Below are 222,519 nucleotides of genomic sequence, written 5' to 3'. Positions count from 1 at the left end.
TAATTATATACCTCCTGCTTCTGACATGGCTTTTTTTTTTTTTTTTTTTTTGGCCAACAGTAACTCTAGCTCTGCTTTAAATGTACTACCCCCTAGATAAAATCACCAAGGTACACAATCACTGAATAGCCCCAAGCTCCTGACAGCACCCAAATCACTACCAGCCTCCACTTCTGTTAACCCTTCTTTGAATCACAAGTCCAAAACCTCTTACAAGGATGCCCCTCAGGTCCTCACCTAGCTAAAGAAACCTCACTTTGACCTCAGTTCTGTTCATGGTGGTCTCTGGCTGGTGAGCTTTGACAACAGTGGAGCTTCCTGAGATCTGGCTTAGACCCTTCCCTGACACAAACCATGCTTGACTTAGAAATAGTGTGGAAATCTCAAACTCCTTGAATCTCCACAGTCTAAAGGCCGTCCTTGCCAAGACAACTGCAGCTGAATGTGAGCTCCAAATAATTTGTTGAGCCCTTCAATGTTAGCCTTATATTTGGTTCTTGGGACTTTTGAATTCTGATCATCTTGTACTGCTCCTTGGTAAAATTTGGCTGCTAAGCATTTAACTCAGCATTCCTATTATCTGCCCAGTTGTCCACTTTTTTTTTTGGAGGATAAAGAAAGGGTGGCTTTATTCTTTGCCAGGCAAAGGGGGGAACACAGCAGGCTAGTGCCTCAAAAACTGTGTCCCCACTTTCTTGACAATTACTCCTCTGTAAAAGAAAAGCCTATAGTGAGGGACACAGACCAGATAAATTGTCAGTGAGGCTGGTTCTGATGGCTGCTAAGTTCAGAACATTTCATCTCATCAGCCCTGCATCCTTAGAACAAACTCTGCCTTGGGTCACTGTATTACTTGAATCCTTCCTAGCTTCTGGTGGTTGCTGCAATCTTTGGTCTTCCTTAGCTTATAGCTGCAGCCCTCCAATCTCTGCCTCTGTCATTACATGGCCTACTTCCCTCTTCGTGTGTCTCCAAATCTCCCTCTCCTTATAAAGACACCAGCCATTGGATTTCGGGCCCATTCTAACCCAGTATGACCCCATCTTAACTTCACCCTATTTCCAAATAATCTCACATTCACAGGTACCTTGGGGTTTAGACTTCAACATAACTTTCTGGCAGACAATTCAACCCACAACAGTCACCTTTCAAGATATTTTAAGACTTACTTTCTATAGTTGTGTCTTCCTAGATCTGCTTTTTTCTTTTTCTTTTTTTGAAACCAGCCCTCAGTTGGCAATCTGGTCCTTGACCAGATTCTGGAGACATGCAGTTGCACAAGCACATAATCAATGCAATAATCCTCATGAGAACTTTTTAGTCTAAGTTTGCATTCCCTTCAGGCCAAATACCTTTTCCTTCATGATACCTGTTACATTGCTAAATCATGTACACATCTTTCCAAGTTGCATAATTTCATCAAGGACAACTAGGTATTGCAATGGTCACTTTGGAGAAATATGACATGAGCAATGTTGTTCATCTGACAGGCACTTTAGCACAAAAAGGAAACAAAATCTCAACTATCCAATGGTCTGTTTCTACATTCCATTTGAAGTGGCATAATGAGGATACTGGTAGACTGCTACATATAAGTTATTTATGCAAATGTACAATAACCACCTAAAGATTATACAAAGAGATACACTTATTAACACTGTAAATCAATTTAAATGGAATACTAAAAAAATGTTCAAGTAACTCATAAGAAGGTAGGAAAGATCAATGAAAATCAGAAAGAACAAAGAGAATACAAACTAGCAGACTTAAATCCTAACATACCAAAATTACATTAAATGTAAGCAGTCTATACACGATTTAAAAGAAATTGACCCAATAGATAAAAAAGTATTTTTCTATCTACAAGAAAGAGATGAGACAAATTACCAACATCATGAATGAAAGAAGAAATATCACTACAGACTCAGCAGACATTAAAAAGATAATAAGGGAAAACAACTCTATGCCCATAAATTCGACAACTTGGATAAAAATCAACAAATTCCTCAAAAGCTACAACTCTCCAAACTCACCCCAAATGAAACAGATAACCTGAATAGTTTTGTAAATACTAAAAAAACTGAATCCACAGTATAAAACCTTTTGATAAGGAAATCTCTGGGCCAGATGGTTTCATTGCTTAATTGTATCAAACACTGAAAGAATAAATAACAGCAATTTTACACCATTTCTTCCAGGAAACATAAGAGAGGAAAGCACTTAAAATTGAGTTTTACAGATTTGCAAGATACAAGATTCACATACAAAAATCAACTGAATTTGTATATACTAGCAACAAACATATCAAAAATGAAATTAAAAACACAAAACCACTTCTAATTGCTCCACAAAAAAAAAGAGAAATGCTACAGTCTAAATCCAACAAAAGATGCACAGGATTAGTATGAAGAAAATTACAAGACTCTGATGAATATATTTTTAAAGACCTAAATAAAGAGAGAAATCTACTGTGTTTATGGATTGAAAAATGACTTAACACATTAAAGATGTCAAGTCTCCCCCAATTGATCTACAGGCTTAATGCAATTTTTATCAAAATCTCAGGAGGATTTTTTGTAGGCATTGAGAAGCTTTCTAAATTTATATGGAAATATAAAAACAAAACAAAACAAAAAATTTCAGAAAGAGGGGGACTTCCCCGGTGGCGCAGTGGTTAAGACTCCACACTCCCAATGCAGGAGGCCCGGGTTCAATCCCTGGCCAGGGAACTAGATCCCACATGCATGCCACAACTAAGAGTTCACATACCACAACTAAGGAGCCCATGTGCTGCAATTAAGACCCGGTGCAACTAAATAAATAAATATTTAAAATTTTTATATATATATAAAAAAAGACAATGTAGTATTGGTAGAGGGACAGGACAGAAAAGAGTGCCAGATTTAACCCATCAAGTACAGATTTTGACAAAAGGGCAAAAGCAAGTCAAAGGAGAAAAAAATGGCTTCTCAATAAATGGTGTTAGAATAACGGTACATTTTTAGGCTTCAACATAAACCTCACATCTGACACAAAAATTAACTCAAGATGGATCATAGATATAAATGTGAAAAGTGAAATCATGAATCTTTTAAAAGACAACATAGGAAAGAATCTTAGGGGTTAGGTATAGTTCTTAGCGATGACACCAAAATCATGATCATAAAAGAAAAATACCAACAAATTGAATTTTATCAATACCAAATCCTTTTGCTATGAGAAAGACCCTGTTAAGCAGATGAAAATACCAGATATGAACTAGGAGATACATTTGAAATTCACAGTTCTCACGTGAGACCTATTTTCATAATATATAAGGAATTCTCTAAATACAAGAGTAGAAAACAAAAAATTCAATTAGAAACCTACTAAAATGGCAAGAAAAAATCCACAATACCAACTGCTGGTGAGGATATAGAGCAACTGGATCTCTCATACATTGCTGGTGGGAATATGAAATGATACATCTAATTTGGAAAAAAGTCTGGCAGTTTCTTATTAAGTTAAACACAGACTTACCATAAGAATCAGCAATCATACTCCTGGGTATTTATCCTAGAGAAATGAAAACACAAAAATCTGTCCACACAAAAATCTGTACATGAATGTTTATAGCAGCTTTATTCATAATCTGAACTCTGGAAACAATAAAAAATGTCCTACAAAAAGTGAATGGATCAACTGTGGTGCATCCATACAATGGAATACTACTCATCAATAAAAAGGAAGGAACTATTGATACCTGCAATACATTGAAAAGATCTCAAGGCTATTATCCTGAGTAAAAAAAGCCAATTTCAAAAGGTTATAAACTGTATGATTCCATTTATAGAAATTATAAATTTCCACTTTGAAATGACAAAATTATAGTGAGAAAGAACTCATCAGTGGTTGCCAGTGGTTACAACTATAGAGAAGGTATGATTATAAAAACGTTAGCATGAGAGAATTTCTTTGTGGCAATGGGAAAGTTGTGTATCCTGATTGTTGTGGCAGGTATAGATAAAATGATAAAATGATAAAATGTCATAGAACTATATATTAAAAAAAAAAGAATGCGTGTAAAACTTGGTAAAAATTGAATAAGTCTGTAGTTAGTTAAAAGCACTGTACCACTGTCAACTTCTTGTTTTTGATAAAGAACTATGGTTATATAAGGTCTTACCACTGGGCCATCTGGGGAATTCTGGGTGAAGATACACAGGAATTCTCAGTCCTATTTTTTGCCATTCTTTGTGAGTATAAAGTTACTTTAAAATATAGCTAAAAATTGGTAGGAGAGGCTTCTAAATACAGTCCAGATTCTAAAATTTCCCTAAAAGACTCTTTCCCTAGACCAATAAAATGTAAAAAATTAAAAATCTGCCTCACTTGTGGATTCACCTAAACCCTGTTCTGCACTTTCCAGTTTGTTATCTTGCCTTTCTCTTCTCTCCTTTTCCATCTTTGGAATGATCCATAATAATTCAGAGTCCCTTAAAATTGCAACCTCTATATGAAGAAGTCCCTAATATGTCAACTTCTAATGCTGGTTATATTCAGATCATTGTGCCATCATTAAGGACTTCCCAAGTCCTATCCTGGCCCATATACTCCAAACTTTCTTGACCTCATTCAAGCACTTCTTTCCATCGATGGGTCCAGGAGATGCAAAAACTTGACACTGTAAACCACTGGAAAATTCTCCCATTCTAGCCAAAAAGAGGAAGAACTAGAAGCCTCTAGGCAATCATAAAGGAGACTCAAGGGAAACTGTAGCATCCAAATCCCAATGATTCCCTTGGCCCAACAAGATGATTTTATCTCTGACAGAAGGATAGAAACAAACCTTTCAAATGGACACAGGTTGTACTATAAATCCTACAACTCTTTCTATAAATATAAAATTATACTTTTCAGAATTATATAATTACCAGGTAGTAGGTTAACTTTTCCCATCTCATCTGCCTGTAGCTGGTTCCCTCCTCCCCCACCTCTTTTCCCTAGGAATTATTTTTAAAAAATTAATCAAAAAGTTATCTGTTGTTACTCACATATTCATCTAGTCCAGATAAAATTCGAGTAAAATTTTTTAAAGTCTCAAGCTTTACACATATTGCCTTCTCAAATTTTTCTTGCTGAAACTAATACAGGAGAAAAAAGTTAATTGTTAGTTTGAGTAATGGCATTAGATGCTAGGCTATCAGATTCAAAAAGCCGGAAAGTTAAAACTTTTGACATAATATAAATTTTTGGTTTATGGATGCAGAGGTTCATTGTATATCAGAAATAAAGAGTTATACTAGAAAAGAGTTCACGTAATATTCCTGATCATATCCCTCTGGACAAATTGGAATGACTTTAGTTTAAAAACAGCTCTCGGTCTTCTCACTGATGTACCATCACATAAAAATCATCTTAGTGCAATGTACTGGTTTGTATAAGACTTGGATTTAACGTTTTTATGATTTGAACTTTTCTAAATCGCTTGCATTTTAGGTCAAGTTGATTTAGTCATGTGCAATTCTTATTATGCTACAAACCATAAAGACTTAATGTGTACACTTAAATTGCAGTTTCCCAATCCATAGTTAACTTTGTTAATAACTTAGGTTAGTATTAAATTGAGCTAAATTAATAAACAATCTTTGGATACCTTGACAATTTCTAAGAAAAAGATACAAAATGCTGGTCACATAATATGGTTTTAATTTATGCTTGTTTCCTATTTTTTAAATTATAGAATGACAAAGAGTAAGTGCAGATGCCTTGGAAAATATTTATTTTTGCAAAATCTTAAAATCTATAAAAGATACAAAATGTGCAGCCATGCATGGAGAAAAAAATTTAAACACTTTTTGGTTTTATGTATTCTAGTTCTGTTTGGAGGAAATAAAATGAGTTATTTTGGTTAAGGCAGTAACTAATAAAATGGTTGAGACTATATTATAGTATAGTAACAAAATAATACATCTCATACACATCAGATAATGAATATGGTTTAACCATTTATCATTGAAACTTCATTTTACTAAGATGGTAAATTCAATATAATAGGTAATACTATTTTAAAGCAGAACTAAAACTTTAAATTACATGTTTACATACGTCCTAACAAATATTTAGAAGGCTTTAGAAAGCTGCATTAATGAAAGGCAGACAGAGCCTTCACTGTGAATCATTATTTGGGTGATATAACACAAGAATCAAATTAAAATTAGGGTCTTCTTTCTGTAAAATGACCCAACTCATTTTGTGCCCAGATAGTAGTTTCTTCTTAAAGATAAAAATATTGTGAAATCTATGCGTTTTTGGTATACTCTTAATTTTTTCAAAAAGAAGAAACTTTGTGTTAAAGTTTCCTATAATCACTTATTGCTGCTGTTTTTACATTGTCATCTTGTAAAAACTGCAGTTAGATACTTCTTACTATGTTTCTATCTTGTCTCCTTGTCAATCTTCTTTATTTTTGCCTTTCCCAATTTGAGAACACTAAAACTTCCCATGTGTCTTTTACAACTCAGTGTTTTTTGGGTCCTGTAATGGTTACAAGGTAACTTGTGATTTGCTTCTTCACATTATAAAAGGAAGAAAAGTAGAAATAACTTAATTTGTTTGGTAATTTGAATTTTAACTAACTTAAAAGTATTTTGAGAGCTCTCTTTAATTTTCAAAACTAGGGCTAAAAGAACAAAAACTTACAAATCATAAGAGAAATTTTATGAGTGTTTTAATATCAGAGAAAAATTATCAATACCTTTGAGTCCTGATGAAATAGACCCTTCCAGATCTTAAGCTCGAGTCTTAACAATCCTCTAGGAGCAGATGATCTTCAGACGAAGACTGCCAACCCAAGGTCCTCAGATCAAAGAGACGACGACAAAATAGACAGCCTCCACCCAACGTGGCAGAATAAGATTAATTTCCTGGTATCTCAGATTTTCTTCTTTACTGCTAATCTTATTTGTTACCGTACTTTGGTGCCCCCTAGCCATCACCTGATGTTTTCACAGAATGCTTTCACAATTCTCACTGCTGTATTTTCATTCTCCCACTGTCTCTGCGGTATAAGAAAAGGCAAAACCCCTCCTGTGTTCTTCTCAGTCCAGTTACTGCTCTACATCTGACTGACTGCTAGATTATTTTCATCCCCAACCTGACCTCACTGACAAACATTTAAAGTGACAGCTGTTACTTTATATGCATCGGAGGGCAGGTCTTTTATGATTTTTGAATTTTCCTCACATTTATTAACCCCAACCCTTCAGTCTTATAAAAATTGGAACCTAACCTCAAGTCAACAAAATACTTCTGCTGACATCATTACTGTACAAACATTATAAGCTCATTAGGAGCGGGAACAGATACTGGCGCTATCCTGGTGGCAATGGTCAGTCTGTTCTCTTCAGAGACTCTTCAGCCTGATTTGGAAGAATTCTTTGTCTTCACTCAGGGAATCTGTCTGCCTCAAGGGACAAGCAGTTGGCTCAAGTCTAATGTGATAAATGTTATTTATACTACCAATATAGTCTACCCCCATCCTTGTTTTCAACCAACCTTGTTTTCAACCAGCATATCACAGTTTGTGGGATACAGCTAAAGAAGAGCACAAAGGAAATTTTACAGCATTCTATACAAACTCTTTCAGAAAATAAAAGAGGAAGGAACACGTCTCAACGTCTTTTAATGAGACTTCCATTACCCTGCAAAGATACTGCAAGAAAAAAAAAACTATAGACCAACATCCTTCCTGGCCATAGAAGAAAAAAAAAAATCCTTAACTAATATTAGCAAATTGAATTGAGAAATATATAAAAGGTTGGTTCAACATTCAAAAATCAGTGAAATTCATCATATTAGCAGATCAAACAAGAAAAACCTCATAATCATCTCAATAGATGAGAGAAAAAGCACTTGACAAAATTCAATATCCATTCATGATAAATTGTCTTAGGAAATAGGAACAAAAGGCAACTTCCTCAATTTTATAAATGGCATCTACAAAACACCTAAGCTAACATAAACTTAGTAGTGAGACTGAACGCTTTCCTTTTAAGTTCCAGAACAAGCAAGGTTCTCAGCTTTTAGCATTTTCATTCACATCACACTGGAGATCCTAGCCAATGTAATAAAAGGGAAGTAGGAACGGAAAGGAGGGGAAGGAGGGAGGGAGGAACTAGAAAAACTAAAATATTTGGTGGAAAAAAAAAAGAATAAAGTTGGAAGACTCACATTACCTCATTTCAAGACTTACTACAAAGCACAAAGCTACAGTAATCAAGATAGTGTAGTACAGGGGAAGGGCAGAAACAGGCAGAACAGAGAATCCAGAAACAAACCCACACATGTACAGATAATTGATTTTTGACACAATATAATCAAAGAACAGTCTTTTCAACAAGTGGTGCTAGAATAATTGTTCATATGCGAAAAAAGAAAAATAAAAGTGCCTCGACCCATACTTTTTACCAGTTAAAAAAAAAAGGAAATGGATCACAGGCTAAACATAACACCTAAATCTCCTCGAACACGAGTCAGCAAACTAAGGCTCATAGGCCAAATTCGTCAAGTATGTGATATAGAAAAAGAGTAAGGCAGGGTAAGGAAAATAGGAGATGTGAGGGTGAGGGGAGCTCAATGGGCTGGTAAGGTATTCCTGTTTTGTACTGTATGGTTAAGGAAAGTCTCTCTGATACGGCAACAGCTGAACCAAAGCAACAAAAAAAGTGGAAGAGGATGCTTGTGAGACCTGAAGGAAGGTCACAGGCAGAGAGAAGAGCAAGTGCAAAGGCTCTGGGGCTTGCCTGCTGTATTTTAGGAACATTAAATGATCAACATGGCCACAAGGGAACAGGAGGAAGAGCGGGGGAAACGACTTAGAAAGAGCCACTGGAATGTATACATCTGTGTATGCATGCACACACTCCAGATGTTACAGGGTCTTTTAGGTCATGGTGAAGACTTCAGCTGTGGCTTTGAGTAAGATGGGATCCATGGAGGATTTTCAGCAGAGGAGTAACATGATCTGATAATACTTAATGGAATCCCATGAACATATAGGCATAGAATAAGAGTCTGGAATGATACATACCAATTAAGGGGAAAAAAAATTAAGGGAAATGGGGAAAGGAAAAACATGATGTTATCTCCTTTGTGCTTTACTCTTATTTCTGAAAATTTCTACAACAAATATCCAGTATTTTGCTGAAATTTTTTTATTTTAAAATATCAAAAGGATTATTAGAACCATCAACTAAAATAACCTTTTTCTTTGCTTTACCTTAAGCTCCAAACAATTATACACAGCCCATTTCAGCTCCTAGGAAAATAAGCAAAAATGAATAGTAACTAAGCAGCATGTATGTGGCTAACAAATATCTAGAATGAGCCACTGACATTCAGGAAGGGCTTAAAGAGAACAAGGTTAACTGTCCTCAACAACTGTTTTAACTGTACTGTTTTAACTTGTACTACTTTCCTTCTTGCTTGAATTTAGTAGTATCTTTATTGATTTAACTTTGCTTGCCCATTTTTGGAAAGTTGGGTGTACATTTCTTGTAACTGCAAGGATTCCAAGAGCATGAGGATGCAGAGACAAAGAGAAGCTTTTGTAAGAGCCCTGGTCAACAGAGGATTTAGAAAAAACACATGCCATGGGCACTGCTTGAGAAGTAGCCAAACATGAAGATGGTGAAGGACCATCCCAGTGGATGTTCTCCAGTGTTTCTTCTAGAGGTCTCTGTTCTAGTGACTGCTGTGTAACAAACTACCCCAAATTTAGTAGCATAAAACAAAAATATCATGTATCATCATCTCTCACAATTCTGGGGGTCGAATGGACTCAGCTAGGTAGTTCTCAACCAGGGTCTCTCGCATGGTTGTAATCTGATAGCAGCTGGGGTTGGAGTCATCTAGAAGGCTTCCTCACTCAAATATCTGGCATCTGATATGGCCTGGACTTCCCCAGAGCATGAAAACTTGGCCCCATGGAAAAACCTCCTGAGAGAGCCAGACAGAAGCATACTGCCTTTTCTAACCAAGCCTCAGAAGTCATACAGTATCACTTCCACTGCATTCGTTAGAAATTAGGAGGGCCAGTCTGTACTCAAGAGAAATGAAGTTGATATTTACCTCTTGACTGGAGAAACACCAAAGAATTTGTGGACATGATTTAAAACTAGTTCACCCTCTGGCTTAAAGGCTATTAGATGGAATCAGACAAGAAAATAAATAGCTAATGAAAGGCATTAGGCTAAGTGTGATGAAGGAAGTATTTACAAATTATTAATTATGGGGTGTGGTTCATAATAGGTTAGCGCCATCAGAAGCAGCTTTCTCTAAGAAAGGACATTTTGAAAGGTCTTATAGAATGGCAGAATGTTCATAAGCAAAGATGTGAGGGAAAAATAATCTAGACATCCATTCCCTTGGATTGCTACAAAGGTCTTTTGAAGATATAGCAAATGATTTTAACTGGGGGGCTTAGGGTACATGGAAAAGTATAGTGTATGTGGTTGAAAAGATAGAGTTTGGTTACAGTATTAAAGTACTGTATTTCAAATCTGAGGCATTAAAAGCTCCTAGGCACACTCAGGTGAGGTTTACGAAGGGCCTTATTCTCCTCAGCTACAAATTAAGTGCCTAACTAAATCTGTAACCATGTAGCCCCCTACAACTTCTCCAAACTGACCTTCAACTTAGGTCCTACTCCCCCTCATTGGGCTTTGAGGTTTCCACTCAATCTGCCTTTGGAGATAGAGGATCCTCAAGGTCCTTGACACATCTGTGCTCTGTTTAACCTCTATTGAGGCATCCCATGACTAATCAAGCAACCTACTTACTATAAGATAGCTTCACTGATCAGCTCCATTAAGATAAAAGGGTTTGCTATTTCTGATACTAGGAAATCCTAGACCAACATCTTATCAACCTCTGCTTTTATAACCTCTCTATAATCTTCTGGTGGTACACTATCAAATTTCTGGAGCCAGGAACCCTAATATTCGTAATCACAATTTTGGTTCAGTCACCTACCTACCCATGGTTTTCCCTTGGTCAAATCACTTAACCTCAAGCTTCCTCATCTATGAAGGTAAGGATAAAAATCCCTTTCTGACAAGGCTGTTCTAAGCATTAAATGAGATACCTGTGCTTAGCATGACTGTTGGCACACAGTGAGTGTTCCAAAATACAAGATATCACTTTTATTAGCATAAGCTCATTACACAAAATCCTAATAAAAGAACTATCAAAGGGCTGATGTGAAAAGCTTAATTAATAGTTTTATTTTTATCATCATGTGTGGTTAACCTATGCCCCTGGCATTACATGACTCCAGTTTCATTTTGTACTCAATTATACTCTTCAGTTGCCCTCTTTTTAATTTATAATTTCAAGAGATATTGGTGGATAAGTAAACTTCTTTCACACAACATCTTAACAGAAGAAAATTAAACAGGGAAGAGGATATAGAACAATGGTAGATATAGCAAAGATAGAAAAATAGTGACAAAATTCAGTTTTGCCCAAAGTAAAACTTGAACTTACATGTCCTGTTGGTGGGAGTGTTAAGTTGGATAAAACTTGAAATTTCAACAGTAAGAGTATTAATGAAATTACAGTTACTTCAACAGTGGTATAATGCTATCATCAAAACTATGAAATACATCTGTATTTAATGACAAAGATATCTATGGTATATTTGTTGGATGTGCAGACTGAAAGACAAGTATGGTATGACACTATTTATGTAAAATTATGTTTGCACAGGTAGATAAGTGATATATTCACCAAATATTAACAGTGGTTTATACTGTAAGATCTGAGGTAGTATTACTTCTTAAGTACTTACATATTTACTTTTGCAATTGTCTCAAAGAAAGATTTTATTTTTTTATTCCACCAGGTATTTTTAAATTGAAGTATAGTTAATTTACAATGTTGTGTTAGTTTCCGGTGTACAGCAAAGTGATTCAGTTTATGTATATATGTATAAAAGTGTCTTCCATAGTGGCTGTACGAATTTACATTCCCACCAACAGTGTAGGAGGGTCCCCTTTCCTCCACACTCTCTCCAGCATTTGTTATTTATAGACTTTTTAATGATGGCCATTCTGACTGGTGTGAGGTGATACCTCACTGTAGTTTTTTTTTTTTTTGCGGTACGTGGGCCTCTCACTGTTGTGGCCTCTCCCGTTGCGGAGCACAGGCTTCGGACGCGCAGGCTCAGCGGCCATGGCTCACGGGCCCAGCCGCTCCGCGGCACGTGGGATCTTCCCGGACCGGGGCACGAACCGGAGTCCCCTGCATCAGCAGGCAGACTCTCAACCACTGCGCCACCAGGGAAGCCCAACCTCACTGTAGTTTTGATTTGCATTTCTGTCCCAATTAGGGAAGTTGAACATCTTTTCGTGTGCCTATTGGCCATTTATATGTCTTCTTTGGAGGAATGTCTATTTAGGTCTTCCGCCCATTTTTTGATGGGACTTTGTTGGTTTTTTGTTTGTTTATTGAACTGTATGAGCTGTTTTTATATTTTGGGAATTAAGCCCTTGTCAGTTGCATCATTTGCAAATATTTTCTCCCAGTCTGTAGGTTGCCTTTTCGTTTTATGGTTTCTTTTGCTGTGCAAAGGAAGCCTGTAAGTCTGATTAGGTCCCATTTGTTCATTTTTGCTTTTATTTCTATTGCCTTGGGAGACTGACTTAAAACACTGCTACAATTTATGTCAGAGAATGTTTTGCCTATGTTCTCTTCTAGGAGTGTTATGGCGTTATGTCTTCTATTCAAGCCTTTAAGCCATTTTGAGTTTTTTTGTGTAGGGTATGAGGGAGACTTCTAACTTCATTGATTTACAGGCGGCTGTCCAGCTTTCCCGACACCACTTGCTGAAGAGACCGTCTTTTCTCCATTGAATATTCTTGCCTCCTCTGTCGAAAATTAATTGACCTTAGGTGTGTGGGTTTGAGGCTCTCTATTCTGTTCCATTGATCCATATGTCTGTTTTTGTGCCAATACCATGCTGTTTTGATTACTTCAGCTGTGTAGTATTTTCTTAAGTCTGGGAGGGTTATGCCTCCACCTTTGTTCTTTTTCCTCAGGATTCCTTTGGCAATTCTGGGTCTTTTATGGCTCCGCATAAATTTCAGGATTACTTGTTCTAGTTCTGTGAAAGATGACATGGGTAATTTGATAGGGATCACATTAAATCTGTAGACTGCTTTGGGTAGTAGGGCCATTTTAAAAATATTAATTCTTCCAATCCAAGAGCATGGGATATCTTCAAAGGAAGATTTTTTAGAAGCTGTCCTGACTTGACTGTCAGCTAACAAATCAAATACCAGCAACCATCAACATGGTTTGAGGTCTCACCTTGCTAGACAAGTACAGTATAGTATTTATGAAAATACTATCAAGCAAAAATTCATCAACTCTAATAGTGGAAGAGTGCCCAATCAAGGATCTTCCTACCATTTGGATTACATCATCATTTACTGTGTACAAAAATGTAAAGCTATGCTAATACTTACAAACTGGTATCACCTTATCTTTAGGTCAACTGCCATGGAAAACTTCCTACATTTCTAAGCCAAGAACACTTCCCAGCTTCAAAACATATTACAAACAGATAGTGATCAGGACTGTGTGATACTGGCGTAAGGACAGACATAGATCAATGGAATAAAACTGAGTTGAGAAATTAATCCATACATTTATAGTCAACTGACTTTCAAAAAAGGAAGATGCGGCAAAGAACAGTCTTTTCAATAAATAGTGCTGGAACTGGATACTTACACGCAAAAGAGTGAACTTGGACCCCAATACCTCATACTATACATAAAAATTAACTCCAAATGGATCAAAGACCTTACCTAAATGTAAGGGCTTGAATTATAAAATTCTTAGAAGAAAACACAGGTGTAAATCTTTCTAACTTTGGATTAGGCAATGGTTTCACAGATGACACCTAAACACAAGAAGCCAAGGAAAAAATAGATAAGACTGTACTTCATCAAAATTAAAATCTTTTGTGTTACAAAAGTCACTTTATCAAAAATGTGAAAAGACAACCCAGAAAATATTTAAATATTTGCAAATCATATATCTGATAAGGGTCTAAGAATCCAGAACATATTAAAAAGAATTCTTGAAACTCAACAATAAAAAGACAAATAATTTAAAACGGGGAAAGGATCTGAAGACATTTCTCCAAAGATATACAAATGGCCAATAAGCACATGAAAAGATGCTGAACATAGTCATGGAAATGCAAATCAAAGCCACAATGAAATACTACTTCACAAAGTCACTAGGATGGCTATATTAAAAAAGATGGGGCTTCCCTGGTGGCACAGTGGTTGAGAGTCCGCCTGCCGATGCAGGGGACACGGGTTCGTGCCCCGGTCCGGGAAGATCCCACATGCCACGGAGCGGCTGGGCCTGTAAGCCATGGCTGCTGAGCCTTCGCATCCGGAGCCTGTGCTCTGCAACGGGAGAGGCCACAACAATGAGAGGCCCGCGTACCGCAAAAAAAAAAAAAAAAAAAAAAAAGATGAACAACATGTGTTGGTGAGGATGTGGAGAAATTGGAACCTTTATGCATTGCTGGTGAGAATGTAAATTGATGCAGCCATTTTGGAGAAAGTTTGGTAGTTTACAGAAAGTTAATCACAGAGTTGCCATATATATGAACCAGCAATTCTACTACTAGGTGTATACCAAAGGTAATTGAAAACATACTTTTACAAAAAGACTTGTACACAAAAGATCGCAGTAACACTATTTAAGATAGTAAAAAATGGCAACAACCCAATGTCCATCAAAAAAATGTGGTATATCCATACAATGGAATATTATTCAACCATAAAAAGAAATGAAGTACTACTATGTATTACAGCATGGATAAACCTTGAGAACATCATGCTAAGTGAAAGAAACCAAATACCAAAGAACACATATTCTATGATTCCATTTGATGAAATATCCAGAATAGGTAGATCCACAGAGAGAGAAAGTAGTTTAGCAGTTACCAGGGGCAAGGGGGAAGGGGACAATGGGGTGGGACTACTAATGGGCATGGGGTTTCCTTCTGGAGTAGTGTAAATGTTTTGGAATTAGACAGTCGTGGTGGTTGCATAACCTTGTGAATATACCAAAAACACTGAATAGTACACTTCAAAATGGTGAATTTTATGGTATACAAATTACGTCTCAATTAAAACATTTTTTAAAAAGAATGATGGCAAACCTCTTGCCTGAAGCTATGTAAGAGAGAAGACGATGAAGCAGTAACTTTAAAGTACTGAAGGAAAAAAAAATTACAATGTAGAATTCTATGCCCAGCAAATTTTTTTTCAAAACTGAAGGCAATGATTTAAGACTATACAATAATCAAGACAATGTAACATTGGCATAACACATATAGTTCAATGGAACAAAATAGATCCCAGAAACAGATCCACACATATCATTTGATTTTCAACAAAATGCCAAGTTAATTTCAACAAAATGCCAAGTTAATTCAACAGGGAAAAGAGAATCATTTCAACAAATGATCTAAATAAGCTGGAGAGTCATATGGATAAACATAAACCTCAATACTTACCTTCACACCATATACAACAATTATCTCGAATTGTATCACAGATCTAAATGTAAGAGCTATGGAGAAAGATCTCTGTATTAAGCAAGGATTTCTTAGGACACAAAAAGCATAAACAGGAAAAAAATAAGGAAATTGAACTTCATCAAAATGGAAAACTTTTGCTCTTTCAAAGACACTGTTAAGAAAATGAAAAGGCAAGCCATAGACTGAAAGTATTTGCAAATCATATATCTGATTACAGATTTGTGTGCAGAACATATAAAGAACTCTTGCAACTCAATAATGAAATGATGCACAACCCAATTTAAAAATAAGCAGCCCTGTGAGACTTTAGGAATAACTGGTAAGAAGTATGGCAAATTTCATCCCCACAAAATAATGATAAAATATGACAAAACTATCATTTCAAAACTGGAAACTGACCAAAGGCATGCAAAAAACAGGCAACATTTACTTAAGAAAACCTACTGAATCTTGGCAAAATCAGTGGGAGCCCAGCACTTCAGCCTGGAGCAGCTCCACCTCTCCCCAGAAATCTCCCAAGTTGGTGGCACTGTAATTCGACCAGAGTGGGCAGGCTGTATCTGCAGCCTTCCTGCTGGAGGGGTTGGACTGATTTGGAGCAAAATGTAAGAAAACTCATGCTCAGGGGTATTGTTGGAAAAAGTATCATCTTGGGGGCAACCAGAGAAGGCCAAACATTACAGCTAGCCTGAGGATGAGACACTACTTGTGCCAAGCAAAAGGTGAACAGAACAGCAGAAACTTAACATAGTGATATGGGAATGAGATAATAGTAAGCCTCCACCATATCCTCAGGCTGGGATGGGATGACAACTACATGCATATAACCCAACAATTCTACTTCTAGGTACTTACCTAAGACAAATGAAAAATATATATCCACACAGACTTGAAGGCGAATGTTTCTAACAGCATTATTCATAACAAAAAAGAGTGGGAACAACCCAAATTTTATCCATCAGTGAAAGAACAAATGTGGTATATATCAATACATACAACAGAATACTATTCAGCAAAACTAGGTAAAGAATTATTAATACATGCTAAAATGTGTGAACCTCAGAAACACGTTAGGTGAAAGAAGCTAGATGCAAAAGACCATATTTTGTATTATTCTCTTTATATGAAATATCCAGAAAAGGGAAATTATGGTGACAGAATACAGACTAGTGGTTGCCTAAGTGCTGAGAAGGGGGAAATGAGGAGTGATTGTTAATGGGTATAAAGTTTCTTTATGGTGATGAAAATATTATAGAATTAGACAGGTTGAGGATTGCACAACTTTGTAAATATACTAAAAGCCATGGAACTGTGCACTTTAAATGGTTGGATTTTATGCTTACGTAAATTATACCTCAACCAAACTGTTAAAAGTAATAGGATAAATACTTGAACAGACCTTTCACTAAAAAAATATGAGTGGCAAATGAGCACATAAAAAGATGCTTAACATTATTAGTGGTTAGGTCAATTCAAGCTGAACCAGAAGATACCACAACATACCCACTAGAATGGTCAAAATTAAAAAGACAGTGATGTGGCAAAATCCTCATGCATTGCTGGTGGAAATGTAAAATGGTACAGCCAACTCTGGAAACAGTCTGGTGGTATCTTATAAATTTAAACAAATATTTACCATACAATTCAGTCATTCCACTCATAGGTATTTATTAAAGAGAAATTAAATCACATGTTCACATAAAGATTTATATATAAATGTTCATAGCCACTTTATTCATAATAGCCCCAAACTAGAAATAGCTCAGGTGTCCACCAACAGGAGAATGGATAACACACTATATGATATTCACATTCATACACTACTACTCAGCAATAAAAAAGAACTGATTCAAGCAACAACACTGATGCCTCTCACAAATATGCTGAGCCAAACAAGCCTGACACAAAGTACACACTGAATGTTTCCGTCTAATCTATAGTGGCACAAAGCAGATCAACGGCTGTCCAAGCCTGAGGGTGGATGGGTGGAAACTGACTGTAAAGGGGCTTGAGGTGACTTTTGAGGGGGGATGGAAATGTACTCATCTTGGTTGTAGTGATAGTTTCACAAGTGTATGTGTGTGTCCAAACTCATCAGATTGTATACTTACAATGGATGTTATTGCCCTATGTAAATTATAAAGTATCAGTTGCTTTTAATATGCTGAGAAGAAAAAAATTTGATTAGAAATATAACACCATTCTCATTGAGGAAACAGGCCTCTAAAAATGGAAATGAGTTAACAAATCTATCTGCTTGTCTTTACTGTAATCCTAGCATTTGGAACACTTTCATCTGTTTTCACCTTTGTTTTAGCAGTACTGACACATACCCAGGTCTGGCACAAGGTATACAACTGTTACCAGATGCACAAATATTTTCTGATGACTTTAATAACCTTAGGCCTTGAAAGATCTGACACAAGTGCTTATTCAAGAACCAGGCTAGAAGGTGGTCAAAAGGCACAAACTTTCAGTTATAAGATAAATAATTATTAGGGATGTAATATTCAACATGATAAATCTAATTAATACTGATGTATTATATATGAAAGTTAAGTCAGTAAATCCTAAGAGTTTTCAGCACAAAGAAAATTTTTTCTTTTTCTTTTATTCTGTATCTACATGAGATGATAGATGTGGTAATCATTTCATGATGTATGTAAGTCAAATCATTACGCTGTACACATTAAACTTACACGTGCTTGATAAAACTGGAAAGAAAGAAAAAGAGCTAGATTTCGTGCATCCACGTTACTTATGTATCTGCTGTGCCATAGCTGATTACCAACTTCTGCTATAGGAATAATGAACCATAAGCTCCCTAAAGGCAGGATTTATCTTTTTTCCTGATCAGTGTCCACACAGTGTCTCACACAGTATCTTCCATCTCTCAAATGTTCAATCAATATGTGCTAAATGAATGAACCACTTCAGTTTACCCTGCATTCTAGTTCAAGTAACTCCCACACATTCTTCTTCATGGTGAGAAGACTTCTGAAGATCACCAACATTAAGAATGAAAACTATACGAGACTATAGCTACTCACATGCCCACACAGTTACCACAGTGCTTTCTAGTGATTGATATGAGTGTAATAAAACACTATCTTTGAATTATTAACTGCTACATTTTTCATTCCTTGCATTCCTGGTTGCTATGGCAGCTTACTCAGTGACTCATTGGCAGCTGCTGCTTCAGTAGGGAGAGACAATGTGGATTAAAACAAAGACAATTTCAATTTCAATTTCAAGTGTCAAAGCTGAGTTTTTGAAAGCCAAAGGAAGAGATGGGAGCCTGAAAGCCAAAGGGCTTTTGATTTATCAGAGCCGTGTTCTGGAGGCAGAAAGGGCTTTTAAGAATCTATAAACTTCGCTGTGCAAATCAAGGATGTAAGCCTGGCTGAATAAAGTAGTTTATTCTACGAACCACAGAGCTGGGAAGAATGCGTAACAATACAGGAGCAGTTCTCTCATTCAAAAAGATCCAAGAGTTCGATCAAGCAGGAAAGAGAATTTGGAGGGGATGAAGCTACAGCTTAGTTGCAGAGGTCTGAAACATGTCTGGCACTCTCCTCCTCAATGGCTGACACCCTAGTTTGGGGGTATGAGGAAGCCCTAGATAAGGGCTGTACACTGGCTACACAACAGGATCACACCAGAACAATCAACTCAAGAATCTCTGGGGTGGGATCTTTAATATCTTTAAAAAGCTGCCTCTGATTCCCTTCCTACCTTCTGAGTTGATCTAATGTTTAGCCAAGTGCTGAGAATCACTGGCTTATGAGGATCCCAAAGCAGAAGAGTATAATATCTGTCTTCCCTCGGTGTAGTCCATTCTTGCAGACAAACTCCCTGGCAATCCCATCCCCTGACTCCTTTCAACAGCTCACTTGAGCACAGAATCCCACACAAACTAGAGAACATCTTACTGAAGAGAGCTTAGAATTGACTATTGGTGACTCTCAAGTTGGATTCTGAAGAGTCTCAGTTTTGTGAATGAGGGTCAGGTGAACAAGTTTAGAAGTTTAAGCATGGATGTGGTAAAAAAGTCAACTACTGGCTAGAAGGCATGAAACTGCCCCCACAGAGCTCGACACAGGGGACAACTTAGACTAGTGCTATCATCAGCACTGCTCACAATTCCTACTGGTCATTTGGCTAAAACTTCATACACTAATTCCTAACTACCAAACTGACCAGTTATTCCGAGCCTGTGTGTGCTCACCAAAAAAACTGATGATGACAAAAGCCAGTGACATCTATAAGAGCACACAAAGAGGATTCATTAGACCATCAACCTTTTCAAGATATTTCCACCCCTTTTCATTGAAAAAAATCTGGCAACTCTGCCTCAATTTAGTAACAACATAGGACCAATTCTGCTCATGCGTAGTAGCTACCTTAACTTTGAGAAACTCAGGTCTTCACAAGTTGGAATTACAAGGCTTTCAAAAACATTCAGGTTAAGGACAGAGTAGAAAAACAACCTCCCAGTTATCTAGACCTGTGCATCCAACACGGTAGCCACTGGTCTCATATGGCTCTTGAGCACTTAAAATATGGCTAGTTCTGAATACAGATCTGCTATAAATATAAAATATATACCAGATTTCAAAGACTGAAAAACAAAAAGAATGTAAAATATTTCATTGATAGTTTTTAAACTGATTATATACTAAAATGATAATAGTTTGGATACTGAAGTACCTCAGGAAGGCCTTTATAGCCTTTGCAATGTTTGAGTTCCAGCAATGGTTGAACCATATACCGTTTGACTTCCTTGACGGCTATCCTCTGAATACCTGGACATGAATATCCTTAACGTTTACAGATTTAATAACATTTCAAATATTAATGAGTTACTCTGAAAGGCTCATGACATACAGTAACTTGATATTTTTCCAAAATACAAATTTACATTGCTAATCCTGTACAGTTTGCTTTCAGTTATCCAGCTACTAAATGATCAAGACAATCCAAAAGCATTTAAATCTCAAACTGATTTTGTTGGAAAGATTTTTTGGTCAGGTAGTTTTAGAAATCTCACAAAATAATGAACACTGAATTCATAAGTTTACAGGAAAGAACCACAGAAATAAGGCACTGTATGGTATAACAACTCTGTCATTAAGGTACTTACTGCAGAAAAACTGTTTTCACTCTATGTGGGAAACCAAATTTTAAATCATGTGGTAATATTTATGAATATAAGCATTTTTGACATTTTAGAACAATTCCCTTTCAGGTGTTAAGTTTCTATTATTCTCACAGGCTTTCCTTGTAGAAACTCCTAGTCTAGGAAGTTCCAAGTTATCTTCAGGAGCACCTTTGAAACGATTTGGAGATTTTGTGAAAGTTCCCATGGATACACTGTATTAGATTAGTGGATGGGGGGCGGGGCTTGACTCCTTGACCTAATCTAATACAAGGATATCCCAAGGTCTTTCGGGAACTAATAAACCTCTTCTGGCCCTCCTCTTGCATAGCCTAACCCTCTCATCCCAACAGCAATATCCATCAGGAAAGCAGGATTCATCCTTCCTGTCTATTACTAAAAAGACTCTGCTTCCAAGAGTAGTGGAAGACTGGTACAACGCACAGGGTATGGGACAAATGAATCAAAGAGAAAACCTCAAGAATGCTTCAGAGTACATCTTGGCATTTCACTAAGCAAACCTACTTAGTGCAATGGCTCTACTCCAACAGGTATCTGAGGTTAAGGGAGAGATTAGTGGTGGAGGAGTCCAAGTCACCCAACCCACCCATTTAAGATCTTTCATGTTAGAATTGTTGTTCTTTATCTCTAGTTCTCCAGCAGATACTTCTGGCATAATTGGCTTTTCCCAGGGAGAGACATTCTGTCCTTAAGATTCCACCCTTCAGGGACTTCCCCTGGTGGTGCAGTGGTTAAGACTCCGCCTGCCAATGCAGGGAACAAGGGTTCGAGCCCTGGTCCGGGAAGATCCCACATGCCATGGAGCAGCAACTAAGCCCGTGAACCACAACTACTGAGCCTGCGCTCTGGAGCCCACGAGCCGCAACTACAGAGCCCACGTGCCTAGAGCCCGTGCTCCGCAACAAGAGAAGCCACCGCAATGAGAAGCCCGCGCACCACAACTAAGAGTAGCCCCTACTCACCGCAACTAGAGAAAGCCCGCACGCAGCAATGAAGACTCAACACAGCCCAATAAATAAATAAAATAAATTTATATATAAAAAAAAGATTCCACCCTCCAAGATGTGGAAAAAGTATAGCGGGGAGTTGTCTTGGTCTTATCTGTCATCCCTTACATCTAAATGACTACCAAGGTGAGTTAAGTTCTTCCATCTTTGTTTTCCCTATTGTCATTGCTTTAGTTTTGCCCCTCATCATCTTGCCTGAATTACTATAAATTTTCTACAGGTCTCTCTGCCTCTAGTCCCATTCGTCTCTAACCTGAAGGGTAAATCTGATTGTCTTTTTCCTGCTTAAAATCCTTCAATCATAGTTTGGCACATACACCTCTTCATGATTTGTCACCTGCTTACCTCTCTAGACATAGCAACCCTCCAAGAGTGCCATGCTTGTATGTGCTAAGCTTTCTGCCTGGGAATCCCATTCCCAGCCTCCTGCTCCACATGTCCTTTTATCCATATCCCTAGAGCTATGATTATTTCTTCTTAAAGACTTAGTCATTCTCTTGCCTAGTCTGAGTTTGATGACCCTTCTCATTACCTCCACAACAGCCTTTGTGTGTACTAATGGCTATCAAGGCATTTACTACTCCTTATTTGCTTCACCCACTAAAGATTAAATTCCTAGAGGTCAGTTTTCCTTGATTTCTGTATTCTTGGCTCTGCAACAGCCCACAGAACCAAGCAGTGCTTAATATATAATTGCTGAAATAATAAATCTCTAGATTTCAGCAAGAGCAAGATCAGAATCCGCACTGTCCTCTGGAATACTTAAGTTTCTTCAACATATCAGTTAAGGTTTATGAATTACTCCTACACATCATGAATGAAGAGAATAACAAAATTCATTCACAGATGGGCACAACTATTTTTATTGTTTATAAAAACTACTAACATTATTAAGTGCTTACTCTGTGCCTGGTGCATACACATACTTTCCCATTTAATCCTCACAACAACCCTGAGGTAGGCAGAAGTATTACCTCTTTTTATAGGTGAAAGCGAGGCACAGAGAAGTATCTCACCCAATGTCAAGGAGATGGCAAAACTAGGCAGTCTGGCTCCAGAACTCATGTGGTTAACCATTATGCTACAAAATTCAATACCTCTTCCATCATGAAAATTGTGCTTCAAAAGATTAATAACTCTCCTTTTAAAAACATAATGGAATGTTACTAAAATACAATCCAAATTTTAAGAGTTATGATTGTGCACTGGCAGACCATCCCTCCCCAAAACTTAATAGCTCTCCAGTAATATTTCAATTACAAATTTACAGAATAGGTTTTACATTAGAAATTTCACAGTACATCTTTCCTAATGGTTATGGTAAAAAGGCCTCTTTGTCCATTACCACTACAAACAGTCGTTTATTAAGCTATTGCAGAATTTCAACTAATAGTTTTAGATTCAATTTTTGTGGTAATGGGTTGAATTGAAAAAAATTCAATTTTTTCTGTATACAAAAATAAACTGTGACATCAGTTAATTCATGGTAACCTTTCAGCATTCAGGTAATTCTGTCTTACTGTAATGCACTGTCAACTTCTAGACATAAGGGTGGATGTGATAAACTTCCTTGAAAACATTCTTCTCATTTTCTACTTCTAAATAATGGGATAATTTGGCAAGATCATTTTGAAGTCTTATTTATTAAAATATCAATAATGAATTGTTCCATTTTAGTTTAAACATACTAATACAAGTTGTTCCTAACACATTTTCTATATTTCTTGTGATTGATGCTTTTGATACCTTATTTAACAGGAAAATATTTTCTAATAGAGGAAATTATAAAGTATTACAGAAGAGTTGAGGAAACCATGAAAAGAGCAGTAGAGGTAAATATCTATCATTATCATGATTTTCAAATAAGGAAACTCATATAGTCATTGCAAAGCAATAAAATGTAATGGACTGCTATAATGCAGATCAATATCATCATCAAGTTCCAAAATCTCTTTTGTATCTCTCTATAGGGTCTGCTAACTGTATTACATGCACATAGATGCTCAAAATGCTTTTGACTAATAATGAAAGCTTTTCAAGATGCTGGCACCAGATTCAATGGTAACAGGATACTGATAGAACTCTAAGTTTATAAATATAAATCATCAGTATTTATCAATCTCAGCATACCAAATCAAAAAGGAAGTCATGAGAATTTAGTAACAGAAAAAATTAATCACTTCTGATTCTAAGACTCGGGGTCCTGAAAGGTGCCTCACAGTCCAGGGCAGAGTTAAGAAGCACAAGGTCGGTTAACAGATACTATAATATCACTCTTTAAAATTTCATTTATTTCTGGGATGTGAGTTTATGCCATGCCACTCTTTGCCTCTCTATAAACAAGCAACCAACAATCTATCTTATTATTAGCTATTGGTCTAAAATTAATGATGGCTTAAATATCTGAAAATATGCCAACTCCCCTAAGTATAGTAATGTTGCATTTTCAATAAAACTCAACATTAACGTATCTGGTTTTCACTGATGCCTTCTACTTTCCATAGAGAATCAGATAACTTAAAGACAAGGTATTTCCCATTCATATAATACAGGAATTCTGTGATTTGAAAAGAACATCCAGTTTCTTAGCTTAAGCACAGCATTCACAGAATATGGTATTCGAAGTATTGTCTGGGTAAGTTATTACCAAAAAAATTTTACCAGCGGTTCCTGAATAAGGATCACTACTAGGAGTATACGAAGTAGCAATTTCCTGTAAAGAAAACCAAGTAACAATTTAGTTTCAGAATGAAAAGATCTGGGTAGAGAAGGAAAGTGGACAATAACACAGATAATGTAACTACCATAATGTTCCTCACAGTATGTTGTAGCAAAGAAAAAGATCAGAAGTTACATAGTTCAGAAACAAAGGGGAATGGGCCAAAGACAAAATATTGGCATGCTAGATTTTTTTTTTTACCTTAGAAAATATCTAAGAAAGAACAAGGGACACTTCACAATTAACCACCCACTGTCAATATGTTCTGAGTTTACCTCAGGATAAGTCAAAATGCAAGAAAATGGCCCAAATGAATTAGAAAACTTCCTGCAACTAACAAACTGTACTCATATTTAAAGCAATATTTACCTCTATGTAGTTTTATAAAATTCCTAAAAATCTGATTTATATGGAAACTTTCTCTTTGAAAACATAAGATGACTGGATATTAATATCCACATATAATGTGGATGTCAATCAGATGGTAAGTTCAATTACTCTTTAATTTTAAAAAAGAGTTTCATGCATTGTTCAAATGTAGCTTATTGTTAGAAAACTTCCCTTCTTTAACTCTCTTCTAGTAAATAAAATTAGGTAATATTTACACTAAATTTACAGTCTTTTTTCATTTAAAGGAATATCCCTGTGACTTGCTATAATATGTTAAACAATTGCTCTTAAACTTCACTAAACCCAAATTTAGCAAGCAAACTAAGCTTTGAAAAAAATCTGGTATTTTCATTAACTCATTTAAACTGGAATCTTTTTGAAATACATACTGCAAGTATGCTTCTCAGGCATTCTGGGGCTACATTCTAGTAGACTGTTTAGTAGGTGAAAACTGAAATAACTGTAAACATTTAAAAGAAATAGAAGACTTGCACTAAGAAACTAAAACCTACCCAGTACCCAACAGTTAACAACATGACTTTTTAGTTGTTTTGGCTCCCACAAAATGATGAGTTATAGAAACCATTATTTATATTTCAATCAGACACTGCTCTTAAAACACAATCTATATCTGATTTATAACCAGATCTGAAAAACATAGATTAAGACTATTCTTAGTTTATTTCTCTGGGAAAGAGCCAAAAGAAGACAATAATTGTACTCATATACATTCTTACACTCTCTTACACATTTAGGGGGAAAAAAAGCCAGATCACCGTAAGATGAGTCAAAATTGGCAATAAATCCATTATGAAGAAAAGAGCGGCACTGAAGTGAAATTTCAAACACATTGCTTTCTATATACCCAACTGTGATCTTATTTGAAAACAATTATTTACAAAGATTCTAGAAAACTATAACCAACTTGAAACTAGGGTTTCATTTTTTATTTTGTCTCCATAATATTCAGTTGTCAGTAGTTTCAGCTACACATTTAAACATGTAATGTGACTTTATGTCCTACATACACTATTCAGTGTCTGTATATAAATTTACAAATATTATAAGTGACATTATGTACAATATTACTTATAATATTTTCCAGATTAGCATTTTTGACTTTAAATAAAAACTGGAGCATCTGGGCTTTAAAAAAAATTTCAATTTCTAAATTCTTCTTTTTAGGGAGTCACTGATGGAGACTGAATTTAAAGTGAAAAAAATGCTACCTTTTGTAAATTTTAACAAAAAAGGGATCACTATAAACAGATTTAAGTAGACACTGTTCTAGACAAATAATCAAGTAGCACCTGACACTGACAAACACTGAACCTTCTCTTAAACCACAGGAGCTTCTACTGTAGGAGCTGAAACACAGAACCTTATGACAAACAAAGAAAGGCTAAGTGAATACGATTGTGAGAGTATCATACAGGATAAAGAAGGAAAAGGGAATTTAGGCCAATAAACTTTAAAAGTCAATGAGTAAATTATATGAGAAAATCAACTTCCAAGAGAATATCAATAGTTAACTACCACAGCTGTAGTAAATCTTTTCCTTTAAGAATGGAAGACAACAAAATAATTCTTACCATAACAATATACCAGTAGAAAAAAAACTTCACATTCTAAGAGGTTTTTCTTGGTGTGTGTGTGTGAGAGAGAGAGAGAAAGAGGGAGAGCGAGAGGGAGAGAAAGCTTACAAAATTGAAAATGTGAACTGAAGTGTATTCATATTAAGATTTCATGATAACAGAAAAAATTTAAGGAAAGAATATTTTCTTTGAGGGAAGAATATTTTCCATAACTCGTTAAAAAAAGCACCTATGAAACTGTGCTGTCAGCTGTCACATGGAGATTTTGGACTCTTCTATCAACTGCAGCATAACAAAAGACATTTCACAGTAAAACTTTAGGGAAAACATTACCTGGTTTAGAATCACACTGAAAGCAATGAAAAACTCTTTGTTTATAATATACATATTTTTCTGGGTAGCAGCAGTTGCTCCTGTACGTGCCCTTTTAAAAAATATGAAACAGAAGCAATAGAGTAGAAAAAAAATTGAGAAGGATAAGAATAGCAGCAATAAACAGAAAAGCAAACACAAATACATTAGAGTAAAGAAAGCTTAAAATAAGGAAACAGTACTGTGTAACTCTCAATTATACTGAGTAAAGTGCACTGCTTAAATTGATCACTGATAATATTTTCCCTATGTTGAAAACATGAAATCTATTTATTGGTATTTTTGATATTAAAAAAAAAAAAAGACATCCACTGTTGCAGCCCTGATAGCTCTCCTCCAGTATTTTTTAACCATTCAGATGTATTTTGTGGGAATATTTATTCACATAATTTTGCTTAATACATTTCTTTCTAAACAAGACTGAATTTAAAAGTCTCTGTAACATTTTCAATTACAGTAATAACACATTAATAAATTATAAATTAACAAAATCTTCATGTTTGCTTTAAAAAATCATTTATCAAATGCTAAACCCCAGATTACCTGGAAAATTAAAGATGCAAATTGCTATAAATCTGGCATCCCAATTAAATTCTGATTTTTAAAAGTATATAAAAATGTCCCTCAAATTATTCCAAGTTCCACTCAAGAAAATTTTATTTTACCCTTTTCATAAGTTATTAAGTTTACAACCTGCTAAACATTTTACCCAAATGTAGGAAAACTGCCTAGAGATGCAAAGCACAATAAAATAATTACATGAAAAGGACAAACAAAAATACCCGTTAAAACAAAGTTACTGTAGCTGGAAGCACTTAAAGTTGGTAATTAGTATTTTTTTAAAGTTGCATAGCTGCAAAATGATTCATTGCTGATTAACTGTTGAGCAGTTTTATTTAAAAAGGAAACAACATATTTAATAAACTGCAATTCTGTAGATAATCCAAATTTAATTAATTAAAATATAATTATGTAACTTGATTTTTTTACTCTTTGGAATGAATTCTGATAATCTTAAACCTTTCATTTAAAGTATTAACATACTTTAGCTTTCCTATGTAGAAGTCTATTTTCCACTCTTGGGGGAAAAAAAAAATCAAAGAATTTGAGATCATGGTCTACATTCAGAGAATGTTTTACTGCTTGATTATATTTCTTGGTTTCACATTCAAGACTTTAATTTTTAAGAAGTAAATTATGTGGTCTTCAATTTAAGAATAGATGAATGCAGGAACATCATGTTGGGGAAAATAAAGGGACCCCAAACTAAAAACCAAAACAAATTAAAAACAACTAGTTGCGCAGCTCTAGAGAACTTAATAAAAAGTAAATCAACTTTTAAATCAATTAACTTTGGTGTCTGAATATAAAATGATCATCAGTATTACCTATGTAGATGACTATTAAGGGATGTGCAGCATTTTCAAAATCCCTGTGTGTCCTTTATATTCATGTTTGGTACAATGAGTTCTGTGACAATTGTCCTCTCCTCAGCAGGATTTTTTTTTCCTGTATGATTGTCCATCTCTGCATTACTGAGTCTCACAGAACTTAGATTTCTGGCTGAGTGTGCCTGCATTTTTGTTGTTGCTTTTCCAGAGATAATCTTCGTATCCTCTCAGTTTTTCAAGCATCTTGAAAAGACAAGGAAACCTGTGTAAAAGTGGATACATTTAGTTTAAGCAATCATCCATGATAGTAATACAAATCAAAATACAACATCCATTTCCCCATGAACACTGCTTTAGAATGTAAATTTTCATACACTTACTTGGTATTTTAAAAACTGATAAAATTTGTTTTCTGCAAAAGAACAAATCAAGGACACAGAAGGACCAATTAAAGCTTAAAATAGTTACAAAAAATAGACACTAAGTAACAGTCGTTCCCCCTCCACAATAAAGACTACACCAAACTACAGACAACACACACACACACACAATTTACTAAACTGACTGGGCTGACTACTAAATCCGTATGCTGAAGAGTATCAGAAGTGCTACTTACATGTTGCCTTAAAAAAAAAAAAGTTTTAATAACACTGAATCCTCTTCAAACCCACACATTTTTTTTTACATTTTTATTGGAGTATAATTGCTTTACAATGTTGTGTTAGCTTCTGCTGTACAACAAAGTGAATCAGCTATATGTATACATATATCCCCATATCCCCTCCCTCTTGAGCCTCCCTCCCACCCAAACCCATACACTTTTAATCTAGGACAGCAAAAGGGATAGGAAGAATTTATCATTTGACAAATAAGGGTAGTCAGAACAAAAGCAAAAATGTGAAAGAGTTGAGATATTCCATGTCTACACATCCTCAAAAATGACTCTTCAAGACCCATAGAGAAAGATTCCATTCGTTCACATTTCTGAGGACAGCTCCCACCGAACTCAGGTTCCACAATGAAAAAAAAAATGAGTAAGAAGATAACATTGATATATAGGGTAAGGAAACTGAAATGCTGTTTAAAACCAACAGACATGCATATTGACCATGAGATGAGATGCATGTTCCACATATCCCATAACCTCATTGTGACACTAAAAGAAAAATTTAGCAGATTAGACTATGTAATAAAATATTTTATATCATAAAATTCCATTTTCACACAAAAAAGTTTATTGACTAAAAAGATAAATTTTATCTATGGGTGAAAGATTTAGACATATTATTTTGATATGTGGAATACTAAGATAAAAATTTCATTTTATTAGCATTGGTTTTTTGTTTGTTTGTTTGTTTTTTGTGGTATGCGGGCCTCTCACTGTTGTGGCCTCTCCCATTGTGGAGCACAGGCTCTGGACGCGCAGGCTCAACAGCCATGGCTCACGGGCCTAGCCGCTCCACAGCATGCCGGATCTTCCCGGACCAGGGCACGAACCCGCGTCCCCTGCATCGGCAGGCAGACTCTTAACCACTGCACCACCAGGGAAGCCCATAGCATTGGTTTTTAGTACTTAAAAAGCTTCTAAAATTTTAGCTATAGCTTTACTTTATTGGCCCAGATGTAAGGTGACCCTGAAGACATTCCAAAGCATCCTCCTCTTCAAAAAACCCTTTACACAGTAAAATAAAAACATACATACATGCATGTATCCTCAAAATACCACTCCATCACCACACTTCTCAATTCGTACCTCAGATGTGTCAAGGTATGATCTGAATCATCTCACAGTAAAAGGTTCAAAAGCTGATACAGTTTACCCAGGCCTTCACATTTCACAGGCATAACCCTAATGTTATTAAGACAGAGGTCTCTCTCAATGTTGCAGCTCTTATTTCAGCTGCTATAGCTGCTATTAAGTTATCTCAAATATATTTTGTCAATATTCTAATCTGCTGCTATTAAATGACCCTCATTAAGAGGGAACAGAACTCCTTGAATGTGTTTATTATCTCAACACCTCAAATTTAAGACCAGGAGTTATTGAAATAAAAGGAAATGGGGGAACAGCACAGGACTAGATCTCAGGTATTATCTGCTCTAGTTTCCTGCCTCCGGTCTTAGACATTGAGAAAAGATTGTTGTCTGTAACTATCTTGAGGCTCTGAACACAGAGGTTCTAATTCCTTCCAAAACAATTCCAAGATTGGCTAAAATATTCTGCCTTCATATAAAACACAATGTTTTATATCATTTTTGAAATGATAAAGATAAAAAGCTTTCCATATACACGAAAATAGCAATTAAGTTAACTTTTTTCAAAGCTAAATGATGGAATATGAAAAATAGCAATACTCAAGTGAGGTTTTCATTTCAATTTGCTAAACATTTTCAGAAAATGCAGAATCATGAATAAGCTACATCAATAGTGGAAAACAAATTCTGTATTTGGTTTAAAATTCAATTTTTTTTTTGTCTACTGTATAGGTAGGATACAAAAGTGAAAGATTAAATTGAACGAATGAATAAAAATGCAACTTTCTCAAGAAACTGTTCCTACCTAATAATAGCAGAATAGCAAAGAACACAATCTTTTGATTCAATTCCCAGCTCTACTAAGGAACTAGCTATGTGACCTTGACAAGTCAAGTTTCTTACCCTCTCTAAAACTTAAATCTCCTCATCATCTGCATAACGCGAGTAGTTAAGAGTACTGAGCTCAAAGGGTTGTTATACCAATTAGATGAGTTATAAATAGATGTAAAATGCTTAGACCAATCCCTGGCACATAATAATGCAATATAAATGCTAACTAATTATTATGATTAGAATTATATTATATTGCATTACCTAAAAACATACCTGGGAAGTTATGGATAAGAGTATGGAATTTGATTCTGTTGCTAACTACATGTCCTTGGACTGTTGGTGCAATGTGCTTCTTAATGTCATAGAACTTAATTACTCTGACCCTTAGGTTTCTCATTGGTAAAATGGGGTCATGATATTTACTTCATGGGGTTTTTTAAAGTATTAAACTAAAATTAAATAAGCTAAAGTGTTTTAAAGTACCAAAAATGTAGAGTTTACTTAATATATGACTCTCTTCGGGAAATCAAGAAAGTTGTTTTTTTTGTTTTTTTTTTTTTTTTTTGCGTTATGTGGGCCTCTCACTGTTGTGGCCTCTCCCCTTGCGGAGCACAGGCTCCGGACACACAGGCTCAGTGGCCATGGCTCACGGGCCCAGCCTCTCCGCGGCATGTGGGATCTTCCCGAACCGGGGCACGAACCCGTGTCCCCTGCATCGGCAGGCGGACTCTCAACCACTGCGCCACCAGGGAAGCCCAAGAAAGTTGTTTTTATGTGTCTTTTAATGTGAGTTTTCTATACAGTAGCCTAATACAATGTCTGGAACACATATACACACACACACACACCCCTTAATTAATAAATGAGTGAATAAAAACGGTGGTTGAGAATGTATAACTCAGGTAACAGTTTAAAAAGCAATTAAAACAGAAAATGGGAGAATTACCTATAAAACAGGAAGCTGATGCTTAATCTGAAGGGTGCTCAGGGCAAGATCTATTTACTTCAAACCATTCATCTATGCAGCTAGAAAAGAAAAAAAACAGAAAAATTGAAACACGTATGTTTAATTATTTATATCATAACAGTCATAATAAAAATGTTTACTTCTTGATATTAATATATCTCTGCGGAAAAAAAATTCAGTATTTTTAATGACCATATTTGGCATATAGAAATAAAAGATAAGAATGTTTATTACATTCTGATTATTCTAAGCAGTTAGGGAAATGAATCTTTGCAAAATTATGCTATAAAGTACTTTAAAGTTTAAACAGAACAACCATTCCCAAAACAGAACCTAAAGAACTACCACTTTACCAATATTCAAAATAAAAGGACAAATCTGGACAGATATTTCTCTCTTCAAACTAGTTGTTCACTTATGCAAATGTCAACCAGTTCATGCCACAGATCAAGCTTTTAAGCTTTAATTCTTGACAATACTGCATTATATTTTAAAAGACCATATTTATGTGACGTATTGAAAACTTAATTTAATTTTATCCCTTCCTTCCTGCAATACATATACAAATAAATATAGCATCATCCATTTGTATTTATAAACTATTGATTTTATAGGAAGTTAAATATTAGGGTCTGCACTGTCCAGTGCAGTAAGCCACAAGCCACACGTGGCTATTTAAATTTAAATTAATTAAAATTAAATAAAAGAAAAATGCACTTCCTCAGTCACACTAGCCACATTTCAAGTGCTCAACAGCCACATGGCTAGTGGCTACTCTACTAGATAGCACAGATATATAACATTTCCATCACTGCAGAAAGTTCTAATGATAAACTCAAGGCCTTAAGAAGGTTAACTAACTTGCTCAACAGCTAGGAAGTTACCCAAGCAGAGTTTAAACTGTTCAACATTCTCACTGTTGACACATTGCAAATTTGCATATGCCACAAAGCTAGAAGGCTTGGCTAATACGTTGAAGGGTAAAATTAATATTTATCCAACCTCATATCCTGACAGTTGGTTTAATAGGTAAAAATGATGGATATATTTAAAAGGAAAGAAGGTAAAAGATCTCAACCATATGACATTCTTTCAATATCTAAAACAATTTCTGTTGTCATTAAGAATTTTGCTGTTTAAATAAACATGCCCAATTTGGCTTATGACACTTTTTTTATTCAGCCTGCTCTCTATTCGACTCACTTGGCTCTAGACATCCTCTGGTCTACCAGAATACCTCTTACAACAAAGTACTGAGAAATGAACAAAATACTCCAGATGTGTTAACAATTCCCAATACATCTGAATAGTACACCTCTGTGATCTAAAATGGGTACTTCTTATTTTACAATCATATGATTTCGGCTCATCTAGACAAAGAAACCATTTAAAATCCCAGGTCCTTCTTACATAAATTGCTATCAACCCACGTTATTTAAAATATTATATTCCTCTCTCCAAAATCCAGCAGAAAATCACTCTCCTGATTTTGGTGCTTTACTTCCTTAGGCATTTTCTTACTCTAAAACTATATATATGAGTATTCCAAAACAACGTACTGTTTCCATGTTTTAAATTTTATTTGAATACTACTATAAGGTATGCTTTTTTCTAGTGGCTTTTTTCCAGTCAATTTGAGGTTCACAATTGTTAATAAATAAGGCTCTAGCTTTTACATTTTCACTGTGTATAGTGTTCCATTGTATAAGCACACTGCAATTTATGTATCCATTCTCTTACCAATGGACACTTTCAGTGATGCTATGAACATTCTTATACATCTTTTAGCCAGCACTACTCAAAGGGTGGTACACACAGTGCTAATCCTTGAGCTATTTGTTACCAGTCCTCTGAACACACTGTTTTGACTTTTTTTTTTTTTTTTTTTTTTTAAGCACTGCACAGCTTTCTCAATGAAGACAGCACTGTATTGATTTATTTTCTGGTAAAAGCTCCTTGATCTCACCCTGTACCTGCACACTAAGTAGTAGTAGCAGCACTGTCCTGGAGCACAAGATCAAAAATCCCTCCAGAGCACATACCCAGGAGTGGAATTACTGAGTTGTAGGATATGTAGAGCAGACACATTTGTATGCTTACTGGACACTTGCGGCTCCTTTTTATGAACTGGCTGTCAACAACTTTTGACAATTTTTCTATTTTGATTTGTCTTTTCCTTATAGACTTGTAAGAAGTTATTATCCAGATATTTCAGCTGTAACATAATATACACATTTTTGATGAACCTTGCTTTCTTCAAAACTATTCACTAAAAATAACAGGGTTTATGAGAGAAAAAAAACAGGTTAAAGGCAGACCACTCAAATAATACAACCCTGTAACCGGAACAAAGCTGTGTTCCTTCCAAACAAATAAAATACCTCTGTAAATATAGGATTTTTTTTAAAAGGGTGAGGTTAGCTTGATATAAAGAGGATTAAGGAAGGACTGATACTGTTTGAGTTACGGAGACAAAAGCCAAAGGACAAAATTTGAGAACTGTGAAGTAAACAGGCACTTACAAAAAAAATCCCAGAGCCTAACTGAATTGGGTGTGAGACTACTTGGTGAATGGGCATCCTTAAAAGTTAACTGTATTCTTCCATGGCTTGCTTCCATATTTGCTTTTATTTGATGGAGCAAAGCATTAATGTGCTGAAAAATATTATATATGAACCAGTATGATGTGATTATCTTGTCGCTCTTCTATACCATTTACCAACTACAATGAGCTAACTGCATTACAGAAAGTTGCTGAAGGAGAGTACTCTTTCACATAGCAAAACTCTGTTGTTATGAAAACACTCTGAGGTCTAGTTTTTAACTTTTCCACAGTATCATGATGCAAAAAAAGTTTTAAATTTTAACGTAGTCAAATTCATCAACTTTTCTTCTAACTTTTTATGGGGAGGTTATCTTAGTCCCCCAAATAATTCCTTACCATGAGGTTAAGAACATCTCTCTATATTCTTTCCAACACTTTAGATTTTAGTTTCCACGGGCAGTTAATTTGGAATTCTTATTTCAAATGTAAAATAGGATTCAATTATTTTTTCATATCAATAACAGTATTTTTTCATATCAATAACATATCAATCGATCCCAGTGCCATTCACTGAATAGTTCATTCTAATGAACTAATTGGGAAACCAATTTTTCCATTTATTCATGTTAAACAAACCTTATGTAGCACCTATTATGTGCCAGAACTTTCTAAAAATAACTCATTTAAAACTTCAGAAGAGGGACTTCCCTGGTGGTCCAGTGGTAAAGAATTTGCCTTTCAATGCAGGGGACACAGGTTCCATCCCTGGTCAGGGAATTAAGATCCCACATGCTGCAGGGCAACTAAGCCTGCGCACCGCAACTACTGAGCCCACATGCCCCACTACAGAGCCTGCGTGCGGCAAACTACAGAACCTACGTGCTCTGGAGCCCGCATGCCACAACCAGAGAGAGAAAAACTGCACACCACAACTAGAGAGAAGACTGCACGCCACAACAAAGAACCCGTGCCCCGCAACGAAAGATCCCACATGCCACAACTAAGGCCCGACGCAGCCAAAAATAAATAAATAAATAATAATAATAATTAAAAAACCTCAGAACAACTCTATGAAGTTGGTACTATTGCCTCATTTTACACATTAAGGCAGAGAAAAATTAAGTAACTTGACCAAGATGACACAGTGAATTAACAGAGGGGTTGGAATTCAAACCTTAGGAATCCTGACTCCCAACAGTCCATGCTCTTAACCTCCATGTTATGCTGTCTCTCCATATATGCATGAGTGTTTATGGACTATTCTTTCCCACTTACCCGCCTATATCCTTTCCACACTGTCTTAATTAATAGTTCTATAGTGAATTTGTACAGGACAAGCTCCCTGCCCCTAGCATCACTTTCTTCTTTATGAGTGTCTCGACTATTCTTGGCCCTTTGTTCTTTTATCCGTATATATTTAAGAATCAACTTGTCAAGTTACATGAAAAAACTAGTTGAGATTTGACTGGAATAGCATTAACTACATAGATTTGGGGTGAAGTGACATCTCTATGACATTGAGTTTTCCTAGCCACAAAAAGGTACCTGTATTTATTTGAACTTTCTATAATATCTTTCAATAAAGTTTTAAAGTCTTGAATATCTTAAGATTTATTCTCAACATACTTTATTCCTGCTGTAGTTCCTGTTGCTGTTAATGTTTTTATTCTAAAAAAAAGTTATATATATTTTTTGTACTGGGATATGAATGCAGCTGGTTTTCATATGTTGAGCTCATACCTGGCAACCCAGCTAAATTCTTATTAATTTTATTATCTAATATTTATTCTTTGCTTTTGATTTTAAATTATTAATAATATAGAATTTATTAATATGGTCCTCTTCCTCTGTTAATGTGGTAACTTATATACATAAATTTTCTAATCATATATTTCTCTGCATTCGTAGCATAAATCCAATTTGGTTGAAAGGCATTATTTTCAATCTATATTGACGAATTTGGTTTGCTAGTATGTTTTTGGATTTTGCATTTATATTCATAAATGAGAGTTTCTTTTAATTTTCTTTCTTATCCTGTCCTTGTCTGATTTGGGTTATCAAGTTTATACTATTCTCATAAAATAAGTGGGAGAACCTTCTATCATCTTCTACTTTTGGAGGGAATTTACAACTGTTAACATGGTGTTCTTTGGATATCTAGTAAATTTGCTGTCAAACTGTCGTTGTGGGCCTGTTTTTAGGGTTTTGGTTTGGTTTTTTAAAAAATATTTGTGGTTTTTCAGGGTTAGCCTTAATAACTACTTATGATAGTTATTAGTCTATTCAGGTTCCTATTTCTTTTTGTGTCATTTTGGACAATATTATATTTTTAAGGAAACTGCCTGTTTTGTTTAAATTTTTTACTTGAAAAGTATAAAATTTTTCACAGAATTTTCCAATCATTTTAAATTTCTGCCATATCTAGAGTTATGTGTTCCTTTTCATTCCTATACTGTTTATTTTTTCCTTCTAGAGATAATCTTGCCAGAGGCTAATCTATTTTATTATTCTTCTCAAAGAACCAACTTCTTTGTCAGTCTCTACTCTGTAGTTTTTTCATTCAATTTTTTTCTTCTCTGATCTTTATTGTTTTCATTGTGTTTATTCTGTTACCAATTTTCTAATTTCAGTAAGAACTTGGGATTATTGATTTTCAGTCTTTAAAAAAATATTTTAAATTAATTAATTAATTTATTTATTTTTGGCTGCGTAGGGTCTTTGTTGCTGTGCACGGGCTTTCTCCAGTTGCAGCAAGCATGGGCTACTCTTCGTTGCAGTGCGTGGGCTTACTGTGGTGGCTTCTCTTGTTGCGGAGCATGGGCTCTAGGTGTGCAGGCTCAGTAGTTGTGGCACATGGGCTTAGCTGCTCTGTGGCATGTGGGACCCTCCCGGACCAGGGATCAAACCCGTGTCCCCTGCATTGGCAGGAGGATTCTTAACCACTGCACCACCAGGGGAGTCCCTTTCAGTCTTTCTTTTAACACAAGCCTTTGTTTTCACTATTATTCAGTTCAGATTATTTTCTAAGTTCCCTTATGACTTCTTTGATCCCAGAATATTTATCTTTTCTCACTGACATCAAACTGAGCTCAGAGAACAGCTTTCTGTATGGTACCAACGTTCTGTGGTTTGTTAAGACTTGTCTTATGGTCTAGTACATGATCAATTTCTACAATACTTCATACGTACTTGAAAAAAAAATGTACTCTCTAATAGCTGGGTGCAGATATACACATACACACCATTAGATCAAATCTGTTAACTGTATTGCTCAATTTTTCTAGGTCTTAACTAATTTTGTGTATGTCTGCTTGACTCAGTGAGAAGTGTGTTGAAATTTCCCATTATCATGATGGATTTGTCCATTTTTTCTGACAGTTCTACGAATATTTTGAGACTGTTCTTTGGTACACAAAGAATTGAATTTTATATACTTTTATCATCATAAAATATTAATAATACTTTCTGCAATAAAGTTAATTTTGTCCAATATTAATTTAGCTTTGTCAGTTTTACTTTAGTTAATATTTTCCTGGATATAGTTTACTATCCCTTTACATCCATATTTTTCTATATCCCTTACGTTTAAGTGTGTTGCTCATCAACAGCATATCCCAATCTTTTGATTTGTTTTCAATTGGTTACTTTGATCTATTTGGATTTATTATAATTACTGATTTTGGATTTATTTTTGCCTCTTTGTTTTGGTACTATTTACTATTTTCTCTATGTTTTCCCCAACCCCCATGCCCTGCTTTTAAATAAAATTCCACATTATTTCTTTTATTGCTTTTAAAGTTATAGTTTTCTATTCTTTTTGTAGGTTACCTTAAATCACCTTAAATCAAATTTTTCCTGAAACCAAGAACACTTTATGAGAAACCAGATGGGCTCTGAAGTCAAACAGACATGGCTAGAATCTCAGTTCTTCCATTTATTACCAGCTATGCGACCTTGGAGAGATTGCCTATGGTCCCCCAGCTTAATTCCTCAGCTGTACAATGAGATTATTACAAGGCTTATATACGATAACCTATTCAAGAAGCTATGGACAACACCTGGATCACAGTAAATGCTTAACAAATGGTAGCCTTTGGGATACAAACAGATATGGGCTTAAGTTTTAGTACTAGCAGGTAAAAGAAGGCCATTTTTTTTAACATCTTTATTGGAGTATAATTGCTTCACAATGGTGTGTCAGCTTCTGCTGTATAACAAAGCGAACCAGCCATATGTGTGTATATATCTATCTATCTATCTCTCTCTCTCTCTCTCTCTATATATATATATATATATCCCCATATCTCCTCCCTCTTGTGTCTCCCTCCCACCCCTCTAGGTGGACACAAAGCACCAAGCTGATCTCCCTGTGCTATGCGGCTGCTTCCCACTAGCTATCTATTTTACATTTGGTAGTGTATATATGCCCATGCCACCCCCTCACTTCGTCCCAGCTTACCCTTCCCCCTCCCTGTGTCCTCAAGTCCATTCTCTACACCTGCGTCTTTATTCCTGTCCTTCCCCTAGGTTCTTCAGAACCTTTTTTTTTTTTAAGATTCCACATATTTGTGTTATTTAGCATACGGTATTTTACTCTTTCTGACTTACTTCACTCTGTATGACAGTCTCTAGGTCCATCCACCTCACTACAAATAACTCAGTTTCGTTTCTTTTTATGGCTGAGTAATATTCCATTGTATATATGTGCCATATCTTCTTTATCCATTCATCTGTCAATGGACACTTAGGTTGCTTCCATGTCCTGGTATTGTAAATAGTGCTGCAATGAACATTGTGGTACATGACTCTTATTCAGTTATGGTTTTCTCAGGGTATATGCCCAGTAGTGGGATTGCTGGGTCGTATGGTAGTTCTATTTTTAGTTTTTTAAGGAACCTCCATACTGTTCTCCATAGTGGCTCTATCAATTTACATTCCCACCAACAGTAAGGCTATTGTTTTTTAAGAAATGGGGAAAGGGAGTTTCAATGAGGAAGAAATCTTTTCAGCCCTAACTACAAAAGTGTGAAACTTGAGAAAGGTCTTTTAGTCTAACATCAATTTGGTTAACATAAAAATAAACTTACCCTTTATGATATATGCATAGACAAGGCAGTCGTGCTATAGTATCTCCCTGCTGCAATTCTTCAAGGCATATTGCACATTCCCCAGCATCTTTACTCAGCACATCCTCTGAGAAAAAAGAAAATAAGTTTAGGACAATAAAACTGAAAGAATTATGTGAATGCTAATTTATTAAGAGTGGTGACTGGCATATTTTGTCAGAAATACATAAAACTCAGCACCTATATTTGATATTTGAAATGCTATTCACAAATCAGTGAATAATGTTTACCTTTACTTATGGACAGTGTCTCTCATTTCCATTTAGATTTCACTGAGGCATTGCAGTTAGTAATTAAGAACAGTATGGAATCCTCCAACTTGCAAATGACTTTGCTATAAAACTTTATCAGTAAGTCAGTTATTTGGAATTTGGAATTTATTGTCCTTATCCTACTAATCAATATTAATCTGGTGCCCAAGCTAGTTCAAAAAAGTGTATAGAGTATAACATGGCAGAAAAGACATGAAAATACTATTGTAATTTTTAAAATTCTAAAATAACAAAACTGCATAAGTTAAAGAAATCATCTTGAATACAGGACTTTAAAAAAAATCTGCTTAATTCAAGAAAATACAAAGGCAAATCAAAGCTTTTATGTAGAGTCTGAAAGGGATATTTGGAAACGAGGATTTCAGGCAGTAGGCTCAACAATTCTTAATCCTTTTTTTTTCTTTTTAACATTAAATTTCCCAATTTTAATAACTGTACTATATTTAGGTCTTAATCCTTTCCCATGACAATGCCAAGTCTACTCCAGGCAGCAATTAGACTAACTTGCAGGGTATTTGAATCACTTTGTTTAAAATATTCCTATGGTGAAACCCTTTATAAAGCAAAAATTCCTTTCGAGGAAAAAAAAAAGTTCTCTCAATTTATGTTTTATACTGAAAATTTAATTTAAATTACCTTTTATTAACGTTAAATTTTAATTTTAAAAGGATCTTGCCTAAAATAGAGTATATTAGCCGGACATACTTTGTGACTCTTTTTAAATGAGGAATAACTAAAACATGCCATTAAAACTGTTGAAGAGTACACACTTAGTAAGTTTAGAGAACAAAAAGCAAAAGCAGGAACATGCAGTATAAATTTATATCACAAATAGATAAATTACTGCTTTTGGAAATAAAACCAAACAAGCTAAAGGGGAAAGGCTGCATTAATCTCTACCTAAGTGCTTAAACACAGAGCAAGGTAGGAAAGTTTCCTAAAATTAAGTACTTATCTGCTAGTCCCATACCTCTTATAAACACCAACAAATTTAATTGTGCACATATCTGTAATAGTTCCTTTTAGAAAAATCTATTCTATAAGTAGTTCCCCCTTTAGTTATTCATTTTGAGATAGCACATTAAGATGAAATACAGACTCTATTTGGTCTACAGAAAGTAAGGTACCAGCAGATGATTTACCCATAAGGCTAGAGGGGGTAAGAGGGCAACTTCCACAGAAAAAGGAAAGGCCTTAGCAAGAAGGCTTATGCTTTCAGGATCTAGGGAATATGGTTGAAGTAATTTTAGCTAACTATTGGGTAGCTCACAAGCTAATATATCACATCAAATACTTAACCAGAAGATTTTTGGGCAAGTGGAACTGGGTAAATGGAAAATGATGCCTATTGACACTCCCCTCAAGAGTCCTCTCCCCATTTTTCTTTTCTTGACCCTGGAGGTCCCAACCACAACCCCGACCCCACCTGCAACCCCAAGTCTTTCCTCCTTCTCTTGATCTCCATTTTCCTCTTAGTGTTCTTGATAGCTTTCCACAGACAGGGAACCAGTTTAATGTAAAGCACCTAACTAGTGTTAAAGTTAATTGGTATATTGGAACCCACAAAATGGAAGTCATCTCAGTGGCTCTGACCACGTCCCAAACCTATACCTAAGTCAGCCTGCACTACAGAAAATACCTCACTCTCAAGGAAACCCAACACCAATCACAATCCTCCAACTCAGCTTTAGCTAGCCTACTTTGCCCTAGAAAACAGAACCTGCTAGCCTTATAAGGAAACCCCCAGCCTCCTAGCCAATCGTGTCCTGTTTTCACAGTGCCTCTTCTAAGGCCCCATAAAACCCACTCTTGCCCAAAATCCCCTGGGGAGGTGCTTATTAGGCACTGTAGTCCCCCATCTATGGACTGTTTTTCCCATGAATAAAGGACGTCAAACTTGTTACCAAATTTTTTAGTTTTATTATTTAACACTAGGATGATAGCAATGAAGAAAAGAGGAAAAGATCTGAAGGAAACACTAAAAGATCATAGTACAGGTATAATTCCGAATAATATGGAATTTTTGTGGTACGTTCTCACCACTTAGATTTTTTTCACCACAAAGATATACCACATCATAATGTAAATCTAAGTCCCACAACTAACTTCAAAAAATTAACCATCACTTTTTATCAAGGCTAAGACATCAATAATCATAAGATGCACCATGAGTTTTATATTTCACCAAGAAAAAAATGCTTCCGTTAAACTATGACACAAATCAATTTAATACATGTCTCATTTTTCAGAGCTGTTAAAATTTATAAAAAGAAGTGTGTCTTAGAATTGATGGACTAGGGTATCAAATTTTCTACCTTTTGGAATACAGTAACAATGCATCTAGATTTAAGTATAAAGGAACCAAAAAATCTCTATTAACATAAATTAGATAGACCAGCTTTTAAAAAATAAAAAGTATTGCCACAGTTTTGCCATATAAATCTATGTAACAGATTCTCAACACAAAATAAAAAGAGGTAGAAATCCACGAAGTAAAAGCTTCTGAATTCATTGTTCACAGAAATGTAAGTGTCTTACAATGCTTTTATGCTGACCTATAACTACCAACTCTCATTTCTTTATTACAATAGGTTTTAAAAATCTTTGAGTTGGGAAAATTTTAATATCTTAAAAGGCCTTGGTTATCCTGTTTATAAGAAAATTTATTTATAGTACAACAAAGACAAATCCAATCTGCATATAATTAACAGAATAATATATATTTTAAGAATATAGGGCTTCCCTGGTGGCGCAGTGGTTGAAAGTCCGCCTGCCGATGCACGGGACACGGGTTCATGTCCCGGTCTGGGAAGATCCCACATGCCGCGGAGCAGTTGGGCCCGTGAGCCATGGCTGCTGAGCCTGCGCGTCTGGAGCCTGCACTCCGCAATGGGAGAGGCCACAACAGTGAGGCCCGCGTACGGCAAAAAAAAATAAAATAAAATAAAAAATAATAAAAATAATGATATGCTTTGCAGGTACTAATTACAAAAAATCTTTTTAGTTTAATCTAGAATGATATATTATTGTCAGTCATTTTAATCAGAAGGTCCTAAAGCCCAAGTAATAAAAAATATGCAGAACTGTATTTTCTATGTTAAGATATATATATACACACACATACACATATATGTGTGTATGTGTGTATATATATACACACATATACATATATAAGAACATTCCAAACACATTAATTTCAGTGCAGAAGCAGCCCAATATCCAATGTAAACAGTTTGTAATGAAATGATCTCTGCTCAGAAAATTAAAAGTTAACATTAACATATTATAGCCACTGCTCAACTGCATTTTGATAAGCAACTCTGAATTAAAAGACAGTTCGTTCTCCACAGTTACTGCCCCAAGTAGCAAATGCTTAATTTTCAAATTTGAAAGTCTTATTTCCAATAGAACCTGCCTTTGTATGTTTTTTTTTTTTTTTTTCTTTTTGCGGTATGCGGGCCTCTCACTGTTGTGGCCTCTCCCGCCGCGGAGCACAGGCTCCGGACGCGCAGGCCCAGAGGCCATGGCTCACGGGCCCAGCCGCTCCGCGGCATATGGGATCCTCCCAGACCAGGGCACGAACCCGTATCCCCTGCATCGGCAGGCGGACTCTCAACCACTGCGCCACCAGGGAGGCCCTGTCTTTGTATGTTTGAAGGTAGTTTTTATTTTTGAAAAGTTACTATGCAACGTGATTAACTTTTGACTGGCGGTTTTCTAGAGTATGCCCCTCTCCTACCCCATTGTGACATTGTACTTTCTTTCAAAGGGAAATTTTCAGCTTAGTAATGAGACACATGCAGAGTTAAATAGGGCCTAGAAATACCACTAAATCCAGGACATTGAAGCATCTTTAAGATAGCTAGGAAAAGGTTATTAGAAGTCTTCAGATAATCAATTGAAAACATTCATGAAGAAACCATCTCAGGCAATAAGGAGTCAATGTTTTAGGACTAGAATACCTTAAGGGTAGACTACTAACTAGCCAAAATTAATATGAGAAAAGCAGAGAAGGGAACACAAATAGATTGAACTACCACGGTTGGCTAGTATGGAATTCCCGCTCTCCACAAGCACTGATTAGTGGAGAGATACTCAAGACTGTGAACAGGAAACTAAACTTGTGTTGCTTTTTCAAAAGTGTTGTTGATGTCCCACCTAACAGCTGGAATCAGTGTATTCCTTATCAGTCTAATTCTTTGATTTATTCACATGGTCTATGCATTGATTTAGAGGTACTGATACAGGAAAAGAAGAATTTAACCTAGAATAGAACAATGATTTTATCAAGAAGTAGGCACCAGAATCACTTGGGTATGTATTCTGCTCAACAGAGAAACAAAACAAAACAAAAAAAACATATACCTGGGCCCCATCCCTAGAGATTCTGAAATATACACCTGCTTCAGAAAACAACTGCTATCAAGGAAAGAGCATGCTGAAGTAGAAAGAGCATAAGATTTAAAGCTGCAAACAATATATGAATTTCCATTCTATTAGTTAGGTACATAACCTCCAAAATGTTGGTCACCCATGAGTTTCCTTTTACTCTTCTTTAATACTAGCATTAATAAAGGTATTCAAAATATTATAGAGATGAAATTTTAAAGACTCTTGTGTAAAAATTCATGTTATAAAAACACTGTATACAAAATATCAGTTTTTATCATTATTATCAGAAAAACCTTTATGGACTTCTTGAAAAACAAAGTTGGTCATTTTTCTCTTTCCTCTTCTCCCCATTCTGGTTATTCTAGTTGTTGCAATTTTATAAAATGTCATAAATAATCCCATGGCCAACAGAAACTTCTATAGGATACTCTCGACCCAGCCATTTCTAGAGACCTATTATAATTGCCAGACTGGTAACAGCTCCATACAAACGATACTACCTAATTAACTTTTAAACGTTTTGGCTTCATTCTATATTTAAAAGTATTATAAATGTCCACTTTGTTACATGCTTTTAGACGTACTTAAGTCTTTTATTAATCCTATGAGGTAACTAAGGTTACCTCCATTTTACAGATAAAGAAACTGAGGCTCAAATAAATTAAGTAACTTACCAGAAGTTACTAAACTAGTAAGTTCTAGGGTCAGAATTCAAATTTAGGGTAAGTCTTTGGCCTTTCTACAACTTCATGAATTTTGCTACAAAACAATTTCACTTTAGGAGTATACAGAAGCAAACTGTTTTTAGGCAACGTTAGGTTTGAAATATTAAAGGTGAGGATGGTTATCTATTTAGAGGAAGTATGTTAAAACTGGTCATATGCTTTATCTTCTGGAGTTATTAATCTGCTATAAAAACTGTTATCAGAAATGAGCTCACACTTTACCACTTACTTCCTTCTATGGAAAAGGAAAACAGCCCTGTCCAATAGAACTTTCTATGATGACAGAAATAATCTTTTATCTGTGTTGTCCAAAACAGTAGCTACTAGCCACATATGGCCTGAAAATGGCACTTGAAATGTGTGCAACTGAGAAACTGAATTGTAAATTTAATTTTTGTAAAATGTGAAATCTATATATTTCAATACAGTAGATAAGGAACATACATTTATAAACTAAAAACGTCTGTAAAATGTTATTTTACTTATAGCCTCAAGCTCTTAATTTGCATCACCCAAAGAAATTACTTAAAATTCAAGCAGCCAAATATGCAAAATTAAAATATTTAGCAAGTACAAGCACATATCCATATAGTTATTGCAGATCAAGACAATATGAAAAAAAGCAGACAGCCAAAATCCTTCAGGGTGGTGGGGGAGAAAAACAATAAATAAGACCAAATTTGTTAGAGGCAGCCAACAAAACTCCATGCAAAAAATTCATAATCATCACAACCTTATTTTCAGATCAAGCATCCAAAGGTGTATGATCTTTTCAGCAAAATACAATGCCAAGCACTATTATGGATCAGGCATTTTACCTGAAGACTTATTTTTTGTTCCTGAACCCTCAATGATAGCAGTAGAAAACAAAAGCAGCTGAAATGTGAAATAATCCCTAGAAAAATCAAGAATTAAAAAAATTCACAACATTAGTAAGAAGCAATTACTCAAAGAATGAAAAACTGCGGCTCACAAGGTTTATTAATAAAAACTTTCAGATATAAAGTTATATCTAATGGACTTAAGAGAAGTCAACATTAATATTCTAGATTATAGATCCTTGAGATGTTACTGCACTCAAGTATCATTAAGGGGAGTGAGAAATGATATTTAACAAAGGGAAACATTTTCACTGTAAGATTAATATATCAAATAAAAACATGGGGATAACCTTTACTAAACTGTCTAAAACTCAAAGTTCATGGTCAGTGTCAAATTTTACCCTGTTTGGAAATTTCTTATTCTGGTTCCATGAGAAATTGTGGACTTCCTCTGCCTCGATGCTACTGACATTTACTGCATCAATGCTTTCTTTAGGTTAAATATAATTGAGAATTGGCTAAACACATAGCCACTTTTCATTTGCATTGTTAGAAACTTACTTTAAAATTAAGACTATTAGGCTTCCCTGGTGGTGCAGTGGTTGAGAGTCCGCCTGCCGATGCAGGGGACACGGGTTTGTGCCCCGGTCCGGGAAGATCCCACATGCTGCGGTGCGGCTGGGCCCGTGAGCCGTGGCCACTGAGCCTGCGCGTCCGGAGCCTGTGCTCCGCAATGGGAGAGGCCACAACAGTGAGAGGCCCGCATAATGAAAAAATTAAAAAAAAATTTAAAAATTAAGACTATTCTTCAAGAGGAGACAGAAGTTGTGACTCTTGTGATGACTTTTAAGGAAAGATGTGTACTCTTGGGAATATTTTGGAAATTGACATTTGGCACCTTCTCCAAGAAAATGTAAGTAAAATAAAATGGAACCCAAAGTATATACTCCAAAAGGTAAAATATACAAAAACAACACTAACTAAAAAGTTATAGATTTAGCTTTCTTGGACCTTTTTGTTTCTAACTCGCCTAAAAAAAATAGCTCAGGATTAAGTATTTTATAAAACCAGATACCGGGACTTCCCTGGTGGCTCCGTGGTTAAGAATCCGCCTGCCAATGCAGGGAACATGGTTCGATCCCTGGTCCAGGAAGATCCCACATGTCACGGAGCAACTAAGCTCATGCGCCACAACTACTGAGCCTGCGTTCTAGAGCTGGCGAGCTACATTACTGAGCCCATGCGCCACAACTACTGGCCTGCACGCTTAGAGCCGTGCTCCGCAAGAGAAGCCACTGCAATGAGAAGCCCATGCGCAGCAACGAAGATCCAATGCAGCCAAAAATTAATTTTAAAAAAAGGTACTAATAAGCTGCAAGAGGTTATACAAGTCATCTAAGAAATTTTTAAATTACCAAATTACTCCCCAATCTTCATACCAAATTAAGATGACTTTCCTTTACTCCCTTCCTGTTACAAATCGCTGATTTGCTAAACCCTGAACAAGTGTTTACCTAAATGAATTGTCCACATTAAAAAGTTAAAAAAAAAAAAAACCCAAAAACCAAACAAAAGAATACCCCAAAACACACACGTACAGAAAAGAAAAGAAAAAAGAAACTCCTGAATATATACAAAAATAGAATAAAATATACTTTGAACTAAAAAGTTTCAGGTCCATTTTTGTTTTGAATCAATTTAGACAGAAAAACATCAGTCCTAAAAAAAACCAAAAAAGCTGATTTTCAAACTTAATTTATGATTGTATACTTTTAGAATTAGATTAATGTATTAAATTATAATGTAGGCTTTAATGGCAATAACAAAAGAGTCAAACAATCTGGGTAATATAATGTAGCAAATTTTAAAAAAGTGTTACTTATAGACAGTTCTAGGTTCAAATTCCAACTCTGCAACGGGTTTAGGAATATAATGGGGTAACAATACCTACTTCATAGGGCAGTGGTAAGAATTAAATAATATCCGTTAAATACCTACCACTGTACCTGGCAAGGAGCAGGTATGTTCTGAATACTAGCTATGTGATTACTGGCAAGAAAAGACACTTCCTGAGTTTGTTTTCCCCAATCTAAAGAAATGATGAAACCTGCTAGACTTGTCTCTTAAAAGTGTTATGAAGATCTAATGAGATAACGCAAATGGAATGCAGTCTTACGGAAAAGAACAGGCCTGAACTTTGGACAATGCACAAAATTCTGAGTCTCATTTTCTTCAAATAAATTGCAAGTCATAATACCTGCATCTCACAGTCTTTCATATTGATGATTAAAAATAAAAGAGCTAATTAATATAAAAATGCTTAAGGCTCTAAATGTTAGCTAAATTAAACAAAATTCTACTATCATATTGAAACTGAAAAATGTCAATACAATGGTATTGTATTATAGCATACAACAAAACATATTATGTCAGAACTATTATCAGATTTATGAACTACGATTCTATCTATCATTCTGTTAGAATGAATCTGAGAAGGCGTATTACAATGTGTATGTATACGTACTGAGGCTAAAGCATGATGGTCTTTCCCTGCTGCTTCCCCCTGAGGCTACAAGGTAATTAGCAGGCTGACTGGTAGATAATGTACAGGGTCAAAACTCAAAATGCCTAAAGGGGGATAAGCCAGAAAACGTTCAAAAAGTAGCTCATCTTTTAAACTACTTCATAAGAAAAAAGAACATCACAGTTGTGACAATAAATGCCAACTGAATTTGGCCTTAGTTTTAGGGGTTAACAGGTAATTGTGAAAAACTGGTGCCCACAGTCCTATCAAAAGGGGCAGTTGCTACTACAGTAGAATGCCATGTGGGAATAAAGAGCCAGTGTGGCTAGGTATATTTAAAGCAGCTGCAAATTTAGGTTTTTAGATGAAATATCTTCATTTTCAAAATACTGACTCAAAAACATTTTTGATACTGTGTAAGCAAACAAAAAAGTCTGTGAGCCTGATGTAGCCAATACTTTGCAACCTCTGTATTCAAGAAACAGTGAATTCCATGAGGGCAGGGAACCTTGTAGGTTCTGCTTACTCAGGCAGGTAGCATAGTGTTTTGTACACAGTAACTGCTTGATAAATATTTTTTGAATAGCTAATGAAGCAAAAGATCTCTGAAGACTAAAGAAAGCACCAAGCAACAAATGAACCAATGGCAGAGAAAATGCCCCAAAGCCAGGGGGTTGGTGTTTCAGTGACTTGGGCACTTCACTTGCAGTCTGGGGACTCAGCTGAGCTCAGACCTATTTTTTTTTTAAGTGTACTAACTTCTTTATCCAGTGGTTCATATCAGCCCATCAACCAGAAAGCACTGAATATATGCAGAGTTTGCCAATAAATAATTATAGGTTGATTAGCATGTATGGGTAAAGAATTAAAAGCACTACGTATGCACAGGAGAGAGATTTTAAATGTCCACTCCTAAGATAATAAAGCAAAGTGTGAAACTCAAATGTACCTGAAGGAAAAAGCAGGAAGGTGAGAACCAGTAGCTCTGACAACAGCCATGTAACATTAACAACTCAGAGTTCTTTCTTGATCCCTCTTCACCCTGCTACTAAATGACTAAATACTGTGACTAAACTACTAAAATAACTGTAACTAATTGCTGGATCCTGGAGAATCTAAATCTAGATTCATCTGAAACTTCAGATAATGAAACCTCATGAAAAATCAAGAGAGAGCAAGTATAAAATGGGTTTATAAAAAAATTGTTTTGGGCTTCCCTGGTGGCGCAGTGGTTGAGAGTCCGCCTGCCGATGCAGGGGACACGGGTTCGTGCCCCGATCCGGGAAGATCCCACATGCCGCGGAGAGGCTGGGCCCGTGAGCCATGGCCGCTGAGCCTGCGCGTCCGGAGCCTGTGCTCCGCAGCGGGAGAGGCCACAGCAGTGAGAGGCCCGCATACCGCAAAAAAAAAATTGTTTTAAGAGGGGAAACACACTGATTTTGAAACAGGTTTATTTCTTTCTGCTCAAAGTTTACCAATCCTTCAGTTGCCCAGGCAACTTCAGTACCTGAGTGAATCCCACTGGAACAAGGGAAGAAGGCTGCTCTGACAGTGAAAGCACTACTGAAAGAAAGAAGCTACTGAGTTGGCCTGAGGACAGAACTCTCTCTGCACCCAAGAACAGGGAAACTTCTTTCCTCACACTTTTAAACAAAAAGGGCTAGTGTGTGCCAAGCTAATGACCACAAGGCTCACAAGAGAAGAATATCCTACATTCTATCCACTTCTATTTGAGAAAGAAATAATAGTATGATCTACATGTGTGCTAACATTATGGAACAGAGAAAGGTCATAAACTAAGTATACACAACAATGTGAATGAAGGTGAAGCAAGCTGATAAACTGAAATAGACACCTACTATAATATCAGAACAAATGAATGAATGGAAGAAAGGGAAGAAGGAAAGGGATGATGACTTTACAAGTAGAAATTCCTAGAACCAAAACCCATTATTTTTTTAATATTTCAGAAGGGAAAAAGGAAGACCAATGCAGAACACTAAGTTAGTAATCTTGAATAAATATCATGTAACTAAAAAAAAAAAATTAACAAAAACATAAGACACAGAGGATAAACCCAGGAGCTCTAATGTTGAAATTATAGGAATCACAGGAAGAGAAAAAGGAACAAGAAAATAATAATCAAAGAAATACTAGAAGAAAATAATCCCTGAGCTGACTAAACATTTGAGTTGCTAGACTGAAAAGGTTTATAAAGTCTCAAGCAAGATTAATAAAGATGGGAGTAGAGTGAAGAAACACTTAAATAGATGCATCCTGGGAAAAAAAGAGGATTTCCAACCTTCAAAAAAAAATTAACCTGTAAGCTTCCAAATGGAAAGAACAGGTAAATTAAGATGAAAAAACAATGAGACCCAGCAAGACTTCACACCTATAATACTGGGAGTAAGACAGTACACAATTTTACAGACTTAAAGGGAAAAGAAAAAGAAAAAGAAAAAGAAATTAAAATATCCTATATTCAGCAAAAGATAGTAATCATATATGAAGGTGAACAAGAAACACTTGGGAATCCAACAGCTCAGTAAGTATACCATCCATGAAAGGCTTTCTAAGGAAATTATTCATGAAAATGCTTTTAACAAAAAAGAAAATTAAAATAAGAAAAAAACCCTCAATATACAGAAAGAGAAAATTAAAGAGTACAAAAAACAGCAGTGAGCAATGAAATATGTGTAAGTGAAATTTAAATCTAAATAGATAATACTGTGACCGAAACTGTAATATAACTAAGGATTTTTGAAACAAAAGGAACATCCTGCCAGTGCAAAACTTAATATGTAATGTAGGATGTAAAGTCTAAATTATTTCATAATATCCAGGACTTGGAGATAGAGGGGGAGGGGAGTAGGGGACAGGAAAGTGAGCAAGAATAATATATTAGGGGGATGAGCACAAAGAAAACTCCTAATTTTGATAGAATAAAACAGAAGTATATGTTTAAAAATATATATTAAACCAAGGTAATCAACAAAGGAATGAAAGATGTATAGTAAAAGTTCCGAACTAATCTGGAGGAAAGGGAAAGTAACTTGATCAATTCAGAGAAGGCTGGGAAGAACAAAGTAAAACAGACAATAAATACAAAATAAGGGAAAAAACAACACTAAATTTACCAGTTATAATGTAAATGTATGTGTGTTGAACAGTATAATAGGACATCATATAACTACTATCTAGCCTCAACAAATCAACTTATTTATTATGAATTAAAAAAAAAAAAACAGGGAAACATAGAGAAGCAACTGTCCTAGAACACATGCCAAGATATAAGAGCTCAGGAGTGAAGATGAAAAAGAAGAGGGAAAAAAGCCTATTACAAAATGAAGGTGAAACTAGAAGGAGAACAAGAAAGAATAGACATACCAGTTATCACAGTTAGGAACACAAGGGGTCAAAAGTGAGGATAGTAAACTGGAAATGAAAAAAGCTTTAATAATTACAGAAAAAAATGTTACTTAAGGAAGACAAGAAAAGGAGATCCTATTACACACTTACAGTTTTGTAAAAAAACAAAATTACATCACAGAAACAAAAATAGATCTAGATCTATATACTTAAATCCTAGAATTGAATTGAATCCTAGAAAAAACTAATAATGAAAAATCAACACTATTTAAAATATATGCTAGTAGATATTGGTCATAAAAAATAGAGTTCTTTGGGCACCTTGGCAAAAAGACTGTCAATTCTAAAAGGAGGTGAAATCAGGCTGGTCTCAGACATCTCTACAGAAGCATTTTACACTGTAAGACTGGAAGAAAGCTTATAATATCCTCAAGTAAAGGAAGCGCAACCCAAAGATTTTACACCCAAACTGCTATTCAGAAACAAAAACAAAAAACACAGACAACCAATATTAAACATGCAAGCAGTCTAGTGAACTGTTTCCCATGAGCCCTTCTCAAAGGATTTATATGAGGATAAACCTCAGCTAATCAAGAGATGCCTGGAAGAGCTAAAGCAAAAGGATTTGCAGTGAGAACTGAATCTACTTAACTGTAAGATTAAAACAAATGTGGGAATTATGATTAGATAATATATAACTTATACACCTAAAAAAATTAAAACTTCATTATTATCTATAATAATTGGGTGTAAAAAAGTATCATTTGAAGTTGACAAGGCAAATAAGAGAAGTATAAATATATTTAATAGCATAAGAGTAAAGATTAAGATAATGTAATAACTAAAATTGGGACAGAGCGGTACGAAAGGCAGAAAGAGGAAATATATTCAATTTCATCACTGCTCATAGAAAGAAATTAATAGTGTCTAAAAATATAAACTTAAGGATACTATATAGTTATATTTATGAAAATAATCTCTAAAGAAACAACAATAGTTCTTCCTAAGTAAAAGAAGAGGCATATGGAACAGAAAAACTGGCCACTTGGTGAAACGTTTTTTAAAAGCCATAAAAACAGAAAGTATCAATACATAACAACAGAATTAAAACTAGCCATATTAATAAATGTAAATGGACTAAACCAACACAATAAAAAGGAAAGATTAGATTGGATCCTAAATGAAATTAACCCTGCATCGTATACAAGAAGCATATGTGAAACAAAAAGATGAAAGTTGAAAGGAAGAGAAAACATTTATCAGGCAAATACAAACTAGACAAACTAAAAGAAATAAAGAATTACAATCTTAACATTAGACAAGGTTGAATATAATGAGATAGCATTAAAGAAGACAAAGGACCATTTATAGTACTAAAAGGTGCAATGGCACCTAAGTTATAATAGTTAGGAATAACATATTCATTCATAGCATCAGCATTCATAAAGCAAAAAAGTATAGGCAATACAGATAAAAACAGAAAAATTAGCAATAGAAGCCTTTAATTTACCTCAGTCCATGACAAACAAAGTGAGAAAAAAGATGGATATAAAAGACCTTTTAAACTGAACACAAATATGGAACACTTGCCCCAAATGACCACATATTAAACTACACAAAGAAAATCTTAATAAACTAAAATATAGAAATAGTATAGATAACATCCACTGATCACAATATAGTAAAACTAGAAAATAGCAAAACCAGAGGGAAAAAGCCCCTCAGCCCCTAACATCTAGGAATTTAAAAACACTCAACAACTTTTGAGTCAAAGAAGGTATTCCCCCAAAATACAGAATATCTGAATAAATTTTTAAAAAGTAACAATTTTTGCAAATATCCTATATATTAGCAAATACACTCCAGCATTAAAATGAAATACTAGAAGTATTACCAGGAATACAAATGTACATACATCCTGACGAAGCAAGATTTCAAGGGCTACATCCCATAGACATACCATACACATACAAAATACCAGGAACAACTTAAACACCCATCCACAAGAGACTGGTTAATTAACTGTGGTTCATCCACCTATAAAATACAAGGTAACTGAACATCCCTGGTGGGGCGGTGGTTAAGAATCCACCTGCCAATGCAGGGGACACGGGTTCGATCCCTAGTCCAGTAAGACTCCACATGCCACAAAGCAACTAAGCCCGTGCGCCACAACTCCTGAGCCTGTGTGCCACAGTTACTGAGCCCGCGCACCTAGAGCCCATGCTCCACAACGAGAAGCCACCGCAATGAGAAGCACATGCACCACAACGAAGAATAGTCCCTGCTTGCCGCAACAAGAGAAAGCCCACGCGTAGCAAGACTCAACGCAGCCAAAAATTAAACGATAAATTTATTTTAAAAATATATACATATATATAAGGTAATAATAGTAAAGAGAACGATGAAGATCATTTGGAATAATTTCCAGGATATATAAAAAAATCTCAAGGTTCAGAATGTTTACAGCATGATACCATGGTGTAAAGAGTGTGTGGGAACAGAACATATGTATATATTTGTTTGCATATGCATTAAATATCTCTGGAAGGATCACAAGAAATTGACAGTATTGGCCACCTCTGGAAAGGGTGACTGAGGGACTGAGGTGAGGGGAAGACTTCACAGTACATCCTTTGTACCTCTCTGCTTTAGCAAACGTATTACCTATTTAAAAATAAAATTTAAATTAATTAAAGAAAAAAAGGAATAAGCAAAGATAGGCAAGTACAAATAAAAAGAAACTGTTGGGTAACAATTCTCCATGGGTCTCTCCTGTTCAAGTCTTGGACTATCTTTTCAAGGATCTCTGTAGAGCAAACAGCCTTGAAAGATACAGTGTCCCCTCCAGCGCAAGGGTGGACCTGCTTACTTCCCTAAGCTCAGGGTTCCTCTTGTGTAATGCAAATCGCTGAGCATGCAGATATCCCCTTGCCCTCTTCACCATCACCCTGTGGGAATAGGGACTTTAGGAAGTGGCACAAGAAAATGCTGATACTCTGGCTGCTGTTATGATTAATAATAATAGAAGTCCTTTGATTCTCCTTTTCTGCCAAAATTCATGAAACTGTGGCAGGCTGATATGTTAACTTACAAGTAGGGTAAAATCTCAGACCCTTCACAGTTTCTGGTAAACATAAGTCAAAATAATCTTGGAGAGGGCTTCCCTGGTGGTGCAGTGGTTGAGAGTCCACCTGCCGATGCAGGGGACACGGGTTCGTGCCCTGGTCCAGGAAGATCCCACATGCCGCAGAGCAGCTAGGCCCATGAGCCATGGCCGCTGAGCCTGCGCATCTGGAGCCTGTGCTCCGCAGCGGGAGAGGCCACAACAGTGAGAGGCCCACGTATCGCAAAAAAAAACAAAAAACAAAAAAAACCTTGGAGAATGCAGAAGAGACGTGTACTTTAGAACATAAAAAGATTCAACTCAAATGGAAAATAAGTCATAAGTAGTTTTTCAAATAACATAGCTATGAAATATATAAAGCCAGAAAAAGATTGTTGCAAGGACACTATCACCAAAAGGAACTTAAAAATAAGAAAAAATTAGTAAAACTATGCCACAGAGGGGACAGATACTTTAACAAACTTCTCCCCAAATTTGTCAGACTATGTAAACCAAAGCAAGGATACAGAATATTTCAATAATACAACCAAACTCAATTTACTGGAAGTACTTATATACATATGAATTAAAAAGAATAATAGCAGAAGTAAATTTTTTACTCTACAGAAAACATATATGCTTCTCTTATATTCATGATTTACAGAGGTTAGTGAAGTACGTGGTCACAAAGAAAACATCAATGAATTTCAAAAACATAGCTATTATAGGCAGCATTCTCTAATATCAAGATCAAAAAGACTTCCCATTATATATACCCCTCCCCTCATAAAAAAATTTATCTTCAAAATTAAGAAGGGGGCTTCCCTGGTGGCGCAGTGGTTGAGAGTCCGCCTGCCGATGCAGGGGACACAGGTTCGTGCCCCGGTCCAGGAAGATCCCACATGCCGCGGAGCGGCTGGGCCTGTGAACCAAGGTCACTGAGCTTGCGCATCCGGAGCCTGTGCTCCGCAACGTGAGAGGCCACAACAGTGAGAGGCCCGTGTACCGCAAAAAAAAAAAAAAAAAAAAAAAAATTAAGAAGGATTTTTTTCTAGTTAACCTCTGAATCAAAATAAGATTAAAAATTGAAATAAGAAATTATCTAGACATTAACAAAAATAATATTTCATATTAAAACCTCAGATACAAATAAAGCTCTTATAAGAAAATATTTCTATTTCTAAAATACTTTTATTAAAATTTAGAAATTGAGAAGAAATAAGTAGCTTTATTCAGTACATAGTACTAATAAATTAGTAGCTTTATTTACAAATCTAAAGTAGCTTCTTTGAAAATATCAATTAAACATAAGCCCTTTTAACTAGCCTAAGGTTCAAAAGTACAAAAATATATAACATTAGAACGAAAAGGGCAATATAATCAAAAATATTTTAAAAATTAAAATATTTGTAAGAAAACGTTAATGCAATGCTATGGTAATTAATTAAGACATTCAGAAGAAAACAATTATTTTCTAACAAAATACAAATTCCCAAAATTGACTGAGGAAGTAAAAGAACATGAATATACTAATAATCACAGAAGTTATAAGGACTGTCAAAGATCTACCTTAAAAAAAAGGGGTAGATGGTTTTACAGTCAAATTCTATCTGATATGAAAAGAACAGTCCTTCCTGGGTTTTTCAAATTATTCCAGAGAAGAGAAAAGATGGAAACCTTTCCCACTTATTTTACTAGCATAATCTTTAGCTAGCACAAACTTGGTAGCATTGTTTTAAAAAACTAATAATCCATGATCAAACAGTTAAATCCAGCAACATTAGAAATCAACACAATTCAACTGAAACATCAGAAAATCTACCAACGTAATTTATCAACAAATAAAAAGGAGAAAAAGCATTTACTAAAATTAGGCTGTTTCTTGCCCTAAGTAAAAAAGAATGAGACAAGAATGACATACATACAATAAAGATGATTTACCAAAATTCTAAGCAAGCACCTATGAAACAATGAAACACTCCAGACACATAAGACGGGCATGTCCACTGGCACCACTGTTATCAACATCATTTGTAAGCTTCAAACTAATGCAGTAAGACAAAGAAACAACACATGTGCATAAACTCATGTGCATAAACACTTGAAAATATTATCTTCATTTGCAGATGAAGTCATAAATCTAGAAAATCCAAAGACTCGCCTACAACCAGCCTTCTTTTTCTACCAGCAAAACCAATTTGATATTCAAATGGTAAGCAAATGTCATCCATAACAGTAGCAAAACTATAAAATACTAGACAAAAATTTAACAAGTTTAACACTAAACATATAGGTTCTCAATGAATCAAAACAAATGTAGAGACAAATCATGCTCCTTAATAGATAAACTGAAAATCTTAAAAAAAAAAGCATTGAGCAAGACAGTGAACATCTTTCTTTGTAAGATTTAATAAAGTGTAAAACATGTAGAGTCCAGTTGAGTCTTATGTTAATGAATAATAGGCTATACTTTATATTCCCTCATCTGTATTCTGTATATAATAAACATAAAATGTCTGAAGCTAGAAAGTAAGACTTTATAAATAGGAGCCCTTCACTATGAGAATTCCACAATATAAAACCTAAGAAAATTAACTCGTATTTTCCTTCTAAAACCTGAGGAAGAGAAAATTATAAAGTCTTTTGTTGCTGGGGCTTACAACAGTAGCTCTCATCCCCCTGAAAATCCCTTTCATCCATTATTGAAATGGTGATAATAAACTAAGATTACGTATTTCAAGTTATATTTGTGCCATATACAATATGTCTTAGTGTGTCTTGGGGATACTTAAAATCAGAGAGTACCTACGGCCCATTAAAAAATTCTTTTAAATCACCACAAATAGGAACGTTAAAATTTTTTTTTAAAAAACAACTTTTTTTTTTTTTAAAGAAATATCTCTTAGGCTTAATCTCCAAGTTAAACTTTTACTCTTCTGTTTTACTGACTGTTTTACTTTACTGTTTTACTGATGGAACTAGATATATTTATTTTATACTTTGAGTTATAATCCAATACCATGCTATATTAATTTTCTTGCTCAAATTATTCACTGGGAGCTCATTCAGGTTGGCTCCTATGCCCTCATCTTTTTGATTTTTGAGCACTTTCCTGCTTTCAGACAACACAAGATCTCCAGGCTTTTATTTTCTCGGCTCCAGCCCTCGAAGCAGCCATTTCTCCAAGAAGCCCTGTTTTCTTTTTACAGGAGAATGGTATTTAGAAACCAAGATTTGGGTACTGGGTGTCAAAGATTTTTCAGCTACAGAAAGGTCTCTCATACCAAAAAGCATTATAAGGAAAGGTCTAAGAACTGAATACCAAGAAATATAGTTTAAAGGGAGCAAGATAAAAGAAATCCTAAGTAACAATAATCTAGGAGGTATTTAGAGGTCAAGAAACCTAGAGATCCCAAAATCAGTCCAGCAAAAAATGGAAAAAATCATAAATATTATAAATATTTAGATAGCAAAGGAGTGAAACTACCTAGAATGTTTTTATTATGTTTATTGTTCTATTACCTTAATACACTGTTAAAATGTTAAGAGTTAAATACAATTCACCAAAAAGGCAAAGCCACTCTGTTAATACTGCCTTCCCTGAAACCAAACCACTCGGTAGCTGGGAAGATATTTCTCAAGGCCATCTCTGAGGCAAATGCAGGGCAGTGTTGTGAATTATCAGAGCCAAGATGACTTAAAGGAGAGAGAAAAACCATTAAAAAAAAAAAGTTATACAAGTAATAAATGGTCATTGAAAAAATATTCACAAGCCATTTCTTCAATAGTCCTCTGTAAAATCTTTCTTGAAAGCAACAAAATACTCAGTGACTCTAACCCTAACCCTTACTCATTTTGGAAAAATCCTTTGAAAAAAATCACATTTCACAATTTTCACATTTTGCAAAGACCAACATCCCTGGCACAAAGTTTAGAGCAGCTAGGTACTCTCTTTACAATCTCTTTACCTGAAATTGAGTCCTCCACTGCCATCCTCAAGTCACCTGTGACACCTCCCTCCCCATTTCCAGCACTCACTAAACCCAGTTCATTCTTTCTTCATCTCTTTCTCCTCCTAATACATCATCTAACCACTTCCTACATAAAATACCACACCACTCTCCAAACTGGTCTTTAAAGAAATTACATTCCTTACAAACATTTCTGCACATGAACGCAAGATTAATCTTCCAAATTCCAAACAATTTTTTAAACACTGCCCTCAATTTATCTTCTCACCTACAATTCCCTTTTATCATGCTCTGCTCCCCTAAACTATGCCCACCTAGTTGTTATTTCTCAGCTCACCCTGCATTTCTCTCCAAATCTTATTAATCCTTTGAAGGTCTAGAATAAATATCTAAATAGACTAGTTTACCTTTTACTATGTACATACATAAAAAATATTTTACAAAGGGACAAAACTGTTGATAGACTTGAGCTGAGTCCTATGTTTGCTCTAATATAGAAGAAACTTAAAAATGAGATAAATTTGGAAATGCATTTTATTAATTTGCATTAGAATTTCTTTAAGATGAGAGTCTGCCAATACCACATCCCAACCAAAGTAAGAACTGGAACCAGAGGAAAAAATCATTTCCCACTGTGGACAGCTCTAAAGGTTTACTGGGTTTCCTTGCACTCCAAAAGTCTTTTCAATGTCTCTGTGTTGTTACTTCTGATTTCTTATGATCAGGAAAACTTGCCTTGAATGTTGGAATCATTTTAAAAAATTATCAAAGTAATATGATAAGAAGAAAACAAAAGGCAAGACATAAAGATTTATGAAATGGAACTACAATCCTGCAGCCTGTCAAACAAAAACCACATTCACAGAAAGACAGACAAAATGAAAAGGCAGAGGACTATGTATCAGACGATGGAACAAGATAAAATCCCAGAAAAACAACTAAATGAAGTGGAGACAGGCAACCTTCCAAGAAAAGAATTCAGAATAATGATAGTAAAGATAATCCAGCACCTCGGAAAAAGAATGGAGGCAAAGATCAAGAAGACGCAAGAAATGTTTAACAAAGACTTAGAAGAATCAAAGAAAAAACAAACAGAGATGAACAATACAATAACTGAAATGAAAAATACACTAGAAGGAATCAATAGCAGAATAACTGAGGCAGAAGAACGGATAAGTGCCCTGGAAGGCAGAATGGTGGAATTCACTGCCGCGGAACAGAATAAAGAAAAAAGAATGAAAAGAAATGAAGACAGCCTAAGAGACCTCTGGGACAACATTAAATGCACCAACATTCACATTATAGGGGTTCCAGAAGGAGAAGACAGAGAGAAACAACCTGAGAAAATATCTGAAGAGATAATAGTCGAAAACTTCCCTAACATGGGAAAGGAAATAGCCACCCAAGTCCAGGAAGCGCAGAGTCCTAGGCAGGATAAACCCAAGGAGAAAAACGCTGAGACACATGGTAATCAAATTGACAAAAATTAAAGACAAAGAAAAATTATTAAAAGCAACAAGGGAAAAATGACAAATAACTAACAAGGGAACTCCCATAAGGTTAACAGCTGATTTCTCAGCAGAAACTGTACAAGCCAGAAGGGAGTGGCATGATATATTTAAAGTGATGAAAGGGAAGAAACTACAACCAAGATTACTCTAACCCAGCAAGGATCTCATTCAGATTCCACAGAGAAATCAAAAGCTTTAAACACCAGCAAAAGCTAAGAGAATTCAGCACCACCAAACCAGCTCTACAACAAATGCTAAAGGAACTTCTCTAAGTGGGAAACACAAGAGAAGAAAAGGACCTACAGAAACAAACCCAAAACAATTAAGAAAACGGTAATAGGAACATACATATCAATAATTACCTTAATGTGAATAGATTAAATGATCCAACCAAAAGACACAGGCTCACTAAATGGATACAAAAACAAGGCCCATGCATATGCTGTCTACAAGACACCCACTTCAGACCTAGGGACACATACAGACTGAAAGTGACGGGATGGAAGAAGGTATTCTATGCAAATGGAAATCAAAAGAAAACTGTAGTAGCAATTATCAGATAGAACAGACTTTAAAGAATGCTACAAGAGACACAGAAGGACACTACATAACAATCAAGGGATCAATCCAAGAAGAAGATGTAACAATTATAAAAATAAATGCACCCGACATAGGAGCACCTCAATACATAAGGCAAATGCTAACAGCTATAAAAGAGGAAATGGACAGTAACACAATAATGGGGGGGCACTTTAACACCCCACTTACACCAATGGACAGATCATCCAGGCAGAAAATTATTAAGGAAACACAAGCTTTAAATGACACAATAGACAAGATAGATTTAATTGATATTTATAGGACATTCCATCCAAAAACAGATTACACTTTCTTCTCAAGTGCTCATGGAACATTCTCCAGGACAGATCACACCTTGAGTCACAAATCAAGCCTCAGTAAATTTAAGAAAATTGAAATCATATCAAGCACCTTTTCTTACCACACAACGCTACAAGATTTAGAAATCAATTACAGGGGAAAAAATGTAAAAAACACAAACATACGCAGGCTAAACAAAATGTTACTAAATAACCAAGAGATCACTGAAGAACTCAAAGAGGAAATCAAAAAATACCTAGAGACAAATGACAACAAAAACACAGTGATCCAAAACCTATGGGATGCAACAAAAGCAGTTCTAAGAGGGATGTTTATAGCAATACAATCCTACCTCAAGAAACAAGAAAACTCTCAAATAAACAACCTAACCTTACACCTAAAGGAACCAGAGAAAGAAGAACAAACAAAACCCAAAGTTAGTAGAAGGAAAGAAATCATAAAGATCAGAGCAGAAATAAATGAAATAGAAACAAAGAAAACAATAGCAAAGATCAATAAAACTAAAAGCTGGTTCTTTGAGAAGATAAACAAAATTGATAAATGATTAGCCAGACTCATCAAGAAAAAGGAGAAGGCTCAAAACAATAAAATTAGAAATGAAAAAGAAGACATTACAATGGACACTGCAGAAATACAAAGCATCCTAAGAGACTACTACAAGCAACTCTATACCAATAAAATGGACAACCTGGAAGAAATGAACAAATTCTTAGAAAGGTACAACCTTCCAAGAATGAACCAGGAAGAAACAGAAAATATGAACAGACCAATCACAAGTAATGAAATTGAAACTGTGATTAAAAATCTTCCAACAAACAAAAGGACCAGATGGCTTCACAGGTGAATTCTATGAAACATTTAGAGAAGAGCTAACACCCATCCTTCTCAAACTGTTCCAAAAAATTGCAGAGGAAGAAACACACCCAAACTCACTCTACGAGGCCACCATCACCCTGATACCAAAACCAAAGATGTGACAAAAAAAGAAAATTACAGACCAATATCACTGATGAACATAGAAGCAAAAATCCTCAACAAACTACTAGCAAACAGAATCCAGTAACACATTAAAAGGATCATACACCATGATCAAGTGGGATTTATCCCAGGAAGGCAAGGATTCTTCAATATACGCAAATCAATCAATGTGATACACCATATTAACAAACTGAAGAATGAAAATCACATGATCATCTCAATAGATGCAGAAAAAGCTTCTGACAAAATTCAACACCCATTTATGATAAAAACTCTCCAGAAAGTGGGCACACAGGAGCCTACCTCAACATAATAAAGGCCATGTATGACAGAACCACAGCAAACATCATTCTCAATGGTGAAAAACTGAAACCATTTCCTCTAAGATCAGGAAGAAGACAAGGATGTCCACTCTCGCCACTCTTAGTCAACACAGTTTTGGAAGTCCTAGCCACAGCAATCAGAGAAGAAAAAGAAATAAAAGGAATATACAAATTGGAAAAGAAAAAGTGTAACTGTCACTGTTTGCAGATGACATGATACTATACATCTATACATAGAGAATCCTAAAGATGCCACCAGAAAACTACTAGAGCTAATCAATGAATTTGGTAAAGGTGCAGGATACAAAATTAATGCACACAAATCTCTTGCATTCCTATACACCAGCAATGAAAGATCAGAAAGAGAAATTAAGGAAACAATCTCATTCACCACTGCAACAAAAAGAATAAAATACGTAGGAATAAATCTACCTAAGGAGGTAAAAGACCTGTACTCAGAAAACTATAAGACATTCATGAAAGAAATCAAAGATGACACAAACAGATGGAGAGGTATACCATGTTCTTGGATTGGAAGAAGCAATATTGTGAGAAGGCCTATAGTACCTAAAGCAATCTACAGATTCAGTGCAATCCCTATCAAATTACCAATGGCAATTTTTATAGAACTAGAACAAAAAATCTTAAAATTTGTATGGAGACACAGAAGACCCTGAATAGCCAAAGCAGTCTTGAGGGAGAAAAACAGAGCTGGAGGAATCAGACTCCCTGACTTCAGACTATACTACAAACCTACAAGTAATCAAGACAATGTGGTACTGGCATGAAAACAGAAATATAGATCAATGGAACAGGACAGAAAGCCCAGAGATAAACCCACGCACCTATGGTCAGCTCATCTATGACACAGGAGGCAAGGATATACAGTGGAGAAGACAGTCTCTTCAATAAGTGGTGCTGGGAAAACTGGAGAGCTACATGTAAAAGAATGAAATCAGAACATTCCCTAACACCATACACAAAAATAAACTCAAAATGAATTCAAGACCTAAATGTAAGACCGGACACTATAAAACTCTTAGAGGAAAACACAGGAAGGAAACTCTTTGACATAAATCACAGCAAGATCTTTTTTAACCCACCTCCTAGAGTAATGGAAATAAAAACAAAAATAAACAAATGGGACCTAATGAAAGTTCAAAGCTTTTGCACAGCAAAGGAAACCATAAACACGATGAAAAGACAACCCTCAGAATGGGAGAAAATATTTGCAAACGAATCAACGGACAAAGGATTAACCTCCAAAATATATAAACAGCTCATGCAGCTCAATATTTAAAAAAACAAACAACCCAATCAAAAAATGGGCAGAAGACCTAAGTAGACATCTCTCCAAAGAAGACATACAGATGGACAAAAAGCACATGAACAGATGCTCAACATTACTAATTATTAGGGAAATGCAAATCAAAACTGCAATGAGGTATCACCTCACATCAGTCAGAATGGCCATCAACAAAAAAATCTACAAACAATAAATGCTGAAGAGGGTGTGGAGAAAAGGGACCCCTCTTACACTGTTGGTGGGAATGTAAACTGGTACAGCCACTATAGAGAACAGTATGGAGGTTCCTTAAAAAACTAGAAACAGAACTACCATGTGACCCAGTAATCCCACTCCTCAGCATATACCCAGAGAAGATCATAATACGAAAAGATACATGCATGCACCCCAATGTCCACTGCAGCACTATTTACAATAGCCAGGACATGGAAGCAACCTAAATGTTCAAGAACAGAGGAATGAACAAATAAGATGTGGTACATATATACAATGGAATATTACTCAGCCATAAAGACCAAAATAATGCCATTTGCTGCAACACGGATGGACCTAGAGATTGTCATACTGAGTGACGTCAGACAGAGAAAGACAAATATCATATGATATCGCTTATATGTAAAATCTAAAAAATGGGTACAAATGAACTTACTTACAAAACAGAAGTAGAGTAGTAGATGTAGAATACAAACTTATGGCTACCAGGGAGTAAGGGGATAAATCGGGAGATTGGGACTGACATATACACACTACTATATATAAAATAGGTAACTAACAAGGAACTACTGTGTAGCACAGGGGACTCTACTCAATACTCTGTAATGATGTGTATGGGAAAAGAATAAAAAAAAAGAGTGGCTATATGTATAACTGATTCACTTTGCTGTACACCTGAAACTAACACATTATAAATCAACTATACTCCAATAAAAGTTTAAGAGAACAAAAAACCCAAACAAACAAACAGTGTTTCTCAGGATTTCTTCTCCCGCATTAGGTAGAACAGGATGGCTAGAGTGGGCCCGAGTTGAGTATTACCCTTCTCCCAGGTCAGTTAGGCTCTGGTTAACTAGTTTCCCTTGAGGCAAACCTTGTTAAGAGTCCTCTGGCATATTTCAAGATAGTTCATTTTCCCTCCCCCCTGCCAGAAGGAGAAGGGTATTTTTCTCTGACATTTACCATGGGAACCTGGTTCAGCTCCTAGTGGTAAATCTTAAAATATTGTGGGGATCTCCCTGGAGTTTTTAAACTCTCAGATTTGTCCACGCTGAGCCCCCAGCAATTCAACATTTACAGTCCAGGTTTTCCTTACCCTGACACTGGTTCCCACTGAGTCTGCTGCAGTAAGCTGAAACCCGTGACTCTCTGTATTTGCCTATCTCCACAATCTGCGGGGGGGCGGTGGTTTGCCCTGTGTCTTCCCATCTCTTATGGATCTAAGAAGAGTTGTTGATTTTTCAGTCTGTTTGGCTTTTTACTTGTTTTTAGGACTGAGTGGCTACTTCCAGACTTCTTACATGTGGAACTGGAAACCAGAAGTCAATTCCATCTCTTTTTAGGAGATTACTGTATGTATGGCAGATCTTTTGTTACAGGCTCCATGCCATGTACCTCGCTATTACACTCTGTGTAATTTCCTCAGATCCATCTTATACTTTACTAATTCTCCTTGCAGCTCTGTCTAATCTTCTGCTTAACCTATCAGTTGAGATTTTAATTTCAGTGACTAATGTCTAAAGAGTTCAATTCTCATCTTATTCACAATATATCTTGTGTTTTACTTACTTCCTATTCATTTTTTAATGATTTAAAAACAAGCATTTTGGGCTTCCCTGGTGGCTCAGTAGTTAGGAATCTGCCTGCCAATGCAGGGGACACGGGGGTTCAAGCCGTGGTCCAGTTAGATCCCACATGCCACAGAGCAACTAAGCCCGTGTGCTATAACTACTGAGCCTGTGCTCTAGAGCCCGTGAGCCACAACTACTGAGCCCACGAGCCACAACTACTGAAGCCCACATGCCTAGAGCCTGTGTTCTGAAACAAGAGAAGTCACTGCAATGAGAAGTCCGCAACGACCCCACTTGCCACAACTAGAGAAAGCCCGCGTACAGCAACGAAGACCCAACACAACCATAAATAAATAAATAAATAAATTTATTTAAAAAAATAAATAAAACCACTATTAAGGAATCCACATTTTGTGGTTAAAACTCTACCACAGGGCTTCCCTGGTGGCGCAGTGGTTGGGAATCTGCCTGCCAATGCAGGGGACACGGGTTCGATCCCTGGTCCGGGAGGATCCCACAAGCCGCAGAGCAACTAGGCCCGTGAGTCACAACTACTGAGCCTGCGCTCTGGAGCCCGTGGGCCACAACTACTGAGCCCGCGCTCCACAGCTACTGAAGCCCACGTGCCTAGAGCCCGTGTTCCACAAGAGAAGCCACCGCAATGGGAAGCCCACGCACAGCACTGAAGAGTAGCCCCCACTCGCCACAGAGAAAAGCCCGCACGCAGCAACGAAGACCCAACGCAGCCAAAAATTTTAAAAAATAATAAAATAAAATTTATAAAAAAAGAAAAATGAAAAGAAAACTCAACCACAAAAATTAATGCAAATAGATGAACAGAGTCATCAGATCAGACAGTAGATACCTTCCACAGAAGGCAAAGGTCACACAAACTCAGGCAATGATAACTACCTCCTTATTTAAAATTCTGCTCCATAATTGACAAATATATATATATATATATATATATATATATTTTTTTTTTTTTTTTTTTTTTTTTTTTTTTTGCGGTACGCGGGCTTCTCACTGTCGTGGCCTCTCCCGTTGCAGAGCACAGGCTCCGGACGTGCAGGCTCAGCGGCCATAGCTCATGGGCCCAGCCGCTCTGCGGCATGTGGGATCTTCCCGGACAGGGCCACGAACCCGTGTCCCCTGCATCGGCAGGCGGACTCTCAACCACTGCGCCACCAGGGAAGCCCGACAAATATATTTTTTAACCTTAATTATAAGAGACATGCCAATTTCAGAAAGCCTCCTGAATTCAGAAAGATTAAAATGTGTGTGTTGGAGTGCCGACGGCGTGGGTGGGGGTGGGGGGGAGGTCTTAAAACCAAGAAAATGTAGTATGTAAGGAAGAAAGCAAGTTTATAACTTAAGATGAGACCCACAACTGCCTGGAAAGCCAGACAGTAATTACAGAGGGAGAAAATACGTACTTTCTTGCAAACATGCTACACGGAGGAAAGCCAGGTCATTAGAAGACTGCATGTGCACATTGGAATCAAGCACTGACTGTCTGCTGCAACTTTTCTTCAACATCCAAGTAAGCAGATACGATACACTCTCCCACCGACAGCACAGAAGATGAGATCCTTTTCCCTCACTTTTATTACAGCACAAGTTCGCTTCGAAATTGACTCAATCTTTGGGATTGACATGTACACACAGCTGTATTTAAAGCAGATAACCAACAAGGACCTACTGTATAGCACAAGGAACTCTGCTCAATATTCTGTAATAACCTAAATGGGAAAAGAATCTGAACAACAGATACATGTATATGTATAACTGAATCACTTTGCTGTATACCTGAAACTAACACAACATTGTTAATCAACTATACTCCAATATAAAATAAAAGTTAAAAAAAAAAAGAAATTGGGGCTTCCCCGGTGGCGCAGTGGTTAAGAATCTGCCTGCCAATGCAGGGGACACGGATTTGAGCCCTGCTCTGGGAAGATCCCACATGCAGCAGAGCAACTAAGCCCGTGCGCCACAACTACTGAGCCTGCACTCTAGAGCCCGCGTGCCACAACTACTGAAGCCTGCACACCTAGAGCCCGTGCTCCGCAACAAGAGAAGCCACTGCAAGCCCGCACACCGCCACGAAGAGTAGCCCACGCTCACCGCAACTAGAGAAAGCCGCGCGCAGCAATGAAGACCCAACGCAGCCAAAAATAAATAAATTTATTAAAAAAGAAACTGACTCAATCTTTCTTCAAAAATGATTACTGTAAAAGAGTAATATTCATCTTACTCTGTCCATAAAGTCAGTCTTCTTTCTGACGATTGTGAAAAGCTCTCTTTTGATTCACTATATAGGTTTATAATTAACTCTCAGAAGACAAACTTATTTCAAGTTACACCTCCTTCTGGTGCACATGCACACACAGAGTACTAACTACAAATAAAACAACACAAAGATTTCTTAAATACAGAGTTCAATCACAGAAGTCTAAAATGAAAACTGAACTTTATATGATGCAAAACATGCTAAGATCCAGTAAAGCTTAAAGAGCAAGAAAATCAAGAGTAAAAATTTGCTAGCAATATTTATTTCACGTTTGTTTGTTCTGAAATACTTTAGAAGATGTAGAAATAGAGACTCTGCTTGCAACATTTATATTACGTTCATAAGACCATACGTCAAATTACTAGGTCCATGAACTAAACAATGAAGCCCATGAAAGAGGGGAAAGTATATGAAGCAGGCAGTCTCTGACTTAAGGGCTATATATCTACGAACACTCATTGTGTCATTCTGAACTTTTTTTCCATTCTGCCAAAAATACCACCTGCAAATACATAACCACTCACATCACTCTGAATCATTCCCTGCCATGATTGCTTTGGGCCTCCTACCTGAACTTCTGCTGAGCCAGTTGCCTAAATCCTGAGAGCTTTCACCTGGCGAGTCAATTTTCTTCTTCAGTTGCCAGGACTTGGGTATTTGAATATATTACAGATTAAAAAACAATAAGAAAGCTTCTGTGGGCTAGCCTGGTAAATCAAACCAACATTCAGAATATCATCTCTGTGAATATGAATTCGAAACTCCGAATCACCAAGTTATATTCAAATTTCTGGAATTCATCCTATTCAGGAGTTTGACTATAAATAATACCCAGCCTGAAAAATAAGCCCAACTATTCTCCTTGCTAACTGTTAATGTCTGTAGACAGTTCAATTAACATACATTTAACAAATAAATTTAAAAATTATAGATCTAGCTACTTTAGGAAAGGCTGCAAAAGGTTTTAGTTAATAAGCACTACACTGAATAAAATTCTTGTTTGAGTATTTAACACTATTTAGAGACCCAATCTCTCTAATGCATCTCGCTCTATGAAATCAACTTTTAGGAATTAAAATATGAAGCTGTGAGGAGTCCAGCTGACTAAAAAGATTCCATTTCAGGATTCTCCAACTCACCTTGTTCTAAACTTCATAATAATCCTAGATTATTGCTTAGGTGTTAAAGGGGCTGGTTCTCACACAGGCTCATATCCTTGATAGATCAGATTTTGGTGACTGAAGGGTAGCAGAATATGCTACCCTAAAATATGCTTCTTTGGCATAAGGATTATTTTTTAAATGACTGAGAAATAGCAGAAATAGTATGTTTACTTCCCTTTAGTAAGGGAAATTTACATTAAAAAAAAAAACTATTTTGGGGCTTCCCTGGTGGCGCAGTGGTTGAGAATCCACCTGCCGATGCAGGGGACGCGGGTTCGTGCCCCGGGCCAGGAAGATCCCACATGCCGCGGAGCGGCTGGGCCCGTGAGCCATGGCCGTTGAGCCTGAGAGTCCGGAGCCTGTGCTCCGCAACGGGAGAAGCCAAAACAGTGAGAGGCCCGTGTACCACAAAAAATAAATAAATAAATAAATAAATAAAACTATTTTATATTGGAGCATAGTTGATTAACCATGTTGTGACAGTTTCAGTTATACATATACATGTGTCTATTTTTTTCCCATTTAGGTTGTTACATAATATTGAACAGAAGAACTCTCCATTTGCAAAGGTGTCTTCCTTCTCACTACCAGGAAGAGAAGGAGGGCTGCTCTAAATCACAAAGTTTACTCCAAGAGAATCTTCTCAGTGGAGCAGGCACTAACCTATATCCGTGTAACAGACCTCTTGTTTGTCATGATTTTCCTGGTGACCCCCCACAACTGGCCTCCTCACCCTCACTTTCTTCTTTGTCTTTAGCTGAAGATGCTATTTAAGCCCACACTCTATAAACCACCTTGGAGATCAGCTCATTTTTCCCCTGGGTACCTCCTATGTACACCAGGAGGTATACTTGTTAATAAATTTGTATTTGTTTTCCTCTTGTTAATCTGTCTTTTATTACAGGGGTCTCAGCCAAGAACTCAGAAAGGTAAAGGGATTATTTTTTCCTCCCCTACAGGGCTCTGCCTTCAAAACCTTAGAATTCTCCTAGCCTGTGATGGGAAAGTACATTACCAATCTGCCACCTCTATCTAACCTAAACCCATCAATCACAGCTCCTCCTTCTTTTAACTCACAGTTGGCCACTGTCCACATTTAAAAAATTCAAGAATCATATATGTTTATAAAGAAGTCGTTTTTGCCTCTTGTTGTGAATGTTTATAGACGTTAATCTATAGGTAACAAATTTAAAAATTTCAGGTCTAACTACCTTAAAGTAGGAAGCCATTCCTAAAAATGGCTGCAACTTTATTTACTTTTTGCATTAAGTTTACTAACTTCTAAATTGGAATACTGTCAAATATTTAAAACCTGAATTCTTGGATCACAATAGCCCCAAGCAGAAGGTTACATATTGCTTTTTAAGCCACCACACAAGTGATCTAGTAGAAAACTTTAATGACTTGAGCACAGTTAAATCAGGAAATTAAAAACTGCCAAATATCAACACATAAAAAGACTATATCCAAATATACTACACAAAAAGTAAATAAACAGAATACTAAGATTATATGCAAATATATTATATGGTAAAAGGAAATACACTTGGCTTTTAAAATTCAAGGCCAGAGTCTTAAGATTTAAGGATATTTATTTTAAAAACACTTGTAATAAACATAATAATTATGGAGGGTAATGATAAGATAATAGAGTAAGTATAAGAAACAAGCCCAATCAATTTTACCTCAAATTTTGAACCTGAATAAAAATGTCTTTTATTTCTTAAGTAACTAAATCTCAGTTAGATTATGAAAAGTAGCCAATTCAATTTCCTAATGCAGAAAGGTTTATATATAATAATCAACAGGTACATTTACTATTCAAATGAAATGCTAAAAGCTACTTATACACTGGAAAATGGGAAAAAGTGCTCAATTATTACTATAATAGTGTGGCTGAAGCACTACCTTATCAAGACAGAGATTCCTAACTCATTTTGCAAAAAAGCTACTCAAAATAACGTGTTCACTTCAGTGTTAAATTTTACCCCAACAAGATTTCTGTAATCTGAGGAGAAATCTCAGATTATTGACTAACTGTTACTACATTGATTAACCTTTGGTTGATCCTAGGCTGTAGGATCCATCTGTTTTATTCACTGCTATATTCCAAGTTCCTAACACTATATACCTCATACCTGACAGGTACTGAAAAAACATTTGCTGATCAAGAAGTCGATCTTTCAATTGGCTTCATTGTTTACTGGTACTCTTCTTACTCATTCTATTTCAAACCAAATTTTACATTTGAAAAATCTAAAATTTCTCCACGGATTTTGAAGTTTGTCTATCTATAAAATTCTGAAAAAAGCTCTCATTTTTCCTTTATTTCATTCTATTCATCTAAAGTCACGAATGAACTATTCCTTTTTTTTTTTCAAGTCTATTTCAAAATGTACCAGGACTACACTGAAAATCTCTCCTACGGTTTTGAGTATCTGGAGATTGTGGTCAGGTCAGAATGGCACAGCCAAAGCACCAGACCTAATTAGGATACCAGTTAGCTCAGTGCTCATAGATAGTCCTTCCTGGCCTTAAACTTTTACCTGAAACATGAAATTCATAAAATCTAAGATAATTCTAATTTAAAGTATTATTTTAAAGCACCGGACTTACCATTATAGGTTATTCTTGGCTTTGTTAAACACATCACAAGATGCAAATCCATTTCATCTGAGGGTACAAATTTTGAGCATACAGGACACTTAAATCCTAAAAAGTAAAAGAAATCCATGTTACTTCACTATTTTGAATATCCAACTATGCTTTTTAAAAAAGCAGGGAAGAAGAAGAATTTCAAACTTCAGTATTACACTTACACTAATACACTACCTATGTGCAACTTAAGTTGGGAAAACAGTTTGTGACTATAATATCTGACTTAAATCAGTTTATAAACAGCATCCGATTTCAAATACAACAAGTTTAAATGAGGAGAATTTAGTTCACTACAAAACTCTCGCACCCTTTTCTAATGTATGGGTCCAATCATTCTGGTTTCTAATTTTTTACATTAATCTGAACTTATGATTTCATTATAATAGTTGTGTATTCTGACCATCCTTGCGGAAGGTACCTTTCCCAGTTTATAGTACAATTTGAGTCGCAAGGTTTTATAGCTAGGTAGTACCTTAGAAACTATTCTACTCCACTGACCTTTTAAAAATTTATCTAATGAAGAAAGTGAAGCCTTTCACAGAACAGCAAAATCAGGTCTAGAATCTATCCTGACTCCTAGTATAGGGGTCTTATGGCCATACCATGCTACTAAAGTCACAATGCAAACAGAAAATAGCACCAAACAGCAGATTTCTCGTCAATTTTGACACAAATATTAGCTAGTTTCCTATAATATTCAATCTGTACTCACTAAGTATTTACCTGAAGTACTCTATTAAAAATAAACTGGTAGACTGAAGGAGGAGATGTTATGCATTCAGCTCTATCCTGCTCCCTCACTTACCAAGGGTAACTGTCCATCCATGGTTCCTTGCTGCTTCCCTGCTGACCTACTGCTCCCTTCTCCAACATCCCCAACCTGCTTGAGAAGTGAACTGATCCAAGAAAGCCCATTTATGGTTTGGTTAGGAACAACAAACCAAGGTGGCACAAAAAGATGGTCTGGGCCAATTTGTTTTTATTGGAAATACGACTTAAGAAACAGCAGGAGGTATACTGGTCAGCTGTAGACAGCTGAAGCAGAAAGGTCACATATAGGTAAAGGTAAGAGAGACTGGGGTGGGGTGTCTATTCTGTAGGCTGAATTTATAAGGGAACAGAAACTATCAGTAAGCACAGGAAAATGGTTCACATGGAGATCTTAGAGCAGATGTGCAGAGAGGAGCAAAGTGCTGTGAAAGACAACAACTAATTAGAAGGGTGGTGAAAAAAAAACCAGTCCCTAAAGCTGCCTCAGATTCTAGTAGCTCTACTTCTAGCACATGTGTGTTCTTACAGACACTCTCCTCCCTTTGTTGTGACATGAAACTCACTGCAACCCAACATGTCAGACTAGAGTCATACCTCGTGCAAAGCTTTACTGAATACGAAAAGGTTTTGGCATGGGTATTTAATCCAGTTATTCGACTTCTTAAATGAAATACATGTTTTTGAGCCCTGATTTTCACACTGTATTAAATACATTTTTAAAAGAAAGGAACAAAAGTATGTTTACTTCCCACTTCTTCAAAACCACCAAAATGAAAAAGAAGAAAAAGCAAAGGGGATTAATCTAAAATTAAACTACAAAATAGCTATAATCCCCAAACACAGACTATAGCAATACTGCAAAATATGGATCAAATGGGGAGAAGACAAAGAGTCTCAAGCAGCATTCCTATTTCCAGGACCAATAATAATCTTTTGCTTAAAATTGTAAAAACTTTCTTCCCTTGAAGTTACACAGGACTTAAAAAAAAAAAGTAACCAATTTTCCAACTGCTGATCAAAATCATCTGAGTACTGGCACATAAACTCTAAATTATCAAACAAAAGTGCAATACCATGAACCATTGAGAGCCATCCAACTGCCCACAAAGTAGAGCCTAAGGAGAGAAACTGTATGTATAAAGAACCACTGCATTTCTAATTAAATACAATGAATTGATGTGTTTCTTTCTCCTTACACCTAAAATCTACTGAAAGTGAGAATAAGTATAACAAGATAAAGAACTTGAAAGGAGACAGCAGCAGATGAGAACAGATGAAGGAATTAACGGGACTGAGAAAACAGACATCTTAAGTGTCTGCAGAAGCCAATTCTCACTACATAATTCTCGAAGGACTCAGGAATCTATACCTCCAATAACTTCCCAAAACAATGGTGAGGCATGAGGTTAAAATCTAGACTGACTGAAAGACTTAATAAAAAAGATCCCCAAGTCTCCAATGCATGATAAATAGCCAAGTAACTACACTTGCCCAAATAGAGCAGGAGAATGAAGGTCTACTACAGGGAAAAAAAAAAAAAAAAAAAAAGACCCAAAATAGATTGGCTTGAGGACACCAGACACAGTAAGGGGAAGGGAAAAAAACAAGGGAATAAATAAATATCTATGTATGGAAAAGGGCCCTTCCCAACAATCTCCTTTTCTCTATCTCTACCAAGACATTGGTAGAGTCTTCTCTTAAATCAAAAGTTCCACAGAATGAAACAGCAAGAGATCCTTGTCTGTTCACAAGTCTTAGTCTTACATATAAAGCTTCCAAATAGCTTTTCAGGGCTTCTCTCATAAACATAATGCAATAAAAGAAAGAAATTTGCACATGAAAACACAGCAGAAACAAATTCAAAAGACTAATGAAAATATTTACAACTCTTATCACAAAAGGACAATATCCTTAATATACAAAGAACTCTTAAAGAATGAGGAAAACCAAACACCTCTTAGAAAAATGGGCAAAAGTTTTAAACAGACATCTCACCAAAAAGAAAGATATGCAACTAACCCTTAAACACATGAAAAACTGCACAGTGTCATAATGAAAGAAGCACTTTCCTCTCAAGTTCTTCTGTTTATTTCTTTACTCTCATTTTAGTGTGTTAAGGAGGGAGGAAAGAAACACATGTGTTTAATTCACTCTGTTTTAACTAAAAATCCAGGTGGTTCTTTGTACATACTGTTTTCTCTCCTTGGGCTTTACTTTATCTCTACATTAAGATATCATTACTCATCCCAGATTGGCAAGAACTCAAAAGTTTGACAACACATGGTTGGTGAGGCTGTGGAGAAACAGGTACTTTCATATGTTACTAGTAGGAGTGCAAAATTGTACAACCTCTACAGAGGGTAATTTCACAACATCTAACTAGATTACATGTGTATTTACCTTCTGATCCTGCAATCCCACTTCTAGGATGTCTCCTTGAAGGTATGCCCCCAACAATACCAGAAAACACATGCACAGATAGAGGATATGGGAAGATGGCAAAGTAGGAAGCACTGAGGGAATCTACCTCCCCACCTAGACAAAAATTGCATGGGCGGAATTTGTTTGAAGGAACTATTTTGGAAGTCTGGAATCTGTTGAAGGCTTGCAACTTCCAAGGGAAAGAAGACTTGGACAATACATTGCGGTTCATTTCAGCTCTTAGCACAGAGGCAGTTATCCTTCCCCCCATCCCAGCCACATGGCAGGCAGTGGTGCACTTGTTCCTGGAGCACCTTGCACACAGATTATAGGAGGGCAGGCAAAAAGGACCCTGTGCTCCAAATACTGGGAATCTGCACTCTGATTGCTGCTTCTGATCCAGGAGGTACAAAGAAAAAGGCAGTCACTGTTGTTGGACCTCCCTCTATTGTTGTAAGCCCCTTCCCCTCTAGCTGAAGAGACTTCAAGGGGATTTAAAGGGATTGTGCCTCTCTGCCCCTCTTCGTTTTTCTCTTTTTCCCCTTTGGAGAGCCAGACATTAAAGACTAGCACATTTCAAAACAATTGGTTATATGAGGAAAATTAGAAAGTGACTATGCAGATTCAGAAAAGAGTCCGAAAAGACCTGAGAAGTTTATACCTCAGGCTGATGATCCTCAGCACAGAGACAGCCTACAACACCCCAAAAAACAATAATAAAAAACAGCAGACCCCAGGGAAGGGGCAAAATCTGATTTCCAGAGTTACCACATTATTAGATTTAAATGTCCAGTTTTCAGGAAAAAAAACAAAAAATAAGGCATACAAATGAACAAGAAAGTATGGCCCATTCAAAGAAAAAAAATCAGCAGAAACTGTCAATGAAAAAGAACTGATGGCAGATATACTAGAAAATGACTTTAAAATGCCTGTCTTAGAGATAGATGCTCAAAGAACTAAAGAAAGGTGTGGAGAAACTCAAGAAAATGACATATGAACAAAATATCAACAGATAGAAAACTTAAATAGAAACGAAGAAGAAATTCTAGAGCTGAAAAGTATAACAACTGAAATGAAAAACTCACTAGAGGGATTCAAAGGCAGATTTGAACAAGGCGAAGAAAGAATCAGTGAACGTTAAGATAGGACAACAGAAGTTATCATATCTGAGGAACAGAAAGAAAAAAGTTTGAAAAAAGTTAACAGAGTCTAAGAAAGACCTGTGGGACACCAACAAGCAAACCAAAATATGCATTTGGGAGTGTCAGAAGGAGAATAGAGAACAGAGTAGAGAAAATACTTGAATAATAGCTGAAAACTTCCCAAATTTGATGAAACACATGAATATAAACATCTGAGAAGCTCCATGTAAGATGAGGCCACATCAGGAAACATTATAATCAAACTTTCAAAAGACAAACAGATAATATTGAAAACAGCAAGAGAGAAGTGAGTCATTGCATACAAGGGATCCTCAATAAGATTACAAGCAGATTTCTCATGATACACTTTGGACTCCAGAAGGCAGTTGGCGGATATATTTAAAGTGCTCAAAGGAAAAAACTGTCAATTAAGAAACTTATATCCAGCAAAACTTCTTCAAAAGTGAGGGAGAAATTCTGAAATTCCCAGATAAACAAAAGCTGAGGGAGTTTGTTACCACTAGCCCTGCCCTACAAGATAGTTCAATGGAGTCCTACAAGGTGAAATAAAAGGTTACTAGATAATAACTCAAAGCCGTATGGAGAAATAAAGATCTCTGTAAAGGTCTTCAGGTCAAGAGAAACTGTTTACAAGGTGCTGTACTGGAGGAACTGCACCTAAGAAGCTTCAGCCATATCTGGACTTGACTTAGATAATAAGATCCTGGACCTCAAATTGATCCCTTAATGGAATGAGACTGTCTGGGTCTTAGGAACAAAGTGAGTACGCTTTACACATGGAAGGGATGTGAGTTATGGTTGCTAGAAAGCGCACTAGCAACCTACCTATATAGAAATACACACACACACACACAAACTTATTTAGCTCAGTCCACTAAAAGAGCCTAGAAACAATGACATTTCAGTTGCAAAAAGGATCCACCCCCAGATTTTGGGTTCTAAATATCATTCCCCCCACAAAAAGCTATCCAGAGATAGCTGCTGTCAATTTCATGCATCCTGTTCCTCACATTAAGGAGTCTAATTCTCCTCCCCTTGAATCTGGGCCAGCCTTAATAACTTGATCAATGGAATGCATGACTGATATTCTGGAATTTCTGAGATAAATCTTAAGATGGCTTGCAGCTCCCATTTGGGCCTTTTGGGATGCTCACTTTGGGGACATTCCCTCTCAAACCCAGCTGGCATGCTCTGGGAAGTCCCAGGCACACAGAGAGGTCATGGGTAGGCATTCCAGCTGACAGCCCAAGCTGAACTCTGAGCTAACAACCAATATCATTAAGTTCAGGCATACTGAGTGAGCTACCTTGAATGTTGAGTTACTCTGACTTTCAGATGACTCCAATCCCGACTTCCACCTGCAACTGCCTGGGAGATCCCAAGTGGGAAGCCCATCTACTGGTCCTACCTTACTCACAGAACCTCAAGACATAATACATTTATGTTTTAATTAAAACATACATACATACATACACACACACACACACACACACACACACAGAGTAATTTACTGTGGCACTCTTTGAAATAGCATAATATTGGAAACACATAAGAGATTCAGTGAATAAACAATTATGCATCTATGCAACGGAGTTACTACACAACTATAAAAAAGAAATGAGAACGGTCTCTATAAACTGCTATGAAGAGATACCCAGGCTATATTAAGTGGAAAAAACAATGTGAAAAAGCAGGCATATGTTATGCTAGCTACTGTGCAAGAAAGAAGATTAACTAAGAATACATGTGTATGTGTATACCTGCAAAAAGAAAAACAAGGAAGGATAAATTTCTAATTAAGGTTTACAGGGGCTTCCCTGGTGGCACAGTGGTTGGGAATCTGCCTGCCAATGCAGGGGACACGGGTTCAAGCCCTGGTCCGGGAAGATCCCACATGCCACAAAGCACCTAAGCCCGTGTGCCACAACTACTGAGCCTGCGCTCTAGAGCCCGCGAGCCACAACTACTGAGCCCATGCGCCTAAAACCATGCTCTGCAGCAAGAGAAGCCACCACGAGAAGCCCTCGCACCGCAATGAAGAGTAGCCCTCGCTCGCCACAGTCAGAGAAAAGCCTGTGCGCGGCAACAAAGATCCAACACAGCCAAAAACAATAAATAAATAAAATTAAATAAATAAAAAAATTTTAAACTATAAAAAAAAAGGTTTACATACATGTTACCTACAGGTGGTAAATGAGAATGTAGTGAAAGAAAAACTTAAAGAAGGTACTCCTGAGTCCACCTTTTTATAAAGTTTTTAAAAAAATATTCATTTATTTATTTGGCTGCGCCAAGTAATAAAGTTTCTGACTTTTGAACAATGTTAATAATATATGTAGTCAAAAATTAAAAATAAAAAAGGATGAGGAAAGTCCCTAGTAAAAGTAAATATAAATGGAAACAAATGAACTTAACTATATATCAAATAGATACAAAGAAAAATATATACATACACACACACACACACACACAAACTTATTTAGCTCAGTCCACCAGAAGAGCCTAGAAGCAATGACACTTCAGTAGCAAAAAGGATCCACCCCCAGATCTTGGGTTCTAAACATCATTCCCCCCACAAAAAGGAACCAGGGATCCTTGAAAAAATGGCTGGTTCTAAGTCTGGGGCAGGGAGTAAAAGGTGAGCCTTGAATATCTTGTTGTGCCAGATTAAGAAGTGCTCAAAAACTGATATGGACACACAAAAAGGCACAGAAGCCAGTTTCAAAGGGCTTCTCCCTGTCAAATTTGGACAATCTAAACATCAAAATGGATGACATAATAAATTAAATATTTTAAATTTAATAAGAATGCAAAAGTACAAATGGATAATTACACATTCTGAAATATCAACCCTAAATCACTTAATTAACAAAGATTAAAAGGTACTTTTAAAATGGAGAAACTGGCTGACATTACCTTAAACAAATGTCTAAACTTAGTATCACCAACAAAAGGGCAAGCTGACTATCTGTGCTCCCTGATATGACACACTGAGAACATGATACTTAAGTATATTACTGCCAAATATAATTTGAACCTAAGTATGAGGAAATTTAGAAAAAGCCTCCAACATATAAGATGTACACCAAAACAAATTAATAGAAAAGGGAAACTATGATAAAACAGTCAATGCAGAAAACAAAAAAACTTCAACACTGCTGACACCCCAAAAATCTTATAACTAATTAAAAGATTTCTATTTATTTTTGTTTCTATCTATTTATTTATTTAATTTTGTTTCTATATATCTGTTTTGGTGTCCACCTTATATGTCGGAGGTTTTTTCCAAATTTCTTCAGCTGTCCCAATAATTCAAGATGATACTACATCCATGAAATAAGAACAAGAGGCTATAAAACTAGGAACAGAGAAACAAACAAAAGCTCTGGAAAATAAAACTTTTGGTAGAAATTAAGAATTCGAATAGATGGTTAAAGTGTTAACTTTGAGGTAATAATGATGCCAAACGATAATAACAATTAACATTTACTATGTACCAGGAAATTATCTAAGCACTTTGGATGAATTAACTTATTTATCCTCACATCCTTTGAGTTAGGCATTGCTATTCAATATTAACCCTATTTTACAGATAAAAAAAGAGAAAGGGTAATTAACTTATATAAGATCACACAGTTAGAAACTGGCAATGCGGAATTCAAACAGGCCTTCTGGATCCAGAGCCTAATTCTTAGCCTAATCCATTACTCATCTTTTTTAATCTCCCAGGAAGTAAAACCAAAAGTCAAACAGGAGAGTAAAATCAGAAGATCAATCCAGGCGGTCTAACATCTAATCAGCTAGGAACAGAATTGAAAAAAGAGGAAGAAACTATCAAAGACATAATTTCCCAAACTGAAGCTCATGAGCATACAGATTGAAAGAATGTACCCATCAACAACTGAAAATAAACAGCCATACCAAAGTACATTACCAGGAAATAACAGAGCATTAGGGAATAAAGAACAAAATCTAAAAGTTTTCAAAAAGAAAAAAGATCAATGTAAAGTATCTAAAACAGTTTCCCAGACTTTTATATTCTGTCTTTCATGATAGTAATATTTTTGGAGAGTCTAGTCCAATTGTTTTTCAAAATCAGAATGGCATTAAGTGTTCTCAACAGCAACACTTGAAAGAAGATGTGAAGCAGTAACTTCAAAATTCTACAAAAACTTTCACTTAGACTATATATACAAACTATTACATATTCACACTTGATTGATAAAAACATATTTTCCTGATTAAAAAAGCATCAAAAACTTTCCTTCCCATGTGCACTCTTGAGAAACTTCTAAGAACATGTGATCCACTAAAACAAGGGAGCAAACAGAGCAGAGGAAAACAAGACAAAGACACCAAGATCAAGGAAACAAGATCTCTCATAGGAGAAAGGTGAAGGAAAGTCCTTGGATAGTTGTACAGCAGGTCTGGAAGGTTATTAGTCCAGACTGTAAGGAGAGTAGACTGCAGAGGAGAGGAGGACAGAGAAGGGGAAGGGAGGGGAAGGGAGGAGAGGGAAATGCAGGGGAGGAGGGGATCAGGGAGGAGTAGGGAGTGAACTGATAAGGTTTCTTGATGTGTTTAATCATGTGGAAAACAGTACTGTACTTAGTTTTATAATTCTTTGGGCAAGTTTGGGAAAAACTGATAGGAACTTAGAAAATTAAGTAAGCAAATAGATGAGGCAATTATTAACTATGAGACAAACACAAAAGGAAATATAATCCATAGTCATAAACAATGAGCATCAATTTAAGCAAACTGTCATTTAAAAAGACATTCAAAAGGTGGAAAGATAAAAATAAAGCCAGGTGAGGTATGTAAATCCTCATCTTCCATAATAGGCAGTTAATAGTTAGCATCTAAAGTAAATTAAAAACAGGAAAATAGGCATATTATTTATAAATAGTAATATTCAGTAAATATAAATAGTAATATTTATAACCAACCGAAGTAAATGTTATAACCAACACCTACAAGTGTTGAAAATAGGTGTCCCCAGAAATTAAAAACTCGGAGTTGGGGAAGGTTGACGCAAGAGAATGATGATTTTTATTATTAGACTATTTTATATTTTCAAAATATAGACATATATTACATTAGTTTACTTTTTAAAACTATTTTAAATGAAGAAAAGCATAGAACATATTAGCGAAGTGAAAATGTTTCTGTAGGAGCATGTCTCAGCTGAAGCTGTAGGCTGCCCCAGATCACTTCCTCTGACCCCTCCCCCCCACACACACACAATGCCTTCACTTACAACAAGCCCAACTAGAATTGGCTCCATTCTTTGATGAATAATAAGAAAGAATTCATTATGGGACCTAACCATTGAATCTACTACTTAAGGAAAACAAAAACATTAAAAAGGCAGATAAATTAGACAACTCAGAAAATTAACTCAAGAAACAGCTGTCATAGTTCAGGAAATAAATTAAATATAACAGTATACTGGTAACAGAAATAAAAACTACAGAAGAAATCAGAAGGAAGTAGAAATAGCTAAGGATAACATCACTGACATGGACTGCAGACTTACGAAAAACAAAACAGAGATGACAGTGATTTGAAAAAAGATGAAATGTATGGAAAACAAAAGGCTAACTGGTTCTCTCCAAGAAGAGACTTGAATCCAAAGCACAGAACAAAATTACCAAAGGTAAAAAGAAAGAATCCTAGTGAATATCTAGACAGAAAATGTAAGATGTCTACAATTGACAGTGAGGATGGCAGAAATAATACTGGTCTCAGAATTATCCACAGAATAATACAGATTTTACTTGGGGCACATTTTATGTGTGGGGGGATGGGGGTGTCTTCAGAACTCTTAAAAAGGGGAAAAAAATTAGGACTCAAGTAATCTATATCCTCAAAAGTTCAAAGACTCAAGACCCAAACAAGATCAGAAAGAGAAAAACAAATATCGTATATTAACACATATATGTGGAACCTAGAAAAATGGTACAGATGAACCAGTTTGCAAGGCAGAAATAGAGACACAGATGTAGGGAACAAACGTATGGACACCAAGGGTGGTGGTGGGATGAACTGGGAGACTGGGATTGACATGTATACACTGATGTGTATAAAATTGATAACTAATAAGAACCTGCTGTATAAAAAATAAAATAAAATTCAAAAAAAAAAGATTCCACATAAAAGTGAAAAAAAAAAAAAAGACCCAATCAAGAGATTAAACAAAATAAAGAATTCAGGAATGGACAAGCTGTGGTGTTTTACATATATATATACACACACACACACATACACACACACACTTATATGTACATATACACACACATACACACATACACTGGTACTACACTAGACACATTATTACTTATTTAATTGAATAGGTATAAAGAATGGTAGGAATTATTGCTACCGTATATAAATATTAGGAATGTCTACAGTGTAAAAATGATATAACTAACAAAAATTGAGATGAGAATGGCATGATCTTGTTGTGTATAAAAGGAACAAGAAAGACTGGGATGCAAGAAGAGAATTAACAGTAGAAATGAGCTAGATCACCCTGTTCTTTTTAAAGCTAAGTACAGAGGTATTGAAACACTAATGTTATTATTCTCTCTCTTCTACCCTAGAGAACTTCTAGGTTGTCATCAAAACCCCACACAGGAGTCACCTTTCTCCAAGAGTCTTTCTCTAAAGGCTACAGAATGCTCCACCTCAATGCTGATTTAATCATCCCCTCTCTTTGTATCTCTTCTGTACTTTGATGATACTTCCAATACTGCAATATAGCACATGGCACTCTAATTACTTACTTGTATGTCTATCTTCCTTACTAGCTTTAATAGTCTAATGAAAATACAGTCTTTGAAGTCCAAAAGACCTGGGTAAAGACGTAGATATGTGGTTTCTACTACACACAAACTATGTGACCCCAGGGAAGGCAAGTACTTAAGTCCTCCAGGTCTGATTTTTTCCCTATAAAACATTGATAATATCACTTACATACACTGGCAATCTGATGAGGATTAAAGATTACAATAATGTATATAAAGTGCCTAAAACAGTAGGTATTCAATAAACAGTGGTTATTATTTATTGAAATTGTCCCCTTTTCAACTTTTAGACAATTCACTTACTCTTCGTTAAGTTCTTAAAACAGTACTGTTCTAAAATGACATTCTTTAATGGTAAAATCCAGATTCTTTGGACTGAAGGAAAACTTCCTGTAACAATTCAGTGAGATGTACCTGTGATACCAAAGTTACTTTATATAGTAAAACAAACAACAGTAGCACCAGTAACTGTGAATACCTATCCTTTTCCACTTTGATGACTAAGGCAAAAAGATTCTTTATATTTCCTGTGGCCCAACACTACATTTACTTAGTATTTGTACATTTCCTCCTTCCACAAGCAATAAAGGATTGCTCCTACACCCAAGTCTGGTAAATATAGTAGGCCCTCTGTATAAGCAGGTTCCGTAGCTGCAGATCCAACCAACTGGGATCAAAATTCTGAGGAGGAAAAAATATTCCAGAAAATAAAACTTGAATCTGCCATACCCTGGCAACTATTTACACAGCATTTGTATTGTATTAGGTATTACAAGTCATCTAGAGATGATTTAAACTGTGTATAGGTTATATGCAAATACTACATCATTTTTTATATAAGGGACTTGAGCATGGGTGGATTTTGGTACCCATGGGGGTCCTGGAACCAATTCCCCTGTAGTCACCAAGGGACACTGTACACCAATCAGCAGGAAAAATCTGCTACCACAGTCAGAATTTGTTGGGTAAGACCAAAGATGAAAGAATCAGGTCCTATTATGAGATTTAAATATCAAATCATCACTCTACAACTGCAAACAAGTCATCTAAATGCACTTGCTTAGTTGATAGTTATAAAAATACAAAATAAAGAAACCAGCCAGAAAGGGTCATACTGGAAAAGCTATCCTCTCAACCACTACCAGAATTCAGGGGGAAAGAACAGGAAGATAAACTGTGCTGGCTGCTGTGGAGATAAAACAGATGCCTGATTTTAGTACTCTTCTACTTCAACCTTTATTAAAAATCCAAATATTCTGCCCCTCCCCAGGTGTGCTCACCCTTCTATTACCCCCAGTGGTTATCAATGTTCTCTACCCAAAGCTGGCACTCCACGTTACCCAAAATCAAAACTATTCATCTACACTTTCCCTTAAACAAAGCTCTATTCCTTCTAATCTCAATTAGGTGATTTAACTGACTAATATAATTTCTAAAGAAAACTATAGGCTTATAACTCCCTTAGGTATATGTGCACTGAAAGTGGCAGAGAATGGAATGAATCAATGACAGAGGACTATATTCTGGAGATTTTTACAGCAGGTGACCTCAATCTGCTACACCAATCTCTCCAAGTAATACAAAACAGTAGTTGCCATTTCCTATCTTCAATATCGGAAATGAAGAATATTAAGCTAAAGGAGTCTACAGACTGGCTTGGTCTAAACTGCTCATTTAAAGAGAAAAGCAGTCTAAGTGCAAAGAAATCAAGTGACAGAACTCAGCCCTTCTGATTCCTAAGCTATCAAGCTTTCTACCACAGCATCCTGACTTGTGACCATCTTTTACATTACTGCACACACACACACATGCGTACCGTATTTTCCCCTACACTAGACATTTTGCATAATCACTATTACCCTAATACAGACTTGGTGTAGGCAATTTAATCCTCTTCTTCCAAAAGAATACACCCATTCATATCTCTATGCCTTTGCTCCTAAGTCCATATCCTTTTCTCTTATGTATTAAAAATCTACTCCCATCCCTTCAAGCCCAGATTGTCTTACTACCTAAATAAAACCTTTTAAAAGAATTCAAAACCATGTCCTTCTCTGTCCTACTATATTCCATTTACTGATAACACTCATTTGATATATATCAGCAGCTACTACATTTCTTCTGTGTAGATTTTATCTCCCAAGTTTGATAATACCTGTGAGGCAGAAACTGTATATTCTTCTAAGTATTCTATACAACCACCCTGCCCCAGCATCCAGGTAGACCTATAGTCAAGACTTGATAAATATCTAAATGCATGTATGAATGAATTGCATAGTTGACCTGAGCTCTACACAGGCAACAGTGGTACAACTAAAGGCAGATTAGGAAATTCTAATTACTGGTAATTCTAACTGCAATTTAATAGTCCTAAGCATTGTCTGCAGGAATAAACTGCACTTTTTTTTTTGCACTTTTTTTTAGAAATTTGGTTTAAAGGTAAAATTCTAAACGTGCCAATAAAAAGAAACGTAAATAAAGCAACTTCCATAAGCAAAGTTTCATACCATATATGACATACAGCAAAAGGTCTGGAGTGTAAACCAAGATCTCATTTGACAGTAGGCCATGTTCAGAGCTTGGCAAATATAGGATTATCTGATTTGAAAAACTTCCTCAGAAAATGTAAGCCAGTTTACCTAAAAAACAGCCAAGATGAGCTGTAGACTCTTTTCTCTCTATCATGGTTTTCTAATTGGTAAAACTTCTGCTACAAGAGAAAAGATGCTCAAAAAGTCAAAGGGAAACACTTAGGTAAAATCTATATTATTTAAAAATGACAGCTACTTAATAAAAGACAAAAATATCTCTAACAAAACTAAAATGGCAGGATAGCAAATGTTTCCACAAGATACAATACATTTTTTACCTTGCTCAATAGGCATATTTCCCAGAGTAAATGTTTAAATATCTAATTCTATAAATCATCGAAAACAATCCTTGAGAACCTACAAAATAACATCAGTGTATATCAATTTGCATAATGAATGTTACTGAAGAGCTTAGTTTATGTCAGGATCAGATTTTAAGTCCATTAGGGAAAGTCATTATTTTCTACCATGTACCCACTTGTGATAATTCTGTTACTTTATTATTTTTTCATATACTAACTTTTTTCTTTCTTTCTTTTTTTTTTTTTTTTGCGGGCCTCTCACTGTCGTGGCCTCTCCCATTGTGGAGCACAGGCTCCGGACTCGCAGGCTCAGCGGCCATGGCTCACGGGCCCAGCCGCTCCGCGGCATGTGGGATCTTCCCGGACCGGGGAACGAACCCGTGTCCCCTGCATCGGCAGGCGGACTCTCAACCACTGCGCCACCAGGGAAGCCCCATATACTATCTTTTTAAAAAGAACTATTTCCAATGAGAATGGAAAAAGGAAATGGAGCAATTTTAAGTGAAAATTATGATCTATTTTTTGTAGTCCCAAAGCCATTAGTATGCCTATTATGACACTAGCAGACATTCAAATACTGGATTGAATGAAAGGCTATCCAAAGAAGTTTTATTTTTTTTTATTTTTTCATGTTAAATATGAGCACACTGAAATGTTTCATAAAATATTCTACAAAGGTACTTTAAATATGTCCTGGAGGTTTCTTTGTAGTTTAAAAAGCGGGGGAGGGTATAATTTCTTTTCCCTCTTTTGGTTCCTAATTTTAAAACAACAAAAATACTATGGTTTGGACATTTTTATATGCTTTATGCTGAGTTCACCTAACAATGACCTCAGTGTTGTTTAAAAAGAGCCACTTCTCCATGCTCACTATAGTTACTCCCATGCCATTTAGATACAACTTTATGAGAACGTGGCTGGGTCCGAAGGGAGCATCTACTCTAATCTTCTATAGATACGAAAATCCAGAAGTAAAAAAATGTTGCCAAAAATTATAAAACAAGTCAGCAGTAGGGCCAGAACTAGGGCTCTTTTCATTACACTCCCCAGTCTATTCATCTACCAGACCTCTCCCATAAGCATCTGTAACCAATTAAACTAACAATTTACAATACCTTATACGTAAAAATGTTATAACAACCATTCAACCATTGTAGGGGATCTATTTTGAACTTGTTTGTTTTCAAGAAGAGGTGATATTCCTTGTGTACAGTGGCAAAATTCTACAAAATGAATGGCTAGGATTAAGAACATACACCAGGAACCACAAGCAAATCAAAATCCAAACTGGGACCAATTCCTGGACATCTTAACAAATGTACTTCCCATATTTGGGAAACTGTTCAGAAACCCAAAAAAATTATTGGAGATTCAATAATTTTCCCCCACCAACTGAAAAAAATTTTGTAGTCATAAAATGAAAGAAAAACATGTCTTTGGCATGTTTACGGCTTTGGCATAACCACAATCTTAAACAACACTGCGAAGATGCCCATCTTTTTACTTTTGTTTCCTATTATTTATTTTTCAGTATTTTACTATTCTTTTTATTGTCTTCTAGCTTATCAATCAACTCTCTGTCAACTTTTTTCTCTTTCCCCCACCCCACTCCCCAAAATATCCCATTACTTTTATTTCTCATCCTATATTTTGTCTTTTCTATTGTCTAGACTATTTTAAATACATATAACCTACAAATGTGATAGATTAGAGTAACTATGTAAGTTCTTAATGGAGGGCCACAACTGACAAGAGGACGCTTCTCCGTCACTGTCATTTGTGTGAGCCCTATATTACAATATACATAGAAAGATAATTCTGTTATGGAAAATTACAGCTTCATTAGAAAATAAAGATCTTCAGCAACATGGATGTTTTCTCTGGGAAAACTAACAATTAAATCTTTCTCTTTTAAACTTGTATGACTGAATTAAGAAATTAATCTACCTTACATAAGAATGCCAAATAGGATACAATTGTCTGCTCTTTTTTTTTTTTTTTTTTTTTGGCTGTATGTGGGCCTCTCACTGTTGTGGCCTCTCCCCTTGTGGAGCACAGGCTCCAGACGCCAGGCTCAGCGGCCATGGCTCACGGGCCCAGCCGCTCCACAGCATGTGGGATCTTCCCGAACCGGGGCACGAACCCGTGTCCCCTGCATCGGCAGGCGGACTCTCAACCACTGCGCCACCAGGGAAGCCCAGTCTGCTCTTTTTAAACACCTGGAAAGGGGAACAGAAGAACCAAACGATACTCAGAATGGTAGAAAAGTAAACAAACTACGGTAGTATGCAGCACGTCTGCTCCTGTGGAAAATTAAATAAATTCCATGTGGCAATATAAACAAGGTGTCCTTAATTTATAGTAGGAGTAGTATGCCAATAACAGTATAAGGACATAGGGATCAGTGGTTTAACTAGTACAAATGAGTCTTGTAAAATTCAATATATTGAACATCTTTGGTCAGTGAACCTCAAAATGGCCACATATCCCCACTGGGGGAGGAGGGTAGTGAGACAGGGCAATGAATGACCAAAACAGAGATAAAGGCCAAAGGGAGGTAATTAGTTTTTATCCTTCACTGATGGAAACAAGTCCACTATCAGAATAGGAGGAAGATGCCCCAGTGCCAAGGGTAACTTAGTCTCTGAATTCTCAGTTTTAGAAACTTTACTAGATACATGTCTTCGTGCAATCAGGCTGCTATAACAAAGTATCAGAGACTAGGTAGCTTATAAATAACAGAAATTTATTTCTCACAGTTCTGGAGACCAGGGTGCCAACATGGTCGAGTGAGGACCCTCTTCCTGATTGCAGGCTTCTCATTGCATCTTCTCATGGAGGAAGAGGCTAGGGAGCTCTCTGGAGCCTCTTTTACGAGGGCACCAATCCTTTCCATGAAGCCTCCATTCCCATGGCCAAATCATCCCCCAAAGGCCCCATCTCCTAATACCATCATCATTAGGTTTTCAACATATTAATTTCAGAGGTGGGGGCCCAAATATTCAGATCCCAGCAGTATGCAAGGCACTTTTGGAACCGAGCTTCAACAGTAGTCAGAGTTTATTCATTTTTACAAATAGGACAATGACCTCTGCTCTGGAATTTTTCTCTTAGTTAGGGGAAGAAGGGAGGCAGGGGACAGAGTAATGGCATTTGCTCTGGGAATTCACATACTAGATGGAGAAATGCACCTTTGAGCCACAGCTTCTCATCCAAGACACAGTACCACTGCATAATGCCCACTAGCCTATGGCATCATATGTAACATATAAGCCACATGTTAGTTTTGTCATGGCTCTAGATTAACAAAGAAATCAAGTGAAGGCAAAAAATTTAAATAACTATAGATTTAAGAATAATTATTACAATGAACTCTAACCACCACAGTTATAACTTTTTACACTCGTTGGCTTGAAGCAAAATACTATGAAAAATCTGTACAACTAAAATTCTCAATAAGCTCAATGTCCCAAAATAGTTTGCTTCTAAACAGACATGTTTCCAGTTCCCTTGAGTTGCAGAAATCATATGACCAAAGCTCTAGAAACAGAGTATCAACTTGGGTACAGCCCACATGCCTTATAATTGTTTATCACCTGTTTTATTTTAGGTTCTGCAAGACACACATATTGTTCCTATTGTCCCTACCATATTTACATGTTGTCTTACCATGTGTTAGCTATTCCAAAACTGATTTACTGAAGGTTCAGTTGAATTTACTGAGGCTCTTTAGGTCTTTTCAAAATGTAAATAAGATCAAAATTACTACTAGCATAGTAACCAGACTTCATTAGACTTAAAATTTTTTCAAGAACTACAAGCAGTTAATTATATTACAGTCTTAATGAAAGCCAAATGTCTTTAAAACTTTCAAATAGATACAAAATATACAAAATATTCTGAACTAAAAAATAAGGAATGGTTTTAAAATATATCTTCTTCATGTTTCATATCAAGATATGTACCTCTCAGCACCATGCCAAAGTACAGCAGACACTCAATAAATATTTATTGAATGAATGAACACCAAAGTACTCCTTCTAATGTATCCTTCCTCTTGCCCAAATTTGACGATGAAGTGTGGAATTTTTTGTCTCTCCACAATTCTCTGCTTAGTGTTCAAGTTAACAATAGCAGCTCTGAAGAGCTAGCTAGATGACATTTTTAAAGCATGGCTCACTTATGTTTCTCTCTTTCTCTCCCACCACCCCATTCCTCCCTCCTCCCTCTGCTTCTCTCTCTCCCTCCCTCCCACCCTCTCTCCCTCTCTCACACACAGAGGAACACCCCCACACAACATGGATGTTTTACCATGCTGTCAACTATCAGAATTAAACCTAAATTAAAGACAACAAAATATGTGACACTTAATTTTCTAGAAAGTAGGAGAAGATGGAATGAACAACAGCTCACTGAATAACTATACAATAGTTATTTGGTGAACAATATCTGGCGCCTTTCTGTTGCTGTTTCAGGTAAAACATACATTTAACTGGTTTAATGTTCCACTCAGCCACGAAACAGGAGGGAGAAGCGGACATAATGAGGTACATATTCTTCTGATAAGTAATCATAGTATAAATTCTCCCTCATCGACCATAAAAACATGTTTTTCAAAAAAGATCAGGGAATGATATGCACATTACATTCTTAGAGGACTTACTTTTTAATAAAATCCTAACATTTTTAGTGTGCACTTTATTTCTAAGGGAGATAATCTTTTACCACTCATCCTGATCAACTAAATTTTAAAATCTTTAATGATTCCATTCACTCACATGGAATTAGAAACTTAAAGAATTCCCCAAGAATAGCTGCTTAAAACAAAGAAGCAAAAGAAGAAAGGTTAAGATCCAGCTAGGAGGGCTTCCCTGGTGGCGCAGTGGTTGAGAATCTGCCTGCCGATGCAGGGGACACGGGTTCGAGCCCTGGTCCGGGAAGATCCCACATGCCGCGGAGCAACTGGGCCCGTGAGCCACAACTACTGAGCCTGCGTGTCTGGAGCCCGTGCTCCACAACAAGAGAGGCCGCGACAATGAGAGGACCGCGCACCGCGATGAAGAGTGGCCCCCGCTTGCCACAACTAGAGAAAGCCCTCGCACAGAAACGAAGACCCAACACAGCAAAAATAAATTAATTAATAAACCCCTACCCCCAACATCTAAAAAAAAAAAAAAAAATCCAGCTGGGAAGGCTTAAAGAGCAAGAGAAAGTATAAGAACCTGGTGCACTGGCTAAAGCAGAGCTGTTAGAACACAGGTGAGAAAATAGGAAGATAGAGTAAAGAATAAAAATAATATATCCTCTCTTCTCACTGTACTCTATACTGTCCAAAAATGAAAAAAAAAAAATTTTAATTGGAAATGCAAAAAAAATGTTGAAAGAAAAAATACTGGGGCACACATTATATAGAGTGACAAAGTATTCAAAATATTTACATTTTTTAAGCTTCTAGAATTAGAGTTAAATTATATTTGTGCCACCACAGATATATCTTACACTTGAATGAGTAAACCTACTTCTCCCCATGTACTAATGTACTAATTTGAAATGTGAGACAAAAATAATAATTAAAACAAAAATTGTAATTTAAATAGTAGCAGATATTTTAAAATATTTTAAATATTATATTGTTTTCTGTTAAAAGTAACATGGCTTTGATGTTTAGAGATTTCTTATCGACAATATTAATAAAGTAAGTCACAAGTATGTGAAAATTTAACATAAATCTATTTATCACTTTCTTTACCAAATAACTGTTTTTAGATACCCAATTGAATGCAAAATGTAGCTAACAAAATTTGACAGGATTTTTTAAAATACTCTTTTGGCAACTGGGGCTTTAAAATCTTACATGTGTTTGGCTAAAAATATTTTCTGTTATTGTCAATAATTTAATTTTTTTATGGCCACCAGGACAAGGAGGTAATTATGATGAGGTAATTGTTAACATACATTAACAATTTAGTATTGGGAGTTCCCTGGTTGCCCAGTGGTTAAGATTCCGGGTTTTCACTGCCACGGCCCAGGTTCAATCCCTGGTTGGGGAACTGAGATCCCGCAAGCCACAACCAAAAAAAAAAAAAAGAGAAAGTTTAGTATCACAATTAAAATCAAATGTTAATTATAGCAGTTGGGCACCTAACTGTAATCAGTATTGCTTTTTCATAGGTAAAACTCTGCCCATTATGTTTGTACTCAAAAAATCTGACTCAATGTTGCCAGTATTTCCGAATACCATGCATACATAAATTAATTCTCATGATTTACCATGTCGAATTTGATTTACAATTAAAGGCTGATTCTATAAGCATTTTCAAGTTTAGCAGAAGATGTGAAATCACTAGTCTATGGTATTCCAAGAAGAGCAAAGGCTAAAAGAAATGCCAACTCCCCAGTACAAATCAGGTTCCTTACTACTACAATATAACCCAACTCCACTTTCTTAACACATCTGCAATTAGTTTGACAAAGTTACTGACTTTCTTTCCCATAAGCGCTGACCTCTGGAAACTACTTCTCATTGGTATGGCGTTAATTACCTCCTTAAAGATACACTTCTTCAGGGAATTCACTCTGCATTAAATATTTCCCTAGCTATACTGAGTTTGCTGGGAGTTTCCTTGTTGCTATGTGTATTCCCTGTCTCTTGGGTCCCCCCAACCCACAATGAAAGGATCAAATAATAGCATTACAGACTTAAGGATTTATGTATCCTCAGGCATGAAAGGAATTAACATCTTACAGCCTACTGGCTGTAAGTTTCTTGTGAAGAAACCGCACCTGGGGTAACTGGCAAACTGCGTCTATGAGGTAAATGCAGTCTGCTTTCACACAGCCCTTGAATCAAAAACAGTTTTACATTTTTAAATGCCTGAGGAAAAAAACAGAAGAATATTTTATGACACATGAAAATTATATGAAATTCGAATTTCGTGTCCACTAATCAAGTTTTATTGGAACACAGCCATGTGCGTGCATTTATGTATTTTCTATGGCTGGCTTCACACTACAAAAGTGACAGATCAAATGGCCTGCAAAGCCTAAAATATTTATTATCTGTCCCTTTACTGAAAGCTTGCTGATCCCTGGAATAAGTCATTAAAAACTGTTCAAAATGCCTGAATATTTGTTTCAAAGAGGGAGCTAGGAAAACCACTTCAAAAATTTTGGGTTACAACAAGAAGTGTTTGTAAGCTGCCAGTGAACTTGATTAAAAAGTTTATACTATGAAAGAGTTGAGGAATAATAATGATATTCCAGTCAGGCCAATATTATTACTGCTTCCCTGAAGCCAAACCTATTTATCCTCAATCCATCACAAACCTGTAGATTTTACCCCCCAAGTATCTGTCAAATTCAACCACTTCTTTAGACATCACTGCTCTGTATCTAGCTACTATATTTCCTGGACAACCATAGTAACCTCTATACACATCTCTGCTCTAGCCCTCCCCTTCCCCAAACTGTCTTTATAGCCCATCCTCATAACGCAGACCCAATCTTGTCACTATCCTGTTTAAAACACAGAGAGAGGACTTCCCTGGTGGCGCAGTGGTTGAGAGTCCGCCTGCCGATGCAGGGGACACGAGTTCGTGCCCCGGTCTGGGAGGATCCCACATGCCGCGGAGCGGCTGGGCCCGTGAGCCATGGCCTCTGGGCCTGCGCGTCCGGAGCCTGTGCTCCGCAACAGGAGAGGCCACAGCAGTGAGAGGCCCGCGTACAGCCAAAAAAAAAAACACACACAGAGAGAAGGAATTCCCTGGTGGTCCAGTGGTTAGGACTACACGCTTTCACTCAGGGGGCCCTGGGTTCCATTCCTGGTCAAGAACTAAGGTCCTGAAAGCCAAGTGGCGTGGCCAAAAATAAATAAATAAATACAGAGAGAAACTCTTTATTCATTACACAAAGCCTGTTCCCTCCCAACTTCAGCCTCATTTCTCTCCCAACCATTAACTGACACTTTTTAAAGTAACATATATTACATACTATGAATCTGTAGTTTCCTGATCAGCATGATTCAGTATTTAACTGAATCACAATAATGCAAAAATCAACCGAATACTACTGAGCTTTTTTTGTACTGAGTAATAACAGTGATAGAGTATCTCACTTTTGCCTTCCCATCTACCCTGAAAGTTACCTATACTTTCACTTTTATTCAACAATGATCAACAAACTAGACCCACTCAAAATATACTCACTGCTGATTCATTATAAAACCATGCATGTGTTCTTAATTCTGCTATAAGTTTAGACTGGGCTATGCTGATTCAGGGTACTAAACTCAGCACACCTCAACAGCAAGCCAGTAGCAGATGTGGAAGATTGTAGGTCGAGGCTCTTAGAGGGTTGTTTTTAAGAATAAATAGTCAAAATATTAGTAAAATCTCTTTTAGCAGCCTACTCTGCTCACCTACTAGGACACCATTACACATGTTGAGTTTTATCAGCGAAGTAGTGCATTTCTAAGCACTCAAAAGATTTTCTTATCCTTAAAATGATTAACTAGGGCCTCCCTGGTGGCGCAGTGGTTGAGAGTCCGCCTGCCGATGCAGGGGACACGGGTTCGTGCCCCGGTCTGGGAGGATCCCACATGCCGCGGAGCGGCTGGGCCCGTGAGCCATGGCCTCTGGGCCTGCGCGTCCGGAGCCTGTGCTCCGCAACGGGAGAGGCCACAACAGTGAGAGGCCCGCATACCGCAAAAAGAAAAAAAAAAAAAATGATTAACTAGGTTTTACTTTTAAGAAAGCTAAATTTCTGACTTTATTGGTGAAAGAGACAATATTCAGTAAGATTATCTAATTGAATACATTAGAAGAGTGCAGAGAATTGCTGAAAGACTGTAATTCATTCAAAATCTCTCACTCATAATATCCCAAATAATAAGTTTATAAACTGTGCTTTGTCATTATTTTAGAATTTGTACATGTTTTTAATATGTTTTTTAAACTCTTTAAAATAAAAAAAAGGCCCTCTAAAGATAGTCTCATCATGTAAAGAAAATGGTATGTATTTCAGATATGCACAGTTGAGTATATGGGGTGAAATGATACAGCATCTGGGATTCGGTTTAAAATATTTCAGAGAAAAGAGATGGATAAAGCAAATATGGAAAAACATAATTAACTGGTAAATATGGATGATGAGTATATATAGCTTATTATTAGTTCACAGTACTATTTCTACTTCTGAGAATGTTTGAAAACTTTTCTAATAATATTTTTAGAAAGTCTTCAGTAAATCTAAGAAGTCAATTTTTTCGATAAATCTGAAAAGGCAAAATTCAACTGCAATTAAAAGTGAACTCAGAAAATACTGAAATTTTTAAAAAAGCAAAAAACAAAACCCTAAAACTTTTGACAATATTCTTACAGAGCAACAACAGGAGTTCTCAAACACCACAGGCCTAAGCAAAAACTGATACAACTACACTGGAAAACTTAAATAAAGCTGAAGGTATACATAGTCTCTAATTCAGCAATCCACTTCAAGGTATAAATCTCAGGGCAGTGATTCCCACTCTAATGTGCATAAGATTCACCTGAAGAACCTGTTTCAGTTCACTGGATACCAGAGATTCTGATGCAGTAGGTGAGGGTGTGGCCCATGAATGTGCATTTCTAGTAAGCTCACAGGTGACAACACCAATGCTGCTGGTTAGAGGACCACGCTTTGAGTTAATACTGTCCTACAGAAATCTGTGCACATGTGCACCAGAATGCATGTTAACAAAATATTCACAGCAGCAGTGTTCATAATAATGAAATGGAAACAAATATCCAACAATGGAATGGTTACATAAATTGTGGTATATTCATAAAACGGAATGATGAAATTAACCAGCTACTGAAGGGTAGCAGAATATGCCACCCTGAAATATGCCACTTTGGTATACTGATTTTTGAGCTGTAGGCACTTGAAAAACAACCAATCCCTGGAGAGAGTCCCTCCAAACTCCTTTCATTTGTCTAAAGACCTATCCTCCAGAAGGAACTCAACTGGGGAGTTCCTTCCTCCCTGTCCCAGGAATTTCATCTACCAGAAAAGACTGACTCACAGGAGAGAAGACTAGAAGTTGACACCACATCCAGACAAACTCTGTCACAAACTATCATATCTTCCATCCATTCTTCTAAAAGCCCATTCATTTTTCTTAAAAATCATTTCTCTCCCCTGAGATACCTACAATCCCTCTCCCCTTTCCTTATTAAGATGACACTTAAGCCTCACTTCTAAGCCATCTTGGAGAGTTATTCATTTTTCCCTGGGTTCCTCCCATGTATACATAAAGCATACATGTTAATAAACTTGTTTGTTTTTCTCATGTTAACCTGTCTTTTATTACCAGAGTCTCAGCTAAAAACTCAGAAGGGTAGAGGGAAAATTATTATTCCCTCCATATACTACACACAATATAAATGAATCTTACAAAAATAATACTGAGGAAAAGAAGATCCAAAATAAGAATATGATTCCACTTATACCAAGCCAGCAAAATTAAAGATATTCTTTAGATTGCATATGTAAATGATAAAACAGACAAAAGCAAGGAAATGGTTATCAAAAAAATTATGATTATTCTAGGAGAAAGTAAAAGTTTCATAATCAGGAAGACACAGGGGAGGGTTTCTGGGGTACTGGCAATGTTCCATCTACTTCGGGACACTGCTGATAGCTGCATTGGTATTCATTCTGTAAATATGAATTATTCTACTTTATGCATCTTTCTTGTGTATAACAAAAAAATTAAGATATTTTCTTTGATAGGATTTTATGAAAATGACTTCCCAAAGTTTACTATTTGAAGCTCAGTGCTCTAAATCTAGCCTCATCCTTTTAATCAATTAAATTATATTTCATAATCTAAGTTCAAAGAAATAAGTATTAGTCTTGGTGGTAAATGCAATGGTAATTTATCATTAAAGTACAAAGCTTTGAGGGAACAGCATAACAAATAGACATTGCTATGATAAATCCTAAAAAACCTATTTCTACCTTTTAAAAATACTTAAAAGGCTCAAACACCTTGAAACTTGAAATGAGAACTAAAGCAACACAAAATCTGATTCAAATTTAGCAGTGAAGAGTCAACAGATGAAAGCAGTATCACTTAATGGATATTGCTCAATGGATATTGAGCAATGGATATTGCAATGGATATTGAGCAGAATCACTCAATCTATATAACTCTGCCCAAAGATAATAGTAATTATGTTTTTAATTTGTATAGAACAAACATCTTACAGATATCTAACTGGCAAGATTTGGAAAGATTCCAAATACTGTAGGAGGAATAAAAGTGCATGTGTGAGAAAGATTTTTCTTCTTCCCACCCCAAAAGCCCCCCTCCTGCTCCCCCCCCAAAAAACAGCAGAAAGAAGGGGAAAAGGAAAGTGCAAGCTCCAAGAGAAACATCATTATGAAACACACAAACAATGGACGCCATTTGACACAGCATGCAAGGACAGGAGTACCTCAAAACTAAAGTTCATCAGTCTACACACAAACAAGGCAACAATGAAAACCTGGGAAACCACAGAGACCATCTGGAGTCTACAAAGTTTTCACCAACATAGGTGAGGGTAAAAAAATTCCTCACTAGGTCAAAAACTTTGTAAATCTTATTTAAATACTTACCATTAACCTACTGGTTCCAGAAGGAATAGAGGTAGCAGAGCAGAAAAAAGAGGGAAAACCCAATCAATACTAAGAATAAAAAGTGGCAACACAATATCAACTCTAGGCACCTAGAATAGCAAATAAATAGAAAATATGAGGTTAAGCAGAAAACTTTCTAGAAGTATTGAGAGGTGGGTTATTGGTAACCCCTTCTGCTTCTTACTCCTGTTTTGCTTGTTATTTGGACACAGTTCCTTAGCAGCTACACTAAAGAGCAGACTTGGGAGGGCAAAGAAGGTAAAGTCTGTAATTTTCATTAAGGCCAACAAGTCAATATGAAACTCAAATTACTAAGGGAACCAAGAATCCTTAAATTCTATTCTATAGCAATTGGACTACCTAATCTTTCTGGATAGTCACCTAAGTTTATCCAGAATGTATCTATACAACTAAAGTAGTGGTTTAACATTTCAGTGAATAAAATAGATGGTTTTCTTATTTGCTGGTATGGTTCATATCTAACCATTACACTGAACAAATGAAAGGTGACAACACTTAATCACCTTACTTACGTGCACATAATATGCCATAAGACTGAATTTTACTCACAACTTTGCTTCAACAGCTTTTATTATTTTATAAAGTATATCATATAATCTTTTACTTACTACTAGTTTTCATACCCACCATTCAAGGCAACTTGTAGATAGGAGGATTTATTATTTTGGTAATAAGGGTGTTAGCTCACATTGGCAGAGCACTTTACTATAAGCCAAGCAATTTGCTGAATGTTACATTATCTCATCTAATCTTCAAAACCACCACATGAGGCAGGTACTGTTTATTATCACCACTTTAACTGAAGAAATAAGAGGCTTCGAGTATTTAAATGATTTGGCCAAAGTCGAAAAGGCCCAACTACAGATCCAAAAATGTAAACCGCTATGCTACAGAATAATAAGTAAGCAACTTAGCATAGTACTTTCACAGTATTTCAATGTTATTTTCTTATTCCAGTGAGTGCTGAAAATATGTATGACAGATCAATGCAACGTGAATCAAAAGTTTTATGGAGAATTTTCTAATTCATTGATTTTCTAAAGTACCTGAACATAAAGACACCAAATATAGAAGTAGGAAATAATTAAACAACACTACTTTAATCTTATTTTAAAAAATCAAATTCTAGTCATAAATAAAAATACTAGAGAAATAAAGTTTCTTAGTGTTAACTGGCCAACTTCATCAATAACACTGCTATAAGAATTAAATCTCCCAATCTCTCTCCCTCTCCTCTCTCTCTCTCACACACACACCCATGTTAAAAAGGACAAAAAAGTATATTCTTGCTACAAGGAACTCAATAAATGAAACTAATGGCTTACAAGAAAGACAAAAATTTATCAAGATACCTTTAAATGACGATGTTTTAAAAGACTAGGAGAACAAGCTTTCAAAAAATACAGTCTACATACAAGTAAAAGCTAAATAAAAGGCGTATCTTCCTTTAAATTTAAGATACTTTTAAAACAATTGAGTATTTCCCTAAGAACAGTTAAAGCTTTACACATAATATTGGAAGGCCTAAAACTTCAGAAAGTAAGTACACTTACAGAGATAAAAAGCAATCGGTATCTCAAACAGCAAAATGTTATACCCAATGGTGTCCTGGTGAATGTGTAACAACTGCTTTCCACAGGGAAAAAAAAAGTCCTGACTTTTGGTATTTGCTGATTTCCATGATTTCTATGTCCGATTTTAAGCCACCGAAGTGTCATCGCTGAACACAGAATTGGGAAGAGATGAGCAGTAGCACATCGTTATATAGTATTTCCACCATACAGGTACAATCAATAGATGTCAATAACCTCAAGAACACATTAATAGTAAAATGTAATAAAATAACTAGGAAGTGATGAGTTTTGATTATTTATTATCTTTCTTCAAAATGTAATTTATCTAATTGTAAGTTTATGTAATTTTAATGATGGCTGCCAAAATCCTGAATTTAACTATCACCTCCACGAAGAGCTGGTTCCAGCACACCACTGGCATACAGTTCCCTTTTTAATTCACCCCGTCCTTCATTCATTTCCCTCACTTGCCTATTATACTTTTGATGGATTAGTAAGGAAGATGTAACAGTTTAATCCATCACTGCTTTCAATGATTTCTTCCAAGCCTATGTAAATGTCCCCTAAGTCCACCTACTCTTTTTGTTCAGTTAAGCAAACCCCACCCCGAGGCCCTAAACATAAGACAACCACCATTCATTTCCAGTCCTCACCAAAGAAAAATGAAAGCAGTGGTCAGTTGCAATTGCTGGAAACATACTTCCCCCCAACCTATTCCTTTGACATGATGGGTTTTGCCTGACATGAGCTGGAAACATACTTCCCCCAAACTATTCCTTCGACATGGTGGTTTTTGCCTGACGCGAGCTGTTTTTAAGTCAAAAACACCGGAACAATTTACATTTACACCAGTATCACTTACAACCCCTGTCACCTGCAATGTGTCTTACTACCACTTTCCCTTCTGCCAATCTGACAGGAATAAAGTGCTATCGCATTACTACTTTCCCTAGAAAGCAATCTGGCAAAATCTATTGCATTTAATAGGGAATGCTGTTCCAGGAATACCGTAGAATAGGTGCTTAGGCTAACCCTAACACCCACCCAAAAAATCAAAATCCAGGATTAAAAAAAAATCTTAAAGACACTAACAAGCTGGCAAGAAAGATACAAACTCCTAGGCCAGAATATGAGAGAAGGCTGAAAACCCATAACAGTACAGTGAACAGCGATAGGCTTTTGCCTTGAGTTAGGATACCCTCGACTGGCTACAACTTCACTATTACAGTAAATTAGAAATAACCTTCCTCTCCTTACCACCATCTCCCAAGCAACTTCAAGGAAAATCCACGGAACCTTGACACTGGGTGGGGAGGAGATGGCAAAATCACCACTGAGAATTTAGAACCACAAATAGAACTCTTGCTGCATTTGCTGTCTAAATTCATAATTCCTGGGTGGTCTAAAAACCCTACATTGAAATTCTCACACTTTAACATGCATCAGAATCACCTAGATGGCCTATTTAAACAGATTGTTGCTGCCCCCCCCAACAGATAAATATATATATAAAATTGGTGTAATTTCCATGTTATTTTTGACCAATTGTCTATTATTATCAACTGCAATGTTTAATATCTAGAGCTTGATGGCAACATAAAATTTTTAATGAAATTTAAAGTATATTTAAAATATATTAAGTTTTATGTATAAGTACTATATAATATACACATATGTGTATATAAATACATGAAGAGGAGTATGATAAAGTGATCAATGAAGACTCAAACATAAAAGTATGCTCCTCTGGGGTAAAATTCTGTGAGGGGAAATAAAATACAAATACGATTTCAAGGTGAAAAGGGAACAATGTAAAATATACAGCAATTATAGACTAGATTGTTCATGGATGTTTTAAAGGATGCAAGCAAATCTCCAGACACTAGAGTATTTATATTTATATTCCATTGGATACATTTAGGAGTGATATTAGTATTTTAAAACATCAATATTTTTAATATTCCTGAAACTACATCCCTGGCAATTATTTAAACATTATGATAAAAAAATTAGATGCCAACTTAAAAATGTAAAAGGAGGTAGTTTAAAAATTTATTTGGGCATCAAAAAATGGGCATTAGACCTAAACAGACATTTCTCCAAAGAAGACATATAAATGGTCAATAGGCACATGAAATGATGCACATCACTAATTATTAAAGAAATGCAAATCAAAAATACAACGAGGTACCACCTCACACCAGTCAGAATGGCCTTCATTAAAAAGTCTACAGATAATAAATGCTGGAGAGGGTGTGGAGAAAAAGGAACCCCCCTACACTGTTGGTGGGAATGTAAACTGGTGCAGCCACTATGGAAAACAGTATGAAAGGTCCTTAAAAAACTAAAAATAGAGTTACTATAGGATCCAGCTACCCCACTCCTGGGTATATATCCAGAAAAAACTCTAACTTGAAAAGACAGATGCACCCCAATGTTCACAGCAGCACTATTTACAATAGCCAAGTCATGGAAGCAACCTAAATGTCCATCAGCAGATGACTGGATAAAGAAGATATGGTATATATACACAAGGGAATATTACTCAGCTATAAAAAAGAATGAAATAATACCATTTGCAGCAACATGGATGGACCTAGAGATTAGCATAGTAAATGAAGTCAGACAAATATATATCACTTACAAGTGGAATCTAAAATATGATACAAAGAACTTATTTAAAAAACAGAAACAGACTCACAGACATAGAAAATAAATTTTGGTTACTAAAGGGGAAAGGGGGGAGGAGGGATAAATTAGGAGTTTGCAATTAGCAGATACAAACTACTATATATAAAATAGATAAACAACAAGCTCCTACTGTACAGACAGGGAACTATATCCAATATCTTGTAGTAAACGATGATGGAAAAGAATCTGAAAAAGAATATATACCTATATATAACTGAATCACTTTGCTGTACATGAGAAACTAACACAACACTGGAAATCAACTATACTTCAATTTTTTTTTTTTTTTTTTGTAGTATGCGGGCCTCTCACTGTTGTGGCCTCTCCCGTTGCAGAGCACAGGCTCCGGACACGCAGGCTCAGTGGCCATGGCTCACGGGCCCAGCCGCTCCGTGGCATGTAGGATCTCCCCGGACCAGGGCACGAACCCGTGTACCCTGCATCGGCAGGCGGACTCTCAACCACTGCGCCACCAGGGAAGCCCCTATACTTCAATTTTAAAAAAAATTATTTGGGGGATAAAAAAGCAAAAAGGTTTAAAGATCACTGCCCCAAAGTACTTGTGAACATGTGCAGCAGGAATCATGAATAAAAATGTTCACAGCAGCATTGTTTATAATAATGCAAAATGAGAAACACCACCAATTCCATCAACAATAAAAACGGATAAATTGTGGTATATTCATTCAATGAAAACAATGTATCAATGAAGATGAATAAGCTACAGCTACAAACAATAACATGGATGAAATGTACAAATAATGTCATATATTTAGAATGAATCCTATAATATTCATAACCAAGCCTATTATTTAAGGATACTTATGGTTTAGAGATGCATAACTGAGTGGTGAAGCTATAAAGAAAGATAAGGGGACTTCCCTGGTGGCACAGTGGTTAAGAATCTGCCTGCCAATATAGGGAACATGGGTTCAAGCCTTGGTCCGGGAAGATCCCACATGCCATGGAGCAACTAAGCCCGTGCGCCACAACTACTGAGCCCGTGAGCCTAGAGCCCGTGCTCTCCCAACAAGAGAAGCCGCCGCAATGAGAAGCCCGCGCACTGCAACGAAGAGGAGCCCTCGCTCGACACAACTAAAGAAAGCCTGCACGCAGCAACGAAGACCCAATGCAGCCAAAAATAAATCAGTTTTTAAAAAAAGTAAACAACTTAAAAAAAAAAAAAAAGAAAGGTAATGAAAATATTTGTTTTTCCCAGAAGCAGGGATAATACAATAGAAGGGCAGAGAGGGAGATTCTAAAAAACACCCATTCTATTTCTTACAATGGGTGATGGTACAAAAGGATTCACTTTATTAGTCTTTAAAGATGTATATATGTTTTATATACTTTTCTGTATGTAAAATATATTTCATAATAAAAATTATTTTTAAAAATTACCCTTTGATCCAGCAATCTCTACCTGGTAATTTATCCTAGGGATAACATCAGTATACAAAGAACATATGCACAATAATTTTTATTTGTTTGTAGTAGTAAAAAAATTGACCGTCAATAGAAACAGCTAAATACTTTGTCCGACATCCCTACTATGGAATATCTTGCAGTCATTAAAAAGAATCTGAAGTATATTCCTTGAGGAATTTTCAAAATGTTTTAAGTGAAAAGAGCAAGATGCAGACAAGTATTCATAATACAATCCACTTTTATAAAACAACCACAAAATCCCTACATATGTGTATATGTTATTATATCCATGCATAGCACAAAGGTTCAGAAGATAAACACCAGGTTAGTTTATCTGGCAGTTAAAGGTGTGGGGGATAAAAAGAAGAAAAAGAAAACAAACTGGTGTGCACATATATACATGAATAAAGAGATGTACCAACTAGTGTACCAAAGTGTCAGTGGTGTTTATCTTAGTGGATTTTCAAGTAATTTTTCAGGTAATTTATCTTAGTGGATTTTCAGGTAATTTTTATTTCCTTTGTTATACTTTTATGTGTTGTTTCAAGATTTTAACAATAGAATTCAAGATTTATAAATAGCATACATTACAGTCAGGAAACACTGAAGTAGATATCATTTGGGACAAAGTATTTCTAAGCTCTAGAATAAATAATATTCCAATTGGTAACATCTATACAGAAACAGCCCTGGATGGTCAGTTTATAAAGCAGAGAGTAAGTCACACACTGCACTAGGGAAGCTTTTTTCAAGGTGTATGCTACCATCGGTGCCTCCCATGTGGTAATGTGCATACAAATCGCCTGGGCATTTTTAAAATGCAGATTCTGTTTCAGTACGTCTGGGATGGGGCCGATATTCTGCATTTCTAAGAAGCTCCTGAATGTAATGCCATTGGTCCACAGACCATACTTTGATTAGCAAGGTGGTGAGCACTTGGAATGTGAGCACTAGGTGGTGAGTACTAGGCACTTTTGCAAATATTACATCATTTAATCCTTACTACAACTTTCTGAGTTGTATCATTTCCATCTACAGATGGCTGAACTGAAGCTCACACAGTATCAGAAGAATACTGATGATATAAGGGAAATAATGCCCCTTGGGTAATGTAGTTAATGAAGCCCCCTTTGAGGGCTCTTTCCATGCTAAACACAATTATTTCCGATTTTTAGATACCTTCTTTGATCAGGAAAACACGAGCATCATAATCTAACATAAACGTGCTACAAGTTTACATCTCAAGGCAAAACGGGATTGCAAATCACCTAACAAAGTGAGTACTAGGTGTGATTCTCGGACCAGCAGCATCAGCAGCACCTCGAAACTCGTTAGAAACACAAATTCTCAGACTCCATTGCAAACTTACTGAATCAAAAACTCTGGGGGTGGGGGTGAGTCTCATGCCCACTGAAGTTTGAGAGCCACAGAACATCAATAAAGGACTAATGAAAAAAAGAGTCAAATGACTATTAAACTAATTTGGGAAATACTGAATTAAAATGAGTTAACCAGATTTTTTTTTACCGCAGAACTTTGTTATAAAACATGCTTGGGGGGCTTCCCTGGTGGCCAAGTGGTTTAGAATCCGCCTGCCAATGCAGGGGACATGGGTTCAAACCTTGGTCTGGGAAGATCCCACATGCCGCGGAGCAACTAAGCCCGTGTGCCACAACTACTGAGCCTGCGCTCTAGAGCCCACAAGCCACAACTACTGAGCCCACGCGCCATAACTACTGAATCCCGCACGCCTAGAGCCCGTGCTCCGCAACAGGAGAAGCCACGGCAATGAGAAGCCCGCGCACCGCAACGAAGAGTAGCCCCCGCTCGCCACAACTAGAGAAAGCAAGCGCGCAGCTATGACGACACAATGCAGCCAAAAAAAACCCCCAAAACTTGCTTGGCTACAGGACTCTCTCTTCCAGGACAATCTTATAGGACCAGTGTTTAATAGGATTAAACTCTCAATGATACTGTCCCAAAGCAGATTTTGCTCCATGGGGCCTGAGGGCTAAAGGCACACACCTGAAGTCAGATAAACTTAAGTATGAAAATGAGCTCTGAAAGTATGAGTAATGGTAGTCCAGGAGTAGTAATAGTAAGAATAGCAATGATGATGATACTACTACCAGTTCTTTTCTGTTTATAAAAGGTATACAGGTATTACTATAAGAAAACATATGACAAAACCTAAGAAGAAAATATAATAGCAGTATTCCTACCAGCCAGATAACCAATATTTAGTATATGGATATTACCTTCTGGTCTTTTTTCCTTATGGATACAGATATACATGAATTTGGTAACAAAATTACCAAAACAAAACCCATACTACTTTACACTTATTTTCATAGTGTTATATTTTTGTTTCCAAACAATCTGTCCACTAGACTTCTTGAGGACAAAAGTTATTTTCACCTTTGCATTCTCAGTACCAGAAAGCCTACCAAGCCTACTGCAGCTGGTACTGAATATTTTTTTACTGAGTGAATAAGAAACAAAGAAAAATCAGATGCACAGACTGTGTATGATAATGAGAACAGTTCAAGTTTCCTCCATACTCAATTTTAAAGCCAGCTAAAGTACAAAAGAATACCTAAGTGCTGTGCTTTGGCTTATAAAAGTCCACTGTCACATTTTCATATATAGTATAAGAAATATCTTTTTCTAGTCCTTGCCACTTTATAAAACTACTTTCTTAAAAAAAACCCTTAAGACATTAAGTATGTGGATACATAGCAAAAGCAAGAATAACGTCTATGGAGTGCTAGACAATTTGGTTCCCAACGGACCTCAACTTTCCGTGGTGGAAGCTTGTCAGATTTCTCAAATTCCTCCAGAGCTCTTGACTCTCCGACAGAGGAAGATTGCTTTCAGAACACCAAGGAATAATGCTGACAGAACTAGTTCACCACCCCCTCTGAAAAAAGTGAAACCACCTCCTTCTCTGAACAAGCAACAACATGCCCCTTTCTACAAGTATCATTAGGACTCTCTTTAGTGAACTAACCTACAAGAGGATACTCCTCTAGGCTGCTGTCCTAATCCTTTGTTCTTATACAGCAAATTTAATTACCTTTTTGGAGTATGTAATAATGGGACTGTCTGCACTAGTATATTCAAATCCAAGACGTGGACATAGTTGTAGTTGTTTTTTTAAGCCTCATTATTCTTTAGTCTATCCTGGAAATTGAAGCCCAAGAGAATGAAAGATGAAGGTCATAAAACAAGTTTTATTGACCTCAAAGTAGAACTTTTCTCACCATAACCAATGACCCTTCCAAAAATATTTAATATATAAAAAGTGAATGCAGCTAACCATGCCCCAGATTGCTTTTAGGAATTTTAGTCAGGCCCTTTTACTAGCTTTTTAAGAACACTCTTCTCCACAGGTACTAAAGGAATCCCTAGGCTGAGGTTCTGCCATCCTAATCACCTTTCTCAATCCATGTAGCTTAATACATGCATCATATAAAAAATGAGCAGATCCTCCTGTTCTCATCCTTGGTGAATATGGAATCCATATTCAAGACTTGGTACATCCGTCTCATTGTCACAACAGCCCTAAGAGCTCCTTCTTCTGGTTCTTGCATAAGACTGGAATTTCTACAATCTAGCTGTTATTTTAGATTACAGTTAAGTTGCACACAGAACTTAATATATCTTTGACTCATTTATACTTCCTGGACTCATATATGAAAATGAAATACATAGGCAGAAAGAAAAGTATGTGTCTAGCCATTGTCTACTTAATTTTTAAAAGATTTAGACTAAACCAAAAACTATTAAATAAACTCCCAACTCCTGCATCCTTGTTCAACCACTTCCCTACATTCCTTGGACAAGTTAAATTTCTCCCATGCTTAGAAATACTGACCCTAAAAAAACAAAGTTTCCTGAACTTTGTCTTTTTCCTGAGAATTGACAATTTGCAAATAAATTAACCACTATATCCCACTTTGATACAGTGTATACCATCTAAAACATTTAGTATGATTCAAAAACTTTGCCAATGGACAAAGTATAAGGATAAATAAATTTAAGCATTAATTTTAAAATTAAATTTCTCTGAGATATTTATACACTCAAGTGTTCTATTATAAATCTATCATTAGTTAAACACTTTGGGTATTCTTAGGCTTAGTGTCCACACATTACAGTGTTACTGTACAGTATCTGATTAGGGAGGGAGTGGCGTGAAAGGGATAGAGAAAACGTGAGTGGCAAGAGAGAATTTTATTAACCTTTACAATGTCTCCCATTTTTAACTTACTTTACAATTACCCCAAACCCTCAACATGAAAAAGTACGTTATATGACTCCATTTATATGAAGTTAAAGTACAGGCAAAACTAATCTATGATGATAGAAATAGGTAGTACCAATCAGCCTCTTGGAAGTAGTGTGGAAATGACTGAAAAGGAGCATTAAGAGAACTTTTGGGGATGAAGAGAGTGTTCCCTACTTTGATAGTATGTTGGTTACACAGTGTATTGTCAAAATATTTGTCAAAACTCTTCAAATGTACACTTAGGATCTGTGCATTCCAACATATGCAAAATAATCCTAAATTTTAAAAAAGGGGGAAAAGTAGTTGCTTCCTTTCCACAAAGAGGTCAGTTCCCAACAATAATAAAATTAGAGAAGGCTCAGGGAAAAAAAAAAAAGAAAAAAGACAGAAAAGAACATGACAATTACCCAGCTTGATGAAAACAGGGTCCATGTTACAATTACTACTATCAGCACCGAGTATATAACAGACGCTCAATAATTTGTTTTACACAAAAAATTTCAAGTATAATAATAGAACTATACAAAAACATCAGAGAGCTTTACAAAAAAAGTAAAGAATTTAATCAGAGATGAAAAAATCCACAGACCAATGGTTCTTAAATCAATTTAGGATGACAGACCCCTTTGAGAATCTGATGAAATCTATGGATTATTCCTACTAAAAAATGAACATAAACCACAAAATTTTGTATGTAATTTCAAAAGCTTTATGGGCCATCTGAAGTTTATCCATGAAATACTCTGGGACCTACTGACTGTAAGCAAAGAATCTCTTTCTATAACTAGACAATTTCAATATTTAATATGAATAAAAATTGTTCAATAGACTACAGCAGATGATCACTGCATTTTTTTCTTTTGTTCGTAGGTTTTTAAAATTTTACCAGCTCACTCATTTTTATTGTTTCACAGAAGATTTCAAATATACTCATTTAACCACCTTTTAGATAAAGAATTATTTATAACTTTCTTTTAGGTACAACAGCTATCTCAAAGTACTTTCTTTACAGTTCTAGCTCAATCATTTTTCTTTCTCTCCTATTGGTAACATATTATATAAATAAAAAGACTGCATTTTCCTTAAACAATACGGATGTTCAAGACTTATCATAGTGTGGTAGGCAGAATAATGGCCCTCCAAAGATGTCTACAGCCTTATCTCTGGAACCATGCTAGGTTACATGGCAAAGTAGAATTAAGGTTGCAGATGGAATAAAGGTTGCTAATCATGTTCTTAGAATAGGGAGATTATTCTAGATTATCTAGCTAGGCCTAACTTAATCCCCAGGGTCCTTAAAATGTGGAAGAGTGATGCAGAAGAGTCAAAACCAGGGAGCTGGCAGTATGAGAAAGACTTGGCCCAATGTTGCTCACTTTGAAGGTGGAGGAAGGGGTCATAAGCCAAAAAATGAAGGTGGTCTCTAGAAGCCAGAAAAGGCAAGTAACAGGTTCTCCCTTAGAACCTCCGGAATCAACCTGCTAACACTTTGCTTTGAGCCCCGTGAGACCTACTGTGTACCTCTGACCTCCATAACTATAAGATAATAAATGTGTGGTTTTAAGTCACCATGTAGTCCCTGGTGGTCCAGTGGCTAAGACTCCACGCTCCCAATGCAGGGGGCCTGGGTTTGATCCCGGTCAGGGAGCTAAATCCCACATACAGCAACTAAAGATCCCGCATGCTGCAACTAAGACCCAATGCAGCCAAATAAATAAATATTAAGTCACCATGCTTATGGTAACTTGTTACAGCATCCATAGGAAAATAACACACATGGTGAAATGAAAAAAAGCACTGAACTGATTCAGAGCCATTATGAACTAACTAATGACTTTTAAGTCACTATACCACTTAAAAGCCAAATTTCTTAACATCTCAGAGCTTCAGTCTTCTCATTTATAGAAGGAGGAAATTACGTTCTCTGACTCTTGCAAAGTGTTACTCAAAGATATAGAGTACGTAAATATGCTTTTATAAACTATAAAATATCTAGCTATGACAGCAAAGTTACACAAGATCAATATGAACACAATAACATTCATGCTCTATCATGTTAAAATATATTCAATACATACACAACTAAGAGTTCTAGAAACAAAGCTTGATTAATACTTATTGGGGCTATTTATAATATGTGTTTTTCAAAGTTTTATGCCAAAAAAAATCAGCATTTAAACTTCTAAAATATCTCTTCAGTGGTAAAATTTTAAATGGGAAGAACTAAGTCTTCTACTACATACTTCTATATTCCATAAAGAACATACCACATAGCAATTTATAAAGATGCTATACATATAATAAATTATAATAGAGAAATTAATATTTACAGAATTATGTCACTTGGAGTTATGGACATTTCTAAATCATCTTTAATAAAACAGAAGAGGGATGATGTGGATAAATACCATCCACAGAATTTTTAAGAATTAGTTATTACTTTTGGACTTCTCCCATCATACTGCCACAATATTCTCCTCTTCTTCTTACTCTTAATTACTCTTTAAAGGAGTTCAAGTGTTCCAAAAAATGGGAGAGAGACAGCCAAGGGTCCATATAATTTAAATCTCTATTAAATTAGACCCAATATATCTAAGATATTTAAAAATCACCAAAAAATCTTGCCATTAATAAAGACCCTTTCTTCTTCATTTATAGGAAGCAGTAGACTTTTAAGTACCATTTTAATAATTTAAATTCATAACCCTGCACCATTAGAATTGACACAATAAATCTAATACATAAAAATTTAATCTTAGAAGTCAACAGCCTGGGAGGAAATATTTAAAACATATAAACAGCCAAAGACTAATCTGTAGAATATACAGTAAACTACAAATTGATATAAAATAGACGAACAACCCAACAGAAAAATGGGCAGTCACTGAGTAGGCAAGTCAAAAAATATACATGGCTAGTAATAAACACATGGGAAAATGCTCATTTTCACCAGCAATCAGGAAATGCAAATCAAAAATTTTCAAGTGAAATGGAAGAAAACATAAGAACATCTAACACCAGCAGAGCTATAGAAGATTTAGTACTGTCATACACTGGTGCAGAATATATTACTAATGCCTGTGAGGGGAGTTTCAATAACTATTAATAATTTTCAACCAGAAAATTCTACTTCTGGGAATCTGTTGTATAATAAAGAACCTGTCTGGTCTTGGTTCCTGGGTTCCTGACACAGAGCTTCTAAAACCCTTGGAATTTTCCGAGTGATGAGTGTTTTCATTATTCATTAGCTCCTTGGATGGCACCTGACTTTATGCTAATGAGATTATTCAGGATGGAGTTAACCATCAGAAAGACCAACCACTAGAGAAAAGGGATGGGGGCTTTGAGCCAGGTCAATCTCTGCAGAGGAGAAATGCAGGTGGCCTAGGGACCCCCAAAGAGTGGCTGACATCTGAAGTGAGGGCAGTCTTCTCAGGTCAGTGCCCTTAAACCTGCTGAGTCTGACACTAACTCCAGATGGTTGGTGTCATTATAGTATCCACCTGAGAAAAATCTGTACATATGTACATTTTCATAAAGATGTTTATCCCAACACTGGAAAAGTATAAACATCCTAAATGCTTACCAATAGAAGAATGGTTAAATAAGCTACGGTTCGTGCATATCACAGAACAGTAAGTAGGTAGCAGTTAAAAAAAAAGTTAAATTTCCATGTCCTCCCACATAAAAATCTCTTAAACACATTAAAGAGAAAAAAGCAGGGTTTACAAGAATATAGTATGACCACATACTGTTATTCTTAACAGTAACAGCCTCCCTTGCAAAATCACATACAAAACTGGTTTTCTCTGTACTTATAAGTAAGTGAATTTGTTAAAAAGTTAGGAAGTATACATATAAAAAATGATAACAGTGACATCTGGGGGGAGAATGAGATCACCAGAGGAGGACTGAAAGGGACTTACATTTCATCTGAACTGTCTAAATTTCATAGAAATGGATTCATCTTTCTTCTGCAATTAAAAAAGAGAACTTGCAGTTAATGGCTAAGACTCTGCGCTCCCAACGCAGGGGGCCCAGGTTCGATCCCTGGTCAGGTAACTAGATCCCGCAGGCCGCAACTAAGAGTTAGCATGCCACACTAAGAGTTTGCATGCGGCAACTAAAGAACCCACATGCCGCAACTAAAAAGATGCCACGTGCTGCAATTAAGACCCGGCACAGCCAAATAAATAAATAAATATTTTTTTAAAAAAAAGGATGACTTCCTGAACATGTTTATCAGCCTCTGTTCAGTCCAAACATCCTAACTAAAATCATTATAAATGTATTTTTTAAGGGAATAAGCCTGTAAAAGGATGGAGTAAATAAATTAAAAAAAAAAAAAAGCAATGCCATCCATTAGACTATAGAAAGAAAATAAATGAGTGGTAACTTTCACCACAGAACCAGGAAAGCAGAGTAGCAACCTGATTTACACCAAGCACAAGAATTTGCAGGCAGGCAGAAGAGGACAAAAAAGAGTAAGATTCACTGCAAGTCCGTGTAAGAAGCAGTGAGAGCCCCCCAGTTGTCCTCCCTGACTTCAAACAACTAGGCAACTGTTCCTTCTCAACCCTACCACTAGAGGTTTGAAGAGGGAAGTTTCTGGACTTGGGGACAACAGGAATAGCTAAAGGCAGAGGTACCTACTGATACTGAATATGAAGATTAAATGAAAGTACCATATTGAGCATTAAGTCTCCCAACTTTCTTCTCAATCTGCTCCTAGAACATTGGTATAAAAAAGAACGTCCTCCAGGTAAGAAAAGAGAAAAGCCATTCTGGAAAATATGACCAGCCAAGAGAAAAGACAGTAATTTACTATTCCTAAGAAAATGGCCCAGATAGATGACCTTACCTGCAGAGAGAGCTTCCAATCAGCTTTTCAGTGCCTTAGATAATGAGTAACCAGCCAAAGATGATCAAACATTCGAAGAAAGAACCTAACGAATGACTGAAGCTAATAAACAAAGGAAAAATGCAACTGGGAAGAAACTAATCAAGAAGGAAAAAAAAACCAAAAAGCATATGCATACACACATACACAAAAACACATTCTAATATTCTTAGAAAAAGATATTATACCCACAAAACAAAAATGGAATGTATGAAAAAATTCATTATAAAAAGAAAGCTTTTGGAAAGTAAAAAAGATTACAGAAACAAAAATTCACTAAAAGGTTAGAAATAAAGTTGGCGAAAAAAATCCCCCCAAAAATAGATTGAAAGAGATTTTTTTTAAAAAGAGAGAGAGAAAAGATAAAGCAAAAGATCACTCTAGGGCTTCCCTGGTGGCACAGTGGTTAAGAATCCACCTGCCAATTCAGGGGACACGGGTTTGATCCCTGGTCCGGGAAGATCCCACGTGCCACAGAGCAACTAAGCCTGTGCGCCACAACTACTGAGCCTGCGAGGCACAACTACTGAACCCACATGCCACAATTACTGAAGCCCACGTGCCTAGAGCCCATGCTCTGCGCAATGAGAAGTCCGCGCACCGCAACGAAGACCCAACACAGCCACAAATAAATAAATAAATAAATTTATTTAAAAAAAAAAAAGATCACTCTAAGTGTCCAACACTGAAATAATGAGAAAGGAAATTGGAAGAAGACATAATCACAGAAATAATTTTCTAAAAACTACCCAAAATGAAAGACAAGAGTTAGCAGATTGAAAGAGCCTGCCAGTATGCAGTGCGATGGATGAACAAAGACGTATCTTAAGATATACAATAATGAAATTTTATAACCCTAGGGCTAAAGAAGATCCGAAATGCTTGGGGTCGGGGGTAGGCGGAGATGTTTCACACAAAGGATCAAAGACCAGAATGACATGGGTGTGCTCAACAGCAACACCAGAAGCCAGAAAAAAGAGCAAATTTAAAAAATTAAAATTCTGAGGAAAAATAATTTCCAACCTAGAATTCTATATCAAGTCAAACTGTCAATCAAGAGTGAGGGCAGAAATAAAATATTTTCTTTCAGACACTGAAGTCTTAATGTCATTTACTTTACACACATTCTTTCTCAGTAAGACACAGAAGAGTGTGTTCTACTAAAAACAGTGTAGTACATAAAGAAAGAAAAGACATGAGACCAAGGAACTAGGAGATTTAACCTGAGAGAAAAATGAAACTCCCAGAATGATAATGAACAGAGACCTCCCCCAATAACTAATTCAGAATGGGGTTGGTCAGAAGGCCCCAGGAGAGATTTAACAAAAACATGAAATTCACAGAATACATACCTTATGAACAAATGCAAATATACAACTGAGGGAGGGTTTGGCCACTACATGCAAAACTAAACAAAAAAATTTTTTCATTGTACAGGAAAAGAAGAGCAGCCAACTGTGAACAGGATGCTGAATTAGTAGAAGTTAATTACACTTTACAACTAAGATACAGAATAAGTAACATTTAAAATACAATAAATGCAGGTAGTTCATCTAACTTCTGCTTCACATCTGCAAATAACCAAGGAAATTACCCTACACACTTCTTATGAGACGCAAATGAGTTAGTGCTTGTGAAATCACTTTCCAAATCCATAAATTAATACATAAAATAGTATTAGTTCTATATTTAAAAAGACACTAAAAGTGGTCTATAATATTAAATATTCTTCATTTACGTTTTTTCTTAAGGAAACTAACGACATTCCTCTGAAGAACTCTTTAAGTGGCAAGATGGTGGAAAGTGAAACATGGGAGTTACTAAGGAACTGAGATTTCAAGGTGACCAGATGTACTTTCTGAAGACATGTTATAATAGATGGGAAATCTGAAAAATTCCAAATCAAGACCTTAGAGATCTCAGACCAGAGCGTGTCAAAACACCAGCAAAGCAGTATATTTCTTTATCAAATGCCATGTCAACCAGGTTGCCTGAGATGCAGTAAATCATACAATATAAAAATGCTAAGTTTCTCAGATACTTCCCTGGAGAAGTAGCATACACTTAACAAAAGGACTGACCTGCCTTAACTTCTCACCAACCATCTCCCCCAACCATCTCCAACCACTCATAAAACATATTCAGACTGATTAAGAATGTTTTGTAACACAGTCAAATGGTTATGAAAAAAAGAGCTATTATTAAGCACAGCATAATTTTATTTCTAAGGCAACTTTATGATTGTCCCCATTTGTATAGTCCACATCATACCTATTTTCTTTGGCTCAAAAATTCAGTTTACATATACCTACTTTACACAAATAAAAACATAACACTTCTCTCTGGAGAAATAAGTTTTTATATATGATGTAAATAAACAATAATTTTGGTGATCATTAGCCTTGTTATCAAATACAAAATGTACCTGAAGAACACTGAATATTTACAAAATTTTTACCATCTGACTAACACAGTAAATGCACTGTAAAACTTAATTCAAACATTCAGGGGAGATTCGTGGAAACAGAGACATATAGAAAAACTAAAACTAAAATTTTGGATTTTTTTTTGCAAAATCTGAGAAGTTGAGAAGAGTAAAGGACATGGTCTTCCTGAAGAGGGTGAGAATGAGAAGAGGGATGTGAGTCTTGAATGTTTTCATTTTTGATGGAGGTTCAAATGTTAGTTTAAAATAATGATATAACATACCTTATACAGATTACTTTAAGCCTCACAATACCACAAAACAAGATTTTTATCCTGATTTTAGAGATGAAAAAACTAAGGTGAGGGATTAAATAACTTGCTTAAGGTCACACAGTATGGATGGACTTAATCCAGGCAGCCTGACTTGAAAACCCAAACTCTTCCCCATAATAACATAATACCGCCTGCACATACAGAGAGAGCATTCCATCTCCTTCACTTCGGTGACTGATTTATGGATAGGCACAGAACTCAAATCAGAGTCCTTCCGCTGGAGCTGGAGGGAAATATACCCTTCAGGCCACTCAGATAACGTGGATGGAAGTAAGGGCGAGCCTTCAGGCCATCAGCTTAAAGAAGGCCTAATAATCAATACAAGAGGATAAAACTAGGTAACAAGCAAAAGGAAACCAGGGTGTGGATGCGCGCGCACGCACACACACAGAATCGCTCAATTTCAGCTCCACGGACCCTGGTTCCCGAACTTGTTCCTTTGATTCTGTGGGCTATTTTAGGATCCTTTCTAATAATTTGAGACAATATACTGTTTTTCCATTTAATGCTATTTTGCATTGTATATCTATCATGTGCAGTTGAAAAAGTCTTCAGATTCTCTGACTACAATGTAATATTCCTAGTTAATACTAGAGCTGTGCAGCATTGGTGACATAGTGGTACACAGAGCTGCCTTCCTAGTTGACACTAGAAATAACAAAGGGTAGCAAGAACAACAACAGTAAATTTACCACCTAAAAATTTACCACAGCTACACTTGAAAATAACTCGCAGGTTAAAGAAAAAAATCTAAATGTAGTTAATAAAATTATTCCTCAACAGAGTTGATTTAAAATGAAAAAAGTATACTTAATGACAATGAAAATACTAAATGTCTAAAGCTGTGGGAAGTAACTGTATGTACTGAAGAGTAATCATAGCCTTAAGTGCTTTTATTATTTAAAAAAAAGAAAAATAAATGAACTAAGAAGCTAGGAGAAAATAAAATTAACTACAAAATGAGAAAATAAAAGATAAAACAACTAATGAAATAAAAATCAATAATAAAAATAGTAACATTTATTGTTCAAACCAAGACCTGGCTCTTTCAAACAAATTACATATAACAACCCATTATATATATATATATACACACACACACACACACACACATATATACATACATACACACACACAGATATATATGGTTTGTTCTTTTTCTCAGCTCACATGTATACAAATAGGATAAATTAATGAACTATCACAGACTAATCACAATTCAAGCAAAGATTAGGAATTTATTAAATTCCTAATGGTCAGAATTTATTAAATTCAAATGATGCAATGTACTTACTCTTTTTTTTTTGATATACTAAATTTCTTTATTCTAAAAAAAAAAGAGAGAGGGAGCACACACACACACACACTGAATAAAACAATGATTCTGACAGCTATTACTCGAAATGCACCTACCAATATGCACTTGTTAAGTACCAAAAACCTCATTTGAGTTTTCATGGGGAGAAAAAAAAAAGATATGGATAGTTCTAAAAATTATACCTTGCTTGAAGAAGTTGCCCCTTCTAAAGGGCAATTTCAGCAATAAAGATCAAATGCCTTGAACAAATGCATATCTTTGGTTCTAACGATTCCTTGACTCTGAAAAATTTCTAAGAACTAGAGAAATATAAAAATTTGCATGCCAGGATTTTGACAGCAATAGTATGTTTAATAGTACCACCAAACTGCAAACAAACTGCAGTTGACCACTGAACAACACAAGTTTGAACTGTGGGAGTCAAATTATCCATGGACTTTCCTCAATATAGTAAATACTGCAGTACACCATCCACAGTTGGTTGACCCCCCACACCTAACCGTGGATGTGGAGGAATGGTGATTTCAGAGGGGGATACAAATGAAAATGGACTGCCCAGAGCACCTGCACCCCTAACCCACATGTTGTTCAAGGGTTGGCTAATCCTTCACTCCTCTACATCTAATCCAGTTGGCTCCATCTTCAAAGAACCGGATATCTAGAGTCTGGCAACTCTTCACCAATGCCAGTGCCGCCACCACGTCCAAGCCACTGTTATCTCTTGCCAAGAGTTTTTGCGTCTTTGCTTGACTCTTGGTCTCTAGGGTCTACTCCCACAGAGCGGCCAGAGCAATCCTTTAAGAGCCTAAGTCAGGTTACGTCAATCTTCTCAAAAAAACTCTAATGCTTCCCCATCTCTCTCTAAAATGAAACTCTAAAAACCAGGTCAACGGTTATGAGGCATTTCATGAGACTGCCCCACCCCACTCCTCTCATCTTCTACTACCCTCTGCACTCCAACTACACTGGTTTCATAGCTGTCCCCAGAACACATCAGGCACATTCATTACAATCACACCTTTGCGCCTTTCTAGTTACTGTTCTTCTGCCTGGGTTTGCTTCTCCCCTAGAGATCCTTCATGGCTTACTCCTTAAGTCTCTGCTCGAATGTCACCTTATCAGAGAGGTTATCCCTAAAACCCTATTTAAAATAGAGACAGGGGCTTCCCTGGTGGTGCAGTGGTTGAGAGTCCGCCTGCCGATGCAGAGGACATGGGTTCGTGCCCCGGGCCGGGAAGATCCCACATGCCGCGGAGCGGCTGGGCCCGTGAGCCATGGCCGCTGAGCCTGAGCGTCCGGAGCCTGTGCTCCGCAACGGGAGAGTCCACAACAGTGAGAGGCCCGCGTACCGCAAAAAAATAAAAAATAAAAAATAAAAAAATAAAATAGAGACAAATCTCCACCCCACAATCTCCATCTACCTTTCCACTCCATTTTCTCCATCACATTCTACGCCCTCTGACACACTATATATCTTACTTGTTTGTTTACTGTCTCCCCCAAGTAGAATATAAGGCCCATGAAAGCACGGAGCTTTCTTCACTTCTATATCCTCAGGACAGTGCAAGGCAAAGTAGGTCTTCATTAAATATTTATTGAATGAATTCTGGAGTAGCAGGCAGTCATTAAAAATAATGCTGTAAAAAAAATGATAGAAGAAACTGATGAAGTAGAAAGAGGATTTTATCAAGAAATATGTAACCCATGGATCAAAGAAGAAATCACAAGGGAAATGAGAAAATATTTTTAACTGAATGTTAACAAAACACTTCAAAATTTGTGGCATTCAGCTAAAGCCAATTCTTGGAGGGAAATCTGTAGCTTTAAAATCTTTTACTAGAACATCACAAAGGTTTAAAATCAAAAGAATATACAAGAATGACTTTCAAATTTTCTATCAAAGACATATATATGGAAAAAACAGACATCAACATTTTATTCTGGTTATTTCTCGTGGTAATATTACAAATGATTTGCAATTGCTTACATGTGCCTTTCTGTATTTTCCGCATTTTAGTTTTCTCTAATGAACACATATTATTTTAATAAAAACATTTTAAACAACTTCTTTTCCTTGTGCTTTAATTGTAGTCGCTGGCCTCCTACTCTGCCTGTATCTTAAAATTCTTGCTCCCCGGGATTCCATGCTTGCTCCTCAATTTACATCCATCCCTCAGTATCTTTTGTGTGTGTGTGTGTGTGTGTGTGTGATACGCGGGCCTCTCACTGTTGTGGCCTCTCCCGTTGCGGAGCACAGGCTCCGGACGCGCAGGCTCAGCGGCCATGGCTCACGGGCCCAGCCGCTCCACGGCATGCGGGACCCTCCCGGACCGGGGCACGAACCCGCGTCCCCTGCATCGGCAGGCAGACTCTCAACCACTGTGCCACCAGGGAAGCCCCATCCCTCAGTATCTTAACCACTGTTCAGCTTCACTTATAATCTGCAAACTGACAATTTCTAAATTTTTTGTAATGTCCTAAATTAGAGACTTACAGTTCCAATTGTATAAAAGATGCTTCTAGATGGAAATCCTCAAAATTTAACAAGCCTAAAAGGACTCATTATCATTTCCTAAAACTTGTTCTTTTCTTCTTTATTTTTAATATTGGTTAATGACAACACTACACACCCCCGTTCTCAATTCTATCAGCTGTATATTAGAAATCTCAATCAAATCCTCTTCCTCACCTATGCCATGATTTCAATTTAGGCATCTTCCACCAATTATATTCGAATAGAGTCCTAGCTTACCTTCCTGCTACCACTCTCCCGCTCTTAACAAGCAATTTAATCATGATCAGGGCAATTGTATACAGCTTTGAAGGCTGCCATCATATAAACTATGATTGTAATGGTGCCCCTGGCCTGATCATGATACCACCCTGCTTTAAAACTTGGTTAAGTAAAACAAACTTGTAGCCCTGCAAAATCCTTCAACAACTGGTTCAAGGCTATTCTTCTAGCTTCATGTTCTCATCCATCATTCCTCCTTGCACCCTACAATACAGACACACAACTTTTCAAGATTCCATATCAAAGCCAAGGCTTTTGTGGATTCTTCTTTAGTCTGTACTGTCCTCCCTGCAGAAAACTTCTAAATCCTTCCAAACACAGTTCAAATGTTATCTTCCTCTGTGAGGTATTCTTAGACTGCCCTAGTATTGATACCTCAACAAAGTATTTTGTTAACAGTCCTATTTATTATAGCACCTGTTACAAGTGTATAATCATCTCAAATTCAACTGAGAGCTGAGCAAGAACAGCAAGAAGCCCCATGCTTGTACCCCTGACAACTACAATGCCCAGCCCCTAGGAGGGGCTCAATTCATGTTTACTTAAACAACCCTTAGCACCTACAATATTACAACTTCTTCAAAATAAATAAATAATGAGTTCAAAAATACGGTTAGAACAATTGTATGTTTAGCTGGTCAACCTAAGTCTATAACCAGTGTGGCCACACGTGATCCCTGCCTCCTGATATTTACACCTTTCTGTCATTCCCTCCCCCTTGAGTATGAGCAGGACCTGTGACTTGTTTATAACCAATGGAATGCAGCAAAGGCAATGGGCTGTGTGTGATTACATGTACATATTTACATAAGAGTGTAGCACCAGCCCATCTTGCTAGTCTCTCCTTTGCTGGCTTTGAAGAAGCAAGTTGGCAAGAGCTTAACAACCATGATGAAATGAATTCTGCCAGCAACCTGAGGGAGGGAGCTTGAAAGCAGACCCTTCCCCGGCCCAGACTCTAGATAAACACCCCAGTCCTGGCCAATACCTTGATTGTAGTCTTGCCGAGGACCCAAGCTAAGCTGCACCCAGACTCCTAACCCATAGAAACTGTGAGATCATAAAGATGTGTTGCTTTAGGCAGCTAAATTTGTAGTAATTTAATAAGCAGCATAGAAAACTATCTGCAACTGAATACTATCAAACCTAAGGTATTTCTGAACACTTTTTTCATACAAAGGGCATGTTTGCCCCAATTTCTAAACACTTAAATAAGCGTAGAACAAATTTAATTCATTAATAACACCAGTCAAGTACATACATGCAAAATTAAAACATTTAGGAGGTACTGTGCTACAAAAAGCAGTTCCTATACTTCTTTAACTCATTTGCTAAAATACCCAGTTGTACATATACCCAGTATATACAGTAAGTATAACATTAAGGCAATTCTTACAAAAACAAGATAAATAATAAACTGAAAAAACCTGGTATCTAATCCGTGGTATTGGCAGCCAGAAAATAAATAAGAACCTACTTACTTGTTACCAGGCAAAGCAATCAAGTTGGAGGCAGATGGAGGACTTGCTGTAGACACTACCTGTGAGTAAAACAACAGAGCTCTTTCTGGCTACGCGGACAGCAAGGCATCAAAAGTACTTAGGTCAGGCAGCTCTCATATCAGATAATGCCCAGTGCAACACAAACCACTCCTCCCTCTGGCACACCTTCCACCTTGCAGTCAAGAAAACTCAAAATACTCCCAAAGCAAAGACTTCCATGGCAGAGTCCACACCTTAGCATAACAAAGCATACAACACAAAGTATCTCCCTAGAGTGTTTAAAGATTATGTGAGATCACAAGTGAGAAACATTAACCATCAGAGTTCTTGTGGGCTGCTTTTGGGGGGGGTGACGGGATAGTGGTTAGAAGAGTCATTTTTCTTAAGCAACAGCAGACATTTCTCTTCTACTACCCCATAAAAGCCTTCAATTTAATAAAAGAACATTCAGGAACAGAAAGTAGATTAACCACAACATCCCCAGTTCAAACATTTTAGCACTAGATACTGGTAAGAAGTAGTGACTGAGTACAATTCAATACGGTTAATTAATGAAGATAATCTAACACCTGAAAACCCACATCCATCTTGAAGATTAAGAGAAATAAGTCTGCCAGAAGTACAAATTTTATTTAACATATTGTTTTAAGTGATAACCTAAACTCCTCCAATAAAAGGAAGCACGTTTCCTAAGTAACAGGAGGCACCCGAATTACAATCAGACGACTGAAATACTCATAGGCACAACACGCCCAAAGAAACTCAAGCCAATCAATTAGGAGGAGGCCAAAAGCAACCCAGTACCATCAGTAAATGGTCTAGATTAATTCATTTTACCTTTTTACTTCCAAACTCATGGATGTAAGAGAAGCCCACATGGTTTCTCTAGAAATGAACTCCACTGACTGGTATAATTTTATAGTCCAATTTACCTCTGCCATCCTTGCTGGATCATTAAACACTATTTTACCACGCATATAATTGATTTTATGAACATTAGCAACTTGATAGTGGAAAAAATGTAGACACACAATAGAGCCAAAAAAATCCTAAGATACCACCAAGTCTTTTATTAGACTATTATTAGACTATTCCCTTAAAGACCTGTTTTAGAACAAACGTGATAAACAAGAAAAGGCTTTTGTTCACTGTAATAGTATTAAACTCAGCACTTTGAAAAGAATAACTAAAAGAAAAATCTACTTGACCTAAAAACTCCTACATGTTTTATAATCATATTCTGATATACAATAATTCAGTTCTAAGAAGTTCTAGGAAATCTCTGTAAACAGAAATATGTGAATTAAGCACCTCCCTTCTGGTTCTCTAGAGGGAACTAAATAAGAGCGAATATAGCCAAAATACATGTCCCAAAGAGAGAAAAACATAAACCAACAAAGAAAACCTCATTTAATTTGGTAATTCATTATGACAGAACTAGTAACAATTCAACTTGTCAGACTTCTAAATTTTTTTTTAGAAAGTGGTACTGTTTAGGTTTTCCTTTTCTATAAATTACATGACACCCTCTAAAGGAAAGACAATTTTGAATCTTATTAGCACCTTATTTCCCTATTAGGAGACAGTAACAATACAAACATCGATTAAAATAAGTTTTATAAACTTACAGAAATAACTTTCCACTAATTTAGAAATATTCCTTTTCTCAATTTTCAGATGGAGTTACTTTATAATGCCCAAACATCTGTACAATTTGTAACTGAATCAACACATTAACACTATAATAGATACTAAAAAATTAACTCAATACGGAGTATAATAAAGCCTAGGTTTTAAAATAATAAGATTCATCACCTGGTTCCCTAAATCTCAGGGTGATGACAAACATGCTTCTATTAAGTTTCCCTAATGAGCCCATCCACTGAAATACAGGTAAAAATCTCATTAAAGCAAATGCCGCTGGAAAGATACTTTTTCACCTAAGTGTATTCCATCTTCCAGTCTTAACTAGGATTTAAGGTACTGGCACTTTGATCTGTTCCCATAATTTAATAAGAAAAAGTAATTTGTGATCCTCTTCCAAACTTTCTCAACTGGGGTTCCTCATCTGAATCACCAAACACAAGATTATTTGAATGACTGTCTTCTTAAATTTCCTAAGAAAGATACATAACTAGAAACATTCTAAATTCACAGGAGAAAAAAGTTAATTAATTGCATACAATAGATGCCTTAAGACATCAGGGCTCCATTCTCTACAGAGACTTGGTTAAGAAAGGCTGCCACAGTTCTCAGTGTCACTGTGCTTCCACCAGGCCCCAGTCATCCTAACCCCCAAAATACTAAAAGAACTAAGTGCACAAATCTAGGAATTTAGATAAGAAAAAAGATAAACGCTATACTTCTCCAACTTTCAGCAACTAGGTCTTCTTCATCTGCTCTTTTACTATGAATTAATAGCACAGGTGTCAACTATTTGCCCCTGCTCTGAATGGAACATATTTCATAAAATAAACCCATACAAATATACTCTTTGTTAAAAGCAATTATCAGCCCTATAAAAAAAACTGAATTAAGACACTCCATCAGTATACCAAAGAAATAAAAACTACTGATTTAACAAACCTTTTCCTATTCCCCCTTCTTTAGCAAGCTTCTAAATATACATAACTGCTAAATGCAAATTTTAATCTTAAAAAGATAATCATTTTTTAAAAAACAGCTTATTAGCCTTTATTCTTGCACTAATCTTCCATTCTCAAGAAACTGTCTTTTGTTATTCTTCGATGTGGTGACTACAGTACCTTCAGCTGTGTTAATTACGAATCACAAATCACAGTATGGTCAGCACTAATTCTTTTTCTCAAAAACAAAAGTTCTTTTTAAGGGCCAATCTTAGGAAAAGTCAGTAATTTTAGTTACATGGCAGAAATCACTTTAATAACAAGTAATTAAAGTAAGGTGACTAAAGAGTTGCTCTATATTTTGAATATACAAACCAGTATTAAGAAGATGGAAAAAACTAGACATGTCATTCCCATTTTTAATTTATGCTAAGGGGAATGCTGATAGTACAGAACAGAGCAGATAAATTACGTTGTTGAATATTCCACTTTACCAACCACCTACTCAAATTTCTCACATTTATAAGCACATGAGTAAAAGGGGTACAGAAATGGAAATGATGTTTTCACTATTCATCTGTGCTCAACTGTGAATGTAGATAATATCATGAGGCATAACGCAATGATATGGAAACGTTTATCTTCTATAGTCTGCATCTCTAACCAGAGTTAACTTCTACTTCTTTTCATGAACTGGGAAGCGAGGGTGTCTTAATTCATTTATCATTAACCGTTTTGACAAAAAGTTCATAAGCATAAAACATAATTGAAGAGGTAGAATTTGTTTTCCTCAGATCAGGGGCACCCCTACCCCTGTTTCTACATAAACACATATCGTTTAACTACTAAAACTTCCATTTTTCAGTGTCTTTTCCTGAACTCTAGTGAACATGGCTTTTCAAAAGCACCCAGAGCTTTTACTGCATCTTGTAGGTAGAGTTATGATAATTAGTTTATCTCCTTAAGAAACTGTTTTCAATTTTTTAATGCTCTGTCCAAATTAAGCAGGAGTCACATTAACCATTATCTAAAGTAGCAGTTTACTGAGGTTAAAAATGTACTTTTCATTAACACATTCATCCAATTAAAGTGTACGCAATAGGTGGGACTATTTACACAGACATAAGAATTACAGTTTTATAATATTAACAGTGACTCCAAAGGCGATAACTCCCTTCTTCTTCAAATACTCATCTGTTCATTTCAGACTCTGACTTTTGGCCTTTAAAAACTGCTCACCACTCGAGTCACCAGATAGAACTACATTTAGCAACGGGTCTTCTCCTGACTTCCTGCTACTAAAACCCACAAGCACCAGGGCTGTTGCGTCGGCTTGTTTTTAAAACAATATTTGCTCCCTTCACCTCCGGGGGGCAAACAAGGTCCTTCTGGACTAAGGAGCCGCGAAGAGGTGAGAGTGAACGCTGTGATAAAAAAAAAAAAAAAAAACCAAACACAAGGGTCGCGCGGCAGCGGCGCTGCAGGGGTTAAGAGGCGATCTCTCTCCCCCCGCTCCCTGCCTCAAGAGGGGTGACCCGGCCCGGCAGCGCGGCGAACCCCCGGCGCCCAAGCTGAAGGAGAAAAGGAGAAGGGTAAAAATAAGCGCAGCCACGGCCCACGTGCCGCCCGCGGGAGCCAAGGAGGGAAGGGGCCATACCTCCAAACATGTGCGGCGAGAGGTGAGCTGGTAAGGAGCCGATCACCAGGCGTGGGCCGCCGGGACCCCCGCCCGCCGGCCGGTCCCTGCCGCCGCCGCCGCCGCCGCCGCCGTCCTCGGGGCTGCTGTGAACCGAGTCCTGGGAGCCGTACGGGCCGCTGCTGCTGTTGGGGATGCTGAAGGTGGACTGCGCCGCGCGGGCCCCCGACGCCACGGTCCCCACGGCCCCGCCTAGGGAGCGGCTGCGCGGGGCCGCCGAGGCCGCCGCGGCGCCACCGGAGGCGCTGGGCTGGTGCGCGCCGGGCACCTGAGCCGGAAACCTCCCGGCGGCCGCAGCTCGCGCCCCACCGCCCGCGGTCCCGTTGGCCCCTCCGCTGCTGCTGGAAGGTAAATCCGAGCCCGAGTACGCGCGGGTGCGGCCGTTAGCAGCGGCCGGGCCGCTCTGCTTGGCGCCCATGTCCGCCCTGTCCCGGGCCGGGCCCGCGCGCAGCGCCCGGGGCGCCGGGAGGGGGGGAGCGAGCGCGTGAGCGAGAGGGCAGGGTCGAGGCGCCGAGGCCGGCGCAGACAGAAGCCCGCACGTCCAGGGCCGCAGCCCGGCGCCCCGAGGGGCGGTCTGCGCCCGGCGCGCTCTTCTCGGGGTTGGCAGGCGAGACCTGCTGCCTGACAGGGGGCGCGGGAGACGAGGAGACGCGGAGAGGAAGGAGGTCCCGGCTCCCGTGGGCGCCGCTCGTTGGCTCCGGCGGGAGGGGCGGCTCAGGTGGCTGCGCAGCTGCCGCTGCTTTCGGTTCTGGTGCGCCGCGACGGGCCGCTGCCGCTCTCTGCCGCCGCCGCGCTCTGCGCCGGGAGCCTCGGCACCGCCTCCTCCCGGGCGGCCGCCGCTACCGCCGCCATCCTCCTGCTCCCACGGCGGCTCGCGGGTGAGTGGGAGGCGCCCGCCCAGACTCAGCCAAGGCCACCTTCCCTCCTCCCCCAGCCACCCAGCTGTTATTAACGGAGAAGAAAGAAAAACGGGTGGCGCGTGAGGGGAGGACGCAGGAGGGGAGGGAGGGGCAGCGCGTGCTTCCCAGCAACCGTCACCGCGCTCCCCTGGTGAAGGAGGGGCGGGGGTGGGGGGGGAGGTGGGCCACGAAGGTAGGGGTGCCCAGGAGGGGAAGAGGTTCTGCGGCCCTCTCACCGGAAGGCGGAGAAGCTGCGCTGCTCCGGGATGCGCCAGGGCCCGAGTGTTTGGGTCGCGTGCGGTGACCCCGCCCCCTGGCGCCGCCCTGCGGATTGGCTCCCGCCAGCCTGGCCCCGCCTCCCCCAGCCGCGGCCTTCCCGCTTCGGCCTTGTCTCGCCTAGGTGCCTTGGTGTGGTAGGTGCTGCCACCCGCGGAATCGGTGATGGACAGGTCGCTGGCCCCGCCCCCTCATGCAGGGCGCGCGCCCCCTCTCCAGCGCAGGGCCTACGCCGATTGGAGGGACCGAGCCCCTCGGAGCGCCAACCAGAAGGCGGCCCCTCCTGCCGCACGTGGCCCTCGGACGCGGGACCCGACCGTGGGTCTACTTCACCTTTTTCCAGCTGGGGCTGGGAGTGGCTCGGTCCTGTGTCCCGAGTCATTTAGTTTGGGTGGGTGTCAACTTCCTCCTTGGTGTTACTACGAGTGTGTCGTTTAAATAAAACAGAAGCTCACCAATGCTGATGATAAAAGACTGAAAACAAAAGAACCGAGGAGGCAGAAGCCAACTTGATCTGAATTAGATCTATCCCATTTAAACACTCTGAGTGTGGAGAAAGCACAGAGTTGATAGAACTAAGGATAATCCAGCCTGATCTTCAGTTGTAGGGCAAAAACTGTGGTGCAGAGAAAGCACCCGATTCAGGAGACCTGAGGTCTAGTTCTGGGACCAAAACTAAGTTACGTGTAATAAGCAAATTATTTTACCTTTTTGAACTTTAGTTTCCTTACCTGGGATCTTGGTATCAAATCTCGAGGGTACCTGCTGTTTTAAAATCCTGTAATTTCTCTAAAATGGCAATTAATAAAATTCTCACTCCATTCGTAACTGTAATGTGGTGTCTTGGTAGCAAAGCATGGTCTGGATACCCAGTGGACAGCCTGCTCTGACCCTCCCATTTTTAAAATGCCTAAAAGTGTCCTCTATATGAAAATAATTGCAACTGGTGTTTTTTGTACAAAATGCAGACGTAAATACTTTGTCGTTTTTCCATATTTGTAATGAGTCATTTATGTAATCATTTTTATCAAGCTTTGTAATTATTTTTATCACTCTTTGAGGTATGAGAATCAAGTTTTTAAACAGAAGTGAAGGATATATGTATAGATATTGATGTATTGTGTGTGTGTGTATATATATATGTATACACACACACACACACAAAGCTACTCAATTCAAATCTAACATTCTTTCATCTTGGGTATGAGCTTACTGAAACCAACGTTTACTTGGTAAGCAAAGAAAAGTTTGAAACGCCAAAGTGTTACCAGAATGACAAGCTCTCATTTAAGAAGGCATCTAGTGATTTGATCCGATTTAACTTTTATTGAATGAGGCCTTGGGTGCAGAACTGTGGTTCAGCAGGAATTTGTCACCAATATGGCAAGAGCTTACTGTTAATAGAGAAAAGTAATAAACTATGATTTTTAAAAAGGAGTAAAAGACTTTTGCAAGTCTCTGAGGAGCTAACAACTGATAAAGAGTTTCATACTCATCATTATATACTTTATCATGTATAAAATTTTATACATCATTTATACATTATGCATTTTAAAAGTTTAGGTAACTATAATATGGAACAAACCCCATTTATTAGTTAAAACTATTCAATGGAAAGATTTAACTCTGTGACTCTTACTCATATCCAGATTTAGTTATACTTTGCTTCATCACATCCAAACCTATATTTTTAAGTGATTTTTACCCAGACATTAATTACACCTGAAAAGCACTCCACATTTATTCATTTATTCCTACCTAGGAAAAAAATCCCCTTTTAGTGCCAGGTTTCCAGCATTCACACCACTCACAACAGTTGGAATTTTACATTTGTTTGATTATTGATGTCCGTTCCTCACAAGACTGTAAGTTCCATGAGGGCATGGAAAGTGTGGTTTTCTTGGCTCACCGTTGCAGTGCTTGGCACGCAGTAACCTCTAGGTAAGTATTTGTTGAATAAGTGAGTAGTGAGAAGGCCATTTACAGGCTGAACATTGGATTCAGAGGATAAAAATTGGAGTTGTAATGATCATACATTCAGCTCATAGATATACGCTTTGTGTTCCTCAGTGCCAGGGACGGCATCTTAGTCAGGGCAGGCTAAGCCACGCAGTGGAAACAAGCCCCTCAACCTCAGGGTCTTGATGGAATGAAAGCACGTTACAAGTTCACTTGGTACACCCTCTCATCTCCCTCCAAACAGTTCCCCACTTAAGTGGCAATCCTGGGTGTCTCTTCTCCAAGGGGTGACTCAGGGACCCAGGCTCTTATCTAGTGCTAAGCAGGCCCCTGGGCCCCTCACAGAGTCCATCACTAGATCCTGTGCACCTGGCTGGCCAAAGAAAAAGGGCAGATATTGGAAGAAGTTTTGGCCAAGCCTGGAAGGGTATACATTCCTCTGCCCACTATCCATGTTGGCAGAAATTGGTCACATAGGCTAACCTACCTGCAAAGGGGTCAGAAAATGTGGTTTTGTGTGTGTGCCCAGGAAGAGAAGGAAAAAATTTTGGCAAGCACATAGCAAGCATGTCTTTGCCACACACACGAACAATTGTCTGGCTATCAAATATCTAAGCTAAATGTGAAACTTTAGTAAAACATTTTACAATAAACAAAGTTACATGAAAAATTTCAAGTGTCAGTTCCTGTTATTAAGCCATCAAAATGTCGTAAAGAAACATTTTTTGTGTCTGTGTGGATCAGCTAAATTCCTTCTGCTTTAAATTGTGTATCTAGAAACACCATCTACCACAACTGATTAGTTTCAAAACAGAACATCATGTTAAAATGTGGTTATCCAAAGAAAATAAAAACACTAATTCAAAAAGATTTAAAAAAAAAAAAAAAGATGTGGTCATCATCTTGACTAAATTCCCCCTCCATATGGATCTCCCCTGTCACCCCACTCTTAACCCCATCGTCACAGGCTAACTTCAGTATTCCCACTCAGTGCTGTGTTAATAATCCCTTCACAGCACTGATCTTCACAGCACAATTGTATTATTATTATTGATCTTCTGTCTGTCATTAAACAACACTGTCCATGATAGGCCTCACATCTGTACGCCCAGCATCTAACACAGTGCCTGGGACCTATGATGGTACAATAAATAAGTGATCTGTGAATGAATGAATGAATAAAGGAGTGAATGAATGAATGAATAAAGGAGTGAATGAATATTCCAGCTTCAGTGATTGTTTCCTGAGGGTCACACATGACCTTATCTTCCTTGACATTTCCCCTGTGGTAGATGCCCCTTCTATTTCCTCTCTGGGTGGGACTTTTTGTTTCTTTCACCTTGAGGATTCTGGAGTTATGAAACTGGCCTGCTATGTTCTTTCCTTGGCCCTCTTTCCTCTCTCCTCTGTCTCTCTCCAAACAGGAATCCACATTAAGCTGTCACTGTGTTTTATTGTCAGCCAGACAGTTCTGACTTCATTTAAAATGTGTAGCTTCTTTATCCTACCCTACCAGTTCTTCAAAAATTAAAAGTGCTGCTTCATCCAAATCAGTATACATGTATAGAACTGAACAAAGTTTTATGAGATCATACCCATGCTACGTGGGATGCACTCCAGTTTCTAGTCTATTCCATTTCACTTTTGTTTGTAAAATGCTGGTTACTGCCTGCTGAGCTGACTTCATAACCCCCTAATGGGTTGTCATCTGCAGTTTGACAGACGATGGTCTAAATCAGTGCTTTGCAAACTTTAGTGCATGAAAGAATCAACTGGAGACCTTGTTAAAACAGACTGCTGGGCCCTACCCTCAGTGATCCTCCTTCCTTAGATCAGGGTTGGACCTTGAGAATGTGCATTCTAACAAGCAGCCCAGGGATGCTGATGCCACAAGACGTCTGACCGTCTTTGGAGAAGTACTGGTCTAAATGACACTCTCCTGTACATAATCAGAACTGTTGTTTTAATGGCTCAGTGACTCTTCAAGAGACCAGAGCCCCAGCTCTTTAAAATTTCTAGTATTTGAAGCTTTTTTATGCCTTGTTTTTCTTCCTCCTGACAGGGTTAAATGATGATATTTGACCACAGACTTTTGGGGTTCACAATTAGTTTGTATTGTTAAAGCACTTCATGTTGACAAATTTGGTGACCGGAAACCCACACTGGAACAGATAAGCTAGTTGTGGGATCCTCAATAAAAATACCTGACCAATCATTTTGCTGTTATCTAGTTGGATTGCAATTGGAGTGAGTCTCTTCCCTTTGGCACTTACTCTTTTTTGTGCTTATCTTTCCTCTGTTGCCCACTCTTTTAAAGCTGTGATGGATCAGGCCTTTGACACGTAGGACAGCAGATCTGCACCGGGCAGAAGACCTGTCACACCCCTTAATCTGCTCAGTTAGGCCCATAGCCTCCCAACGATGCTGTCCTGCAGTCAGCACCAGCCCTACACTGTCTGCTAAAGTCTCTGCCATCCCACTTTCCTTTCATTATAGTATTTAAAAGATGGCCATGGTTTTGCCTTCTTTTTTGGGGGGAGGGGTATTATATACTACCTAGTCTCCTTAACAAACCATAGGACTGTATGTATAATTACCTATCTTTATGTAGGCTTTTTTCCTATTCTTATATTTCATTTTTAAAGAAATAAATGAGGCATCTAAACATTAAAATTTATCTTAATCCACCCTACAAAAGATTTTAGTGGTGATTAGAAATTTAGATCTTAAAAAAACTGAAGTCAGGGGCTTCCCTGGTGGCGCTGTGGATGAGAGTCCGCCTGCCGATGCAGGGGACACGGGTTCGTGCCCCGGGCCCGGAAGATCCCACATGCCGTGGAGCGGCTGGGCCTGTGAGCCATGGCCGCTGAGCCTGCACGTCCGGAGCCTGTGCTCCGCAACGGGAGAGGCCACAACAGTGAGAGGCCCGCGTACCGCAAAAAAAAAAACAACTTAAGTCAGTTTAGAGGAATATTTAGGAATCGCACTGTTGGGTAATTTTTCAAAGAACATCAAAAATTTGGATAATACCTTTAACACACTTTTATTTTTCTGTCATGAGTAAGCCAAATACTTCCTTCCCTTTACTCTCATGATTCTTTAATCAATCATACCTGTCTTCCAAAGGATGGAGCCATCATGACAGGATTATAAGCACACACCATGAAGTAGGTAAGCCCCTGGCTCTGCCTAGCACTGCTGTGGGGTTTAGGACAAGCCACTTAAACTGGTTAAACCTGTTTTGTCTGTAAAATGCAGATAATCGTAATACCAGTCTCACAGAGTAGTTGTGAGTCTCAAAAGATTCAGTCTCTCTTTACTTTGAAATTTGTTAATAGATACACACATTTTAATCTCAATGTCATTATCCCTAGCAGGTTGTAATAATTTGCATATTACCTCTAGCAGGTTGTGATATTGTGCAGTTTAATATATACTGACACTGACTGGGACAGATTTTACCAATTTGTATAATTTTTTTAAATAAATTAATTAATTTGTTTATTTATTGTTGGCTGCACTGGGTCTTCATTGCTGCGCGCAGGCTTTCTCTAGTTGCGGCGGGTGGGGTCTACTCTGTTGCGCCGCGCGGGCTTCTCATTGTGGTGGCTTTTCTCTTGTTGCGGAGCGCGGGCTCTAGTCGTGCGGGCTTCAGTAGCTGTGGCTCCTGAGCTCTAGAGCGCAGGCTCAGTAGTTGTGGCGCATGGGCTTAGCTGCTCCACAGCATGTGGGATCTTCCCAGACCAGGGCTCGAACCCATGTCCTCTGCATTGGCAGGCGGATTCCTAACCACTGCCCCACGAGGGAAGTCCCCTGTAATTTTAATATATATTGGCACTTGAGAATTTATTGGTAGTAATTGTTTAGTAGTAATTTACTAATATGTATATCACTACTCTAATCCTGATGACAATATGACATGTCATGATGACAAACATACATCTTTCCATCATTGGATGGTGAATGTGTATGCATGTAAATATATGTATGAAATGTGAAAAGGAATTGTCATTAAGAGACCAGGGACTAGCTATTTGAAATATATCTAAAGCTTTAAAAAAAAAAAACCTCTTGATTCTATAGGATAATTAAATTACACTTTCACTAAGGAGTCTTCGGAGTCCTGAACAGGACTAAATGTGTTGTGAAAGCATTTCATGTTAATCAGTCAGTGGCCAGATCCCTAAGCTATGTCAAACATAGATTCTGGGATCATTTTCCTCTGCAAAAATAGCACGAGATACAATGTAAGCAACTACTAATAAAAATAACTTAATTCTTGCTTATCAAAATGATATGGAGTATTAATAAGAGCTTAAATATTTATATTATGCTCTCTTCTCAATTAATCCACTTTGGATGGCAGAAAGTATTTTTTAAAAAATCTTTAAAAGCCCTTGTTTTAAAACCCTTAATACAAAACGACCACAACCCATGATGATTTTCCTCCATTATGAAGAAAACTCTCAGATTCCATACAGAATGTTTTAAAAGGAATCCCTGCTCTTTATGAGGGGCATACTGTTGAAAAAACACAACATTTAGTGGACAGGTGTGTCATGAGGTCAGTACCGAGGGGCATTTCCCTGCCTACAGAAATGAAGAACAGCTTGGAGAAAAAATAGCTCTCTGCTACATAATGCATGTGGTCCCTCCTCCAGTGCATATGCACCACCTCCCTGCTTCCTGTCACTTGCGGAAATCACTATGGTTATACATGAATGATTAAATGGTATTATAAGACATTTTCCCTTACCACTTCCTCCCTTACCAGGAAAGGTAGCCAAAAGCCCCAATAAAAGCAAGCCCCTTATTTTAGACCTAGATTGCATAAGCCTCCCAAATACAGAACTCTGTTTCTGTTTTATTTTTAACTCCCTACAGTGCCTGCTTCTGAGACAGTCTGCACACAGGAGACATCAGTAACTGCTGTGGATCACGAGAGACAGCAGTGACAATACCCATGCTGAATCACTACTGACTTAGCAGGCTGTCATTACCGCATTAAGTTTGCATGTGTCCCATTTGCCATCTTCTACATTTTTCATCCAGGGCAGTCCATACCTTAGGTGGCCAATTCCCTTTGAGTTGCTGTTGATTGACGTATGCCCCCAGGTTTGGCCAGGTTGGAAGTGGTAAACTCATAACTTCAGGATGACCTTTCCCTGGCAACCAGAAAGAAAACAGAGCAATAAGAGCTACTGTTCAACTCGCCCCACCCTCTATTTCCCAGAAACTAGCTGGGCTCTGGCTGCACTCTAGGGATACAGGTCTAAACCGTGTAGGTTTTGGAACACAGCCCTGAACTAGGTCATTCCCTGGTGCATGGAAACAGCAGAATACCTTGGGACCTGCACTGGAGATGTCTTCATCCCTTAAGCAAAAAGTGACTGCGCATTTGTCATTGCCAGGCCCTGTGCTTATCACTGGGAATGCAAAGCTAAGCCAGACAGGGTTCCTGCCTTCAAAAACCTTACAGCATAGAGTCAGAGGACATAGATATAAATAACGAGATGATTAGAGTGCAGTGTGGTAAATACATGCTGGGGCGGAGTGCAGGGATGGGGGTTGGGTGAAGGACAAAGATGAATTCCCAGAAGTGATACTGAGCTGAATCTTGAGAGAGAGAGTTGGCTTAAGCAGCCACAGGCATTCCAGGCTGAGGGAGCATGAAGCAAGGGAGAGCTTTGAGCATCTGAAGAACGGCATGCAGTTCATTACAGCTGGAACGAAGAGTAGGAGGCGATGAGGTGAGCGAATAGGCTGGAAAAGCAGGTTGAGGCAGAGTCTAACTGGCTTGGTGTGCTGGGTTAAGAGGTTAGAATCAATCCAGAAGGCAGAAAGGAACCACTTTCATAAACAGGGAAGTCGTATGAGTGTATATACAGTTTAGAAGGATAACTCAAGCAGTATTTTGGAGAATTTCTTGATAGGATGGAGGAAAGCACAGGGAAGTGGAAGACTAGTTAAGAGACTGATGTAGGGCAGATTCAAAAGCTATTAAGAGAATAGCCACCATAGGTCTTGGAGACCAATTGGATGTTGTGCATGACTGAGAAGGGACACTCAAGAATGACAGGTAAGCTTTTGGGTCCCTGGGAGCACTAGGTAGGAAAGATCAATTTGAGAAGTGGGAGATGGATTCAGCTTTACAAGGCAGAACAAAACCAGCCTTTAGGTTGTAGCAAGGCATGGGGTTAAGTTCTGTTGGCTTTAGGCATCCAATCCTACACTGAATTTGCACGGGACTATAAACAGCTTTCTCAGAGCCCTGGATTTCATTTTGCACAATGTTTCTCAGTGCAGGAACCACGTCTCCTGCTCTCCCTGTGTCTTCACCCTGAACCAACTCAGTGCTATTCCTAGGATCGACGTCCTGAAAATGGGGATTCACAAGGGGTAGCAGAGGTGGTGCTGTGCACAGTCAGGTTGGAGGGCCACCAAATATTAATGCTGGGTGTGGCAAATTTATTTCTCTTCCTTGTTAACATTCCATGACTGAAGGAAATTTAGGCCTTATTATTTTCCCACACAGTTTACTACAAACAGCAGTTTTCTATCACATGGAATTAGGCTATTAAAAAGCTCATCAGGGCTTCCCTGGTGGTGCACTGGTTGACAGTCCGCCTGCCGATGCAGGGGACACGGGTTTGTGCCCCAGTCCGGGAAGGTCCCACATGCCGTGGAGCGGCTGGGCCCGTGAGCCATGGCCACTGAGCCTGCGCGTCCGGAGCCTGTGCTCCGCAACGGGAGAGGCCACAACAGTGAGAGGCCCGCATACCGCAAAAAAAAAGACCCTAAGTGCAACACAGCTGGCACTTCCCATTACTAGCCTCAAAACAGCCTGGTAGGCTGCCTTCCAAATGCAAACACAGAGATTAGAAGATTACAGCATTAAAAAGTACAGCCTTTGGTTCAGGGTTTCTGTGTTTTAAAAGAACTCTGAAAAGTTAAAATGTGTAAGTATATAATATATTTGGTGAAATTACAGTTCTGAAAATAGCCCTGTGTTTGTCAGGACTTGGAGAAGGACCCAGGGTGCTGTCTGGTACATCTCCTGCAGAGAGAGGGTGGCGGTCGGAAAAGTCCACACTGACATCTAGTGATAACAAAACTGCATTGCCAAAGGCTCCAAACCTGAAACCATTTGTGTCAACGGGCTCCTCATTTTCGATGCACTTACCCACCAAGAAGGTTCAAGACGCAGCGCGGACCCGAAGACGGACCAGGTGATGTCAGCAGCCGTGGGCAGAGCCGAGGCTGGTCAGACTCCTTTACGCCGTGTGCACCGGTACAAAGTTCAGCCGTCTAAGAGTTTTGCATCTTAATTTTTAGAAATTATCATTTCTGCACATTATAAAGCTACAGATTATACTTCTAAAAGGCTTTTTGTGCTTCTGGTGGCCAGACACTTTAGTGCCAAATGAGTTTAAGAGCATTTATGTTTTCCAGGTTCACAAAACAATCCCTTAGACTGTGATGTCCAGAGCAAGAAATAATCTGCCTCAGGGATGCGCAAGTGCAGCAGATACATGCCCTTCTTTGCCCCTGGAACTTTATCTGCATTTGATCTTCATCAGCTATGTAGCCTAAAGCACAGAAGAAATGGCAAAGAAAGCCTCTTCCATTTTTTCCATTTTTCTCTGATGCATGGTGAAAATAAGTCAACACAGGTATTCAATTTCTATTTCTTTCCTTAAAGGGGGCAAAATTAGAAGCAAGACTGGATTCTGAAGGCTGTACAGGTACAAAATGATGACGGGGTTGCACAACCATGTGAATGTACTTAACGCCACTGAACTGTACACTTAAAAATGCTTTGGATAAATAGCAAGGTCCTACTGTATAGCACAGGGAACTATATTCAATATCCTGTAATAAATCATAATGGAAAAGACTATGAAAGAGAATATATGTATGTATAACTGAATTACTTTGCTGTACAGCAGAAATTCACACAACATTGTAAATCAACTATGCTTCAATAAAATAAAAATTTTTAAATGCTTTAAATGGTAAATTTAATGTTATGTATATTTTACCACCAGAAAAAAAATAAAAGAATGAGAGGCTAACCCACATCAGTAACAGTGGGAATGGAAAAAGAGTCTACAGGCCTAACGAAATGATTGGATGCAGATTCATTTCCATAGCATGGGCAAATTGTGAACCAATATTAAACTCTAAAAGATTAATGCCAACACGCTCTTACAACTGTCCCATTGAAACAAACAGACTTAAACAGTATGGAATAACTTAATCAGATTTTACAACGAAATGTATTTCTCTTCATACATTTAGAACATTTTCTTTTATGACATATAAATACCAAGCTTCAAGCAAATCATACAGATGGGAAATGTGCTGCACTAAAAGCACACAGATTTAGCAGAGAAAGGGCAAAAAGAAAACACACACACACATGCAACACTCCATGAGGCACCTCTGATTCAGTGTTGAGTGTCAGAAATAAGAGAGAGGTAAAAACATTTCCATAATTGAGCTCCCTGGGTGAGGCAAGCAAAAAAAGGAAAAGATATTTGAATAGGAAGGAACTTCAGACATGACTTTTGCAAACAGCAGATTCATACGTTTGGAAATGACAATTTGTTACTTTTTAGAATTTGTAATACATTGAAATTGTGATTCATTGAAATTCCAGGGAGGAATTAGGAGAGATCTGGAATTTCTTCAGAAAAACGCAACATTTCAATTAAATGTTCAGCCGTACATCTATCCGATTTCTCTAGTATGTCTTTTCACAAATGTCATGCCACTTATAAATTTTGCTCTGTTTCTTCATGCCTGCGCCCCTCCAATGATTGGGTGACATGAAAAATACTGTCAAGGCCAACATTAATGAGGAGAATGGCAGCTACAATTAAGATTTCATTTTAAAACAGCAGGTTTTTTTTCCTACTGAATTATAGTTATTTGATAATAACTCATGACTTACAGTAGCAGAAGAGTTTCTTCTGGAGCTCACAAAGAATTGAATATGTACAATTAAAAAAAATTTTTTTAAGCCCCACCATGCAGGAAATTTACTTAACTTGATACATATGAACTTCAGAGAAGCAAGAGTTTTGGAAAGGAAGATCACCTCCTCTAGGATGTTTGTAAACTCAGTCATTACGCAGGGGAAAACAAGTGTCTGTTATCTTCAATGCTCAATATTAGAATGATAATGCCCTATAGTCAAATTTGAAATGGCGATGGCTTGATAAAGTGAATAATAGAAACGGTCTTGTTTTTCATATTTTAGTGTAATCAAGCTAATGGTTTTTGTATACTTTTCCAAACTACTTACTGGATATTTTATGATGAAAAAATAATTATCTTTCTTGTCAGGCAAAATATAAAGAATCCAGATTTCCTCATCTGAAGAGTAAATAGCTTCAGGAAGAAGTTTATATCTGTTGGAGCAGTAATTCTAGGCACTAATCTACAGACCAATGCAGGTCTGTGATGAAGTTTTCCCAGTGAACTAAGAAAAATTAGGACAATGCAATAGTTGCTTCCTTATCTAAAAAAAGCTAACTGTCTTCAAACAGTATGGTGGTACCTCCAAAAATTAAGCATTCAATTACCATATGATCCAGCAATCCCACCTCTGGGTATATACCCCAAAGAATTGAAAGCAGTGATTTAAACAGATTTGTTCACCCTGTTCATAGCAGCATTATTCGAAATAGCCAAAAGGTGGAAGCAACCTATATCTATCTGTGGATGAATGGATTAAAAGAATGTGGTATATACATACAATAAAATATTATTCAGATATTATTTTTTTTTTACTTAAACAATAGACATTAATTTCTCACAGTTCTGGAGCCGGGAAGTCCAAAATCAAGGTGCCAGTAGATCCGGTATCAGGTGAGAGCCTCCTGGTTTGCAAAGGACTGTCTTCTTCTTGTATTCTCACATGGTGGAGAGCAGAGAGAGAGCAAAAAGGAAGGAAATTGTGACACATGGTACAACATGAATAAAACTTGAGGACATTATGCTAAGTGAAAGAAGTCAGTCACCAAAAAATAAAAAATAAACACAAAAACAAATACTGTCTGACTCCACTTATATGAGGTGCATAGAGTGGTCAAATTCATAGAGACAGAAAGTAGAAGTGTGGTTGTCAGGGGCTGGGGGAGGGGGAAATTGTGAGTTGTTAAGGGGTATAGAGTTTCAGTTTTGCAGGATGAAAAGTTCTGGAGATTGGTTGCACAACAATGGAACATAATTAACACTACCAAACAGTACACTTAAAAATGGTTAAGATGATAAATTATCTGTTACCAAATTTAAAATTGCTTTAAAATTTCTTAAAGTTAAATATATTCATTTCACAAAACTTTCCTTTTTTTTAAGATTATGTCCTTTCTAATCTTATGACAGTTGTAGAGGGATTTGAAGGATTTGCTTTTTTGTTTATTTGGGATTTTTTTACTTCCTTATTTGACACAATGAAACATTGGCACCCTGATATTGATTCCCAAGCTCATTTTGAATTTTTATTGGCCCGTGAAACCTAAAAGGTGGGGAACCATTGCTGAGGAGATCAGTGGTATCACCTTTGTTTTCCCTACCTTTCCCAACACACTGGTGTAGTATGATACACTTCCATCAACCAGAGCCTCAATACGGCATATTGTCAGCTGAAATTTCGGCCTTAAAGGGTCAGGGTGCATATCAGAATAGCCGAGAGTCATGTACATTAGACAAAGGCCCTGGGTGATTCTAATAAGGCCCTCTCCCCACTCCCAGGTGGCAATGACCCCTTCCCAAACCCAGCTAAACTGAGAATTCCTGCTCAGTAGTATTAATATAATAGGATATTTGAGTGGGTCTAGAAAGAACCTGGACATCTCATTTATTAATTCACCATCTTGCCTTCTCTACAGGGCTGTGACTTAGCCTCCCAGAAAATGGGTAGGACTTCCAGGGAAGGCAAGTCCTTCTGAAATATCCAGCAACCAAAACCATACAGAAGGCTTTCTTTGTTTCTGACACCAATCCTTCATACTGGAATTTGAACACATTTTTCTTCACTCTTCCAGGCTAAGTTATTTCGATATTCTGGGTTATTGTTTCCTCAAGGAAAAATGAAAGGGATTAAGTCAGGTCTTCCAAACTGCAGGTTGTGACCCATTAGTGGTGCAGAAAACCAGTTCAGTTAGGCATGACCAGTATTTTTTTTCCTAACGAAAGAAAAGAGTATTGAAAGACTAGAAAACATCAAAGTGCATCACATGTAGTGAAGGTAAATATTATCAAAGGTAAATATCATCAAATCGTCTTTATAATCTGTTATGGCTTCAAATTCTATGACTCTCACTTTCATAGTAAACACAGAACTCTCCCCTCACCCACTCCAGCTCACCATCCCCATCAACAAATCCAAGAGCTCCTATTTGCCCTCGAGACTCATGTGGTGTCCTGAGAGCAATCTGCCTTGTTTCTTTCATGCAGACTTGGATGTCAGGCTTTCCTCTGGATCTCCCCTGGCCCACGGGATAATGATTTTCATAGTGCTTGTTCTACGATATTGTAATTATTTTTTCATCTCCCCATAAAGCTCTGCCTATACTTTGACGAAGTCAACTGCACATAAGAGAAATGAGGGAAGGAAGGAAGGAAGGAACCAACAAGCTATATTTGCTTAAGGGAATGGTTCTCAGACCTGGCATCACATCAGAATCCCCTGGGAAGCTTTTTTTAAGTTCAATACCCAGACCATACCCAGACGAAGCAGAATTACCTTCAGTGGAACCCAGGAATCAGGATTCTTTCAAGGTCCCTATGGAAGTCCAATGCGCAGACAAGGTTGATACCCACTGGTTTAGACCAGGACCTGGGATCTTGTTACAATGCAGATTCTGGGTTCCTAGGTCTGGGGTGGGGCTCAAGAATTTTAGAACATACAATGCTGCTGGTTTGCATCATTGCTGACTTTGAGGAGCCATGGAAGAGTATCTTATGGATGCTGGCAATATAGAATGAACCAAGATAACAAGATCAAACAGACCTGGAAGATAGCGAAGGTAATGACCAGGCATGTGGCTTCTGGGGTAAACTGCCTGGGATAGTTCATTACTAGCTATGTGACCTTGGGCTAGTTACTTAAAGGTTTTCCCATCTGATAATGGAAACATGACAGTATCTTAACTTACAGGGTGGTTGTGAAAACCAAGCAGCATACTTCATAAAGACCCAGGCACATACGTGTGCTTTATTAGTATTATGATTATGTATTCCCACTCCACTTACTAGCTTTGTGTCCTTGGTAAGTTACTTAACCTCTCTGAGTTTCATTTTTCTCAAATATAAAATGGGAACTCATAATATCCATCCCACAATATTGGCTTTACATAAAGAAATGGTATGTAAACTTCTTAGCACAGTATTTGACCCATGTTACATGGTCAATAAATGGTTCTTCAAATCAGTTTCATTTGTACTGGAATAAATCACTCTGACCCCCCCATAGGTACATTCTCTGTTTAGCCATCTGCCAGATCTCAGAATCTCCTCCTGCCCCTACCCTCCACAGGCCCTAGGCTGTGGGGACAGATGACAAAAGATGGAAAGCTCATCTCTTCATTTCAACATGTTATAGTTCAACAGCAGGACTTGTTTTTACTACCCTATTGAGTTCACATGTGTAGGTTTGGGTAGAAGCAATTATTTTCCATATTACTTTACAGATGAAGAAGACATAGACTTGGCTCTGACATGTCGGATTTTCTCAAGCATGTCCCATATAGAGGATAAAAGCTCTTGATTCTAATTAGAGCCAGAGAAAATACTCCCAGCTTCATGCTTCTCTAAAGCCTCTTTTTCAAAACACTTTGAAGACGTGCAATGTGCCAAGTGTTGTACCAGTTTCAAACAGAGGTTTGAACAAATTGCTATAGGATCACAGGTGGGGGTCCGGGGGATAGTGGGAGGCAAGCTCTGACACGTGGAGACAGGGCCAGGCAGGATATGGTATTTCACAGGAGAGGTGTTATTTTGGCTGGGCAATGAAGGTCAAGGAGGAGTCGGTAAATGGGAAATGGGGGGAAAGTTGTTCAGAAAGAGGGAATAGCATGGACAGTGATGATGAGGCGGCAACAGCTTGGTGTGTTTGGGGAATGGGCGGTGGCCAGAATGGAAGAATATGGAGCCAAAAAGTTAGCCTGGGGCCAGATTGTACGTCAGAAAAAAGAGTTTGGATTTTATCCTGTCAGCCATGGTAGTATGACCACATAATTCATCATCCAAATGGGTCATTTTTGAGAGTAGAAGGGCATGCTAACCAGATGGGATAACAGAACACCCCACATAAAACTGCACTTTCCCGAGCTAACAGGGTCATTCAGTCACCCTAGCTTTGGGAAACCTCTAAGGCCTGACACTGTTCAGATGTGTGTATTATAGAGGGGGTTCTGGTAGCAATGCAGATTGGAAAGCAGAAGGGGTGCCTATAGTCAGGAGGATAGCTAGGAACACAGTGGGGATGGAGAAGAGAGACATCTAGGAATGGTTTATTCAGAAGTGGAATGAACTGAATATATAGAGGCGGGGGGAGAGAAAGAGAGAGACAGAGACAGAGACAGAGAGAGACAGAGAGAGAGAGAAATGTAAGGGCTCAGCGTTTCCAGGCTGGTTGATGTGGGGATTAAGGAAGGCAAGAAGAGAAGCAGGTTTGGGGGAAACAGCTTGTACAACCTGAGGCATGTTGAGCTGGAGATATTTGCTAAATATCAGAGTCAAGCAGGCAGAGCTGGAGGCATGGGGCTCACAAGTGGAGATGGGAGATATAGGGGAACAAAGGATCGAGTTATTCATTCAACACTTTCAAACAGGTGGAGAACAATAAAGACTGACATCGTCCTTGACAGGACAGCATCCCTCACTGTTGATCTTTTTAGAGTGGTGGAGGTGGAAGCCAGGCCATTGCTTACTGAAGACCACTTGGGAATGAGTACTAGAAGGCAACTATAGACCACTCTTTCCAGGAGGTCAACAACGACCAGCAGGAAAAGGAGTTACAGCAGCTTGAAGGGGAGGCAGTTTCCCTGCTTCATTTTCCTCATGCTGTTTACTCCTAAGTCTGGTATAACATGTGGTTAGAAAAAGCAGCTGAATTTACCCCAGGTCCCCTGGGTCTCACAGTCACAGTCAGGAGAGCTGAACTTAAAGTGCTTTTCCTTGTCCAGATTGATGGTAGCTTTAAGCAATTATGCTGAGAGTGTGTTTTCCAGCCCCAAATCTTGAGGTCTTGTATTCAGATGTAACTTGGTAATGGCCCAGTTAGGACATTTCAGTGCCTAATGCTTTTGCACATGTGTTGTAGGCCACTATAGCTTAGCTATTATAAATAGTGAAAATGTCAATTAAAAGAATTTTATATAATGAATACTCATGATTCTGTGTGTAAGACCAAAGATGATGAATCAGTGCCCTCAGAGCTTGCAGAAAGCAGTGACTTTCCAAAGACAGAGATAGTGTGGGGCACCTTGAATCCTCAAGGCCTTGACTAACCTTGGTCTACAGATATGCAGGTTACCAAACTTGTCCTCGTGGTGGGTCATCTCCAGCGACAGAAAGTGGTGGGCTCTACTATAATATAAAGCTAGAGAGAAACCCAGGTAATATAAAGTTCAGAGAATGAGGACTCCTTTGAAGAATGAATAAAGGGTAACTCTACGAGAAGATACAGCTATCAAGGCTGCAATTCTTGCCTTCACCTCCTGATGCACGAAGGGGTGAGTGAAAATAATTTGTTGGCATCAAGAAATGTTCCTACTTGGACTTCCCTGGTGGCGCAGTGCTTAAGAATCCACCTGCCAATGCCGGGGACATGGGTTTGAGCCCTGGTCCGGGAAGATCCCACATGTCGCGGAGCAGCTAAGCCCGTGCACCACAACTACTGAAGTCTGCGTGCCTAGAGCCCTGCTCTGCAACAAGAGAAGCCATCACATTGAGAAGCCTGCGTACTGCAACGAAGACGCAATGCAGCCAAAATAAATAAATAAAATTAATTAATTTTTTTAAAATGGTTCTTAAAAAAAAGAGAAATGTTCCTACTGATAGACCATATTGGTTGTATTGATAACAGCTCTCCATTTTTTATCTTGGTATAATTTTCATATTCTTACAATTCTCATTTAAAATTTTTTGGTCATCTTCCACCTTGAGAATTTCTCTACCACTGCTTTATCATACTGGCTATGCATATAATAACTTTTATTTCTCAAATTTCAAACACTGACATTGCTACCATCCATCAGTCTCAGGTAACTCCTCCTCGGTCATGGGGGACTTTAGGCACCTGCTCAATATCCTTCTCTCGCAAGTAGTATAAATCAGGAAGATTTCAAAATCCATATGGACATCCTCTGTCTTAGTCTATTGGGGCTGCTAAAACACAATACCATAAACTGAGTGGCTTATAAACCACAGAGTATTATTTCTCACAGTTCTGAGTCTGGGAAGTTCAAGATGAAGGTGCCAGTAGATTTGGTGTCTGGTGAAGCCCTGCTTCCTGGATGGCCATCTTTTCACGGTAACCTCACATGATGGAAGGGGCTAGGGAGTTCTCTGAGGCCTCTTTCATAAGGGCACTAATCCCATTCATGGGTATACCACCTTCATGATCTAACTGCTTCCCAAAGGCCCCACCTCAAAATACCATCACCTTCAGTGTTATGATTTAAACACATGGATTTTGGGAAGATATAAACATACAGACCATGTTACCCTCTCATCAGCCTGGCCTCAAAAATCCACTACCTGCCCCTCCCCCACAGCAGTAATATTTACCTACACTCCACTCCAGCTATCCATTCCCATGATCTTACCCTGGATCTTGTCATTACTTGAAACTATTCCACTATTTCAAAACGTGTACTTGTTTTCCCCATTAAGACCTCATTGGAGTAATGTCAGTGAAAATGGCAGAGTAAGGACCTCCGAAAATTCTCTCCTCCATAAAAACAATGAAGAAACTGGCAAAAATTGTCAGAATCAACTTTTTCTTTTATTTATTTATTTTTTATTTTTTATTTTACTTATTTATTTTTGGCTGTGTTGGGTCTTTGTTGCTGTGTGCGGGCTTTCTCTAGTTGCGGTGAGCAGGGGCTACTCTTTGTTGCAGTGCGCGGGCTTCTCATTGCGGTGGCTTCACTTGTTGCAGAGCACGGGCTCTAGGCACATGGGCTTCAGTAGTTGCGGCACGTGGGCTCAGTAGTTGTGGCTCACGGGCTCTAGAGCACAGGCTCAGTAGTTGTGTAGCACGGGCTTAGTTGCTCCGCGGCATGTGGGATCTTCCCAGACCAGGGCTCGAACCCATGTCCCCTGCATTAGCAGGCGGATTCTCAACCACTACGCCACCAGGGAAGCCCAGAATCAACTTTTTCAAACCTCTGGAAATTAATCAAATATTGCAGCAATCCAGGGAGTTTTTATTCAAGAAAAGCAGTTGAATCTCAGTAAGAACAGTGAGCTTAATTTGCTCTGTTCCCATTACCCACATCTCCCAACTCTGTAGCCTTGAAAATCAACAGCCAACAAGCACAGTGAAAACCAGCATGCTGGCAGCAACTGGAGAGGGTAAAATAAAACCAGAGTACCGGGCCTCCCTGGTGGCGCAGTGGTTGAGAGTCCGCCTGCTGATGCGGGGGATACGGGTTCGTGCCCCGGTCTGGGAGGATCCCATATGCCGCGGAGCGGCTGGGCCCGTGAGCCATGGCCGCTGGGCCTGCGCGTCCGGAGCCTGTGCTCCGCAACGGGAGAGGCCACAACAGTGAGAGGCCCGCATACCGCAAAAAGAAAAAAAAAAAAAAAAAAAAAAAAAAAACCAGAGTACCTTCAAAGACTCATTCTCACAGAACTGTCATGATTTGACCTGTCTGGTGTTTCCCTGGAATATTCCAATCATAAAGCAGTCTTTATTTGACTTCTTTGGAGCTCACCCAGTGTGAAAAGGACTTTTCCCTGAGGACTTTTGTTGAAAATACTTAGAGGCAACTATTTAATTTCATTACTATTTGAGGCAGTGGATAACTGTTGGCAAACAATAGGCTAAACTAGAAGCTTAAAAGGAAAAGCTGGGGAATGCCCATAGGGACTTTAAAAAACTCCAACACACTCCTGGGAAACTAGAAGTCCATGTGCATGCATGGGGCTCTACACATGCTCAAGCTGTGCAAGTGTGTGAGCTCAGGAGAGACCCGAGCAGGCCCTGAGTTTTCACCTCTGTGTAACCTAAACTTGAATCTGTGTGCAAGCAGGAAGTGTAGGCTAAGGCAGAGTTGTCAATTGCCTGACTAGATATTGAAGGCATGACCCAACATGTACACAGAGCCCCTTTGTAAAGACTGGGAGATTCATTGGTTCCCAACATTTAAGGAAATCTCTATCTAATAATTACCTAACCACTAAGCTAACTGAGGAGAGACTTAGGTGTCAAAAACAAACAAACAAACAAAAACTATCAGAAACGAAGGAAGAGGCAATTTAATAATAATATTTGGAGACTTCAATATGACACTTTCAATAATGGATAGAACAACTAGAGAGAAGATCAATAAGGAAACCAGAAGATTTGAACAACACTTTAAACCAACTAGACCTAAAAGACATTTATAAAACACTCCACTTGCCAAAAGCACAATACACACTCTTCTCAAGTGCACATGGAATTTCTGCAGGATAGACTATAATGTTATGCTATAAAACAAGTTTAAAACAAATTTTAAAAGAGTAAAGCTATACAGCATGTCTTCTTGGGCCACTATAGAATGAAACTGAAGTCAATTAACAGAAGAAAATTTGGGGAATTCACAAAAATGTGGAAATCAAACAACACATTTCTAAATAACCAATAAGTCAAAGAAAATCACAAGAGAAATTAGAAAATACTTTAAGAGGAATAAAAATGAAAACACAACATACCAAATCTTATGAGATACAGTGAAAACAATGATTAGATGGATACTTATAGCTATAAACACCTATATTAAAAAAGAAGAAAGTTATCAAATCAATAAAATAAACTTCTACCTTAAGACTAGAAAAATAAGAGCAAAATAAACCCCAATTAGGTAGGAGGAAGGAAACAATAAAGATTAGAGTAGAAATAAATGGGAGAAAAACAATAGAGAAAATCAATAAAACCAAAAATTGATTCTTTGAAAATATGATAAAATTTACAAACCTTTGGCTGGACTAACAAAGAAAAAAAGAGAGAAGAATCAAATTACTAAAATCAGAAATGAAAGAGGGGGCATTACTACCAAATTTACAGAAATATAAAAAGATTATAAGGGAATGCTATGAACAATTGTTATGCCAGAAAATTGGATAGCTTAGATGAAATGAACAAATTCCTAGGAAGGCACAAACTACCAAAATGGACAAGAATAAATAGAAAATCTGAAAAGACCTATAAGAAGTAAAAAGATTGAATTAATAATTTTTAAGTTTCCATAAAGGAAGGCTCAGGACCAAAAGGCTTCACTGTATGAAGAAACTGATGAATTCTAACAAAGGTTTACAATCCTTCAAAATGCCTTTGAAAAATAGAAGAGGAAGGAACACTTCCCATCTAATGCTACGAAGCCAGTATTACCCTGATACCAAAACCAGATGAAGTCATCACAAGAAAAGTATATTATAGACTGATACCCTTATGAATCCAGATATAAAAATCCTCAACAAAATATTAGCCAACTGAATCCAGCAATATATAAAAAGGAGTATACACTATCATGACCAAGTGATTTTTATTCCAGTAATACAGTGTTGGTTCAACACATGAAAATCAATCAATGTGCTACACCATGTCTGTAAAGGACAAAAACCATATGATCTTAGCAACAGAAAATACTTGGAGATCATATATCTTATGAGGTCTGCTTTCTAGGATATATAAAGAACTCTTACAACTCAGTAATGATAAGACAAATAACCCAATTGAAAACTGAGCAAAGAATATTTACAAATGTCCAACAAGCACATGAAGAGATGCTAAACATCATTAGTCATCAGGCAAATGCAGATCAAAACCACAGTGAACTACCACTTCATAGCCACTAGGGTAGCTATCATAAAAAAGACAGACAAAAATAATTTAAAAGAAAACAGAATCATGAGGGTGGTGGGGAAGACAGACAATAACATGTGTTGGCAGGATGTGAAGAAATGGGAACCCCTCGGGTCTGCTCACAGAATGTAAAATGGCATAGTCACTCTGAAAGACAGTTTAATAGTTCCTCAAAAACACCCTACACATAGGGTGATCGTAATACCCAGAAATGCTATTTCTAGACATACACCTAAGAGATTTGAAAACATGTCACACAAAAGAGTGTAAACAATGTTATTCATAATAGCCAAAATGTGGAAACAGCCCAACTGTCTGTCAATGGATTAACAAAATGGGATATATTATACAATGGAATATTACTCAACCATAAAAAGGAATGAAGTAATGGGTGAAACTTGAAAACATTATGCTAAGTGAAAGAAGCCAGATACAAAGGGCCACATGTTATAGGACTCTATTTATATTAAATGTCCAGAATAGGGAAAACCCATAGAGACAGAAAGTGGCTTAGTGTTTTCCAGAAGCAAGCCAGGAGGAGGGGAAAGAGGTGTGACTGCTAATGAGTACAGGGTTTGGGGTGATGAAATGTTCTGGAATTAAATAGTGGTGATGGTTGCACAACCTTGGGAATATACTAAAAACCACTTTTATTATTTATTTATTTATTTATTTATTTATTTATTTATTTATTTATTTATATTTTTTGGCCATGCTGCATGGCATGCGGTATACTGGTTCCCCAACCAGGGCTTTAACCCGTGCCCCCCACAGTGGAAGCATGGAGTCTTAGCCACTGGAACACCAGGGAAGTGCTAAAAACCACTTTTAAAGGATACCTTAAAAGGGTGAATTTTATGGTTGTGAATTATATCTCAATTTTTTAAAAAAAGACTTCATTAACGCCTTAAGGCTCTTGACCTCACCATTTCCTTCCAATTTATCTTAACTCCTGGTCTCATTGCCTTCCCTACACAGATTAGCTGTCTATGCTTTTGCCCTTGGTGTTTCTTCTACCTGGGAGGACCTCCCTTTCTCCACCTTGTTTGCAAGGCTAACTCCTATTCATCCTTCCAAACCTCAGGCACCACTTCCTTCAGAAAGCCTTCCTGAACACTCCAGAGTTCATCACTTCCTCCTCTGTGGCATCTCCATCCCTCATACACACTTTCAGTATTTATCACACAGCTCTAATTTCTTTAAGTCTCTGTCTCCCCCACTGCAATGAGCTCTTGGGGAACAAGAATTATATCTTAAAGAGTGTTGCATCCGCAGAGCCTAGAACAAATAATTGCAATTCAGTACATGTTGAATTGTAACTGAAGTTAAAACTCTTTATTGCATGATGCATATTGCACTGAGTAACAGTTTTTTGTTTTGTTTAGTTTTTTTCCGAAAAGCAAGGAAGAGATTGGTCCTGCATCAGAAGTCTTTGGATTTATTACTACAAAACTATTCCGACTAATTTTCCCCTAAGGATTTCCAAAGGACTAAAATACCTTAGCACTGAATCTCAACATTCCTGGTACACAAAACATTGTCTTACTAAAGGACTCTTCTTTCTGGCAGGGCTGTCTCTATGCTGTGCCAGCATGCATAGACCTCACAGGTGAAGCTTCAGTAAGTGCAGTAACCAAAGAAAAATTAATTGCTGTCTTCACATTGTGCTTGTATGGTCTATCAGAAGGTATGGTCGGAAAAAACACATATACTAGATGACTCTGCAGAGATGCTGCTACTACTTCTGTTATTGTCAAACTACCCTTCAATGCATTTGAATTTGATCCACACCAGGCCAGTTTGTGTAGGTCACAGCAAAGATTAATTCTTGCCAAAATAAATGAGTGAAGAGTACATGCTAACAGAGCCGCATCCAAGATACCAGTCTAACCTTGTTTGTCTGAGAAGTTCCCATTGAGATGAAAATAGGGCAAATCTTAAAGCACTGTCTCACTGGGAAGTAGCAGGGCTCCTGAAGTGGGAAAGACGAATGTCAGAGATCCCCTATGTCTGCCTAACCCAGCACCATTTTCCCCCCAGTCATTTGACCATGAAAATACCTGGATTGCTTGGAACTTCTCAGCAAACATAAAGCTTACAGAGGCTTGGAAATGTAGCTAGAAGGTGGGTGTTGAGGATAAGGGGAACAGGTCTAGTTTTGAATGGGGGAAAAACCACATTGTACCAAAACACGACAAAGACTCTGTGTGTGTGTGTATGGTTACATGTGTAAGTGGAGTAGAAGCGAGTGGGAGTGTGGTAAGGTGAGGTGAGTCAGACGAAGAAAAGGGAACCGGGGTAAAGGAGATGAGAGAGAATACTCCAGTCACCTTATGGAGCCAATCTGACTTCCCACCGAGTTGAGGGGCCATGACCACGGCTGATATTGTGTTTTCTCTCTCCATACATGACAACATGAAAGGGAGAGAGCCAGTGGGGACAGCTCTAGGAGGATGGTGATGGTTGCACAATATTGTGACTATACTTAATGCCACTGAATTGTACATTTAAAATGGTCAGAATGGTGAAGTTGGTGTTATCTATATTTTATCACATTAAAAAGGGGGGAAAAGGGCTTCCCTGGTGGCGCAGTGGTTGAGAGTCCGCCTGCCGATGCAGGGGACACGGGTTCGTGCCCCGGTCCGGGAAGATCCCACATGCCGCGGAGCGGCTGGGCCTGTGAGCCATGGCCGCTGAGCCTGCACGTCCGGACCTGTGCTCCGCAACGGGAGAGACCACAACAGTGAGAGGCCCACGTACCGCAAAAAAAAAAAAAAAAAAAAAAAAAAGGGGGGGGAGGGGAAGAGCTGAAAATTATATAAATTATATATACATATGAAATTCATGCTTCTTATAAAAAGTTTAAATGTTTAGCGTATAAGTTATTCACTGTTAGCAGTTTAATGTGCTAGTCAATGTGTATATACTTAGTTTGTTATGTTATAATTTTTGCTTTTCATTAAATGGGATCAATAACATGTCATAACGTCTGTCCATTCCTGTACATCTAGAGCTACAAGGTTTAGTACTAGAATACTTAGAAAAAGAAAAACCTATTTCTTTCTGTGTTTAGGAATACTATGGAGAATTAGTTTCCCTAAGGAGTCCAGATGCACCAGCCCTTATACTTCACAACGTGTATGGTATATTAATTGGTGATACACTCAGAACAACAGTCATGGTAGAGAAGAGGGTTGTAGAAGAAAAAGTAGATAATCCCAATCTTCTGAGGTTACCTTCAGTTTAGTGGAAAGTGCTAATAGTCTGAGTTGGGAAAGAAAGACTAGGGTGGCGTTAGAACGGGGATGAAGAAAAGAGAGGGAAGCACTAGCCAGTTAGGAATTCTCTCTCCATCCAGGAAGTAAGTGCAGAGAGGGGAGGTGGGGCATGGCAACGATGTCTTGGATAGTAAATAGGTAAGGTTTAGGTTAACAATTTGCTCAGAATCAACCCCATTTTAGCTAACATTAGTTACCTCTAGGCAAACTAGTTGGCTGGATGATGGTGTAAGAAGAGACTTTACACCACGTGCCCTTTACTTTTGGATTGTGTACCATTTGACTGTATTAAGTGAAATGTATGAGAGTTTCCCAGCCTAAGGACTTAGTACCGTGTTTTTTACTATCTGTTACAGAGCATAACTATAAATCTAAAATCAGGTACATTTACAAGGGATCATAGATCTCAGACATAGAGGAAATCCCAACAGATTATTGGTCTACCCACTGCCACCAGCCAAGGCCCCACCAGCCAAAAGGCAATGTGTCATGGTGGTTCAGCATGCTGGCTCTGGAAACAGGTTCAACTAGGTCTAGGTTCAATTCCTGGTCCTGCTGTTCGTTAGCTGTGTGACTTTGGGCAAGTTATGTAATCTCTCTGTGACCCAGTTTCCTCAATTATAAGTTAGGGATGATAATATAATAGTACCTACCTCATTGGGGGGTTGAAAATGAATGCATAGTGAGGACCCCAGCGATGTGTTTGCTACTTTGTTGTTGTTACTGTAATTATTAATTTAAGTAAGTAATTGAGGAAAGGGCTCCTGCTTCCTAGTGCTTACCTTTCCCACCATACTGTTAGTAAATAATGATAATAATAATAAAAATAGCCTATACTTAATTATCAGTTGCTGTGTGTCAGACACAGTGCTAAATTACTTTGCATAACTTCTCACTGAATCTCATGAAGTAGGAGCTGTTATTACCCCCATTTCACAATTGACAAAACTGAGGCTTAGAGAGATTAGATAACTAGCCCAAGATCACACTGCTAGTAAGTGATGGGTTAGGATTTGAAGTCAGATGTGGTTCCTGAACTTCTACTTTATACTGACAACGCAACAAGCAGAATTGTCAAGTCACTTAACAGAATACAGGTTAAATGGCCAAAAGCTATCTCCCCCCGCCACCATCCTACTGCAGTTTCCTCTGTATTTTCCCACACGATTCTTCAATGGCATTTTTCTACGATAAGCATTAGCAATCAAATCACTCACCGTTCCTTTTAAACCTGAAAGATACCATTATTTCTCTAAATCTTAATGATTTTTTAAGGCTCTATGCTCTCAACCCATGTGATGGTTAATTTTATGTGTCAACTTGACTGAGCTAAGGAATGCCCAGATAGCTGGTAAAATATGATTTCTGGAAGAGATTAGCATTTGAATCAGTAGACTGTGTAAAGAAGATCGCCCTCACCAATACAGGTGGGCATCATCCAATCCGCTGAGGAACTGAGTAAGACAAAAAGCTGGAGGAAGGGAGAAGTCCCTCTCTCTGCTTGAGCTGGGAAATCCATCTCTTCCTGCCCTTGGACATCAGTCAGTGCTCCTGGCTCTTGAGCCTTCAACTAGGACTAAATTACCCCACCAGCTTTCCTGGTTCTCAGCCTGCAGACTGCAGATCAGATCATGGGACTTCTCAGCCTCCATATTCACACGAGCCAATTCCTATGATACATCTCCTCTTATATATATCTCTATATAACCTATCAGTTCTGTTTCTCTGGAGAACCCTGACTAATGCAGCCCAGTACCACGAGCACATCAACTCCCTAAAAGCCCAAAACACAACACTTTCAGGTCGAACTGCAAAGCAAACTCTTGGTTGTTAGAAAATTTGGTTACATTATCAAAGACTGGTGATTTCCAACGAAAGCACACCTTCTAGAAAAGAGAGTGTCGGGCTTCCCTGGTGGCGCAGTGGTTGAGAGTCTGCCTGCCAATGCCGGGGACACGGGTTCGTGCCCCGGTCTGGGAAGATCCCACGTGCCGTGGAGCGGCTGGGCCTGTGAGCCATGGCCGCTGAGCCTGCGCGTCCGGAGCCTGTGCTTTGCAACGAGAGAGGCCACAACAGTGAGAGGCCCGTGTACCGCAAAAAAAAAAAAAAGAAAGAAAGGAGAGTGTCCCTGAAGACAAGATTATTTAACATTTAAGGAAACTTGACTTTTATTTTTTTTTTAAATGGCCAGAAGCCAGGCAGTGGAGTGATAAGGAAGCAAGGTGAGTGCCCTCTCTGTACCACTTCCCATCCATTCAGCCAGTCACAACTGGGAACATCAACACCATCCGGTCCAGGGAGCTCAGTTATGACCGAAAGTAGTGGTGATTTCACAGTCATAATTCATATTAATCTACCATGTCTTCTATGTGAAGCCCAGTGACAGATGTTGTCAATTCTACCACAGTCATGATAAACTCCAGGGGATTTGAGGGTGACAGTTGGTTCCAGGGCATGGGGGAACCTGACATGTTGGCCATCTGTTGCAAAGAGAATAAGTGACTACACAGGGAAAGCCAACTTGTAGGGATTTCCCTGTTCATAGTTTTTAGAGACACATGCTGAGTGGCATTTACTGCTCATTAGCCCAGATACCTCTAAGAGATTCTGCCTAAACTACTATAAATCTCTTATTCAAGCAACATGGAAATGGCCATGTATATTCGTGGGGAGAAAGAAAGAGCTGGTGTGTGTTCCTGAAAGGAGAGATCAGCAAAAGCCAGAGAGGTCTAAATGTAGCCCCATGTCACCTAGAGTATAACAATGAGTATGCCACGTGTACACGAGTTTGCCCCTTCTTGAGCCCTTGGCAGACATCGGTAATCAATCATTGTAGATGATCCCTGCTGAGACTGGTCTTCGAATCTATTTCAGCTCAGGGCACAGAGCCACTACCTGTTTTCTTCACCTTTAATTCTCCTAAAGAAACTTGGCCACCCCTGGCCTAGTTTCCCCCATTCATTGGGGACAGCAGACTAAGTGTTTTTCGCTGTATTTCCTGCTTTTCTGCCACCAGCCTCAGATCCCAGCTCTCCTTTCTCCAGGCATCCTTCATGCCCTTCACTCTTTGTGACTCTCCATGGTCACAACTTACCCAAGAGGCTCTGGCAGAGTTAGGGAAGACATTTAGTATATTTAGCAACTGGTTCGGCTCAGGTGCTCATCAACCAGTGGCTCCCTGCCCATAAACAGCCACGAAGACAGCCCTGCAATGGTGCAGGTTACCTTGAAGAAGCATGGCATCCAGCCAGGGCACTGGTATTTTCGGGCAGCATTTAAAAGATATGCTGACGTGTACATTCAATAAAAACAGAACCGTCTGGAAATTCCAAAGGACTTGAATTAGAGTGACTGCCGGTCCAGATTTATGGCCTTCACGCTGAGGGGCCCAGCACATTCCTTGTCCTTCTGAAGGGTATGCGTAAGGCTGTCCTCTCTTGGATCTTTAGCATTACTTGGTCATCACCCCTCCCCCACCTCAATCCTCTGGAATTTTCCACAGCTAAGGGTTTTTCTCTTTGGCCCATTTTTCATACTGAAACATACCAAGAAAATGAGTTGTTATTTGGAGGCTTATGTATTTCCATCTCAGCACTAGGGTAAAAAAGCGCTGTCCTTTATCTCTGTCGGTTGAAAAAAACAATAAAGGGAAAGCCTCCACTGAGCAAATGAATGATTACATACCCTTTGAATGAAATGTATCTTAGAACTGTTTCCTGATGTGTGCTCCTTGGATCCTTTGCCTGCACTCAGTACCCTGGTTTGTTTGTTAAAATACTGATTCCAGGCCCCCACCCCAGGTCTGTTGACAAGAGGGCAAGGGCTCTACAGTTTTAACTAAAGTTTGCAAACCTGTGGCTTAAAGACTTCTAGTCATTCTGCCCAAAGACTTGGCCTTCTCTTGAACTGATTGCCTAACCATAAAGTCTTGACAATACAGAACATTAGCCTTTCTTTTTCATCATCACAGTAGAATTTAATCACAGATAAAACAAGGTATCAGACATAGAAATAAACACTGGCCCATGTATCACTGAATACAAGGCCAATTGCTGGTTATGGCCCTGGAGGGCAAATGAACCATTTGTTTCTATGTCATGAAATTTAGTCAACATCGATCATTCTTATGGACAGAGGGAGAAGCAAGGATAGGTTATACAAAAGAGGAGGTAATCCAAATATTTTACACCCAGCTCTGGAAGGTACTCAGGGCCACAGTGTGTCTTGGGCACTTGGTCTCACTTGGTCCCTGGCCTTGGAACCTCTTCAGAGTCCCTTACACCCTCCACAGACCAGAAGAGGCCCTGGTGTCAACGGATTAACCAGTCCTGGTCAACCCAGGATTGTCTCTGTTAACAGTGAGTCTCTGTGCCCCTAAAATCTTTTCATGACTTCTTTTTAGGCATCAGAATTAAAATGCCAGTCCCCAAATAGCCTTCAGTTGACATGAAAAGTATATCCCAGATTAAAGTATGTGTCCTGTGGTTTTATTTTGAGAAATAAGCTAGTGAGGCTAGAAAACCATGGACTTTGGGCTCAGACGAACTGAGTTCAAATTCAGACTGCTGCCGGTCAACAGCTCAGGACCTTGATCAAGTGACTTGTCTTCTGAGCTTCAGATTTTTCCCATTTTAAAATGGCATAATACTTCCAACTTCATAGGGTTACTAAGGAGATTTAATGCAATAATGGATATGAAAGCACCAAATGCAGTTCCTGGCACACAGCATACACTCAGTGAATGTTAGTGTCCTTCCACTTAAGAAGCTGGGTAGATTTCCAAAGCTTAGATTATCTCTGCTAGCCAAAGGAAGTTAATCATTGACTGACAAAACCAGGTCACAGAAGATCTAGGAAACAATAACAAGGTTGTCCTTCAGCTCAGTGTTTCCAAGCAGACTTTGGAATCTTATGGACAAGTACATTTTGTGGATATTAAAAACACCAATTTAATGCCAAAAAATAGGAAGAACATTATATCAGAAGAAAGAACAGTTGGCAACAATCCGCACGTTCACACATTCACACACACACACACACACACACACACATACACACACCACATTTATCCTTTTTTTCTCATTGATAGAAAGACCCACTTGGAACTGGTTTAGAAGCCACTGTTCTAGAAGTAACACCATATCTGTCTTCTCAGGACACAGAAACCCATGAATCAGCATCTCGCTCTAGAAACCTTCCATGGACCCAGCAACAGAGGTGCCACAAATCCCTGGCAAGCCTGTATCAGTGTACGGCCCTGAGGTCAGGCCTCTCCATGGAAATGGCAAAGCCACAGCCACTAATTCCAACAGCCTTTGCCAAATTCCTCGGGACAGAAGTAGAAAAAGGTACTCTTTCCTTTTCACGTACGAAAAAAACCAAACAAACACAAAACCAGACATAAAGAGGTTAAATAATTTTTCTAATTCACATTGATTTAGTGGTGAAAACAGGATGCAAAATCCTATTTTAAAGCTGGAACTGATGTTCAAAGATTTGAGAGCAATCTACCAGTCACCTATCCATGTTGCAGACACACAAACAGAATAAGTAGGGCAAGTATAAATCTGCCAGCATCAGCCTGGACAGCAAAAACAACAATAATGCCTTTTTTTATTCCCAAGATTATGTGTACTCTATAAGCCAATTATTTAAAGAAAAGTTTACATGTGAGTGCTTTATTTAAGATATAAACATAAATATTTATGTAAAGAATATAACAAATGTTTAAAAGCTGATAAATCACAAATGTCACAAATCTAAAAATGATATTATACGAGTGTTAATTAAATGCCTGACATACTTCGATACTCCTTTTTTTTTAAACATGTGAAGGATTTGGGCATTATTGATGTCAGAAGAGTTGCATTTAAATCAAGGAGTTTCAGGGTCCACTGAGGAGTGGAGTAGGGGAAGGGAGTAAATCATCTACAGAGGAAGAAAACAGGCCCAGAGAGGCAAAGTGACTCGACTGGCGAAAGTCAGATTCTGGTCCTCATTCTGCCAAAGGCTCATTGTGAGATAGCAGCAAGTTTCTCAACTTTTTTTTTTTTTTTTTTTGCGGTACGCGGGCCTCTCATTGCTGTGGCCTCTCCCGTTGTGGAGCACAGGCTCCGGACGTGCAGGCTCAGCGGCCATGGCTCACAGGCCCAGCCGCTCTGCTGCACGTGGGATCTTCCCGGACCGGGGCACGAACCCGTGTCCCCTGCATCGGCAGGCGGACTCTCAACCACTGCGCCACCAGGAAAGCCCAAGTTTCTCAACTTTTCTATCTCAGTCTAATGTCCCTAACAGTGTGCTTCACATTCTAAGGGTTGAGGTCACTAACATGTTTGTCCGAACACAAAGTAAAATGCTTTGGATTTATATAAAGAAAGCTTTCATCATGAGTCAAAGGCTTACCGTTGACAAATAGTTATAGACCATTTAGTAGTAACGATGTTTTCTGCTGCTGGGGCCTGTCCTTCAAGGGCTAGGTTAGCACTGCAGATAGAGATGAGAGACAAGTTTTACCTGTTAAAAGTGTCCCTGCCACAGACTTGTGGTTGCCAAGGGGGAGGGGGGTTGTGGCAAAAGAAAGGATTGGGAGTTTGGGATTAGCAGATACAAACTATTTTATATAGGATGGATAAACAACAAGGTCCTACTGTATAGCACAGGGAATTATATTCAATACCCTGTGATAAACCATAATGGAAAAGAATAGGAAAAAAATATGTATAACTGAATCCCTTTGCCGTACAGCAGAAATTAACACAACATTGTAAATCAACTACACGTCAATAAAATTTTTTTAAAAATTGTCTCTCCCCCCTCAGCATGTGCCAGGGCCTGAAATTCCCGCCATGTGTCTCTTCTTTGGGTCAAGATGGTGTTTTCACTCACCTGTTCGTCCATGCACTTACTTGACAGTTACTAACTGAACCCCTGCGTGGACCAGGCACTGGGTGTACAGTGGTGCGGTGCCCTTGTGGTGTTCATCATCTCCTGGGGCAGACTCGGACATTAAGCGATTATGAAATTGTTGTGATATTTGGTAGCAAAATCCAAGAAGGAAAAGAGCAGAGCCAGGGCTCAGTTGGGGGCAAAGACTTTGAGGCTGAGATTGAAGGGTGGGAAGGAGGTAGCAGCTGAGTGGGGGTGGGAGGGGGTCCCCTGGGCAGTGGCAGCAGCACCGGGGCAGGCCAAGGTCCAGGGTAATCAAGAGCTTGGTGAGTTTCAGGAATTGCCCTTGAGGCTGAGCAGAGCATGTGAGAAGGAAAGTTGTAGGAACTAAACTGGAGACTTTACTACGGTCTGGTAGCTCCAGAAAGTAACTTTACAGTTAAAGAATGTTGCCTTGAGTACAAACAAAGCCCACTGGATAACTTGGTGTGAACGAGTGTGTCAGGTTGGCAAGCCTCAGTAGGGGTGTGACGAAGGACAGTCAGAGCTGACGAAGGCAGAAGAAGGAATGGTCTGAAGGGACACTTGGGTAGGAGCTCTATCTCACCCCATGGTCTGAGGCATTGGATAGATGTGGGTACAACAAGAGGTGGGAAGACTGATGGGTGTCAGACCTCACCCAGGGCCACGGCTGAGTCACTCCCGGGACTGTGGGCTAAGGCTGCTTAACCAACCATATGCCTCCATCAGGCTGCTCTGAAGCTGAATTATAGTCATGGCATCTTGGAGCTGAAGGGACCAGGGTGATAGTCTAGTTCAAGTTCCTCATCTTACAGGTTACAATTCTATGGCCCAATTCAGTTGAAGTGAAAGCTCCCAACTGGTGGTGAAATCGAGGTCAGTTTCCCAACTCGCATGCACCATGCTGCGCCCATGGGCCTTACGGCTGATCATGAGCTTCTCCACGTAATCAGAATCAGCTCTCAAGGGAACTGGGTTAGATACAGTCAGATAGTACATGCTCAAGAAATACTGGTTGAAATAAATTATTTCCCTGCATCAGATTTTCCTTTAGTTTCTTTTCAAGTTCATTTAGATTAAAAACTAAGCCAGATAACTATAGTCCTATACTCACATGAACTTGTGATTCATCAACATCCTTCAGAAGAATTGCTGTTTTGCCAGTTAAAACTAGTATTTTGGGTAGAGAATATTTAAGGAAATGAAATACATGAAATGCATCATTATACACATCAAAGAAATTGAGTAGAATCTGAAATAGGTTTCTTTTTAGTTAATAAACTAAATGTATTGAGATCTACAGTATGTTCATTTAAGGGGTGGGAGAAAAGTTGGAGGTAGATGAAGGTGGGAATAATATCAATAGATTATTTCACTTCCAGGAGAGATTATGTTAAAGAAAAACCTAAAATCAGAATTTTTAACATCAAAACAAAGGACACAATAGATAACAATTGGATGGTAGGAATTAGTAAAATTTTGGCTCTGAATGTGTCTTTTTAGAAGTATAAAGAACACCAGAAGGAGAAGGCATAAAAGGCATTTCCCTGAGAATATATTAATCTGCTGTGTGTGTGTGTGTGTGTGTGTTGTGTGTGTGTGTGTGAGCTCCTGACACATGGGCAAGTGCTGTTCCCATGGCAACTGCAGTGGGGAGGGGGGAGTATGCCTTGCCATGAAGCAATCTTTTTAGATTCAGACACACTTACAAAGATCTGTGAACTGAAAGCAATGGAGGAGAGATTTTGAAACCAAAAGAAAAATTATTCTAATATTCTTTGAGATGGGACCCCCAAGAGGTCTAGCTATCATCCCTGCCTCTCTCAGTCATTCTCAGTGCTGGATTATCTGCTAGCTCCAAGGTGAATTTGGGGTATATTTTTAAACACATGGCACTGTGTTTCCCCAAATACAGCCTAGCTACAATCTCAGTCACCATCTACTGTATCCCTGGGGGTTTCTCAAAACTGGCTGTAGGATAGGACAAAGATCTCATGATCATTGCTCCTGAATACAAACTGTTTTTTAAAAATGTGAGAAATTTGACTATACATCCAGAGTTCCTACAGTGGTAGTCCTTGGTCTGGAATGTCTGACTCCCTTTTGAGATGGTTAAAAAATAAGGAAGACAGGGCTTCCTTGGTGGCGCAGTGGTTGAGAGTCCACCTGCCGATGCAGGGGACACAGGTTCGTGCCCCCGTCCAGGAAGATCCCACATGCTGCGGAGCGGCTAGGCCCGTGAGCCATGGCCCCTGAGCCTGCGCATCTGAGCCTGTGTTCCACAATGGGAGAGGCCACAACAGTGAGAGGCCCGCGTACCGCAAAAAAAAAAAAAAAAAAAAAGGAAGACAGTTTTTAGCTCCACATTTTTATTCTTCGACATGAGATTTGCAAACTTTTCCCTTTCTTCTGATCTCACCTTCGTGTGTTAACAAAGTTCAATGAAAGAATAAATGTCCTTTTTGCCTCAAGTGAGAAACTTGATGTTTGATGCTCTGCCCAGCCACCGGTGATCTTTTCTGAGCTTTTCCTCAAAGACGTATAAGGTGATTTCTAGCAGTGGCTCCTTATTGAACTTTTGTTACTTCTACTTAATTCTCAAAAGTATTGTTTACTTATTTCATTTTCTTGTCTTTCAGGGGCTAGAACTTCCAGAAATAGTGATCTTGATTAATAAGAAGGCCTTGACTTTTTAAAAACATATTTTGAAGGGAATAAGCTTAGACACTTACCCATAGTTGTTTCCTTATGGGAAACTTGGTTCATGCTTTCTTAACCTACAGTCTGATATTGGCTGCACAATTTGCCACCTGACGAGTAGGAGTGTATAGATCTCCTTCCAGCCTAGATTCTGATGCTTAGAATTGAATCCAGCATCAGAGTCCACTTTTGAGAGTCAGCTCCATTGAGAGTAATGTCCCCTTAATATAAGATGATTAAGGAGGGGGGATAAATTAGAAGTTTGGGATTAACATATACACACTACTACATATAAAATAGATAAGCAAGGACCTACTGTATAGCACAGGGAACTAAACTTCATAGGTTTGTAATAACCTATAAGAGAAAAGGATCTGAAAAAAATACATATACCTGTATGTATAACTAAATCACTTTGCTATACACCTAAAACTAACACAGCATTGTCAATCAACTGTATTTCAATAAAAAAATTTAATAAATAATAAAATATAAGATGATTAAGCAGACAACTAAGCAGTAAGCAAGATCTTCATTCAACTGTGAACATTCAAGATGGTGTGCATCTCAATAAAGAACAATATCAGGCAAAACTCAAAGACTGTAAGCTGGGTATACAAAGGTGAATAAGATAGCACAGTGCTGGCACACAAAAGTCAGCCAGTAAATATTGCTGATACTCATCTCCTGCCCACGCTTATCCGTGAAAAAAGGTCAAATGATGATCCAACCCATCTTAACAGCAAAACACTTCTTTGCTATATTTAGAGAGGATAAAAACACCAAGCCGGAGGATGACTGCCTTCCTCACTATGTACAACTCATTGTCCTCTCATGAAATAGGATGTGAATCAAATCCATCTGGCCACTTTTGTTTTCTGAATCAGTATCTTATATGGAATCTACAGGAAAAAAAAACCCAATCTCTTTTCAGTTCTCATAATCACAAGGTGTCCATCGTCATAGGGATCAGGAACAGTTAAATAATACATGCATTCTTTTGCTCCCTTTTTCTCCTTTTATTTGCATTTCCTAATGGATTAAAATAGTTAAGAGTTCAGCTTGGAAAACAAAGAAGCAAAGGTTCCAACAATACTGTATTTCTATGGACTGTGCTCACAGCACAATCACGAGGATAAAGTTATAAATGATATGGCTTTGCTAGTAAGGCTCACTTATTTGCATGCCTACACTGAATTCAATGATATAAAGAATAAAAACAAAGACTTTATTATGTCTTCTAGTTTTACAATTGTGGTGCTTTCTGTTGGGTCATTATAAGTATACTTCATTCCTAGCTGGCTCTATTTCTCAGTTTTTTAAATCACCGTTCTTCTGTTCTGTTCCTCTTTTATAAAGCAGCTTTCTTTTCACCAGGTTCCAATTGGTCTAATGATTGGGTAGACCGGCAGTGTGGCTTTACGTTCAAAATTCATGCAGGATCTGATCTCTTCTCACCATCACAGGCCGAGTAAAAAAAAAAAAAAAAAAAAAAAAGCATCATCTCTTATCTGGATCACTGCAGTGGCCTCCTGACTGGCCTCTCTGCCTCTACCCTGGCCCCTTGGAGTCCATTCTCAAAACAGCAGCCAGGGTGGTCCTTTCAATTCAGAAGTCAGAACCGGCTCCTCCTCTGCTCAGAGCCTGGCAAGACCTTCAAGCTTGCCTAGCCCGTGAGCCACAACTACTGAGCCCGCGTGCTGCAGCTACTGCAGCCCACATGCCTAGAGCCTGTGTTCCGCAACAGAGGGAGGCCACCGCAGTGAGAAGCCCGTGCGCCGCAACAAAGAGTGGCCCCCACTCGCCGCAACTAGAGAAAGCCTGCGCACAGCAACGAAGACCCAACGCAGCCAAAAAATAATTAATTAATTAATTAAAGGAAAAAAAAAAGGGTCCAGCGTCCTGCACTTCACTCTGAGTGAAAGACAAGTCTGTACCATGGCCTACGAGGCCCACCATGACCGGGCACCCCATTACACTCTGACACATCTCCCATTGCTCTTCACTGCGGGCACTGTTCTTTGAACACACGACACATTCCTTATTCCCTCTGCCTGGAATGCTCTTCCCCATGTAAAGGCATGGTTACTTCCCTCGCTTCCTTCAATATATGTACTCGAATGTCACCTTCTCAACGAGAGCTCCCATGACCACCTTCTGCATAAGTGGATCCTGCCCCCTCACTCCCACTCCAGCACTCCTGGTCCCCTTTACTGCGCCCTATGATTCCTCTTTTCCATAGAGCCTATCACTTTCTAATATATTATACTATTTTCTTAAACATATCTTATTTATTGTCTGCTAGGCCCAGTGTTTGCTAGTGTACTCCGAGCACAAAACACTGCCTGGCCAGTAATGAACACTCAGGAAATATCTGTTGAATGAATGCACTCATCCCCAGTGTCTAGAGCTGCTCTTGACAGACTGGACTCTCAATGCTTGTTGAATGTCTCTCCCCTGGGGAGGAACAGGACTGTGTCAAAACAGAGGGGACCCAGGCAGCATAGGCTGGGGACTCAGAAGACTGCAGGTTCTCCTTCAGCTGGCTTGGAGGCTTAGCTCTGCTATGTCCTAGTGGTCTGACCTGGGCAATTCACTTCATCTCTCAGAGCCTCTGTTTTCTAAACTACAAGTTGGAGATCATAATAGTACCTTCTTTGTAAGGGGCTTATGAGAATTAAATGTGACAATTCAGAAAATAAATCTGGTAAATTGCTCAATACATTTGAGCTATTGTTATGATGAGGTCTTATTATTTCACCCCTCTTCCAGGGAAATAACGTCCACATTCGTTCTTACCTCTCACGATTATTGGCACAAATATGCAACGCTTTAAGTGAAAAACGCTTTGTAAACCATACACCACCCTACAGATGCTAGGGATTATGATGATGATTCTTCCGAATCCCCCAGAAGACCTAGCACCACGCTGCACATACAAGAGGTGGCCAGGGAACACTACAGACTCTGAAGTCTGTCAGCAACGGGGGAACTGTCTTAAGTCTGAAAAAAAAAAAATGACACTGGCTCTAGTCCATAGCTAGAATCCCTTCTGCAACAGAGCTCCTTCCCTGTGGCACCCCAGAGGCAGGAGGAAGGCTACGGCTGTATTTCAAAGCCCTCCTCCTTCTCTTTCCTCTTCCTCCCTGGGCTGCCAGAACCTTCGTTTGCCGTGAAAGCACAACTGTATTGCTGGAAGTGAAATCTGCTGTCTGCCCTATCCGGTGGTTTCTGCACGTGGGCTGTTACTATGTTCAAAGTATTAAGCTGTCTGCAAGTGGATTATTTACAGAGCTTCTCTCTTCCCAGAGCCGCTAATATGCGGATGTACTCCGACCCTCTTCGCCCTAAAGGACACTTTTTCTCATGTGTCCCACGGAGACCCTTTGTTTGCTGCCAGCAGCTGGCTATGCTGGGTACTTACTGGCACAATTCTCTCCAGTCCCTAGAAGATGCAGCCCTCGCCTACCCACCAGGGAGGAAATAAGATTTCTGCTCAAAGCTAGCAACCTTTCTCTGAGGTGGTGTCATACTGAGACAGAAAAATAAATGTGCTGTTTCTGCTTTTAAATGGCATTGGATGGTAAGTCAGTCTTCCAGACAGACTTTTGACACAAGAAGGATCAAGGTATGATTGCCTTTGAGTATTCCTCGCACAGAAAATAGCTCCTAATTGGACAAAAGAGAGAAAGGAGCCAGCTGCTGCTTTCATGATTATTTCAACACCCACCTACAGCCAGAAACGCCTCATTGTTTCATTACCATTGAAATTTGATTGCCACTGCATTTTCTACTGGCCTCCCCTCTATGCAAATTGGGCAGAAGAAAGAAATTCATAAAGCACTCATTTGGTTTCTGACTGTATTGTTTGCATATAGACATTGGCAGCCTGAAAATATCCTAGCAAGGAATGTCAAACTGACAACACTGTCTGTTTTTCTATTGTTCTCTCTGAAAATATAATTGTTAAGATATCCATAAAGGCAAAGCCAGATTGTGTTTTATCAGTGTTTTAGTAGGAGCCAAGAGGCTTGGTGGTTCAATTGTGGGCTTTGGACATTAATGAAAATCATTTCTGGGAGAGTTCAGTTTATAAAAGATTAAAAGAATTCATCAACTTGAAAAAAAAATTCGTTCTGACCCTCTCTGCTGACAGTTGATGTTTAATGCTGGTGGCTGAGTATTATATAATGATTTGTACAGCACTTTACAGTTTTTAAAATATTTCTGCCTCCGGTATGTCATATGACACTCCCAAGGACCCTGTGAGGGAGGCAAGGACAGTTTTCTTATCCTCATTCTACAGACGAGAAAACTGGTTCTCGGAAAGATGGGGACATACAAATTGTCACAGAATATGCCCCATCCCTCATAGGTCTTAGAGTGCCTTTTTCTACCTTGTTTTGTTGGCAGATGTCTTATCCTTTGAAGCCTGAATAAAACGTCTCCTCTTCTCTGAAGCTTTTCCTGTTTCCCTCTGCTCAGCCCCCTGAAACTGTTAATCGGTTTAACCAATATCAATGAACAACCATTACATGCGTCCCAGGCAGAGATGCGGCACTGTCCACATAATCGTGGGCCCCCAGCAAGGAGCTTGTTGTCTGTCTAATGACATGGAATGTCTAACTCCTGGGGTCCCCCAGGGAGCCAAGAAATAGCACCCCTCTATCTTGACCAAATTCCAAACTTATTGAGAAGTAAATCAGAGTATTGGCAAATGGAGCCCCACAGGTATCACATACCTGGTAAAGGTGAAGTCGGAGAATGGCTCAGTGGGAGGACCGAATGCATCTGTGACCTGAAACCCAAACCAGCCAAGCCCCCCCACCCCGCTCTTTGCAGGCAGAGCTGGCCTGGGGGGTCCCCACAGGGCCCCAGGATGGGCAGCAGCCTGCCCCTGGGGCCCAGACAGAGGGCCAGCTTCTCACCCGCAGAGGCTCCCAAGAGGCAAGATGAGGGAGCCGCTAAGTCGAGCGCCCAGCAGCACCCAGCTCCTACTTGTTCTCCCAGATTGACCGCTCAGATCACACCCGGAGGGAGTAAAGAGTGTCTTTCGGTCAAAATGTCTCCTCCCGGGAGGCAAAGAAGGGGAAGGTATCCCCCTGTAACACCGTTCTAACTCACGCTCACTCCGTGGGCTCAAACATAGAACTTACAGGATGGAGAGGCTCACGTGCTCCCACCGAGCTGCCCGCGGTTCCGACCTCTGTGATGGCACCTACTGAGTGCTGTCAGCGTCTCTGCCTACGCCATAATGTGAGAGATCCCAGGGCAGAGACCATTTCTCAGTCAGTGCCCAGCTCAAGGCCTGGCCTGGGGCAGCGCCCGCTGTGGCTGACTGCCCATGCAGCCTGGGGACTCATCCCTGGTCACCACGGGACAGAGCCAGAGCCAACAAGCCTGATCCCTGCCTCAGGGCTCTCTGCCCTATTCTGCCTCAACGGTAGCTACACCCTGACCCGTAACCCACATCCCCTCAACCCAAAAAGGAGAGGAGGGCTACTAATGCAAGCAGATAAGGTAGGGGGGCCCCGGAGAAAAGGAACCAGGCATGGCTTTCTTAACATAAGAGAAACCATTTTGGCCTAAGCCATTTTGTGATCTAAGCCTTGCCACAATGCTTGCCCTTGAACAGGTGTCAGTAATTAATGATCTTAAGAGAACAAAGGCATGCAGGAACGGAAAAAAGGCCTTCAAAGAATAGTACAGTGATAAAGCAGAGTCCTAGTTCCTCCTCAAGGGGTAGACATAATAATATATCTTTTGAGTTCTGCAGGAACTAAGGCTCCCACCCAGGTGGAGGATGGCATGATGATGTTGACCCTCCTGACTTCAATCAACTAAAGCTTGGACTCTGTTGAACTTTGCCCCAATTCTATGCTGAGTTCCCCTCTGTTTAAGCCCCTTCATGACTATGCATGCACTCTTAGCCTAAAACTACCCCAGTTTTGCTGTTCAGGGAGATACTGCTTCGGGAAAGATCCCCAGTGTTCTCCTTACTTGCTGCAAGTAATAATAGATCCTTCCTTCTGATCTTTGGCCTGGTTTTGACTATTGGCTCGACACCCACCAAGAGACGAACCCAGTTTTCGGGTAACAGTAACACTAATAATAGTTAATGCTTATGAGAGCCCACTGTGTGGCCCTGGTGTTTACACACACATACCTCTGTCGACCCCTTTGAGCTGGGTACTAATATACCCTCATTCTATGAATGAGGAAACTCATGCTTAGAGAGGTTTAGGCACTGGCCCAAAGCCACAGAGCTAGTAGTGACCCTGGCTCACACCTGGACTCTTAACTGTCATAGAATGTGTTCAGGAATTTGATAAAAACAAAGCAACCCAAAGGCTAAGCATTTGCATAGTAATATCCAGGGATGTTTTCCTGATCATCCATCTTTGTTATAGACCCCGTATGACATGGTACAGAGCTACTCAAAGCTGGTCTGAGAACTGTCACTGGTTTAGAAACTGTGGTGGCAACTTGACACAGCTGCTATAGCCAAGTGATGGGCATTTGTCTTGCTGAGCCGGGGGGAGACCTTTTGGATGAAATGACCCCATACAATGAGCCACAAGTGGCCTGAGCTGTGTACTAGTATCTGATTGCACATTGTAAAAATGGGTTCTTTACCACAGTTTTTGAAGCACCAACACTGTAGTAGTATTTCAGTTAGCTTGAGCATGGACGATGCAAAAAGCCCAGCCATAGCTAGGGGACTTCCCTCTAGCTCTCCTTGCCTCCTGTCAGGGTGACCTGGGACAACTCCCCTTAGGACAGCTATAAAGTAAGGGGCTGGGCTCAGTTCTCTCTAAGGTCCCTCTGGTTCCTATGCAGTGGCATATGCACATGCATATATGTTTGCTACGGAGCTGTGGACAAAGAATGTCACCTGCCATTTCAGTAAACAAAGGATGTTGCAGCCCTCAGCCAGTGCAGCCGCCCCCTACGGTGCACCCTGAGGGGATTCAGGATGCAGAAAAACAGGATACCGGCCCTAGGTAGTTACAGTGCCTATCAAAGGAATAATTTCAACAACCCAGCTTCTTGCCTCTTCCCATACATAGAAAAGCACTAAAATTAACTTGAGATGTCTGGGTTTTTGTTTATTATTAGCAGTAATCTTTAGATATTTGACTACCTGTTTCTTTGGTTTTTTTCTCCCAGCAGAAACTCCTATATACCCTGGCTCTTCCTTTACCTCTTTGGAACAATTCCTCAGAGCTATCTGAGAGGTGCTGTCCCCAGCTATGGTCCTCAGTAAGGCTAACTTGTAGGTTGTGCACTTTTTTCCAGTCAACAGAGCAAACCTTTTTTTTTTTTTTTTTAATTACAAAATTTTCTGTTTATTGAAAGAGGATCCTTATACTTTGACATTTATCTTCTATCACTCTTATGCATTCATATATCAAAATAAAAAGTGAAATAAATTGGTTCAAGTATTCCTAAAATTTCCTATTCACAGTTTGACTCTTCTAAGTCATTCCTAGTTTTTGGCATCCTTCCCTTCTGCCCTCCCCACAGCACTTTGTTCCATCAAGGCTGTTGCTCTTACAGCATTTCTTAAAGAGTGCTCCATTATTGTCACCAGGACTTTTTTTCTTTAATATTTATTTATTTATTTATTTGGTTGTGTTGGGTCTCGGTTGCGGCAGGCGGGCTCTTTAGTTGCGGCATGCATGTGGGATCTAGTTCCTGGATCAGGGATTGAACCCGGGCCCCCTGAATTGGGAGCACGGAGCCTTAACCGCTGCACCACCAGGGCAGTCCCTGTCACCAGGATTTTCTTCCAAGCCGTTGCTAAGTTTGATGCACAGGTTCCAGTAGCAACAATACTTCATGACTACCACCTGACCAATGGTGATTGAGAAATGCATTCTGATTTCTGATAGGTTAAAATGTGAATAAAGATATACATTTTAGGATTGATGAAATATGGTAGCTTGCTCACTTTCCTCTGCCTTCTCCCATCTTTGCTAATAGTAGCACCAGGGCACCATAACAATCTCATCGGAGCAAATCATTTTTACCATCCTCCTCTACAGAACAAAATTATTTTCAGCACAAATTCTGTAGTAATCAGAAATTAGCACAATCTCCTGAATTTGTTCTTTAATTTAAAAAAACAAATAAATAATTTTAAAAGAGTGATTTCACTTTTTTTAGAGGGATTTCATTTTCAAAGATCAGTCAACTGTGATAAAATATATCATGAACTAAAATTTGCATCTGCAAAACAAAAATATCACACTTCACACTTCACCTTCTGTTAGCTGTTTTAACTTTAAATACTAAAATGAATTCCCGGAAGTCACACAGAATGGAAGTAACTCAAGTTTCGTTTCTTTGTCTTTACAAGCCCTGAGCTCTCATCCTTGCTTCTGAGTCTACTGTTTTCACTCAGGAGTGTGAAGGGCTGCAGGGGTTGGAGACAAACTGAAGGGATTGAAACTGTTAGCACCTGAGTCTGGAGTGTCAGCGGCTGATTGTATAACTGGGAGTTCTCCAGTAGAATACAGTATTTATTAAAACATAACTAACAAAAATGTGGTAGCATGAAACTAATTGCAGCCATCCTTTAGAACTTAGCAAATTAGATGGAAGGGGGAGGCTATTTTATCACTTATATTGTTTGGAAATGTTGGCACCTGGTGACAATAAAAAGCAGAACAATCTTTAATTTTACTTGGGTTTTTAAAAAATTATTTTTAAAATTCTCTAGAGACAATGGGCCCTCTTATTGCTTGAATCCAGGGCAGACCACCTTACCCCAACACCTTACTCTTGATTTGCCACTGCTTCCAGTTATAATAGTAGGTGTATTTTAAGTGATTGGTTTTAAAGAATTTCAATAGCAAGGCACTCACTCTGCTGTTTCAATAAATTTTAGTTCTGGGCCAAGGAAGAAAATAAAGCAATCAATATTAATAATAGTCAACACTTACTGTGTATGTGCTTTGTGCCAGGCACAGTGCCCAGTGTAGGTGCACTCTCTCTTCTTTTCTTCCAAATGCACCCCTAGGAGATATGTTCTATTACTGCCTCTAGTTTACAGATAGGGAAACTGAAGCTCAGAGAGGCCAAGTAACTTCTCCAAGGTCACACAGTTAGTTAAGTGGTAGAGGATGGGTCTGGGCCCAACAGCATGACTTCAGGGTCTATGTCCTTGACCTTCAAGCTCTATTCCCTTCTACTATGTGTCCACCTACCATATGCCCATCAAACAGAAGACAGCATGCCACAATAAAATTGTAACCATTTGGGGGTATCTCTTCAGGACTAGGAACTGTAAAAACCCTACCATATTTAATCCAAACAACAGCCCTGCAAGGGAGGTATTTAGTACGCCCTTTTACCTGGCAGGAGAATGATATTCAGTAAGGTTGTTTATAGATTACAGAATCAGTAGATGACGGAGCTGGTATTCAGTCCTACACTTTTCTTTTGTGCTTTTTTGTTATCTCACACTCCCTGCCTAAGACACCCTATGGTGCCTTGAACTAGAAATACATAGGTGCACACATAATATGAGAATATCCCTATGCGTAAGAAACAGGATGATGTCAATCTAGATGGAGAACTAGGTACTTGATTCCTCAGCCTGCCTTGCAGCTTGTGTGGATGGCACAGTCTAGGCCAATGAGGTGTTAAGGGGAAGTTGGCTGGTGGAGGTGTGTGGGTTCTTGGAAGACAAGTCATGAATAAGCAGTTGCGATGAAGCAATGTTAAGTCAGAAATAAGCAGAAACCAAGAGATAGAAAGAAGGAAAGTTGAAAAGTTACAGGGTAACAACAGGAGAATTGCAACTATGGCATTGCCTTCAAGGCAGGAAGCCACTAAGAGCTGCTTACTAAAGGACAAATAAGGTGGCCAGGCCCCTTCCCTGTCAACCTTCTAGAGCTCTGTGGCGCCATAGGAGCTACTATGGTTCCAGACTGATCACTGACTAGGCTCTGTGGCTGGTGAAGCCATGTCATCTAGCTTACCTCCCCAGATACACTCCCCATCAGATGACATTAGTCCTGGTAGTCTGAAAGAGCTTAACCAACATGTTGGCAATTCAAGGTCATCATTCCCATCATCATCAGTCCTCGTGATGTGTTGCACATACACCTATGGAGCCAGAGACTACACACAGGGTGCCTGTGGGCCGTATTTGTCCCAAGTGTATGTCTTGTTTAGCCTATGTGGTGTCTTAAGATGTGTACTTGGATGCTTTTGGATGAGGTGTATGCCCTTCAGTTGGTCACGGTCCCTACCCCTCTGCCTTTCTAACACTTGCCCTACTTTGAGCATTCACATTATGTTTGGTCCCTGTAGGCACTTGAGTTGCAGCCTCTGGCAGATAATTGCAAAGGCAGTCAGGTCACATATGCTGTCCAGGTGCCCCACACGGCTGATTTCTCCTGGCAGCAACAGCCCTATGCCCTCAAGGCAGGACAGGAAGCTGCTGCTTTCCCCAGGATCTTCCTTGTTTCTAAGGGCTACTGCAGAGAGAGAGAGAGAGAGAGAGAGAGAGAGAGAGAGAGAGAGCGAGCGAGCTTGTTACCACCCCTGCAGACCACAGACATCTTTCAGTCGCTTCATCATCGACTTACTTCTCCACTGCAGAGTGTCTGCTGCTCATAATTCCTGTCGCCACTTCTAATCACATCCAAGTACCACTTAACCATCGCAGCTTTCTCCTCTCCTGGCCTTCTGTTGTTTTTTATCATACCTGTCTTACCGGGTGTTCTGTGGTTGATCTTTGTGGTCATAACCAATTAGCGGGCACTTCTCCTTCTGCCCAGCAAACCATGACTCTCAGCACACTGTGGGTCTGGGACAGTGGCTCTGGATAACAATGTTGGTGAGCTGAGCCCTCAGGGCTGTGCTTTACTGTCAATCAGTTCTGGTTTTTTTTCCCCAAGATTTCTGGAGTCTAGAGGGATTCTAGAAGCCTGACGGATCTGAAAAATGGGGCCAGTACAGAGGTGTGGCTTATCTCTGAAAATAACAGCCCATGAAGATAAAGGAGAGATTACTGGGACTGGTATCTGAGGTAGTAAACAAGTTTTCTTTACAGGATGAGTTAAACCAGAAGAGCAAGGATTACAAAGCACATCCAAAACTGTAGAGGGGCAATAAAAGTGGGTGACAGTGCAGGACATGGTGTATATATACAGGAGTGTGTATATGTGTCCACATGTGTGCTTACACATTTGTGCACACATGTGCATGTGTGTACGGAGCAGCATCAGCACTGGAGAGCTTTGGAAAATCAAGTTAGGTCAGGACATATTATAAACACATTATTGAAAGGTAGGTGAACACATGTGGAATCATTGCAGTAGGTAGTTTAGAGCTACTGACCGGGAGAGACATTTGGGTCCAGGTACCTATCTAGGTGATGTTCCAAAGGCAGAGTAGAAACAGAGAGGAAATCATCCTAGGGTATTTTGAAGGCATAATTGACAAGCCTGGATGACTGGCTCAATTTGAAGGGCTGAAAGGAGGAAGCAGTCAATGTAGATGCCAAAGTTCTAAGCTCAGGGGCATATTGGCACAAGCCATAGAATGGAAAGGCTGAGAGAGCTAAAAGGAGATGATGAATTTTGTTGTAGAAGTGACATTTCATTCTTCAGAAAGGGACCTTTCTTCCTCCTGTATTTACTTAGCTGCCTATGAGGTTGCCAAAACAGATCTGCATCTGCAGTGTAACGGGTAAGCCTGGAAAACAAGGATAAGCCTCTGTCTTGCCTACAAGCCTGGGTTTCTTAGCCAACAGGACAGCAGGACCAGAAGCTTCCACTAGACTAACCTCCATCAAATGGCTGCTGGTCTCTGGCCAGAATGAGACAGATATACACCAGTTAGTCTAAGACAAGAGCTCAGAAGCTCATTCCTTGATGTGACTTCAGAGGAATGATCACATTCTTTGGCTGACAATTAGGTACTTGTCAAATTTGGCCCCCTCAGCACACTAGCAAGCCGCCAAGCTGTTAAATAGAAACTGACCCAGCACCGGAGGCAAGTGAAGGGCAAATGGTCATCGCATTCTACATCCCTTGCCATAGACCACATCCCTGTTCTCTGTATTCAGATAACTGTAAATACCAGCAACCCCCAAACTGCATCAAGTAGTAAGGCCCCAGGAAGGGCAATTGTTCTCAGGCTGTGCAAACTTTTTCTGGGAGTTTGGGAACCTTTCTACATCCCAAGGACCTACATGGGAGCTCCCATGGCAGGTTCTCCCTGGAATAAACTGACTGATTTTCACAACACAATCATGCACTGGAGTCTCAAACTGGCTGTGGATTTTGGACCATGGATCAACAGGCACCTATTGGGCCTGTATAATCCTGAATGGTAGCATGTAAACTTCACTGTCACAAGACCAGTCAGTTTATTTGGAGACATCTGGCTTTTCTTGGTGTGCAGGCATTCTGGAAATACTAGGTGGGTCTCCACGACATGCAACATAGTGAGCAGTTGTTCAATGTGCTGGTTTCATGCATGCAGAGCTAAGCTGGAGACTCAGCTTTGCTTCTACCAGCTGCTCTGACCCCAGGAAAATTAATTAACTTTTGTAAGCCTCGGTCTCCTTATCAGTAAAATGGGGATAACGATGTCTTCAGAGTGTCGTTGTGATGAATAAATTACATATAAAGGCTGTGTGAGTTATCTATTGCTGTATAACAAATGACCCCAAAACATTTAGTGGCTTAAAGCACCAATAAGCATCTAATATCTCACTGTTTCTGAAGGTCAGGAATTTAGGAGTGGTTTAGCTGGGGGGTTCTGGCTTGGGATTTCTCATACAGTTCAGTCAGATGTCGGCTGGGGCTGCAGTCATCGGAAGGCCAGACTGGGGCTGGAGGATCTGCTTCTGAATTTGCTCACTATGTGGCTGATATGTTGGTGCTGGTCCTGGTTCCTCTCCACACGGGCCTAATTATAGGATGGCTAGAGTGTGCTCAGAGCCATCAATTCTAGAGACCAAGGCAGAAGTTGCAATGCCTATTATGACTCAGCCTCAGAAGTCACACATCACCACTTCCACTGTATGCTATGGGTCATATAGGTCATCCCTGATTCACGTGGGAGGGGACTGTACAAGGGCATGAATACCAGGAAGCAAGGATCATTGCAGGCTGTCTTGGATGCTGGCAACCACAAGGACTTGCTCGGTACCTAACTAAATAGTAGCTGGTAAGAGGATGATTATTGTTATCTGCTTCTTATCACTTCCACAAAAAAAGGACCATTCCTTTTCCTTTGCTCTAAAGTGGCCAAACATTGCTTTGTTACTCTCAGATCTAGTGAACTGTCAGTCCCATGGTGATGTCAGAAAGCACAGGGCCCCACAGTCTCCAGAGGGTGACTCAAATACCTTAAAGATGTACTCTGAAACTTGGACCTCTTCTATTTCTTTCTTCATTGGTATAATTAGAATCCCCCACGGCAACTTCTTGGTTTCTCTGATGATTTGAATGCTGCAGTCAGCCAGGATCTGCAGGACAGAAGCAATTGCTGCAGCAGGAAAGATGCTGACTTGCACTTTATGGTCCAGCTCTGCTAGGCAGAGAATAGTGACCTGATCACCCCTGTGACAATAACAGAGAACTTGCTGCAAGTGGAAATGTGCCATTAGAGGGCAACTGGCGAAGTGTGTCATCCCTTGGGCAGTATTTATCAGCAGCAGCCCCAAACATTTGGTTAGTTGTAAGCCACTGTCAGGGTGACTTTCCCTATATCATCACAGCAGATGCCACACATTTGATGAGACTCAGGTTGGCTAGTGATGGGATGGCTGAGGACACCTCAGTGGCAAAAGCTGCCAGTTGTTTCCCCATATCAGTTCTTCCCTTCTGCCACAGGAAGAGAACCCCTAATCATTAGCTAGGAACAAGGCATCCCAGAACAAAAACTACGCTTATCAGGCCCCCTTGACAACGTCCTGGCCAATGGCATATAAGTGGAGGTCATATGTGCAGCTGCTGGAAAGGGAGCATGTATTTCTTCTCCTCTTACTCCTTCCTGTTTTCTGGAATGTTGATGAAATAACTGGAGCCCCAGGAGCCATTTTGGACCATGAGATGACCTTGGGAATGGCAGCCACTTGCAGCAGAGCAAAAAGATAGAAGAAATGTGATAGCTCCCTTCCAACTCCAAGCTGCCTGCCTCTAGATTTCTTGAACATTAGAAAGAAATAAACTTTAGGTTTTTTTAAAAGCCATTTTTACTTTGTTTCTTTTTGTTACTTTATGACAAACCTAACCCCAACTAACGCAGCTTCCTATTATAATGGCTATTATTACAGTTCTTGTGCATGATCTGCCACTGGGGCATGCATTTACCTGCTGCAGGAAAGTCTGCAGAAATGATCCCAGGAGGAAGAAGATAAACCATCATTTATAGTTTCATGCAACATTTATTGAGCTCCCCCTACCATGAGCAAGGCACTGTAAGGAACTCAAAGATGAATAGGTCTCATCCCATGGAGCTCAACTACCAAATTACATGCAGGAGGTCCAGCAGTTGTGTACAGAGTTTGTTGTGAGTTTCTCCCTGATCTTGGGTCCCCTGTTACCACCATTTTGTTTGTTCATACATTTGTTCTACTGTTCTTTCATTCATTCATTCAACAAATATCCACGAAGAACTTCCATCTGTCAGGCATTGTGCCAGGTGCTGAAATCACAGTGACACACTGAAACAGATGTACATGTGCTTGTGAAGTTACCAACATAGCATGCTGCAGGGTAGTAGGGGTATACTTTGGGTTTCTATGCCTTAAAGAAAATTGTGTTAACATTACTTCTTATTTCAAAAGTGACATATATTCAATAAACAAAGAGAAGAAAATAATCACAATTCAGGAACAAATACAAACATTTTCCTATTTTTCAAAACTCTTAGTATAGGTATACTTGTTTTATGTGGGAATAATTAATTTTGGGACCTGTTTTTTTTTAATATCATATTAGGAACATTTCACCTTGACAATAAATATACTCCCACAACAACATTTTAAGAAGGGATCATGTAGGGCTTCCCTGGTGGCGCAGTGGTTGAGAGTCCGCCTGCCGATGCAGGGGACATGGGTTCATGCCCTGGTCCGGGAAGATCCCACATGCCGTGGAGCGGCTGGGCCCGTGAGCCATAGCTGCTGAGCCTGCGCTCCGCAACAGGAGAGGCCACAACGGTGAGAGGCCCTTGTACCGCAAAAAAAAAAAAAAAAAGAAGGTATCATGTATTCCATTGAATGGAGCTGATGTGGGACATGTAGACAGGTGTTAATTTTCACTATACTAAAGAGCTACTATAGTGAATATTCCTGTAGCTAAACGTTTTGTGTACTTATGATTATTTCTCTGGAATGCATTCTTTTTTTAATGGAAGGATGGTTAATTTACAATGTTGTGTTAGTTTCAGGTTACAGCAAGGTGATTCAGTTATTTATATGTTCTTCCTCAGATTCTTTTCCGTTATAGGTTATTACTGGAATACATTCTTAAAAGTAGAATTGCTGAGGTTTCCCTGGGGGTGCAGTGGTTAAGAATCCGCCTGCCAATGCAGGAGACATGGGTTCGAGCCCTGGTCTGGGAGGATCCTACATGCCATGGAGCAACTAAGCCCGTGCGCCACAACTACAGAGCCTGCGCTCTAGAGCCCGCGAGCCACAACTACTGAGCCCGTGTGCCACAACTACGGAAGCCCACGCACCTAGAGCCCATGCTCTGCAACAAGAGAAGCCATCACAATGAGAAGCCTGCGCACCGCAACGAAGAGTAGCCCCCGCTCGCCGCAACTAGAGAAAGCCCGCACGCAGCAACAAAGACCCAAGGCAGCCAAAAATAAAAATAAAATAAATATATATATTTTTTAAAGTAGAATTGCTAGGTCAAAATGTATGTACAATTCTAAGAGTTTTGGTACAAATCAAAAACTAAATCTAACTTTAAGTGGTTAGACAAAGTTAGTCTCCCTCCAACAGGCCAAGATTTCCACTCCATGTTTTCTTTTTAACGTAAAGACTTTGAGAGGACTCCCAGAACGTGAGGAATCACTTACACCTTCGTATGACTCATTTTTTAGACTGCTTCCCTCCCCAGAGGAAAGAGCAGAGCTCCAGGAGAAGGCAGGACGCTGGCAAAGGGCACAGCAAGGTGGGCCAGGCCTGGTAACAGCAGCCTTAGCAAATGTCCTGCTCCAAGAGTAGACCTGCTTCCCTCCTGCAGAATGTTCTTCAAGCTGATGAAGTTGCACATTATGTTCACTGGATAGGCAGGGGGCTCTGATTCAAGCTCCAGGTCCTGCCCACAGCAGTTAGCTCTAGAGAAGATGACAACTCATCCCCTTTCTCCAACTTCACCTTCTTTCCCTTCTCCTCCTTGCCCTCGTTCTTTGTCACTGATTATCGTTTTCCCAAATGAAAAGAGCCTTACTCGTTTTTCTATTTATAAAGGGATGCAAACCCTTTGAAATAATTTTAAAGAAATACAGAAAAGGAGAAAGAAAAAATAAAAATCACCCCCAAATTTTGCTACCCAGATATGACCACTGTTCATGCATAGGTGAACATTCTTCTAGATGTCTGTCTGCATATACAACAGCTCCCATTTATTATCCAGCCTTATGAGAAATTCATGAGATGGGCAACATTATGTCTCTCTTATAATTATGGAACTGAAGTGCTAGAGATGTCAAGTTGCTTGCTCAGTTTTATAGAACTAGTCAGTGTGGCGCTGGATTTGAACTTGGTTCTCTTACTCCAAAGCCTGCAAATCTTAACCATTGCATGATCTCTCCAACTCTTCTGCTTTCTTCTTTCTGTTTATATATTTGCACAAATGGCGTCCTTTTATGGCCTTTGTTTCTCTGTTTCATTCAAAAAGGTGCTGGGGGCATCTTCACAAAGATTTTTCTACAGGGGGCTCTAAAGTTTAAGTCTTGACAACTGCTTGTTAAGTCTGTGACCTGGGGCCTACTTAACCTCAGGCCATTTTCCTCATCTATCACATGAGTAATATAATACCTAACTCAAGGAGTGGTTCTGAGTATCGAATCACACAATATATGTAAAGCACTTGCCACATGGCCAACCCGCATTAAAAATCAGCTCTCGTTATCTTTCCAGGCAGGAAATATAGATCACCACCATTTGAATGGCAGCTCATTATGTCTTGTGATCTATTTAACAGACATTAAATAAGGTCTTCTCTTGACATTTTGTTGTCGCCAATTTCTCACTAATGTGCATTCCAACACTTCCATCTTGCACACCTGTCCAGTTGCTTCCTTAGGATAAATTCCTAGAATAACTGGGTCAAAGTGGATGCATATGACAAATATGCCCTGCAGAAGGGTTGTACCAACTTATTTCAAGAGGGAGGTTCTTAACAGTGCAGGAAATGGGAGCAGGAAATTCTCCCCTCCAGTTTCTATTTCTTCCCTCCCTGTTAGCTGTGAGAGTCATGTCACTTTCTAGAGACCTGTACTACCCAATTGACTATGTTAAAACCCTTCCTTGCTTCCTTTCTACTTTCTTCCTTCCTTTCGCAGATTAAAAAAAGAGAGAGAGAGGACTGTTTGATGTTATAGCCAGGAGCACCAGACCTTCGGTTACAGAGGTAAAATTTAAAGTGCCATAATTCTGTTGAAAACAAAACAAAACAAAACAAAAATTGCTAAAATTCAGTTCTGCTGAGCCCTCATACATTAAAGCCTGTGTGTGTGCTTAATTTATATGGCATGTTCACAGAGGCACACACAGATTTGATTATATAGGGGAAGTTGTATGTCTAAGGGATTTACACACATACACACACATTAATGCATGTGTGTGTGTGCATATATGGAATATACACATGATGTGTGACCAAAAATTTAAAGCAGAAAAATATAACTCCTTCTTCTCAAATCCAGACTGACATTTCCTACAGAAGTATTAAACATACTTTTGTTTTTTCATGTTTACAAATACTTTGGAATACTCAATATTGATTTTCCTGATTTTCACAGACACTGCAGATCTATATCTGTCATTTTTGTAACAAGCCTGTATCTTAAAACAAGAATAGGTGAGGGCCAACTACTGGGCCTGTGCTCTAGATGCCGCGAGCCACAACTACTGAGCCCACACGCCGCAACTACTGAAGCCTGTGTGCCTAGAGCCCGTGCTCCGCAACAAGAGAAGCCACCACAATGAGAAGCCCGCGCACTGCAACGAAGAGTAGCCCCCACTCACCGCAACTAGAGAAAGCCCGCGCACAGCAACGAAGACCCAAGGCAGCCAACAACAACAACAACAACAAAAAAAACCAAAAAAACAAGAATAGGCGAGGGCTGCAGTCGGGGTGGTGGGGAGCCAGCAGGGCGTTTTACAATCGATCACAAGGTGAATACGGGCGGCTGATTTCACTGTTAGGTCTGCCCCCCCACACTACCCCAAAAAGACCCTCTGAATACAGGAACTCAACTACTCCCTTCTTTGACTTCATATCCATAGGACAGATATGAAGAGTTTTCAATTATTTTTTAAAATTCAATTTTACTCTAAATTCTTTAAGTAAAGGAGCCGTGCAGGACTTGAGTTGGGCTGATGAAGCTGTAATCAGATCATCTGGTCTGTTTATCTCCAGCGAGGCAGGGCATTTCCCAATAATATGTTCCCTGGAGTTTTCTGGTTTGGAGTCAGGCCCCTGGGGCACCGCCTCGCAATTAAGTAGACCATGCAATTAGGCAGAGAAGAGCTCACGCCCCCGCTCTCCTGTTTTTTCTCAGCGAAGTTGCATCTGCGGTTTGTGTCAGTTCTAATAAGGCTAGTTAGAAGTCAAGCCATCCCTCCCTCCAGCCAAACGTTAACAAGGAGATAAGGTGGGAAGTCCCTATTATTCCATTTTGAAGTGCAACGAAAATTTCCAGAAATGCAATTTAAGCTGTAGCGGAATCACCACCGTCCCCAATACTTCATCAGACTGAGTTTCGAACAGCAGTGGAAAAGCACAGTGTATCGGGAAACCACGTCCCAGCCCTGATGCTAACTGACCAGATGTGTGAGCGCAGGCAGCTCACTTGACTCTGGCCTCCTCTTCCAGTGATGATAACAGCACATGCGCTCCCCATCTAACTTGTGGAGCTGCCCCTGTAAGAACCAACTGAAGTAACATGAGAGTATTTTGGAAATAAACAAGGCAAGGTATTCATTACTGGTGGCCTGGTTTATTGGAGTTGGTTGAGAAGATAGAGAGAGGAAAGACTGATTTCATTCAGCTAGCTGCTCCCATCGTCCTCCTGAGCAGACTCGAGGCTAATTTTTCTCTCTCCCTGCACGTCAGTCAGCACTTAAGTTCTTCTGCTTACCTCTTGCTCCAGCTTCTAAATACCCCAAGGGAAGGAGACTCTATCCCACCCAGGTAATTCATCGGCTAGTTCAGAAAGCCTCATTATCTAGGAGTTCTTTCAACATCTATCCACAGCCCCTTGCACAGCCAAGGAAATTAATTGCCTCTTACTTTGATCTCAGAGGAGATAAATATCTTCTCTTTCGCCTGACCTTGAAGGCTGTTTAGATTCTTCCTCTGCCGCTGTGTTTTTTTCTCTCTCTTTCTAGTGGAGTACAGGCAAGAATTTATTTTATATGCAGTTAAGAGGAATGTCAAAAATTTAGTTTACATGCAATTCGAAAGACAATCCTGCGAGAACAGAAGACTCAGAAAGAGGCTGAGGACAGGCTTCTAGGTAAGGGGAATACTTAAATGTTGTGAACAAAGCAACGTACCACAATGGCACCTCCAGGAGTCCCACCTGAAGCCCAGGAAAGACCATGGGGGAAGGTGAATAGAAGAAAAATGTTTCACAGCTACAGGTATAGAGGCCTCGAACTGGAGCTCTGAATGGTCTCCTCTTGTCACTGGCCCAGCAAGAGAAAGAGTCCAGCAATGCTCTGTTTTCCAGAATCTTCCTTTTTAAGACTTGAGAATGCTCTGAAGGCACTCAGCAAACAAGGCTTAAGGGCATGCATTACCACCAGCTGTATTTCACAGAAAGAGAAATTCAAATAGACCCTTGCTCTTCCTTTTCGCATCTTTTTGCTCCAACATAATGAACTCTTTATCGAATCTCAGTTTTCCAGTGATGCTAAAGTATTGAAAAAAGTTCCAGCGCTGTGATTTCTACAATGAAGCTTCCATTTTTTGCTTTCCAGGACAAAGAGGCTACTTTCCAGAAGGCAGACCATTTTGAGCTTGAGTAAAAGTTGGTCATCTGGGAGGCAAGGATGGGAAATTGCTACACTCACAGTCTAAGTTGGCTTGCACCAAGGCAGAGAAAGGACTTCCAAAGATTGGAATCCCACTGGCCTTTTATCACTGCAGTAGCAACGCTTTCCCTTCAGTGACTGTGTGTGAGGTGGGGTCTCCAAGCCCACAGTGACCAACAAAGTCTTGGAATGCAGCCCACCTTCGGCTATGTCAGCTCTTCTACATGTGGGCCTGGGCATCAGGTCCGGGCACTAGGCCTGCCCCCAACATTGGTGGGGCCCAGAGCAAGAGTACAACTGGATGCCCCCAGCACATGGCCTGCTCCATCTCTCCTCCCACCCTGCTTCCATCTCTCCCTGAGAGGGACTTTTGTACACAAGCTCCATCCATGCTCCCCAAAGACTGCCCTTAGCCACAACTCAGATCAATCGGAGAGCTCTCTGGGGGTGTAGCTCATTCTTGGGAGGATGGATCCAGGGAAGAGATCCACACTGGCCTTGGAAATCAGCTTCTGACCATGTGAGCATGGAATTCTGAGTAACTGGAGCGTGTTCTAGAACCTCAGGCCCCAGCCAGACCTACTGAATCTGAATCTGCATTTCAGCATGATGCCCAGGTGATCTGTGTATATATTAAAGTTCAAGCACTACTGGATGGAAGCAAACTCGGAGCTTGTAGAAGGCAGAAGGGAGCTCTCTCCTCCCACCCCTCCTTCTCTGTGCCTCGTTTTCCCCATGGCTTGCCAGAGGGTGCCAGCCCTAGCTGCATTGAAGGCCTCTCTAGAGAGCTTTAAGATGTGACACGTGGACCCTACTCCAGAGCTCTTATTTAATTGGTCCAGGGAGGAATCTGGGCAAAAGGTATTGCTTATGAAGCTCCACAGGTGATATTGCCATGCAGCCTGGGAGGAGAGTCGCAGGCAAGTCCAACACCCAACATGTGGCCTCCTTCAGAACTGCCACGTGGCAGGGCAATCACACCCAAACTTACATCCTTGAGGGCTCCGGAGCAAGTTTGCTTGTGTAAGCAGTCAAATCTCTGTAAAACTGTACAAATAGTCCTGTCTCACAAAATCCCAGAAACTGATGCTGTCTGTGAAAATAGTACCTCTCTGAGAAACTAAGTCTTTCTTTTTTTTTTTTTTTTGCGGTACGCGGGCCTCTCACTGTTGTGGCCTCTCCCGTTGCGGAGCACAGGCTCCGGATGCGCAGGCTCAGCGGCCATGGCTCACGGGCCCAGCCGCTCCGCAGCATGTGGGATCTTCCCAGACCAGGGCACAAACCCGCGTCCCCTGCATCGGCAGGCGGACTCTCAACCACTGCGCCACCAGGGAAGCCCCTAAGTCTTTCTTAATTTGGCCACTGCTGTCCAATCCTGCTGTCCAATCCTGCTCTCCATGGCAGTTTGCTACCTCAGCTGATTCCTCTGAGGTGACTGAAATTTGGGGGAAATATCAAATTCATACATCTATTAAATAATTACTTGTTCTAATGAAAGTGCCCATGTTGAACGTATTGATACAGCTGGTCCTTTCCAGTCATTTATTAACGAATAGATATTTACTGAGTCCCTACTGTGTGCCAGACCTAATGGGGCTGCAAAGATGTTTCAACATGGCAGACTCTACCTTTGAGGACCCCACCACCTCATGGGGACAGGCAAGGGCCTGGAATTCAGGAGAGTCAAGTCCTATCTGCCCTTCAGTTTCTGAATCTGTAAAGAGCAGAATAAAATCTAAAATCTTTATGATTAGTGCTTAGGGTGTCTGAGGGATTTGAAGCACCATCACTTTTTTAGATTATAGTTAGCATTTTCTTAACCTTAAAAAATAATCTGGATGTATAAATCTAGTTCCCTCAAGTCACCCAGCTGCTTACAAAAAGAAGCTTTCTGGATGAGGCATAAATGTAATTGTAAATGATTGAGGGTCCAACTTGATAACTTCTTTCCCCCAGTTTTGTAATGCTGTATATTTGCATAATAATGGAATGGACAGAGATAAGAAACTTTTTATTATGCAGATCATGAACAATGAAAAGGAAGAATTTGGGGCACTCTGTTTTCTTCTAGAATGTGGGGGGCGGGGAATGGGCGTGGTGAATGGGTGTGCACCTGTGCCCATGCTTGTATTTTCTTGCCTGTTTGGGACCAGGGAAAGGCAGGAGGGCAGAGGGAAAGGGCAAAGGATCCTGGCTACAGCATAGCCCATCAACACGTGTTCCTGGATATCTCTCCCTCAGACTGTACCCTGGCATTTGGATGATTAACTGACAAACATAGCCGGCACAATGTATTTCTGCAAAAAGTTTAGTGCAAACTTAAAGCAGAAAGTCAAAAAGACAGTGAGAGAGGTAGAGGGTCAGCAGAGAAATAGAAGAGAAAAGATGGCTTTATAAGGCTGCTTGGGAGGAGAGCGCAAGGGCTGGCAAGACCAGGAGAGCAGCTCTCGGAGGCCAGCCTGCCCCACACGCAGCTGAGGAGCTACGTTTTCTCCAGGAGCAGCCTGGGCTGCCCTGAATACAACCGACAGGACTTCCGCCGAGAGAAAAAAGAAGTCCCTTTTTAAGAACAGATCAATTTGACAGAGTCTGAGCCATTCTGTTGTACCACGGTTGAGTCTTCCCGTGGCCACCTTCAGAGCAGTGGAACAGACATCAGGCTGCCTGCCACAGCCAAAGAGGCTCCCCGACAGAGCACATGGCAGGAGCTGGGTGCAGGCGGGCACCCCTGCATCCCTGGCATACTCGCTCTCCACCCCACCCTTCTGTCAACCAGGTGACAGAGCTTGGCAGGCGCCTCTCTGGCTCCGGTTTGCAATCCTTCATCACAGACCTGCTGCCCACGCTTCATTTGGGGGATGAAGACAACCGTTTGGCCCATGAGACAGGAAACACCAGCCTGCCATCGCCTGTCTTTCCGCGTTCATCATCCTGAGGGGCAGAGCTGACCTTAAGCAGAGAGTAAGCACCACCATGGCAGGTAAAATGGGTACTTGGAGCCAGTGGGATGTGAGTCAAGGTCCAACTCCCTTCTCTTCCCATTCCTGGGCACTGGCCTGCTGAGGCCCGTCTCCCTGGAAAATTGCCTTTGTGACTGTGTGACACCTAGGAAAGAATAAAAGCATGTTTCCCCAAGTAGCTTCTTTGTGACAAGATAATATGTCAGGAAGGAGAGAGAGAGATGGAAGGGCAGGAGGGAAACTTTGCAGCTGACACTGGCAGTAGTTAAGTTCCCATCTTTGGATGCGGCCGAGGTAAATGAAGCCTTGTACGGTCCTGCTAAGTGGTGGGTGAGCAGCTGGGGCAGGCAGGCAGGGAGCTGGGAATCTGGCAGTGATTCAGCCACACAGAGCTTGCTGAGCCAGTGTATTTTAGAAGAAGGTGGCAGCAAAGGGAAGTGGGAAGTGAATGACTAATAAGGAAGTATTGGTGAAATCGAACCTGTCTGGGTTTGGAAGCCGGTGTGACAGCTCCAGGTGGGAGAGGTAGCAAGCCTATTATTAGGACTGATGGGCACAGAAGCATCGCATCACCCCATGGCAGCACAGCCTGCCCACATCTGAAGCCCAGTACAAGTGGCCCTGCATCAGGAGTGACCCACATAGGAGGAAAGTGCTTTAGACAGACACAGATTGACACTGCCAGGGCAGGAGCTGAAGAGGTCGAATAACTGAATGCATGCAAAATAAAAGGATCGGGAGATGAATTCTAAAGAAAATACAGCAACACCATAGCAGAACATTTAGACAATTAAAGAGGAAAATCCATGGTATTCTAAACCCATGGTATTCTCCCTCCCTAATGAAGGTATTTTCATCTTGCACGTGCTTTTCTAGTTTGGCTCACACATTTTCACAAAATTTTCAGTCCACCCAGAATTTCATGTGGCTTTTTTCATTTGCCCTCATGTTATAAACATTTCCCAGTGTTACTTCATACTCTTCTTATCATGTATAATTGCTATAAAAGATTCCACTTAATGGATATACCATCATTTATTGAAATATTTCTCTCTTCTGTAAGTAGATTGCTTTCTTTTTAAAAATGACTTTATTAAGGTATAATTGGTATACAATAAATTGTACAAATTTAAAGTGTACAATTCGGGGACTTCTCTGGTGGCCCAGTGGTTAAGAATCCACCTGCCAATGGAGGAGACGTAGGTTCGAGCCCTGGCCCGGGAAGATCCCACATGCCTCGGAGCAACTAAGCCTGTGCGCCACAACTACTGAGCCTGCGCTCTAGAGCCTGCGAGCCACAACTACTGAGCCCACGTTCCACAACTACTGAGCCCGCGCACCTAGAGCCCGTGCTACACAAAAGAAGCCACCGCAGTGAGAAGTCCATGCGCTGCAACGAAGAGTAGCCGCCACTCGCCGCAACCAGAGAAAGCCCGCACACAGCAACGAAGACCCAACGCAGCCAAAAATAAATAAATACATAAACAAATTTATTAAAAAATAAAAATAAAGTGTACAATTCAGTAAGTTCTCTATCTATATATATGGAAATAAAATTTATATTTTAAGGCAGGACAAGAAAATTTAAACATAAAATTCCCTCTCCATGCTTGTTTGGGCCTCCTCCCTCCCCCACTAAAATGCAGTGTGCATCTGCATTACGCATTAACCAAGCTTCCTCAAAGATGGGAGTGCCTGCTCCACCACAAAGATCTTTGTTTTTCTTCTGACGCTAGCAGTGCAACTTCTTAAAAGAATAGCGTTCCTTCCCAGCTCTGTTGGGGGTCATGGTGACTTGCTGCTTGCTTTGTACACTTGCTTTGTATGTGCTTACCTGGACCATGTATCCTTGCTGAAGTTTATGTAAAATATCAGTATGACATTTTTATGTAAGATTGTTTGTCTCAAAAATGTCTGACTGTGCCTTCTACTGAGCTTTCTGAGAGTCTGTTTCCCTGGATTATAATCCTCAGTTTGGCTAGAATATAAGCCCCCCTTTTTGTTATTCTTCTTAGTTTGATTGTTAACTGAATTTTCACGGATATATATCACCTATGAAACCATCAGCACAACCAAACCACGTCAAAAAGCTTCCTCCCACCCCTCCGTGATCTCTCTCGCCCCTGCAGCGTCATTCCCACGTGGTAGACGGTTATTTTGGTGGTCCCCCGAACCTTCTTGTGTTCATATACGTATGTAGCCCCCTCCCGTTATCTCTGGCTGCCCAGCGATCTAGTTTAAAAGACGGTGGTGCGGGTGCGGCCATGCTAGTTTCGGGTCTCAGGCTTAGGAAGTACTAGCAGCTCAGGCTTCTGTACTCTTGATATGTGTTTTCCTGGAACTTGACTGCCATGCCGTGAGGAAGCTCAAGCAACCACATGGAGAGGACCTCTGGTCAATAAATAACCAGCCATTTGGGCCTTCCAAACATCCCAATGCTCCAGCCCACATCACCTGAAACATGCTAGTTCAGTCATCCCACAGAATCCTGAGAAGTAGTAAATTATTTTAGTGTAAGCCACTAAATTTTGAAGTGATTTGCTACACAATCATCAGTACGTAAAAGAGGTAGAGAATATAAGCAATTATTGTTAGGATAGGGTCCTATTCTTTGAGAATCCCATAAAATAGTACAAGAGAGGCGAGGCAGGATTTTTTTTTTGCAACTCCATGTCACGCTCCAGTTGTTACCTAGCTATTGCCTCCTTTACAGCTAAACTTTTTGGCAAAGTGCTTATATTTACTGTTCATCCTTCCTCACTTGAAGCTTACTCTTAGAACTGAGCCTCTGATGATATCACCCCTTGAAAATGCTCTCACTGGAGTCGCCAGTGAATTCCTTTTTGCTTAACCAAGAGGATGCTTTTCAGCCCTCATCTTATTTGACCTATTAGCTGCATTTCTCTCTGTTAGTCACTCCCTTTTTAACTTGTCTTTTCCCTGAATGCACTGGGTAGGATAGATATCGATTCAGCCACATTTAAGAGATCTAAAGAAATAGTTGCTTAAAAAGCATAGGATTTTATTTCACTTTCATGCCAACACTGGAGTTGGTATTTTGGCTCTGCTCTGTGACACTGTCAGAGGCCCAGGTTCTTTCTATCTTGTTGCTCCAACATTCCTAGATGTTCCACCTGTGTGCATCGCCCCAGATGGCTCTTCACCACAGCTTCATTCCACCACTGGGAAAAAAGGAAAATACATAGGGGAGGATACACCTCTTCCCTTTAAGAGAATAACCTGTATTTGTCCACATCTCTTCTGTTCAGATACTGTTAGCCTGAAAAGAGTCACATGTTCATATCTAGCTGCACTACAGGCTTGGAAATACAGTCTTTAGCTGGGTAGCCATGTACCCATTTAAAATTCTACCACCATGGAAAAGAGAATGAATGTTGGGGCAACTAGTAGTCTCTGCCACACCGACTTCTGTGACTACTATTTCTCATGCTGCTTTGTAAGCTTCTCTTCTTCAACCCCATCCTCAAATGCTGAGACCCCATAGGCCTTATCCAACCCTCTGCTTTTCTCACTCTACATATACTCCTTGATATTTAATAACCTAAAGGATGTCCCTAGTTTTACCCTCCTATGGCTGTCTTGAATCCTCCCCTCCTTTACCCACTGTTTCTAAGGAAAAGCAGATTTGTTTTGATATTAGCCATAGCTCATCTATAGATATAAGGTGTATGTGTGGAAAGAAAGAGAGGTTAGAAAGGCTTTCCAAAGTTAGGAGGATGAATATTTTAAAAATATTTTTCCTGTTTTGTGTTATTAGACATTTTTTTTAACATAGAAAAGTATAAGAAGATTTCATGGAGAAAAGCCATAAGAAATCTGAATTCCCTGAAGACGGTTATATTATATAGCACTTTATAAATTCCTTTCTCTCATGTAATCTCCATAACAAATCCATAAGGACGGTACTATCCACATTTTAAAGATGAAGGTGGTGCTCAGATGAGTGAGGTCACCTGCCAGAGTCGCAGAGCCAGCAAAGTGAGTACATGTGTCAGGCGGGTCTGCACTGTTCTCCCACCTGGATGCTTTCTGGACGTGGCTGGTAGTGTTACTAGAAAGAATACTTGGGGCTAAACATCCATAAAGGGGTCTGGTTGCCTGGGGGTGGGGCATGCTCACATATGGACAGGGTACAGGTTCAACTGCAGGTCTATGTAGGAGCAGGGAGAGTGGAGAAGGTTGATAAAGATTATCATTAAAACCCAAGTCCTAATTCTGGGAGGAGCCCACAATCAGAAACTTGGAGTGCAGGCAGATGTCAGGTCCTGCAAGGGGACCTCACCTGGGCAGCGTCGGTGTTACAGTCAAATGCTGATCTTCCTACTTGAGGCTGTCATCAGACTTTGCCCTAGCTGGGTGTTGGTGGCTGCACCTGGTTTAAGATCTCCTGGTGGTATCATTAATGGTTGGGCTTTGAAGGAAATTTCCTCTGCCAGTTTGAGCTTGTGCAGGTGAAAAGAAGGTACAGCTATTCCAGAGCATCCAGAGGCCTCCTGTGGTTCTGGGCATCACCAGGCCATCCTTCCACCTGTCTCTTGGACAGAGGAGGCAAGAGCAAACTGCAGGAGGGTCTGTGGCATGCCTGGGGACTGGGAGGGAAGCAAGTTCCTTCCTCACCATTTGTCCTAATGTCGCACCTTCAGTGATCTCACCTACATTCCTGAGGTTGGGAATGGGGTGGGGAAGGGTCAGAGCAGTGCTCAGGGCATCCCATTCACCCTCTCCAAGAAATAGCATTTATAGAACAATCATGCTGGGGTTTCCTCCTCCTAGAGTAGCTGAGAGGCTCTGGGAAATCTTTATCACTATCAATATACATCACGCCTGCTTATTGTGCATCAGTCAAAGGAGAAAGAGATGGAAAAAGAAGGCTAAAATTACCCATAATTTTACCACCAAGAGATAATAAATGTTAATATTTTAGTGTATGCCATCCAGACATCAAAGTATTTAGCGACATGACTTTTTTAAAGATGGGGTCATACCATATATACAACCAGATTTTTTGGCAACCAGAGTTTTTTTCACTCATTAATGTACTGTAAATGTCTGTGGCATTAAATACACTTCAGCAACATTATTTGCAAAGACCATAGTGGAATATCATATGTGTGTACCGTAATATACTCAGCTAATCCTCCTTACTGACCATTTGGGTCATTTCAATTTGTTCTTTATAAATAATATTAGGATGAACACCCTTGTGATTTCCTCAAAATAAATTCCTTGATTTGGGCCCCAAAACATTTTGAAAGCTTTTAACGTATATTCTTCTCCAGGTACGGCATTTCTTTACTCTAATGTTCAATTTTTCCATAAACCTGATTCAAGTGAAAGCCCACAGTTGCTACCCATTTAACTGATTAGATTTTTAAATTTTATTGAGGTGTCATTACATACAATGAATGCCATCCATTTTTGTAAAATTTTTATTTTATATTGGAGCATAGTTGATTAACAATATCGTGTTAATTTCAGGTATAAAGCAAAGTGATTATTATATTGGGCTGGCCAAAAAGTTCGTTCGGTTTTAAGCACAAATAAAAGACACATTTTTCATTTTCACCAAGAACTTTACTGAACAACGTATTCATTAACCGAATGAACTTTGGGGCCAACCCAACACACATACATGTATCTATTATTTTTCAAATTCTTTTCCTATTTAGGTTATTACAGAATATTGAGCAAAGTTCCCTGTGCTATACAGTAGGCCCTGTTGGTTATCTTATTTTTATTTTTTATTTTTTTGCGGTACGCGGGCCTCTCACTGTTGTGGCCTCTTCCGTTGTGGAGCACAGGCTCCGGACGTGCAGGCCCAGCGGCCACGGCCCACGGGCCCAGCTGCTCCGCAGCACGTGGGATCCTCTGGGACCGGGGCACGAACCCATGTCCCCTGCATCGGCAGGCGGACTCTCAACCACTGTGCCACCAGGGAAGCCCTATTTTAAATATAGTAGTGTGTACACGTCAATCCCCAAATCCCAATCTACCCCTCCCCCAACCCTTCCCCCCTGGTAACCATAAATTCATTTTCTAAGTCTATGAGTCTGTTTCTGTTTTGTAAATAAAGTTATTTCCATCCTTTTAAAGTGTACAATTTGATGACGTTTAACAGGAATCCACACCTGTGAAATCACCACAGCAATCGGATACAGAACGTTTCCATCACCCACAAGTTTCCCAATGCCCATTCTAGTACTTTCCTCCCTCTACCCCTCAGCCAGCACTGCTGATCTATTTTTTGTCACCATGCAGATTAATTTACATTTTCTACAATTCTATATAAATGGTATCATATAGTCTGTCCTCTTTTGCTCCTGGCTTCTCTGCATTAGCATAATGAGTTTAGGGTATCAGTGGTCTGTTCCTCTTTGTTGCTAGTATCCATTTCATAGATATGCCCTATTTTGTTTATCCATTCACCCACTGACGGACATCAGAGTTGTTCCCAGTTTTTAGTTCATGTGAATAAAGCTGCTCTGAGCATTTGTGTCCTAGTCTTTGTGTGGACATATGTTTTCATTTCACTTGTGTAAATAGCTAGGAATGGAATAGCAAGGTCATACAGCAGCAGGTGAATACTGAATTATTAAAAATATTTATTTATTAAATAGACTTTATTTTTATTTTTTTATTTTTTTGCGGTACGTGGGCCTCTCACTGTTGTGGCCTCTCCCGTTGCGGAGCACAGGCTCCGGATGCGCAGGCTCAGCGGCCATAGCTCACGGGCCTAGCTGCTCCGCGGCATGTGGGATCTTCCCGGACCGGGGCACGAACCTGTGTCCCCTGCATCGGCAGGCGGCCTCTCAACCACTGCGCCACCAGGGAAGCCCTAGACTTTATTTTTATAGCAGTTTTAGGTTCACAGCAGATAGTACAGAGAGTTCCCATATATCCCCTACCTCCACACATGCACAGCCCTCTCACCATAAACATCCTGCGCCAGAGTAGTAGATTTGTTATAATTGATGAACCTACATTGACATACCATTATCAACCAAAGTCCATAGTTAATACCAGGGTTTACTCTTGGTGTTGGTACATTTTATGGATTTTGACAAATATATAATCATATGTATCTACCATTATAGCATCATACAGAATAATTTCACTGCCCTAAGACTCCTCTCGGCTTTGCAGATTCATCCCTCCCTCCCCACCAGCCCCTGGCAACCACTGATTTTTTTTTTTTTTTTTACTGTCCCCATAGTTTTGACTTTTTTCAGAATGTCATATAGTTGGAATCGTAAAGTATATAGCCTTTTCAGATTGGTATCATTCACTTAATATGCCATTATGTTTCCTCCATGTCTTTTCATGGCTTGATATATCATTTCTTTTTAGTGCTGAATATGATTCTATTGTCTGGATTAATTTATTTATCCATTAACATACTGAAAGACATCTTGGGTGCTTCCAAGTTTTGGCTGTTATGAATAAAGTTGCTTTAAAGATCCATGTATAGGGGCTTCCCTGGTGGTGCAGCGGTTGAGAGTCCGCCTGCCGATGCAGGGGACACGGGTTCGTGCCCCGGTCCAGGAAGATCCCACATGCTGCGGAGCGGCTGGGCCCGTGAGCCATGGCCACTGAACCTGCGCATCCAGAGCCTGTGCTCCGCAATGGGAGAGGCCACAACAGTGAGAGGCCCGCGTACCGCAAACAAACAAACAAACAAAAGATCCATGTGTAAGTTTTTGTATGGACAATACTGTTCAACTCATTTGGATGGACAATACTGTTCAACTCATTTGGGTAAATATCAAGGTGCCGTTGCTGAATCATGGGATAAGAGTATGTTTAGTTTTGTAAGAAGCTGCCAGTGATCTTCCAAAGTGGCTGTACCATTTTGCATTCTCACCAGCAAAGACTGAGAGTTCCTGTTGCTCCACATTCCCCCCCAGCATTTGGTGTTGTCAGTGTTCTGGATATTGACCATTCTAATAGGTATGGAGTGGTATCCCATTGTTGTAATTTACATTTCCCTAATGACAAAAGACGTGGAGCATTTTTCCATATGCTTATTTGCCATCTTTTTGTCTTCTTTGGTAAGGTGCCTTTCAGGTTTTTCTGCCCAGTTTTTTTTTTTTTTTTTTTTTTTTGCTGTACGTGGGCCTCTCACTGTTGTGGCCTCTCCCGTTGCGGAGCACAGGCTCTGGACGCGCAGGCTCAGCGGCCATGGCTCACGGGCCTAGCAGCTCCGCGGCATGTGGGATCTTCCCAGACCGGGGCACGAACCCGTGTCCCCTGCATCGGCAGGCGGACTCTCAACCACTGCGCCACCAGGGAAGCCCTCTGCCCAGTTTTTAATCAGGTTGTTTGTTTTCTTATTTGTGAGTTTTAAGTGTTCTTCGTATACTCTGACTCATAGTCCTTTATCAAATGTCTTTTGCAATTTTCTCCCAGTTCTGTGGCTTGTCTTCTCAACCTCATAACAGTGTCTTTTGCAGAGCATAAGGTTTTAATTTTAATGAAGTCCAGCTTACCAATTATTTCTATCATGGATTGTGCTTTTGGTGTATTAAAAAGTCATTGCCATGCCCCAAGACATCGAGTTTTTTCTCCTGTGTTAATTTTAGGAGTTTCATAGGTTTGCATTTTACACTTAGGTCTATGAACCATTTTGAGTTAACCTTGTTGAAAGATATAAGTTCTCTGTCTAGATTCATTTTTTTGCATGTGGATGTCCAGTTGTTCCAGCGCCTTTTATTGAAGACTATCTTTTCCACATTGTATTGTGTCTCCTTCGGAGCTTTCTATTCTGTTCCATTGATCTATTTGTCTATTCTTTCATCAAAACACATTGTCTTCATTACCATAGTGTTATAGTAAGTCAAAGTCAAGTAGTGTCAATCCTCTGACTTTACTCTTCTCCTTTAATACAGTGTTGGGTATTCTGGGTCTTTCACCTCTTCATACAAACTTTAGAATCAGTTTGTTAACATTTACAAAATTAACTTGCTGGTGAATATTTGGTGTCACTGAACTGTACCTTTAAACATGGTTAAAATGGTAGATTTTGTGTTATGTATATTTTACCACAACAAAATAAATAAATAAGAAATGAAGGAAGAAACAAAGAGAGGGTACAGGGGAGGAAAAAAGTTTTCTTTACCTTCTTAGGGTCTCTTGACATTTTAGGGTCTGAAAATTAAACTGACAAAGACATATTAACAGGGAAAAGCACACAATTTATTTATTTATAATTTTTTTGACTGCGTTGGTCTTCGATGTTGCACGCGGGCTTTCTCTAGTTGCAGTGAGCTGGGGCTACTCTTTGTTGTGGTGCACAGGCTTCTCATTGCGGTGGCTTCTCTTTGTTGCGGAGCACGGACTCTAGGCGCGTGGGCTTCAGTAGTTGTGGCATGTGGGCTCAGTAGTCGTGGCTCACGGGCTCTAGAGCACAGGCTCAGTAGTTGTGGCGCACAGGCTTAGCTGCTCCGCAGCATGTGGGATCTTCCCGGAGCAGGGCTCAAACCCGTGTCCCCTGCACTGGCAGGCAGATTCTTAACCATTGCGCCACCAGGGAAGTCCCCACACAATTTATTTAATAGAAGTTTTATGTGACATGAGAGGCTTCATAAGAAAATGAAGATTATGACCTGTTTCAGGGAAGAAAGTTTGTGGGGGGAGGTCAGAGTGACCTTCCTGCTTTTGCCTTTTTTCTCAAACTCTTTCAGTTTAAAATTTTTAATATGCCAAGGTGCCATATTTTGGGGTAGCCTGTCTTGATCACCATCAAGGGCAAGTGAGAGAAAGAGGAAGGAAGAAAGGAAGAAACAAAAGAAAAGGAAAGAAGGCAGGCAAACATCTGCTTTCCAACAACAGCAAAACTTGGTGTTATAAAAATCTATTAAAAAATAAACCAGCCCATCTTCAGCCCTAGAACTGACTTCTCAACTGAATAAACAAGTGCTTCATTTCATTTCATTTGCATATTAATGTAATGCAAATACAAGAATGGCAGGAAGTGAATGGGGCGGCTGGGGGTGGGGTGGGTGGAAGTGCCACCAGCAGTAAACACTTGGTTAAAAAGTTGAACACAGCATGTCAGCGTGAAGGGCATTCAGATAACAGATGAGGAGACATAAGTTCTGATAAAATAGAGTCAGTTTATTCCAAAGACCTAAGGACAGACAGAAATGTTACTCAGACAGCCGGCAGCGGGCTAAGTGGGCGTGACAACAAGACATGTCTTTGTTTAAAGTTCATTTGAGTTGTTGTCGTGACTGTAGTGATAGGAAAGGCGGGGAAAGCACTGATGCAGTTGCGTCCAGGCTGCACAGAAAAGAGAGCTAGAGGAAACAACTTTTCACACCATGCCTTGGAAGCACCTGCTGCAAATTGAAACCTGTCCTTAAAAACCCACATTGCATGAATGGTTTGTTTGTGCAGACAGTTTTGTTGAAGATTGGAGTGTTATTTAGGTTTCCTTTTTCCTTAAAAGAGAAAACAGCTTTGTTTGGAATTGCTAAGTAGGAACATAGATTTCACTATTAGATACTCAGGGCATTGTCTGTAGATGCTGTCAGGGTCTGCCTGGCATAAATTAATTAATAGGAATTAATTAATATGTGAATTAATATGCTATGTGTTTCCTGGCCTTTCTCTCTCCTAGCAGCATCTCCTACTCCTGGGCTGGACCCAGCTTCTCGTCCGTCTCTCTCAGCCATGCAGTTGTTCTGGTGGTTCAATCTATCAGGTGCTCACTAAAAACTCAGAGAAAGAGTGGACTGTAGATTAAGGAGGCACAAGGGAGTTGAAAGTACCTCTTGAAGAGGAAGGGATCAGAACTGTGCAGGGGTCTCTGATGTGAGTGGCAGCCTGGAGCGCTGGTGGAGAAGCACTCAGAGGCCTGGCCCTGGCCCCTTGGGAGAGCCGGCTGTGACCCATTAGCCATGTCCACCTGGGACAAGTGATAGGGGACTGGCGACACTGGAACTACATATTTGCATTTTTGGACTGGGACTCTTCCCTCTTTCTAGTATCTTACCTTTCAGTGACAGTCCCAGCCAGTTCATTCTTTTCTGGGGTCTAATTCTATGCAAAGCGCCAATACTAGTTTCCTAAGGCTGTCCTCACAAATTACTACAAACTGGGTGGCTTAAAACAACAGAAATATATTCTCTCAGAGTTCTGGAGGCTGGAAATCCAAAAGCAACGTGTTGGCAGGGTTGGTTCCTTCTGACGGTTCTGAGGAAGAGTTGGTTCCAAGCCTCTCTCCCAGCTGCTAGTGTTGCTGGTGACTGCTGGCATTCCTTGGCTTGCAGTGGCATCCCTCCCACCTCAGCTTTCATCCTCGCATGGCCTTCCTCCCTTGTAACATCACAGAATCTTTTTATAAGGACACCAGTTGTACTGGATTAAGGGCCCACCCTGCTCCAGTGTGACCTCAAATTAACTAATTACATCTGCAATGACCCTATTTTCAAATAAGTTCACATTCTGAGACATAATTCAATCCATAATAATGACTAAAGCTGAAGTTTTTACTGAAGCATTAAGCCACTGTGGTGCAAAGGCAGAATTGCTTTGCAATCCATCTCATCTGTTCTTATTAAAAAAAAAAACCCAGGATAATAGGGACGTGGGGGGATGAATGACTTTAATCTGAGGAACTGTACCCTGGGTTTAAATATCTTCTCTTTTTAAAGGACTTTTCATTCCATAAGCTCATTGTTTCTTATATTTGAGAACTTAGGGCAGAATTTTCTCCAGACTCCTGGACTCTGGAATTCAGCTGAGCATGGTCAGAAGACACTTTGAAGGTCCCTCTGTTTCCTGTGTCCATGGCTGGCTCCACAGCTGAAGTCCCATAGAGAATTCCCAGTACTGTCCTCAGCATGTTAACATGGGAAAACATACATGAAACTAAATTTTTCTACAAATTCAAACAGACCTGGTGCAGAGTATAAATGCATGAGGACGGGCCTCTAAGTCCCTAACAAATCCAAAGCATTACTCTTCTGAGCCTCAGTTTATTCATCTGCAAAATGGAGAGATTGGCCTCTAAAGGAAACTTTAGGCTTCTTTCCCTTCTCCCCTCAAGCTGAAGCTCTGTGTGGTCAGGGTAAAGGCATTCTTTGGTCACTGCTGGTAGGTAAAACTTTTAGTAGGTCTGGTTAAGTGGATGAGTGTAGTATGTCCTTACTTCTATCTGTGGAGACTGTATTCACCTCAATCAAGCCACTGGGATGGACTGGGTGGGTGTGTTTGTGACACTTCAAATGATAACTCATGGACAGTCCCTGCTATGGACTGAACTGTGTCCCCCCAAAATTCATAGGTTGAAACCCTAAGCCCCACAATTGCAGCTGTATTTGGTGATGGGCCTCTAAGGAGGTAATTAAGGTCATAAGGGTGGGGCCCTGATCCAATAACATTAATGTCCTTATAAGAGACACCAGAGAGTGGCAGATGTAAGACACAACAAGAAGGCAGCCATCTGAAGCCAGGAAGAGGACCACTGAAGAGGACCAGCATCTTGATCTTGGGCTTCCCAGCTTCTAGAACTGTGAGAAATACATTTATGTTGTTTAAGCCACCCATTCTAGGGTATTTTGTTATGTCAGCCTGAGAAGGCCAAGACAGTCCCCTATTCAGTTCTAAGCAGGACCAGCTACTAGAGTGAAGGCTCTTTCCCCAGCCTTTCATGGACCAAAAGTGGCCATGGATGGTGCAGCAGGACTCCTGTGGGGCAGGACTGGTCATGATTATAGTCACTGAGGAGTGTGCTGTTTGTTTCGATCCTGAGGAATTTACTCACTTCCGTGAGGAAGTCAGGGGCTCTATGTACCATCCTGCCCTTGACCAGTCTCTGTCCACATGCTGGGTCAGCATGAGCCTGTTGGGAAGAAAAGTCCTCAGTGCGTCTTTGGGTTGCTCACCAACTCTCAGAAAAGTGCTTCAAGACCTTTCATCCTCTCCCTGCACTAGTTCCCTCCGGGCATCCGCCAGCAGCACGTGCAAGACTCAGACACCACTTCTTTTCCATCTGTTCCCCCATTATTCTCCATTCTCATCACTGTCCATTCACAGTAAACTAGCAAAGAAAATTTGAAGGGGTATATGCTCAGAGGTGGCTTACTACTAATTAAGAGCCTCAAACAATGACAAGATTGGGTTATGCTTGCCATGGAAACTTAATTTGATCCACAAAGGGAAAATGGATTTCCATGTCCTATAGTTTTGATTTTTTTCCATTTACTTCTCAGCAGTGTCCAGGTAGTGGGCTCATCTTTTGGTGCTGATCAATTTGATCCTATTTATTGGACATTTGGGATTTAGAAATGTGTCCCTACCTTAGACAATGTTCAGTGGCACCCTTTCATTCCCATGTGTGATCTCTAGACCTGTACTTTTTCCTCCTACTTTCTCCCATATTGTTGATTTCTCTAAGACCATTCAAATCAAATAAGCATATCTCCCTTTACTCCCCCACCTCCTTTTGTTAAGAGCTGCTTAAAAAATCAACAAATGCCGGGCTTCCTGGTGGCACAGTGGTTAAGAATCCGCCTGCCAATGCAGAGGACACAGGTTCGAGCCCTGGTCCGGGAAGATCCCACATGCCGCAGAGCAGCTAAGCCCATGCGCCACAACTACTGAGCCCGCGTGCCACAACTACTGAGCCCGTGCGCCTAGAGCCTGTGCTCCGCAACAAGAGAAGCCACCGCAATGAGAAGCCCACACACTGCAACAAAGAGTACCCCTGCTCACCACAACTAGAGAAAGCCTGCATGCAGCAACGAAGACCCAATGCAGCCAAAAATAAATAAATTTATTAAAAAAAAGAAAAGTCAGCAAATGCCTTGTAATCGGTTTGGAGAAGCCCTTGACTTCATTTTTGCATGTGAATCTCTGCCCCCCATGAGCAGTGAGGATTAACCACCTGACACAGAGATTCCAGAAGCTAAAATTGCATGGTTTCTTTTCAGAAGGGGAGGGGTGGAGTCACCTCTCTGCTACTCTGGTCCCTGCAAATGAAGGTCTGCAAGGAGAAGTCTTAGGGGCAGAGCTCTCGGAGCAGATGGACAATTTGGAGTGTACACCCCAAAGAAAGAGCTCTGCAAAGGATGGTGAACCACAAGTCAAATGTCAATGAGCTTAACCTGTGACTCAGAGTCAAGCAGGCAGGCGGCAGGAACCTTCTGGCAACTTTCCCATTGTTCAGGCCATATCATTAAAACACCCTTGCGTTTTTATTAGTCTTTGCGCTAGGCACAGTTCGAAGTGTTTGACACCCTTATCTCAGTGGTTCTCAAACTGGGGTTCAAGGACCCCACAGGGACTAAGAATATCCTGGGAGAATTTAAACATTTTGTATTTTCACTTCAATAAGGTAGGCATGCCTTGGAGATATTGTGGGTTTAAACCACTGCAAAAAGTGAATATTTCAATAAAGCAAGTCACATGGATTTTTTGGTTTCCCAGTGTATATAAAAGTTATGTTTATACTATCCTGTAGTCTATTAAAAGTGCAATAGCATTATGTCTAAAAAACAGTGTACATACCTTAATTAAAAAACACTTTATTGTTAAAAAATGCCAAGCATCATCTGAGCCTTCAGTGAGTCGTAATCTTTTTGCAATAATAACATCAAAGATCACTGATCACAAATCACCATAACAAATATAATAATAATGAAAAAATTTGAAATATTGCAAAAATGACCAAATGTGTGACACAGAGCCATGAAGTGAGCAAATGCTGTTGGAAAAATGGTGCCAATTGACTTGTTCCACACAGGGTTGCCACAAACCTTCAATTTGTAAAAAAAAAAAAAAAAAAAAAAAAAGCATTATCTGTGAAGCACAATAAAGTGATGTGCAATAAAACAAAGTATGTCTGTAATCTTCAAACACATTTACATAAACATATTTGGCTGGGTCATCTAGATGGACACCTTGTAACTGAATACTCATAATTTCAGCAACTCTTTTGCTCTTGGGTTTCTCACCTTTTGTGGGTGTCTTGAAGCACTGTTTAATTGTCACTGGCTAGTGAAGAAAGAACAGATGCTTTTCAACAAGTCACATAGGGAGGGGTCACAGACCCGAATACCACAGGGGCTGGCAGCTGACATGAATGAGTACAGCCGGGGGAGTGGAGTTGGGGGCAAAACCGAAGCCCAGGCTTAAGCTAGAGGGGCCGCCGTTCAGCTCCAGACTCTGTGGCCTTGTGGGAATGTGGGCCTCGTGGGGCAAATCTTCCAGCTATTCAAGGGAAGCTGGAAAGGCAGAGTTTGTGTGAAATGTCTTAATTCTTCTATAATAGCAACTAACTGAAAAAAAAAAACCCTAATATTGTGAGGGGCAAATGAAACATTTTCCCTGGGCTGAAGACAGCCTGCAGTCCTCCAGGGTACAACGTCTAAGGCTTAGGTTGTAGGTGAGGCTAATCATCATACAGCATGTAGTGGACTAGAGATGCCAAGCTCAAAAGAACCATGTCCTGGCAGTTGCTAGAAGTGAATGTTTCAAGAAGCTGAATTAATTTCAGCAAAATAACATCTTCCCTCACATTAATTGATTTTAATTTTGTTGGCTTTTTGTTTGTTCTTTTTACTTGTAAACTTGCCTTTGGTTTTATAGTTGTATAAGAATATATTTGTTAGTATTTAAGACATGTCCTAACTTAAATAATTCAAATCAACAGTGGGGATCTGTAAGATAGAGTCACTCTCAAGTCTGAGAAATGATGTCCTATCTCATGTAATCTTCTCATAAGTCCTTAGGAATATGTATCACTCTTTCCATTTTATAGATAAGAAAACTGAGACTCAGAGAGGTTAACTGATTTGCCGAAACTCACACAGCTAATAAAAGGCAGAGCTGGGATCTGAACCTAGGTCAAGACTGACTCCCAAGCCCAAGATTTCACCTCTGACTCCCAGATTCATAGCACTAGACATGTAAATGATGCCATCCTTCCCCCATTGAGTCCTCTCATCTTGCTTTTGACCTTCCACTGCCATCTGCCAAGCCAAATCCACACACCCTCCAAATTTAGAGGGCCGAGACAAGGGGAAGGGGTTAAGACTCAGACAGCTGAGATTCGGGTCTCAGAGGGACCCGGAATTCAGAAGGACTTTGGAGGAATCTGTGATCAGAACTGTTATCAACGATCTCTCAGTTACGTTGTTGGTCACTTCAGTTTTGGTGAACTGGCCTGGAAATCTAAACACCATTTACAATCTTGTTTTTATAGATAAATATCGTGCAAGTTCCAATAAACGTTTGGAAACAGCTCAGTGTCATCTAAACTGCCTGCATCAGGATCAGATCTGTGGTTGGTGGGGAATCTGCTGAGAAGGTGGTGGGTTTGCATCCTTTATGAGCGGATTAGCTTTCTCTCTGTTCTGGGTCACACATGGCACTCCTGGCTCCATCTGCGACCGTATGCATGAGTGGCATGTAAAAGGTTTAGTACAGGTTCACTGGCACACCTGGGGCAGTGGGACCTGAAAGAGGCATGTGGCTAAAGACTTTAAACAATGCACGGGAAAAACTGGGAAGGAGATGCAGTAATAAGTTAAGAGTGGTTGTCTCAGTGGCTGTGGTATAATGGGAGATTTAAAGTTTCTTCTTTATAATTTTCTACAATATGAAAACAGCATATTGCTTTTGATATAAAGAAAATTATTTTTGGATGAGAGAAAAAGGAATATATGAAAAAAAAAAAAACACTCCTGACAGTAGGGAAGGAGTATTCTTGCCACACACGGCCATCTGTTACATCTTCCTAAGCATCCCACAGTGTAAGAAGACAATAGGAATCACAGATTGGATTCAGAGCAAAATATGGACAATTGTGACAGCTGGAAATGTTCCAAGGCACTCGTTAAAGGTGTAGGCAGCGACACACTTCTTGGTTTCTTCCCCATTGACTCATATCCAGCTCTGAGCACGTATTCCTCCCCTGCCCCTCAAGCCCAGGCTCCCTCCCCTCCCTCTAGTGACTGGCACAGGAACAGGAAGATTATGTGGTCCCATAAACTCCTTAATCCACTGTGGTTGTCCTGGGTACTTGCTCTTTTGCCACTTGTGTTGCTGCCAGTGTCTGCCTCCCTATGTCCCCTTGGTGGGCACGTCCTCACAGGACTGCCATGTTGTGTGCATATGGGCACCTGCCCGTGAAGCCCCTTACTGCAACCAGTGACTCCTTCTTCCAGGTATTAACATAACTTCCCTTTGGGGCCCCAGATCCCAAATCCACAAACCCTCAACCCTTCCTGACATTGGGGCTGCAAGCTCTCCCAGCCCTTCAAAGCCCCCATCTCAAACTCCTAGGCCCCACCTCCCTGCTCCAACCCATGCCCATTTGGGATAACTCCCAACCCTCCCTAGATGGGTCCAGAAAGACCAAATCCACACCCAGGTGGGGTTGTCTTTTAAGCAGCCTTTAGAACACAGGAAAGCCGATCGTTCTCAATGGGAGAAGGGGGCAGAATACCAAAGAACCCGAAAACCTGACCCTTCACTGTGAAGGAAGAGGGAGGAGTTTGCTGTTGTATTCTTACGCTCAGGAGTGTAAAGCAGCAAAATAAATCACTAACTGGGTGCTTACATGGAAACTAAATACGTAAATAAATTACTCCAACTGCCCAGGTGTGTCTGGGGTGAGGGTGAGGAGAGGGGATCATCACCTCCTCCCAACCGATTCTTCCCATGTTGTGTCCCTGCAACAATTTTAACTGTGGTAAAATACACATAACATCAAATTTGCATCTTGACCATGTTAAAATGTACAGTTCAGTGGCATGAAGCACACTGTATTTTGTGCGACCATCACCATCACCCACCTCCAGAAATTTTCATCTTCCCAAACTGAAACTCTGTGCCCATTAAACACTGACTCTGCTTTCCCTCCTCCCCCCATCCCCTGGCAAGCACCCTTCCACCTTTTCTCTCTAAGACTTTGACCACTCTGGGTGCCTCACATAAGTGAAGTCATACAGTATCTGTCTTTTTGTGACGGGCTTAGTTCACTTAGCATAATGTTCTTAAGGTTCATCCATATTGTAGCACATGTCAGAATTGCCTTCCTTTTCTTTTTAAAAATTAATTAATTAATTAATTTTTGGCTGCATTAGGTCTTTGCTGCTGTGCGTGGGCTTTCTCTAGTTGCAGTGAGCGGAGGCTACTCTGCGTTGCGGCGCGTGGGCTTCTCACTGCGGTGGCTTCTCTTGTTGCAGAGCATGGGCTCTAGGTGAGAGGGCTTCAGTAGTTGTGGCACATGGGCTCAGTAGTTGTGGCGCATGGGCTTAGTTGCTCCACAGCATGTGGGATTTTCCCAGACCAGGGTTTGAACCCGTGTCCCCTGCATTGGCAGGCAGATTCTTAACCACTGCACCACCAGGGAAGTCCTGTCTTCCTTTTTAAGGCTGAATAATATTCCATTGTATATATAGACCACATTTTGTTTATCCATTTATCCATCAGTGGACAAGGATTGCTTCCACCTTTTAGCTGTTTTGAATAATGCTGCTATGAATATGGATGTATAAATATCTCTTTGAGTCCCTGCTTTCCATTCTTTTTGGTTTCAATAACTTTTTTGAAGATTCTATGTCAGTATAATGGCCATTAAGTCTATGTTGAAAGATCAGAGGGTAAAATTAAGAAGTGAGATGCAGAGAAGCTGGTCCTAGGGCGACTCCTTTTCATGCTTCTTCCTCGGCTGATGGTGGCAGCTCATTGAGTTTACTCTGCCTCTGACAGTGAATTTCTCAGTGATTCACTAGATAGGTCATTGAAGATAGGCAAATAAGAACACTGAGAAGAGATAAAGGGAACTAGGGGCTTTCAGTTTGTCCAGGAGCAGACTCAGGTGCCTTTTCCCTGATCTCAGGTAATCTTGATGGATTCCTGCTTGAACGTCAAAGCAGGGGGGACTCCAGGGGACTCTCCAGGGCCCAGGCTATGATTCTGGCTTGTCACCTTCTAGGTAGTGTGACCTCAACCGAAGCAGGAGGAAAACTCACCAAGGTGTGAATATAAGGCAGAAAAAAAGACATTAGCTATCTTCACACCTTGGCTGCCCACCCCAAAGAGGGACATGGATTCAATAAACATCTCTGGACTTTTTTTTTTTTAATATGTTCTGTCTTTTTTGTCAAATCAAGTAATTAAAACATTTTTAATAGCCTCAGCATTAACAAAAAATGGGACGAAGGCTGTTTTGAATTTTGTTTTTAGAGAACTAAATCAGGCATGTGAAATCTAAAAGGCACTAACTTACTAAAATCCTGCATAGCGGTTTCCTTATGTAACTCTGTTTTTCACCAAACAACCAGGGCAAAGGGAATGAGCAGGAATCTTTGGAGCCAAACTTTAACATGGTTGTTACTCAAGACGCCAGGTTAAAAGTCAATTCAACTTGAGGGTGAAATCTTAATTAATATTATTTTTATATGAAAGCAAACTGAACGTATTATAGAGAGGAAGACAAATTTTCCATTCAGAAGCCTAAGAGGAAATTGAAACTTAAAGCAAGCCATGTGGGTCATGAGCCTCTGTATGGAGGGCCAAGGGGAAAGGGCTGATCTTAGAGACATTCCTTAGGAAACAGCAGCCAGCCTGCTGATAGATGGAATGTGTTGGAGTCCTTGGCAAAGAAACTTCTATTGAATCTGCAGTTGTTTGGGCTCCTTTGAAAATACTGGTATTAATCCAAGTCTATTATTACCATTGCATTTTCATTTCCTCTTCTCTTTTATGTTTATATTTCTTGTTGCCCACACTAGTCCTGAGTGGTTTACCTGCCATTTTACATACAAGCAATGCAAATATTTTTAACCACAGTGAGGTCACATCCTAACATTATTCATATGCCTTTTGTTCATTTTGAGTCAGAGGAAAAATTCTCCTGTTCTTCACGTAGATCTTAATTGGGTTTGAATAGGAAAATAATTTGAGTTTCTCCTTTAATATTTAGTAAGCACTGTGCTGTGCTAACATTTATCTGGGCGTTCAAATGATTTTGATGGAGTAGTTGGATGGAGGGACATCTGCCCCCAATTATCCCTCTTTTTCTCTGCCTTTTATTGTTCTCCTTCCACACCACTTCCCCCAAAGAGAGTTGCCTCATGGGTCGGTCAAAATTCACAATGGAATCTTTCTGCAATGCCCACGTGGAGTCTGCCCTCTTGCTCCATGGCAAATCTGTCATCTAGCGGTTGGTCCCTTTTCCTCATCTATACAATGAAGCTTATGGTTTATTACAAACTGGGTCCAAGGCCTAATTTCTGTTCATAATACCCTGTCATCTTTGGATGAACTGTGCTGTTGAAGGGCCAAGATTATAATGAAACACTGGTTTGAGAGTTCACAACAGTGGGAATTAAGGAAATATAGGAGATGTTGTCTTCAGCTGTGAACAAAGACGTTTAGGATACCCAGTGCCACTGCTTCTCAGCTGTGGGTGGAGGTTATTCTTTTCGTTCATTGTGCTGACATTTCCAAGCCGGATCCTCATACATTTATTGAACAACTAGTCTTGAAATCAGTCCAATGTCCTTATTTCAAATCTTTTAAAATACCACCTCTTCCAAGAAGTTCACTGAAATTAAGTAGAACTGAAGTAATGATCTTCCTTCCTTATCCTGTTGCTTTGGAACAGTTTCTCACCTCACTGCAGCCAACCTGGAACCACCTATTAACTTCACCTCCAGATGGGTTCCTTTATCTATAAACATGTTACTCTAATGTTTTCTAGAACATAATGGCTGAAGACATCAAGACAGAGCTGGCACAGAAGATATTAAAGAATAGGAAGTTTGCCTTATTTAACTTTGTATGTTCCAAAGGGCCCAGTTCATAGCTGATGCTAATCATTGGGTGGATGAATTAATTTAATAATAAATAGGGGGGACTTCCCTGGTGGTGCAGTGGTTAAGAATCCACCTACCAATGCAGGGGACACGAGTTTGAGCCCCAGTTTGGGAAGATCCCATATGCCGCGGAGCAACTAAGCCTGTGTGCCACAACTACTGAGCCTGTGCTCTAGAGCCCGCAAGCCACAACTACTGAGCCTGCACACCACAACTACTGAAGCCCACGCACCTACAGCCCATGCTCCGCAACAAAAGAAGCCACTGCAATGAGAAGCCCACGCAACACAACGAAGAGCAGCCCCCGCTTGCCGCAACTAGAGAAAGCCTGTGCACAACATTGAAGACCCAACGTGGCTAAAAATAAATAATAAATACATTTAAAATAATAATAATAATAAATAGGCTACTGGCTTATCACCCAAAAAGACTCTGAGATGCTCATAAGACCCTCCCGACAATCTTTTAGGGCTATTGAAGATTGTGTCTGTGTTTCAAAAAAGAAAGTATAAATAAAAGAAACAATTTGGATCTTGGACAAATAGTAACAAAGCCAGACAAACCCAGCTCTGAAATGAGCAGTGACAACAATCCAGCCACTGATTTCTTAGAATCTAGACATTTACAGGAAGGATGAGAGGCTGCTTTGATAGTGATTCCAAACTGCTGCTTCTTAGTCACTTAGCTTCTACAAGATAATATTTTTTTTAACCCCAACGGTCAGAACCACAGAGCAATATACTGTAACAAGAGAAGTGTACACTGCCATGGCATTTCTCAAAGTGTTTTCAAACCAGCGACTATCTGTGTCAGTCCCAGGAGCTATCTGTGTCAGAAAGTCTTTGGGGGCCAACTGAATTAGTCAACATCACATATTATACCCCCATCTGGAGCATTACAATGTACAGTTCTATATTAAAGACTCTGAGAAGTTGACCTGCTAAATATATTCCTATTTTCATATAATATCTATCACTTTTGCACAGAACCCACTTTAGGAAAAACATCTGCCTGAAGTTCATTGATAGTGTTTTCATGCACGTGGAGCAGAGATATGCACCTGCAAGAAATTTGTGCCAGAAGAGACATGCAGGCCCTTAGCTACCAACACATTTTCCCTTCTTCTTCTGAAAGGTGACCTTGACCATCTGTCAGGCTTCTTCTTCTGTACGACCTTGACATACCCTGCAAATGAGGTTGGGCAGGTAGACCAGAAGGACCAAACCTGAAGGACCGGAAAGTGGGAAGCTTGAAGCGTAGTCTTGCAAAGGCTGGCAACTATGGGATAGAGCTGCCAACTCCCAGCTTGGGTTGAGTGTGCACTCATTCCTAGAGACACGGCAATGTTCTGTTGATCAGAGGTAGACTCTGGGCCAGTCACAGGGATGAGTGGCAGCCTTGGAAGCACATCTGACACTTATGTTGGCAGCAGATCAGAGGCTAGCACATTTCCTATGAATGTTGGATTTCAGAGAATTTTCATGGTATTTGCTATTACTTTGAAATTGGTCCGCAACCTAGCAGATGAGATGGGGAAAAGTGCACAGTTTTCTCTACAAAATTCAAATCGTTTCAGGGCTTATTGAGGCTTCCAGGGCAAAATATATCCCAGACATAGGTGTGTGAAACAGGTTTCCACATCCTGATTACAGGAAGTTATGGTATCCTATTCAGTTGTAGCCCTGTGATTTTCCTGGTGTGGTCAGGTGCTAGAATGGTGTATTTTTGGATGTGTTTCTCCCTTCCCCTCTGCCCTTCTACTCTCTGTCCTTTCCTTATCAGTCAGCCTGACACCCAGCTTACCACAGAGATGAAGAGACATTGCAGAAAGCTGAGCAATATGTTAAAGAGTCGGTTCTTAGCTTTTGATTTTTAAAAGCCTAAGCCTCAGGATTAGCAAGAAAAATCGAGGGCATCCAAAATACATTTGGAACAACACCTGATTAGGGGCCATAGTTTACCTTATTCCAACTTCCTCACCCAATCTGGAACTCTCCCAGTTGGGGAAAGGAGAGGAAGGAGTGGGTAGACACTAATGGGTCCTGGAGGTGCACTGTGACCTGCTCTCCACTACAGACTGAGACTCAGAGAGGCGGACAGATGATGGAAAAATCTAGAACGAGGGAGGAATTGAAGTGTGCAGATTTGTGGAAGTGGCAAGATGGCAGAGGAGATGTTTGCAGACTTTCCTGAGTTCTCTTTGAGAGCCACTGGGTTCCCAGATGCCCAAGAAGGGCACTAGACTCACACAAAGAGAGACCAGGGATGGGAGGGAACAAGGGGTTGCTCGGTGGTGAATCAACAACCCAAACAACAAATAACCATAATTCAACAATCTGAAGGGGTAGGGAGGCCCTGGGTGGGGTCCCTAGAGAGGATTCAGGCAGATCTGTACAATGCAGCTTAGTCAGACCCCGACCCCCTTCCAAACCTCTGGCCCTGGAAATGGGTCCTGGCTTCCTTGTCCCCCACTGTCCCTCAGCCCTGGTCCTGGTCAATGCCAACACGGACAGATGCCCATGAAGACCAGATGTGACCCATATATCAGTGCTACTCAAGTCCTGGGGAACTTAGACAATCTCAAAGGAAGGGGTGGTGGGAGAAGAAGAAAGCTGACTTTATTGAGATCCAGTTTCTTCCTCCCCCACCTCCAGAAAGGAGGCTTATGATATACATTAACTTCTGCTGAAGTAAAACAGTTTTATTTCATGCACACTTATGTTTGTGGGCTAAGATTTGCACTTGGTATGCTAGAATAGACAATGATTTAATCCTAAATTACATGATCACTTCTTTTTTTAAAAAAATAATTTTATTTATTTATTTATTTTTGGCTGCGTTGGTTCTTCACTGCTGCGCGCGATCTCTCTAGTTGCGGCAAGCAGGGGGGGTTACTCTTTGTTGCGGTGCGCTGGCTTCTCATTGCAGTGGCCTCTCTTTGTTGCGGAGCACGGGCTCTAGGCGCACAGGCTTCAGTAGTTGTGGCATGGGGGCTCAGTAGTTGTGGCTCGTGGGCTCTAGAGCTCAGGCTCAGTATATGTGGCTCACAGGCTTAGTTGCTCTGTGGCATGTGGGATCTTCCCGGACCAGGGCTCAAACCCGTGTCCCCTGCATTGGCAGGCAGATTCTTAACCACTGTACCACCAGGGAGGTCCCTACATGATCACTTCTATTATGACAAGTTATTGTTTATCATGCTGAATAGTGACAGATAAAAGGGTATAGTCCCATGGAGCTCAGAGATAGACACACATACACACACACAGACACAGGTACACACATAACCCCTACACACACGTATAAACACAAATACATACATTAGAGACACAAAGACACATATAGCACCTCATGCTCACAGACAGACACATACACCAAACAGACACGCCCACACACACACGCACACACAAACATACCCCCAATCCCCTGAATGAATTTGAAGAACGGGTAACATTGGTCTTTATACTAAAAATCCAGGCATAGCTACTACAGCAGAATGACCCTTGGCAGCTGCTGTTAGACTTCAAGCACATGTTTCCCATTCTGTTCCCATTTAATCCATCTTTTCTGACCATGGACTCAATCCACATCCCAGCGGGACACCATCTGGAGTTCCTCATTGAAGTCTGAAAATGCATATTTCCAACTTTGGCTCGATTGCCAGTGAGAGCAAGGAGGAAGTATATGCCCTGAAATGGATTTCAGGATCTGTTAAATCTGTAAAAGTGGATCAAATCAGAGACTGAGAGCCTATGCGATTGCTGAACTATACAGATTAAGACACATCTGTCAGTATTTCTGGTACCTACCACTCAGAATAAAAACACTTGAAATAACACACACACACACACACACACACGCATACACAGACACTTCCTCCTTTAAACCTATTTAGTTTGTCCACACCAGCCATTGCCTGATGGTTTCCTCATGACTAGGAAGTGTCACGGGCATTAATCAGCATCTACCACAGGTGGTGAAGTAGTGTCCTGTGTCTTTGATTTTCTAAATCAGATTTCATCTGCTCCGGGGCAGAAGAGCTTTGGTCTCCACTACTGTGGTAGAGACTGATCTTGTTTCTGCATCCCACCATATCCATACTCTCCAACTCTCCCTAATTTTTAGCTTGACACTTGGACATAGGCATGGCTGAGACCCCTTCTGGAGCATGTCAGCACCCTAGGATGATGGGAAGACAATATGGAAGGACCTTGAACTCCTGACAATGTCACAGGGCCAGGCTGCTACACCACCATGAACTGTCATGTGAAAAAGAGATACACTCTCTCGTTTCAGGTATTGTTATTTAGGGTCTCTGTCAAAGCTGCTTATATCAATACTGTATTCCAGTTAATACTACATTCAAGGTGTTTGAGTTTGAATGTCCTTTGAGAACAGGAGAGAGAGTCTTGGGTCCATGAGATGGAGAGTTAGAACTGAAACCTCCTCCTGAAAGCAGAGCCCCATCAGGGCTACACACTTAATGAGCCAGTTAGCCGGATACAGTCCATTCATGGCAAAGGGAGACGACAGAGAAAGCTGTCTGTCTTTGACTTGGCTCTGGATGGGGAAAATGTCTTTCATGATTATCCATAACTCCACTTGTACTGGGGCTTTAAATTTGCATTGTTTCATGTCTGGTAAAAGAAAAGAACACAAAACTTGGTCCTAAGCCTATGATGACCCTGAGACATTCGGCAGAATCAAAGGCAAAACCACCCTGAGGGACACATCTTCAACCCAGGCTGTGCAGACAGAGGCTTGCTGGAGTGAGGTTACAAAACATAAACATAAGAAAAGGATCCTCCATGAGCAAGAGTCAGCAGGCAGAGCAGGGTTATTGCTGAGGACAACAGGGCTCCAGCCTGCCAGAGACCTTCTGAAGTGCTGAGGAAAGCACACCTCAGAATTGCTGCACCCAGGAGTGAGCGGACTGGGGAGCTGATGCCATAACTGCAGTCCCTTGTTTGTTGAAGGTTGGTCCTCAGGGTTCTAACCCTTCAGCACTCTAGCCTGTCCTGTGGTGGGCTGAGCACACTCCTCCAGGCAGAGAGACACAGGTACCCAAGCAGGAAGCTGATGATGACTATGGAAATGGTCCCTAGAAGCTGCAGGAGACATCCAGACGTCCAAGTGGATAGAGGCAGGGCACCAACGGCATCTGTACCAGCCCCTCATCCATCATGCTTTCCTGCCTCCCCATCTTCCCTCTATTATAATAGCATTTGTCACATTCTTGTGAAGTAGATTTTCTGCCTGTCTGCTCTATTAATCAGAACTCTTGATTTTAAGTGAAGAAAACCCCAACTTCAATTAACTTTAAAAAGGAAGTTTGTTGGTTCGTATAACTACAAAGTTGGTTATCTATCCATCCGTCTAGGATGAAGTATTGCTGGGCCAGGGACTAAGGTGATGTAATCACACCCTTGCTCTGACTCTCTCTCACCCATTTCTTAGCTCTTCTCTCCTCTAGGTTAGCTCTCATTTCAGGCAAGATTCTTCCATGAGGTGGCAAAGGCAGCTCCTAGCATCTCCAGTCTTACACTGTCCTTACCTTGCTATGTCAGGTGCTGAAAGAGTCTTTCGTTAGTTCCTTCAAAAGTCCTGGGGAAGGATTTAAGTGGCTGACCTCAGGTCACATGTCCACTTACGAACCAGTCACCACAGCACTCTGATTAGCCAAGCCTGGTCATATGCCTATCCCTGGAGCTAGCAGAGGTGAAGATAGCACAGCATCCCTGGAAGCACGCTGACTAGGAGTTGGACTCCCCACGAAGAGATGCTGGGCAGAAGAAAGTGGGCATCCGCTCTGCTTGTCTTCACGGCTAGAGCTCAGTCTCCTTCAGTGTCTGGTTTCACTTCATATTCCCAGCTCCTCACCTAGCACATGGCACATAGAAGGTGCTTACTTAACATTTGTTGAACAAATGAATGAGGCTCAGTAGCATTCTGAACATCCACAGGGCACCCAAGAGGCTTTGTGAAGTTATAGGACACCCTGAGGTCAGGGTTCTCCCAGGGTTTGTGTTACCTGGCACAGGTGTCCTTCAAATTCAGACCCACTCTTACTTCTCTGCCTGGTCTCCTCCTATGTATCAAGGTCTCACCTTGAATGCCTCTTCCTCAGAGACAGCTTTTCCATCTCCTCAATTAGGATAAGACCCCTGCTGTAGGCTTCTAGGACACCTCATCCATCCCCTTCGTCAGACTCATCACCTTATTGTAATTACTGGTTTCATTATGGACCTTCCCTGCTACCCTGTAAGCTCATGGGGGTGAGGGAACTCGGGGATGTTTTCTGACAACAAGCAATATTCTGTGGACATCAGCTGGGTATCCTACAATTCAGTTCAGTTCTGGCACTAACTACCCAGAGTTAGCACAGACCCCCACAGAGTAAGGACTCAGTCCCACAAAACTACCCCCATTTTAGATACCAGTCACAAGTCCCAGGTCACCTGTACTTCTGACCAACCAGCTGTAAAATCAGGGGTTCCCACAACCCCCTTCTCAGGTTCAATAATTTGCTAGAACACCCCACAGAATTCACAAATACACTTTACTTATGTTTACTGGCTTATTGTCAAGGATACAAATGAACAGCCAGATGAAGAGGTATATAGGGTGAAGTCTGGAAGGGCCCTGAGTGCAGGAGCTTTTGTCCCCACGTAGTTGGGGTGTGTCACCCTCCCAGCAGGGGCATGTGCTTGCCAACCCAGAAGCTCATCAAATCTCCGTGTTCAAGCGTGTTTGTAGAGCTCAATCTCTAGATAGTCCTATCACGAAATTCCTAGGGTTTTGGAAGCTCAGTGCCAAGGACCAGAGACAGAGATCAAACAAACAGTATGGAGATTCCTTAAAAAATTAAAAACAGAGTTACCATATGATCCAGCAGTCCCAGTCCTGGGCATATATCTAGAAAAATCTCTAACTTGGAAAGATAGATGCACCCCAATGTTCATAGCAGCACTATTTACAATAGCCAACACATGGAAGCAACCTAAATGTCCATCAACAGAGGAATGGATAAAGAAGATTTGGTATACAGATACAACGGAATACTACTCAGCCATAAAAAAGACCAAAATAGGGCTTCCCTGGTGGCGCAGTGCTTGAGAGTCCGCCTGCCGACGCAGGGGACACGGTTTCGTGCCCCGGTCCGGGAAGATCCCACATGCCGCGGAGCGGCTGGGCCCGTGGGCCATGGCCACTGAGCCTGCGCGTCTGGAGCCTGTGCTCCACAACGGGAGAGGCCACAACAGTGAGAGGCCCGTGTACCGCAAAAAAAAAAAAAAAAAGACCAAAATAATGCCATTTGCAGCAACATGGATGGACCGAGGGATTGTCATACTGAGTAAAGTCAGACAGAGAAAGACAAATATCATATGATATTGCTTATATATGGAATCTAAAAAGAAAGGGTACAAATGAACATATTTACAAAACAGAAGTAGAGTCACAGATTAGAAAACAAATTTATGGTTACCAAACGGGAAAGGGGGATTGGTAGCGATAAATTAGGAGTTTGGGATTAGCAGATACAAACTACTATATATAAAATAGATAAACAACAAAGGCTTACTGTATAGCACAGGGAACTATATTCAATGTCTTATAATAACCTGTAATGGAAAAGAATCTGAAAAAGAATATATATATTATATATATATATAAAATATATAGTTATATATATGTATATATATATAGATATATATAACTGAATCACTTTGTGGTACACCTGAAACTAACACAACAGTGTAAATCAACTATACTTCAGTACAAAAAAAAAAAAAAAAGCCCAAACACGTTTCCTATTACACCACAGGAAGATGCTGACCATGTTCACGGTTGTGCCATGCCTGGCACACAGTAGGCCTGCAGTCAGTATTTGTTCAATGAATGAATGAGCTCACAAATGACTACATTATTTCCTCTGACGTGTGGGAGAAGCTCCCCCAGGAACTGGGGCGGCAGAACCAAGCCTTGGCCCCAGAGCCCACTTAGGTAATTAAAAACCGCTCTCGCCAGTTTTCCAGCAGCACCCTGGGTGGACTTGGAAGTGTGTCTCTTTACTACAAGAGAAGCAGGGTTTTCGTTGGCTCCCTGAATGGCAGGTCCTAATGGCACCCCAGGGCAAGCAGCTGTCTTCGGGACAAAGGGGCCAAAAGCCACCAGGTTCCCAGTTTCCAGGCCAGCCCTGCAGCCCCTCCCTCCTCCTCCTGGGAAAGGCAGCCTCAGAAGGGGCTTCAAGGAACTCGGTGCTGGCAGCCACAGGAAGCTCTGACTATGAGCCTCCCAGTAAATCAGTCCGTGTAAAAAGAGATCCAAATCCACTGGGAAAGCAGTTAAATAGGATTGTGTAGTCCCAAAACTGAAGAGAACTTTTTTTCTGAGAAACAGCTTCCCAGAGGTATTGAGGTAGAATGGAATCAACATAATTCCAAATAGAGAATGTCTATCGGGAGGTTGGGGGATGGGGGACAAATAACCACATTAATGATTCTGTTCAGTCACTTTCCCATCTGTTGTCTAAATAAAGCCCCCCCAAAACAACAAAAAATCAAAGACAGGCGTATTATTTCCGCTCTTGCCAAAACCAAAAAAGTGTAACTACCATCATAAATGAGAAACCTGCATCTTATTTCATTGACATTAATGCTCAAAGGGTTATAAAGATACGACAAAATGGTATTCAAAGGATATAAAATTTGAGGATATTTTCATCAAATAATATAAATTAAAATAAATGTAAAAAAATTTAAAACGTTATTGAATATGTATTTGTCTTCTAAAACTTTAAAATTTATCTTTAAGATTCAAAGGCAAAATACAAATTACAATGAATGCTAAAAGTTTGAGTCAAAATTATTTAAATAAAATCATTTTAGAAAAATAAAACTGTTCACGGTTCTAGTGTCCAAAGTCCATCGAGTCACCAACATAACAAATGTGTCACATTTCACTCACATTATAGCAAGACCTATATAAAAAATTGTCTTAGGGCTTCCCTGGTGGCGCAATGGTTGAGAGTCCGCCTGCCGATGCAGGGGACACGGGTTCGTGCCCCGGTCTGGGAAGATCCCACGTGCCGCAGAGCGGCTGGGCCCGTGAGCCATGGCCGCTGAGCCTGCGCGTCTGGAGCCTGTGCTCCGCAATGGGAGAGGCCACAGCAGTGAGAGGCTCGCGTACCGCAAAAAAAAAAAATTGTCTTAATGTAAGTTGTTTAACGTTGCAAAATGTTCTCCAGTTGCCATGTGCACCTGTTGTAAGTACCATGCCAAGCTGAGCACCCCCAGAACCAGAACCAGGAACTGAAACTCAAAGAGAAGCTAGGATGCCTGGCTGCACCAGGAACTGATACTTTTTGTTATGCAAGAGTCCACCACATTTATGTTGTCTGAGAGGAAGGATCTGACCAGTTAATTGATTTGTCATTTCTGTTATCTAAGTACTTAGGTAGCTCAAATCGTCCTTGCACCCCAAAGCGGTGCCCGCTTGAGTCAGGAACACAGAAGCCCTAAACCTTCCTTTGATGGACACAAGGCCGATGTGGAGGTCTGGAGCCTGAGGTGTGCTAGTCATGATAGTGGCTATTAATATTAAGGGGTATGGGTCACCCGCTGCCAGTGCAGATCCTTAGATGGCCAGGGGCAGGACGGCTGTGTGTTCTTTAATCCTTTTTTTTGTGTGTGTGTGTGTGGTTTGTGCTATTCAGGTCCTTGAAAGCAGGAATGGGCACATTTTTTCTGTAAAGGGTCAGAGAGTAAGTATTTTTGGCTTTGGTCTCTATTGCGATTACTGTACTCAATTCCACTCTTGTAGTACAAAAGCAGCCAAGGATAATTCCTAAGTGAACGAGCGTGGACACGTTCTCATAGAATGTTATTTACCCAAACAGGCTGGATTTGGTCCAGTTGGCAGGCCAGCTAACTAACACACTAACTATCTCACTAACCAACACACTACCTAACTTGCTAACACACTTAACACACACACAGGGCCCTGGGCAGGGGCCTCTCTTCCCTGAATCTAAAGGCAACTCTGACTGCTCCAACTCTACAATCCCATGAATTTAAGCATTTCTAAAGCAATGGATTCAAAAGAAATGTGAAATCTTTGTGTTTATCAGCTGGATGAGAATGCTGGTGGTCCTGGTTTCGTGACCTTGGGCAAATCCTTTAACCCGTCTCAGCTTTGGTTTCTTCAACTCTAAAGTGGTCAACTTGCTCTATCTAGCTCCCCCAGAGGATTGTTGAGAAAGTCAAAACAACGATGATGATAATGGTGTAACAGTACTTTCCATTTGCAAAGTGCTTTATAGTTTTCCAAATGGTTTTCCATTTAACCCTCGCAAGAATCTCATGAGGTAATTAGTCTCAACCCCATTTCTACATGTATGGAAACCATGAGGCAGAGTAAGTAACTTGCTGAAGGACTCCACACTGGTAACCAGCAGAAACCAGGTCTCAGAACCATATGTCTTAATTCCTAATATAGGGCCACTTTTATTTCAGCTTTGTGGGACCTCCATGTAAATATTAAGGGCAATGTAAAAGCAGTGATATTTGAAACATTATTTTTTTTTTTTGCGGTACGTGGGCCTCTCACTGTTGCGGCCTCCCCCACTGCGGAGCACAGGCTCCAGGCGTGCAGGCCCAGAGGCCATGGCCCACGGGCCCAGCCGCTCCGCAGCATGTGGGATTATCCTGGACCGGGGCACGAACCCGCGTCCCCTGCATTGGCAGGCAAACCCTCAACCACTGCGCCACCAGGGAAGCCCGAAACATTATTTTTTTCATCTTGGATCCTTGATCCTCTGGGTTATAATTCTCCTAACATTTAAACTTACCATAGACACTAGACATTCTCCCACAATGTCTGTGACACATTTGAGTTATTAGTGAACAAACACCATTTATACCTATATCCTTGGTTGTGCCAGTAGGAACAGAAAACATGCCAACTTTATTAATCTCTCCCCATATGGGCTCTTTCACTAGGCTGTCGATGAGAGAATTCATTGCCAACTCAGAGTGGGTTACATAAGCACTGCTTCCTCTTTTATCTTCCCCCCCCAAATGACTCTCACCTGTACAGGTTCAACATGTACTTCGAGAAGGACACTTAGGAAACTCTCCTCTGCTTGATGAGATCTGATGCTGCTTCATTTGTGCATTATGGTTGTTGACCAAAGGGCACACATTTTGTGATTGTAAGTTCTGAGTCAAAGTTCAATCTCTTTTATTCCAGTAGAATTACAATTTGCCAGGTAGCTCTAAAAACCGGACTCTTGGACATCTAGCATTTAGAAATGGTTCAGATTTTGCTTGTTTTTACACTAAAGGGATAGAATGAGAATGATATTCATCACTCATTAAAAATTTGGTTCTTTCTGATGTTTTCAACCCTACAACCTCTGTGCTTCCTTATATTTACCTTTAACTGCTCCCTGACAGTGTTTGCCCTTTCTCACGTAGATATGGCAATTTTAATCCTAAAAAGCTCTGCTGTCCAACGTGGTAGCCACAGATCACATATGGCTATTTAAATTTAATAAATTTGAAAATTCACTTCCTCTAGCCAAATTTCAAGTGCTCTCAATACCTCATGTGACATGGCTGTACTGTATTGGGCAGCACAGATATAGGACTTTTCTATTCTTGCAGAATGTGCTTTTGGACAGCAGTATACAATGGATTTAGAAACTAACTTGACAAACTTCATAATCTGGTACTAATTCATTTGAGAATTGCTCTTGACCCACCACCTACTTCCCTCTTTTAAACTGCTCAGACTAATACTAAGACCAAGGTTGCCAGTGATCACAGGTACCATTTGTTGATTACATATCCTGTGCCAGGCACTGACTGTGCCCTTAGTGTATACTATCTCATCGAATCTTTATAAGCCCATGTTATAAAGAAGGTGTGGTTTATATGTACAATGGAATATTACTCAGCCATTAAAAAGAATGAAATTTTGCCATTTGCAACAACATGGATGGACTTGGAGGGTATTATGCTAAGTGAAATAAGTCAGACAGAGAAAGACAAATACTTTATGATATCATTTGTATGTGGGATCTAAAAAAATAGTACAAATGAACTTATTTACAAACCAGAAACAGTCATAGACATAGAAAACAAATGTATGGCTGCCAAAGTTGGGGGGAGAGAGAAATCGAGAGTATGGGGTTAACAAGTGCACACTATCATATGTAAAATAGATAAATAACAAGGTTCTACTGTATAGCACAGTAAAGATTCAATACCTTATAATAAACTATAATGGGAAAGAATAAAAAAATATAGATATTTACATATATATATGTATAACCAAATCACTTTGATGTACGCCTGAAACTAAAACACTATTGTAAACCAATTAGACTTCAATTTTAAAAAGTTACTGAGGGGCTTCCCTGGTGGTGCAGTGGTTGGGAGTCCGCCTGCTGATGCAGGGGACACGGGTTCGTGCCCCGGTCCGGGAGAATCCCACATGCCGTGGAGCGGCTGGGCCCGTGAGCCATGGCTGCTGGGCCTGTGCATCCGGAGCCTGTGCTCCGCAACGGGAGAGGCCACAACAGTGAGAGACCCGCGTACCCCCCCCAAAAAAAAAACGTTACTGAAAATAAGAAAAAAACAAACCAACCCATGTTACTATCAAGACTTAATTGGAACCCGAGGCCCAGGGTCATAGAGTAGGAGGCCGACTTGAGATTTGAACGCAGGTCTTTCTGTCTCCAGGGCCTGAGTTCTTACACACTCAGCTCTACCAACTCCTCCACCTCCCACTCCGATGTGGGCCTGGCCAGTCAACCTGGGGACAGAGCCAAAACTGAATGTCATGCTGGAGGGGTGCCCTGCCCAACACAAGGGCAGGGCTGGGCATGAGTAGGCAGCAGGAACTCTCTAGGTGGGGGTAATTCAGCCCAGGCTAATTTTGTGCCCAAATGAAAGTAGCGTCCTTCATAACACAGCTACTGAGGCTTTTCACAAACCGGATACTTTTCCACTGGAAATACCCAAATAGGGATAATCACTGGTGGGTCTGTTAGGATTGGCGAGAAAAAATTTGATATTAACCCAAAAAACTGAATGTGTGGGCGGCAGATCCTCCTCTTCTTCTTCTCCTCCTCCTTCTTCTTTTTTCATTTTTTCTTTTTGAAAAAACTTATTTCATTCCACAGGTCTCATGCACCAGCTAGCATTACAGTCTGTTTTTTAAACCTTTTCTCTGGATCAACTCTATCAGACTGGCTGCTGCTGCTCATTCAAAGCAAACAGTCCATATGTCTGCCCTGAATGTTGAGTGTTTGCTCTGAAGCTTAAATTTAGTTTTGCTTTTAATGCAAATAAATCTGTAGATTAGATAGGAGGAAATTGCATCTCTAGGGGGCAGCCTAGAGGTTTTCTCTAGCTTGTTATGAAAACCCTGCATTTCATTATGTCACGGATTTCTTACTAGTCCCTCTTTCCTAGCATTCCTTTCTTTCCTTTTCTTCTTTCTTTCACATGATTCCTTGAAATTCAGCTTTTCAGTTGTCAGGACTTACCATATCTATTATTACTTTTTTATAGGTCACCACACTGCCAGAGTGAGCAAATCTAAATTGGAACAAGACCGAGTTTTCCTCAAAATGAGTTTGCACAGAAAGTATGCTAAGCCCAGGATGCGGGGAAATTTCCTTGGAATCAAATAATGTCATGAGATCTTCAGGCTCTAATCTGGCCTCCTCAAACCTGCTCTAAAAGGAAAGGTTCTGGATGGCAGAATGGAGAACTGCACCAACCTCCCTCCCAGGACCATGGCTCTCTTGAACCTGAATGTGGTGGGTCACATTTTGTCATTAGGCCATTCCTTGAGCGTCTATCTGGTATACTGGACACATTGGGTAATTAGCAATAATGAATAAGAACACAAGAGCAGACCAATTTAAAAAACCTCTACCTAGTAGTCACATTTGCAAGTTACCAATTATCAAACACCAGCCAAATCCTGTCTATAATCAAGAATAATAAAACACCTATTGAGAAGGTGGACCTTTGAGATCATGATGTCAGAATTGGGTTGAACCACATGAGTCAGAATGGAAATTCACTGGGTCAATGGACAGAGTGAATAGTATAAGATAATAAGCCTTGGAAGAGTCAGAACCAATGGGCTCAGACATAAAATAATCATGTGGTCAAAGCTGAATTTCAAGATTTCAAGACTTGGGCAAAATTGCTACTGGACTTAATAATGTTAAGTGGTCTGTAGGCTCCAAGTGTCATGGACCATGTCTATTTTTTGCTTCCCACTGTACCTCTAGCACCAAAGAGCACTCAGCTTAGAGCAGGCATTCAGTAAGTATTTTGTAAATTAACTAATAAATGAATAAAGTGAAATTTGTTTTCTGTCCTTTGTCACAAGTCTACCTCCCTTGGTCAAATATCTCCAAGGTGACTTGAGGAGTTTTATGGCCGCCCAGATGCCCCTAATGGGCAGACCATGGTGAACAATGGTATGTTCTTCAGGAATTCCTGTCTTGTTTTTCTGCTCTCCATCAAGCCTTAACTATGTTGAATTCTTTCCCTCAGAGCCAGTTCATTCCATTAACTTGTTTGTTAATGGGTCAATGAACGCAGATAAGTGTATGGGAATAAATGTATTCATCCCTTATGACATATTTTCATTTTAATGCCATGGTTAAGCGTGAAACTTCGGTTAAGACTTTAGAGTCAGACGTGGATTGGAATCTGCCACTTAATAGCTGTTAGACCTCGAGCAAGTCACTTAGAGTCTCTAAGGATTAGTTTCCTCATCTGTAAATAAGAGATATAAATAGTATAATACCTACCTCAAAGCAACGTTGTGAGCACTAAATAAAACTATCTTGGTAAAGTGCCTGGCGTGGCGCCTATCATACAGAAAGCACACAGTTAATCAGCAGTTCTCAAAGTGCGTTCCCAGACGCCAGCATCAGCATCCCTAGGAATCTGTTACAACTGCACATTCTTGGTCCCTCCCCAAACTTATTGAGTCAGAAACTCTGGGTGTGGGCCCAACAATCTTTGTTTTAATAAGATTTCTAGGTGATACTGACTCAAGCTAAGTTTGAAAACCACTGCAGTAAATGCCAGTAGTAGTAATAAATAATAAGCTAGTATTTATATCATAATATTGTATTGATATTACTATTGCTTTGACAGGGACCATGCAGAATACTTTAGTTCAGATGTTTTCCAACCAAGTTCTGGGAAGCTTTGGGGCTCACAGAAAAATGTCGACGGGCAGATCCCAGACAAGGATCTAGGCTGTCCCCAGCTCTGCTCTGATGAATAAGCTCCACTTTGTCAGTTTCATATACTTCAGTTCCATTCCATGTTAAGTGCTTGACACAAGAGTTCTGCTCTGCGATAAATCTTAAAAATCGCTCCCTTGCCCAAAATGCCAGTGGGAATTTGGCCAGACTATGGGGGAGAAACGGGGGATAGGAAGACTTTCCTGGGCCTGCCCTGCATTCCAATCCAAACTGCACAAGTATTCATTGGGAACTGTGCTAGGTACCTTTTGTCATACATCATATCATTAAATCCTTACAAGGTGTTCTTTCCCCTCCTTTTCGAGGGAGAAAATAAAAATGCAAAGAGGTTAAGGAAATATGTTCAAGGTCACACAGCTAGTGCAGCTGGGACTAGAAGCCAGATCATTGGATACTGAGATTGGTTCTCATTCTCCAAGAATGGCTGCTGGTCGCACTTGAGTAGATAACCTCTCCATGCAGGAGAATCACCCATGGGGGCACTGGATGAACTCTTGCAGGGATGTTCAGATCATACTTTTGGACTAACAGGTAGAAGGCAGCTGGCTTTTGCTCCACCATTTGCTCAGGACCAAGGCCTGGGACAACTGACTGGTTTCTTCCTAAGTGAGTCATGGTCACAAGGAATTAGAAAGTTCCAGTGGGGTTTTTCCCTATTAGAACTTTCCCTATTCAGATGGGGCTTTTCTTTACTTGCTAAATCAGTCAGGCTGGGAAGATGACCTCAGCATACTGGATATGTAGGAACTGTGAGCTGAGAGTACAAGAACCTGAATCCCAACCCTATAACCATGCCAGCTCAACTATATGGTCCTAGGCAAGGCAAGCCTACCCCTTTGGGCCTTGGTCACATGTCTAAATAAATGGCCAAACTTGTTATTTATCATCCAAGCTGGACTTTGAATTAGATGATATTGAGAGATCTTTGAGCACCTTGGAAAGATGCACTAGATAAATATTTTGTCATTAACTGCAATATTACTTATTCATTGATTAAGCCATTTCACAAATGTTTTTTAAGCACTTATCACGTGCCAAGTGTTGTACCAGGTACTAAGAACACAACTGTGAACAAGACAGATGTGGTCCCAGCCTTCATGGAGCCTAGAGTTTGGTGGGGATGGGGAATCTCTGCTAATGGTCTGTCCTGTGCCTATCACATAGAAGTATTGTTAAGTATTTACCACGTGCTAGGCATGATATGAAGTGCTGCACACAAATTATTTCACTTAATTCTCACTATAGTCCTACAAGGTAGGAATAATGATCTTCAAATTACAGAAGAGGAAACTAAGGTTCAGAAAGTTTAAGTAACTTGCCAAAGGAGAGTTTCCCGTTTCTAAATGGCAGGACCTATCTGACTTCAAAGCCATGCCCTTAGCCTCTATCTCATAGGTATCTGTGTGCATTTATACCCACATACAAGTCCAATCTCCTCTACAGTGCCTGCAAGAGCATCCGGCCTATGGTGGTTTCTTAATAAATAGTTATTAAGTAAATATGCCCATGTGACTCAAGCTAGAGACAGAGGTCACCAATGATGAGATGAATGAGGGTCGTGGGAACTGAGTGAGCATTCTGAGAGGGAGGCAGCGGGAAGAGAAGACCTACCCAACAGCGGCCTGAGAAACAGGTATGAGCAGAGGGGATGACCGAGACTGTTGTCCAAGCTGCCAAGAAGCCACAGCGCTAGAAACTGTCCGTGCCAGGAGTTTTCAGGGTGTGATGGCGGTGGCTGCGGGAGATAGGAAGAGAGGGCTGACACTGACCATCTCTCCCAGCTGTCATCACAGAAGGATGTTACCGCCGTCAGTTGGGCCCTGGTCCATCGCACAGACTGGAAGCTCTGTCTAGCCCAGTGGCGTGGAAGAAGGTGGCTCCCAGAGAAGGCTGCTGCGACAGTGTGCGGGCTGCTTTCCTCATGCTCTTCTGCCCCACCTGTTTCTCCAGAGTGGCAGTGTTCCATTAATGGCCAATTTGCTGGGCCGGTCACAGAGATAATTTACGAGTGGTCTCTGAGTGCAGGACTGCATTAAAAGGTGAGGACAGTTGGGACTTCCCTGGTGGCGCAGTGGTTAAGATTCGAAGCTCCCAAGGCAGGGGGCCCAGGTTCGATCCCAGGTCAGGGAACTAGATCCCACATGCGTGTTGCAACTAAGAGTTCACAGGCCACAAGTAAGGAGCCAGTGAGCCGCAACTAAGGAATCCACATGCCGCAACTAAGGAGGCCGCCTGCTGCAACTAAGACCAGGAGCAACCAAATAAATAAATAAATAAATAAATATTAAAATAAAATAAAATTGCACTCTCCCCTCTCCTGTTTAAAAAAAAAAAAAAGGTGACTACAGTTGTTATCAGCTGCCTTGATAACAGGGCAACATTTGCTCCTCCCTTCATCACTTAAGCTGCTCAGCTTTAAATAACACTGTTTTAGAAAAGTGTGTTGGGCTTCCCTGGTGGCGCAGTGGTTAAGAATCTGCCTGCCAATGCAGGAGACACAGGTTCGAGCCCTAGTCCAGGAAGATCCCACATGCTGTGGAGCAAGCCCGTGCACCACAACGACTGAGCCCTAGAGCCCGCGAGCCACAACTACTGCGCCCACAAGCCACAACTACTGAGCCCATGTGCCACAACTACTGAAGCCCACATGCCTAGAGCCCGCGCTCCGCAACGAGAAGCCACCACAATGAGAAGCCCGCGCACCGCAATGAAGAGTAACCCCCGCTCACCACAACTAGAGAAAGCCCGCACACAGCAACAAAGACCCAACGTAGCCAAAAATAAATAAATAAATTTATTTTAAGAAGCACTGAGTATCCAGGCATGCATAGAAAGAAGAACCCGAACACTGGAGGCTGACAGACCTGAGTTAAACCCCCAGGTGTTACTTCCTGTGGTGGGCTGACTCAGATGGCCCCCCATCCTCCCCCCTCCTAGAATTCATGCCCTTGCTAGGCCAGCCCTCTCCTTGAGTGGCAGCATTCATTCTAGCCAACCAAATACAGCAAAGGTGATGAGATGTCACTTCTGAGATTAGGTGATAAGAGATTGTAGGCTCTGTCTCATTAGCAGACACTCTGCGCTTTCTCAGCCCACACACGTTGATGAAGTGAGTAGCCACATCCCACAGGCCCCCACAGCATGGAACTGACAGTGGCCTCCAGCCAGCAGGCAGCAAGGAATTGAGGC

At 39.6% G+C, this 222,519-nt stretch overlaps 2 protein-coding genes across 3 annotated transcripts; one reads left to right on the top strand and one right to left on the bottom strand.

Moving 5' to 3' along the window:
- Nucleotides 1–27,508: 27,508 nt before the first annotated feature.
- On the bottom strand, nt 27,509–126,130 carry ZNRF2 (zinc and ring finger 2). 2 transcript variants are annotated; one of them, XM_081243518.1, is made up of 5 exons: nt 124,823–126,127; nt 71,542–71,637; nt 39,449–39,554; nt 31,796–31,875; nt 27,509–28,522 (listed from the first exon to the last, which is right to left on the bottom strand). In XM_081243518.1, the coding sequence occupies exons 1-4, from the start codon at nt 125,277–125,279 to the stop codon at nt 31,818–31,820; spliced, it is 717 nt and encodes a 238-aa protein (XP_081099644.1). In that variant the 5' UTR covers nt 125,280–126,127; the 3' UTR covers nt 27,509–28,522; nt 31,796–31,817. The 2 variants fall into 2 exon arrangements, with proteins under 2 accessions (XP_081099644.1, XP_081099645.1); XM_081243519.1 differs by lacking the exon at nt 27,509–28,522 and adding an exon at nt 29,099–29,265 and having other exon boundaries at nt 124,823–126,130.
- Nucleotides 125,123–135,277, top strand: LOC308622242 (uncharacterized protein). Its single transcript, XM_081243522.1, has 3 exons — nt 125,123–125,209; nt 126,161–126,427; nt 135,014–135,277. The coding sequence occupies exons 2-3, from the start codon at nt 126,202–126,204 to the stop codon at nt 135,226–135,228; spliced, it is 441 nt and encodes a 146-aa protein (XP_081099648.1). The 5' UTR covers nt 125,123–125,209; nt 126,161–126,201; the 3' UTR covers nt 135,229–135,277.
- The last annotated feature ends 87,242 nt before the right edge of the window (nt 135,278–222,519 follow it).

The sequence above is a fragment of the Mesoplodon bidens genome, assembly GCF_964165515.1.
Source record: "Mesoplodon bidens genome assembly, chromosome: 9".
NCBI lineage: Eukaryota > Metazoa > Chordata > Mammalia > Artiodactyla > Ziphiidae > Mesoplodon > Mesoplodon bidens.
The sequence above is the reverse complement of the archived record's forward strand: the minus strand, read 5'-3'. Positions and strand labels throughout refer to the sequence as shown.

What these genes read in the sequence shown, in the direction of transcription:
- ZNRF2 (XM_081243519.1), bottom strand. Translation starts at nt 125,279, where the DNA reads ATGGGCGCCAAGCAGAGCGGCCCGGCCGCTGCTAACGGCCGCACCCGC. An exon ending in CTCGCCGCACATGTTTGGAG is followed by an intron (nt 71,638 to 124,822) that starts GTATGGCCCCTT and finishes TTTACTTTTTAG; the next exon opens with GATTTAAGTGTCCTGTATGC. An exon ending in CTATGCATATATCATAAAGG is followed by an intron (nt 31,876 to 39,448) that starts GTAAGTTTATTT and finishes TTTCTTTTCTAG; the next exon opens with CTGCATAGATGAATGGTTTG.
- LOC308622242 (XM_081243522.1), top strand. Translation starts at nt 126,202, where the DNA reads ATGGACAGGTCGCTGGCCCCGCCCCCTCATGCAGGGCGCGCGCCCCCT. An exon ending in TCCCGAGTCATTTAGTTTGG is followed by an intron (nt 126,428 to 135,013) that starts GTGGGTGTCAAC and finishes TGTGTTTGTCAG; the next exon opens with GACTTGGAGAAGGACCCAGG.